This window comes from Parambassis ranga, chromosome 24 (genome assembly GCF_900634625.1).
Source record: "Parambassis ranga chromosome 24, fParRan2.1, whole genome shotgun sequence".
NCBI classification, from domain to species: domain Eukaryota; kingdom Metazoa; phylum Chordata; class Actinopteri; family Ambassidae; genus Parambassis; species Parambassis ranga.
In genome coordinates this window covers 1,524,893-1,813,250 of record NC_041043.1, presented here as the reverse complement: position 1 = coordinate 1,813,250, position 288,358 = coordinate 1,524,893, and the positions used below count along the sequence as shown (strand labels likewise).

General features: G+C 41.3%; 11 protein-coding genes and 1 non-coding gene across 19 annotated transcripts; 5 read left to right on the top strand and 7 right to left on the bottom strand.

Moving 5' to 3' along the window:
* Nucleotides 1-2,256: 2,256 nt before the first annotated feature.
* On the bottom strand, nucleotides 2,257-12,960 carry thbs1b (thrombospondin 1b). The gene is made up of 23 exons (XM_028397089.1): nucleotides 12,753-12,960; nucleotides 12,521-12,605; nucleotides 11,831-12,390; nucleotides 11,541-11,616; nucleotides 11,105-11,188; nucleotides 10,860-10,969; nucleotides 10,454-10,579; nucleotides 9,513-9,609; nucleotides 8,486-8,659; nucleotides 8,191-8,367; nucleotides 7,937-8,110; nucleotides 7,611-7,738; nucleotides 7,367-7,519; nucleotides 7,059-7,277; nucleotides 6,856-6,963; nucleotides 6,370-6,529; nucleotides 6,166-6,284; nucleotides 5,181-5,415; nucleotides 4,871-5,098; nucleotides 4,522-4,793; nucleotides 4,342-4,439; nucleotides 4,118-4,257; nucleotides 2,257-4,015 (listed from the first exon to the last, which is right to left on the bottom strand). The coding sequence occupies exons 2-23, from the start codon at nucleotides 12,582-12,584 to the stop codon at nucleotides 4,008-4,010; spliced, it is 3,510 nt and encodes a 1,169-aa protein (XP_028252890.1). The 5' UTR covers nucleotides 12,585-12,605; nucleotides 12,753-12,960; the 3' UTR covers nucleotides 2,257-4,007.
* A 96,925-nt stretch (nucleotides 12,961-109,885) lies between these two features.
* Nucleotides 109,886-109,959, bottom strand: trnat-agu (transfer RNA threonine (anticodon AGU)). Its single transcript has one exon. It is a non-coding gene; the product is annotated as a tRNA-Thr (tRNA).
* Nucleotides 109,960-123,330: 13,371 nt separating this feature from the next.
* katnbl1 (katanin p80 subunit B-like 1) lies at nucleotides 123,331-127,239 on the top strand. Its single transcript, XM_028397249.1, has 10 exons — nucleotides 123,331-123,485; nucleotides 124,021-124,145; nucleotides 124,269-124,306; nucleotides 124,499-124,769; nucleotides 124,860-124,975; nucleotides 125,057-125,107; nucleotides 125,216-125,305; nucleotides 125,527-125,631; nucleotides 126,068-126,161; nucleotides 126,637-127,239. The coding sequence occupies exons 2-10, from the start codon at nucleotides 124,032-124,034 to the stop codon at nucleotides 126,667-126,669; spliced, it is 912 nt and encodes a 303-aa protein (XP_028253050.1). The 5' UTR covers nucleotides 123,331-123,485; nucleotides 124,021-124,031; the 3' UTR covers nucleotides 126,670-127,239.
* Nucleotides 127,240-127,812: 573 nt separating this feature from the next.
* On the top strand, nucleotides 127,813-129,964 carry emc7b (ER membrane protein complex subunit 7b). The gene is made up of 5 exons (XM_028397377.1): nucleotides 127,813-128,045; nucleotides 128,546-128,665; nucleotides 128,767-128,905; nucleotides 129,114-129,194; nucleotides 129,357-129,964. The coding sequence occupies exons 1-5, from the start codon at nucleotides 127,813-127,815 to the stop codon at nucleotides 129,504-129,506; spliced, it is 723 nt and encodes a 240-aa protein (XP_028253178.1). The 3' UTR covers nucleotides 129,507-129,964.
* Nucleotides 129,965-132,870: 2,906 nt separating this feature from the next.
* On the bottom strand, nucleotides 132,871-150,750 carry chrm5b (cholinergic receptor, muscarinic 5b). Its single transcript, XM_028397076.1, has 2 exons — nucleotides 149,968-150,750; nucleotides 132,871-134,961 (listed from the first exon to the last, which is right to left on the bottom strand). The coding sequence occupies exon 2, from the start codon at nucleotides 134,900-134,902 to the stop codon at nucleotides 133,376-133,378; it is 1,527 nt and encodes a 508-aa protein (XP_028252877.1). The 5' UTR covers nucleotides 134,903-134,961; nucleotides 149,968-150,750; the 3' UTR covers nucleotides 132,871-133,375.
* aven (apoptosis, caspase activation inhibitor) lies at nucleotides 135,452-165,224 on the top strand. The gene is made up of 6 exons (XM_028397078.1): nucleotides 135,452-135,693; nucleotides 136,817-136,988; nucleotides 161,750-161,820; nucleotides 162,033-162,128; nucleotides 162,403-162,673; nucleotides 163,483-165,224. Exons 1-6 carry the CDS (start codon nucleotides 135,487-135,489, stop codon nucleotides 163,632-163,634), a joined length of 969 nt encoding a protein of 322 aa, XP_028252879.1. The 5' UTR covers nucleotides 135,452-135,486; the 3' UTR covers nucleotides 163,635-165,224.
* Nucleotides 163,907-238,591, bottom strand: ryr3 (ryanodine receptor 3). Of its 4 annotated transcripts, XM_028397072.1 has the most exons (107): nucleotides 238,456-238,503; nucleotides 228,421-228,540; nucleotides 224,865-224,969; nucleotides 222,401-222,421; nucleotides 219,333-219,407; nucleotides 218,973-219,051; nucleotides 218,584-218,696; nucleotides 217,562-217,661; nucleotides 217,281-217,374; nucleotides 217,039-217,113; nucleotides 215,915-216,071; nucleotides 214,552-214,716; nucleotides 213,557-213,678; nucleotides 213,237-213,417; nucleotides 213,010-213,145; nucleotides 211,394-211,489; nucleotides 211,173-211,291; nucleotides 209,532-209,665; nucleotides 209,009-209,250; nucleotides 208,160-208,352; nucleotides 207,612-207,828; nucleotides 207,183-207,287; nucleotides 205,220-205,323; nucleotides 204,750-204,833; nucleotides 204,487-204,646; nucleotides 204,256-204,400; nucleotides 203,922-204,127; nucleotides 203,651-203,825; nucleotides 203,286-203,494; nucleotides 203,035-203,198; nucleotides 202,891-202,939; nucleotides 202,652-202,812; nucleotides 201,415-201,577; nucleotides 200,786-200,872; nucleotides 200,458-200,684; nucleotides 200,140-200,352; nucleotides 199,107-199,716; nucleotides 198,550-198,750; nucleotides 196,853-196,955; nucleotides 196,554-196,688; nucleotides 193,381-193,654; nucleotides 193,168-193,282; nucleotides 191,483-191,615; nucleotides 190,186-190,289; nucleotides 189,512-189,647; nucleotides 188,725-188,908; nucleotides 187,644-187,743; nucleotides 187,195-187,315; nucleotides 186,754-186,923; nucleotides 186,441-186,661; nucleotides 186,230-186,320; nucleotides 185,838-185,978; nucleotides 185,191-185,354; nucleotides 184,914-184,992; nucleotides 184,704-184,793; nucleotides 184,331-184,474; nucleotides 183,988-184,050; nucleotides 183,819-183,894; nucleotides 183,608-183,731; nucleotides 183,410-183,525; nucleotides 183,255-183,322; nucleotides 183,058-183,179; nucleotides 182,880-182,929; nucleotides 182,736-182,796; nucleotides 182,400-182,638; nucleotides 182,208-182,289; nucleotides 181,681-181,811; nucleotides 181,476-181,594; nucleotides 181,084-181,282; nucleotides 180,792-180,886; nucleotides 180,504-180,649; nucleotides 180,270-180,357; nucleotides 180,089-180,181; nucleotides 178,760-178,927; nucleotides 178,532-178,591; nucleotides 178,306-178,440; nucleotides 178,096-178,208; nucleotides 177,015-177,111; nucleotides 175,938-176,050; nucleotides 175,813-175,864; nucleotides 175,669-175,725; nucleotides 175,471-175,570; nucleotides 174,905-174,984; nucleotides 174,737-174,813; nucleotides 174,161-174,234; nucleotides 173,334-173,348; nucleotides 172,405-172,485; nucleotides 172,222-172,310; nucleotides 171,967-172,095; nucleotides 171,772-171,876; nucleotides 170,814-170,895; nucleotides 169,419-170,704; nucleotides 169,293-169,342; nucleotides 169,051-169,213; nucleotides 168,872-168,958; nucleotides 168,583-168,780; nucleotides 168,368-168,498; nucleotides 168,218-168,260; nucleotides 167,982-168,109; nucleotides 167,833-167,893; nucleotides 167,511-167,657; nucleotides 166,557-166,691; nucleotides 166,029-166,185; nucleotides 165,690-165,754; nucleotides 165,447-165,547; nucleotides 165,313-165,364; nucleotides 163,907-164,954 (listed from the first exon to the last, which is right to left on the bottom strand). In XM_028397072.1, the coding sequence occupies exons 1-107, from the start codon at nucleotides 238,501-238,503 to the stop codon at nucleotides 164,859-164,861; spliced, it is 14,559 nt and encodes a 4,852-aa protein (XP_028252873.1). In that variant the 3' UTR covers nucleotides 163,907-164,858. The 4 variants fall into 4 exon arrangements, with proteins under 4 accessions (XP_028252873.1, XP_028252875.1, XP_028252874.1 ...); XM_028397074.1 differs by lacking the exon at nucleotides 222,401-222,421 and having other exon boundaries at nucleotides 238,456-238,591; XM_028397073.1 differs by lacking the exon at nucleotides 173,334-173,348.
* An 8,222-nt stretch (nucleotides 238,592-246,813) lies between these two features.
* On the top strand, nucleotides 246,814-257,146 carry fmn1 (formin 1). Its single transcript, XM_028397877.1, has 17 exons — nucleotides 246,814-247,977; nucleotides 248,114-248,222; nucleotides 249,191-249,252; nucleotides 249,432-250,108; nucleotides 250,327-250,468; nucleotides 250,848-250,935; nucleotides 251,026-251,087; nucleotides 251,162-251,250; nucleotides 251,343-251,472; nucleotides 251,564-251,710; nucleotides 251,861-251,920; nucleotides 252,176-252,296; nucleotides 255,199-255,291; nucleotides 256,053-256,104; nucleotides 256,324-256,473; nucleotides 256,800-256,881; nucleotides 256,960-257,146. Exons 1-17 carry the CDS (start codon nucleotides 246,814-246,816, stop codon nucleotides 257,002-257,004), a joined length of 3,273 nt encoding a protein of 1,090 aa, XP_028253678.1. The 3' UTR covers nucleotides 257,005-257,146.
* Nucleotides 257,147-257,261: 115 nt separating this feature from the next.
* Nucleotides 257,262-258,543, bottom strand: grem1a (gremlin 1a, DAN family BMP antagonist). The gene is made up of 2 exons (XM_028397246.1): nucleotides 258,470-258,543; nucleotides 257,262-258,308 (listed from the first exon to the last, which is right to left on the bottom strand). Exon 2 carries the CDS (start codon nucleotides 258,298-258,300, stop codon nucleotides 257,770-257,772), a length of 531 nt encoding a protein of 176 aa, XP_028253047.1. The 5' UTR covers nucleotides 258,301-258,308; nucleotides 258,470-258,543; the 3' UTR covers nucleotides 257,262-257,769.
* Nucleotides 258,544-258,675: 132 nt separating this feature from the next.
* scg5 (secretogranin V) lies at nucleotides 258,676-261,518 on the bottom strand. 4 transcript variants are annotated; one of them, XM_028397243.1, is made up of 6 exons: nucleotides 261,474-261,518; nucleotides 260,907-261,194; nucleotides 260,474-260,623; nucleotides 260,244-260,356; nucleotides 259,677-259,730; nucleotides 258,676-259,534 (listed from the first exon to the last, which is right to left on the bottom strand). In XM_028397243.1, the coding sequence occupies exons 2-6, from the start codon at nucleotides 261,130-261,132 to the stop codon at nucleotides 259,403-259,405; spliced, it is 675 nt and encodes a 224-aa protein (XP_028253044.1). In that variant the 5' UTR covers nucleotides 261,133-261,194; nucleotides 261,474-261,518; the 3' UTR covers nucleotides 258,676-259,402. The 4 variants fall into 4 exon arrangements, with proteins under 4 accessions (XP_028253044.1, XP_028253043.1, XP_028253046.1 ...); XM_028397242.1 differs by having other exon boundaries at nucleotides 260,907-261,132; nucleotides 261,474-261,512; XM_028397245.1 differs by having other exon boundaries at nucleotides 260,907-261,156; nucleotides 261,474-261,498.
* A 1,354-nt stretch (nucleotides 261,519-262,872) lies between these two features.
* actc1a (actin alpha cardiac muscle 1a) lies at nucleotides 262,873-266,265 on the bottom strand. Of its 2 annotated transcripts, none has more exons than XM_028397469.1 (8): nucleotides 266,203-266,265; nucleotides 264,862-265,015; nucleotides 264,645-264,773; nucleotides 264,353-264,548; nucleotides 264,099-264,260; nucleotides 263,503-263,694; nucleotides 263,236-263,417; nucleotides 262,873-263,152 (listed from the first exon to the last, which is right to left on the bottom strand). In XM_028397469.1, the coding sequence occupies exons 2-8, from the start codon at nucleotides 264,988-264,990 to the stop codon at nucleotides 263,009-263,011; spliced, it is 1,134 nt and encodes a 377-aa protein (XP_028253270.1). In that variant the 5' UTR covers nucleotides 264,991-265,015; nucleotides 266,203-266,265; the 3' UTR covers nucleotides 262,873-263,008. The 2 variants fall into 2 exon arrangements, with proteins under 2 accessions (XP_028253270.1, XP_028253271.1); XM_028397470.1 differs by having other exon boundaries at nucleotides 264,862-265,012; nucleotides 266,203-266,240.
* A 5,290-nt stretch (nucleotides 266,266-271,555) lies between these two features.
* On the top strand, nucleotides 271,556-276,137 carry LOC114428751 (adenylate kinase 7-like). Its single transcript, XM_028397425.1, has 18 exons — nucleotides 271,556-271,691; nucleotides 271,773-271,901; nucleotides 272,418-272,532; nucleotides 272,600-272,694; nucleotides 272,768-272,869; nucleotides 272,966-273,049; nucleotides 273,134-273,222; nucleotides 273,312-273,402; nucleotides 273,524-273,601; nucleotides 273,729-273,878; nucleotides 274,107-274,235; nucleotides 274,312-274,411; nucleotides 274,524-274,652; nucleotides 274,735-274,806; nucleotides 274,881-275,078; nucleotides 275,249-275,466; nucleotides 275,538-275,696; nucleotides 275,785-276,137. Exons 1-18 carry the CDS (start codon nucleotides 271,608-271,610, stop codon nucleotides 275,818-275,820), a joined length of 2,058 nt encoding a protein of 685 aa, XP_028253226.1. The 5' UTR covers nucleotides 271,556-271,607; the 3' UTR covers nucleotides 275,821-276,137.
* Nucleotides 276,138-288,358: the final 12,221 nt, after the last annotated feature.

Sequence of the window (288,358 nt, the reverse complement as noted above, 5' to 3'; positions counted from 1 at the left end):
ACACTTCAACACCTCTATACACAGCAGCATGTAGCAGAGAGGTGTGGAATGACAGAGGAGCAGGGAGGCCAGATCAAATGTAACGGTTTAGGTTTGAGGCCAGTGGTGGCGGTGGGCTCTGAAAATGGTGTCCAGACTCTGCACTTTGCTGGATGAATTACAGGAGCTAAATAAAGTCGTTGTAACTTCAGGGTGGATGGTCTTTGTTCCCTTCATCCGCATTAGTTACTGCACTTCAAGGTTAATGCACATATCCTTTTACTGCTAAAGGTGCTTTTTGGAGGCCCACTAAGGGGCAGGAAGTAATTGGGCAGGTCTTTTGCCACTTTGGTCTGTCATTATTAGAGGAGCATGCGTTGTAAATAATCATGGAAGTAGCTGGCAACCGGAAGGTTTCTCACTCAGAAAATCTAGGAGTGTGCAACTCCTGTAACTCTTAACAACCATTTGTGTGTTTTTAACCCAGCTGCAAAGAATTTTAGCTCCTTAAATTCAGTTTTAAACATATTCTGGTTTTGGTATGAGAAGTTGCCCTTTCTATAGGTGTTATACTTTATTTGTAACATGATTTGATAGAAATATTCACATTAAATAAGACGTAATGGACACAATTCCTTGCCTGTGACTGTTTTTCCAAAAAGTGTTGGTGATTTTCAGTGTGGCTCCTGACACGCAGCCTAAAAAGAGCCTAAGAGTAAACATGTGGGTGTTTGTAGACAGCTGGCAGAGATGTGTGAGAACTGCAGCTGGTAATAAGATGTCTTCTCTTTAGTGTTGCCATGTTGTAATAATTCATAATAACCCATGTTGGGCTGTCATAATGAATAAGGATGAGTTTATAATTGACTTCCTGGATAAAAAAAGCCTAAAATATTATAATATACCTCATAAATGTCTTATTTGCAGAATAAGAGTCATTCACTTCATAAAATGAATGGTATGTTTTGTAGGCCTTTTTTCTAAGTTGTTTTGAATTTTAGAGTCAACTGTAGAAGAGTTTGGTTTATTGGGTGAACAGAAATGTAGCCACCATGGCCAAACAGACAGTCACTGCAACATCAACGGAAAGTCTTGTCAGAGCCCCACTGTGCACGACACTCTTTCTAACCACTGATTAGAGGTCTTCATGTTTCTAGTGTATGAGTTCTGTTCTCCTCTTGTATTTGTGTGGGTCTAAGATGTGTGTGGATCTGACCTGTATAATGCAGGGAAGGATTACATGTATTATTCTTTTATTTTGGACACTGCTGTGTCTTAATTAGTTGCACAACAGGTTGTCAAAAGTTTCGGTGTTTTTTTTTTTTGTTTTGGTTCTGTTCCATTTGACTGCATTTTGAAAGTGGGGTTTGTTTGGATCAGCAGTCCACCAGGTGCCCATTCCTGATTGGGTCGCTGTTTTTGGAAAGTCTATTTACAGTAAGCACATTTTGTTTCCGGTAGGGTTTTTCTCAGGTCCATTTCTGATTGTTTTGTCAAAATGTTAAGCCTGTGAAGTCAGGGTTGGAAACTCTAGATATGGCAAGAACAGGGAACATTAAGCACCATGCAGAAAATTAGCTGCAGCAGGAGTTTCCTTAAACTGAATAAATAGAAATAGCAAAACAGAGAAATAGTCAAACCCAGAAGAAAGAGGTGGCTCTCAATGGCTGGTACTTGAATCCAAAACGAATGGAAGCATGGCACTGAAGCTAATAATTTGCACAAGCATTAAAAAAACAAACAACCAAAATGTCACTCATGTTGCCCAAAAAGCAGAAATATTAGTCAGCATAGCTGAAAACCTGTGATCCTATGCTTTTGGTGGTTTTCATACAGGCCTTGGTGACAAATAAGGTCTGCTTTGTGCAGCACTGGATTATTTTGGTCTCCATCCATCCAATGTCAAGGTTTCTGTCAACCTAATATTTGCAGATCACAGAAAGGTCATGCAGCACAAGCTTGAGGAACAGACGTCTGTGTCACATTCCTCATGTGGCCTTCATCACAGACCTGATGTTTCCCTCCATGCAGAGAGAAAGTACAAGTCTGTTTAAGCTGCAGGGAAAGAGGAATATCATTGGGACTCTGAGTAATTTCAGGTGTATGTCTGCTCTAAGTCATCCATTAGTTTGTGTTTAAGATTAAGATTAAGAAACCTTTATTAGTGTTTGATGTAAATCAGGACTCTGAATCCACATCATTTAAACAAGATTTAATCACAGATGGATGAAAACAAAACATCTCCCCTCTGACAAATGAGAAACAGACGGGCCTCCAGAATTTTAACAACTATTTATTTGTAGTATGTAACAAAATAATCGCTATGGATAAAAACAACATTTTGTTTTGTACAACTAAGAAAATGTTTACAGACAAGCAAAACTAATTGTACAAAAATAATGGTAACATTGATACACAACAAAAAATAAAAGGTAAAAACTATAAAGAACAGAACATCCTCACGTCAGTGTGCAAACCATTTATACAGATGGACATGTGGCCCTTTTGCAAGGCAACAGATCCTGATAAATTATTTTAAATAGCATTTATCTACACACACGCTCATCTCTCTCTCACACATAAACAAACAAACCAGCCTCTCACACAGCTATGACAACAAAAGAACAATAATTTATCTGCTAAAAACCGCATTGGACATACATGATAAAGCAAAAAAAAGTTTTAAAAAGAAATTACTTTCCCATTTTACTGATATTTTCACTGGTATAGATCATGAGTGGGAGCTCGGCTGCGTTTGTCTAAATGAAATGTTGTACTATTTACAGCTCATGCTACAGTAGCACTAAAGACGTCCATCTTTTCAAAGGAATATGTTAAAAAAGTACTTATGTTGTGTTTTTTGTTTGATCAAATTATACAACAGCAATGAGGTAATAATTGTATATCAAAGATTTCCTTTGTTTGTCATCTCTCTCTGAAGAAAAAGGCACACTAGTCACATACACTTCATACTGAACAGCCCTGTGTGAAGAATCTCTAATTCACTTTTTTTCAGGAGCAAGCATCCTGCATCTGGTGACTGACTGTACCTGATTTAAGGTCGATTTTCACTGCGACTGTAAGGATTTTTCTACTTTTTCAAAGTATTAAAATTTAGTTTACTGCCTACACTGTAGGCAAGAGTCAATAAATTACATGTATTTACATCATGTTATATTGAAATACTAAAGCGCGAGGGAGATAAATCTCTTTGAAGACCAAAGTTTTGTTGTTGTGTAATGAGAAGTATTTTCCAGGCTTTGGAATTACAGTTTCTAACATTGATATGGGAAAGTTGTCACGTCCGTCTAATCCTGAGAGCTGTTGACATAACTAGATAACATAGGCACACTCTTGATATTAGTAAAATAAAACTTCTTTTCTCTCTGGAGACTCTTAGGTAGATAGGTAAACTTTCTTGTTTCATTCTTGTCTGGTCTTCCACACACAGCACTTCCCTCTTGGTTATAACTCAATCCACTGTCACAAGTCCTTTAAATCCTCATTCTGAATCTACGTCCTGGCCGGTCTAATAAAGCAAAGGGAGTATTCAGTTTTTTTTTCTTTGGGATGTCCATCAAAAAAAAAACAAGTAGAAAAGCTGAAGACATGAGTAAATTTTGCAAGTGCATAATTGTCTATGAGGAGCCGTTCCCGCACAGAGATGAATAAGGTCTTTCAGAAAGCGGGACAGCAGGCAGAGCCGGAGGATATGAAGGTGTCCTGCTGGAAAAGCTAAAGGGCTTCTTTTTATTATTTATTTTTCTCCAGCCCTCCCTGCTCTCTCCCTGTGATGGAGAAAGGGGGGCGGGGGCTCTGTGAGCCCCAACTGGTAGTCAGCTGGTTGGTGCTCTGCCCGAACCAGCTTCAAGTTACCCTGAGGCTGACCACATGCCATTTACCCCGCCCAAGTGTGCGTGCCACAAAAAAGAGGAGATAAATCGGTCCCTGGACTTTGCATGAGAATATATAAGTTCATACTTTGTACAAAAAAAGGTGCATCCCTCAGAGCTTCCTGCGCCATGCGTTTATGCATCTGTAAAAAGAAAGAGGGATAATGTAAGGCATGTGGCATCCTCATGGGGATCAAGAGAAGAACATCAAGTGCCTCCACTGCTTTTTTAAATATAGTGCTTACCTCTGCATTCATACTTGAGGTCTGAGAAATATACCATCTCCTGTGAGAAGACAAACAGACCTAGCCTGCCGCCTGCGTATGTCTTGTCATAGATGATACCAGAATCTGCCATGATCTTCTTACCCTCGTACATCACAACTCTGTAGGAACAAAGAAGAGCTGGTAAGGTCTAAAGCTGGATGTTTCCACATCAAACTCATGAGAAAAATAAACTTTCACTTTACCTGATATGTCCTGTTCTCGGCCTGTGGATCAGATGCCATCTGTAGGCCGTAAAATCTTTCCAACCAACATTCTTAGGGTCGTGCCAGAGAGTGCGTACCTAAAGCATGAAGGAGCAAAATGCCATTTCTGACCCCTTCATCTATAAAGATTGACTTTTGTGAGATTAAACTCCAGCCTACCTGTCCCGGGGTGTTGCCTGTGTGCCAGAGGGCATTCCTGAGGTGTTCTCCTGGGCCAGTGGTGGAGTTCACCACTTTAATGGACAGGCCAGAGTAGCCCTGGGCCTTGGTGGGTTTATTTGACCAGTAAGTCTGTGTGATCTGCTTCCACATTACCACATAGAACCTGGAGCTGGACTGGTAGCCGAACACAAAGCCGGCATAGTCATCATCCCTCTCTGTGTTAATGAAGAAGGTCCCACTGAAGTCCACCGCATTGAACTCATGGTAACCTAATGGGGTTAAAAAACTCAGACTCAGAAACAGCTTTCTTTCTGTAGGTATTTTAACACACATTCTTTCTACTTACCAACAGCAATGCCAGGATCACAGTTGACTGTCTGAACCAGCTCTTTGCCCTGATGACGGACGACCCAGTTGGGATCAATCTGTGAGGTTCCTTTTGGATCCAGAGGAACCATCTGAAACTTGCGGAAGTCTGTCTCACTGATGTCAAAGTTCTCAGGACACACATCATGGATGTCAGGCACATTGTCTTGATCAAAATCATCTTTGCAAGCATCTCCACGGCCATCACCTAAAAAACATACATTCACATTAAAAATGATACCTAAGGTGCACTGACCAGCTGTGAGCTCTGTGCGGCTAATCTTGCTCACCGTCAGAGTCCAGCTGATCAGGGTTGAAGGCCAGCCTGCAGTTATCTTTTTCATCAGGGATGCCGTCGTTGTCGTCGTCATGGTCACAGGCGTCTCCCTTGCCATCTTTGTCGTGGTCTGCCTGGTTGGCATTGGGGATGTAGGGGCAGTTGTCCAGGTTGTTCTGGTGTCCGTCCTCATCGATATCCTGGTTGCTGTCACACTTGTCTCCCACACGGTCGTCATCTGAGTCCACCTACAATGATACAATACAATGAGAGTTTGATTTGTTTTCACAGCTTTCTTTTGTCATGCTGTTAGCATCTGCACCAATAAGGCAAATTTATGCAGGAATGATGCAAGGCAGTCTGTAGAATAATTATTCTGTTAGTGATCTTGGTAAGTTAAACCAAAAAGAACACTTCTTTGTCCTGTAGTTAACAGTGACGTGTGAAGCAGAACACACCAACAAAAAACATCACTGCTTCCATGTCTGGACACGTCTCTTTTGGTCTTTTAATTGCACTCCACTCATTTTAGAATCCCCTCCTTCCCCCACATTCCCCTGATTCCCCCGTTGTTCAACACATTCCTATTTCTCAGTGTAGCATGGCACAGGTGGACTGACTGAGCAGGCCTGCCTGCTCTGTGCCGACTGGGCCTGTACATACCCGAGGGCCAGCCCATTCCTCAGTAATATCCTGCCCAGGGCCTCTCCTCTCACATTAGCCAGCTAACATCAATGGGCCATTGAAAAGACCCCTAACCCCCCACCACGCCTTATTGAACTGATGTGCCCTTGAGGTGCATACTGGATTTGCTCCACCTTTACATAGCGTAATAAAGCTTAGACAGCAACACAGGACTAATCACTGAGGCTCCCTCTCAGTTGAAAGAGAGATATACGCTGAGCTATAGAGAAATGCTGGTAGATGAATGTGAATTATTGTTGTTGGGTGAGGTGGAAGAAAATGGGAAAGGGTGGTGTGTGTTTGTGTCCACACACCTGATCAGGATTATGTTCCAGAGGGCAGTTGTCACACATGTCTCCCACTCCATCCAAATCTGTGTCTTTCTGGTCAACATTGTACACGTAGGGACAGTTGTCCTTCTCATTCAGTATGCCTTGGGAACAAATAGAAACATTTTTATATGAAAAAACACAGTGAGGGAAGTATAAAGTATTTTTATTTACGTGTCCTGTTCTCACCATCTCCGTCAATGTCAACAGCACAAGCGTCTCCCTCTCCATTGTTGTCCGTGTCTGTCTGGTCTGGGTTACTGTTGTAGGGGCAGTTGTCGCAGCGGTCACCCACATCATCACGGTCATAGTCATACTGCCTGGGGTTGTACACGAATGGACAGTTGTCCTGTTTCAAAGAGAGCCAGAGGATGAAAGGCTTTCAGGTGTGGTACTTGTCATCTGGTGTCTGTCTATTTACAGGAGATGAAAAGGTGCTTTCTTATTAGACTCACTCCCAAGTCTAATGTTGGGATTAGCGGTGCACACAGTGCAGCTCCTTCAGAGCGTTACCTCTGCTTTGGAATTTGAGGTTTTGGCTCATGATGGGGAGAAATCTTTACTTCCCCTCCCCCTCCCTATGTGTCTCCTTATTTGACTGCACGAATGATGAATGCTAACTTCACTGTCAGCGACACACAAGCTCCTTGTGCACTCTTGTTGCTTTTTACTCACCCTGTCATCAGGAATGCCGTCATTGTCATCATCATTGTCACAAGCATCTCCAATTCCGTCCTTATCATAATCTTCCTGCCCTGAGTTAGGCAAATTGGGGCAGTTGTCCTGAGAAACACAATCAGACAGTGAAAACAGAGATTTCTTGAGTACCTTATTTTTAGGAAAATCCTTTCCCCCATCTTAGCTTAGCCTTCACCTACCTTTTTGCAGTGGTACGTGGCATTCTCCACACAAACCAAGTCAGCATTAGGCCATCCATCCAGGTCTGTGTCCTCTCCGCAGATATGGCCGTTGCCGGCATAACCTGGCTTACACTCACAGCGGTACATGGGGTCAGCAAAATGTCCGAGGTAGTTGCAACGGGCGTTTTTGTTGCAGTCATGGCTTCCGTCGAGACAGGGATTACGGGGCGCGCACACCTACAGATGGAAGGATGGAAGGTTTACATTATGCACAGTCTAAATACATGACATTCATCACAAGTGTCCTTCCCACAAACTGTTCTTGCCTGTTTATTAGCAGCAGCCTGCTCCACACCTCGGCCAAATGGCTGTGGTCCTGAGTAGCGAGGAGGGCAGGGCAAACAGTTGTAGCCAGGATCTGTGTTCTCACAGCGGTGCACGCCGTTAAATTCAAAGCAAGCGTCTGGGACCTCTTTGCACTGTTTTAGGAGGGAAAAAATGCTGTCATCTGTGATCATTACAGCTTGGCTGATGTTGCAGTAAGCATGTGGACACAATTCGTGTTTTTACCTCGTCAATATCTTTACACTTGATGCCATTGCCGGTGTAGCCAGCTGGGCACTTTCCACACTTCCAAGAACCATCAGGGAAACTGGTGCACTTGGCTCCAGCAAAGCAAGGGTTGGACAAGCACCCATCTGAAAACAACAATACTGTCTTATTAGAGATCATTCAGGTGAAACCCATTCAAGTTATGATGTCATCGTGATGCTAGTGTATGGAATAAATAATAAAACCTGCAACAGCAAAGGATGCCAAAAACAAAAGTAGTAAACACTGCACATTAAAGAGAGTTAGTAAAACAAATGTATCTGTCAGTGATTAAAATGCCTCACCGATGGGGCAGGCTTTCTTATTGCACATCTGCGTGTCTTTGGCTTCACCAATACACTCTTTGCCACCATATTTAGGCGCAGGATCATTGCACAGGCGTTTACGAGTCTGGACACCACCTCCGCAGGTGAGAGTGCATGTATCCCAGGGTGACCAGGGGCCCCAGTTGCCATTGACTGATGGAGATAAATATAAATTAGTTTTACTGTTGCTAGATGCAACAAAGAGGGAGTGAATGTAGGATTGTGTAACTTACTGGGACATGGAGACTTTTGACACTTGTTAGTTTGCCGACCTTCTCCCTCACATTCCTTGCCACCAAGCTGAGGTGTGGGGGAGTTGCAGAGGCGGATACGGGTAATGACACCAGCACCACAGGTGACGGAGCAGGAAGACCAGGGTGACCAATGGCTCCAGCTGCCGTCCTGCTTGACTGAAGGCCACCGAAAATAGGTCAAAGGTCACTTATTGTTAAGCAAGTGCTGGACAACATCAGCATTACACCTGTAATGATAAAACTATGTGTGTGTGTGCTTGTTGTGCAAACTCACAGCGCTTGTCGCACTCCTGGAGGTAGCAGTCGCGAGTCTGGACAGAGGTGCCCTCACAGTTGTTATTGATACGGTCGCAGGAGCGCCCGCGCTGCTGGATGCCCCGCCCACATGACACAGAACAATGGGTCCATTCAGACCAAGGCGACCAGCCATCCTCTGCATAGTCGCTCACTGAGCAGGAGGGAGAGGGAGAGAATATGAGAAAGAGGGAGACAATAAAAGAGCTATTCCAGTGAGGCAGCACCCCCTTGCAAACTTGCTCCCCCCATAGCCTAAATGAGGAGGGAAAGCTCTTAAAGCAGAGGGCTAATAGAGTGGATTTAGCTGGGACTTGGACACAGAGAAGGGCCTCTGTTATAGAGGCAGAGGCAGAGGACTAACACTGCGAAAGCAGCAGGAGAAATAGAAAGGCCCAGTGTCTTCAGGATGCATAGGGATGCCCCGTTGGCTTATGTTTTTCTAAAGAGGAAACAGATTGTGAAAACACAGCCCTGGGTGTGTAATGACTTCAACAAGTGGCTCTCCTTGTTTATTTAGGTATTAGGGGAAACACTGCAGCCAAGCCTGTATAAGTATGAAGAACATGTCACTTCTCTGCACCTTTAAGATGGCTTTATTAAACAGCCAACCATTTTCCATTTACCCTTTAACCAATTTGGCAAATTACAGACATTTCAACTTGAAGATTCAAAGATGTATTAGAGCACAAAGCGCCAATGTTCCTACACACATAAGCAGCCTTTCATTCACTCGGATGTTATTGCAGTTAAATCATCTTTAAAATTAGCAAGTTTTCTGTTGAATAGAAACCTTTACATCTGGAGAAATATTTGTGGTTGTGTGTGGTTGTTTTATGTGGCTAATAACATAAAAACATCTCTTTCACTGCATGAGGCAGTGTTTGAATGCTTCGTCTGTTCATTGAAATGTATACATTATAACTTTTTATGCAGCTGTATTTATGCTGCACTTTCCTATAGTTATATAGGCTGTAAGAATATGTGTAGAGAAGAGAAATGCTTACGTGTTCCACAGCGAGGGCAGCACTCTCCATCAGGAACAGTAGCATTGGCACAGGGGATCAGGGGGCAGGAGATCTTGCGGCACACAGTAGCAGAGTTCTGCACAAGCACGCAGTTCAAATGTTATGTTTAAACATAAGCTCAAATATATGGATATCACAGCAATGTTGCAGCAATTTTCTTTAAATTTTACTCCAATTTTCTCCAAATTCACTGCAGATGCTGGGTTGGTTGGACTTGAGACACCACAAAGCAGTATCACTAATGTGGAATTAATGGCTGTGCATGTTGCGAGTCCGTGCAACCAACTCATTAAAATCCCTGTTGAGCATTTGCAGAAAAACCTTAACGCAGAGTCCTGGCTGAGAACAGAGACCCCTGCAGATAACCACGTGCCCACTGGGTCAGGACAAGGTGGGAATTATGCTACGGTCCAAATGATGGATGTCAGGCCCTGAGCCCCAAACAAGTACAGCTAGCCTGCCAGCACAACCTGTGTGGGTGCACTGGTGTGAGTGACTCAGGCTGATAAACTGCCTCTGACTGTGCATGCTCTCCCTGATCAATAACAAGGAATCAGGAAGTGAAGCCCACTGGTGACATGTAGGAAATCTTCTTCTCTGCCAAGAATTTGCACTAAACTCATTCTTGTTTTCAGAGCCAAGGTTCCAAACTAATACATGATGCATCACTTAAAGTCTAGTCAAGTCCCTTAAGGTCAAACTGATGTTGAACTTCTGAAAGACATCTCATTACAACTGCAAAGGCTGTTGACCCTCTGTCAAGCTATCACACTGCAAATTACTGACTAAATTATGGGTGCGTGTGTACTTGTAACAACAAGTCAGAGCACTGAGTGCAACCCCCCCCCCCCTCCACACACACACACACACACACATGTATTTAAGTACTTAAGACACAATAGACATTGATGAAAACACACCTGACATGTGCACTCAGTGCAGTCGTCCACGGTCCACTCATCTCTGTTCTTGCGCACAATGCCATTGTGGATGCAGACGCCGCTGTGGATGCCGATACGGTTTTTAATCAGCTTGTTCTCATCCGTCTGTAGGTGAAACAAAAATTTAATTAATGTTCTATTTTTTATTTCTATAAATTATCTCCTTGGCAAGAAATACTTTTTCAAATCTTGACAAATTTGAGTTACCACATCTCCTTAGCTGAGTTTATCTAATGTTATGTTGCTGGGCAGCTGCACACACTTGGTGATACCCAGAGACCACACACACATCTAAAATACACACTGAGGCAGACAGATAGGCAGCAGACATGCAGGCCGTCTCTTCTCTGACTCTGCCAAACAGTCTGTTTGGTTTCCTCCTTACCAACTGGCGGAGTTCATTGGACAGCTCCTTGACCACTACACCAAGGCCCTTTAGCTCTTTAAACATGCTGATCAGGTCCTCACAGGAGAAGCCGCAGACCATCTGCAGGTCTTCACCAAGAAGAGAAGACACAGGCAGAAACATCAGATCGTTTAGACGTATATTTGTATTGTCATTCTAGGTTACACGTCACTAATCAAATGATAATAGCCAGGATAACAGGGCCATGGTGCAGCAGTGTTTACCTTTGGTCTTATGTCCAGTATACTCTGTCCTGATGGCTGAGGAGCCATTCAGGTTCTTCAGGAGCATGTTTTCATTTGCCACACCTGAAAAGAAAAAGTACCATAAATTATTTCTTATATTAACATTACTTCATTTCATTTAATAATAACTGATTAAGTAATGAAGGTGGGTGGTTACACCTAATGTCACAATCCAACATAACTTTAGATTATCATAAAAGTAATGGGTTAATCCTGCACAGAGCACCACAGTATCCTGAGGTATTTGTAAACTGGCATTTCTCTGGGACATGTAAAGAGATTCTCAGGGAGTGTTTTATGTAGCAGTCAGCAGGGATATTAAGTATACACACATTTCTTTGATAAGGACTTGGCTGTACACGAAGCAGATGAGTGATTAGTAAACACACAACACGTTTTTGGCATGATTACTCACCGCTTTGGCATCCTTTGTTGCGGAGGATGGCGTCCAGTGTTGTTCCAAACACAAACCGTACATTTTGTAGGACCCCCTGTAAGGTTTAACGTTCAGTTTAGGCTATAACATCCGAAAGAAAAATGCACATCAGTGCACCATAGTTGGGTTTTTTTTAGAAATCGTTTCTGACACATGTGCATTTTTACGCATTTGGACACATTTACGCACGTTTAAACAAGACAACTTGAAAATCAGACGCCCCATGAAATAAACGTCACTTTTCAAACCTAACTCTCTAGTGCGCTCACCATGAACCTGTCCTTCACAGCTCCCTTTCCAATTCTGAGCCGCGCGCCGGCTGGAGTCTCCAGCGTCAGGATGCTTTGAATTGGCGCATCCAACTCGGCGGTGTTCACCTCCTCGCATCCCGTGAACAGCTGCGCCCGATCCTCCTCCACGAACAGCGTGATATTCTTCCAGTGACCCGTGGCCAGATCCACATCTTCGATGGACACCAGCTGCTGCTTGTTCTCGGTGGAGAAAACTATGTCCAAAGTGTTTGCCTTGCCGTTGGAGACTATCTCAAATACGGTTCCGGAGCCGTCCTTCTTCTCCACGGTCAGGAGACTTCCTCTGGTGCGTTTAAACTGCTTGAAGTTTAGCAGGAGGAGGAAGCCCCTCTCGGCATGGATGGAGTCGATCAGGTCCCTAAAGGCGCTCTCGGGGACCGGGGGAATCAGGTCCGGGTTGAGGATCTTGTAGGCGGGGCTGTACGGGTCGTCTCCTTTCACTTGCATGACCCCGTGGTTGGTACTGGGAACTTGGACGAGCTCAAACAAGTCATACACGCTATTGTCGTCTCGACTCTCTGCGGGTGAATAATAATAAGCAGTCAGTCTTTGTCTGGCATGTCTGCTGTTTCAAAGCAAACTGTTTAAAAACGGAGTTAAACCTCTCAGAAGTTATGTAAATCAATTTGTCCGCTCAGCCAAACTCACCTGCGACTCTCGCGCTCTCGCAGGTCCAAAGCATCAATAGCAAAAATATCCCCGTCAGCTTCATGGTGAAACACCAACCTGCTGCCTGTGACAAATAAAAAAAGCCAACAGTCTAACTATTTACAGTGCATGTCAGGCAAAATTTGTGTGCAACAGGTTGAATAATTAAAATCATGAAAAAAAATCATGCAACCTGCAGCTGACATAAAACCCACTAATATGATATACTCACCTTTACGTTTAACCCAAACAGCAAATCCAAAGTAATAAAATCCCACAAGATATGTGTAGAAATCCAACAATAATCCTCAGGAATTAATTTACAGATTTTTTTTCAAATAAATGTAAGTTCCAGAGAAGAAAAGAGAGAAATAATCAAAAGCCTGTGTGTGTTTCTTTCTTAATTGGAAACCTGTCTCCTCTGGTATCGACCCGCTAAAAACTGCTTTTTAAGCCGAGGGGGACAAAGTGCTATTTAAATAGTTTGATGCCATTCCTAAGAAGTGCCCTCGTCCAATCACAGAGAGGGGAGAAAAAGGGACGAGCTTATCCTCAGAGAGAGAGAGAGAGAGAGAGAGAGAGAGAGAGAGTGTTGCCCTCAGACTCTTAATGGACCAGTGTTTCCTCTCACAGCATCCATCCATCAGTCTTTGAATACTTGTACGCATACTTGTTATTTTCATGCAGCAGTGCTGTTTACCTTTTATGTATCATCAGCTTTCATTCATAACAAAGATTAACAGTTTGTGACACTTTTCTCGACATTCCATCTAAATCCTATTTCTCATGGTATTCCTTCATGTATGAACCTGTTGTTTATGATTCTGTTTTAATATTTGAATGTTTGTTATGATGGCCAGTTATGTCATCTCCTCATATAAGCTGTGAACATGTGTCCCAGTCACAGATGTAGATTTTTATCCCCAGCTTGGAGTTGCAGTTTCGCCTCCAACCGCTAGGAGTCGACGTGAGTTCACTGGAGATGCCTGAGGCAGCTGAAGGTGTTGCTGCTGCAGCACACCTGAACCCACCCTCACATTTCCACTGTTTTTACTGATACTTTAAAGGTTGAGAGAATTATTTTAACAGTAAGGAATGTATATAAGTTTATTTTAATATGGTTTTAGTGGACAAATCATATCAGGGATTAAGTAGCATTAATCAGGCCACTTTAGCAGAAGGGGAAGGAAAAGGAAAATAAAAGCCAGACAATTTAATATAAAGTGAGCTGAAAATATTATTTAAAATAGTGCCTGTTGGGCCCTATCTGTTTTGCACCCTTTGACCCCAGTCTATTAGGCAGCGACAGGCAGCACTCTTTGCCTCATGGGAAGCTATTTTAGCTCTACATAGCTTTATCATGTACTCAGTCCATAATGTACATACCTTTGTATGTGTCAGGCTTCAGAGCTGGGGCCTAAACAGACAGGTGTGTGATGCTGCTCTTGTAGACGTCTGGGGGATGGAGCTGTACCCTGAGGGGGTCTCAAAGCGGAGCTGACTCTTTAGGTGCCTGCGAGTCTGTCTCAGATCTGGACCCCTGATAGAGACTGTAGGTGGCTTGTTTCAGCCTGTGGAGGAAACACTGTTGATCCAGTTGACTCATCTGCAGGGGAATTTAAAGATGGAGATTTGTCCGTTTGTATAGATGAGCATGTTTGAGTGACACGACAGTTTGGAAGCTTGTTTAAGCTCATTTATTTCTAGCTCATGTAAGTATTTGCTTCTTATTTTGTAAACTCCGCTTGAGAAGAATAAAAACCATGCTCCTGTTTTTGGCATCAGAAAGTATAAATAAAGGGATTAAATTTGTCTGAAGACATGTTCACTACAGACTGTTGTGCAGATGTGTGAGGATGTGGTCCACATCCTCCTTGCTCTCTATTGATTCCCTTTCTGTCCTGTTATAGCTCTGAAAAAGAGAGGTGAGGAAAGGAGAGGAAAAGGAGAAATGAGAGGGTAGTAAAAAGGTGTAGAAGAAGATAAGAGGAAAAACATGTGAGGAAAAGGAGCAATAAGAAGAGAAGCTGAAGAAATGAGCAGAGAAAACGTGAAAAGTTCCCAGAGGACAGGAAGTGCAAGCCGAGAAAAGATGAACAAGTGAAAGTTAAGGAAAGGAGGACATGAGATAAGGAGAGCAAGAGAAACATAAAAGAGAGGAAGAAATTATGTCATACTACAACAAGGGAAAGAATAAGGAGAAGATGTACAAGCAAAGGCGTGCACGGACAAGGACAGAAGAGGAGTCACAAGAAAGAAAAAACTGGGGGAGCAATACAGCAGCACTCACTACACATCACAGGTGCTATTGCCCATGATTCCTGCGATACAGGACGCTACTGAGTAACAGCTGAACAAAACATTTCATAAAGTCCTGTCTGCCCTCTGGTGATTTCTGAGGTTTAGCATTCTGCCCCCGGTTCAGGCCTGCTCACTGCTTCTGGATGTTGCATACACCCTTCTGCTGAAATTCTCGTAATGTATCAGTCAGAGAGGAAATGATTCAACGACAGAGGGGTAAACGTGTTGAAATGTGTGTTATTCTGCTTTTGAATGATGCGCTGTCATAGATGGACTTAATGTTGTCAGACATGGTTGAGAGATCATGACCTTCTTTTTGTCAAGATTAAGAGACATGATGACAAATTACTTTCCCTCCACATGTGTTTCAAATGTATGCCTGTTTTACTGTTATTGTCATATCAGAATTTTAAAGCAAGAAGTGAATAACATTAAATCACACTAAGTCTTAATATTCTCATCAAACACTCACAGTTGCAGCTGCAGACTTCATCCACACATGGGATGAATCGCAGCCTCTTAAAGACATTCCCACGCCCTACTTTGCAATTATTACTGAGAAGATGACATGGGGAATTTCATCCCAGTCAGCAGCTCATATTTACTGTAAGATGGCAAGATCTCAACATATGCTTTTCCTTGCTTCATCATCAGAATACCATCGGTGGAGAGAGAGACTGAAACTGCTAACTTTATGTGAAAATGTATCAATCACTCAATCTTTAAATATTTCCTGCTTTATTTTAACACATTTCCAAACATACTAGTTATATTATTTTACATAGAAGCAACTTTTTTCAAAAAATCAAAAATATAAAGGTCAAAACCATGAGCCCTGCTGATGCTAACAATCAGTTGTGTTTCCTTTTTTGTGATGACAGTCTGCAGTCACTTGGTGTTGTTTTTGACAATTTTGAGGCTGGTCTCCTGAGAAAGTTTACCCCATTTTTCTGTGGTCAATCTCTCAAGCCCGTCTAGATTTGATTGTCTCCTGACAAGGACGTATGCTTTTTTTCATTATTCTTTCTACCCTGAGAAGATCCCCAGTTCCAGACACACTGAAGCATCCGCACAGCATCATACTACCACCACCGTGTTTGACTGTAGGAACCTTCCAAACACTTTTCTTCCTATCTTCCTACTTTAATAATTTTGTCTTCAGGTGCACCTACAGCAAACAGTATAAATTCAACTCAGACATGTTTCTGGTCCAACTTAGTAATACTGCCATCATAACATTTATGGAAATGTGTCCCTGGTGTGGACAAGTTCAGATGCCCTCAGGAATGCATGCACCAGTGAATCAGAAATAACTGGTGCTGAACTGTTCTGTGCTTGTTGTTCAACTTGCTGAGACTCTGCCTGAGGTCACATTCTTCCATTAAAAATGACTAGTATTATTATTGCTGTATGCACAATACAGCACCCAGACACTCTCAAACACCACCAACTCCCTTGTCCCCTGCTTCTCTACGGTAATTAACCAGCACAAAGCACACAGATGCACGGCTTCAGTGGCCAAATTATGCCCATATACATTCACTAAAATCTTCCTCTTATTAAAATTAATCACTTATCTGTTTATTAATCTTGAACAATGAGGTGACTGCTTGGACTTTGGGTTCATATGTGAACAAATGCAATTAGATCGAACGCATTCTTGAGCTTGGAATCCATTTTGTGGCAGTGCAGACCAACAGATGACCACCTGTGCGTTTCTTTCATTGGAGCCCCCTCTTGGCTCCCGCTAATTCCCAATAAACTACTCATTGGAGTGTTCACCCATGACATTACTGCGCCCAGGCCAGGATCATTAGCTGGGTTTGCGCACGCCAAAAGACACCGGTTGCCACAGGCTCAGCTGCTCAGTGATTTCTAAATATCTAAGAGCGTCTAGGAATGTAGTCTTGATCCAGTTCCATCTTCAGCCTATTAGGAGGTCACGGTGTGCCAGCTCCTTTTCATGGGCTTCTATGGACAATGTAATTTGCATTCCAGAGCTCAGTGGGTTGGGGGAAAAAAAGACGTTTGGGTGTTCTGAATCATCTGATATAATTGCTGCTGAGAGCGTAACTGCAGATTCTGTTTAATTCCTCCAGTCAAATATTTTCCCCAATTTGGCGTATTAATACAAAGGTCCTGCTTGACCTCTAACGATGTCGCAGCTGCTATCCAGCTGGTACTCATAACAGTGGAGCACAGGAATCTTTGTAATCAGTCTGCCTGTCAGTGTAAACTACATAAATTATGTATCAGGGATGTGTTTTCATGCTGTTGATCCACATTTCAGGACTGAATAGTTTCCTGTGATAAACATGCCTTTGGAGGGGACAGTAAGAGAAACTTTCACTCAAGCTTTTTGCTGTCACCTAGATAAACACCCCAGAGTGCAGATAAAGTAGACACCATATCTTTTCTTTACTCCAGTGCAGCCAGATTCCTCCTATGCAAGATGTAGTACACCTATAGTACATAAAAGGCAGGTGATATAGACACCCATTTGTTGTGAATGTACAGACAAGTCAGTGCGGCAACTAGATACAACGCATGCACATGAAGAGATCCATCGCTACCCTGTGCAAGTCGTCTTTACTGCTAGGAGTGTCAAAGCTCCGGAATAGTCAGGAATAGTCCATTTTAAGTCCATATTAAGGATAGTCCATCTTAAGGATAGTCCATCTTAAGGATAGTCCATCTTAAGGGGCACATGTTCCTTCAAAACTTCATCCATCCAGTAATTATTGATATTTTAGACCCTAAAATTCCAAACTTGTTGGTGGCTGTATAAAATGGATTATAATGAATTAAAAACAGGCAAACCACAGCCCTATAGGCTTCATACTACAGCTCACGTTCAGCCCTTTAAAAACACATTGTTTTGTTGCCATAGACATTATATTAGGGGGAATTTCAAACTGTGGCCTTTCTTTATGGCTCCACACACACACACATTCCTCTGAGAAACAAACACAAATTGCGTTGACCTGAGCAAAAGCAGCAATAAACAACTGTCAGCCAGCTTTATTTGGAGATATAGAGGGGTCACCTGTCACATCCACATTCCTCACATACCTTTACAGCATACATAAATATCCTGGGAGCCTTGTTGCATATGCTCTGCTTGTTTATCTGTCTGGATAGAAGTCATTCATTACCTCTCACGCAGCACAACAAGACGACACAATGCTCCTCCTTGTCCCGTGCCACTTAGCAAAGGGCAGCCTGAGCTCATCAAGGTGTTTTCTGCATCTGATGGACTTGGTGTAAAGGGGCCTGTCACTTTCAGAAGCTCAACTGTTTAGTTCAGGAATTACTTTTTAATTGTGTTTTCTCTGTGGAGTACATGTTTCCATGAAGCTCATTCCCAGGGCAAGAGGGAAAAACTCAAGTGTTGAAAGAGAGTCAAGGGGGCATAGTCAAAGAGGTGGATAGGTCTAGACCTGCAGGGCCAAAATCAAGCAACACACAATTAGATGAGTCTGTTAAATGCCAGCAGTTATGGAGAACTGGTGTGGACATGGCAGTGACACGCAAAGACAGAAAGTAGCCTGCACACTACCTGCAGGTACGGGCACTTCACACCTTGGCAGGGAACTGCTCATCTGCTCATCCAGACATCCAGTGTTTGTTTACATCAGGTGTAATGGTTTTATTGAAAGATACGCACCACACCTCGTTTGTATTTCAAATCTGTCATTAACCCTAGAACATACAGTGTGTACTGTCTGAAGACATTAGTTCTACTTGGATGATTGTTTTAGAGGCTCCCCGGCCTTAGACTAATGTGAACATCTTGTTCAGAGACTAGTTTAAACTGCAGCTTCTGTTGATTTGGCCATAATTAAAAAAAATCTTTTTTTTTCTTTGTTTTCATTTCTGCTTTTGATTTCTTCTTTGTTTGCCTTTCCTTTGACCTCGATGTGCCTGTTTTTTGAGGGTGACAACCACTAGAGTCTCAGAGTGAGACGACATCTTTCAACAACTCTTTAGTGCATGAATGAACAACTGACGGTTCAATGATTCCTTCAAACACCTGCTCACTCGGCTTGTTGTAAAACCATTAGTGTCCTAATGGCAACTAAGCACTCATTCCAAAGAATTCTTCCAGCTTAACAGCAAGATATGTAGGATGGGTCAACGAAGTATTTAGTCAGCCACCGATTGTGCAAGTTCTCTTGCTTCCACTTTGAGAGACAGAATGTGGACAAAAATTCAGGAAATCACATTTTTTTTCAAAGAATTTATTTATAAATTCCTGCATAAAATAAATATTTAGTCAGTAACATAAGTTCAAGTCAATACTTTGTAATATAACCTTTGTTAACAATGAGAGGTCAAATGTTTCTGTAGGTCTTCACCAGGTTTGCGGACACTGTAGCTGGTATTTTGGCCCTTTCCTCCATGCAGGTCTCATTTAGAGCAGTGATGTTTTGGGGCTGTCACTGGGCAACATAAGCTTTCAACTCCCTCCACAGATTGGGTTGCGGTCTAGACACTGGTCTACAATTTTGTTCCTGGTGTCCTTCGACAGCTCTTTGGTCTTGGCCATGGTGAAGTTTGGAGTCTGACTGTGTCTGGTCAGTTGTCTTTTATACAGATAACGAGTTGAAACAGGTGTCATTAATACAGGTGAGGAGTGGAGGACAGAAGGATGTTTTTTCACATTCTGTCTCTCATAGTTGAAGTGTACCTATGATGTAAATTACAGACCTCTGTCATCATTTTAAGCAGGAGAACTTGCACAATCGGTGGCTGACTAAATTTTTTGCTTCATTGTGCATGTTTGGATAAGAACAAAAAACACTTGGCTGTTGTAATGGAAAGATTGGAAATTCCACACTGTCTATGTGTGTTTATTGCTAGTAGAGTGATTCACAGGGTTTCTAGGGGTCTGCCTGTAAACAGGCCACTGCAGTAATGTAAATGGTTGTGAGAACTGTGTGATTATAACAAATCTTTAGAGAATGTTGACACACAAAGAAAATATGGAGAGAAACCATGGCTACTCCATAAAGTGAATGCTGCGTTATTTAACTGTAGATCACAGTAAATGACTTTAGCTGGCCGGGGCCTTCAAAGACTGCATAGCCCTGGACTGTGATGTGACATTGACTCTATTCTGACCCCTGTTGGCAGCTTTTAAGCCAATGGAGCCTGTGGAAGTGGCTGTTTAAGCCAATGGCAAGAGAGTCTACTTTAATTTGTCTGCAGGTTGACGGACAGCTACACATTTTAATAAAGGGCCATCTGGTATGAAGATTAAGACAAATAAATTCATCAATGATTGTCGATTATGTGAAATGTTCATGCTTAGCCATCAGCTGCTGGTTTTTGGCCTCCTACAGGGGTGATGTGAGGCGTTACAAGTTGTTACTCCTGAACCGTAGATGGTTCGTTATTATAACTGCATGCTACACGCTGGCTGTAAGATGCTACATTCAAGTTAGAAACTCCATTACTCTGAAGTTACCTGAATGCATCATAATTCTTGGCTGATTCATTTAGTTCTGTAGAATTGTTGAAGGCACATTTGTTAAGGCCCATCTCTGAACCTGTGCTAGCTGCTACCTTGTAACTAATGTCATGTCATTTGGCTGACTATGCAGTGTGTTGTGTTCTGCTGCTGTTCCCCTTCTTGTTTTCAGTATAAGTGCCAGCTGTCACCGTCCATTGAAGATGTTTGCTTGCTGCATGCAACATCCTGCCACTCATGTTCCTTCATGTTGAGAGACATGAGAATTTATGTGTACATGTTCTGCAGTTTAATGTCTTTACAAAAGGCTTATGTGAGGCTGTCTCTGTCGCTGAGAACCTCTCGGCATGTTTGGTCTCAGAGGGACAAATCTTTTGTTTACTAAATCCTTCTGACAAAACAGATGTTAACATTTCTGTCACGCAGAGATTCATGCAAATGTTTATTTAAAGCTTCCCTATTTGTAGTTCCATGATTAGGATTGTATTCTCCGGCTTTAGCGTAAAAACTGAGCTCGATACACGGGCTACCTGTTTCCAAAAGTTGTTGTTTCTGCCCTGACCAGACTTATTCAGGTACAAAAAAGGAAAAGAGGGCTCTGTAAAGTCACTTTTAGAGATTCTGACAGACATTGAAAGCAGCTATTCTTTTTCACATCTGTGATTCCAAGGCAACATTGAAAATCAAACAAAAAGTGTTGTGCTGGCTAACATCCAAGGCTTAAGGTAAAAGGATTAATCTGAGGCCTCCCATGCCATTTATAGAAACCTGCACCGGCTTATGTAAAGTCTTATTCAATTCACTGAACAGGCCATGGATGTTGGTGGGGTAGATTCAGTTACTGGGGTTTTTTTTTCTTCTTTTTTTCATTTGTTTTTTGTGTATGTCTCTAACAATAGTTTAGTTGTTTGGAGCTATTTTTATTTGATTAGTGTTTATTTGTATAGTAACCACAGATGGTGCGGTTAGTGTCTGTCAATGGGTTAAATGCTGCATTCTCTTCTTTCACTTCCTCTGTTTCTCTCTAGTTCTTTTTTCTCCTCCTTTATCGGTCTCTTCTTCTCCCTTTCTTACCCTTTTTCTTCTTATTTTGTCTTTCTTTTTTTCCCCTTTATCTCATCTTCTTCTGCTGCTTCTTCACCACAACACATACACATAATAGACTGCAGCACTGTGTATCATGTTATATCTACTCATATAAATACTTCTAAATACATGCAAGCCTGTGTTACATGAGATGTCAGTATAATAATAGCAATAGTAGTGAAACTGTCAGTAGAGTAATAAAACAGCACCGTACTTTTATTGGCTTTCAAATCTCAGTTTGTTTTTAATCTCTTTCGTCTTCACGTTGACATCTAAATCACAAACCTAACGGAAATACTTTAATGCTTCTGTGCTTCATCAGTTACACAGCTGATAAACAGTAAAGGAATGCAATTACTGTAATGTCTCTTCAGAAAAGGAAAAAAAAACAGTTTCCTGCTTTGGCAACTCTTAAAATAAGCCAAAATATTTTCAGGAAATGATTCCCAAAATATTTCTTCTTGTCTTTTTTTCTCCTCTGGACTCACAGTTTACACTAACCAGACTCGTATCAGCAGCTCTGTTGATGAGGTTGCTGGGGAACAGCAGGATACAGGGAGTGAGTGGGATGGACTGCAGGGTATGACAGGGACCTCGTTCAGGGTTATGACTTTAAAGAAAGGGGCAAGAGATGGTTAAGATGTTGACATGTACACATTAATACATAATGGTCCTGTCTCAATGATGTAAAATAACTTTCATTGTCAAGATATTAAAGTTAAAAAGGTTGAAGGTCACCCTTCAACAACATTCCCTCTTGACGTTATTCTTCTTTCTGAGCTCCAGTGCTGTTGCCAATCACCAGTTTTAAGCTCCTTAACATATCTGGGTCATTGAAAACATGTCAGGCAACCGCTGACATGTTTTCAGTGTGACCCCTCCTCAGGATATGCTGTGACACCAAAATTGATGCTTCTGTTGGATGTTTTTGGAAGCACTCGCCTGACAGTAAAACACCAATATGTTCATGTTTTGACCAGTACTTTTAGTACTAGTTTTCCAGGCAGTAAATCATTTAAAATATTTTTTTGTTAAACTTTTTTTTAAATAAATGCATCAAAAGTATCATTTAAATATTTAAATGATTTTAGATTTTTCCTGTTGTTTCTATTAGGTCAGCTAGGCTTGACATGGCCACTACAAACCTCTCTGACCTCTCGTGTGAAGCACACTCAGCACCACCTGTCCCAGTTGCGCTTTCTGTCTTTCTGTCCATTTCACAATGTTTCTTCAGGCCAGTCCTGCCTTTTCTTGAGGCCATGAGTTGTCAGTGTGTCAGGCTCAGTGCTGTGGCAAGTGGAAGGTTGTTTCATGTCAAGGGATCTGGGAATGTATGTTGTTTAGCCAGCAGCTAAGAGTGACCCAGGACGTAGAATGGAGTAAAAAACTGAGGATAGCAGGTGTCTTCGGTGATGTGGTTGCATTTGTTCACAAAGGGTAACCCTAGGTGGGAACCTCTTTTCACCTAATGGCATGAGAGTTAACAATCCAGCTTTTCTCACCTCAGATTCAAAGTTGAATCTTGAATAGGCTGTATCTGAAATACCACAGCAATGTAGAGCTCATTTTCATACTTCATACTGCTTTGAGTTAAAAAAATGAATTCCAGTTACTGTAAAATATATATAGTATATAAAGCAGAACTGTTTTTAATGTGTGATAACGCACTTATATTACTTCTTTCTTTGTGTTCCATTAAATACAAAATGACATTTTGAAAGTTTACAGTTTATTTGTGTTTCTTTGTGTACTGCATTCCTACACAAAGATAGGTCAAGGGTCAGATGCTATAGTCCTATATTGTGTATAAATATAAAAAGCACATTTTTATATCCATTAATTCAGTGGCAAGACTTCAGTGAAATGTCATAACAGTGTGTCTAATCTTAACCTTAAGCATTGACAAAACAACTGCATGCTGTCCTCAGTAGTACATTTTATGCTGCGAAATAGTCTTCATGGTCCTGTGGCTGCAGCAGAATCCTGAAAGGAAATGTCTACAGAGAGGTTTATGGCCCCATCCTCTGTGCTGTGGGAGTCAGAGGGGTCATGTTTGTGTGGATATCAACAGGATTTACGGCACAATAGAAGTCGAGTCCCTCTGCTTTGATCCAGAATGTGTGACACAGGGCGCAGGTTGAATTTGTTTCTGCCGGGCTCCTCTGTGGTTGTCATCAAGCCTCCTTAACGGGGCAGGAAGTTATTTTTAGTACAGCTTCAAGTCAAAAGGTAATTTAGTGTTTGTTAGTTTTCATTACTGGAGGCACCATCAGTCAAACAAGAGCAAATGTATCACACCGATGAGCACTGTATAATTCCTAATGCAGTCTTAAGGGACAGAAAATGTGACTGTATTTAAAGTTTGATCCAAAATTTTTAAGTTTTTAACTGGCACATACACACATAAATAAATGTTACAGGTTATTATCTGTGTGAGCTGAAGGCTTTTGACATGACCGGACTTGCATTGAGAATATCTGTGAATTTAAAACATTGATATGAAACTTATGAACAATTACATGCTAACAAGCTCCAATCAGCAAATGATTTTTGTTTTCCCTCTAAAATGTAACCCAGACTTAAGGTGTTACAGTCAATATTTTTTATTTAAAATAAGATTATTATCTGAATCTGTGACATTAGGGCAACTTTGATGAGTTGTAACTATGTTTTCACCATTTTAATGTCAAACATAACAACCGGCAGTGTGGTATGATAAGTGTCAGAATGACACAGAGATGATATGTATAAACAGATATCTGCATATCTGTATATGACTATCTGCTTATGAATTTGCTGATATGGTACAAAATGTTAATACTGTAGCGAGACTGTAGACTGTAAATTCTGGTAACTATACATTGTTAGTGTAAAGATGTAATTTTGAAAGCTTGGCATTATTTTCATTATTATTGCAGTGCTCTGATTGCTCACAGTGTGAGATCATCTCTGCTTGCTCACACACCATGACCTTTGTTTACACCTTCAGTTAATACCTTCATCACCCATCATGGACCAATGCCATTTGAATCCTTTTGTGTTTTCAATCCAGCTCAGATAAGACCCTTATCACAGCCTCTGCTGCCTATCTGCCTTTCTGCATCAGTAACAGCCACGATGTGTTTGGGGATGGGGCTGCGTTGTATGGTCCTGGGAGCCATCCTGATCTGTGTGAACAGGGCTGTCACGGTCATGGTTGAGGAATGCTTGTTGACTTAGAGGACAGGAAACACTGCAGAGATATGACTGAAGTATTATCATCAGGTTACACCCTGGCCCTGATGAAAAACAAAGCAAGTCTAAATAATTCATGGTTGAAAGTGGCTTGCTTTCCACGAAGGATTTAGATTATGGAACACGAGGTTTAAATTTCCACCTTTCTAATGCTACAAAAGAGAGATTATTTTTAGTATTGATGGCCCCTAATCATCAAACAAGTACTGTATACATATTAGGGGTCGAACGGTTCACTAACGCGGTTTGGTTCGTATCATGGTTCTGAGGTCACGGTTTTCAGTACGGTTCGGTTCACATTGTTGAGGTTTTTTCTACTTTTAACACTCTGGGAATACCATAGATGAGCACAAAATATATCCTAATTATCCAACATATGCATACACCATAGTTAAGAATCAGTTCAGTGTTTCCCCATCATTATATCAGGTCAAGTCAATTTCATTTCTTTTTAATTTCTATATAACATCATCAACAGAAGCCATTTAAGATAACCTTTCCTATAGAACAGGTCTACACCTTGTTCCTTTATTAAACAAACTAAACAGTACACACACAGACACATGCACAGACACACACAGAGACACATGTGCGCACATACTCCCACCGTCGGACAGAGAACGACATGCTAGTTGGATGGCCTGAACTCTATGACTACGCTAGGCTAAGCTAACGGTTTTTATTTTTGCCATTGAAATATGCTATTTACATCCCACTCTGTAAGCATTGATGGGACCAGCGGCAGCTTTGTGCTTGATTGGACGCAGAGTGCTGTGGGTCTCCTCTCTGCTCTGCCTGCAGCTGAACCTGCTGCGTTAAGCTACAGTGACTGACCGGCTGTGAGTGTTTTGAGGCGGAGGAGGAGCTCGCGGTCGCTGCTTGTCGAGGACAGTAGCCTGACTGCAGAATGATTTCACATCAGTCTCCAAAAGTCACCAGAGAGAGTCACTAGTTGCTTTTGATTAAAAAAAGTTTGGAAAACCGCCAAATGTAGCGAGAGAGATGCCAAGTTGCCAACACTCTCATGCTGTGGTAATTATATTACTTGATGCGCATGTCCAGAACCGAACAGAACACGCGCTCCGAACTGAAATACGTGTACCGAACGGTTCTGATTTTTTTCCTGAACCGTCCCACCCCTAATACATATGGTGGCTTTAAGAGGGATCATTAATAATGTTTGAATGGTAGCCCCTGTAGTAAAGCATGGATTGGAGGGATGTGGGTCTGGAGATGAATATTAGTATTAAAAGATGTAAAAAGAAGAAGAAAAAGGATCTTTAACTGAGTTGGAGAAAGTTGTGAAATTCAGCATTAAATGTCATAGAAACACAGCTTTACTGTAAATTCAATTGTATATTCAGGTACAGATAGTAGGAGTGAAGTATGAGAAGTAAATTGCACTCAAAACTCTGTTATAAAAGCATGAAGCCTCAACAGGAAATTCAGCCATTTTTCACTAAGCCTTTTTTTAAATATGCATTTTAGGCCCTGCTGGAGATTTTTCATTTAAGTCTGAAAAGGAGAAAAGGAGGTTTATTGGAGAACTCTTAGCATCCACACAGCAGGAGATCAGATTCCGGATGTTCACAGCATGATGAAAAGGGCAAATTGTAGGCCTGCCTTTATCAAAACAATGTGGTGAAGAGTCCAGCCCACAGTTTGTTTTGCTGCTTTGTAAACAAATACAGGAGTTTTCTTCAGTTGTAGTGCAGATGTGTAATGAACACATATGAAAGGAGGTATTTTAAGATACCACAGTTTGCCAGTAGGAGCTGGGTGAAGTTCAATGATGTGCTTTCAGTACTGTTTGAAACAGAAGACTTCTGATGGTTTCATTTACCTCGAGTTCACGGTTTGAGCTGCATTCCAGTGCAAGTTTGAATACCAAAACTTTTTCAGTAGCCATTGGTACTTACGGTATTTATGAGTGATTTATTAAGACACTGTGCAACAGTGCAAATAATGAGAGTAGCAATCTTTAATTTTGAGGTCAGGATTGGCAAAGTTCTTCCTTCATTTATCAGACTACACAGTTTACAGTATGTTTTCCAGGATGCAGCCATTGTCGAGTGATGTCAAACATCACTTTTACTGGTTAGGCTGGGTTTTTGCTCAGAGTTCACAGGGAATTGTGTCCAATGCAGTTACTGTTGTAGGAGCTGATAATAGTTTAATTAAGGAGTTGTCTTGAATGTAGTTGAATGAATATTTGTCTGCAAATATGGAAAAGTGGGTGATCTCCAGGGCTGAGAAATGAACCAAAGTGCCAAAAGCGTAGTTCCTCAAATGGCCACTGGAGGCTAGCTCCAAATAAGTCAAAGCCCATATACCCCCGTGTTAAAATGTCCAACTCCACAGCACTGAAATGATGAAAATCACTTTTTAAATTTCCATACACATGGCTTAACTCATTCCCACCATGTGCTTCACTGTGATGACAGCATTCATCCTGAATAAAGTTGTCCACAACACAATATGGGTCCAATTCCTCCCAGTGTCTTGTTTTATTGGATCTTCTCAGGAAAAACTGTTTACGGTCAGGTCATGTCCTCAGTCAAAGGTCCATTGGCAGAGACTGTCTACCCAAGTCCAACATCTTGAATCAGCATCTCTGTTGCACTACTTGGCTTTGAAGAGCGCACAGCAGCAATACCTTTACTGATAGATACATTATTTCATAACCAGCACAGATGTGTCCCAGCTGCTCAGCTTGTTTTTAATGGTGATATGGAGTTTTCCTCTGGCATCTCTATGTTGTTCCTTTCCATCACTCCATGCAGGCTTTTTATTGAGCCACCTCAGGATGGCAACAGTGGTGTAATAGGTCTCCTTCATTGATATTTTCATCCAGGACATATAGATTAGAGACAGGTTACTCATAAAATCTGATCTTAGCATTGGCTGAATATGTTGGGTGCATTGTGCAGTACGCTTGGTTTAGTCTAATTGACAGAGGATACCATCAGCACAGTTCAAAGAATCATAATGCTTTAGTATCTGTTCAGCATCAAGAAGGATCAAAGAAAGAATCCACTCAGAAGACATGAGTAATTCCTGTAGAAATGCAGTTTTGTCAGGCTGTGAGCAGACAGAGGCACAGTAATTTGATTATGACACAGTTAGATCAGACTATGAGGGAGAACAGTAGAAATTCTAACAAAAATATTTAATGACAGGAATCGGCATATAATAATGACAGCTCTGATTCATTAAGGTTTACCAGTGACAGCACACACCTGAGAGTAGCAGTTAAAGGTAGGGTAGGAGATTTCATTCTGATGCACTTTTTGTTAAATTATTGTAACTTCTCTTTACAATCAGATAGCAACTGATTAGTCTGGCAATTTCGCTTTAAAAAAAAGAATATTAAGGAGGCGTGGCTTCGGGGTGAGCCCCGAGAGAAAGGGGCGTGTGTTTACTTTCAAAATCTGGCTGACTCTCACTGAGTTTTCAAAATCTCCTACCCTACCTTTAAGTCAATCAGACATCTTACCACATACACTCAACAAAAATATAAACGCAACACTTTTGTTTTTGCTCCCATGTTTCATGAGATGGACTTGAAGATCTAAACTTCATTCCAGATACACAATATTACCATTCCTCTCAAACATTGTTCACAAATCTGTCTAAATGTGTGATAGTGAGCACTTCTGCTTTGCTGAGATAATCCATCCCACCTCACAGGTGTGCCACATCAAGATGCTGATCTGACATCATGATTAGTGCACAGGTGTACCTCAAACTGCCCACAATAAAAGGCCACCCTGAAATGTGCAGTTTTGTCTCACAGCAAAATGCCACAGATGCCACAAGCATTGAGGGAGCGTGCAATTGGCATGCTGACAGCAGGAATGTCAACCAGATCTGTTGCTCGTGCATTGAATGTTCATTTCTCCACCATAAGCCGTCTCCAAAGGAGTTTCAGAGAATATGGCAGTACATCCAACCGGCCTCACAACCGCAGACCACGAGTAACCACACCAGCCCAGGACCTCCACATCCAGCAGGTTCACCTCCGAGATCGTCTGAGACCAGCCACTCAGACAGCTGCTGAAACAATTGGTTTGCATAACCAAACAATTTCTGCACAAACTGTCAGAAACCGTCTCAGGGAAGCTCAACTGCATGCTCGTCGTCCTCATCAGGGTCTTAACCTGACTCCAGATTGTCGCCGTAACAGACTTGAGTGGGCAAATGCTCACATTCGATGGCGTCTAGCACGTTGGAGAGGTGTTCTCTTCACGGATGAATCTCGGTTTACATTGTTCAGGGCAGATGGCAGACAGCGTGTGTGGCGTCGTGTGGGTGAGCGCTTTGCTGATGTCAGTGTTGTGGATCGAGTGGCCCATGGTGGTGGTGGGGTCATGGTATGGGCAGGCATCTGTTATGGACGAAGAACACAGGTGCATTTTATTGATGGCATTTTGAATGCACAGAGATACCGTGATGAGATCCTGAGGCCCATTGTTGTGCCATACATCCATGAACATCACCTCATGTTTCAGCAAGATAATGCACGGCCCCATGTTGCAAGGATCTGTACACAATTCTTGGAAGCTGAAAATGTATGTAATTTATTGTGGGCAGTTTAAGGTACACCTGTGCACTAATCATGATGTCAGATCAGCATCTTGATGTGGCACACCTGTGAGGTGGGATGGATTATCTCAGCAAAGCAGAAGTGCTCACTATCACACATTTAGACAGATTTGTGAACAATGTTTGAGAGGAATGGTAATATTGTGTATCTGGAATGAAGTTTAGATCTTCAAGTCCATCTCATGAAACATGGGAGCAAAAACAAAAGTGTGCAGTGAAAGGTTTAACTTATTTTTTTTTTAAATCACATCCTGTACAATCACCACAAATGGAGAACTTATCAGCACGGACCAAAACCGTCTATTGTACCTAACTTTATTTCCACTTTAAGGTTGGACATTAAAATTGGAGTATGGGACTCTCTGTTAGAGCTACCCCCAGAGGCTGTAGGGTGAACTGCAATGTTTATTTACACTTTTTTGGAGGCTTCATTTCTTGCCCTAGAGGCTGCTATTTAATTTAAACAGATTCACCACTATTGCCTTGGCTATGATGATGACCCCTGCTTTTACTTGAAGCTATACAACCACAGGGTGGAACAGTTACATAAAACATCCGACATCTCCTGGCAAGTTTTCTCTCTTGGAGATTTCACTGACTTTTCTTTTTATTTATGTCTTCAGGCATCTAAAAACCATTGCAAAGCCTGCATGTGCTTACACTCTCAAAGTTTTGCAATGCAATAATTGCTGTAACTAACATATGATCTTCTCTATTAATCATTTAGTCTATAAAATCTTAGAGGATCATGCGAATTTCCCACTTTCACATGCCATTAATGAACCCACTCTGCAGGACACCCTGCTACTGCAGTGTAGACGCACTGTGTGTACTGTGACAAGTCATTGGCTTCTTTTATTGGCCCATTGGCACAAACATTAGCCTCAATGAGCAACCCACTACTTACATTCATACTGGATTCTGAACCACATGAGTGAACGTGCTGTAGTGTGTATGCCCAGACCCAAATATATCTCCTCTTGCCCAGATATTATAGAAAGCATGTATTTTAAAAAATGTTGGCATTCTGAATTTTGGTCGAGGTTTTGCATACTTGTCCAACAGCAGTGATTTGCACAAGGAAAACAGTTCACATATCAAACTGTGGTTCATAAACTCCAGGTGAGGGTTCATATAATATTTGATATTTCACTGAATTTTTAAAGCCAGAAAATTCTTTGCATACTCATCAGCAACCCAGTATTAAGATTTCCTTGTACATCCTCTTAAATGTGTCGAAACGCAATCTGAACCTTGCTTCTGCACTGTGGCTAATTCTTTAGCTTTCATAGAAGAAACATGAGGAATGTGTAAATAAATGTATTGATAAATTTCAAACATTTATTGAATCACAAGGTGTTTGCATGATGCTCTAACCAGAAAATATGTAGCCCCAATAATTTACTACTATACCATCAACCATGATATTGTATGTGCAGGTAAACCTTTCTCTCTCCAACCTGCCAGAAAAAAACAAATAAGTAAACTCTTGTTTAGTTTCAGTAAAGAAGTTATTACATAATATGAAAAGCCACTTGTGTAACAGTGGTCAGAAAACAGGAGAAAGATGGGGCGAGAGAACGAAACTTGAGAGAGCATCTGGCTCACATGTGTCTCGCAGCCTCTGCCTCTTGTTGTGTGTGGATTTGCATACAGGATGGCACATGAAAGATGCAGCAGCCGCAGACAAACAATGGACAGATGACTCATTAGATGCGTGAGGCTGCTGTCAAAGCAACGCTGCTTTGAACACCCAACTGGTGTTTACTGGAAGGAAGCAGGAATGCAAAGAATGTCTGCCGTCTGAGTTTGTCCCTGAAAGAAAGGTGCTCATAAAACGTGTCCCTGGCAACTGTTTGGAACAGTCTCCATTTCAGAGGGCGGATACTGGGAATCCCCATCTTTCTATATCACTCCACACATAATTTGAACTGTCAAATATCTTGTGTGAAATCTAGAAAGTTTCTAGGAGAGGCAAATGCTGACTCAGTGTTTAAAAAATGCACAACGCATTAGTTAGATGGAAGGGTCTGATGGCTGTGGAGGAAGATCCTGTCATATTGGTCACAGGGAAGGCAGGATGTCTCTTGATCCATTAAATTAAGCTTATATGAATCTGAACTCAGTGAACCCAGACGTGCCTTAGTCCCTGAAATACCTGTTGCTATGAGCACATAATGGTGCCTCCTGGTCCTCTGCACAACTCCTGCTCTCCATAATAATGTTGGCCTTATCCACCTCCTCTGTGGCATGCATGTTCTGGATTAAAAGATGTCCCGAAAAATATCCACAGCTATGGCTGAATCAGCACAGAAATGCTGATGTGAGCAAATGTGTCTAAATGTTTTAAGTCTGGCTTGGATTTTGTTGCTCTCTGTGGCCACTTGGAACAATATTCTGTGACTTTCTCACATACATAATTGCCAATCTTATTTTTTTTCCCACTTAAGGGATCTCTGTCACACAGGAAGTAATGCATTTTTTATGTTTCCATGAGCGGTTGGAAATAAACATGATGGGGACTACTATTAGCTTAAGCAGTGGTAGCAACAGTGGCTGAACAAAGACACTAACCCTTCACCAACAAAAACAAGAAGACGACATCATCCTGTCTGACCAAAACCTTGGCAGAAAGAGGATTTTATGGGTTAAAAGAACTAAAATTTTTAAGTAGTAATTATATTGTTTATTGCTGTGAGTCACAGCCTTCAAACATAGATAACTTTAAATAAGAGCAGCTCTCCTTTAGGTCCACTTTTTTCTAATTGAAAATGCAGATGTTATTTAAATATGTACCTTGTTTTAATTGGGTGCGATCCCTATAACATTCCTTTTTTGTTTTTTAGGTATGTTCCATGCACCCTGCCCATACAGGCACGTTGGTCACGTTGCTGCCTTCGTGACAGAATGTTTTGCACAGTTAATTTAGCAGCAGTTGGAACGCAAATAACTTTATTTAAATGACTCATGTTGGTTCTCAGGCTCAGCATATATACATAAAACATTCAATCCCTGAGAAAGTCAGCTGCTAACTACAGGTCGGTAATTAGAATAGCGAGAGGGGAGAAGGAATGGAAAGACAGGGTGAGTGAAGGGGAGACAGTTTGCTGTTAACGACTCCTATTTGTGGTATGCGTGAGAGAATGAGCCTGAGAGACAGGATGAAAGATCAGTGCCCTGCCTAGTCTAGGGCTTCAGCCTCTGATATTACCTGCTGGGAAGAACTTTGGCTTATTTGCGGTGGAATTCTGAAGATTCCTAGCTGATAAAGAAAGAGAGATTCAGCTGATAAACTGCTTTTCATCAGTGAAGTTACATGTCCTGTTCATTTATGTCATCAGAAAAGTATTATTCAGTCTTAGCCTCTTGCTCTGTTGTAGCTACAGCGGCTTTGTCTTCTCAGGGCTTCCTATCATCTCATCACTCATTCAAATAACAGAATTCAGGTCTTCCAATCACTTCCATGGTCACAGGTGTATAAAATCTAGCAGCTAGGCATGCAGACTGCTTCTACAAACATTTGTAAAAGAATAGGCCGTTTTGAGGAGCTCAGTGAATTCCAGTGTTGTACTGTGCAACAAGTCCAGTCGTGAAATTTCCTAAACATAAACAAACATAAACAAAAAATGACAGACTGTTGTTAGCGGATGCCGAGAAGAATAGTGCACTGAGGTCGCCAACTTTCTGCAGAGTCAATCGCTACAAACTTCACGTGGCCTTCAGATTAGCTCAAGAACAATGTGTAGAGAGCTTCATGTAATGGGTTTCCATGGCAGCTGCATCCAAGCCATACATCACCAAGAGCAAATCTGGCAATCTGGTGGACCAGTTTGCGTTTGGCGGTTGCCAGGAGAACGGTACTAGTCTGCATTGTGCTAAGTGTGAAGTTTGGTGGAGGGGAGGATTATGGTGTGGGGTTGTTTTTCAGGAGCCAGGCCTGGCCCCTTAGTTCCAGTGAAAGGAAATCTGAATGCTTCAGCATACCAAGAGATTTTGAAGAATACCTTGCTCCTAACTTGGGAACAGTTTGGGGATGGCCCCTTCCTGTTCCAACATGACTGCACAGCAGCACACAGAGCAAGGTCCATAAAGACATGGTCAGACAGGTGTGGAACAAGTCTTGACCTCAACCCGATAGAACACCTTTGGGATTAATTAAGGAATTAAGACTGCGAGCCAGGCCTCCTCATCTAACATCAGTGTGTGATCTCACAAATGCGCTTCTAGAAGAATGGTCAAAATTCCCATAAACACACTCCTAAACCTTGTGGAGAGCCTTCCCAGAAGAGTTAAAGCTGTTATAGCTGCAAAGGGTGGGCCGATGTCATATTAAACCCTATAGATTAAGAATGGGATGTCACTTAAGTTCATATGCATGTAAGTGAATACTTTTGGCAATATAGCGCAGCTAGAACTGACCAATAGGCAACTGACCCTTGCCCTCTTAAGACAAAATCCAGATACAATACTGGTGTGTCAGAGAATGTTTATGTCCAGTATGACAGGAGAAAATCACATAAGATAACAAGGGGCCCAGAGCAGAACTGGACAGATCAGCAGAAAATATGCAGCATCACTCAGTTTGATGACAAACTGTGATGATAAGGGAGAGTAATGTTTTAGAGTAGTGACTGAGCTGAGGCTACAGGTGTGTGCTACATGTTGCAGTCTGTCTGCTTGGTTAGTTCTTGACAGGGAAAATGCTGGACCTCCTCCACATCAAATTTGCATTTACTCGACTGCTTGTTGACTTGTTACGTGTGACTGGGTGTTGTCTGTACCTGCCTTGAACCTGCAGCCTCTGCTGACTGATGATCTCAATGGATTACCTGTTGTCAGAGCATAAAAATGACAACAATGTCTGTCCTGTTGCAGTTTAGCAGAAATCAAGACTTGCTACTATAACAACTAACAGCAAGAGGCTGAGCAGCACCCATGTTTTCTTACACTCAGTTTAGTACAGAGGCTCTATTTAACTTGGCTGCGTAGGGGTTTCAAATTTGTCTTGCATTTTTCTTTAATTTTTCTTGCTCACTCTTTGTGGGCCTTCCAGGATGTTGGGGATGATTGGACTTATTGAAACCATAGCAATGCTCCAAACTTTCCCCAAGTCTCAGATCAGTCAACTCCGCAACTAACACTCATTCTGCAGAAATGTAATGTCAACTACATACAGCGCTGTGGCTGCTGTCTTTACAGACTCTCACCACTAATGATAGTGGAGGATCCCGCTTTTATAATTGTGTTTGCATTAAAATTACAGCTTGCGTGCCGCTACAGCATTGGATCATCGGTTGTAACTTGCTCCAGGGAGCAGTGGGAAACCACAGTTTCTGAGGAAATGTTATATGCAAACATATCAATTTGGGATTAAATATAAATATTTGGATAAGCCTGTTCTTTTTATTTTTTGCTTGATTCTTGTATGGAATCTATCATTTTCCATTTAAGCCATCAGTCACCAGATTACCAGCTACAGTACATTTGAACTCATTTTGGTGGCATTGTTTAGACATCCGTCTCACACCATTGAACAGTTGTTGTTTTTTTCTGTGACATACCTATCTAACAAAACTCATCTAATAGCTTCAGAAGTTGTGTATTATTATCACACACTCCAAATCAAGCTGCTTCCATGCTTGATGCCATGCTAGGCCAACTGCCTAATGAGGATGGGTCTGAACTACAGCTTCATATGGGACTGTGCTTACCTCTGGTGACCCATATTTGGAATAAGAGAGTAAATGATCTTTTCTATTTTACAGACATACATTGTAATTAAATAATGATGCTTTTACATAAAATTCTTCAGTGTGTCTATCACAGGCCACACACAGTCAGCAGCGACGTGTCGGACACTCTGCCTCCTTTTTTTACGCTCCTCTCATGTTTTCCTCCCTGCCCTCCACACATCTCACTTTCTTTAGTTCTGGCAAATATGTGTGTGACTTTTTCTCAGCAGATCAAAGAGTCAGTCACCCAGTCAGAGGAAACATTGTTAATGTTGCTGATACCGTGCCGTCAGCCTATTTGCAGCATGTTCTCAATAACAGGAAGCCAGGAGAAATGAGTTCTCCCATAATTACATTGGGCTTGTTTTTCCCCTTCCTCCACATATAGTATTCTGGGGTAAACTATGCAGCACCAAGATCAAAGGCTGGAATGTTGAATCTTGATCTTGTATCAGAGGGGCTTCCTGCATACAGCAGCACTGGTTTAATAAACCCTAATGTCCCTTCATAAAGGGACCCATGCACTCAATATATATATATTGAGTAGATCAGAATTCCTTTGAAATAGGCATTTTATTTATATCATATTAGAAATTGGTCGGTGCTCCATCCCCTTCTACCTAAGAAGGTAACCATTGACCCCGACTAATACCTGGGACCTATACTACGTCACCACCTACCTCTGCCTGAATGGCATGTCTGGTGTGTGCTATTGCTATCATTTGATCCGCATTAAATTACGCAATCAGCTGTTACACAACTTTCCTGGCACGTGTTGCAGCTTTCAGTGCTGCTTCAGGACAGCAGTCCTCTTCTAAAATCTGTCATGCATGACGACTGAGAACAAGAACTTCTTTCCTACATTCTGAACTCATTGCTGTAGTTGGTGTGTAGTGGTTCAGTAAAGACAGTTTTGGAGACCAGTTCGGCTGTGCAAATGTATTTGCTGGCTGGAAATGTGGCGTGTACAATAAAGACTAGTCAAAAATGTGATGTCCTGGACAATAAAATGAAACAAGCTGCAGGGTGATCATCGTGTGATGGTCAGATGCATAGTAATTTGAGCCTTCCAGACTCCCAGGTGTTATAATCCCTCCTATTTCCACCTCTGATTTCAGCTCTGAATAAAATTCACTTTATAGTGAGGTTGGGGACATGATGTCAGAATGGACACTTTTCAAATCTTCCATCACGGAAACAGCTGCAAAGATTTGAGGCCAGGTTTTTCAGAATCAGAAATACTTTATTAATCCCAGGGGGGAAATTGCTTTGTTGCCCATTAGTCAGCTCACGTTGCAGAGAAGAGTTAAAAATGATGAGTTTGAAAGAAGAAGGCACTTAGTTGTTCCACACATACTGTTGGATAGGGATTTGATAGACACATCCTACATAGAGAGCCTACAGCTACAGAGTGATAAGGGCTGAGTAGCCAGGATAGGTAACATTGCTTTTGTTGGAATTTAATCCAGTCTCGGTCCAATCCAACCACCAGGTTTATGTCACAAGTTTAAGCTAAAGTTTAAAGCAAACCATAGTTTAGACAGGCCTGGGCTCGTAACTATGGCAACCATGACTCAAACCATGATATTTTCTGAAACCTGACAAGTAGCTTTGTTACCTAAACCTGCCCAAACAGCAAGGTTCTACACACACAGGATCAGCTAAAGGCGGAATCCCCCCCTTTGATTGTTTGTTGTCTTTGCTGCGTCTGCTCTCCACTATCCGTGTGTTCAAGCCTTTTATACACTGATTACATAATGCAGGATAAGCGGCTCATTAGGACAGCGATTACTACAGTCATCCTGAGCTGCCATGCAGGGCCAAACAGACGGTTCTGCAGACAGACCGCAAAGTGAGACATGCGTTGAAAGTGAACATTAAGAAGTATTTTTATTTTTTACAAGATTCAGGAATAAATTATATTTAAAACCTGGATCCTGATCTAAAATATTAAAACAGGTAAGTATGTATGTGAATCTGTGTTTTCACATGTGTTTGGCTGCATGTGAACCAGATTAGATATTAGAAGCTCCTGCAGGAAGGTTTAATAGGTGCCATAAACTTGACAAGTGCTACAGGCTATGCACTTGACATTAGTGCAGCGCCTGTGTTGTCTAAACCAATCAGCCTTCTCAGTCATTTGGCTGTGAGGGGTTTGTCTCAAGGGTACACTTGGTGTGTCGGTCCTTGTAGTGAAGAGGAAAGCTGACAAGGTAATCACTGCCTCTTCACCTCGTGACCTCCTAAAGGTATGAGAGGCTCCGCTGATAGCTCTGTGTGTGTGTGCATGTGTACAGATGCCTGTACTCAGTGTAAAGATAAGATGATAAGAAATTCCATCATGTCAAATGTAAGACAGAGGAGCAACAGAGACGGTTACTGGATGCACACTATGTGAAAATGCTAAATTTAAACTGAACCTGTGTGAGGTATGTTGCTGCCTATATAATTTAAAATATATGAAGAAAACAAAGTCCATGAAACAGACCATGAAAAAAGTGTTTTCATTTGACAATGAGTAGGTGGATGTTTTTAATATATGTCCAATATAACGACAAATTATTTTTGTACCATTAATTTCTTTGAACAAATTGTATATATAGTCATAGTTTTGTTCAGGGTAAGGGAGAAAGAACATGAAACCAACACAGCTGCAGTGCCACGCAACCATTCTGGTGAGCTTTGGGTGACCCACAGTTCCCATCATGTAACTCACTCGCTATATGCCGGTCACACTTTATAACATTCTTTGAAATGTTTATTTTTTGTCTCATTGACTTGTACAGAAACAGAAGCCTTGGAATGAGATCAGAGCTTCCATAATACATGTATTTTTCCTCCCACGGCCACACACTTTTGATCCCCATGTGAGAACACAGTTTACCTTTGATTCAACTTTAATATTGTCATCAGAGGGATTTTAATAGCTTAAATCTGTGATTAAACACATTCACGAGTCTCTGAGGTGACATTGCCTCTCTTTGAAATCATTCACGCCTCTGTGCATCATTAAAGCACCTAATGGCCTATCCAAGCATTTAACCGGGGAGAGAGGACAGGGAGGAGAATGGAGCCGTTGTGCAGCTGACCGGCATGGGAGAGAGAACAGACAGAAATAAAAGAAAGTGAGAAGAAGTGAGAGGAGTGATGGCTGCTGAGTAGATCCACTGGGCCCTTTTTCTCCCAAATATGAGAATAAGGATTAGAAAGTGAATAGCGATTACCTCCACACTGACCTGCCAGCCCCTGTAATGAAGGACAGTGTGAGTGACGGCGTGATTGGCCAAAAGGAGGAAGCCAGTGACAGTAATCCTTGGGAAAATGTGGACCACAATGACAGGTTGTGCTCAGAGACGACAGCAGTGGCTCCATCACTTTTCAGTACAAACAGGAGATGTTTGAGAGGAACGGAGACAGAAATTTCTTTCCACACTTCTAAACCTCTTTGAAAAGAGGCCACGAGGTCCTGTCAGCCACTGTAACAAAAAAAGTAACAAAACTCACAAAGGTCAATAAGAACCTCCACATTCTTATTATCGAGATGGAATCACGACTTGCAGCTGATAATTCCTCTGACCACCCACATGATTAACTAGTTGTGGCAATGCCAAGCTAACCACCTGCTCCCATACACTGCCCTGCTTTGACTGGCCTTTGAGAGGTTTCACTCACAGCCTCTCTGCATGAACTATAGATAGATAGATATGTTCCAAATATAATTCATTATAAAACAGTGAATTAGGTAATCATAATTCAGCCTAGTGGAGGGGAAACAGAACATACACCATTGCAGCCATGTAGCCAAAGCAAACAAAATGGCGCACATTTGTGCATAAAACTCCATTCATGTGTAGAGTTTTACACTTGGAATAGCGCATGAGCTAGGTCTTAAAGTAATTGGGAGTATGGTGAATGTTCTAAACACGATAGTTGTTGGATGGTGCAGAGATGGCCGTGTGATGACTAACGTTAAGTCCTTCTTCAGTATAGTGGTATATTTGTGAATTTTCTGCATATAAATATGCATCTGTGCAGTTTTAGTTATGGTAATAATTAAAGTAAAAGTAATTACAACTTAGACGTGAGAATAGGGCCAATTCACAAGGCTAAAAGAAGCCAGTGATTGGAATGTCAGCTCTTATGGCTCGACTCACAATTGGCTCCTCAGATTTTTTTCGTGGCTTAAATTAATTTAGAATCAAAAATAATGCCAAATTATTTGTGAAATTAAATACTAGTGTACAAAACATACATGATATCAAATGTTTATTATTTGAATGGCTTATTATATTCAACTCAACCCAGGTAGGAGCCACACTGCATGCAACAATTTGATCCATTGTTAATAAAGAATTATTTTAGTTGAAATATTGATTAGAGCTATTCTGGTGTTTTAGCTTCCTGGTCTGTTAGCATAAGAAGCAATCAATGAGAAAACAGTCCAAAGGACAAGCTATCACATTATTATCCCCTCTGTGTGACCGACATCTGTTTCCTAAAAAAAAGAAAACAACACAAAACATTGTGCTGTAAAGCAGCTTGTACTTCAGACAGGGATCACTGCATGGAGTTACAAGTAACCTTGACAGGCTGGTGAACTTTGTCACATAACATTGCAGCAGCAGGGGCACTGCTGCATAGCTGAAAGTGTTTAAAGTATTAGAGTCTTTGTGGGGGGTCAAGTTATCAATTAACAAACCCACACTGATACCTAGCAGCCACCCACACATTTAAAATCCCTTTACCAGCAGCACATGTCTGCTGCCTTCTCTGGCTTTGCTGTAGATTAAAAGAGACCAGCTTTTATGTTTGGTATCCTCTGGGCTTCACAAAAAGCAGGATTTTATCCATTTTAATGGATTAAAGCAGGGCATTTTTTTTCTTGTAATTCAAATTCAAGATCAAATCACAAGCAAATGTTTCCTAAAAATCCCCTGACACGTCATTATTTGGCCTGCAAGTGCATTGTCTCAGATCCTTTTATGCAGTTATACAGCTGGTGAGACAGCTGAAGCCAAACTATATCTTCACTGCCCTGGAAGTCTGTGGTACTAAAGCTGTAATCTTACATCTTGAAGGGATGAGACTGGACCAGACGTCCAGATTGCTGCAATGAATAACAAAGACAGAGGGAGGACAGACGGGGGAGAATGGAGTGATGTGTTTTATGTGTGTGCGTCCATGTTTTTCTAGGGTTCCTCTGCCATTTCCTTCTCTGTTATTACAGGCATTAGCCCACCGCAGAAGCCACATATTGAAAGGAAGGGCCCTTCAGTTTACAGTAGAGACTGACAGAAGACAAGCATTTGTTTTTTAATTGTTGTTTAGTTACCATTATGGCCATTTATTTAGTCTGGAGAGGCCATTTAATTTACAGCAGAATCAAAGGAAAAATGTAACCATTTGTCAACAATGGGATTCTCCAACATGTTTACAAAGAATTTATATTCCCAACATTTCCTCTGATTTATCGTGGCTAAGCTATCAGAGAATTTCATCGCTGCCTCAAAGGAACCAAACAAGAAACAGCTTCTTTCTTAAGCATCATATGTGGCTCTGGATAAGAATGGGATGCAGTAATCACAGCAAAATGAAGAATGTAGAAACACACAACTAAATCATCAAGGATGCGTTGTCTCAATAACATTGATTTTATTTTTGAATCCCACTATGTGTGGAAACCAGTTGCCGTCTACCAACCATGGAAACAGAATGTGTATATATACAGTGATTCTCAGTGGCTGGAAACTGAATAGTAGGGTCAGTTCAGGGTCACTGGACTAGGGTCAGCAACTGTTCTCCTATTTCAGACCAAAGCTAGATGTTCGTGTTTTTTTTTGTTTTGTTGTTGTCCAGCCTGAAAAGAGCTAGTGATGTGTCATTTATTAAATTTGATTCCACCTAAACATGCAGCACCTACAGTCACACATTTTAATATTTGCATTCCATCTTTTTCTCATATTGTCCTTCCACGATTATACAGTTTTGTTAAAGGTGTAACATTTTGTATCTGTCCTGATGGAGCACTCATGGTTAAAGTGGAAAATCTCAGTCTGACAGAACCAGTTCCTACCAGCTCCAAATATCATGTTAGTGAATCCAGATCTGAGATGAGAGCCCAAAGAGAACCTGCAGTTAAAGCTTGCTTTGTCATCCAGCTCTCTCACTGTAACAGCCCTGAGGTGGTGCCCTCTCAGCACCTGACCACATGCCGCATTACTTGCATGCTTGAAGGATCCCAGGTGCTAGCTTACATAAGACGATGCACAGACACTCACCTACCCCAGTTATGCCTGGAATGGATTTTTAATTAACTCTCAGCTTTTTTTTTAATCTCTATTCCCCTGCATACCTCTGTCAGAGTGTGTCACAGGTGTGCAGCGTGGCACGTGTAGGGTCATCTGTTGATGACGGACTTCAGGAAGTGGGAGGCAAACAGTGACAGAAATCTTTCTTTCCACACTGTACAGTCTGCTGTACGGCAAACTGAATAGAAAGTTATAGCATGAATTTATTTCATTAAGAGAATAATGTTGAAGTCAGGTGGTGCTTAGAGTCTTTGCAGACTTAATGTGTTAACTACCTGTAATCCTGTCCTCTTGTCCATGCATGGCAGCTGAAAAAGTCTTTACCTGCAAGGCAAACAAAGAAGCTGATCCACTTAGGTAACCTTAAACTTTAACAGCCACTCATTCCAAGCTGACATGAATAGCCTTCATACTGTAGGAATAGTACATTTGTCTTTACTCACTTCTACATGTCTTGTATGGTACATTTAAATTTGCTTACACTAGGGCTGAATGATTTTAAGAATAAATTGAATTGCGATTTTTCTGGCAAATATTGCGATTTCGATTTCATCCAGGATTTTTTTCAAATCAAGTTATAGTGCACATGAGCATTTGCAAAGATCACAGAAACTTACATCATACCTAGGGGTGGGCGATATGGCAAACATTTTATATCACGATTCTTTAATCATAAAATCACGATCAAGATTTTATCACGATTTGTTTTTACATTGATACTAATTTGCATTTTTCTGTGTAAATGACTTCAGGTAGCCTACTTTGCCACTTCTCAAAAAGTCAGTAGATCTAAAAGTAAACTGATAACGTGCATTCAGTATTAGTTTTCAATAAACATGAAAATTTAAATAATTACAGAACAAAATAAAGTTTTATTTCAAATAGGTTAAAAAGAAGACTAATGTAATTCTGTAAAGTATTATTCAACAGTCATTTAAACAGACTGAAGTGTGCCTCCTAAGGTTAAACAATAAATACATTATCGAGACTTAAGTAACTCTTAAAGTTCAATGTCATTTAGAACAAATGATCAAACTTTAATGGGAATCATATGTAAGGAAAAACGGAGCTGCTGCTGTCACCTCTGTTACTAGAGTCTTCATATGGAGCCTCTTCATTCATTATTGTTTTGGCAACGTCATTAGCTGTTGCCTCTGTCTGCATCTGATGCACACACGCGGCCCTAGCTTACACTAAGCGGATCAGTGCTTCTCTTACACTAAAGGAAATGTTGCTGGTGCCTTTTAGTGTCAAATGTAAAAAGCCCCTCATGATTATATATTTAAGTCTGAATGTGAGAAGTAGCTTAGAAAAGCAGAACCATACATGTTATCTCACTTTTGTTACATATAAAAGTTTGACTCCCATAGTTTTTTCCCTTGTTGACAGGCCCAATTACATAATACACAAAACAGCGTGTGACCCCGCACGCATGAGGACTTGCTTGGTTTCCTTTAAGTTCGCTGATTCCAGTGGAAACATCCACACATCAAAGAATGTCTTTACAGAAAAAAAATGTAGAATGACTGTTCCAGAAATGAGCCAGGGTGGACAAAGGTGGGTTTTGTGTGATGAAAATGGTCTATAAAGGCCCATTGAGGAGCACAGGACAAAAAATCAATGTGAGCTGATTGAAGACGGCGTGTTGTGATGGGACAGAGGATGTGTTTGGAACAGGAGCTGAGCTGTGAGATGGCTGCACGAAAGTGTTTTCCTTCCCATGATAAAATGTGACAGGAGGCAAAGTTATACCGAAAATCTGTGTGTAAATATCTGTGTGTCTGTATGTGCAGTGCGGCACCATTTCTCCCCAAACAACTAGTCAAATTGATGGAGTAATGCAAAAGAGTAGTGTGTTGGAGTGAGTTACAGGCTTGGGTCTGTGAATTACAATCTTAAACTGTGTGTATTCTTACAAACACGCACACAATGTACATTTTCCTGCATTAGAACAAGCGTTTTGTGTCTTTATTTGTGCATTAATAAGGTCTGTGTTCTGCTGTTGTATGTTGTTTTATCAATAAGTACAGGCACAAGCTCCTTGTTGTGGTAGGACTAGCTACCACTATAGCCAAGAAAGTGGCAGAGAAGCTTGTTGCAGCTTAGTTTGGCTCACATCATGTGTTGGGATATATATAATCTTTTGATAAATACCCTGTCTTCTGGATGAAAGTCTGGTTTATAATTAAGTTGCCTCAAATAAGGACCATATACAGATTGTCATTCACGTGTTCTCGTCAGTATTGTTTTTTGTGTTGGCTGTGTTAATGGCGGACACAAATGCAGAGGAGCCAGAGGTAAAAGAAAAAACTCAGGCCAAGGTTCGGTACACGGGTCATGTGTTGGGATATATAGTAGTCAGCGTAGCAAAAGTTTCCAAAAGGGCAAAGGCAAAGACAGTATTAAAAAATCCAGTCGAGGTTTGAAACTGTCGGGGTGAAAATCCCCTTGTTTCCTTCTGATCACCCCCTGAATTAGTTTGTAAGGAAGGAGTGGATAAATTCTGGTCTCAAAATTATAATTTATTAAACAATGAGGCAAATTCTGAGTCGCAGAGCTCTGGGTTGTTGCACACACAGAACCAAACAAGAACAACACAAGAACAGGACAACCAACAAGAACAAACAACCACACAGCAACAACGAACAATGCAACAACCACTGGACATGGGATTCACACATTGATATACCCCATGGGCGTTCCTGCCTGCCGGCCCACAGGGGCATCTACCATCCCCCTGCAGACCCTGGTTCATACAGCAACTAGACCATTAGTGTTTACTGCCAAATAAGGTAAAAACTTCAATTCCTTAAATCTCATAGGTTGTGAGTCCGATCTGGGGGTGACCATAAACTGGGCACTCAGGAGAAAAACACATTCCTTTAGAATCTGGCTTTTATCAGGTCAAAGGTGCTGCTGTCCTTAGTCTGAATTTATGACCATCTCGTACCAACCGGAGCTCTCTCCAGAGAGCAGAAGAACAACTGATCTCATCTGCCACAGCCTGAACTGCAGAAAACAACGTTATATGACATACTATGAAATTACTTATTAACCTTTTGTATACATTCAGTATCCGCAAATTACTTTGATTTTCTATAAAATTTCCTAACACATAAACACTTATGAAAATCACATTATTAAGCGATAAACACATATAAACATGAATACTTATATATCTGAACACACTGCATGTTAACACCATGCAGAATAAATTCTTTCACCCAACAATTCCCTCTTTTGAGCTCTTATAAGAGCTCACAACAAATCTTCCTCGTCGTCACCTGGCACGGGCACCTCTGCTGCCAGCAGAGGCATCTGATATGAAGGAGAATGAAAACCTGAATTCTGCTTTTCAATTGCTGACACAATTAACCTGTAACCTAAACAGTGCACACAGGGAATATAACAACAACAACCACATGTAGTCAAAATACCCAAGAATGCTGCAAAAGAAGTGATTAGTGACATACCATACTACCGCCTTCCAGGGTCCCAGCACCCTAATCAGCCAGTCGTCCAGGGGGTTATCTATCCCTGAGTGCTCATGCAACATACTGGAAAGAGTTCTCAAACCTTCTAAAGCTTTAGTGACCTTACCGTCGGGAGCAGTGTTTTTGGGAATGAACGTACAACACATTTCATCAAACATAGCACATACACCTCCTTTCTCTGCCAATAACATATCCAAAGTCATCCGGTCCTGTACTGAAATCAAATCCCCATGCATCGTCTGGATATAATGGGGCAGGTTCAGTGCACAGGTGGGGCCTCGCTGATGCACAGGCAACACAACCTGACATATTTTGCTCCCTCACCTGTTTTACCATCCGAGCCAAATATTATCATCCTCATATCCAGTAGATAACGCTAATACATCGAACGGGGTGAGCTTATGGACTACAATGTCGGGTTAGGAGTCCCAACATTGGCCAGGCACTCCGGAAGATTTAACATAAGGGTTGTGGTCCAGGCCAGTAATTGATAACATAATGGGATTCTGCGTGCAGCTCCAATCTCTTTGTATATGGAAATACCCACTGAACAAGATCCGCCCGCCTGAGGTGGTTTTAGCTTTTTTAGGTGCCCAATTTGTGTGCTGCCACCCCAATCCACAAACTTCTCCATACTGTCTCCACGACACATTATGTCCCCCGCAGTTGATTACTGCGCACAAATCAAAGATAAAAGAGAACTCTGAACCCTTATAGTAGTCTAACTCTATACCTCCCCTGTTTCTCACACATACATCTCCTCCTGTCCCTGGTGCTCTCCTCACCCTGCGTGTGCTGGGCCCTGGATTTGACTTACCATTGGATCCTGGAAAACTGACAAAATAATTATGTTCACACAAAAATAAAGTCAAAGATACAATAACTACTGACATGAAAACACAAGCTCCCAACACCCTCCAGTTACCCCACAGTCCCATCTTGTCAGCCGGAGTTTTTTTTGTAACAGGACCTCGAACCTCTGCTCCTGAAACTTTAGACCTTCCTTTCGACAGCTGACCTTACTGATGACTGTGGTTCGTCTCCTGGTGGGGTGATGCGCTTAACTTCGCCTATCACCCTTAGTTGGAGTGATGCGCTTAACTTCGCCTATCACTCTTAGTCCCACGCTGATCCTGATGATTGCTCATGTATGTGTATTCACCGTCTCATCCTCTTCAACCAAGTAGGGTAGACTACCTACTGGTCACACTCCTGGTTTCAGGGGATTATTCTGCCCCTTTTATTTTATCCTCCTCCTGCTCCTTCTAATGTCGCTCAGCGTCCATCCTGGCTCCAGTGATACCAGGTGTCTCCTTTCCCTTTCAGCCGCACAGCATGGGATGTCCTCTCTACCACCTGATATGGTCCCGTCCACCGTGGCTCCGACCACTTTCTCTTTATCACCTTCAGGAGGACCCACTCAGCTGTGTGTGGCTCCTTCTGGACTCTCCATCTCTCCTTTCTCCTGTAATACAAATACTAACACCAAAGCTTTAAATTCATTATATTATGGTTTATATTAATACCATACTGCATACTTCTTCAGTCTCAGCCGGCCAGCTGGTCCAGGAAACTGTCGACCTGTAAGAAGCTCATAGGGTGTACATTATATGGCGTTATTAACAGAACATCAATACAATAGATAATACTTGAACCCATATAAATTTGGTCTGTGCACAGATTTTAGCCAATTTTTGTTTTAGGTTGTAGTTTCATCCTTTCCACTTTTCCCTGTGACTGTGGGTGATACACTGCACCATACCTATGTTTTAGGCCTAAAGTCTGCTCCACCTTTTCCAGGTCTACTCTTAAAATGAGATCCATTCTGGGAATCCATGCTGTGGAATGTAATAGTTATTCAAACAGTTTATTGTCCGGTTTAAAACTCAAATACATTAATACTTGTCTCACCCTCTTTTTTCTGAAACAGAACACCATTCACAACTCCACCTGTTTCAGAAACATCAAGATATAAAGGAACTAAGTGATCTAGGAGAACCAGATCATTATGGAAGTTGAGACAATGAAAGAGACAAGAGTACAGGAGGCACAAAACCTACATCAGTAAATGATGAAGACCAGATGTTATGTGGTAGTGTGGCTAACATCTCCTGAGCCTTATTATGCCTCTACTGTATGAATGGCAACCTAATAAGCTTTAAAGGATGAAGAATTCTAAACACCTATCCTCTGTGCCTATTTATTAGAAATAGCTTTACATTTCCTAACCATGGAGCTTAATTCTTTAATATTATGTGTGGTACAATGACTAAGCAAACAAGTGGCACACTATCATCTGCCACCTGAGCCATTTAAAACTGTTCTGGTGTTAACTATACGTCAGCAGCTACTCCCTCCTCAGTCACAAACAATTTATCTGCTGTGATGGACCAATGTAGTCCCTCTCATTAGGAGGTAGAACCTCTCCTGATAGAAGAGATCCTCACACCTGTCATAGAAGAGAATAACCTACAGGGATCAGTGGACAGCCTATAGGGTCAGAAAGACATTATCCAGGGTTTCCACAGCTGGAATAGACTGAGGAGACCGCCCCCTTAAGGAGACTCAGGTAAAAACGAGTCCAGCAGATATCTTCACAAGACATCTGTATCATAGTGGTTCTCATCAGCCACTGTCCAGTTACTCCAACACTCTGGGAGCATAAAAAGTCTGTCCAGTAAGAAAAGTCACTATTAATCCATCTGGGGAGCACATAATGGAGGTTCCAGTCTCTGGGCATCAGATTCACTGGTGATGAGCTGGAGCGAATGAAACAATGTCTGTGGTGCTGCTAACACAGTTTCACAAGTTCTGTGAATGGCAAAGGTTTCCCAAAAGAAGCCAACCGACGAAATGATTTGAGATGCCGGTGTGATCTTTGACAGCCATTTCCCTGGGGAGGATACCAGGGAGCCCCTTGAGGTCACTGACGGGGCTGCTTGTAGTGACAGTCTCTTTCCCAGTGGCCAGGTTTTCCACAATAGAAGCAGTCACCTCCACTCAAACCGCTGTATCCACCCTTTCCATGCCCCCCTCCCCTACGGCCACCCTCTTTTCCCCTCCAGTTACCTCCTCTATGATATTGACCCCACCCACCTTGATAGTGGGGACGGGTGACCCAAGATGGGGTTAAATACATATCAAGATTTCCCACAACTGGGGACTGTGGCTGAGGCGGGGGAGCAGGCTGAGGCTGAACCACCCTCTGTGATGCAGGGGTGTATTTCTTCATTTTCCTCTGATATGCTGCTTTCTTTCTAGCTTGAGCTAACTGCAGCTTTAATAATTGTGTCTGCAGCCCTTTCATCTCCATGGTCTCTGTGTCTGTGTGTAGATTCATATGGTGTACAACATGTCTCTCCCAAGCAATAGAGTCACTTCCTGGTAAATCAGGGTCATTTTTCTGGGCCTGCTGAAGCAACAGGGGAAGGCCCTCCACTGTTGCCTGTCTATACCAGTGCTGCTGGGCACCAGGTTGACTAGAGTTCACTCCTATCTGTCTGTCTGTTACTCGCCCCCTCCCATCAGGGACAGTCATGATGGGGTACATCCCAGGAAGTGGGGTCTGAGGCGAAGCAGAAGCTACAGCAGAGGCTGGTGAATAGGGAAAACGGTATCTCCGCCCCCTGAGTTCCCTCGCTCTCTACTTCCTGTTTAATGTCAGTGGTACTACCAGACTCCTCACAATCATCGTCTATGCAGCACAGATATGCCTGATATAGAATCTTACGTCTCTCCTCATCAGCCTGCACTGCCTCCTTCAACTCAACTGTCTCTAACACTAATAATCTAATAATCTCCTCCCTCTCTCTCTCTAGTTTAACTCTATTCTCCACTGTTGCAATCACCCTTTTTAGTGGCTTTTTATCATCTCCTTTCACTCCCTGCTCTGTCATTGCTGTACACACTGCTGCTTCCATCTCAGCTGCAGCCTTCTGTTGTCCCTCTGGTCCTGCCTGTCCGCAGCAATGGCTCAACATCTTACTCATCTGTTCTTCCACGTAGACATGATTACCACTCACCAAATCCTTCTTGCGTACCTGCTGTATGTTAAAAATGTACCTTCTATATGTGCCTTATTCTATCCCTCACTGTGACTCTGGCAACAGAGTCACACACCTTCACTTAAACACACTTTCACACATACATGTCACTCATTCAACTTACAACAAACACTCTGTACAAACTCACTTCTCTGCCAGCGCAGAATCAGTTTCAAACACAACAATTCTCCGACAGCGCGGAGTACATAAAACAACCACGACAAGACAAGACAACAAATCACCGGTTTATCTTTTCCTTAACAATACAGCACTTTCTCAATTTACCTAGGCCTATATTTGAAACTTATTGCCAATGTTTTAAAACATTTTAAACTTATTGCCAATCAATCGTTATTTTTGCCAATCCGCTTTTGTTCTGGTTACGCCCAATCTTTACATCAAGTTTTTCACTTTTTCATTCATTTAACACACTTTGATTCTATTACTGCCAATCCATTCTTTCTTTTCAGGGGTCATCAAATCCCACGGGCTCTCAACCGAGCTTATCTATGCTCGCGTCCAAACATAGTGGGGGATGCCACTCCCAATGACATAACGCTCATTCACGTTATTGTATTAACCCTTTTTTTATTCTTTTTATTTTTAATTGGTTAATATCTCTCTCAGTGTCACTTTTCCTTTTTCTCCTTTACTTCATCTCATTTTCTCTTTTACTTCATCTCATTTTCTTTTACTTCATCTCATTTTCTTTTACTTCATCTCATTTTCTTTTACTTCATCTCATTTTACTTCACTTATTAAGACTTACAATCTGCCTCTTACAATTTGAACTCTAAAACACCGTACCCATCCCAGTGACTACTTAATTTAGATTGTCCAATGTGCAGAATTTTGATTAAACAGGTATCTGCTTACCTTGTTTTATTGTGGCCACCAGTAGTCACTCAGTCAGGCAAGATGTCATTTGACCCACACTCCTTCCAGGTCCCTGTTCGGGCGCCAAATTGTCGGGGTGAAAATCCCCTTGTTTCCTTCTGATCACCCCCTGAATTAGTTTGTAAGGAAGGAGTGGATAAATTCTGGTCTCAAAATTATAATTTATTAAACAATGAGGCAAATTCTGAGTCGCAGAGCTCTGGGTTGTTGCACACACAGAACCAAACAAGAACAACACAAGAACAGGACAACCAACAAGAACAAACAACCACACAGCAACAACGAACAATGCAACAACCACTGGACATGGGATTCACACATTGATATACCCCATGGGCGTTCCTGCCTGCCGGCCCACAGGGGCATCTACCATCCCCCTGCAGACCCTGGTTCATACAGCAACTAGACCATTAGTGTTTACTGCCAAATAAGGTAAAAACTTCAATTCCTTAAATCTCATAGGTTGTGAGTCCGATCTGGGGGTGACCATAAACTGGGCACTCAGGAGAAAAACACATTCCTTTAGAATCTGGCTTTTATCAGGTCAAAGGTGCTGCTGTCCTTAGTCTGAATTTATGACCATCTCGTACCAACCGGAGCTCTCTCCAGAGAGCAGAAGAACAACTGATCTCATCTGCCACAGCCTGAACTGCAGAAAACAACGTTATATGACATACTATGAAATTACTTATTAACCTTTTGTATACATTCAGTATCCGCAAATTACTTTGATTTTCTATAAAATTTCCTAACACATAAACACTTATGAAAATCACATTATTAAGCGATAAACACATATAAACATGAATACTTATATATCTGAACACACTGCATGTTAACACCATGCAGAATAAATTCTTTCACCCAACAAAACACAAGAGAATCCAGAAAACACTTCAAAACACACAAGGAAATCACAAGGGCCTACAGGCTGTTTGGAAGGCTGCTATGCTCGGATTACTCACAAGACGAACTGGCAACAAGATGGAGGAGACACACAGACTGTATACAAAGGAGGGCGGGAAGACAATAGGACACAGGTGAGGCACATTAGGGCGGAGCAGGTAATCAGAGGGAGGGGGAGGGAGCACACACAAGGAAGGGAAAGTCTAGACACCTGATACAAGAGGGGAAATGGTGATAAAACAGGAAGTAACTCGGTAAAACTAGAACTAATGCAAAAGTAAATGAACTACAAACTAAAAGCCCTGGCTCAAACCATGACATTACCCCCTCCTCTACGTCCGGATGGAGACGGTGGAAGTCTCGGATGAGAGTTGGGTCCAACATCCTCGAAGCGGGTTCCCCATGGAACACTCGAAAGGAGAGAGACCAGACACAGAGGAGGTAAGTGAATTGTGCGCATACTCAACCTAGGGGAGGTCCGTGCTCCAGGTGGACTGGATAATTAGAGGCGTCCACCTCTACAACAAACTGGTTGGAGGGGTTTGACTGAATCAGGACAGGAAAACAACGCCTTAAGGTAGCTAAAAGCTGCTTCAGCTTCTGCAGACCAAACAAAAGGAAACAGAGGGAGAGGTGAGACCCGTCAGGGGAGCGGCTACGGAGTGGCTCACTTTCCCCCCGGCCACAACAAAACCAAGGAAAGAAACAGTGGAGGAGTGAAACTCACATTTACCAGCCTTCACAAACAGCCTGTTCTCCAACAGGTGCTGGAGTACCTGCCGAACATGCCGCCTATGTTCGGTGATGTTCCTGGAGAAAATCAAAATATCATCAAGATAGACAAAGGCAAATCGGTGCAGAAAATCTCCGAGGACATTGTTAATCAGATGCTGAAACACTGCAGGAGCATTAGTCAGGCCAAATGGCATTATAAAAAATATTTGAAGTGCCCTAGAGGTGTATTGAAAGCTGTTTTCCATTCATCTCCTGAACGGATTCGCACCAGGTGGTAAGCACTTCGGAGGTCCAGCTTGGTGAAGACTCGAGCTTCCTGCAGTGTCTCAAAAGCAGAGTTCATTAATGGTAGAGAGTAGTGATTCTTGACAGTGATAGCATTTAAATGTTTATAGTCTATGCAGGGTCTGAGTGTTCCATCTTTTTTGCCCACAAAGAAAAATGGCGCCCCTACAGGTGAAGTGGATGGTCGAATTATACCAGAAGCTAACGACTGTGAAATGTAGTTTTCCATTGCCTCCTTGTCTAGAGAACATGAATTAGTGGGAGATGAGCCCCCGCTCGCCAGGTTACCCACTGTTACTGACAAGCAAGGGGATTTTGGGCAAAGCGAACATTCTTCAATCAGATGACCCCTCTGACCACAGTAAAGACACTCACCAGACCTCATCCGTCGGTCCCGTTCAGCCTGTGTGAGTCAGCTCCGACCTAGCTGCATGGGCTCTTCAGCCCGGGTAGTAGACGGAGCTTCACCTGTGGAAGATGAAAGAGAGAGAGGGGGGGGGGGATATTCCACGGAGATTAGTCGGTCCTGAAGCTCATCAGAAAGCCCATTTAACAAAGGCATCATACAAGGCAGTGGGATTCCACCCACTGTCGGTGGCTAGAGATCTGAACTTGATTGCGTATGGCACCACGTTACGTTTTCCTTGAGAGATGTTGAACAAAAACCAGGCAGGCTCCCTACCAGGCAGAGATTGTTGGGAGACTTGGGAGAAAGCCGCAACAAAGGTCTCACAGGTAGCGCAGCTGGGAGTAGTGTTATCCACCTCCGCGGGAGCCCACGCCTCAGCTCGTTTGGACAGACAGGAGGGGGAGAGGGAGATCTTAGATTCGTTGGTGGGAAAGGCGGAAGGTTGACTACCGACCTGGTCACTTAGGGAGGCATAACTGCTACCAGATCATAATGTGCAAGAACAGTTCAGTACTGAAGTCACTTTATTCTGTTATTATTATGTTATTCTGTTCATTAATCAAACATTCATTCACCTTATCTTATCTTATGCACCACTGATGACACAATCCATCCTCCATCATGTTTATTGAATAAAGGGAGAAAGAGGAGACAACCACCATCATGTCTGAGGTCAAGGGACCAAGGCATGCAGAGGACCAGACAGACAGAGCCTGACCTTCCTGGCTGGGAGCAAAAAAATTTGACAGTAGACACAACTTGGGAGATGGAGATGGATCACACCAGGAATAGCACAGACATTGTTACAAAAGGCCAACACATGATGGATGCTCAAAAGCAGTTTAGTGTGACATTTTTCCAACTGTGACACCAAGCTGCTTGATGCATGTCTTTTCAATGGAAGTTATACAATCTGTTTATGAAATGCCTTTTGCAGCATATGTCTGTGGATGCAGTGTCAGACCAAATATCTGCAGATCCACTGTTAAAGTCCTGGTGGCAGAGCACTCCACTTGTCCAGTTTTCCAGGCTTAATCATGCTGCTTTTCTCCTGTAGTTAAGATAAGATAAGATAAGATAAAACTTTATTAATCCCGAAGGAAATTATTGAAAGTTGTGTCACAGTTCAGTGTAGTAGGCCTATATTTAGTGTGAATCCTTTTTCTGTCCCTTTGTAGACCTCACTGATTCAGCTCTTTTGGTAATGTTTCAACTGTTGTTTTGTTTTCTGGTTGGATCTGAGGGTCTCTTAACATATCAGTTGAGTCTGATTCTCATCAAGACCCTCGCTGACACTGTGGTTGTGGATAGCTTCATGTCTCACCTTCCATGCTGTGAAAAGAAGCACTCTCCACTAGTGAGGACTGCGTGTCCTCATGGACCTCCCTGAGGCTGAGGTAAAGGATGAAGGCCATTATCTGAGAAAGTGCTGACATTCACATGCCACAGACATTATGAAAGTGTTGAATTGTTTCTTTTATTGCTCCAAGTTAAAGACAAAGACGATGCTGCTGCTTGTTAGAACCAGACCTGCTGTTTTGAAACACAGAACAATTCAATTTTTTAGGCGTTGTTCAAAATGTGCTGGAAGGCAGCAGTGGAACAGATGCAGAAAATGAGTCCATCACATTGTCAGATGGTTGACTAATTTGACATGGTGGTCTCCTGGTTCAGATGCCTAGTGTTCCTAAAGAGAAGTGTGGTGGAAAATATGTCCGACAGATTGACAGTACAAAGGAGCCTCAGCCAAACCAGGAGAACTTATTTAGAGTGGCTCATTTGTATTAATAGAGAGGAGGAACAGTCATGTAGGTATGGTGTCACAGTGCACACTCGCCTGCTCGCTATCTGCACATTTACTGTAATTAATTGCCTCTTATGACCTCCTGCGATCCTTTGGCTGGTTGCATCAACACAGAACACAAATATTTAAAGCCACATCACAGTTAGTCCTCCCCCCGCCACACTTGTAGCTCTTTCATCCTCCTCCTCACAGCCTATCAATAGAGAAGATAAGACCATGGAGGGGACACGCTGTAGAGCTGAGGTTTGAGGTTTGCATGCAGCACAGAATGTGACTCATGGTGCTAAAAACAAGAACACAAAATGATTCAAACATTTTTCCCCCAAACAAACATCTGTTGACCAGATAAATAGTGCAAGGTTCACTTAATCCGCAGTGAAGTAGCTTGAAAAGATGATGTGGATTGTGAGGTTAAAGTGCTGCTGGAGGTTTATTGTGCAATGGTCTTTTGGTATGAACCACATTTCTCTGTTTGTGTGTTTTGGGATGGATTAGCTGGAGAGAGGAAAGCAAGAAGAAATGCTGCTGTAGAAGAAATCCACAGCAGCTTTTATTAAAGCAGTGTCTGCTTATGTAATTGTCCAGCAGTGTAAATGCCCATGCATTAGCCCGGCTGTTGCTACAGTCTTCGGCCTATTGACCAGGGTTAAGTTAGTCTAGATCATATCTGCAAATGAGGTCTCGGAGCAGCATTTTTCAGTGGCAGGCTTGGTGCAGATAAAGCTAATAACACCAGCCACAGAACAAATCACAGCAGCCTCTGATTAGGCTGCAGACCAGGAAATGTAATGGAATGTGTGCTTCTCAACACTCCCAGTGTGATTCCATCAAAACCAAAACAGCTACCAGTGTTGGAGTAGCGCTTGTTCACTCTGATTCTCTGCCTTCAAGTTTAACATATTTGATGATTAATTTAGATCAGATGATAATGGGCTCTGATGACAAGGGGTGGTAGGACCTCACCATAGCTGGGGTGCTAGGATAGAAACTGGTGACTGCTTATACATCTTGAATGAATAAGAGGTGGAGGTTGTCTATCTGCTGAGTCCCAGCAGTTCCTGCTCACACTCCTGAGGGATTTACACTCAGGAGCAGAAGAATATTTACTGTCATGCCAAGTTCAAGGAAGTAATTTTGTAATATTGTATAGGGGTGATTGATTTCTTGATCTAAGAAAAAGACCCAGTATTGTACATGAGAGTGAAAACAATCTCCACCTTGGTGGGTTACCTTACTTGACCTGCTTGTGTCAGGTGCTTCCATAACATTTCAGTTGAAATAAGGTCAGTACTTAGACTTGACCATTTCAGAATCATAGCTTTGTTCTTCTTTAACCAGTCTTTTGTAAAACGACTTGTGCTGTTGTTGTCTTGCTACATGACCCACTTCGTGTTGTGGTCACAGACAGATGTCTTATATTTCTGGTCCAATTCACTACTATAATTAACAACTCATTGTTTTCTCAATGCTGGCACATCATCCTGGTTCAGATGCAGCAAAACAGGCCCAAACCATACTACCACCACCATGTTTAACAGAGGGGATAGGTTCATTTTTGGACTGCATTTATGCTAAATATTTCTATTCTGATCTTATCTGTCCACAAATTATTTTCCCAGCAGCTCTCTGGTTTGTCCATGTGATCTTCGGCAAACTGCAGACTGGCAGCAGCGTCTTTCTCCTTACAGATTCATGAACATGAACATGGATTCAACAACCGTACTTTATAAGGTCCTCAGAAATGTCTAGGGGAAATGTCTTGTCTCATCTTGGGGAATCTTCTGAGGGTGTGTGTGTGTGTTGACCTGACCCAGAGCCTTTCACAGCCTTGCCTTTATGAGCATTATTGTTGAGACTTATAAGTATATACCCATGAAAAATTAGTTACATAAACCCAGTTTCAAGAACTGGCAGTTTACAATTTCTATTGTAAACTTTTCTCTGTAAGTTTATTTGGCATTATTTTTCTCTAAAAGTTTCCGTAGACATTGCATCCATGAGATAATCAGCTTTATTCTTGCACTATTAGGGTCACAGAAAAGCTGCAGTGGGAGGATACTTTTGACTCACAGCGATTTTCATGCTCCTCACTGTGGATCACTGGCTGAAATCAAACCCAACACTAACTTTTCACGCTCCTGCTATTCCACTGATTAAGAAAATAGATGAAACGCTATTTCACTTTTTAATGAATGGCTTGCGTAACTGTGCCCATATTATATCATCCTTCTTGAGTAACTGCAGCTTCAGTGTTTTATGTTGTTTAACTGACAGATGTGCAACCATCAGCATAAAGTACTGAGTCAACATAGATTCCAGTCACAATATCAACTAGGCCCAAAATGTCATAGCCTCTCTGAAAGAATAATTAATTTGTTCAACCTAAGGAATGATTTAGTGCCAGGTCAAACAATGTAGCTAACTCATTCATTAAAAGCTTAATCCTCTGCCAAATACTCAGAGAGCTGGGCAAGTTTAAACAAAGGAATCAAGTGTCCATGTGCTACTGTACACCAAATGTATATAACTTAACCCTGACAATAAACAAACCATTTAACCAAAATGGTATGTACATGCATTTGTGGTAAGAAGGTGATTGTTATGTAATCTATTTGAGAGTGTAAATATTACATAAGGAGGTTTGGTGGATACACTTCTGAGATGAACCAGATGCTGGCTCATTTGGTTTTGGGAACACACTGGATTCATTGAGTAGTGTGGAGGTTCCACGTATCCTGTCCAGAGGCGCAGTGTGTGTGTTTATGTGGTTTAAGTCTTCACAGAATGCCAAAGACATTCCTCCAATTTACCAATTGAGTGCACTCTCTTGTGTGTGTGGCCTTCTGCGATTATCTCGTCACGATGTGTTTTGAAATCATAAAGTTGTCGGTGCGTCAGTGAAAACTTCCGGCTGCATTTCCAGCATAAACACGATCCTGTGTGGACTCTTAATGTAAAGACTACATGCAGATGAAAGCTTCATTCACTCCAGGCGGTTCTGAGTGATTTTGACACCAGAGTATCACTCGGCAGACATCTTATTGACACCCCTGGCAGTTATTTTGGACTGGCCAGACCAGGACCAGATTGTCTCTCTACTATAATGATTCTTGCATTACATTTTACTTAGTAGTGAGGCTAGTTTAACAGTAAGCTGGTGGAGTGTTTGCTAACCACATAGATAAAGATGGACAAAGCCTCACTGGTGTCATCCATAGTTTCCTAACAAGCCATTTTGAAGGTCTGAATCTTGCCTTTTGCCATCACTGTGCCTCTGTCCTGATTAATCCAAATATGGGCAAGGAGGGAGGGAGGGAGGGAGGGAGGCTTGTGTTGTAAACATGTTTGTTTTGTGCTTTAATATAGAGTTCAGTGGTGATTTGCTGGAGAGTTGGTCTGTGTTCTACCAAAAGATGCAGACGATACACTGCTTCTTTTGTATCTGTAATTGAGTTTACAATGTCATCCCAGCAACTGTTGGTGCACATGCACATCAGGCACATACCCAAGATGATGCAGATTTTTAAACAAAAGTTTCATCCTTTCATCAACGAATGCCATGGCCAAAGCCAAACAATGTCTGCTTCCTGGTAAATCCAGCTTTTCCCTTCATGATTGACCCCTCATCTGGCCCAAATCCAGGTTCAAACTAGAAGCTTTTGCTTCGGGCAGAATGTCATCTGTTTCAATATGCTGCAGGACCTACATCAATGATCACCATAAATCTACCGAGATTCCTTCAGTTCTGTTTTCTGCTCTTTTCAAAGTTAGATCTCTGTAAAGCTATTGCTCCAAGACATTCCCTCCCACTGAGAGGCCCTGCGCTGCAGGCTCCTGGGAATAGGAAGCAGATGCTGGAGGGAACATCCACTACTAAGTAACCTGGAGGTGGAGGGAAATGATGGCTCCTCACAGCCCTCAGACAACAACACTTCCCCGAATCCACAACCTGTCTGCTTTGTTCTGAGAATGTTCGAGTGGCAACAAACACTTCATTCCTATTGTTATACATTTAGAAATAAATCTAACTTACAGTGCTATGGAGCATTTTTAGCAGCTTTAACTTTGGTGCTCCCTTACACATATTTAAATGAGTAATGTTCTTTAACTTGTAGATCATTCCTGGGGGTGTGCTTAAGTTCAGTTCATATATATGATAATATTTGGTTGGTGGGTCAGTTTACACACAAAAAAATCAACACATACCTGCATATTGTCTTTTTAATGTTTCCTGCACATTTGCATTTGTCTCAATTAGTGTTGTTAGGCCAATAGGACAATTAAAAGCCTCACTACTGATGCATCCTACTGACCAGTCAGAGTACAAAGAGGCATTTCCTCCACAGACTTATCATAACTATTATTAGTCCATCTACTTGTCAAAATGTCCTATTTCCAAAAAACAAAACAAAAAAAGAATAGCCATTGACCCCATTCAGACTTTCAGTGTAATCCAGCCAGAGCAGGATTCAGGCAATATTCCGCTCTAGCTGGATTAATTTTTTTCTAGCCGGAAGGTCTGAATGCAAATGCGGCTAGCAAATCCTGCTAGCAACGTCATGCTTCCAGGTTCATGGGCACAGGTCACATACGAAAGCCGTGTGTAAACATCCATTGAACTACATAAGATTTGCCCAGGATTTATTTTTGACATGGCTATAAAGGAATATACTGCGATTTAGACAGACAACAAAGCAAAAAAACCAAACAACAAATCGCATAACACATTGCACACACCCTGTCCACATTGGACCCCCTGCAGTACGCCTACCGGCCCAAAATGTCCACCTCAGACACCATTGCCGCAGCCCTGCACATCTCCCTCTCACATCTGGAGAATAAAGACTCCTACATCAGGATGCTCTTTATTGACTACAGCTCCGCGTTCAATACAGTAATCCCCCACAAGCTCACCCACAAACTGTTCTCCCTCGGACTACACCCCATCCTCTGTGACTAAGGAGATGATAGTGGACATGAAGAAAAAGAGAGGATACCTCATCAGCCACTATTTATCCCGGGACTGGAAGCACAGAGGGTGAGCAGCTTCAAATATCTGGGGGTCCACATCATGGAGGACCTCACCTGGACCCTCAACACCACACAGCCAGGACTCCTCTGCCTTCTTTGCAGAGCATCTACCAGTGCACAGAGTCCACAGGAGAGCTGTCTCCATCATCAAGGACGCCACCCACCCCCAACAAGGTCTGTTCACTCTCCTCCCCTGAGGCCGAAGGTACAGGAGTGTGAAGTGCAGGACCACCAGACTCAGGAACTCTTTCTTCCCCTCCGCCATCAGACTCATCAACAGCTGACGGGAGTCTGTAAAAAATGGACTGTACCCCGCACACACTTACTGACACACTTACACACACATACTGACATGTAACACACCGACTGTTTACATGCTGACATGTTCACATGCAGTAACAGTAACTGCAATATTGTTTATCTATTTATTCTTTATGCACCTTAATATCCAATCCAGTAACTGCACATGTACAATTGTTTACCTCCTGACAGTTTTGCACTATGATTCATTCTCGGCTCAATTTGCACAACGGCTGATGTATCACACATGCACATTTATGCACATTTATGTATATAGCTTCATTTACTTCCATAGTTTATATTTTGTGTACTTATTTGCATATTTTTGCTCTTCAAATTGCTCTTTTGCAAATTATTCTATTTTCTTTTTCTTAAACCTTTATGGCATTCAGTGTGAGCAGCACAGTAAGAATTTCATTGTACAGGGAAACCAGTTTCCTTACTGTGCATATGACAATAAACGCTTTGAATCTTGTATCTAACCGCAGTCTGAACAGGGTCTGGATTTTACGATACGACACCTAGCAGTACGGAGGACAGCATAAACACTGGATTGAGCTGAAATGAGCTGGCTTGAGTGTGGACGAGTGTGTGCAATAGCTGGATTTAAAAAATAGGTCTGAACGTTTCCGGATTAACTTTCCCCAGTCTGAACAGGGTCTTTGTGAGAAACCTTGGGTAACCTAATCCATGTTTGTATTTGCATTGTTGGCATACCTCTTACTGTTTCACACCACTGGGTTTCACAAAAGTACACAAGAACAGCCTGACTAAAACTATTAGCTCTTATATTGTAAACAGCGGTGGGTGCCAAGTTTGTTTTAGCTACTGGAGATTTGATAACTAACTGAGCTGGTCAGTCTATTTGTGTTGTCTTCTGAAGTGACTCCTGGACTTTCTTAAGCTGAAACACAGCTATCTAAATATTTATACCAGCGTTTTTTTTTTTTTTTTAAATTTGTGATTAGATAACCTTAGATCTGCTACTCATCTGTGCGGTTCTCCCTGTCTCATATTCCAAGATGTTACACAATAGTGTTGCTGCAGAGACTGACACAGTTTAAGGGCTGGTTAAATTATTCCATTAACACAGCAAGCCATTGGAGTAACTGCATGTCCTGCAATGAGTACATTTAATCAGGGATTTAAAGAAAGACACTATAAATCCATCTCATTTTTCAGTGTGTTCCATGGCCTGCTGTGACAGGCCACTGGGGTTTCTATGAAGCCGTGATGTGGACCAAGAGAGCAGTGAAGTCATTATTAAAAGGCTAATTCATTCACCATCCAGCAGCTTTGGTGGCTCGGTCAAACCAAAGGACGACTGAAAGCTGATCCTCTATGTGTTCAAGAAAATCTCATTTCTTCGTATGTCTTATACAACACTGACCTGAAACTATGCTTCTCTGCTCAGATTCAAAGTGCAGCTGTTTGACTCACAGGAAGCAAGATCTTAACGGGGCGAAAGGACAATTACATCATTGTGTTTGTTACACAACTCAAGAATTTGGCAACTAGCTAGATTATTAGCATGCGAGCTAGATAATGAGGAGTAACAAATAACATATTTGTTATAGATATAGATATTTTAATGAAATAAAATCTGGACACAGAAATGTATGTCAAATCTGAAGCAGATAAACTCACAAAATACTCAGGTGCAAAAAAAAAACCATGTACTTTCTCTTTACAATCCGATAGCAATCAATTAGTTTGCTTTAAAACCAAGAATATTAATCATCTGTGGACGCTATAAAACGCTAAAAACATCAGCCAATCCTACGAGGCGCACCTGTGCGGACTATTGGCTGGTTGTCACTCTCTTCCTGCTCTGCGCGCACCAGAGAGGTACATGCTTGATGGCCGAAGTCACAGACTGGTTGAGAGGCGCGGCTTCGGGGTGAGCTCCGAGAGAAAGGGGCGTGTGTTTACTTTCAAAATCTGGCTGACTCTCACTGAGTTTTCAAAATCTCCTACCCTACCTTTAAGGTAAGATTAAGATAAGGAATAAAGTAAGGAAATGTATGGTAGGGTGAGTTAATGTAAGGTAAATAATTAAGATGAGGTAGTAATGATGTAAGGGGAAGTTAAAGTTTAGATCAGGAAAATATGGTAAGATGAGATTTTTCCAACATGTAACAAGCAAACAGTACATTTTTATAAGGCCTCAAATGATTCTCAGTGCAGCTGTGGTACATTATTTGAAGTGCAGGTTTTGACAGTAAATAGCTGCAAGAGCAGGTGCAGGTGTGTTAAAAAAACACGCCTGTTTATAGTCTAGTTTGGATAGTCAGTGCATAAACATTTATAAATGTGAGGATGCACAGATTTAGAAATGTTCTACAAATGTTTATGCAACAAATTCAACACTACTCTGGTCAGGCAACTGAAGGGATGAGGCTGTTTGAAATTACATAATTGGCTGCTCAGACCTCTACTGTCATACATTTGAAGGTCAAAGGGCAGTAATTATTTAGTGACCAAACATCATCTCATTATTGTGGGCTCACCGGCGTGAGTCTACTGACTTGTAGCAGGCAGGCAAGGGAGCTCAAACCTCCAGCATGCTGATCTCTCTGTATATTTCATGAGTGATGAGTGAAGAGCAGTTTCTGACAGCATGATGATGGCTACAGTGTGCCAGGGTAAAGAGATGCTGGGTGGTCCACACCCTCTGCTGTCCCAGGGCAGCTCATTAGTGACCGTTTTCCAGTGACCATCGCAGTTTGATAAAATAACTGCACTGGATGTTTTAATGAAACAAAGCTTTGAGCCAAACAGTGACATGATACAAAGAACTGCCAGTGTGACTTTGCTCTCTTAGTGACTGTAAAATGGATGAATAAGGACCTATTGGTACAATTTGCCCACTCAGTCTGAACACATATTTTATATTATGGGAAACTGTTTTTGATTTGCTGCAATGAATTTTTGAATCCAACCAAAAACGTCAGCGGTGGCATGTTTAAGGCCACAGAAAGGACGGGTGTTTATGGATCTATGTGCCCTCCTGTGAATGGGTGAATAAGTGCATGTACAGTAAAATAGTGGCAAAGCTTCTTGTTGGTGCATTGAGAAAGGGTTAAACTACAGGTTTAGTTGCCTACACCTGAACAAACACTGACACATTTGCCTTCTGAAAGTCTTGTTTTGGAAAACACTTTTTTGCCTTATATTTAATACACGTGCCACTTTTTTATGGGTTGCATTCTTTCACAATGTGTGCACAGTGATGAGGTGATGTGAGCAATGAAGACGAGCAGGAGAGTTTAGTCCAAAATATTGACAAAGTCACTTTGTTAAGGTCAGACCTCACAAAACCTCGGGGCTCCTTTAAAAACCTAAAATAGACCAAGGCTGCATTCCTGTCTCACTCCTGAGGCACACTAGCCAGACATAACAGTGTTTGGAGTGTGCAGTGAAAGGAACTGCTTTCGGCCCATCTATACTTTGTGTCACCTTGGTGATGTGTGTGCATTATGTACTTGTGGAAAAATACCTTTAAACCCTTATTAAATAAAAAACTCAACAATGTTATGTAAGTGGGAAACCCCGCTAAATTATGTGGGCATTTTTTTTTTTTTTGGCCCTGACAACAAAACATGTTAACACGGCATCAGATCAGGCAGTGCCAACATTAACTGACTTGAAGCTTATTGTTCTCAAGAATCATGATGACGATGAAGTAAATTAGACTTTTAACTTGAGTTTTAAGTCGTAAAAGCAGCATCAACTGAAAGTTGGCAGAAGATAATTCAGTAACTGGTTAAGGTATTTCCCTTTTGGGAACAGTAACATGGAAGTTTCAGTGAAATCCCGTAAACATGCAAGAACATTAGTCCTGACTGTAAACAAACAAAGTGTATATGTAAACATGGAAATTTAAGCCCATTTTTCCAATATCTTTTCAACATTTTATGTCTTATATCTTTTTCACAACAGTTATACAGAGCATCCAGCTGACCTCAAAGCTAGCAAATAGCTGAAAATGTTATACTATGCATCTTTTTTTAAACTCCTTCCTGCTCTGATGTGCTTGACTTGATCATATTTGTCATATCTGTAGTCATTGGTTCCATTTCCGTAAAGAGCTCATCTCCCAGCCTTTGATGTTTCATGTGTATGTGTAGGCATGGAAAGCATAAGGCTGAGAGATTAGCTTTTTCCAAGGATGTATGCACAAACATCAAAGAATAGAACCATTTACATATTTTATTTTAAATAATATAAACAAGCACTGGTGAAACCTTTACAGTGGAAATAGTTTGAACCTGTCCTAATAAGAGTCACACCGCAGCAAAACAGCTGTAGGTGTGATCCATAAATTCCTCTAAGACTGTGTCACTGTGGTGGGTTGGTATCCAAAATACAAGATTCAAACAATTTTTTTTTATTCTGATAGTCATCAAGGCTGTCAGCACATCATTATCTCTCATTGCTCTGTAGCAATCAAAACACTGCAAACAAAGCACTGACAAGAAGCAGCAGAAAATCATTAGGAACAAAACCAGAAGTACAAATCTACATCTGTGCTCTGTCAGTGACAGGACGGAGGCTTGTCGGTTCATGTTCGCTCACGGCTCTCTCGGATGAAGCATGCCATAATAAACATTTCTTTAGAATAGTTTTCACCCAAAAAATCATTAGCAGACGTTCTCTGTCTTTGCTTGTCTTGAGTTTCCTCTGGATTTGGGCGTTTGTGACACACTATGATGTTTCTCACAGGAGAGAAGTCTCTGTGCCCCCAGGCTCAACATACTTCTCAGATGTAATATCTTCTCCAGCATCTGGGAGATAAAAGGCTATAATGAATGGGCAAAGCAGCTGAAGGATAATCTCTAACACCATCTTTTTGCATGCTGTTGGTTGCTTGAGGCTTCAAATTTTGGCTTTTGTTGAACATACTGTAGAAAGCTTGCTCAGAAACATTCACTATACCTTGTTGTGTAATAGTGACTGGTAAGAGTGGTGTTAGCACAACACAGCCTGGCATCCAGTTAGACTTTCTTCAGCTTACCAATGAGGTAGCTGTAGTTGTTCCTCTCAGATAAGTCTGAAGGTGTTGTTAAGCTCTTATTCCAGAATGTGTCACTGTTTTTGTCCAGAAACACTGACATGACATTGTTGAACACGAGTGACATTGTCAGTTACTTTGCACCTGATGGATCAACGCTCATACTCTACTTGTAGCCCCGGTTTTATTTTTTAGTTTCCTTCCATCTTTGGCTACCTTTTCATGTTTTTGATTCTATTGAAGCCACATAGCTAGGTCAGGAGGGGTTCTGGTATGTATATCTTCAGTGGTTACTATGCAACCTGCACCCAAGATTTACTTCGGGTCCTTTTGCAGTCACTCTGAGGTCTTTCATCACCTGTCTTCTTAGAAAAAATAACTGATAGATTCATCTTTCTGCCACATCCAGGAAGTGTAGTACGTTTAGGAACATTGATTGCCTTTACTGTACTTTTGTGTGTCTTCTCCTTGTTTGTGAAGGACAGAGTTTTCTTCTTTGACTTTGACATTCTCAAATATTTTGGAAGAAACACTTAGTTCACACTTGAGATAAGCTATTTACATCTTTTAAAAACTGTGTTTGCCAACATACCTGATCATAAGATACAGGTTGAATGATCAATCTTCATTGAGTGCAACTTGATACTATATATCATTCATATCAAAGGCCATCCATTCATGTGTGTTTTATTCCACTACTGTACATTTTCTCCCCTATAGATGAAGCTGTAGTTGTAAAATTAATAATTCTATACATTTTGTGTACAATAGTACACAGATGCTAAAAACAATGTTTCCCCATAAGTCACTTTTAATGATCGTTATATGGTCCTGTCATCTGAAGATTGATCGATTATGAGTCAGCACTGTAATTCTTAGAAGTTAAAGGAGCCGTTCTGGCCTGGTTTTATCACTAGAATGTCCTTGGCAATCCTCAAACATTTCCAACATCTCACAGTGGAGGTCCATGAATGAGCAGCTTTGAACGCTTGCCAGCAAAGGATGGAAAATACTGTTGTGTAACTTCTCTTTTTTCCTTCATCACACCTTCGATGCAAATTTTTATCACATTTTTTTTCATCTGTTTCTGATGAGGTAGGTAATCTTTGTTTGTAGCTTTAACACATATCAGTTAGATGCAGAAGCAGACACATAGATCTCTAACCAAGTCGTAACCTGACCAGTCTTCTTCTGCGGTTAAATAGGGCTCCTAAATATTGCATGGTCCATCTATGGAGTATATTTTTTTTGGAGATTTTCTGACCTTTCTGAATTTTCTGGGGTCTTATCTGTCCTTGTGAATGCCTGGATTTCTGCTGTGAGCCTGATACTCATGAGAATAGAAATCTGAAATCTTGAGCAGATGAAAAGCGTCATACCCCCATGGCCATACTCAGACTGTCTGGCTCTGTCTTTGTCCCTGTGACTCACTGTCATCGAGGCCTCCCTGATTCAGCGTCCCTCTTCGTCCAAGCTTCTGTCTGGAGCAGTTCACAGCTAAGCTTACTTCCTCTGGGTTGTCACCACCCGCCAAAGAGAAATGCACTGTCCAAGCATTGACTTCTAGTTAGCAGTATCTAGGCTTTCTCACTACTTCAGCAAAAAAACAAACAAAAACTTGACCAACAGATTTACAGATTTAGACAAAATCTTTCTCTTAAACTGCTGCAGGGTATTCGGGAACTTGTATTTTTTAAAACATGTCTGTGTTTTCTCACAGTTTCAGAGGAAAACATGAAGTGTAGACAGTCTGGGATGTCACAGTTTATAACATTCTAAGTGTAATCTTGATGTCCCCCTATAATTTTCCATAGAGCCTCTTCATTCTGACGCAGTTCTCCTCTATTGTCCCGCCTGACAGTTTTGAAGTGGAGCTAACTGCCGGCGGCTGAAGCAGCAGTGGAAAAGCAGCGATGCTGTCACAGAAGGATTGTCTCCTTTCTGGTTACAATTAAGTGATTTATAATCTGGCCTCTGCAGGGTGTCTGCATTTCTTCTGCCTTTTATTTCATTCTTTCCTTTACAGACCACTGTAATGCAGGCAAATGTGGATCTGGTGGTGATACCTGTCAGTGTGTTCAGAGTGAAAGTCTGCATTATATTGTCACTTTAGTTTTGTTTTCAGACACAGTTTGGTTAGCTTCAGACACCTAAACTACTTGGTTAGGTTTAGTGGGAAAATACTTGCTCTTTCAAAATGTTAAATAAGTGTCATGGGGGATGGTGTCTCGTGCAAAGCCATGCTGTTGTGGTTTAGCATTGTGTAAGGCCTTCCCTGAAAGAGACATCTGGACGGAAGCATGTGTTGCTTCAAAGCCTCTATGTACTGTGTGTGTCAGCTGCCCACGCCAAAGGCACTAATGCCACCCCATATCATCAGAGGTGCAGGCTTTTGAACTGTCTGTTGATAACAAGCTGGATTGTCCCTCTCCTTAGTAGTCCAGAGGACACAGCATCCATGGTTTCCAAGAAGAATTTCACATTTTGATTCATGTTACCACAGAACAGTTCTCCACTGTTCCTTTTAGACCATTTTAGATGAGCTTTGGCCCAGAGAGGACGGTGTTGTTTCTGGATCACCTTCACATATTATGGCTTCTTCTTTTCATGGTGCAGCTTTAACTTGTATGGATTTGGATTCCACAGACAGTGATGGAAGTCTTCCTGAGCCCATGTAGTAAGGTCCAGTAGAGAATCATGGCTGTTTTTAATGCAGTGCTGCCTGGGGGCCTCAGGATAACTAGGAGAAATTAGTTGTCAGATGCTCCTCCAGTTGTTTTTGATTTGTGCATATTACTTTTCAGACTCTTGTTGCCCTTGTCCCTACATTTTTGTTACGTGTTGTTGAGCTCATAGTTTCCATGAAATGGTAAGTTATGTTTTAGACAGTGTCCCAATGTTTTTGGAACTGGAGTTGTACAAAGAAATGCCTGAAAAGTAAAACAGTAACACAGTGAAATCTAGATGCAGTTTGTCTCCCAAAGCTGTATTTGAATTTCATGGTAGCTCAAGTAAAATGTGAAAAGGTTCAACCTTGTTTAAGATTCACTTGCACAAAATTGCTTCATACATTCATCTCATGTTTGGATTGAACCTTCTGAAGGATGCAGGAATGTTGGATTGAGACAGACAAGCCTGGAGGTATCAGAAAGTTAAGAAGTCAGTATTGTTTCTGTTTTTTTCTTCTTCTTCTATTCCATGTCCTGACTAACCCGTTGCTTGTGCCAACCTGTAGGAGGATGTAATTGTTTATAGTCCTCCAGTGTACCCATAAAATAAAAGGAAAAGAATGCTGTTGATGATAAAGTTTGAGTCAGTGTCTGACATGGGTCACAAACCACATGATGTGTTGTGTACTGTTAGCTAGTTAACAGATTTAATGTTTGCAGTTTAAGTAGATTAAAACTGGAAAGACTTTGAGTGGACTGAATGGCATTTGTAGAAAACACAACTCATCCTCTGCCCACCAGCAAACACATGGACTCTCGTGCTATTTTTTTGCATTGAATTACAAGCTGTCAATCACAGCACTTATACTGACGCTGTTAGGGTCAGCAGCAGGAAAAGGGGGTGACCTGATATCTTAGATGCACACTAGAGGAGTCTGGCTTCCATGCATTTCTTTCCATAGGCTTGTTTAGTCCTGCAGTAGATGGAAGCACTCTTCCTTGATCATTGCCAGAGTACAGAGTACTTAGCAACTGATAAGACGCACTTGCTCGCTATCAGATGCAGCCTAATTGCTCAAAAGTTATTATTGTGTCTGCGGGGATAACTGCTTCGTCAGGACATACCAGTGCTATGCAGCTCTGCCCTACATTTTTTTTGGTCTGTAGATTTGTCCCTAAACTCTGCAGGATGATGTGCCTCCTCAGACTGTGCATTCTTAAAGAGGTATCATTTTCACATCTGGCTACATGTCACATTTTTCTTAATGTCTCATGATTGTAGTGTCTGTTCTTGAAGATGTCTAAATCCACCTTAGCCTGGTTCTGCCACTTAGGATTAAAATTAAAAACGATTCTTAGGGAAGTACGGGTGCTGTTGCAGAAAACTGGGAGAAATTCTCTTAAGTAGTCTAAAGTGTTGTTACATAATGCACCTAATGCATCACAGGAGTCGAAGAAAATCACTGTACTGCAGCCCAGATTGGACAAAGTATGCCGATCCAGGAAAGTTGCCTCTGAGAAAAGTACAGGTTCAGGCACAGTCAGCAATTTAACTGAACCATCTACTGTTTTGAAGGATGTGAGACCACTGAACTTCCCTTTACTTTATTCATATTCATGATGCAGCATATGAACACTGTATTTTAATTATGTAAGAAGATCAGAGCTATTTAGTCACCCAGCAATAAGAGCAGTGCAGGATTAATACTACACAAGTCTTTTGTTATGAAGGAATTTAACCTTTGTGGTCTACGGAACAGTACATGATGGCTTTTTCCAAGAGTTTAATAACGACCAGAAACTGTGTCTGGGTCATGTGCAGGACTAGTTGGCGGCCCATCGTTAGAGTTTGAATGGGAGTGAAGTCTGCTGGGAAGGGATAAAGGGACAGAGTTGTGAATAGGTGAGAGCTGATGCCTCACTAGTTGACAGCCCATCGTTAGAGTTTGAGTGGGAGTGATCTTATGTTAGAATGAGGACAGAACAGGTGCCACACTGAATCACGGTCCCACCTTCTGGTATGTAATGGTATAGTCCAGGGCTAGCTGGATAGCATGCTAACTTTTGAAGATACATAGATGTCATTGGCATGAAGGCATGATATTTTTCACACTGGTGATAATTTAACCTAATTTTTAAAATTTTATTTAAATATATTATAGTGACAGTTTCAGCAGTATTCATGTTATAGAAAAGTGAACCTACCTTCTTAATTAAATCTGTATACTGGCAGGATAGTAAAAACCTTCTGTACTTTTTTATAGCTTTTCTTGTTTGTTGTAACTTTAAGGCTAAGGGATAAAAAGCAAATCCTCACATTTGAGGATAGTTTTCTTCAGTGCAGTGCAGTTATTACCAATCATATTATACTGCTGAGTGAACTGACTAAATATTCAGCTCCCATCCTGCATTATAATTGGTGACTCTTCACCTTGGAAATGAATGAATGGTTAGCTGCATGTTAGGCAACGTGCACTTATCCTCTTATTATTGATCCATTGTGTCTGATTTGAAAGTGATGTTGGCTCAAACAGACCACTGTGGATCACATCTCAGCTGGTGCTGCAGACATAACAATCAGCTCCCAGTGGCTCTCAGCAAGTTCGTAATCTCTGCCTCATCATTGGGTTGAATCGTGGATCGGACATGTGAGCTGGCTGTTAAGACTTCAGCATCAGTAACAGACTGAGCTGTTGTGGTACTCGCTGTCCTCACTGCACTGAGCAGAGGGAAGGAAGAGGCAAACTTGATGCAGCTGTCCTGCTGGCTTGTAAATTTGGAATCTCAATGAAATTGTACCTGGTTATGTAAAGGCACATGCACACAAAGCACATGCAGACAAAGAAGAAAGTCATTTTTTTGTTTTTATGGCTAACATCTGCACTAATTATCGTTGCAGTGTTACATTAGTTTTTGCATTAACTTAGGTGTGTATTAGTACTTGTATTGCATGTATATTTGGTAGCTTGTTACGTATTGCATTTTTTATGATGATAGAATATGAAATATTACTGACTTTACAAACAATTAATACAGAGACATTTATATGGAAATAGCCTCTAAAGCTTTAGCAGTACACATTTTCTTCTTGCTTCATGACACAAAATGTTTGTCATGCACAGTTCAGAGTTCAAAGGGCACATTAACTTAGTTAATAGCTTGATGTCAAGTATTGACATGTACAAAATGTCATCATAAAGTAGAAAACAATTGCTTCTTCACAGATGAATTTAATAATTCCAACATTGGTTTATATGTTCGCTGATTTAAGCAAACATACCAAATACGTACTGACATTTACCATGTCTCATTATCCAATAACAAAATACTTTGGCCGAGTGTGTGCATGCGTAAATTGACGTAATTCTCTCCACACGTGTGGATCCAGAATGTCAGGGCCACCGCACTCTGAGCCAGAGGCCGTCGCTCATCAAAGTGTCCGTCTCTCCCTGTCACCGCGCTGACCTCGCAGAAGCTAACGTGAGCCGTGCTTGTGGAAACGTGATCATCATTTTGTGTTCAAATTATTCCCAGGCCACCCAGAGCCAACAGCTAACATCTGTGGAAGCTGTGAAGCAGAGAGTTCCAGGACTGCCAGTCTGCAGAGTGGTGCAGGCTTTCACAGATTATTGATAACTGCTGACAAGAAGGTCAGAGGTCATGATCTGCAGATTTTACTTACAAAGTCAAACACTATATGATGAAGATATTGATTACAACAGCAAGTAGTTATGGCCTTAATTAGTGTCATTCCCACATTATATATTTTGTTTATCCCTGTCAATATCATAAGTTCTCCTCCTTTAAATTCATATGACTGTTGCTCCCCTGGATGCCATTCAGCAGGTTTCCTTGAGGCTTCACTCACTCCATCAGTAGATACAACCTGAACTACTCATAATTCATTCCATCTGTCTTATCCAACAGCTACAGGTGTCCCCATGCATTGTTTCACGTTGCATGATCTGAGCCTGAGATAAATGTTGACGTGTCTTTGTGGAAAAAGGAATTAAAGATTAAGATCTGATAGATTTTTACAGCTTTGTTAGCGCATCCCTGCTTTTCTATTCTTTATTTTTTGAAGTGTGTGAAAGGACCCCCGAGAGCAGCACTTGGCTCCTCTTGTTTTCACTTTGCTTCACAGAGGTGGATGTGTTACATAAATTTTTCCATATGGAAGCTTGTTTCTGGCAAATTTGCAGGGTTTTTTTTTAAATTCACTTCCTACTGTGTTCAAAAGTTAGACAGCTTTAATGTGATTTTCCTTCGTAAAGTTCTGCACCATTTGCTCCTAATTTGATGGTTTCTAGCACCTCCTGTTCCCTCTCTGTGCACAGTTCACACTGTTTAAAGTCACTTTGTCTGGAGTCTGGAGAAAAACCCTTAGAGACAGGCATGACATTATTGTTTAAAGAATAAAATTGCTTGTTTAACTCTCAGCATGCAAAAACAAATTGTACAACCAAATTGTACCTAGATTTAGGATTGTCAAATGGAATTAAGTTGTACTAAAATAGATTTATGTGTTTATTGTTACCGTGCCATTGCAGTAAATACCCAGGAGAGGACTCGCTGTTCAAAAGCACCTCTATTATTAAACATCAAGATTGTATTTATGTTTCTTGCCGTCACGTAGAAATGCCATAAGCAGTCAAAAAGGAACAGTCTTATTTTTGTTTGAGATTCACATTGTTTCATCACAGTGTTTGTTCTCCACAAGTGTTTGTTGTTTGAGCAGATCCCACGCGATGCACCTAAACATCTGGCTCTTGTGTATGCTGCCACTCTGCGGAAGGTCATATGACTGCTGCATCTGCTTTATGACCATAACCAACAAGCTTTGTAGTTTTATAAATGGACACCTTTATAACGTATGAATGGTTGAAATGGTTAAATATTGTCAGGTTAATTACCACAATTGACAATGTGATGCTTGTGTTCATATAGAAGTAATATAAGATGTGTTAGGAGTTTATTTCTATATGTAATGGAGGGCATTTTGACACCCTGATTTTTGGTATCAGCCTCAAGTTTCCATTTGAGGATCTGCAGTTTTTGGCACCACATCTCACAGTAATGTGCCACACAGGGACATCACTAGGGTTGACAGATGGGGGGCTAAGCCCTTAGAGGGCTTCTTATCCCCCCTGAAGCCCCCCTAAATTATGGCTAGCGACGTCCACGGTGCCCCAGCAGACTAAAATACATTTTTTAAGAACACACAAATGACTAAATAAATTGATGGTGCTTTGGTGATAAAAGAGGTAAATTATATAATCATCCTCTTCCCTGTATGTCTCCTCTATTCCTCTTTGGTAGAACTGTTCCATCCCCTCACTCTCCATCTGGTGGATTCCTGCTTCTGAAAAACAGCCTCAGGTAAAATGGCTCACAGCTTAATGTGCCAGACAAGGATGCCTTGGATTACAGGCAGCTGCTGTGTGGAAGTGGACTCAGTGTCTGGTCTGGCCAGAGTGCAGGAGGAGAGAGAGGAGAGAGGAGTGAAGCAAAGGGCATATGAAGGGGAATGCATAAATCCTCTTTTGCAATAGACATCTCTGGCTTGAGATCAAATGTGAATGAAGTTTAAAAGCTTTTTAAGATTTAGAGTTTAAAAATGTTGCAGTGGTCAAATGCTGATTATTCTCATGTGGACATACAGGCACACAGAGGAAGGTTGTTTTAGTAATGCTAGTAATTCAAATTACATACTTTTGGTTGCATCTCCCAAAATCTCAAAAATATTAGCCTCCACTTTTTCTAACTGTTGGATTGTTGGTGTACGTGGGCACCAGTGTGGTTAGTTGTTTCATTCAAAGAGTCAGTATCAGCAGCCATTGGGTTGAATGACTTGAGGATTATGGTGCCAGTTCCTTTGTCAGAGTAAACTAGCATGTTTTTCTTTAAAGGCTCCTTACCTTTCAAAAGAAGGCAAACACGTCTATTTCCCCATGCTGAGATAATTTGGCTGTGGTTTTTCTGTGTGCAGCCCAGAGCAGGCAACTGCCACGCTGCTACCAACATCTGACAGAAATGGGTTTGTTTGGTGGTGCAGTGGGTGGCCCCTGCATTAAACAGTGGACGATTGGGCAGAGTGGGGTTGAGCTTGTGTAGGGGATGAGAGCTCTGCTGAGCATTAGGGACTGGAATCAGAGTGTGTCCAGAATAAGCTCAATGTGATAAACCAGAGAGCCACATTATAGCAGTATATAACTGTTAAATTTATCAAAACATCCATGTCCTGTTTCTACGTGTCCTTAAATAGCATTTTCACTGATTCCCCTCTTCCACTGCTGAGACTGCGTGAGAAGGTGGAGGACTGCTTTCTTTCTGCGAATGTCCAGCGAAGCTGTGCATTAGCTGGCAGGACTTGTATAGCTTTCTGCCTGTTGGTTGGGTTTCCACTCGGTGTGCTCGGTGCTGCCCCTGACTGAAAAGGCGTGGAAAGGTCCACACAGACTCTTGAGATCATCAGCGACTGTCGAAAAGAAAGGAAAGAAGTGCTGCTTCATACATCTCTGAACCAAATGTGGCTCCACTTACTGTCAGGAGAATTTCCTCACTGTGTGTGATGAATTCAAGGAAACCTGGTTGTCTCACTCACAGGGATGGAGGAGGACGTCTGACTGTTGTTACCAAAACAGTTTTCCCCACCCGAAGAAGAGAAAGATCAAAGACACAAAGAGAGAAGAAGGAGCAGACTTCCCTCCTGCCTGCTGAGTGAATGCAGGGAGCACTATCGGAAGACGATTAGATTGTGCAGCACTCGTCATCTGAGCAAACACCAGTCACTATAGTGACCTGCATGGAATCTTTTCCATAGACCGAGTGCTCCTGAGATCAGAGTTGTTTTTCAGATGGTCGGGGACTTGGGACTTTGTAGGCGTAAAGGAGTTTGTTCAACTCCACAGTTATAGTTGAAAATATGTTTTGCTTGTTACTTTGAAGGTTTGACCTTCAGTGTACAGGATGATGAATGTTCTGGGGCACAAGGATGTTTTTACATTCATCTGAAGAGGAGGGAAAGTTTCATTGTGCTTGACGTACAGTTATAATCCTTCATGTATCAATACATTTGAAATGTGGTAATCTGACTATATGTAAGCTTTTCTGTCTATACCTGGGATAAATTACTAGTTTATTCTTTTGTGTGGAAAGGTGCACCTCTCTCTTTGGAGATGCTCATCTAGATCCTGCTGCTAAATGGAAAATAATCTGTTAAATCCTTCCAGATTAATGGACCCAAAGTTAAGGCACATTATTATTCCTAGTGACATCTTGATTTTGTAGAGTCATGCTGCTTATGTGGCTAATAAATTCTTCATTGTTGGTATAGAGGAGGCTAATTTTAAGACTTCTCTACCAACTGTTCAATCCCAGTTTATGTCTTTACGGCAAAAGTAAGATTTCATTTGTGAATGATCTGTTTTTTTTCGTGTTATTCACCTAGTGTCTGCAGGATACCATAATACACCTAATAACTCAGTTTACTGCACACACTAATTTCTTTATTATGCAATAAATGTCTTTAAATATTTGGTCCTGTTTTCAAAGTTCCATTTTATGGCTGTGAATAGTTTCTTTGCCTGTTTATGTTTGTGTGGGTGTGTGCATCTGTTGTGATCCAATAAGCATGAACATGATTCAGACCAGACCGGTTTATTTTAATGAGAAAAGCTGTTGACCACATGAAATTTTATCGCTTTTGGCCTGGTCACTTGAGTTTTTCTTGCTAACTTTTTGTCACAACAACCAATATTTTGCTGCTGCCAGAAAGTGATAAAACTAAAGAAGTCAAAACAGGACAACTTTGGCACCAGCCATCCAGGACAGACAACACATTTAGATATGTTTCAGTCATCGTCCCAGCTTTATCTTCTGACAGTGTGGTAAAAAAGTTTTGACATGTGTGCGTTTGCGTGTGGCACATTTCAATATAAAGTCTGCAAAAACAGGAAATGTTTGTTTCCTGGAGAAGACATGGCAGAGGAAGTCATTCTTCACAGCCTGACAGAGGCTGCTAACTGTTTGTGGATATTCAGCCTCCAAATGCTGAGTCAGAACAGAACACTGTAAATAAGAACATCAGTGGTGCCGCCAGGAGGCTCAGTCAGTATAAGGAAGAAGGCTTCTTGTGTTGTGGTGAAAAATTGGCCCATCTCTCTGTTATGAGAGATGGGCCACTGTCTCCATTGGGAAAATGTCACAAGTAGAGCCTGTGCAGTGGTTTGACAGTTGTTCTGAATGTTTGATTAATTAGCCATGCATTATATTGTGTATCACTTTGATCAGAAAATGAGGAGGCAATTTACAGCTCTGGTTTGTTTCATATACAGTGAGGAACAGAGTCATTATCATTAAGCACTGGTGTCTTCCATGGATAAACAAAGAAAATAGTCCAGTCAAACATCATCAGCAGGGCCTCTCTGTGACATGCTTTCCTTTAATTTGTCCATAGCTTGTCCCAGAAAATCACAGCACAAATGTGGCAGCATCTGCAAATGATGCTGCAAGTTCTATCAGGAAGACTCTGATCTCTTCATCATTGATTAGAGCACGCCATACACCAGTCTTCTCTCTATCTGCATCCCCGATCTTTTTCTCTTGCCCCTTGCTTTCCTACTGTTTGACCTCCCAATCCAGCCAGGTGATTAATAGAGAGAACTTCCCTCACCAATCAGCTACTGGTCCGTCCCTCTCCTACCCAATCACGACTTAGCAAAAAATTCTTTAGTCTTTTGTCTCTCCTCCAGCTGCCCTTCAGATTGACTCCGGCAATGCTCCTCCACCCCAGGCACTGCCAGATTCATGCCAGTTCAAGGCCTCCTCTCTCCTGCTCTCTAGCCTTCTCCACCACCATCAGGTCTAACCCCGGGGGGACATTTGATTCAAAGGGCCTCTCCTATTGCTCTTTCCCCCCTTATGATGTGGTCATCGCATCGGGGTCGCATCGGGGTCTAGAACACCAAAGCACAATTACAATTACAATTCTTTGTATCACAATAAATGTACTCTCATTCAGGCACCCGAGTTTCTCCTGATTTAACTGTTATTATCCAGTCACCACAGTACCACTGGTAGCATAGAGGTTATGTTTTTAATCTGTGGACACAAACATAACTGTGACTGCACCTGATTATCAGCATATCAACATTAAAAACTCATAACAAGGATAATGTTTACACTGTTTGACCTTAAGGATGGTTTGTTTGACCCTACATCATTAGCAGCATTGAGCGTGGAGCTTAAAAGCAACTCTTTAAGTAGAGATGGTCTTTTAATACAATTTAAGTGGACATATTGTACAACTTCTACATAATTATATGTCCACATTGTCTCTATAGACTCACAAATTATTAGAAATAACTTGTTCCGTTCCTTTCTAAACTCATTTTAAAGAGTGTGTCTTTGGGCTTGCAGCCTCATATGATGTTGTCATGTGTAATGGTTTTCACAGGACCCAAACGCAGACAAAAATCAAAGTTTAACAAAAAGAGAGCTTTATTGAAAGCCAAAGTCCAAACTCAGTCCAAACAGGTAAGTAAAAAAAAACAAACAAATCCAAGACAAATGTGAAAACTAAAGCAAGGAGAAAGAGAAATCAAAGCCAAACAAACCAGAGGTAATCAACGGGGAAGACAGGAGGACAAAGGAGTACTGCAGCCAGAAGGAACATGGAAGAGAGACTAACAACACGGGGTATTACAACAGATGAACTGACAAGAACAAAGGAGAGCAGATGACTTAAATAGAGGAGGGAGACAAGACACAGGTAAACAAAATCAGGGTGGAGCAGGTAATCACAAAAGGCGGGAAACAAGAGGAAGTAAACTCACAGAGGAGACACGAGGTGGACAGGACTTCAAAATACAACGGGAAACACAAGCATGGAAAACACAAGACAATACTATTTACACAAGGGAAGACAGGAGACAGGACTGGGGGAAACTATGAAAAGTACTAAATGCAGAACCAATACAAATACAAAAACAGGAAAAATGGCAAAGAACTCGGGATCCTAACAGATGTCATAAGGGGATAAACACTGCCCTTGGGGTTATGCAGTTTTTAACTACTAATTTAGTTAAAATAACTACAGTTAACAACAGCAGGAACTGTATAGCCTTCTCACAGAAAGGGGTGTGGCCAGCAGCAGCTCATTTGCATTTAAAGGTGCAGACACTATTTGGACAACAGATGAAAATGATGAAAAAAAATAAATTTTAAAGATTATTTGAACCACACTAATATTTTTTCATCATTCAGATGTCTGAAGCTATGTGTGAGCAGTAGGAACAGATTCAGAGAGACAAGCTGTTTGCTGAAGATTTTCCTTCTCTGGATTATAAAAACACACCAGCTGGCTTCACTTCTTACTCTGTTAGATCACGGGCTTTGGTTACTCTAATTATTAGCTTGATAACCAATCACACCTCAGCCAAATGTAAAAGGAGCTTTGCCTGCGTTTATCATGACAAGCTCATCTGTGGTTTTCCTCATAGGACGGCCTTGGCATTTATTTTACACGAGGGCAGCCACACGAGGAGGCTTCGGTGTGGAAACAAGACGTGATTACACATAATTTACTCTAATGTGGTACTGAATGCTAATGCAATCGTGCAACTTATTTGGTTAAGTTATAAATTTCAGTGTGTGAAAAAATAAGCTAAATGGAACATTGCATTATGTTTAAATGACAGTTAAATTGACTTGGGCAGGAATGGAAATCTTTTAATGTGTTTTCCTCTCCTCCACATTTTAAAGATCCAGGCGTTTGCATTTGTACCCTAATATGATAAAACGCTTAAAATTACAGATTGATCCATGTCCATCTTTAGCTCCCTTTTTACTCCCTCTGTGTTTCTGTGTTCACTGTGAGACCATCAGCTTGAAACATAGCATTGATGTGTGTTACCAGAGTCCCCTGTGTGTTTCCTGGTATGCATGGCTGGCACAGCACAACATGCCCCAGACACAGTGATGTCACTGATTAGTCTAATAATCAGTGTTTGGACCATTTGATCCTCCTGTGAGGTTTTCCAAGGCCAAGACACTTATATCAATCGTTGGAGCTTGTTTTTTATCAGACTTAATCCTAACTCCCTGATGTGGACACACATTGTTTCTTGTTGTTTCTAGTTTTCAGAAGTAGAATGAGTTATTATCTGCTATTAAATGTTAAAATCCTCATTTAAGTGATTTCATTGATTTCAAATGGCTCCACATATCAGATATTTAGTGTATACAGTGAATGAAAATCCAGTGAGACCCCCATTGTAACCTGACAGTGGGAGAAAACATTAATGGACACACCATGACGGCTCAGCTGTCTGTAACATGTGTTTACGGTGCACAAAACCATGTATGTGGTACACTTGCAGAATCAGCATCTGATGCCATAACATAAATGGAAAGTGACACTGTTCTCCTTATATGACTCTAAAATTTACCATACTGAGCAGAAATGCCTGTGCAGACTACAGACTTAAAACTGTTCAGTTGATTCCATTCTGTACAAATATGGTTCTTTTTGTATCCCATAAATGTATTTTTAACAGATGGGGTGACCTGACCCACATACAGGGAGCTGCTGAACTATGACATTCGTCATCATTCCTGTTGGTTGGAAAATATATATATATATATATATATATATATATATATATATATATATTGATCTCTCTGAGGCATTAACTAAACACTGGATCTTACACTGCCTGGCACAGAAACTGACAGGATGTCCGTAAAAGTGTCTCTTTTACTGTTTGTGTCATCATTCCTGTTTGTATATATATATATATATATATATATATATATATATATATATATATATATATATATATATATATATATATATATATATATATATACAGTGTTTGGGTAATGCCTCAGCTCACTGAGAGCAGGGCAGTCAGTGCCAGATATTTTCAATAAACTGATGTCTAACCACTCTAATAGACAGCAGTGAGGATCCAGGAGACTGGTGCTTTGTCACATTTTAGTTGAGTCCTTTTAATTATTACTTTATTCAGCTGCTAGTTTGGTAAGATTAATAATCCCACCTCTTTAGAAGAGATTATATTGTGGATTAAAACAGACCCTTTTACATTGTTAAACATGTTACAAGGGAAAATTCCCATCTGATCCATCATTTATTTGATGAGCATGATGACCTGCACCAAGATGCACTTTTTCACTTGACCAGATGGGGGCCCATCGCTGCATACACACCAGTCTTTTAAATTGCTGTAGAAATTGGTGAAGGTGAATATTTTCTTATGAGGTCAGCTCTTGGAGCATCCTGGTAACCTATCTAAGACTGATGGAAGGTCACAGCAGGTCATGTTGCCACAGTGGCAACATCTTGGGCCTTAAAGTTCCTTTGGTCCCCCAGGACTTTGTTTCACTGAAAGAGTCCTAATCTTTGGTATGCATTCTGCTTTGACTGCATCATGAGGACCTTCTTGCATTTGCATATCCCCATACCGCTCTGTATTGTCAGCAACCCACTGTACCCACCGAAACAAGCTGAGCAAAGTCTAACCGTTCTAAACAAAGTGTGCGATCATGTTTTACTCTGGCACTGTTAAAGGTCAGATTCCAGGCCCACTGACCTGTGTCTACCTGCCAGCTGCTAATCAGCCAAACCAGCTCATGGCAGGCACCAGCGCCAACACATCAGTGGCGATGAGAAGTGAGGTTTGCACACTTTTGTTCTAGAAGCTTTCAGCTGAAAAAGATCCTGATGTACGTAAGCCTGAGCAAACGCCAATTAGGCTGTCTTCATGGCTCGTGAGTGTTTCCCATCTGCTTCACTCAGAGAAACTAACTCCACTGTGTTTTGTTTCAGGCTTTCTCCCCACCCACTGATGTTTTCTGTTGACCCCAGTAGATATAAAGCTTTTGATTTGGACTGACGGATGATAAAAGGCTGAATATTCTATGGCCCTATTCAAGCAACACATAAATGTTGTGGAATCTTGTCTCTTTGACCTGTTTTCTATGTAAAAGTGATAGATTACAGGGTAAGGAAGTGTGGTAGGATTTTTATTTTTTTATTTTGTTTGTTGTGACGTCAGCATGGCTCAGCTCAGTGCTCAACAATGTAGGCAAATGGTCAATGTTTTTATGGTAATTTTTGATGTATTGTGCCATGTCGGTGATTAGTGCTGACACAATAATTAATAATAATTGGGATCATCACTTGGGATGCTCTCACTTCAAAACAAAAACATTCTGTTCCAAAACAACATCGGGAGTGTGGAAGGCAGCAGCTAGGATGGCTGCCAGGAGGAACAATAGTCACTTTGTGTTTGTGCTTTAGTCTGCCTGGCCTCACTGTGTTCCTGTGGTGACCTCCTGCAGCTCCTGTCTGTGGGCATTCTTGGCATACTGCAGTTGACACAGTAGAAAAGACTTTGGGTGAAATGTCATCAATAAAATGACTACAAATGTTTTAAAGTGCCCAAGATGTGTGCTGCCTGTGATGCTGCTGAGAATCAGCAGGGCACTGTATCCTCAACTGTGGTCAGGGAGGAAGCCCATCTTAGGAAGGCAACAACACGATGAGAGGATGAGAGTGATAGGACATGATACTGCATATCTGTCTGACAACAGATCACACACTCACCCATCTGTGCCATAACTGATGTCTTCCTCTTAGCTCTGCCTGCCTATGCTCATTCCCCAGCTAAGTGAATATTTGGAAAACGCACTTGTCCATAAAAGGGTAGAGGCAGGCACCAAAAAAGAAGAGCAGTCTACTTTCCCATGGAAGTCGCTCAGCTGAGACAGTGTTTACCCAGATACTGTCTACCTCTTTGTTAGAAAGGGAACGGTGAGTGCACTGTTGCACTGTTTTGTTGACAGTCTGGCCCTAGATGTGTTTGGAATTTGGTAAAAATAATATTGTATAATGCTGTTGGCCTTTGGAGGCCCACCACTTTGATCCCAACTGACATGACTGCTGAATGGACGGCCATGAAATTTGCCAAAATTTGCCATGAAAATAGCTCTTTTCTGCCTCTCTGTCTTGCTGTCTCTTAGGGCTCAGGGTTGTCAATTAAAAGAATCAATCATGAGGACACTCATCTGATCCTGGATCAAGGGTGAGCATCAGGACACAGTGTAATTAGTGAAGCAAAGGTTAAGTAACAGACTGCTGTGGAAATAATTAATCCGCCTAACATCAGAAAATCTGTGGCTGGAGACTCTGGAGTGTATTTCTCTGGAGAGAAATACACTCACATGCTCCATTTTAAGGGGCTGAAATTTTGACCTCATGTTACGCGCTCCTAGTGAGGACGGGCTGAAAGATTGTTAAGAGACAAGATGCTGTAGTTCAACGAGTCATCGATTGCTGTATTTTTGTAAACTGCAGTTCCCCCTGTGACCTCTGAGGCCTGACTCTAACAGTGAGCCAATCCATAAAGACCTCAATTTTGACCTCAAAAATGTCCAGCAGAAATATTTCTAGCAGTACTAGTCCTCCACCTCTTTGCCTGTATTTGGATTACCTGAGAGTTTAGTTGGACTCAGATGGTTTGAGCCTTCCTTACAGCTCTTCACACACCTATGAGAGACATTATGGATATAAACAGAATAAAAACAGAAGTTAGCATGCTAACAAGTAAGCAGTGGCCCATAACATTGTGTAATACCACTTAGTACGTAGTAATTGTCAGTCAGTGGTGGTGTCTGTTCCACCCTCAGTCTAACAGAGGAAGAGAAGATTTTTTTGTGTTTTGTGTTACAGTTTGTCAATAATATTGATTGACAGGTAGTCAATAAATGAAACACAGCGATAAGTGATTAGTGGAGATCTAAAAGAAGATCTGACCAACATGACTCTTCTCTAAAACCATTTCAACATTTCAGTCTCACACTTTCAGCCTGACAGCAGCATAACAGTTCAACAGCAGTGATTCAGTGCATGTCCAGAAATCAGGTCATATAATTACTGTTTGTGCTCCTTTACAGAATGGTCGTTACCCTCAGTCTTATAGTAGGAATCAAAATGAAGCTGCCTGGCAGTTAATAAGTGTGTGGGCTTCTTCTCTGGAAACCCATAAAAAGGAGCTTTATTTGGCAGCACACTCCCAGGTCACTGGGTTTCTGTTGACAGAATGAGCAAGATAAAGTTTAACAAGTGGCAGAAACCACGCATTAGCAGGTAAACCCCACGCAAGGCCTACACCACGTCACTGCTGCAGCTCCGGCAGGGGATCACATTCCCATCAGCTGATTCAGACACAAATATTCATGGAGCAGCAGCGATTCTGACAATGGCATGCAACATCTCATGTTTAGCATGAGCAGTACATGCTACATTTTATGCTAATAAATCCAAACTAAATAAACAAATTTCAAAGAAAAATAATTATCTTTTGGACTGAGCTGTAAATAAATTTGCTGTTCTCCAAAAAAAATCTGTTATAAAAATAAAATGCTCACCTAGGATTCACTTGACCTTACAGACCATCAGTATTGCACCTTCTCAGGTGTTTTTCTTTTTACTTTTAAAAGCACTAATATTTTCCTTCAGTCCACACACCTGTTTCACAGCTGTGCCACACTAAAACTGTAACAGCTTACAACAGTGTCATATTTTACCTGAAAGACCTATAGTTTTGATGCCTCGCTTTCTGCGATGTGAGAAATTATCCCGAGATAAAATCTTAGTGCAGTGTGGTGTTACTTATGTCCGTCTGCTGACAGTGTTGTCAGCTGAAACAGTCAATCACAACACACAGCAGCAGAGGAGAATGTAGCTGCCTCTGCTTTAAATTACATACTCTAACATAAATGATGGACTGCAGTGGGAGAGAAAGTGATGTTGATGCAGCTCCTTCACCCAGGAGACTAGGACCAATGTCCAGAATTGTGCACCTTCTGTACTTAGTTTGGTTTAGGAGAAGGTAAACTTCTCCCATCTATAACAAGCTCAAGTCCCACCCTGACACATTTGCAAGCTAACTTTCCATTGGACATTGACAACAAGCATTAAGGACCAACATTAAAATAAAGACATCTTCTAGGATTTTGTCTTGATTGAAGCACTTCTCATACATTACAGTTTTAAAGGTAGGGTAGGAGATTTCATTCTGATGCACTTTTTGTTATATTAGTGTAACTTCTCTTTACAATCTGATAGCAACTCATTAGTTAGGCAGTTTTGCATTAAAACAAAGAATATTAATAATCTGTGGAAGCTATAAAACGCTAAAAACATCAGCCAATTCTCTGGGTGGACCCTGTGCGAAGTATTGGCTGGTTGTCACTCACTTCCTGCTCTGCATGCACCAGAGAGGTACGTGCATGATGGCCGAAGTCACAGACTCGTGGCTCGGCGTGCGCTCCGAGAGAAATCAGCGTGTGTTTACTTTTGGAATCTGGCTGACTCTCACTGAGTTTTCAAAATCTCCTACCCTACCTTTAACAATCTTGTAGACAAGCTGGAAAACCCCTCAAAGAGGTCTGTCTCTGCCAGATTATGATGAACACTTAAAAAACTACCCAGATATGCAGCCATCCTGCATCCTACCATGTGGATAAGAAGGTTATGTAAAAAGAACATATAACTTCAGATGTCAGACAATTACATTATATAGGACATTCACTCAACATACTGGTGCTGAAAGATGTATTTTGTTTTTTCTTGGAAATACATCTGAAGAATGGATTTGTCTACATCTTAATAATAGACCTGTGTGCCCCTACATGACTTAAGCCCTTGTAGTCAGAGGTTGAAAACAGGTAGAGAAAATACTTAGGAAAGCCATGTGATGTGCTCAGCTCTGTAAGTTTCTCCCAAGCTGTAGGTAAAACATGCATGATTTACAGTCTCCCTGTGGCCGGAGGTCCATCTAAGGCAGGTAAAATTCCAGGAACCTGGAGTCTGTATGAGCTCCATATTGGGATTTATTAGCAGTAAAGCCTTCAGCAGTCCTCCCAGACAGGCCTCTGCTTTAGCAAATCCTCCAGTCTATTTAAATCAGGAAATAAAATGGTGTACTCACTGTGGATATGCAGCATGATTTTGATGGATTTTTCTGAGGTGAACCCTTTGTCTGGGTGTCTGGTTGGGTGCGACCATGCTGCAGCACATGTCACGTTATACTGACATAACACGTGCCTGTGAGTTGAAGTAACGTTCATGAGGCAAAGTCATCTTCAGAATGTGGCCTACTTTTCTTTAGGTTTATGACAAAAGTTCAAATAAAAACTGGTTTTAGGGCATCACATGAAAAACAGCCTGGGTACTTTATTTGACAAATGCCATGAAGAACCTCTAAATTTTCAGATTTTTATTCCAAACTAATGACTTCATGAGAACATTTTATATGGAAGATTTCTGTTGCCAGGACGGCCTAATGTCTTCATATCGCACATCATTTCATTCTGGCCATCACAGCTCCATAGGGAAGTGCACCATCATGTCTGCTAAGTATCCTTCATCTCATTTATAAATCAAAGTCAATAGATTTGGTCATAAAGGGACACTCTGTGCTGTGCATGCCCACTTGGACCCACCCAGCTGCTCTCTGACAGCCTTTTTCCTCTGCCAGGCCAGGGTCACCTACATTGCCTCCTGTGTTCCCTCTCCTTTGAAGAACTATTTCAACAGAGGAATGGTGTTTTTCGTGTCCTAAACATTTCAGAGCTGGGGTGGTGAGGGCGATCAAAGCGAGTCTGTGGACACATGGCACGTGACTTCCTTCAATCTCCTTCCTCAGCCTCATAAACCTGAGAGGAAGATGTTTTGATCGGACGCTTAAGGCCTTACTTCCTCCTTGTTTTTCAGTGGCTGCAGTCTGATCCACTGTTGATGAGACGATGCTGATGACACCTACTCGCACTGCTGCTGTCGTTTGATAGTAAAGTCTGAGCTTTCCTGAGGAATCTGCCCCGGCAGGGTTCTCTATCTTTGTCTTTGAACACGCAGCGGGTTCCCATTAGGGAGACTTGGGGGGAAAACGTCTGCAGGGGATGAGCCCTTAACTTTATGAGGCCCGCTCCTCATCCTTTTGTTTTAAGATGAGGACAAAGAGTAGTGGGGTATAATTTAGGTGATGCAGAGACAGAACAGATGCATGGAAATCCTCAACTAAAGATGTTTGAACGGTGACATGTGGGGGAAAGGATGGCAAGAATTTATTACTCGAAGAGACTTAAAGACAGGATCTCTGCAGATTGACTTTTACAGGAGGAGGACCTCATATGTAGCCAACCCACCAACCCACCAACCCACTTCCAGCATCCTTCCATTTAATACATGTAATGTTATTAAGACATTTGTATGAAATACTAATATTGTTAGAGACCATAGCTGTATCTCTCGTTTATAATTTTAATTATTTTTAAAGCTCCCTTAGTTCTGGCCTTCTCTTCTATGGTCTCAACCTTTGGACTCTGCAAGCAGGCCCATTAATCACATGAATTCTCTGTAAGCCAGGCATGTCTCATTTTGTCTCATTTGGTTCCACTTTCACAGTTTACCAGGTGCTGTGTTTGTAGACTGTTCTTTAAAAGATGCTGCCCCTGACTTTGGACTCATACTGTTTCTCAGAATTGCAGACGCTTCCTTGAACATCAGGGGCTGTATATCACACAGATTCTAATGATCCCCTCAGAGAGAAATATTAGTACTGATCCTTACCTTAGAAGTGATTTACGTACATCTTAAATCAACCAATACAGCAAACAACAAACCACTTTTTTTCACTGTGATGTTATTTATGAGTACTAACTATCTTATTTGCACCGTCTTTGTGTTTGCACAAAGGATTGTGAGTCTGCCACAATGCTAAGGATATTCACAGATGGAGGACCCAGGCATTGGTTGGATTCTAAGAAACTCCAGGCGTCAACATTTCTTTTGGTGAAATTTGATGCGACGGCTTCCTAGAAATGCAGCCTAGGATCGTTCTTTTGACTTTCAATTAATCAACAACCACAGATTAGATCTTTGGATACAGGCTGTGTTTACATTAGAGTAGTGAGGTTTACCTACTGGCATTGTGACATGAAACACTGCTGCCTCAACAGTGATCAACAGTCTGCCAAACAAGAGCAGCAGGAGGATTCAGATACTCAATCTGTACCGTACTTTTCCAGTCATGACCCAGGCTACAGTTTTTAGTTAAACATCCCCATGTTGTGCCTGTATCAAATTACATTCAGTCCTAAAAGCTCCACAAACTGCCTCACTAATATGTTTAGCGTGTACGTGTGACCTTTGACCTCACAGATCAGATAAACAATGACAAAAACTCAGTTCCTCCTTTGTTGGGCAGCATATTCCGCATCTACCATCAAGAGAACCCCACAGGGACGCACGGTGGATGATCTCCAAAAGAAAAAAAGGCCTTCAGGACAACCAGACTGTTCTCACACTAAAACACTTGTGAGTGTTTTAGTGAGTGTAACTGGTGAAAGAGAGCTTAGTTGTGTCACTCTAGCTGCATGCTATTGAAGTTATCCACCATTCCTCCCACAGCAATAATTACCATCAATAAGAAATTGATGAATAGACTCCAGATGTTGAAATAAACATTCCCAGCCTTCCTTTCTATGCTCAGTTCACATGAAGGATTTGCCATCTCCTTGCTGTCTTCTTTCCCCGTCTCCTTCCAGCAGGGCCCTGTGTTGCTTCTGCTTAGTCATAAGAGCAGATCAGATAATGCAGCATGAGTTACACCAATAGTACACTGAGTCTGAGCATATTTATTGCCACAGTGATCTGACTGCAGAAGATGAGGGAGGGGTAAGGGATCCTACACCTGACCAGGACTTTAACGGGCTAATGGGGTCGTGGTGTGTCATCCTCTGTATGACTGTGTGACAGCAGAGCCCTTGTGAGAACAGCAGGCGTCACAAACTCATAAACACCATCACTCTGTCAGTTTCAGTGTCTTACAGTGGACTGTCTTACACTGACTGCAGCTCTGACACTAAGACAGTTGTATTGTTTGGATTTTCAGCTGGATCTCATGAAGTCTAAATTATGTAAAGAACTAGTTTCCAGCCTCAGTGTTGGACTTTCCATGGTTTCGCAAGATATGTCTGAGATGATCAACAGGATAGGATATGAGAGAGTTTGCTCTGTTCACACAGACTTAGAGAAAACATAACTCTGAAAACTCTGTTCAGAGGCAGAAACATTAGCAACAAGCCCTTTGGCTCACTCTGAATTCACAGATTGCACTAACCTGGCCATACAGTGAGCTGGTAGGATAGGGACCAGTTCATGTCCAGTGGAATGGACAGTTGGATACAACTGTCCAGTTCAGTTGAGTAATGGAAGCACATGTGTGAAAGAAGCTGCAGACAGCAGATAGCCTTTGGTTTAACTACTTAGATCGCAATTTGTAAGAATTGCACAATTGTTTGCTTCATTAATTATTTTGTCACTAGAATATCAGACTATGTATGAATACATAAATAGAATCTAGTGTCATGAAAATGAAGCTCTGCAGGCTAATTCTGTTTTATGATAAATACGTCCTTACGTGCCTGACTGGGTCAATATCAAGTGGACCAGTCAGGTGTTTTCAGTAAATATCCGACCAACAGACAGAGTTGTTTTTTGTAATTTCCTTCAAGCATGTCATTTTATTATATGAATAGTTATTACTAATATTTATTTCAGCTGAAGAGTAGTCAATGGCTTCCTTTAATCGCAGGCCGACAGATTTTCTAAAAATGTTCCAGGACCACTGACATAAATCACTCATATTTACAGTAAGCCATGAATGAATGGAGCTTTACAGTGAGTGCCTGATGTATGTATCTACACCGCTGACTCACTCACCTACAGTTTACCATCCAACCACCTGAGTGAGATTCAGTCAGTCTGAAATGTGGCTTTTTTGTGTTTAGTACATCCTGTTGATAAAGACAGAACCATCATTGTAAAATGTGAAAGCCTGTTTGGGATTCTTGACTGGAAATAGATGTTGACTTAAATAAGTTGCTGAAGGGTAGCAAAACATCTCCACCCCCTCCACCCCCCAGGCAGTGAAGAGAGAGGCCTGCGAATCTGAGAGCAGATTTACCTGCAGGACAGAGATGATAGTGTGTTAATAAGGTTACTCCTGAAAAACATCTCACAGACACGGAGACCTAAATCTTATATACATATATGTGTGCACTAATTAAATTCAAATTACTTCAGTGAAATAAAAAGTTAACAAAAAATGGATATAAAAAGCCTGTTTTTATGTGGCCCTCGGGGGGGGGGGGTTATTAAACACACAGAAAGCCGTGCAGTTATTGAAAAGTAATGCCTGAGAATATATTTTATACAAACTGAGTGGATTATCCTCCACATGAGAGGGCCAGCTGCCAGCAATCAGTGCACATTACTTTCAGTTGAAACACTGTCAGTCTTACAGTAAACATTTCTTTTATACTCCAAGTCTAATAAGAGCAGACACGAGAAGCCCCCCCAGCTATGGGCTACATTTACAACACTAATCTGAAAATAATGAATGAAGCACACTCCATGTGGTCTGGACACTGCAGTGTATCATGTATACAATGGTTTACTAATCACTAATCTACAAGTAACTAATTCAATATTTGAAGGTTAATCCTAGTTCATGCCAGTGCCAGGAAGCTACCTGTGATGCTACATTAGCATCATTAGATACAAATGTACAGTTTCAACCTGTTGAAACTGAAGATTCCTGTTTATATATGATGCTGCTCCTCTCGCTGAACAACCTGCAGTTAACACTAACATGACGCTGTCTCTTTAGCCTTTTTGTATCATACAAAGACCAGAGAGTGTAATGATTCTTGTGAAATGTTTGGCCATGCAATTGAAAGAGTCTTCTTATTAGGATGGTGATGTTGTAAATGGAGCCTAAAAATTCTGGTACACCCTTGTTTTTCTTCAAGTGGTAGGCACACACAATATTACAAACATAAAAGTCTTCAGCAGGCTTTTGAGGACCTGCACAGGCTTATGGACAACATAGAGACACAAAGACTTTAATGAACGAGAGGTTGTCGAGAGTGGATGGAACATGAAGACAGGGTGCACAGAGAGGTGGGACCAGGCCACTCGTCTTCAAATCTCGTGTCTGGCACATATCATCCATGTATTGTAGTTGTCTTCAACAGTGTTATTGTAGGCATATGTATACAGCATAGGTAAAACTGCATACAGCATAGGTACACATCTCTGTAGCTTCTGCACAAATGGATGGTTTCACCTTTGTCCTTCATCGTGTTTACAGGACCATGTGCTGTCACTTGAGTGAAAAAATCGATGTCAGCGGGACATGAAATTAAAACTGAGGGGAAAATGGTAGACAGAGAGATTTGGAATCAGCCTCAGCCACGCCAAGCATGTTTGACTTTAGAGGGTTTCTCTACACCTAATAAATCTTTCACACTCTTGTTATGATACATCAGCACTGCTTCCCTCTCCAGGTACAGTGAGTGTGCTGCTCCTCTGTTACATCTAACCAACCTGAACACAACCTCCCTGTGTTCAGGTTTCTTTGGCTTCACAGCATCAACCTTACGCCCACATCCAGCAGCAGTTCCTGAACAACCCGCCAGCAGCCAGAGACATGCAGTGTAGGTCCAGACCTTCGGCTCGGGTCTGAAAACCCCTCTGTGTTAACTTAGCCATATTTCCAAACTTTGGCTTCCATAGAACTGGGTCAGAAGATGGACCCTGAAGGTAGAGTCTATAGAAGGTGGTGGGAGGTCTTCCTTGGTGTCTGGGAAAGCTGCAGATAAATTGAATATCCATATGGATATGTGAGGTTTGACCTGCTGCCTGATGCGATGGCCTCACAGAGTTCACTGTTTGTGCGGTTGAGATGCGGTTTACAAGACCCCTGGAACAAACAGATTCTTTCAACAAGATGTATTACTTCTCCTGTCTCCTCCTGTTATCATCCCTGGATACTCTAAAAGCCTGCCGCAGTCCTCTGCCTCCTATAGGTGCCTTTCCTTTCAAGGACAGCAGTTATTTTTTTACCTACTATTTTGCATTAATTCCTGTGAAAGCAGTGGTCTGCTTGCAGATAAGTGATGTGGTGTGTGTTCACAGCTGCGGCATGCTGAAGCTATTGACTTAAGTATTTTTCCTGTCAGGAAAATCGATAAAAGATGACGATATTATGATGGTGAGCGATAAAACCATTTGACCCTGTGGGCTGAAAAATAGCAAGTCACATGTTGTGACACGTTCACCATTATGTAGTGTGTGCTTCTTATGTTTTTGTGAGCAGTTTGTTTAAACCCCTTTTACCTGTAGGCTACACTTGATTATTCATCGGATCAGCCAATATAGTGGCAGCCATTTAATCCATTTAATGGATTAAGCTCTGCATGGAGAGGTTTCCCTAATGAAGATCTTACTGACAGAAAGCAGGGATTTATAATGAAGTCTGCTATATATTAATATTCAGCAGTGCTGTGGTCCAAGCATTACTGTACAACATTAAACACTGTCACCACAGCTATGAAAGAGTCACTGAGAGTGACTGTGAGACCTGGCTATGACCGTCACTGGTCAATTTTAATGGTCTAATCTTGGGCATCATATTTGCATGACATTTATCTTCTAATAGCCTAAAAGGTCAGCCTCTGTCAGGAAAAAGGCCATTTGTGTTGAAATGACTTTTATTATTATTATATTAGACAGGATATGCTCTGTGTCACCACTACTGGATGAAGTTTGAATGATCAACATGAAATCAATGCGCATTAACCTAACCTAACCTAATGTTACCATAATAACCAATATTGTTGTCACATCTGGGGCAGTTCTTCTATTGTGAGCTTGGGTACATGTTGACAAAGGCTACGTTCAGACTGCAGGCTAAAGTGACCCAAAGACAATTTTTTTGCCCATATGTGACCTGTATCTGATATTTTCATGACTGTCTGTCAGCTCAGTTCCGATGTTTTTGTATCCGACTCAGGCCACTTTCATATGTGGTCATGAATCAGATATGTATCCGATTTTTTGCAATGCGACCTCAGTCTGAATGGCTATGCGGCATATATCCAACAACATTTGCATTGGTGACAAGTGGTGTTGTTAGCAACAAGCACCTGTTGCCAGGAAGTACAGCCCAACTCCAGCGCGCTTGCTCACAAATGAGGGAGATGCCGACTCTCTTGCTGTGAAAGGTGCTTACAGATGTATTCGAAGGTTCTCGTCATTCTGAAATCATAAATAAAGTCAGTGTTGCTAAAAGCAGTCACATCACTACCCCACCACTCCGCACCCACACATCTATGTACAGATGTTGCAGCTACTGCTCTCTTCCTTCTCAGCGTTCTTAATATTATGAACTATATTATAGTCTATATTGGCTGCGATCAGACATTAACTTAAACAAAGCAACACAAGCACACATTGTGTGAAGTGTCCTCTTCTGCGTATGTGGGTCACTTCAGGGCTGCAGTCCGTTCACACAGGAGAGTGGTAACAGTCGCATATTATTTTGTAAACACCAAAAAATCGGATTTCACCAAAAAAATCTGAATTGAGCATTAAGACTTGCAGTCTGAACGTAGCCAAAATATCTTGAAAATAGACAGGAATGCCCCGAGTCTGGTTTTCTTATTTTGCAAGTGCATCTGTTTCTGTTCTGTTTCATCTGTTGCATCATGTTTTATTTTGAAGTACTAATTCCCCTCTTGTTTCAGGTGTCTTCCCAGTGGCGTAGGAAAATGTGGGGGGGGCACCTTCTGTGGGTGGGTGGTGAAAAAAGTACATTAGTATATTATGAAATATAATATGAAGCAGTTGCGATTTCCTGCGAATTTTAACAGGTTACACTTAATGACTATTTTAGAGACAGATTCAACAAAAACACATTGATTTTAAAACACAGCGACATACAGAAACTAATTCCAAGTGAAACAACAGTTATGTCAACCATACTGGTGCTACTACACTAACAGATTATACAAAGCCTCTATATCTGCTTCTCTCATTTACAGAGACAAAAAACTTGCAAATCTCCCTCATGTCCACCTGATAGAGTTTTCCCATCATCACTCACCTCAGCAATAGAACTTCCTCCACTGGCCCTACATGATGGCCTCTGCCTCTGACTTACTCTCAGTATCAACCTCAAAGTTGATTTGAGTTGAAGTGAGTTTCAAAAAGTTGTTGGACCATGAACCAAATTGTTTAATGCAGATGATACTGAAACACTAAAAATACTAACTTACAAAAAAATGCATGTCTTTATTTCTATTTGCTTATAAAACTGCTGAATTCACAACAAACCTTGTGAATGTGTTTATGCACCACTGTGTCCTGACGGTCCATTTATTTTATTCTTGCTGTTAAGAATACAAGCAGGTGGCTGTGCACTGGCTAGGCAAGGCTAACGCTATCAGGCTAACAGGAGCTGGCCTCCTTATAATATGGGTTAATGCCGAAAACAACTCTAACTCTCCGTGTCTTTGTTAGGAATCTCCCCATGTCCATTGTGTGTGGGGCCTCCCATGACATGTTTGCAGAAAAGGCAAACATGTCACCACACAAATAATACCGTCTAGTGTAACTGAAGTAAACAGTACCTCCCAACTTTTCTAAGTTGATTTAACATCAACCTAAAGTCACCTGGGGCCATGTAACAAAACAGCAAGGCTTTAGCATGAGCTGGACTTTGTGGGATGACACTGACGTTACCTCCTCCAGCTTCGACCAGCACTGATGGTTCTCTTTGTGGTGTTTTATAATTGCCAGAAGAAAGCCACTGGCTTTGTTAGCTCCGTTACTATAGTAACGATATTGCAGCACTGTGGTAACCAGGAAAACATGGAGTGGATTTCAGCGGTGAGGTTATTCTCTAATTCTCTCTAATCGAAACAGCGTTTGGTGTTTTCTACTCAGTAAATGTGGGGAGGTCCAAACGAGCCATTTTAAAATGGCCTCTGATATAATGGTAGCTATGCCTATGTGTCTTCCTCTCCTCCTGCTCCTTGTCAGATTGTCTTGTGTGTTTTTTCCAGCCTTCGCGAGTTACGAGTTTCTAGTTGATGACCTTGCCCGTTTTTCTGGATTTTAGTCTCGCCCCTTTTGTACTCTTGCCTGAGGTGTTGCTTATTTGGTTTTTGGACAAATAATACTTTCCTGATTTTTGCCTTGCCCCTTTGTACCTTCACCTGGTTGGACTACCTTTCAGTGTATCTAACCCCTTGTAATAAACTTTGGATTTTTGTTGCTAACTGAATCTTGTTCTGCTTCTGAGTCTACTGTTCCTAGACAATCCTGACATAAACAGGGTAAAATGATCAATGATATTTTTTATCCCAAAGGTCAACTTGTCAGACATGGATGTAAACATGCAGCTTCATTATGGGTGAATATTTTGTTTGTGACAAATTCATTTCAATTTAAGATAATCCACTCAGGTGGATGATTGATAATAAGCACATCTGTCAGAGACCCATTTGGCTGTGGAATAATAGACAGTCTGTGCAACAATAGAGCTCTATGGTCCATTGTGACAGCTGTAATGCTACCACATCATACAACACCAACCTTGAGAACCAGTGCAAAGCCTATGATGTAAATTTAGCTGTGTTTAAATTATTTAACATGAAGACTAAAATGTATTTCCTGACAGATTTAGCATGTTTCTCAATCTCTGTTAAAAGTGGAGCCTGGACAGAGCACAGTCTTTACCTCTACATGGGTTGAAGGTTTTTTTTGTTTCAATGCAGACTGGAAAATCCATCTTAAAAGCCAGAACTATTACAACCTGCTGAAGTACTTACTCCTGATATTGATCAAACCAGCATTAATTTACAGTCATTTTGAGCTATGGGACTATGAAATGTATTCTTCTGCAAATAATCCATTACTGTGAGTCAAATCAGTGTCATCACACGTCTGTGTAGAAAGAGCAGTAAGAGTTTAAAATGAGACCAACTATTTGTGAAATATGTTTGTATTTGGGTTATATTCTCTTAATCTTCAAAGTGAGAAGGATTTACAGCTCTGAATAAGATGACTTAACGGGAGAGGATCGCTGCCACATGAAACAAATCAAAATCACTTCAGAATCACTTTTTGAAGCTGCTCCGATGAAGATGCATCGACCTCTGGAGGCTCGTTTGGGGAGAGGAGGGAGATTAGTCACCTCCAGTGATGAACGACTCTCTGGCAGACAGGAAGAGTGTTCTACTTTCTCTCAGTCTGAAAGACATACTTTAGGTCCCATCACCATGAACACAAGCCTTGAGATATGCTTGGTAACCAGTTGATCCAGCAAATAAGAGAAAGAATGAAAATGTGTCAGCAACTAATGTTTTATTGGGAAGAAAACATGATGTAGTGACTCATAAAAAGCAGTCACTTGTTTTCTAATCAAGCGTCAGTGTGTTGATTTATAAAGAAGTTACAAGTAGTGTTCTTTATTGTAGTTTGGGGCCAGGTTTTTGAAGGGATGCAGCCTAGCCTTACAGAGAAAATAAGCTAGCTAGAGAGCTACAGAGAAGCTAGCTAAATAAGGGTGGTGGAGTACTAATGGAATTACAATGCCCAATTTACATGTTGTAAAGCGTATATTTTAGCATGGTCCTGCTTTGACCCAAACTATGATCTTTTCCTCATCATTGTCAGAAAGTGAAAGTAAACTGAATTTCTTGGGTGAATGAATTGGACATGTATGGGCCTCTATGGACTACGATACACACACACTATTGTTTTCTTGAGACTTTCTGCTTTCAAACCATTTATAAATAAAAATAATATTATTCAGTCCTCTGTCTATGGTGCTATACTTTCCGGTGCTCCAATAAGTGGGAAAATCTGTGCTCGCCAAGCCTGCTGGACCTAGTCAGAGCAGCTGAGCTTCTATTGGATGGAGGGTTTGGTGACCGGTGACTTCACCTTATGAACTGCAGCACCTGGCCCTGAATGTACAGTAGGTGCCCCTGTTACCTGCAGTGAGGAGGAATACAGGTCCAGTGTGGAGGGATGTTGATCCCAGTCTCCTCCACCTACTTCCCCTGATGGACAGTAAGCCTCCTCTGCAGGTGTGCATCAGCCTCATAAAGAGATGTCTGTGTGCGTCATGTTTGCCCTCGGCCTGTTTCATCTTTAAGGTATCGGGATGAGAAAATAACCGCCGTGGGGGAAAGCGGCCGGCCTTCTAGTTTTACCAATTTATGAAGCAGCTTTCATGAGCAAGGGGGCCCCCGCTGCAGTTCCTGTTGAACACACGGCTGTCTGTTTGTGAAGGGAGCACTCGCGGTCGGCCCATCCTGGCTCTCTGCCCCGTGTCCATGCTCTCTCCCCCCTCTGCAACCCCTTATATACCACTATATATTATATACCACTATACCACTAACTGCACATTCACTCTTTTTTGTCTCTCACACACCCTCACAATCCCTTTAATTCTCCCTCATTCCCAATCTATCGCCTGCCTTCACCCTGGCCTGGAATGTTTTTACACAGAGGGAAAATAAACCACCATATACCAACACCCGGCACTCAAATCTCCTCCATTTAGAGCATGCTTTAAGGCATTAGGGATGAAGAGGAGAGGCAAGGAAGAGTGCACAGTGGTCTACATGCAATTGTAAACTTAGCTGCCTTGGAAATGTTTACCTGGACATCCAGTGTCATACTTTCCTTGGGTGTTGCTGTTCCTCCCTCAGCTCCTGTAGAATGGTGCCTTTGTGAGTGAGAGTTCAGCACTCGGTGCACCTTCCCGGCCCCTCGGCTAGTCTTTCAAGCAAACGCTTCATCATATCCTGGCATGAGAGGAATGGCTCTTACCTGGGCCCCCAAAAATCCACACCAAGATAATCATCCCTGTACTTGTTTTGTCTAAAACCTTAGATATTTTGTTTTTTAAATCATGCTAATCCACCCCTTCCTCGCTCATATGTTTTCTTGTGTTAAATTAAAAGGAAGTGCATTTCGATGGCATTTACCTGCCTGGGCCACTCAGTGTAGATTTGTTTTGGCACCCACTGCACCGGGTGTTTCTTTTTACAGGACCAGCTTTCATAAGTTACATAATTAAATGACAGGAGTGAAAGTAAAGTCAGAAATGGAAAAAGGATTTATCTTTGCCAAAATAATTTCCACATCATATCCAACGGGTTCAAGTCACAAATGCTTCCAGCAGGGTTTTTTTGGTATTTTTGTCACAAGCCTTTGGCTGCACTGCTTTCTGCGGTTCAGTTGGATCCACTCTCATCTCTGTTCTGCTTCCAGTTGTGGGAATGGCATATATAAATGTAAAACGTCAATGTAAATTTAGCCATGTTTTTGTTTTACATCTATTTTCACCAGATCGAAAGAAAACTAGGTTCAGCCCTTTCTCTTTCTCTTTTAAAGCTCCTAGCAGAGGTCAGAGGGGTATCTTATTATTGCTTATGCAGCTACCAAAAGGATCAGAGTGACCACATATGTGTGTGTCCAGCATTCACACTTCTTCCTCTACTTTGGTCTCTACCACCCTCTGATACAAATGTCAGCTTTCCCCTTTCCCCATAACAACAGAATTAAAAGAAAAACAGCAACAAAAACCAACTCAAACCTCTCATAACACTGTCTGTGTACAATTAGCAATAATAATAATAAGTAGATCCTTTGGAAGGAAGCCCAAAGCAGCACAGCCCTACAGTACATCACATTAATTGATTTAAATTGACACAAAATTGAGACATAAAATCTGTGTCAATTATAACAAAACTAAAAGATGCTAAATGCTTTGATATTATTGGACATTTCGGGATATTAATTTAAAATAATCATAGCTGCAGCCCAGAAAATACAAAGTGGTTCTTAGTTACATGACAACACACAGGTGGGGATCCACTGTGTCAGTCGTAATGTTGTTGAGACCCTTAGATAGCAATCAGACTTTGCTGGGGGCCCCAGGTCTTGTAGTTACTGAGTTTTCAGGGGCCTTCAGCAGCACAAAATGTCCCTTAGGCCAGGGCCAACTTAGGTCAGTTTACCATGCATGAGGACTACCGACCCAGGGCCCATCAGATAAGACGTCCCAGGACATTCCTGAGAGGTGGGCCGCCTCCTTCAGGGCCCGGGCAGGGATTCCTGCAAAGTGTAGGGGGAAACAGCTCCCACTGGAATGCTGGAATTTGATTGATCCAGCGGAAGATCAGAATAAACCTATGAGGTGCATGTGGCCTTTAGTCCGTATAGTCCTGCACCCACACCCACGATAATATTATGAGGATGCTCTGAGAGGGTTGTGAAAAATCTGCTGATCATGAAAAAAGTGGTCCTTTAAGTTCTTTATTAGTAGGATTGCACTTTGCAACCATTGGCCACAGTACAATGATGTCCATTGTTTTCTGTTGATGAGCTTCCTGACTGCTCATTATTATAAATCATCATTCTGCTTGTTTGTTGCTGCTGGAACACTAAAAGACATTCTGGGGTATATACTGGACATGGTTTGAATGTAAAATGTAGAATCGATTTCAAGTTTGTGCAAAAGTGTAAAACCAAAAGTTCAGTATCTTTGCACGATTGCACCAAAGTGCATTGCTGTCGACACAAAAAGAAGTGAAGAGTCACCCAGTGTCTGGATGATGCAGCATCACTTATCGCTTATGTCTGCTCAATTCACTCTTTTCTGTAGCTGTGTTGAACATCTTTCTTGGGGCAGATAATTCAACCAGCAGACGCTGAAAGTTGAAAAAAAAAAGTGCTGGATCTACTATTATGTAATGAGCAATAAAGGCTACAATTTCTATGAAAATGTCAGATAGGGTCATTATCAGTTTCCTGCTACTGCTACTACTCAATATGTCCATTTCCATTCAAAAACATTGTGTTAGTGATCAGATTCAACACATTCCAGGATGAAAGAACCACCTGAAGTTCCGCACTGATCTCCGTGTTACTGGTAAACTCTGCACGGTGGTTGGATCCTTCCTCTGTCTGGATCAGTGGGTTCAAGCCATGTCTGCTGTCTGGCTGCGTAATTCCCAGGACTCCAAGACCTTACAGTCTGCATAGTGGTATCTTTGTGATACATGAACAGACTGATACTGTACCCTACTGGAGGCCCTGCAGTCTAAGTGCAGGCTTTCTGTTTTTACTCCTTGGTTCTATCCTCATGTTCTCCTCTCATGCTGCAAAGAGACAGACCACCTCCATCTGACTTCCCCACCACAGACTTTGTGTGAAGCTGAGGTTGCTGGAGGTTATTTTGCCTCAGTATAGATGTGTCATTTAACAGTTCAAGTCCCAGAGGAAACGATGGGCACGCAGATTGGTGTTTTCTCCATAACATTTACTGGAAAAGCTATAATTACTGTAGCAAAACAAATGTAAATATTAGTGCCAGAAGCAGCGACAGCCACTCCGGTCTTCCACAAATTGTCCTCTGCATGTGAGCACAACCACAAATGCTCTTTCTATTTGTTTGTCCAACACACGCAACGATTAAAACAAAGAGTTGTAGACGTCAAAGCAGATCATTGTCATTTATGCACAAGCATGTGGTTCAACCTGAGGCAACTGATTTTGGGATCCAGATGCAGAGTCTGTGGCTGAGGCCGGTTACTGTGACTAGCACTGGGAAGTGTCTTCAGCTCAGCTGTATTCAAATCTGTATGCTGTCTCATACATGTGTGAACTTTCATGGATTTCTCTGCACTGGAAGAAGATAGGACATCATTAATTCAGACATCATCAAGCTCCTTGACTTGAGCTGCATATAATTATGTTATATCCAGAATCAAACAGCTTTAGCAGTAATTGGATGCTCTGTATTTTTGAAATTCTAAGAGAATTTATGTCTTGGGAATGATTCCTAAGAACACCAGATGCACCATAAAACATTTCAAGACAAAACTGAGGGGGGAAAATATCAAATACCAACATGTTGAATCATGCGCCCAGGCTTTGGTGAATTTTTAACCAAACTCTGAAGGGAACTGTGCATACTATGATCAGGGAATAATGCATAACATAAACAAAGGTATGTGGGGAAGACTGGGAAGATCATTTCTTTTTGAGATTTGTGCTGTGTTGAAACAAAGGACTGACAAACATACACATTTTGTCATATAAATCCTTATTATATGCTCCAAAGCTGCAGCAACTGGTGAAATCAGGAACATTTCCGGGACATATTCTACTGGTTTTTTAGAATGAACAATCATGGGTAATCAATCAGTATGTAAACAATCATAAGCTGCAGATCTAGTACATTGTAAGGTTAGCCTTTTCATCTTTACATCTAACAACTTTTTACTTTTGGTCACACTGTATGTTGACAGTGGTCTCCTGTGTGGTGATGGTGTTCAGCATTTCAGGTCATCCACCACACTCTAATGGTGCATGGACCTTCTTGGTTGATGACCTGGGGTAGTAGTTGACTGCATGAAGGCTGATGTTGTCCTTTTTCTAATGCAGCGCTGACTTACATTCTTTATTCAGCCTAAATAATCATTGTGCACACATGCCTTACTTTTACACAAATAGACGTTGTTGATGTGAGCTGTTATTTCGGAGATTAACAAGTTGAAGAAGTGTTTCTGTGAACCTTAACAACATTGCCTCCTTTGTTAGCCAATGAAACACATTCAGGAACTCAATGTTGAGGGTTTAGAAGGTATATTTTAGGCTCCAGCTGGTAAAAATCCTTTAATACACATGTGATTTGATGAAAACCTGTCTGAGGTGGTTTATTTTCTTTGCCTACCAATAAACCTCAAATACCTGTACCACATGAAGTCATTCTTTATGTTCTTTGTGTGTAAAGATTAGCTTTCCTGCATGAAACAGCATATTTTGGTCAATAGGAGGTTATTTCAAGTCAAAGAAAGTGGTGTTGTTTTTACAGTGGATACAGATGCTTGTGATATTTCTAGAAAGCCTCACACTAACCTGAAACAGCCCAGCCCCGTTTGGTGAAACAGTGTTTGGTATGAGATGAAAAAGTTGTCTCACTACAAATTAATTTCACCTCAGACTTTATGCCATGGCTGCAAGCTCTTTGTCTGTTTTTTTCTAAATATCCAGATTTGCAGCAAAAATAATAACAAATGGAGTTTATTTGAAATGTAATCAGCCCCCACATGAGAACCAACAGGTCTGTTTGAGAGCTGAAAAAAGCCAGAATGTCTAGATGTCTGTTAAAGCTGATGAAGAAGCTATTGTTGAAGCTTCTACCTCTGGGTTTAACTGACCTCTAGTTAGGCCATGGGTTACCTAACCCTAACCCATGTCAAGCTCTGATGTAGACTTCCTGTAATTTTTCAGGTATCTTCAGATTTGGTTTCCTTCAAAATAAGAGTCATCTTAAATCCTCTTAAATACTTTGAAGACCAATTGTGTCACAAGCTAGTGACAAAGGCGAGCACCTAAGCCTGACTCATGTGGGCAAACACAGCAAATGGCTGCAAGTGAGGCAATGTGCATTTTACTTAGTAAGCACTGTGGTTCTTTGTGTAACCTTGGATAGCAAGCATTAACCTAATGATGGCCAGAACCTCTACTTAATGTCACATGTTCCGTGTCTGCAGATGCAGCAAGGAATAAATGCAGCAGGTTCCCATAAGATACTTTTTAATTTCTGCAATATTTTCACTGCCATGGCTGACTAACCCAACCCACGTGTGTCGCCATAACTGGTTAGCCTGGTCCTCGTTCTGAGCTGCAGTTCTAAGAGCTCACATTTACTTCACAGATTAAACAAGGCATAGGAAGGATGGAGCGTGATCTACCACAGCTCCAAGTTCAGTAACAGATCAGAGAAAGCGCCAAAAACACTCCAGTTGCCAAAATACTTTAACTATGTCATCATAATCACTTATATCCATTCTTGTTGGACGGTAGAGCAAATCCCTTCACAGTCTCCAGTAGGGAAATGAGAACATAGTCATGCAGTGCAGGCAGATTTTCCACATTAATGTAAATGAAAGAGGACACAGCCAGATAGTGAAATATAATGATAAAAGTGTCTTTGTGGATGGCTGCTTAAGAAGAATACATATATTCACTCTAACACCTGAAATTACTAGAATAAGGTTTAATGTTAGAAAGCCATTGTGTGCTAGAGAAGACAGCACTCTTTTTACTTTCTACTTTCTGCTCAGGCCAAACAGCCGTCTGCGCCAGTGACGTCTGGCACCCTGTGCATCAATGGCAGCTTTGTACAGCAGCCATGCAGCACAATTGCCCTTTTGATTTCGTTTGCAGCTTCCTGTAAGCTGCAGGTAGCCATTCCAGCGTATATCATGACGTATGCTAGCGCAAGGCCTCGCCGCTGTCTGTGAAAGGTCAAAGTGCCTGAGAACAAGCTGAGTAAGTGTCAAACAGCAGCAGCTGCTCGCAGTGTGACATGCCAGCATCAGCTGAGGCCGAGTTCCAGACAAACCAGGGTGGAGGAGGAGTTTTCTGTTTGATGTGCGCTCAAGGCAAGTGTGCTTATTGAGAAGTTCAGGTCTGACATGTCGCAGGCCACAGAGCTGCAGCTGTTCAAGTTAAAGAATTTGACCTGCAGCTTCCACTCAGTGAAATCACTAGAGTTTCACCAGATGTTAATGAGTGCTTAATAACACCAGGTAACGGGATGTAATCTCTCACATACATTAACTAATTAACACATGGGAAACTGCTGCCTGCATGATCACAGTATTTAGCATTTTATACCAGCGCCATCACATGGACCGTAATTACCATATTAACTAAGGGCATCATTATTTATATGTTCTTGTTAGTAAGCCTCCTGCCTGTGGTCTGACATCTGGCCCATTAAGACCTGTGTGTCCTAAGAATTCAGAGATAGATATTTTTGGTCCCCCCCCCCTCCTATTTGTTCACTAAGTGCACTAAATTAGTAATTAGGGCCCTATTTGTGGACGTGTTTACAGGCTGCTGACCAGCAACTTCTGGTAACTTCATGCTCTTTGTGAAGTGTTGACATTTTTACATCTCAAATCCAGAAAGAAACAACTTAGCAACTGTGCTACAGTAAAAGGACATGAATGTCACTCCACATTAGTGAGGCAACCTGTGCTTGGTATGTGATGTAGCCTATGGTCCATGGTTCACAGCTTTATTGGCCTTCTTAACTTCTTGAATTGAATGAAACAACTTTTCATAACTTTTTATTGCTGTTAGAGATGTTCATCAATCCACGGCCCCATGATGTGATAACAAAATGTCCATATGTTCTGTTGTGTCATATCTGGATGATGTATTATCAACCAAGCCATTTATTTTGTGAGGACATGAAGCTATCTTGGTGGGGACTTGACAGTACTTTCTACCTTCATGGTTCATGTCAGACACACAAGGCCATCCAATGCATTCTGGATGGAAAGAGAATGGCTCCAAATGAGCCCAATGTTGGTCCAAGAGCAGACCACCCACACCTGAGAGTCTTCAACTAATCAGTTGAGTTTTATCTCATTGTGAATTTTATCCAATGGAAATATGTGACAGAATGAAACAGTCTTTAGATCAGATAATGTTCTTTAAGTGGGTCATTCTGGGACAGTCGTTAGGCTTGATTAATAAACTGTGCTGTGTATCATGTTTCTGAGTCTGTGCTGAGAGGAATGTCCATAATACATGAGGTGGGACATGCTGATTAATGGCTGGAGCACAGAGACCACAATTCACCACACTGTATCAGCCTGACCCGGTATGTTCCCTGGTCAAAGGGGATTTATTTATTTTTTTGTAATGATTGAAACTTAATAAGCGTGTTGCCTGCTCTGCCAGAATGAGAAGAGTCAGTTGATGCGAGTTGGGTCGGAGCGGATCATAACGTCGTTGTGGCGTGGCTCCCACCCAGCACTCCACATCCTGTTCCGCAGACGGTGTGAACAGAATATGAATCACTTTCTGTACTTGTGAGGACTTCTGTTTCAGATTTGGGTCAGGAGCACCGTTACTGTGGCTCGTATCACTCTGTGGTATTTACTGACCGGTACAGTGCCAGGGCACAAACCAAAACATTTACCCCCATAATGCTCCCCTTCACACTGTGACAGGCTGCCGTGAATTCTGGATCACCATGCATGTGAGTCTGCCTCTAAATGGTGATGAATAGTGACTGAACAATTTAGTGAGATAAGGAAGTTATCATTATGTTACCTGCTTATAGCTTGTAGCTGATATGCTACATTTGAAATAAAACATATGCTTATAAGGTTCCCCTGCTTTACGCTTACCAGATACTTGCCAAAAATCAGCTGCAAATATTTGTGCGTCTTATTATCGCAGCAGATGATGCGGTGTAGCAAATGATTGCAGCGTCTGTGTCTCCTGACTGCCGCCTGCACAGACACGCTCGTTCAGTCGCTCACTCACAACCTGAAACTGTTTGGCAAACGCCCCTCTGCCTGCCGACAACCACAGGCCTGTGTCACAGCCCCCACCCCCCGAAAATGTGTTGACTTTACCCACTTCGTTTGGAAAGGAGGAAAAGAGAGCAGTGGGCCAGGGGGGGCTCCTAAGGAGAGCACCAAGGCCCAGCCAAAGGCTTCAGTGAGACAGGCTGAAGGCCGGCCTCTGTTTCCTGAACCCTCACCCTGAGGTACTGAGGGGCAGTTGATACAAAGAGAGGAGAAGGAATTTAATATAAAAAATGGCTTTCCAGTTACAGATACACAGTTATAATTCACCTCATTGATTTTCTTTGTCCACCACTGTATAGACATAACATAGCACCTTATAAGCAACATAATGATTCATTTGGAGTTTCTGCCAGTCTTAAATATAGAAATATAGAACTCCTCTATTACCTCTCTTTTTGGTCATCTCAGTCAGTGGACACATATAGCTGTGAAGGTAATAAGGAGGTCGGACAGGTGGGTGGAGATGCTAACCCTTCAGACTTTCACCTTGACATTGTTGCTACACCACTAGCATCACTATTTCCTTTTTTCACGGTTAGCCTTTACAAACAGTTTGAGGTTTAAAACTCATTTTTTTCATCGAAACATTACTTCTGGGTACCATGGTAACGAGTCCCATCCCAAACAACAATATATGATATGTGGGTGGCCGATACATACAAAGTCCAAAGCCCTGGAAATATTGACCTCATACTACATTTTTCTGGGGATGATGGGCCGGTATGGAGCCCAGCACATCCTCCACTCCTCCTTTTGAACTGTGTTTATGCTCCGCACGTCCTTCTCAGTCTGACTGTAGATTTCCAAAAAACGTGATGAATCTTCTATGATGTTGATGTCTGTCAAACAGAGTAACACAGTAAGTCTCATTCATTCAGTCTATGTCAGCTTTCCCTGCTCTGCTACTTCTTTGTATCCACTCCAGTGTTTGGGTCTGTCATGTTTGTTTTTCTTCTCACCAACACCAACAGAGTCTGTTTTCAGAGCTTCACGCAGGGGTTCAGTGCACATGCCACATGGACATACTAAAACACAGCAGAGCGCTCTGTTTTTTGAAGGGTGTAGATGGGTGAAATCAGTGTGTCCGCTCAGGAGCAGCTGACTCTTCTGTCTGTCAGCTCATTCAACATCATTCTTCAGCTTACAGCAGCCTGGTGTAAGGCCGCCTCATCTGTCTTCTGTCAGGAACATAAACAGTCACACACACACACACACTACACTGCTGTGACACTCCTCTCCCCAAAGCCAATTTGTATCATTCCTGCACAGTTGTATGTTACATTTTACACAGCAGCAAGATATGTTTTATTGTCACACAATGAGCTGAACACATTTCAGGAAAAATAACAGAATGCACATGCAGTTTTCAGCCACACACACTGTTATCAGTCAGTCTGTGATGCGTGAATGAGACTGTCCTCGATTAGCAGATAACCCTGTAGCAGTGAAATGTTTGGCCTCATTAAAGGGTTTTCCCTTTAACTGGACTCCTGTAGTCTTCTGTTATAAAGCTACATGAAAACACTACTCTGGGAGAGACTTGTTGGTGACAAGACATATGGTGGGCCCAGTGTTTAGATTTTTGGACTTTTTAGCCATAGAGAAACCACATCCTGGTTGCAACACACCATCCCGTCTGGATTCAGACTCATGGGACCATCATGTTTTCCTTAAATCTGCAGGTTCTATAAGAGCTGTTTGACTGTAAGGCATAGTGATGGAGTGCTGCATGACCTGACCTGGCATCCACAATTACCTAAACTTAACCCAACTGAGCTGGTTTGGAAAAACCATTTACATGCTGGAAATAGTTAAAAAAAGGAAAACGCATTGAATGAGTACATGAGTCCAAACCTGACTGGTACTGAGTCTTTTGAAGTGTCACAGAGGGCTACGGGGGCAGGTATGACAGGCAGGTCCTCCTCCTCCTCCTCCTCCTCCTCCTCCTCCTCCATCCTCTGCACAGCACTGCTCTGTCAGAAGCCAAACTCTAAAAAAACGCATCATTAAAAGTTACATAACAGCTCAACAGATGCTCACTATGACGGCCCTCTGCTGCTTCTCTAATAGACACTGATGGATGTCTCTGGTGCGGCCGGACCACATGATCCAGCACATGTGGGGAATTCACCTAAACCTGGTGCATCACCTCTACATTTCTCATGGCAATAATGCTGCAGTCTGCAACATGAAACACCTGTGCCTAAAAAAACATGTCATGCCAAGAGATATCCAATACCAAGAAGCTGGGGTGTGCCCGTCAGTAGAAGCAACAGGTAAAATCCCCATCTGCAGATAAAAAAAATAGGTGGCAAGTTAGCTAAGATTTGGTGGAAGTTAACTTAGCGTCAGGTATGCACACCTGCAAATAACATAAAAACAGATTTAGGTTGACACAGCACCATAAATTAACCCTGTCTGAATAAAAAGCCAAAAATAAGTAGCTTTGTTTAATCAGAACAAAAGAATTATACTGGTATGGCTGATTTAATATAGCTGCAACCTGAATGTTCCTCAGCTACTGCATGCTGATTCCAAGAATATCAAAAGATAATTGTCCACTTTGGAAAAAGTTCTTTCTCCAACATTTCATTCACTACACAGAGTCGGGAATATTAGATGAAATGAATGTATTGAGAAAGATTGGCATAGCAGAGATGGGGATGGGATGATATTTCAAACATATCTGCAGGATGATAGAGAGAAGGTTGGTGGAGGGCAGAAAGGTTGGACCAGAGCTGCCTCTGTTTGATTGTTGATTATAAGAAATTTGAGCTCCCTGCATGTTAAGCCTGTAAGAAAGTTTTAATCTCATCGCTCTGTGGCTTTATTGTATATTCTGAACAGTTATATGTTATTGAGATTTCTTATCTAATGGTCCGACTCAACCTTGTGACAAGGGGCCACATGTGCTCACACAGGTGGATAATGATCATTCTTGGATGGATCTAGCTGTGTTTGTCAGAGCAGGAAAGGTATATTTCACCACAAGGTCACCAGGCGGCCCTCTGAGGAGATCAGCTGGAAAGATGAAATATGCAGAGCATATCTGGTGGTAAAAGGGGGGGGGGGGTGACGGGGTATTGGAGTGAGTATTGGACCATAGCTAGCTGAGTGGTCGACACAAGAGAGAGGCATTGTATGAGGTCCTCACACACACCATGCGCCATCCTCTGTACCTCCACGCCTGGCTTCTCTTTATTAGCCAAGATAACATTAATTCAGCATTAAATAAATGTGGAAATGAGGCATTCTTTGAAGTGTTTCACCATCTTCCTACTCCATTTTCCATTTCCTTCTAGCAGCACCTTTTACCTTCTCATATTCACCTCACTGTGAGTCTGCATCACTTAACCTACTCCATTTAAATAAACAGCTACTTCCCCAGACCACTGACCTGACTGGGTGACACTGTTATTTAACTGTAACTGATCACTTTAATTGGTTTTGGAAAGATTTCCTTTCCTGTTTTGGAACACCTGAGCTGCGATCCACAGTTCACACTGACTGCACAGCGAGTGGAAGAAAACCAAGCTCTCAGCCGATTTATTCATTTCCATCAGGGAGCCATCCTTGAATTTGGACAGTTAAACTTTGATCCTTGGAAATTTAATATTGAGAATTTACGCAGCCCTTTACAGCGCCTTTGGTTTTAAGACACAGAGCTCTGCCTGCAGATTTTATATACAGAAGCTCAGCTGCAAGATGATGCAAGATGGGGACAGCAAGCCAGTGACAAAACTGTCTGGCTGGTCCTGAAAGGATTACCTCACGTTGCCTGGCAATCTGTGGACAAGCTCGTGATACTGAGGGAATCAAAGAGCAGCTACTTAAAAATCTCATTGCAAAGCCATGGCTTTGACTTCCATGGTATTAGAATTGAAATGATCACGTTTTCCACAAAACACTTGTTTCTTTTCATATGAAAAAACAAAAGACAAGAAGTTAATAACAAATAGCTTCAATAAAACCATACACAGCTGCAGAGAGTTACTAAATATTTCTTTTTCCCTTCATTCCAATGCAAATGACAAGGATTTTCCGAGCTGCCAGTTGTGGTGAGCTTCTTGTTGTTTATGATTATGCAAACAGGTACTGAGAAGAATGAATGACCTTTTTCGAGCCCTTTTCATCCAATGTTGTTTTTCTCTTTCTCGCACATGTTAATACACACATTGATCTTGTTTGGCTTTATTTTATTACCAAGTTTGCCAAAAAATGCAAAAAAAAATATTATCAAACCCACATTTGATCTTCAAGGCAGGAATCTTGGAGGCAGATGAGGTCTCTGCTGGATGCGGATGTCTGACTTCAGTAACTCACTCTAAGCTATAAGTTTTTCTGAAATTATAGCAAAATATGAAACATCTGATCAATAATAGTCATTTTTTGGAGCTCCTATCAAACTGGACATTACAGTCAGACTCAGCTCACAGTTACCTCTCATTTTAAATCATAAAACTGTGATCATTGGTGTGTGTCCTGACTGATTCAGGGAAACGTTCAGACCTTCCCAGCAGCCTCTCTGATCCCCTCATCATTTGCATAAAACAATATTTGAATGATGAATATCAAATGAATGATGCATAAACAGCCCTTCAAAGACCAGTCCAGTTTAACAGTTAATTTATATCCACGCCTGGCTTTAGAGAACGCCTTTAATTAAAGCCTTTTAGCAGAGGGGTTATGTAACATGCGGTCACATGAAGTGGCAAAGACAAATAACTGCAGGTGTGCAGACATTTTGACTGATGTGTTTAACTGAAACCTGCTGCTGTTAGAAAAGCATTATAATGTTGAATGCTGCCAGTTGGACAGAAATAATATCATTAAGTTAGCAGATCTTAAAGGAGAAAGCCTTAAAACAAAGTGGAAACTGCATTATCGCTCATGCTTTACGTCTCTGGATGACTGATGATCTGAAATCTAATGAGCAGGATCTTTGAATGAGTGTTAACACATCACTGAGTTTTCCCAACTAGTCTGTCTGTTTGGTTTTTAACAGCCCGTGCTAGTACTGATTAATCCAGATGGATTTCCATTTCCAGATGGATTTCCTTTTCAAGATTTAGATCAGGACTAGAATAATGTTTTTATTGCCTAAGCAGTCTTTTACATAGTTCAGTTAGCAGTCAATAATTAAACTTACCACTGGCAAAATTAAACTGAAAAATAAAACAACTTGCAGTGTAAGGGGGGTTTGAACCACAGAGTCCTATGTGAAAGTCCACTGTGTTGCAGAACCACCTCCACCATCCTCAACCTACTGCTTAAATCAGACTTCTGCGGCTGTATGTACAGTATGTATTGATCACATGTCCCATTATCATAAACATAATGTAGTGCTGTATGTCAGGAAATGCAACCATATGTTCCATTAGCATGTATGTTATCCTGTATTGTATCTAAACTCTCATCTGTGTTTTTTAATATACAGTTTTGTCCAGAAAGCACATATTAGAGATGATGCAGTGACATATCTGCTGCAGAAGGCTTACTCCTCCCTGGACAGACTGAACACCACAGTGCAGGTCATGTTCTTTGACTTCTCTTCTGCCTTCAACACCATCCACCCGAGACTGTTGAGGACTAAGTTAAAGAAGATGCAGGTGGATGCTCCCTTAGTCTCATGGATTGAGGACTACCTGACAGGCCGACCACAGTTTGTGAGACTGCAGAGCTGTGTGTCTGACACCCTGACCAGCCAAACTGGGGCTCCTCAAGGAACTGTGCTGTCTCCCGTTCTATTCACCACCTACACAGCTGACTTCCAGTACTGCTCTGAGACATGTAACCTTCAGAAGTACTCGGATGACACAGCCATAGTTAGTTGTGTGGAGAACGGATGGGAGGATGAGTACAGAGGTCTTGTGGAGTGTTTTGTCAGGTGGTGTGGAGAGAATCACCTGCAGCTGAACGTAGCCAAGACAAAGGAGATGGTGGTGGACTAAAGCAGGGGTAAGCCCCCGCCCTCCCCAGTCTATCAGTGGGAAAGATGTGGACATAGTCCCATTTTACAAGTTCCTGGGGGTCCAACTGGACAATAAACTGGAGTGGTCCACAAACACTGAGGCTATGTACAAGAAGGGCATGAGCAGACTGTACTTCCTTCCTTCAATGTCTGCAGCAGGATGCTCCACATGTTCTACCAGTCTGTCAGGGCAAGCACCATCTTCTTTGCTGTGGTGTGCTGGAGATCAGGCATTAAAGCAAACAACGCCAAAAGACTGGACAAGCCCATCAAAAAGGCAGGGTCTGTTGTTGGCTTTAAGCTCGCCAACCTGGAGGAGGTGGAGAGGGAAATAGTTCTGGCTAAACTGCTGTCAATCATGGACAATGCCTCCCACCCTCTCCACAACACTGTGGACAGACTGAGAAGCAGCTTCAGCAACAGACTCCTGCTGCCCCGCTGCTCTAAGGAACGGTACAGGAACTCATTCCTGCCATCCGCCATCAGACTGTATAACTCATCTGCTCTGTGTCAGAGCTGTGCTCATAAACTCGGACTAAAGCATCATCACAGGTGCATTTCAAACTGCTTAGTTACATTAACTGTGTTTTTATGCTTCTTATCTTCTTTGATCTACTTTATGTATGTAGGGATTAATAAAGTAAATATCTATCTATCTATCTAAGAAGATGAGATGAAACTTTATTAATCCCAATGGATTCTTGAAAAAGGCACTGCTGGGATTTAAACCCAGGATCTCCTGTTTACTAGAGAGGCGCTTTGACCAACTAAGCCACAGCACCTGATAAAAAATGAATAACTGAATGATTAAAAAAATAAATAAAATTCATAATAGGAATGGTTTAAGACACTCATTTATGATGAAAAGCTTTAAAAAAAAATGTAACGTTAACACCAGCTTACAGTGCATGTACACCTAAACCAACATGGTCCACAATGAAAAAATAGCTTAATGTCATATATGCTTCTTTAACCTTATGAATAGATGCAGTCACTGTAGAGTTACACAAACTGCCAAACAAGAATGTTTACACAAGAAAAACTCTTTAAAAGCATGGTGTCTGTGTGATCATCCAGGACTTTTAAGTGACTCTTTGATGGGCTGGTTGTGTAACCTTTGCCAACACAGGTTGGATCACTGATGGAAGGTAAACAGCCCAAAATAAGCAGAGCTTTTAAAGCTGATTGGGGGAGCAGACTAGACCTGCAGACAGGAGAAGACGAGAGACGATGTCTTCTCAAAGGCCTCTTCAGCTGCTCCTTCATGTGTTCCATATCAGGATCAGCCCATGTTTGGCTGAGAGGGTAACATGCTGCTATTACTAATGTAAACCACAATGTGATATTGGATGGTCTAAAAACAAGACAGTCAGTATGTTATTGATGGACATGGACACTACCCAGGGGCTCTATGGGTGTGTGGCTAGCTCTCAGCCAATCCTAATATGGAAAAAGAGAGGGATCGCAAATGAAGACATCTCACAATCAAATAAATATGTGTGACTTAATATAATTTAAATAGGTGAGTCCATGAAAATTACCCTCATTGTCAAGGATGGGAAAAAAATCTATAGAGACTGAAACTACTCCAACCTGTTTATTTCTGCTGTACATTCTTACATTGTGGAGCTTCTGGTGGCCATTCAGGGAACTGCAATTCTATTTAATTTTATGATTTGTTTGTTTGTTCGTTTGTTCCAAATCCCTTATGGAAATCTTCCCTTCCAATTCAGGGGTAACCGGGGTGACACGTCCTATCATCAGACATCATCTGACCAATGAGTAGGTAGAAAGCAGTGTCACTGTCCATAATACAGCTATTGATAACAGACATAATATTTATATGACTTCCAGTTGGATCCCTTTCTGAGTGTGTGTTCATTCAGTCAGATGTTGTGTTCCTGTTATTTAGTTTGTCTTTACTCATCTTTGTCCTGTAAAAAAGAAACTGCTGTGGAGGATTACTGGAGAACTTCATGTTTTTTTATAATGATCAAAGAAACATGTTGACCAAAAGGGTTGGTTTTTTCTGTATAAGTCAACTTGCAGCTACGTCTACATCTGTATTCATCTCAGCCAGTAAACCATCTGAACGAGGCCTGTTCAGACCCCTTTGAATCACAAGATGTGGGCAGCCATACAGAGGCCTGACAGGAAAGAAGTTTCCTGCCTGAGTAATCCCAGATTCGGCTGCCAGACGGCTCCGTCAGCCACCTTCGTTTTCCAGCATCACGTGGCTTCTGTTGTCACTTACAACATGTTTAATCATCAAAAAGGTCAACCTTTCATCAGCTTCTGCTCTTTGAGTTGATAACATGTACAGTCCATGCTGCATTCCTCCCAGGCCTTACCTGGGAAATGTGATCCTGGGTCTCCAAAGACTTGGACTTCATGAATGTCACTGATTAAGTTGTGTGTTTTCAACCCAAAGAGCCATGGGGTGCGACAGTAACATGAGATCTACTTGGCTGATTAGTGTCATGATAACTCTCTCTCAGCCCATTCCCCACTATTTTAGCAGCTTATTGGTGGTAAATTCTAATTTTTATGAGTAGTAAGTAATTGGTTGTGCTGTTTGTCTGACAACTGTGGCCCTGTGTCTGTAGGGACATGTGTTTTCCTTTGCACGTGTGCAGGACTGTAACATCTGGCTGAGGCAACAATAAGGAGCTGTCACAGGCCACAATCACACTGTCAGTCACTGTTAAAGGCCAGATAAGAAAAAAATCTGATTGTTGTAATTAAAGGGTGGACATGATTGCAGGTGGAAAAAAGTTTCTTTGTTCACTTGTAACCAAAAAGATGAAAATGTCATATTGATCAATGATTGACAGTCAGTTGAAACCTTCTGCTCTACACATTCAGTATAACCATAAAGTATGGATTTCATAGTAAAATTAATTCCCTTATTCTTCATACTGACCACGAAACGTTCCACCGGGCCACATAAAGTTGTAACTCACACATCATTTCATGACAGCCTGTAAACCACAGAGCACGAACTGGATCCAAGCCCACGTCTGCAAGATCATTCTTTTCATGCTTGGGATAGCTCGGTAATTCACAGTATTAATGGACAGAACCTAACAAGGGGGCCAGGGGGGTCCAGAGGGCAGGAATTTGCTGGTGTTTAAGTCTCATGACCTGTGATACTCTTCTAATAATAACAGAGTGAAAGGCTTAGTGGCTAATCAGGGCTGGCAAGAATGTAGGACAGCTAAAGTGTGAAGAGAAGGGGAGATGGAGGGCAGGCAGGCGATCGCAGGCATGTGAGGAGAATTTCATTTTAATCTATTCTTTTATGTAGAACAGATGAAATATGAAGCACCAGACCACAATGAGAGCTGGTTTGGTGTGAACACACCACGACATGCACTGCAGAGTCAGGTAATAATTATGGATACATCACATCAACCAGAATACCACAGCATGTAAACACAGAGATGATCATGTTATAATGGTTTATACAGGAATATGAATACCCAGGTTTCTCATGTAAACACCATATTCTGATCCAAACCATGATAAGAGTCAAAATCTGGATAACAATGTAAACACTTGAGGTGATTGGATGTGTTGTATTACTGCAAGCTGTGGACATGATATCATCTCTGCATCTTCTGTGCAGTGTATATAGATAAAAACCTGAATTGTTTAATAACAGTCAGTGTAAAAGACATGGAGGCTCCACACATGCTGACAAACATGCATACACTGGTGGTCTTTTTGCTCAGGTTTCTGGGGCTGAGAGATTAACTTCTGCTACAGTTTTGGGGGGGGGGGTGGATGTTTGTTATTCTATACCCGGCTACTAGCAGTGTGAAAACATGTCCCAGGAGATGTCTGGAGACATGACAGAGACTTTAGCCACCAGGACAGAGTGTTAGTTCTATGTGGCAAATCATTTTATTCAGAATATTATTTCAAAATACTGCACATACACCAAGACTACCAAAAATCCACCAATGGTCGGGTTCTTGTTGTTGAGCTATCAGACTTACTAGAGACCTCTCTTTTTACCTCAGTCAGACTTCATTTCACCTACCTTTGAAACACATGGATCAATTTAAAGCTCTGAAACTTGCCACACAAGTCTGCCACAAACCATAATTTAGGTTTAAAAGAAGGGCCTGCTGTCATTTTAGCCATGTACATATAAAAGCCTTCATGTGTGCAGTATGAGCTGTAAAGGTAGCATGACTGTGGTGTCCACATCACTTCGTCCAGTCGGACAGTCCAGCACAAACTTGGCAGCAGCAGAGCTTAAAGAAGCAGCCAGGTGTGTTCAGCACCTTTCAGATGATCTTTCCTCCCTGCGGGCTGACGGCCCGGCATGCTGCAGAGAATGTGATCAACAAATGTTCTTTTCTTCTTCACATGGTGTTGTGTTGATGTGCCGAGTGTTATTCCAGCAGCGCAGAGAGCCGCAGGCGGGGTTCCTCACATCTGCTCAGCATGTTGCTCTGTGTTCAGTTCCAATAGGAGCTGCTGTCGTCTGACCGGTAGCTGGTGGTGACAGCACGCAGAGATACTCCAGTGCAATATGTGCCTGCGACACGGTCAGTGAAAGAAAAGGTAGCTTTGGCCCACACATGTTAAAGCATGGCTTAACACGCCATCCAGCAGAAGTGAAGCTGCAGTCTGTTCCTGATATTTCCTCGTGGCTCATTGACAGAGCTGTTTGGTTCTGCATGAGATGCTGTAGCGTGCTCGGGTAGTCGTATGCGCTACATGCCCTCTCTGCCCTCAGCTGTTTACCGCCTTTATCTCCACACTTTGGTTCAAATTGTTGTCAGATATTTTTTGTTGAAGTGAATCATGCTCTGTCCAGGTGTGTCCAATTACTCCTTATTGAGAATGGAAGGGTGAGTGAGCGAGCAGTGGAAACCTCGTTGCAGTCAAGCTGTGGCCGGGTGGTACAGTTGTGAAAGCACTACTGAAAAGGAGAATTCACACAATGCAGGAATGCTCATGGATCATCATCCATCATATTCATATGGAGCCGCTAATAACAGAGAATGTGCAGTCGCAGAGTTTAAATCAGGTGACACCTATACAGTGGACCTGTAATGAGCATCAGACAGTGGCTCAGCTACTGCTGAAGTAAGACATTTCTAATGCTCTTTATTTTTAATAGAGACGTTACAACACAGAAAAATGTGCAACACATCTTGAATGTATCAGACATGTTTGAGGATATTTCCCAACCAGCATCTATAGGTCCTCAGCAGTAAAATAAGCTAAATTAGGAATGCTAGAGTAAAATATGATATGTGTGCATGTGTGTTTTTCTTGTGTTGTGAAGTGGTTTTCCATCAGGTTGAATAATTGACAGAGCAATTGCTGACTCGCAGAGCTGTATATCAGCCTTCCCTGGCTCCAGTTTGGATGTCAGTTATTTTAAATACACTGAACCCAGCCAAAGAGATTAGCACCTGATCGTGCAGATGGTAGTTCCCTCCAGAGACCCAGTGGAGCTGTCAGGCGAGGCACGTACCACCATTGGGGGAGTCATCCAGAAAATAGCCAAATGGAAACATTCTTCGACAGGCTTGCTGTGTTTTGTAAAGCAATCACACACACGTACTTAGACCACATGGGGAGAGTGTAGCATATCATAGAGGTGAGACCTCTGACTGGGACAGTCTCTGCTTCAAACATCTTTAGCCACTCGAACATGAATCTTCTTTATTGCTTCTACAGACCTCCGCACACAGAAAATGTGCATGGGGAGACATGTTTAGCATTTAATGCAGAGACTGATGAGTTTACTGTGGACTGTATCTTCCCATATTTAGGTATTATAAGAATATTTTGTTGTAATTTTCCTGCTAACATACATTGCTGCAGGATGCCATGATTACAAAACAGAATCACAACTGGCAAAGTGAACAAGAAGTGTCAGTGTCACACAGTCCAACACCCTCTTCCTGTTTTTTAATGTTCAATCTGTCATTGAAAACCACTGACAATATGATTATTTCTAGGTCAGGCTATGCCATTACAGTCAGATCTCTATAAGGAATCTCACCTACATTTTCATCTTCAGTTTCTGTCACCTGCATTTTTCTTTTATAATAATATATACAAGAATAATATACAGATTTACATTTACAACAGATGGACAGAAGACTTCCAAGTGCACATTAGCACCAAATTTGAAATGCTTGTATCACACACTCTGACTTTTAACCACTGGGATGTAACCAGCCCAAATCTGAAGAAATCTGAGAAGTGTATCAGAATTCTGTTTCAGCTTGTCTTATTGTTTTTATGTTGTCCTCTTAGGTTTGGTCTCTGGGTTAACCTGTGTTCTGTTATTGTGTCATTGTTAGCTGTAGGCAATGTTCATCTTAGTTGTGTTTTCAGTGTCTCGTACTTTCTGTTTTACTTTGAAAGTCCTTGGTTGGTGTTTCCCCTTGTGTCCCTGTGAGTTTGATTCCCTTGTGTTTCTGGTGATTACCTGCTCCTCCCTAATGTGTGCCACCTGCGTCTCATGTCTTCCCTGGTCCCTTTGTATATAGTGTGTGTCTTCCCTTCACTCGGTGTCAGTGTGTTCTGTGTCTTCGTGGGTTCATGTCACCTCACAACGTCTTGCCAGCCTTTACGGCTTTTGTCCTTGTCTGGTAAATCCTTCTTTGTTTTTGTTGAACTATCTTGAAATCCATGCTGTTTTATCTAGAACTGTAAGCTAAGTCAAGCCATGAAGAACTTTTGTATTTAAACCAAGCCAAGAAGAACTTGTATTTTTCGAATTAACTCTGTGATTGGGAGTTATCTTTGTTTCCTGACTCTGCCTGGAGAAAATAAAGACTTTGTTGACTGTGAACCGCTCCTGTCCTGCACTTGTGTCCTAACCTTGTCGCTGAACCCTGACGAAGCTGTATCTCTATTCATCTGTCCCTTTTTGTGACAACCGTGCGAGGGCCGAATTTTTGCATTGGCTATCTCACTAGACTTTCACTACACAGAAACATAGTTAGCATTATGATTGACAGGTGTGGTTCTACAGTCACTTACAGGCTGGTTAGATGGGCCTCAGAGACCAATCATTATATAAAAAGGTTAGGTTACTTCCTTGTTGTTTGTGCGTGTGTGGATGCCTTTCTCTACACAAAGAACCAAAGGTTCTAAAGGCCAAAAAGAAAAGCAACAGAAAAACATTGCCAACAGCAACAGGAGGGAATGTGAAGAGGTACAAAGAGCTCTAATGCTTCCATATATCAGGGTTCTTGCAGGTTTTAGTAAGTTAAATTGAACACCTTTTTAAGATATTTCAACACCATTGTGAATGAAATTTTAGATCAACACGACTCATTACCCAAAACAAGATGCTGCAAATATCAGTACAACTGTTGTATGACAGATGCTTTTTAACTGAGTGAAGAATCCAAAGCACCTCCAATTTTGATGTCTCATTGGAACCAAATCTAGCTCGAAGGTCGTTCGAAGTGGTATAGTGACAGTGTGCTGGAGTGTGCAGGGATCAGGTGCTGACAAAGGTGAGGGCGGCAGAGGTGATATACAAAACTGGGAGATAGCTTGAACTTTTTACTGCAAGCTGGTGTTTGTCCACTTTGAAGTGAGACTCAAGTGAAAATCGCTGTTATCAAGCCAAGCCTCGTTGAAAACACACTTCCTCATGTTCTCTACGACAAGAAGGCGAAGTGACTGAACACGCAGGCATCTCAAACATGACAGCCAACACCCCAGCAGGATTTGTAGTGCCACATTCAAACAATGGTATCTATCCAAGCCTCCAAGAGAGATGATGCAAAAGCAGCTTCTGACTGCAGGGTTTTATTCTCGTTTTATGTGGCCAATCTGGTCATTTTAAGACTGTTTAAGGCCTTTAATATAAAGTTTTAAATTTTAGGCATTTTTAGACTTTTTAGGACCCTGCAAGAACCCTGATATCTTCTTTGATTTGGAGGCCAGACCTCTACAAGGGCCATCACATAGGCACAGGGACTACAGCTGTATTTTGCCTAGGTCTGGGTTAGTGCGTTGGTATCTCAGGGTCAGCAAAAGAGGCTGTTGAGAGGGAGCCATGATAGATGGGTTAAGATGGTTTAGGTTTAGATGGTCTACAAAACATTCCCCTTTAACAAGGGACAAAAGTACTGTGTGCAAGGTTTTTTAAGGTGTGACCATATTAATCCTACATCTTAACCACGTGTTTATTGTTGTAACTGAGTGCAAATGCCCTTGAACTATATTAACCTTAACCATAATCACAAGCCCTGAAACCCAATTACCCGGTAAACCTTTATATCTAGATTCTCACAGAACTGATCTGTCTTATAGAAACAGCAGGACTGTTTGCTCACCAGATGGTCACAGAATAGTGTGGATGGGCTTTAGTTGACATTGCAGAACAAGGGCGATATATGCTGTTAACCCCTACAGGTTCCTGCTCTGTGCTATGAATGACCAAAATACAGAACAAAACTTCAAGCCAAGACACACATTCAGCAAATTCAATCTATAAATCTCTGCCAGAACACATATAAACATAAGGAGAACCTCAATGCAACCATATGTTCCATGCATGCTAAGAAGCCTACAAGTGTGGGAGCATTTTATCATCATTTGGCCCGTGCACACGCCATGAAAGTACACAAGGGTGTTTTTCCTGGCCCGGCCTAAGGCTCACATCCTGAATTTAAGTGATTATTGTGAGTAATGTAGGCGTTTGACAGTGTTATGTTCCCAGTAGCACTCAGCTGGTGAGATGTATTATCACAGAATAATAAGCAGACCGAGGAGAGGTCAGAGTAAAAATATACAGAATATGTATATGAGTAAAAGAGGAGTGAATGATAGCAAAGGGTCAAAGGTCAGAAGTGAAGGGAGCAGCTGAGATGTAGCTCGCCTGCGATGGTCTGACGGAGGTTAGGCTCTGAGTGATGGCCGTTCAGGAGCTGCCCTTGTGTCATGATTCGACGTTGTGAGTGTGGTGTAATTAAATCAGTGAAAATATCCAGGTTTTAAATGATAATGGAACACATCCCCAACCTGCTGATTAATGGCTTCTATACTACTCTGTTGCTGTAGTGTGGAAAAAAAAAACATTTACATGCCTGTAAAGCTTGTAATGAATAGGTGCTTATATATTCTTACAAAGAAACCCTCCTGCTTAGGGTTCGAAAGCTTCCATATTTACTATTTATTGTTAATATAAAACGATCAGAACTGCTCTGATGCAGCAGTTGTTGCTGACCTTTGCTTCTGCCGTTTGATAATCACTTGAGAAAGATCCAGCATCATACCTGCTACCACATGTGCCACCTGCACTACATTTAGGTGGATTTCCCTGCTGTTATCACTGAGTAACATGTGGCACAGGCCAGATGGAGCACGGCTTTTTTTATTAGTACACAGTGTTTGGTAACATCGTTAAATTCCTCACATAGTTCCTGCAAATGTCAAACTGAAACTGAGCTCAGCCTAAAACAACACAGGGCCTTAACAACGCTTGATGTTTAGCATTTAGTCAACATAACAACAGTGTAACAACAGTAAACAGGCATAATTTATTATATGTTGTGTCTGGTGCTTATATGGGATCAAACGCTTCTCCCACCTACCATGTCCCTCCCTTCTGTGACTTTCTTTGTCTTAGGTTTGTGGCATCTGTGAAACTTTGTGTCTGTGCAAAATAAAATTTAAAAAAAAACTCTATGAGACCATTCAAAACTGAACTGGATCTCCTGCTAAGACATCCAGCAGATGACCAGCATTTACAGACACGCACTGCCATCTAGTGCCAGAAGGAGCTCTTAAAGGATGACAACAGTTCATACTCTCAGCATCTGTTTGCTGTAAAGGGCCACCTACTCGGAGATCTGTCTGTCCTGACTCAGTGTAACAGAAAAGAGATTGTCACTCATCCACACGGGCCTCCCCAGCAGACCGAAGCCTCATATAAATCAACACTTTTGGCCTAAAGCTGCAAACAAACTTGGCAGAGTAAAGATTCAGGCATGCTGGACTTTAATGAGGCAGAAAGATACATTAAAAACAGATTTAAAAAAAACCCACTCAAAATCCCAAAAATAAATCTGAATGTGAGAAAATTTGTTATTCCGACAACTTTTCAAAGAGGTTCCCACACTCAAGCCATTCAGCTGATGCATGTTAGTCATTATTACTTCAATAAAATTACATCAGCCGGTTCTCTGAGGACACTCTTGTGCAGCCACCTGAGAGGAGGTTCAACAAACACAGGATCTCTGTAGAGGTAAATACAGACTTCTCTACAGAAAGTCAGCTGGTGTCATTTTATTGGTTGGTAGAGTAATCAGACGGTTTTCCAGGGAGCTTCAGCGCTGATGAGTCAAAGTGCTCGCTTTGAGAACTTCACCGTCCCATCCCAGGAATGCTGAAATCACTACGCCCACCCTCAGATCTCTGCCATGCTTTTGATTCCGTTAGGTTTGCGGTTTGTGGACGTGGACCCTGAACACTTCACTGAAGAGAAGAACAGAGATCCTGTGTGTAAAGCACCTTTCAAAACAGTCTTACATAATGTCAACACAATTACCCACATTAAGCTCTGGTGGCTACAACTAAACTCAAGGGCAGCCGGCCAAAGCTTTTTCATCCCCTGATCTGAGGGCTTTTGTGAGGTGGAGGGGGCAGGAGTTGATTGGTCTGAGTAAATTCAGTAGCGTGTCCTCTTCCTCGCTTGATAAGAGAAAGTAACAGATTAATTTGCTTGTTTGTTGTTAGCCCCAAAGGGACTCTGTGCTTCAACTTGTTAATGACACACACTTTGTAGCATGTGTGATTGTTAAGCTCCTTGCGTAAGATACTGTAGTTTATGTTCTCCTCTTGTCAGCGTCCCACACCCGATCATCATGATTGTCTCCTATAGCTGTCTCAGAGATCATCATTGCAGTGTGACCCTTATTCCACCAGCAGCACTTCCTTTGCATCCTAGAAGTAGAGAAGATAGGCGCTGGACCCGGGTCTCATCCATGCTTGAAAACTGGTGGAGAAAATATACTCAGGATCCTCCTCAAAAATGGCAGATTGTGTAAATTAATTTCCCAGTACACAAATTTTTAACACACAAAATTTTATGGAAATTCATCTTGTACTTGTTGCGATCATTCAGTTTGTTTCAGCAGTCAGGCAGAGCAACACTGCTGTCTGTGAAGACAGTTTGTAATGTCACATCAGGTCTCATCATTGCAACATCTTTCTGTCTTAGCCCGAAGAGTAAGCAAGAACTCTCACTTTTCATGCCAGAACAGCCTCTGAGCGTGGGGCTATAACACAGTCCCACAGTCACCACAAACATGTTTTCCTCCCTGCTTCTTAGCAATAAGCACGTCCTGCTAAGGCAGATTAAGCCATTCACCAATATGAAGGCTATTTTTCTGCACCTCAGACAAAGTCCAGCTTAAATTTCTAACACCCACAGACTATAACAAGCACTGTTTTCTATCTGGAGGTAACCTTGTCATATAAATCCTTCCTTGTTAATGTAAATCTCCTAATACTCTTACACTGCCTTTGTGGGTGGCTGCTTTTGTCTGAGAAAATCAGATTTAGCGATTTATGTTTGTCTCATTTTATAGAAATGTTTACAGAAAGCCCCGGGGGACTGAAGTGAATACAGTCAGCTCACATTCACTCTGTGTGCTGATTTATGCAGCAGATAATCCATTTCCACTCATCACACATGCTACACAATGTGTTGAGGTTCTGCAGAGAAATAAATCACACAATCAACAGAGTGATGAAGCTGTAAATATTATAGCACTGAATTATTTTCCACAACCTCTGTCAATGCATCCATTTTAAATGTCCATTTTTCATATGCTGCAGAGGTTTTGATTGCATTACTCACATTACTCAGTTATAATAATGAAATCTGCTTCAGGTTTAAGCTGAAACATCTGAATGCTAATATATTTGAATCAAAACAATGCACTCTCTAACAGCTAATATGTGCTTAAACCCTGCTGCTATATGTTACAGAAAGAGCACAGGGAAGCTTGCACGGGGGTGGACAGAATATCAGAAACACCTGGGCTTCTAATGCAAAACAGAAAAATACTAATTCTCTAAACAGCTTCAAAATATTATTGGAAATTATTGGTTGAATCTGTAAAAGGGACAATTCACCCCAAAATACCTCGTGGATGTTTCCTTTCATTGTGTGCAAGAATCAGAATGCAACAAAAATTGATATTTTATATATATAATATATATTTTTTGAACTGTTCCTTTAACACAAAATAAATCAAACCAAATATTTTGTGTCATTCCTGTAAAAGCAGTTTTGTGTTTTGACTTTAATGGCAGCATGAATTACATTTCAATTCTTTTGAATGCCACCAAATACCAAAATGAAATTAATCTTCAAACAACTGGAAGAGTTGCATGCCAACAGAACATTGATTTCTTTTACAAATGAGAGCAAACCTCCTGCTTTGATGAGGTATGTTTGGGTTGGTGTATGTGCAGCTGCTCACTGAGGTTTAGACAGTGAACAGAAACAGCCACAAGGCAGTTTCATTTTTGTGGCTGTCTGGGAAACAGACAGATATGAGTTTTTTAATGAATATAATTGCAGGAAACTAAAAAAAAATCCATCATTAATTCTTTGTGAGTTATTTTAATAAGCCATGGCATACAGCAATATAGAAAATCTGATGACAAGATTTGAGTGAAACTGTGGATCTTGTTGTTCCTGTTTCCACTGTAAGGTGAGCCCAGTGGTGGTTGAATGATTGACAGGTCTGCCATTATGAGTGCTTATTTTGATTTTCATCTTTTTTTTTATGACCATGCACACCCTGTATCATTCAGAGAGTCTTCCACCTCTTCTGTTCTTTTGGTGTTTGTGTGTGTTTGTGTAGCCCACAAAAGGTTTGGGTGCACCTCATACATACCAGGAAATAGTCTTACATAATGGAGAAGGAAGTTTAAAGAAAAGGCACACGATCAGGTCCACAGGATTTCGAGAACACACCAAAGGAATTTCTTCAAACATTACTTGGACTTAAAATGAGCACAGAAGTTGATGGTCGAAGGTCACCAATATATTTCAGGAATGTATTAGGTATTTGCAACAAAAACATCACAAATGTCAGAACTGATCAAGTGATGATATTTATTGTCAAAAGGTCAAAGGTCATCTTCACATTGCAACATGATTTTTTGCAAAAACACATTAGTCTGTGAACATTGTAGAACACCACATGACTGCAGCACAGAGGTGAGAGGCTGATATGTCATCTTGACTTATAATAACATGCCTGTGTAGAAAAACCATATATGATAAAAAGTTGGAAGCTCATGCTAACTAAACTGTAATCTAACCCTGACATTTTGATACATCCAAGATCCAAGATCCTGCTCCTCAGGATCAATATGCTGCTATTTCAAATGAGATGTAAGAGATGTATGTTTTTGACCTAACAACCCTCAGGAGGCACAGGAAGTGGAGACAAACAGCAAAACAGCCTGGAGGCGTTTTATATTCTGTCCCCTCTTGAAGACACCTTGAGAGTGAGTTATTGTGTAACACAGCAACTGCCCTTTCTCAGACCTTTTGCAGAAAGAAAAACAAAAATCACACACACAAAAAAAAGTGAGACATGAGGAGGCTTGTACAGAATCATAGTAGGCACTTGTACTAAGGCCTAGTCTGGCAGCTTCATAAGCCTTCAGGAAAGTACATAACTTGATTATTTTCTTTCTTTTATACTTATGCATTTTATTTCTTTATTAACGTTGGATTTATAGTACAATAAAATCAGGTGCAATCCTTGGATAAGAATGCTTTTCTTTAAATTCAAAACATGTGCTAAGTGTAGTGAAAACATTAAATCCACTCACAGGATTTTTTTTACAAATGTTAAATTATAAAACACATTAAAGATTTAGTTTAGATTATTATTATTCTTCACACCTAGTATTTCAGTATAAATTTAAAAAGCCATAATAACCTTAAATTGCAGTAACGTGCACAGGTGTTCATAATACAGCACTAATAAAGTGCCTGTATTACAGTCGTGACGTCACTAGATGGCGCCACAGCACGCAGCTTTAAACGTGTGCCGTACCGGCCAGCAGTCGTCGCTAAAGCTCCAGCTTTTTTCTGCCGAAATCAATCCCACAATCCTCACAGTCACACCGGCGGTGTATTCATTTGAATGGTAAGTCAGACTCTGAAGACTAGCCGTCTGCACTGCCACAGAGGGGAGTAGCGCTTGAGTTTAACCACTTTTTCACGTTTTTTGGAGTTACACACCTGAGGAGCCCTCATGACAACTTACAAAATGAATCGGTTGGTATTTACCTTTAATGTGTAAATGGTGGAAACAACATCTGAACTAGCTTTCATGAAGCCATATGCTCCCTGAGGTTGAAGGCTAACTAACAAGCTAGCTAGCTCGCCCTTAGCGGCCCTGCTAGTAACTTTCTACGTCTCTTGTGTTTCCATGACAGTTGGGCTAAATGCTAATAGTTAAAGCTAACAGTTGAACATGAGCTAACTTACAGCCAAGAGACGTAAGGGAATGTAGTGCTGCACTCCCAACAAACTTGTGGTGTTTCATTAGCTCATGTCAACATTCAGCGACTTTTGGTGTAGCGCAGTTTGGCTAACAGCAGCCAACGCCTTTTGTAAGTGAAGTTTTTTGTTTTGATTATCTCATCTGAATGTGTGCCTTTCGTCTTGTTTTGTCACACTTCATCATCAAGACCACACGCTGTTCAAAGTTAACCAACCTGTTAGTTAGGCTACGAAAAGAAGTGACTGTGACTTTTAACTCCTGACATTTTGAGTGATGATACTATTCCGTCTATTGTTTATCCAACAGTATCCCTTATTATGGCAGCTGGTGAGTATGTGTGGCAACGGGAAGTCTTTAAGATCAAGCAGGGTAAATCCAATGGCTTTCTGCGGTCCTGCCTGCATATTCCTGCTGAAAAGAACATGAAGCAGGTAAGGAGGTGACTTGCTGAGTGTAAGAACTGTCCATTTGTCTTTTAAATCCTGGTGACTGTGAAGTGCAGTGCAGTAGTAGAGACTTTAGTGGTGGCCTCATCCCCTATCCTTTTGTTTTAGGTGGATATTATTAATAAGGAAGAATTAGATAAAGACAGGTGAGTCTCTGATCCACATCTGTGGGATTCATCCAATTAAGATTACTCACTCACTGTCTGTGTCCCACAGATCATTCCTCAGTCACTGGATCATTCAGGCACATTTCTATAACCATCATTACGATGTCTGTGGTTTTGACTCTGATGGTTTTCAAAACTATGACAGCTTTTTATATGTTTCCCTCTCGGCAGATTTCAGGTGCATTACAAAGTACACAGTCCGGGCAAAGCAAAGCGACTGTCATCCTGCAAGAGGAAGGGTTGCGCATTGGAGGAGGTGGGCACAAAGCTGCACCGCCCAACGTCCGATGTAGGCAATTCTTGTAACCCCGGCATGGCCAACAAAGAAAATGAGTTGACATGCTCCGATGATGTGCGGGGCAATTACTGTGGGTTCCCGGTGAACTCTGCAGAGGCCTCCAAGATGGCAGGGGCCAGCTCCAAATACAGCGACTTAACTGAGGTAAGAAACAATGCCGTAGTTATTCCTATAAAGCAGTATGAATTTTGGACACTTCATTGTCACTTATGTGAATTGTTTCTCCATGTGCAGTTATCAAAGGACCACGAAGCTATGACGCATGTCCTTTTTGGAAGGAATCTCAGACTTAAAGTAGCTCTAACGCTGTGGCGAAGAAATGCCAGTGAATTAGTAGCCTACCTATTGAGGTAACAGTGATGGGATTGCTAATACTGCTGTATGGTCATTTGTCTTAATTCTTCATGTTTCACCTCCTTATTGTTTCCCAGAATTCAAGACACAGGGGTGTTACTTGACTGCTTACCTGTCTTAACAAACAAGTAAGTCACATCTTTATATTAAAATTTTGAAATATTCTGTCTTTACATGCATTATTTGATTATACAAAGTGATACTTACACAGTATATACAATGTTTTCTCTGATCAGCCTTCAAGCTGAAGCACCATGTTTGTCACTTGGCTGCTGCGTTGACCTCATGCCCCAAGTTAAAGTGGTTCTTTCCAGTAAATATGAAGAGTAAGTATCAAAGTGGAAATGCATAATTAATCTGAATGCTCTGCTTCTCTGGATGATCCTTCTTCCATCCACAAGAAGTTTAAGCTAGTGTGATGAATAATGATCTGACGTGAGAACACTTGCGGAGCAGAGAAATGCCTTTGACTTAACACTTGTAAATATCTCATGAATTAAATTACTTTGTAAAGATGTCTGTGACTTTTCTTTATATGTGTTTACAGACACATAATGGTGGGTTTACACTGGGTTCAAGCCGTCGTCAAGAAGTGGTGGCCAGAACTTTCTAAAAATGAGAAAAGACTGCGGGACAGTTGTTCAGAAGACAGGTATGCATTGAATATTGATATTATTTGTCAGATCACTTAGTCAGTTGAAGATGAACCCATCTTGTAAAAGCCTACATAAGTCTCACCTCACACGTCAACCTCCACAACATGTCGTGGCAGCATAAAAGAAGACTTTATTACAGTTATTTTGGACTTCATCCAATTGTAGAGATGAATACATTAGCCACAAAGTGTACTTTAATATCAAAGCTTGTGATGTAGCACCAGTGAGTTTAAATGAATTCTACATACTTGGAAGTACTTTCTCTGCATGAAGCCATAATTGTAATTGTACATGTTGAGTTTCTGTTGGAGAGTTCAGTGAAGGTAAAGTATAAGTGCTCTTAACAGGCACAGGAAACGTATTTACAGCTACAGATTGTGCGTTTCCCGTGCTCTCTCCATATACTGTATTTATTGTGTATGTTTATTACAGGAATATTCAAGTCATGAAACAGCAGCTGAAGGACTTGTGGAAGGAAGGAGCCAGATTATGTTGGATTCCAGGATCTATAGGAGACCTAGCAAAGGTTAGAAGGATGTCTGTGTTGTGTTGTTTAAATTGTATTTTGCAGCCTGCTGTAAATCAGAGAAAATGAAAATTAATGCAAAAGCTCTACTTCAACATATCCATGACAGAGTTTGTGTAAAGAGCTCTGTGTCACCTGGATATCTGTCGTAGAACTTCTGTCTGCCCTGTGTTGATTTTGGGTGGACCCTGCCTGCCACTCCCATCCTAAAAAAGCACTCTCCATGGCCGCCATAGGCTTTTGTGGTTGCAGTTGTTTCCATCTTCTCCTCCTGTTTCATGATGAAAAACATCAAACCACAAAAGATTCATGTCATTAGATGTTAAATCCTGTTTGTGTTGAGTTTTATGTCAACATCAAAAGTAATCACAGTACTGTGTCATTGTGTTCATCAGTCAGATGGTATTTTAAGACTTGCAGACTGTTTGACTGGTTATGACGACAACTTATGTTCTATCTCTACTTTGTGTTGCAGGCCATCGAGGCTTATCTGTCACAGCTGCTCTGACAGCTGCCAATGTAGCGCCCTGAGGATGTGACCACTACTACTGCCGATCACGGCTGTGTTTGTGAACTGATAATCATGCCAGAGAAATGGACTGGTCCAAACTGCTACTTAAACTCAAACCTCTTAACTGGGACTGAACTTGACAATTCAGACAACTCCCTCAGTTAGAGCTGGAGACTCTTGGGGAGAGCTGAGAGAGCCTTTTCCTGCACAGCAAATGACTGCTTCACATTGAAGTGGACCGTCTTGTGAAGGGGCATGTTTATCGGACCTCCATGAGACTGGATGTAATGTCGCTCTATGAAGTGCCAAGCTTTTTGTCTCTGAATACACCACTCTTAGCTGTGAAATGCAAGTGCACGTGTGGATGTGATGAATGCTCCGCTGTTTGATGTTTTGTGCCTGGTTTCTCTGGAATCAGGAACTTAAATCTGCAACAGTCCTAAGTTATTAGAGCTTGTTTTCTTACTCTTATTTTGCCTCTTTCTATGACACTTGACTGTATGATGTAAAATGTAAAAACAAGTGATTCTTTTAATCTTCTTTTAATAAATTTGATAAGAATCAAAACTGTTTTTATATATATTTGTTTTTATACGTACGTTAAGTACAGAATGAAATGACCAGTTGCGGCAAAGCTGGCAACATTTATTTTCAATATTGGGTTATTGGGTTTTGGGATATGGGTTAATTATTAGTTTAAACAGTTATAAAATTAGGAATCCAAAAATACACAAATGCTAAGTGGTCTTGCTTGTTTAAAAGTGGCCGAACTTGTTTTTCAGGTTTACTTCTTCAGAAATGACTTCAAATTGATTTTTTCTTGTAGCTTTATTTAACAGGGGAGTCGTACAAACAGTTGTGCAATAAAGGTAACGCACATTACAAAACTTGGACTAGTTAAGATGACATAAATAAAGGGTTTTTTGTTTTGTTTTTGTTGTTTGTGAAATCTCAAATAAAAAAATCCGCTAACATTTACTAACTGTTCATGTGTTTTTGTTCAATAAAGTTTTGAGTTACGTCATCGTTCGAGGACACAGCTGATGCGCCGAGTCTGTCGCTCCGTCTCCAAACTGCTCTTGAATACATGCTGAGGCGCAAACCTTCAGAAGTAATTGTAGTGTAACAGAGACAGCCAGAATGCTACACAGGGACAGACTGCCGCTGTTATGGATGTTTGTGCAGGCTACGCTTATCGTTGCGTGGTGTTTCACTGACATCGAAACGGGGCCTGGTGCAGGTGTATCGACACAGGCTAACGGAGATCGGTTCAAAATTGAGGGACGGGCCATAGTTCCGGGAGTTAAACCACAAGACTGGGTCTCCACGGCCAGAGTCCTGGTGGAAGGAGAAGAATATGTTGGATTTGTGAGGTAAGACATAGCGACATATGGGATTTCTAGCTTGTTAGCTACTGTTAGCCAGGTAGCATTAGCATTGCTAGCGTAGCTTGAGGTTCTGTCGTCAGTGGCCGTGCGGCAGCTGCTACAAACAGATGGCAGGTTTGGACTGTCTTAGTTAATTTACAGCTTAACGGTTGTGGAAGTTACTTCTGCCAACTGGTTTCCGAACTTCTGTGTTGAGTTCATTTTGAATTCAATAAGGTGTTGTAGTCTTGCAGTTGCCAACAACAGAAGTGCCTGTTACTGACGGAAGGGCCATACCAATGAAGAGCTCTTCATTCTGAATTGTTTCACACTGATAGTTGTGGCATTGTGTGTAATTCTGAGAGAAAAAAACAATAATAATAATCGTATGATCCAATTGATTCTTTCTTAACATCGGTACACCACAGACTCAAAATGGTACAATGCCTCGTAAATAAGTTCTAGCATTTGCAACCTTGTTAAAATGTTGTATTCCTTTATTACAGAACTGATGGGAGTTTTTCAGTGCATGATGTCCCTTCAGGATCTTACGTTGTGGAAGTTGTCACCCCCACCTTTAGATTTGAACCAGTGCGTGTTGATATCACATCAAAGGGGAAAATGAGGTAAGAGCGGTGAGAAAATCACACACACGTATAACTTTTGTTGCAGGAGTAGGCTTTGCATATTGCTTGTGTACTCTCTCAAACAATCTGTCATTTCACAGGGCACGTCTTGTGAACTACATCAAAACATCAGAGGTCATTCGCCAGCCATACCCTCTTCAGATCAGGTCCAACGGTCCTCACAGCTACTTCATGAAGAGGGAGACCTGGGGCTGGACGGACTTCCTGATGAACCCAATGGTAAAAAAAGACGACATGTTTGACTTTCATATACTTGAGCAGTGGATTAGTGGGATTTGTATGCCGAAAAGTGCATCTTGTTACACGTGCAGATGCTCGTATTTACATTTAATGTATTGTTTTCAGTCCATGTTCACAAGAAAACTTAATATAGTAAATTGATAGTCCTGTTTATTAATTTCAACGTCATGTCTTTGTTGTCCTGCAGGTTATGATGATGGTTCTTCCCCTGTTGATTATTGTTTTGCTGCCCAAGGTGGTCAACACCAATGACCCAGAAATGAGAAAGGTAAGTAACTGTTACACTTTCGTAGCTGCCGTTCTGTGTGAACTTATCACACCTGAGAGAAAAGTCACTGAAATCCATTTTTATATATTTTATTAACCCTATTTATTAGTCTGTCCCAAGCTTTTGCTTCTCTAGTCTCAGTCGTTTACGTTCACTTCACAGGAAATGGAGCAGTCTATGAACATGTTGAATCCCAACCCTGAGCTTCCTGATGTCTCTGAGCTCATGACCAAGCTTTTCTCTGGATCCAAGGGTTCCAGCAAGGCAGGCAGCAGCAGCAAGGGCACCAGGCCAGCTGCCAAACGGAGGTAGTACTGTACATGTCCCCTTCAAAGCTGCCTAAAGATAGCTTGATGTACGCCATGGAAGCAAGATTTTTTTAAGTGTCATTTTTTCCTCTCGGTTTATTGTACAGATTTCTTTATCAACAGATGTTTTAAAGCACATCTTGATTTCTAATATGCTATTGGAGACAAATGAAAAGCAAAAAATAACCCTTTTCTCATACTGCACTGAAATTTCATTCAAAAGCTGTTATTCTTCATTTACTTTATGTATACGTGACTCATCCTTTTTCTCTGCTAACCCTACATTGTGCATTTTCCACTGCTGCTAACTCCACTACCTGAAAGAGAACATATATACATACTCAGAGATTTTCTTGTACTTTTTGATTTCAGTGATACGACTGTGAATGAAGAGTAATTGAATTTTAAGTCTGATAAATTGTTATTTAAAAGCCTAGATAAATAAATTTGAATGGTATATGGCAACTGTGTTTTTTCTTATGTTTGAGAGAGAACGCATGACCTCAACACTTTTTTTTAAATTATTGTGTTGTACTGTATGGCTTTAGAATTTACATACTGTACATGTTGTGCCTGAGGTGTATAAATTAAACTTGAGCGTTCAAAGAGTTGTAATTGCTTCAACAGAGTGTAACTGGTTATTAAAGTCATTATAAAGTGTTTGATGTGTGATAAAAACATTCATTTTATTATTTTTGGTCCTGATGGTCTTCACATGGGAGATGAAGCATTATAACAGAATCCTATCTAGAGATCATGTGACGATGGGCTTGTTTCTATGTGACCTCAATAGCTGTTATGACCTCAGTATGTGTATGTAAAGTGCATGATTGTGGGAATGATTTGAGACTTTTTGTACTGGTTAAGATAAATATGTCTCCTCATTCTTATTATCTTATTCTGAAACTTCAGGCCGGATGTCGGGAAATTGCTTTAGATTAAATAAGCCAATGAGCTTGCAGGTAAACAGATCCATCATCATGACAATGACCATCCTCTGATAAAGATGGTGGGATTAGCTGGGGGTGGGGGGGGGGGGGGGGGGGCGGGGGTCTATAGATTCCTTACTGCCAAAACATGCCATATAATTATATTAGAGTACTGTAGTGTTTTCATTCCAAAAAGCTGGACACTGCTGTTTTATGACCCACCCATGCACACAGTGTATTTAAGGAGGACATTCATATTTGAGGACATCTTTCCAGGTAGATCAAACTGTGACAGCGTGGACACCTCTGTCAGACACTTGTCAGCAGGATCAGTTAATTGCCGCTTTTGTTCTTTTCGTGTGTTGCATCAGCAAAGAGACCGTTAATGGAGAACCACTGTGCTGTCTGGGGACTAGTAAAACCTCCAGTGACCTGTTGTGAAGTCAATTATGCACTTATAACAGTCATGTTTTGGGTACATGTTGTCCATGGCTAATCCGTCCTTTACAGGAGATTGGCAGCGATTTGTTTAACCCTGTTAAGTCTCAGCCTATTAAAAATTAAAATAAATAAATTGAACAAATTGTTGGTGATTAAAATTCTGTCTTTGAGTTTGTATTTCACTGTTCACATCAGCACACACAGACCCACTTTCACAGACAGTGACCACACAGCACTTGCCACTACAAGCAGAACAAAAGGCACAGAGTTATAGGAGATACATTTGACATTCATTAGAGAGACACGGGGGGTAATCAGGCTTCAAATACATGTTTACAAATCTTTTTTTATATATATAGTAGAATCACTGATAACATGGGTGAACCATGAATTATCTCATGTGTCATATTATCACTGTTTAATTAATGCAGGTGTAAATGCACAGTAATGTACAGGCTGGTTCTTAAACACAAGATCAAATATCAAGAAAGAAAACAGAAGACATCGACTAAACACTGACGCACTCCAAGCAATTTACATTTCTGAGGTGCAAAATGTAACATAATCAGTGACATATGTTCTTCATACTATAGAATAAGTTTGTAATTTGCGAGCCTTTATTATGTCTTTTATATACAGTGCAAGGTGAGGAGTAGGCTTCTTTCAGGTTAAAGAATATGAGTATTTATGTCAATGTCCACACAAATATTCAAAGTAATCAGTTCTAGACCACTTAGATATATAAAAAGTTGTTCTTTAAAATGCCCAAACCTGCCTTTGAATCATTGTGGGGTTTTTTTTTTTTAGCTTTTAGTGTCAGCGTGATAGATACATGCATGAATACTTAGCAAACAGAAATAGCTAAGAGCTTATCCAGCATACATTTAATGTGGTAAAATGTAAACAAATACAGCACTTTAAACGGAGGTGTAGCTGAAACTAATTTTCTGTTTCTGTGGCAACACACAATCACACGTGTCTGCAAACTGGCTGAACAAGCACAGATACAAACACCTGCTTTTATTTAATTTTGCAGTGAAACAATAAGCCCTCATTCATAGATAGGTACAGAATACGGATGAGGGTTGATTTCTCTCTGACATGACCGTCAACATATGATACAAAAGAGGACAATAGAGAAACAAACACAAATACCAAAACAGTGCAGTGTAATGAATGTAAAATACTGTAAACATTTCCAAGAAATTCTCAAGATGAACAAAAGATGAACATTTCAGCAATGAAGGAAGCAGCAGAACACTGAGACATGCACAATAAATGAGGAAGAAGAGTAGGGAAAATGTAGGATGAGGAATCTGAGTATTTTACAACCTGTCCTCTAAAGTTCATGTTTCACTGTACTGCACTGTGATAAGCAGTTAGATATGTGTGTAAATGTGTGTATTTCATACTACTTGTCAAATGTTAAATCTACTGTTGAAGTGTACTGTGACCAAACTACAGACTGTGTAAAAAAATAGATGACACGGTTCCACCCCTGCCAGATGTATAAAAGTGAGGCAAAAATATCTCATACTAATATTTGAATGGACATATTGGCTCCTGTATCTCAGCTGTACTAGTCTAGGTGAAGCTGTATCCTTGCTGTTTTACCCAAACTGTTTTTGTAGCTTGGCTGCTCCATCGCAATATATACAGTCTATAGACAAAACTATTTTAGTGCATTTATAGGCATGTAAGTATTATATTAAAGGTAGGGTAGGAGATTTTGAAAACTTAGTGAGAGTCCGCCAGATTTCGAAAGTAAACACACGCCCCTTTCTCTCAGATCTCACCCTGAAGCCACGCCTCCCAATCACATGGACGCGCATTACCTGAAGACGAGCTGCATCTGTGACTTCGGCCATCATGCACGTACCACGTACCCTGCGCGCAGGGTCCACCCGGAGGATTGGCTGATGTTTTTAGCATTTTATAGCTTCCACAGATGATTAATATTCTTTGTTTTAATGCTAAACTGCCGAACTAATTGGTTGCCATCGGTGTGTAAAGAGAAGTTACACTAATTTAACAAAAAGTGTATCTCTTACCCTACCTGTAATTAACTATATTAAAGTTCTGCTGTATCATTTAACATGGAGGTCTATGAGGATTGATTCACTTTTCCAACCAGCCTCAAGTAGACATTTGAGAGACTGACATTTCATTTTTTTTCTTTCTTTTTACAATGATTTTGAGGTTTCAGCTCCAGTTTGTATTAGTACTGAATCTGCCTTTTAGGTAAAGACTGAAATCTGAACATATTCTTTAACCTTTAATTGTGTGAGAATATGCAGCCAACCTCGTGAGGTCTACTTTCTGTATTTATATTATAAACAGCTGTTTCAGTGCTGCGTCAGGCTCAGTTCTCTTTCCACCAACATGTATTTTAACACAAAAATCACATGCAGCACTTCATGCTGAATGACCACTGTGATGACCACTGAGTACAGTATATACCAAGAAGATGTGTCAAAAGGCTGCTTTAATTCTGCAGCACACATCAAGTCATTTTATTGTTGACATTTGGGTTTTGTCCACCCCAGTACAGCTTGTCCTCTCCTCTCCTCCTCCTCCTCCACTGGCAGAGAAGAAGCATGCGGAAGGTCTTCTGGAAGGTTTTGTTGCAGAGAGCGTAGCACATGGGGTTGATGGTGCTGTTGACGTAGCACAGCCAGTAGCCCAGGTGCCAAAGAGATGTAGGGATGCAGTCAGCACAGAAGGTGGAGATGAGCACCATGATGTTGTATGGTGTCCACGTGAGGATGAAGGCCAACAGGATAGCGCTGAGTGTCTGGGCTGCCTTCTTCTCCTTTACCAGCACCATCCTCTTCCTCTTGGTGATTTGATTCTTCAGGACGGGGTCCATGGGTTTGGAGGGGGCAGAGGAGGGGGAGGTGTTCTTAGTGGGCTGCTCGACTTCAACCGGGCATGGTGTTGCAGTGGCTGAACTGCCATTTTTACCTTTAGAGCCAGGTTTGAACTTATAAGAGATGCACTTTTTACTGTTCTTGTTTTGAGGAGTGGAAAAATACTGATCTTCTGTGTAATCTGTCACCTGGCCGTTCTTATTACTTTGTCCAGTACCTGCCTCCCTGAAAGATCCTTGTGGGGTGTCTATTGAAACATGCTGCTCCTCTTCCTCTGATGATGTGTAGCTGTTAAAAGATGTGACCTGATCTGCCTTCACCCACGCCTCATCTGACCTGGTGGTAGTTTTAGTGGCGTTACTTTGATTAGATGAGGACCAGGAGGCCTGACTCTGGTCTCTCCTCTCCCTGGTGAAATGAAAACAAGAGTGAATGATGGTTTTCTGTGGTTTAGTGCCCTCTGGAACATTTTCTGTTGTGAGTCCCTGAAGCTCTGCCAGATCCTTTGTCCGTCTTTGCGTCTCCTTGTAGATCCTGCAGTAGAGTATAGTCATAACAGAGACTGGGATGTAGAAAGCTGCGATAGCGGTCCCGAATGTGATCACAGGCTGTGTTAAAAACTGGATTTGGCATTGGTCCATAGGCACTGTCCTTTTTCCAATAAAATACTGCCAGCACAGAATGGGTGGTGCCCAGAGGACAAAAGACACCAACCAGGCCAGGCCTATCATGATGGCAGCTCTCTTTGGAGTCCTCTTTGCCCTATAGGTCAGCGGCCTGGTGATGGAGAAATATCTGTCAAAGCTGATAACAAGTAAGTTCATAACTGATGCATTGCTGGCTACATAATCCACTGCTAGCCATAGATCACATGCAAGGTTCCCTAAAGACCAGTAACCCATTAATATATATGTGGTGTACAAGTTCATGGACAGCACTCCTATGATAAGGTCAGCGAAGGCCAAACTCAGCAGGTAGTAGTTGTTTACAGTCTTCAGTTGGCTGTTTACTTTGAAGGACAGCATCACCAGCACGTTTCCGACAATAGTGATCAAGCTGACAATGGCTGACACTGTAGCGATAGATATGACCTCCCAAAGGCTGTGAGGAGGAGCAGAGACATGGGAAGTGTTTCCAAAAGTGCTGTTTGTGGGATCCATGGTGCTGTGTGTTTCTGTCAGTGTTATGGCTTTGGCCCCATGTAGACTGAGTAGTTTTCCTAAAATAAAAGCAAAACAGCCATGAGATAAAGTTATACATGCATTTTTTAAAATTATCAACTATTTTACTTTGTTTCTGAAAGATAAACAGACCCTTCATTTCATTTACCTTTTTAATAGCTTTCAGGATCTGTCAAACTAAACAAAAACAGTGGTCATTATTATTTTTATATTTATTTTTAAATAAAAAAAGTCCCCATGTTTATTTATATTTTTTCTTGTTATGATTCATTGTATTCCTAGTAATTAAATAGTTATTTTAATAAAATATAGTTGGTCGATTCATAATGAAATTTACATTGTCTGAATTAAAATAAAAAATTTAAATAAAATATGTATAATTATAAAGTCGACAATAAAACTTAAATTGTTGGCCATTTTTTCCGGATGAATATCCTCAATATGTTGGCACAAATGAAATGTGGAACTATTAAATATAATACACTTTTCTTGTAGGACGCGATTCAGTGTAACACTCGCTCAGACCGCTTAAGCTGCGGCGTCACAAGCTAAACTGTCCGTCCATGGCTGAGAGCATGGATGGGAGACTGAGCAGAGGCAGAGAGGGTGGTGGTAAAAGGGGTGGTCGCGGTGGAAACGACAGCGGCAGCTCTGTCGGTGAATACCGGGGCCGAGGTAGAGGTGGCCACCACCGAGGTCGGGGAAAACGAGACCACTACCGCGGTCGTGGACGCGGAGGAGGCGCTCATGGAGCGGACTTCATCCAGCGGGTGAGAGAACGTGGGACGTGCTGCACGTTATCTCGCCTGCCAAACTTCACTGAACATTTTGTAAATGTTTCCTTCCCTAAAAGTTTCCTTTACTAAGTACACACACACACACTGTGAGACTGCGTTTTATGACCAAACATGGCTTTGTCTTCTTTTCGGCACAACTAGCACACATTTGGTGTCAAGCTAGTTCGTGTCAAAGTTAAGGCTCGTGCACCGAACTGTAAAACTTTGCAAAATATATTTGTATTTCAATAAAGTTATACTTTAGAGTCCCTTTATCCAACAAAACACGCTGCTTGCTTTGGAGTAGTTTTACACACTTATCGCATGTATGCACTTAAGAGACCTTGCATAGGGCTATATTAAAAAGAACGGACACTTTTTTGCCGTGTCATCATAGTAAACAGGCATTTAAACATGTGACAACACAAACTGGGCCTGCAACGCCTTTATTTCCACTGGGATGTTCAGTCAGTTAATGCCCTGCCATGCAGAATTAGAGGAGAAACAATAGGGGCTCTCTCTGTGATTGCAATCATAGAAATCTTCTTTGGTACATCAGGGATCCTTGATTGCAATCATAAAAATATCCTTTGGTTCATCCATAGCTACCATGTGGTCTTTGATCATATTGTGAAGGAAAAAAAAAGAGCATAGTTACGTTTGACTTTTTTTCTGGGGTGCACACGCAGCACATTTCCACAGCAACATTATTAAAAGGTTTGTGTAGCTGTGTTACAAAACAGGAAGAAATCTATGACTCAGACAAATGTAATTAGTTCAGTTTTGGCACAGACGTCTGTTCTTTGTCATGCTGTGGGCATGCCATTTACCTTGACCCTTTAGTCAGGCTTAGCTACCAATCATGAATACAAACTATGTGTTAACGATTACTTTGCAGTAAAAAAAGTGTTAAATCCAATTTAACACTACATGCTAATAGACCTCCAACACTCTCTTCCTGCCCTAAAAACCAGTACAATCATGACTAAAACTCAGACATGGATGTATGTATGAGAGAAACTACTGTGTAGCAGTGGTCTATTATTGTAATTATTATTTATGTATTATTGTTATAATTTCTGCTTGTTAATTCATTCTGTACCATGTTGCTCTTCAGGACCAAGATGAGGTGGACAGGTTTGAGGAGGAAGATGACAGGATGGGGGACTTTTCAAGGAGGAAGCTAGAGTCAAACTGGCACCGATACGAGGAGTCTGAGAGGGAGGAGCCAGAAGATGACACACCCACTCAGAGAGGAACTGACTACCATGTGCTGCTGGAGTCAGCAGGTAGGATCTGATCACAAAATGCTGGGAGGGGATCTTAATTTTGTTAACCAGACCTATAACAGGAGGGACATCAGTCACTTTCTGGGATTTAAAAACAGTATATATTAGCTTAAGTGAAAAAAAACTGTCAAATTCCCTGGTGGGTCCAGAGGCAGCTTTCTGAATTTGTCTCTTAATTAGTTAAAAGGAAATGTCTGCAGTCTTGAGTGACTTTAATTACTCTGAATAGACACTGCTGTCACATGGATGCATTGGAGATCTTTTGGAGATTTTTTGTCTTTGATTGCTGATTTTATCCTCAGTGGTCATTGTCTGGGCCCTGTAGGGCTGTCCACAGGGAGGATCACATATTAAAACAAAGTCTGATTAGAGCAGAATGCATTAAATATACGACAACTTCAGCACCTATGTAGGACTCACATTTTTGTATTTTATTGAATCTATAATTTCCGAATTTTAGAGGCTACTAGGTTAAAGTACAGTGTAGCTTGCGTGCATACTTTGATTAACTGTGGCTGCTGGATTTAAACAATATATTATAGCTGGGTTTTGCAGCAACAGGAGTTGATGCTGCTCAGTAAGTTGTTGTTGTGTTTCTCCCCCCATATTTATATGATAGTGAAGGGAAAAGGTATAATGTTGGTTGATATGTGATGTGGGAAAGCTAAGACTGGTCACTGTGGTCAGTTATTGACGTGTGCAGCTCAGTTCACCTTCAACTTGTTTTGTCCTTATAGCTCTATTTGTGCCATCATGTGAAAGAATTGTGCACAGCTTCCTACACCGGGGATGTTTATAGCAGAAATGTTGATAGAAATCTAACGTCACTCTGCTTCTCTTCTACTTCCAGCTAGAACTGGGCGATGATAACGACAATTATCGCGATATAAGTTTTTTCAATAACAATATGACAAAAGTTCGATAATGCTTCGATAAATGTACGTTGTGTGACGCTGCGCGTGCACATTGCATGCCGGGCTCTCGAGTGTTACATGTGGCGCTGTACCGTCACTGTGACGAGCTGTGACTGCTCGGAACCTGCAGCCACGTTACTTGTGATTTATATTGCCCCTTTGGAGTCGAACACATGTTTTACAAAGTTGCTTATGGTTTGACTTTTCAATAGATATGCATGAAGGTTATTTTTCACTTTATGTTTTTTCCTTCTCTTTCTGGCGCTAGAATTTTTATTACAGTGATATGACACCACTATAGCCTGGATATTATGAAAGCCCAGGCCGTCCTAAAAAAAGATGCATATTACCTGATTGTGCATTACAAGATGAATGTTTTATGAGCAAAAATTCACAAAGAACGCCAGGCGAGGAAAATCCCCCAAAACACCCTTAGACCAGATATTATATTGTAATATTGATTTTATGGAGATTTTATTAAGAGATATAAACCTTAGTTTTTTGAAGAATTGGTCATGTCATGTTTTGACAAATAAAGATAAGCTTAAGACAACAATTAGCATCTGGTGTCTACAAACTGTTCTCCTCTAAATGTGAAATAAATATAGTTTTTACGTATCGTGTTAACCCTCATGTGTTGTTCGGGACATTTTTGTCCTCTGAGAGAAATTTTTCTGTTTATTTTGGCCATAACTTTGTCAATATGTGGACAAATTGAATCATTTTTCCTCAATATAATTTTACATAAATTTTGTTAATATGATTTTAAAATTTTTCATAGGTCAACGGTACACTGTGGGCAAATTTTACCCCCTAATGTGTTGTTCGGGGACAAAAACGTCCCCTAACTTTAACGGTTTTAAAAATACATTAGATAAATATTTTTTTTGAAATTTTTTTGCATAGACCTTTTAATTAACTTCAGTTCTAATCAACAGTAGTGAAAATCATTTTCCCCCAAGATTTTAACCCTTTAATCACCAATTTTATAAGGGGTGGTGCTGAAGATTGAAAAAAAAAAACACAAAATGGCTCATTTTTAATAGAAAAGGTGAATGTGGACTGGATTCTTTTTAACCTTTATTACAGTCTTGGTCATGTCAAACATCAGTAAAAAAATTGACTTTATTGCATTATTAGTTTTTGCACAGCACTGGATTTTCTTTTTTTCTCCCATTTTGTCCCATAGACTTCCATTATAAACACACTTTTTTTGACTGCACAGCCATGGCACTAAATAATCATGCATTCTTGATTGTTGGTGGTTTACCCCGTTGGTAGGAGGTAACATTTGTGATTTTTACAGTTAACAACTTAATTACCATATTAACCCTTTACCTGCAGTCCTGTGCTCATGTAGTGTAGTTTCTGGCTTGTATATATTATGAAATATTATGAAATATTATGAAAGAATGAGATATTATGAAAGCCCAGGCCGTCCTAAAAAAAGATGCATATTACCTGATTGTGCATTACAAGATGAATGTTTTATGAGCAAAAATTCACAAAGAACGCCAGGCGAGGAAAATCCCCCAAAACACCCTTAGACCAGATATTATATTGTAATATTGATTTTATGGAGATTTTATTAAGAGATATAAACCTTAGTTTTTTGAAGAATTGGTCATGTCATGTTTTGACAAATAAAGATAAGCTTAAGACAACAATTAGCATCTGGTGTCTACAAACTGTTCTCCTCTAAATGTGAAATAAATATAGTTTTTACGTATCGTGTTAACCCTCATGTGTTGTTCGGGACATTTTTGTCCTCTGAGAGAAATTTTTCTGTTTATTTTGGCCATAACTTTGTCAATATGTGGACAAATTGAATCATTTTTCCTCAATATAATTTTACATAAATTTTGTTAATATGATTTTAAAATTTTTCATAGGTCAACGGTACACTGTGGGCAAATTTTACCCCCTAATGTGTTGTTCGGGGACAAAAACGTCCCCTAACTTTAACGGTTTTAAAAATACATTAGATAAATATTTTTTTGAAATTTTTTTGCATAGACCTTTTAATTAACTTCAGTTCTAATCAACAGTAGTGAAAATCATTTTCCCCCAAGATTTTAACCCTTTAATCACCAATTTTATAAGGGGTGGTGCTGAAGATTGAAAAAAAAAAAACACAAAATGGCTCATTTTTAATAGAAAAGGTGAATGTGGACTGGATTCTTTTTAACCTTTATTACAGTCTTGGTCATGTCAAACATCAGTAAAAAAATTGACTTTATTGCATTATTAGTTTTTGCACAGCACTGGATTTTCTTTTTTTCTCCCATTTTGTCCCATAGACTTCCATTATAAACACACTTTTTTTGACTGCACAGCCATGGCACTAAATAATCATGCATTCTTGATTGTTGGTGGTTTACCCCGTTGGTAGGAGTGTAGTTAGTGTAGTGTAGTTTCTGGCTTGTATATGGAGTTATAGGGAGTATTTTAGCACATAAATGTGTGTCTACACACTGTGTGTGTATGTTAGAGAGGAAGAGAGCCATTTGCACACTGTCAGGGAAGGAAAGTCAGGAAAATAAAGTTACTAAGTAAGTGAAGTGTACCTAATTCAGACGTACAACGGCGATGCATAAGCATGTAAAATGAAAACATCCAGGAGTTCTGGCGTCTGAAGTTGTGGATGGGTAAAATAGCTGTTTTTTTTTTTTTTTAGCTTTCGGAAAACACGTCCTCCAGTAGAGTGACTTTACTTTTAGGTTAGTGTCTCAGTTGAGATCACTGAATTAGTCTAAGTGAAGTCTAAGTGCCCCTTTTCCATGGTGTGTTGCGCTCCACACGACCATACGTACATGTGCATGTTACTAACTAGACACCATAGATAGATAACTTGATAACATAATAAATAATCATTGACTAACCAAATCTAATCTACAGTTTAGTCCCCTACTAAAATTAGTATTAAAAGTAGTTTAGTAAAGTAAAGTAAAGTAAATTTGTTGCAGCCCTAAAAGTAAGTGCCGGGCCCTTTGATGCTGAGAGGTTCAGACTAAACAAAACAAAAACACTAGTGGACTTGCATGCATCCTCCTGGTCATTTAATGGTGACAAGAGCAGCAAGCAGCATGAAGAGAGGATTCAACTGTGCATGAGTGAAGGATTCACTTGTGAACGAATGAAGGATTCGCTTGTGAACAAGTGACGGATCTACTTGTGCAGCCTTCACAGCTTCACAGCCTGGCCCTTCATAGAGCCAGGCTGCACAATCATTTCCATTGTGCACAAGTGAATCCTCTCTTCATGTTGCTTTCTGCTCTTCTCACCATCAAATGACCACAAGGTCACATGTAAGACCACTTGCCTTTTTGTTTTGTTTAGTCTGCACTTGTAGACATCAAAGGGCCACACATGCATAGCAACACTTTCTTTGTTTTTGTTTACTATGAAGACTCTGTGGTTGTGTGTACTCACAGACAACAAGATCAGTGTGCAAATGGCTCTCTTCCTCTCTAACATACACACACAGTGTGTAGACACACAATTATGTGCTAAAATACTCCCTATAACTCCATATACAAGCCAGAAACTACAGTACATGAGCACAGGCCTGCAGGTAAAGGGTTAATATGGTAATTAAGTTGTTAACTGTAAAAATCACACATTTTACCTCCTACCAACAGGGTAAACCACCAACAATCAAGAATGCATGATTATGTAGTGCCATGGCTGTGCAGTCAAAAAAAGTGTGTAAGTCTATGGGACAAAATGGGAGAAAAAAAGAAAATCCAGTGCTGTGCAAAAACTAATAATGCAATAAAGTCAATTTTTTTACTGATGTTTGACATGACCAAGACTGTAATAAAGGTTCAAAAGAATCCAGTCCACATTCACCTTTTCTATTAAAAATGAGCCATTTTGTGTGTTTTTTTTTTCAATTTTCAGCACCACCCCTTATAAAATTGGTGATTAAAGGGTTAAAATCCTTGGGGAAAATGATTTTTCACTACTGTTGATTAGAACTGAAATTAATTAAAAGGTCTATGCAAAAAAATTTCAAAAAAATATTTATCTAATATATTTTTAAAACCATTAAAGTTAGGGGACGTTTTTGTCCCCGAACAACAAATTAGGAAGAAAAAAAGAAAATCCAGTGCTGTGAAAAAAATAATAATGCAATAAAGTCAAATTTTTTACTGATGTTTGACATGACCAAGACTGTAATAAAGGTTAAAAAGAATCCAGTCCACATTCACCTTTTCTATTAAAAATGAGCCATTTTGTGTGGTTTTTTTTTCAATCTTCAGCACCACCCCTTATAAAATTGGTGATTAAAGGGTTAAAACCTTGGGGGAAAATGATTTTTTCACTACTGTTGATTAGAACTGAAGTTAATTAAAAGGTCTATGCAAAAAAATTTCAAAAAAATATTTATCTAATATATTTTTTAAACCGTTAAAGTTAGGGGACGTTTTTGTCCCCGAACAACACATTAGGGTAGTGTTTGCGAACAATGCATGAGGGTTAATTATCGCCCAGCCCTACTTCCAGCCTCTTATCAGCATAATAACTCTCATAACAGTATAACATCATGTTGTACTCTCACTGAATAAACATTAGGATTTGGTGTGGAAGTCTATAAATGTTATCAAGCATGAGAACATTGGAATTTCATACAGCAGTGGGATATGATGGGAGTATTAGGATACCATTATTCAGTATCATGTAACACCAACACACTGCCCTTGGTTCAATTAGCAGAAGTGCTGCTCAGTTGCCCTGTTTCTTTTGTTTTACAACAGTGTAAATGAACTGGGAAGCATTTAAATGATGTATCACCTCCTCTCACAGGTGCTGAGTTTCTGACAATAAGAGTGTCAGGTTTATTGTAATCAGTTGTCAGATTGCAACAAGTTATATAATTATATAGTCAGACATCTACTTGAAGTGAGAACTTTTTTTTAATTAACCAAAGGTTCCTTAAGGGACCTTTGCAAGGTGGCCACTTAGAAACAAGACATATTCAGCTGTCAGTTATCAGTTGGTTACATTATCAACTGAACAAAACATTAGCTACCGAACAATGTTTTTCTGGAGGTGATCGTGGAAGTAGCTACTTACTTCTATACTATCCCTACTACTACTTACACATGTGTAGCAGCATTGCATTTATTTTTGTATTAATAATTGCGTAATGAGCATTAACCTTTGCATTTAGTTGAATAAATAGCATGTTTTTCAGTATAGTATTCATCTTTATTAGTAAGCGCATGCCTAAATTAACATCAAGCAAAACTTGAGCTGATATGAGTCAGGATGGATCAATAAAGTCAGTATTTAAATGTGGTTTATTTGGTGGATGAAATAAAATGCTTTAAACACTACACTAAACACTAAAACAAGTTTTTGTTGGTGAATACACAATAATACTAATATTCTGACTTAAACACACACTGAAAACTGTGTGCTGTAGTTCAGTCTTGCAGACTTTGTGGTACCTCTTAGTTGTGTGTATGCCGTGTAACTCACTGCTGCAGCTTCACTGCTTAATGCGTGCATGATAACAGTACTGCTCACATAGTCATGCACACACACAACAAACAACAGAAAGGTTGATAATATTGGACCTACATCATGTAGTACTGGTCTGAAGTTGCAAAGTTGTGGTAACTATTATGCTGTGGTAGCAAATAAAAGGTGGTTGTAACATAATAACACTGACACATTTATTACTAAGCAGAAAGACTGGGTACAGCACGTTATTCATATTCATCAGATGTGTTTGTCCAGGTGAGCTTGCCTGTGATTCAGGAGGAAGTCGTGATGCTGTTTTTAACTCAGGTTGAGTGTTTTGAACTGTTTTTGTGGAACTGTGTGTTTTTTTTCCTCACGCTATCAGAAATTTTGGAGAGCGCTGCATCGGTGTGTCGCTGTCTCTCCTTCTCTTGTAGTGCAAATGCCAAAGGTGCTCTTGTGAGTTGTTTGACTCCCCATCTCTCGTCTCTGTGTTTTGCCCACATTGGCAGATTAGTCACACCGTACAGTGAGAGGCTGCCGCTCTCTAGAGGACACTTAATTGTATGTGGGAGGCGATGCTTTAAAGAGCCGTTTTTCTGGCCAATTAAGGTAGCCATGAAATCAGGAATTTACCACAGAATCCTCCCTCTTCCTGACGTTATTACTTCTTCTTGTTGAGCTTCGATTGGCACTACCTATGTAACCAAGGTGCTGAAGTATAGAAGAATTTTGTTTGTTTATATTGGCAGGATTAGAATGAATGTACAGGTCAGAAGTATTTGATGTATTTCAGAAGAGAAATGGCCCACAGCAGTGTTCTTCAACCTTTTGGAATGTATCTGCAATTCTTCTGAGATTCAAAATGCCACGGCAGAGAGGTCGGAAGCAGAGCTTTACCTACAGCGTGGTGGAGGCGTTAGACAGGAATGCAATTATGAGTGGATTTTTCTTTTTTTAATCAATGAGGTACACTGTTTTCATCTGTAAGCTGCAATGATTGTCTGTCATAACAGGACATTTTATCAGATAATATTTGAGCTATCAGAGCTAAGCACATTGGAACAGGCCAAAACAAAACTGTATAAATAAATATGTGAGTGGGAGGCAGTTGTTGTTCTGCCTGGCATTTAGGAGAAAAAAAGAGAGGTTCTGATCAAGACACGAAACAATCAGCACCTTCTTAAATATATGAATTTGTTGTTTTTTTGCAGGATATGTATTTCAACAGTTTCAGGAAGTGTCGATGAAGATTCTCAATCATCCAGATCATTTTCTTTCAGAAGGCTGAAGCGAGGCAACTTGTAGAGTTTTCTTCATCAGAACTGATGAAGCTGCTTTGATTAGCAGCAAAAGAAAACTCTACAAGTCCAGCTGCCTTACTTCAACCTTCTGAAGTTACAGGAAATCTGAAAATGTCAGCCTGCACTGTGGAAAACTGTGTTTGTCTTTTCTGATTTCATTCCCAACCAGTGATTATGATTTTGTCTGAAAAAGGTAACCAGGTGTGTCTCAGATGAAGAAAGGCCTAGGCGATGAGCTCTGACATGTGATTGTGATGTCAACTATTGTGTGTCAGCTGAGCAGCAATTGGTCCAAAATGTGTTGGGCTGCAATCCACCATAAAAGAAATCATATCTCTGCTGCACAGCAGGATAGCGGCTGTTGTTTTTTTTAAACTAAACTGCAGTTTTTGGAAATGAAAGTAGGCGGAAGGAAGTTATGAAAGGAAGACAGAAATGGTCTGAAGCTCTTCTTCCTGTCCTGAGTGGTGTACAAGCACCTGTCAGAAACGTCACCATCACTGCTGTGAGAGAGGAAGTTGCCCTTTTAAGCTGAGGCTCACAAGGGCTCAGCTTAAACAGTCACAACATGATATGTACGGGTATTAAACTATGTAAGGGGTAAGAAAGGTGAGAAAACTGTTTGGAAAGAGACATGCTGGCCTAGCTGTGAAGGCTACAGTGGGAGAAAGTGGAAGCATATTTGTTGTGTAAGGTGGCAGGGACAGCACAAGTCATAGGCGACGTTCAGACTGCAGGTCTTAATGCTCAATCCGGTTTTTTTGGTAAAATCCAATTTTTTGGTGTTAACAAAATAATATGTGACTGCTACCACTCTCCTGTGTGAACAGACTGCGGCCCTGAAGTGACCCGCATGCGCAGAAGAGGACACAACGTCACACAATGTGTGCTTGTGTGGCTTTGTGAGTGGGTGCGGAGTGGTGGTATAGTGATGTGACTGCTTTTAGCGACACCTCATCTGTGAGCAAGCACGTTGGAGTTGGGCTGTACTTCCTGGGAACAGGCACTTGTTGCTAACAACACCGCTTGTCTGCCCGCTCCTGTGTCGCAGAATTGTGATGTCTGTTGGCTTTCACTGATGCAAAAGTCGGATATATGCTGCATAGCCGTTCAGACTGAGGTCGCATTGCAAAAAATCGGATACATATCTGATTTAGGACCACATATGAAAGTGGCCTGGGTCAGATAGAAAAAAATCAGAATTGAGCTGTTCAGACAGGTCACATATGGGCAAAAAAAATCGGATTTGGGTCACTTTAGCCTGCAGTCTGAACGTAGCCTTAGAGCTGTGAGGTAAAGTCTTTGTGTAGTCATTCTTGTTACTCAAGGCTGAGGTCATTCTCATTTATACATGTCTGTTTTCAATCTCCTTCTTGCTAGGCCATTATGAATATGTGTCCCAGACACATATTGTGACTATAGGACTTGTTAGTGTGTGCTGACTCACACTTTATTCTCTTCTGGTCAACTTCATGCAGAGCTTCATGCAAATCAGACGTGTGCTGGCTACTGAAGAGTCAGTTTTTTGTTGGTGGGTGTACCTAAATGTCCGTGCTGTTGTTTACAATGCAAATACCCAAACCCTTCGATGTATATACAATGAAAGCATTGGATTATTCATATAATTCACATTTTATAGCAATTAATTCCAAAATGAGAACATTGAATGCGATGTTCAAAATTACATGTAATTACATGTAATAATATTTGTAATATTTCTCTGTCTTGCACAGTTTTGCTTTGGTTTATAGCAAAGGTGGCAAAAGTCTCTCCTGTCAAGGCCAAATCTGTGTCTGGATGGATGACCGTGGACCAAAAATACATTCTTAAAAAATAAGAAATTCTTTCTCTAGCTTCACCTGATGTAAAAATCCAGGTTTTGTTTCTCTGTGTAAAAAATATTTCCTTTCAACATGAGAAATAATAGACTTCCCAAAGATGAGGAGAATAAGCCTGAGCCTCTCCAAAGCAAACATCTGAGCCATCCTGCACTATGTTAATGCTGTGCTCCATACGTCCCTCTGGTTTCAGATGTTCCAGTGCATAGTCTGTCACTGGTGTTTATATACTCTTCATTTATATCACTTCAGGCTGTTTAGATTTCATAGTGCCTTTTTTCCATTTAATGTATCCAAATGCATTTTTGCTGCAGTGACTCACTTTTCCCACAAACATCCTTAAAGTTTCACCTGATCTCTGCTGGGAAACTGAACGCAGCATTAATAGAGACTTGTTGATTAGGTGAATTCCCTTTGCCAGCTTGTCTAAAAATAATAATAAATAATAATTAGGTTGACTGTGTGTTTGCAGAAGCTGTATTGAAAGCTGTACTGTACTCTGTGTGATGGGGAGATATTATGCAAACAGTGTTTGATTTAAAATGAAGGTCTTGTTGATTTATGTTGTTTGTGGCCTCATGGATGACGATAATGTAGCCTCAGCACTTGTCCAAACATTGTGCAAGGGCTGAACGTTTTTAAGAATAAATTGAATTTTTCTGACAAATATTGCGATTTCAATTTCCTCCACGATTTTTTTCAAATCAAGTTATAGTGCACATGAGCATTTGCAAAGATCACAGAAACTTACATCATACCTAGGGGTGGGCGATATGGCAAAAATGTTATATCACGAATCTTTAATGATAAAATCACAATCACGATTTTATCAAGATTTGTTTTTACATTGACACTAATTTGCATGTTTCTGTGTAAATGACTTCAGGTAGCCTACCCTATCAGTAGATCTAAAAGTAAACTCTGATAACGTGCACTCAGTATTAGTTTTCAATAAACATGAAAATTTAAATAACAATTACAGAACGAAATTAAGTTTTATTTCAAATAGGTTAAAAAGAAGACTAATGTAATTCTGTTAAGTTTTATTCAACAGTCATTTAAACAGACTGAAGTGAGGTTACACAATAAATACAGTATTGAGACTTAAGTAACTCTTAAAGTTCAATGTGATTTAGAACAAATGATCAAACTTTAATGGGAATCATAACTAAGGAAAAACGGAGCTGCTGCTGTCACCTCTGTTACTAGAGTCTTCATATGGAGCATCTTCATCAAATGCCTGCGTTATTGTTTTGGTGACGTCATTAGCTGTTGCCTCTGTCTGCATCTGATGTACACATGGGGCCCTCCCACTGCACACACACACACACACACAGGTGTAGAAGAGCTGCTGACGGCACAACAGCAGCGAACCTGAATATAACAAGCTGGTACTGTTCAGAGAAGTGGGTGCGTATGTGCTCGTAGCATTATAATACATTCGTATACACGCGGCCCTTCCAATGCGACACACATTGAGCGCACACACACAGACACAGGCTTAGAAGACGCGCCACTGCTGCCAGCAAAAACAGTACCGAACATAAAGGTGGAGTTTGTTTTAGGGACCAGTTCCTCTGTTTTCTTTTCGTTTTCAGCCGTAGCATTTCACAAAACAAAACCTGATTCAGTTAGGAGCAGTGCAAAAACCGTGGCTTTGACAATCTTAAAATCGCGTTGTCTGAGATCGCAATTTTCGGTCTAAAACGATAGATCGTTCATGTGCTTTAATTGACCGATTACACCTGTGTGTCAGGTGGCAGCAGACGCTCTCCACGTCAATGGCTTCCAGACTGAGGTAAGTTTTGAAGGATGGAGATTTATTGGTGCTTTTGTGACGCTAGAAAAATTTAGAGACCACGGATTCTGAGACTGCCTTTGTGCAGAGATTACCTTGAGAACCTTGCCTCAATAAATTAATTACTGTTGCTTCCTTTTTTTCTGGGTTCATCTTAGTCCTTACATTGTTGAGGGCTGATTGTGCTGTTGCTAAGGGCAATGCACACATGCGTGCAATTCCCTTATTCTTTTGTGCCCATGTGCCTGTATAACAACAGGGGAAATTGCCAGCCAGTTATTCACATCCTAACACGGTCATCTATCTGTACACATTAACACAAGGATCAATCCTACTCCCCCGCAGCCGTAGTTTACCAAGACCACTAATGGGCACCTATCAAGGCTCAATCATAATGAGACAAAAGGAAATCACATTAGGGCTTCAGTGATTCGGGTAACTAGATTGACAAACACAAGGACGTTTTTCTAACTGAGATGAATAGTCCCAATCATGCCATTAATTTATATGTTCCGGTGTCATTACGGATACTTGATCAGCAGCGTATACTGGAGGAGGAGACTGGCGTCAAAGCAGAGGAATGAGGCCAATCATATAACGTCTGATGGGCTAAATAGGAAACAAAGCATTACAGGTGCTTAGGTTGGTTACCCTGCATCTGTTGATTAAGATGGAGTCAGCAGAGGACGGCGTGAGGCTAAATAAAGCCGCAGGTGGATCATGGACACTTCACTGTTATCATCCCACTGAACAATCTGCCCACTTCCATCCTTACGTACCTGAGCCATAATAATCAGTGTGAGAATACAAAGGCTGTTATGGATGTATTGGTGCAAAAATCCAAATTTCAGTTTGTGGCAAATACTCCTATTTCAGGTTGGTGTTTTTTTTTTTCAGGAAAACCATGCTAGCTTAATTGTTATTTTCACCATTAAATAATTCATTGTCTGAGGATGATGTCTCCAAATGCCTGATTCATCAGATACACTGTCAAAATCCCAATTACATTTGTATTGTGTGGGAGTCGCACCAATTATTCAAATAGTCAGTGGGAAGATAATTACTTTGGCATGTCTTTTATCATGCAAAATATCTGACGGTCTTAGTTCCTGGTGTGAGAATTTGCTGCTTATTTTGATCTTACATTGTCCTGAAAATGAAGACTTTAATGTTTTATTTGGAAATCAAGACAAACGTTTGGTCATCTTGTGCTTCAGTGTTGTTTGGTGTTATTTAGACTTATAATAACTTTTATATTAATTAAAGAAAATTATATTTTTTGTCACAGCAGCTGCATGAATTTTTAAATCTGAATATTTAACCAGCTAATACTGTTTTTAGTAGTTCGGTAATTTAGTTCTTGCAGCCATCAGACTGTTGTTCAGTTTAGGATCTGTTTTTAGTGCAAAGTGTGCAGCAGAGCCCTGAGTCTTAACTGCAAAAGCTGTGCTAAAAACTAATGAACCCCATCCATGATTCATTTGTTTCTTTTTTGCTCAGGCTACATTTACTATTCAGTAATAAAAATTTGATCATGTTCTTTGAAAAACCATCTTTGAACGATTGTTTTACTAAAAAGTACGTTGACAGGTGCCCCTGTGATCTCTTTAATTTTCTGCCATAACAGCCACATCAAACAGAATACATACTCACCCTGTGTGGCTCTGACAAATCACGGCACTCCAACTTTAAACGGGCGTTTTGCCAAGGCTTTGATACACAGTTTTTCCTTTTACTCCTTCTGGCAGACTTTCTTCTCTCGTCTCCGTCAGTCCGTTTCCCTCCTCACAGCGTTTGACTCTCACCTTCCCTGGCTGGCTCTCTTACCCCCCCCCTTGTTCCCTCTTGACGACTTGTTTCCTCTGTGCTGTTCCTCGTCTCTCCAACGAGGTGAAAAACACACTTGTCAAATACAGGTAGGTCATCACACCGTCTCTCATCCTCACCAGTTGCTAAGTACAGGGCACTCTGATGCAAACAAGTTTGTCAGCATCGTCACGTCGCATACTGTAGCTCCCAAATGGTCCAGCTTCTTTTCTGAGACAGGATGGTAAATGCAACAGCTGTTCAGCGTCAGCGTTCATGTGACAGAGCAGCCGAGGTGCCTTGATGGTTCAGACCTTTTTCACAGAAGTGTGGGTTACACGAAAGAGCTCTCATTCATAGCAGCAACAATCAACGAGGATCTCACCAGAGCTTTTTCTTTGTCAGTGGATCTTCTAAAACATCAAGGACAAGAGAGCAGGAAAAAAAACTCAGTTATTCAATTTCTGCAAAGTTTAAGCAACTCCGCTGGCATGAAAAGCTTCATTGATCCTGAAAGCTGTACAGATGAGGCTGCGCAGACTTTTTGTCTTCTATTGCTGAAAAAGCTGCTAGGATGCGCTCTGCCTTACAAACACCCAGCTTGAGCTGTAAGCCACATAGGTGGAAGCCTCGTGCTGTATCGGTGGACGAGGTGAGGAGGTGGAAGAGGTGGAGGAATAGGATGAAACAGAGGGGGAGGAGGAGGAGTCGGAGTCGGAGGAGTAGGAGGAGCCGATGTGGGTGTCAGCTGCCGTTCAGGAGGAGCTGAATGATTGCCAGTGCAGCAGAGCTTTATGTCTTCATCAGAGAGCAAATGCATTCACACAGCTGCCAGTTCCTCAAACAGGCATACACTCTCTGCTTCACAGTGCCTTCGGCTGTAATCCCAAATGTGTTTTTTTCCATGAAATCTCTTCAACAGCAGAGCAAGTCCCTGTTAATGCAGTCAGCGGAGATCTGAGAAGTTCTTACCAGGAAATCTCAACTGCTTCTATCAGGCTGTGCTGCCGTGTGCTTTTTGTGTGTTTTGGGTATGACCTTCCCTGTGCAGATAAGCCTAGTGCTGGAGTTACAAATAGAAGGAGGTGGATTTTTGAGGTGATAAATGGGCCTACTGAGTGCCTGAAATGTAAATTCATTCAGCGAAGAGCAGACAGGAAGAGCAGTGAATGAGAGGATTTCGGTAGTGTACACACATAGAAGATACTGGATTTTTGAGCTATTAGGTGTCATTTGAAATTATGTAACATAAACCTATCTGGTCTCAGACTTAAAAGCTGTAAGCTGTAAGGTGCCAAAAAGTCTTTAAATGACCATCTCAGGCTGACCCCTCAAACCCGTACCCTCGTTTACAACAAAAATAAACCTTTTTACAGCTTGCTACAAAACAGTATTTATCTTTATAATGTCCACTTCCAAGACAACATTTTGGAGAGAGAATTTTCATATTTGATATTTGTTCTTAATGGTTGCATTTATGATTAATTTAGGATATCTGCTGTGACTACCTGCCCCCCTCAAACTCAACATTTCTAGAATCTTTATTTCCCTTTCAAGATTTGCACACAACTCAAACTAAAAACTTAAATTTATTTAAAATATTGAAATTGATAAATTGATCTGAAACATTAAGCATTCATCTTAACGATCTCTAAAAAGAAAAGTCAATTTAAGTTTGTCTGACCTCGGAATATTACTGAAAAAGATGTCCGCTGGAGATAATTAGTCTTTTCTGTCCATCTCTTTGAGAGGCAGGATTACATATGTGACTTCAGTGTCTTTGATGCTCTGTGACATTTATAATGAGCTTTATGTGTGAGGATGAGGAGGAACATATCAATAGCAAGAAATTGATCTGCTATTGACTAGATGCTAGTTGGAGATAACCCTGTGATATTCCCAACAAATTGTTAACATGTGAAATCAGCACATCTAGTTTTTTTTATTCAGTGTATAATTTGACAGATTTCAAAGCCCAACTATTTAAAAATGTCCATGTTTCACTGCTTGTTGTTGGATTCATAAGCCTGGAGACTGCTGTTGACGCAATGAGACTAACACATTGTCATGAGCTGTTGAACTTGCCATCAGCACCCACTATGACTTGAAGAACCTCCCCGAGCCATGACGAAGATGTGTGTATGATGACTGTCATTTTGCCTCTTATAGTTTTATAAGTCTTAATAACTCTGACATGCTGTCCTCAGGTTTTCTCCAAGGTTTTGTCTGTTACCATCCTAGGTTGGATTTGAACAGACTCTAATCAGATGAAGGGTACCTCCACGTCCAGCCTCTGAATGTTAAAAAGGTGGGATTATATAAAAAAAATTTTTAGTGTAGTTATTCAAGGCTCCTCAGCACCAATCAAATAGACAGTGACCATTGGAAAATAGCCTCATTCTCATAGTCAGCCTATAGTCAGTGCACACACAAATTGTCATGAGGTGGCAGCTGGCAGACACATTCCTTTACCACCTACCATCACCAATAAATGCAACTGAGTGTGCAAAAAGAAAAAAGCCCAGCAGTGGTAATCTATGTTAGCGAGCTAGGTTTGACAGAAACCTTCTCTCCATTGCTACCATAGGTCTTAGCATGGTTAGCTTAGCCCTCACCCAACAGGTTGTTTCACAGTCCTGGTGTTGCACCAGTTTTTTCAGGTGTGTATCATATGTATCTCATTGCCAGACCTTTGAGAATTCATGTGTCGCTTTTTCAATAGAAAGGACATCACCTGATCCTCACCCTCTTTCAAAGATCTTTTCCTTCTTGTGAATATATCACATATGTTAGCACCAAGCAATTGATTATCATGAAAACTGTAAGGCATGTGTACTGAAACCCTCAGGGAGTACGTTTAATGAGGCCCTCAGATACACAGAGATCACTTGATTTCTGTAGATTGGAGGGATCAAAGGTTTCCTCCTGCGCAGCTGGTCACTGTGACATCAGCACTTTGTTACAGTGCTCTTAACCACCAAAATAATACAGTAGATTTCTGAATTAGACTTTGGGTAGGGGTTGCTGGAAATGAAGAGTCTGTCTAATTGGAGCCCAGGTTCCTGCAGTGCTGTTTCTTTCTGTCAGTTACTGGCCTTTAATGTGCACTTAACGGTGTATCTGGTGCCTTGTCAAGGTGATCAAGTGTGCAAGATGTCAGTCTCATGACGACCATTGTAGGAGAATCATGGAGATATCTTTGGTTGTGGCTGTAAAACTGAGATAAAATTCTAGCAGTGTCAGAAATTTTGGATGACTATCTTACAGTGTGACAGCTGCTACGACCTGTCACCCCGCATCCACATCCTCCTCCCTGCATATTGATGTACATCAAGTCAGTAAATGGTCATCGTACAATCTGCACGCATCAAACTTCACATCGTACCAAAGTTTATTAGAGGCCATAAAGAGTTAAGTTTATGGATTTTGCTGTATATTATTGTGTAGCTATATTCGTGCAATGAATCCAGGGATATGTAGAGATGCAAGTTTCCACCAGATGCATCCCTAGAAGCATACAGACCATGGATTGAGCACAGCTCCACGTGTCTACCAGTATTAGGCCAAAGCATTCAGATCAAAGCTGCAGCATCAACAAGGCACTAACATGACAGTTTGCATCTATTACCTGCATGCTTACACAACACATTTTTATCAAACAAACAAAGTGTTTTCTGCTGTTTTTTTCGGAATATGACACATATACTGCAGTGTACACTTCAGGTGAGGGAAATCCTACCACACTCCACAACTTCCTGGGAATACCAGCAAGTTGGACACATACCTTGGGGTAGTTATTGAACCACAGATTGAGGTAGAGCTATCTGCTCTCCCCAAAGGAAAAAGTTCCTCTTTGATTCCTCTCAGGTAATCGATTATATCTAAGCCACCCTTGTTATCTGTGCACTCTTTAAAAGTGTCAAAATATTGATAGTGAGGTTGACTATAGATTTTTTTTCCACCCATGATATACAGTTGTGTCACAGCAACAATAACCTTTAATTTTCAAAGCGTACCAATTTATTTGAAACACAGCAGGGTGTAGAGAGAAAAAAACACATTAGTCATTTAATGGTGTGATTCTCTGCCTCAATTAATGATAATTGCTTTGTGTTCTTCACACCTCCCACACTGTGTGGCTTGTCATGTGGTAAATAACAATGGCAGAGCTGATAATAATGGCACATAAAGCTTTCCACCAGATGCAGGGCTTCCAAAAGTGTCTGGTCATCGTGATTTTTGCCTCAACGTTTTTGCATGTAGCGTGGACTCAGGCAGCTCATTAGCTGTGACCAGCCGAACGTAACACGTGTCATCAGTCAAATGGTGTTCTACTCAAGCGAAGACTAACCGGAGTGCTGATTCTGTGTAAACAGGCTGCCGACACTGGCTTGCTTCAAGTAGCATTTGAATGAAAACAGCTACTTATGTATTATTCCCTCCAATGTCAGTCTAAAACGGGGAGAAACAACATGAATGACTATCATTAAAAGCCAGAAGCTAGGCAGCCTTCATGAAAAAGTCCTCTAATAAAACCAGAAGCTTTTCTTCATCATTTATCTTTTGACCTTCCAGAGAAAAATGAGACATTTGCAGAGAAAGGACCGGGCAGGTTGGATAATTGCGGCTCACTCATTGACCCAGACTCTGTGACCCTTCAGTGAATGCCCAGTGTCTGCTTGTGCCACGTAGGACTGTAGATAGAGCTGTCAGTTGCACATTGATGCATCACATGCTCAAATGAATCAATTTGAAATGCTTTTTTTCTCATCAGCGCTGAAAAGATTTGAAACATCTGATGTCTGCTTATTCTACACTGACGTTGAATGTCTGATGTCTGTGCAGTGGTGCAGCATGTTAATATGATATATCTGGACCTGCTCCCTCAAGTATTCCATTTCCATAATGCATCCCCACTATATGCTTAATTTGAGAGGTGCTGGGTTGCTTTCAAGTTGTTGATTTTTACTTTGACACGCAATCATTTCGTGTGAATGCAGCATTCCCACAGAAGTTACCATCAGACGAACATATGTTACTCCAACACAGTCTCATCCTCTTACATTAATGAATTAGACAGTTTCTGATTCTGATTCTGATTCTGATTCTGTAATATTATTATTGTTTAAGCAGGGAGGGGCTGCAACCTACAATGGATTGGGGCATTAAAGAATAGGATAAGGTTGTCGTGCTTTTGCAGAATCACTCATCAGAAAATGTATGAATGATTAATGGTGGCTCGAAAGACATCTTAGCTGTCATGGAGCTATTTCCTTTGTGGTGCATGACTTTGTATTTTAATGAAAAATGAGCCCATGGTGACTATAAATGTAAGTGAAAAAGTCAAATAGCAGCGTGTACTGTAGATCTGGGATTTGCTAATTTTTATTTTTTAAACTAAATATTTGTTTATTGATTGTTTTTGGTCTATTTGAATCTGTCACCTTAAGCTGTTTTCAAATGGTAACAAAGTAACAACCCTCCTGAACTTTTAGCTCCCTTTAGCTTTGCCACTAAATAAACTCTGGTGTGTCTTTGTGTAGCGGCGAGCACAATGAGTGTATTTGTCTTCTGAGTGTGTCCTTACAGAGTGCAGGCGCCGTCTGTGAGACTGCAGCATCGTGATTGAGTCTGACAGTTATGAGTGTCTTCTGATGAATTCACTACAAGAACAGAGGAACTCAGGATTTCTGGAGTGAATAGATCAGCTGCTGTGGATAACTTGTTTGGTTTAAGAACTGCAGCAACTGTCACATTACATCCGCTCACACCATCAAAGGATTGAAACGTTCACACTTTCTGCCAGTTTGGTGCTTATTTTAAGGCGGTCCGCCGTCTTTATTTAGCTAACAGTGGGTGCTCGTTCTTATCTCCCTCTGACCTTTTGAATGGCTCTTTGTAAAGACAGAAGAAGCACCAGTATTACTTCGCCTTCACATTTTTAGAACATCAGTTCGATTTGGATGGCATTTTCTCAGATTGCTGTCAGCTCTACCAGATTTTAGCAGCTACAGCAGCTAAGATATTATGTATTATCGTAATGCACAGGGTGAGTGTATAAAGATGGAGGGCAGACCCGTAATGAGAATCACCTTTTGGCTCCGGTGTCAGTGACACACTCATCATCATTTATGGAGCCAACCTCCTGTGGCCATTTGTGGTACTGTTTTGTCCCCTAATGGATTCTGATAGTCCAGAATTGGGGTCCTACGGAAGCTGTAGGCTAAAAATGTAACTATAATACAGGCAGGTTTCATCTTGCCTCAATATGACCAGTTGGCATGAAAGGAAGTGGGCTGGCTGTCCTGGACCAGCATTAGTTTTTCTTGGGATAGGGTGTCCTCGTCAGTTTTGGAGTGGAATTGTACATTGTAATTTTACATATTTAGTAGATTATGTTTGGTGTTTTTAGACACTATTGATCACAGCAACTTTTTGAATTTCATAACGGAACAGCATTACTGTGCACTTGTATGTCAGAGGCTGTACTTGATAGATGAGCTTTAGCTTCAGCTTCCTTCCCCCTGAAAAAAACCTCACACATGCCTAATGAGGACGAGGCCTCGAGTGGATTGACTCCTCTGATAGGACTGTGACTTAAACACAACTAAACACAATCACCATTAAAAGTTAATAGTAAATAGCTTTGGCCTTCTTTATTGTTTCGCCTGGTTTGTTCAGGATTTTAATTGCAATTAGTGCAGACAGTGATTTATCGACGCATGGTGGATTTCAGCACCATGTCATGTTGGGCTAATTGGTTTGGTTAAAAAGGCGTGACAGGGAGCCTGCTGGAGGTGCTGCAGCTCCTGGAGAGAAACAGGAAGTTTCTCTGAACAGGCTTTCCTGCACATTTCAAGTCTGAATCCTTCATCTTTCTTTTAGGGCTTTACTTACTCTTTCCATCCTGCCTTTTCTCTGCCACCAAACACAGCTCCGATGGGAATTGTCATGGTAGTAACACTCGACTGCTCTTATGTTTTCTATGGGCTTCTTTGTTTTATCTCCTTATCTTATCAAGTGAGAGTCTGCTACGACAGCCAGTTTAAAAGAGACGTAATCATGCACTGATCACACATCATTACTCTAATAGCAAATGGAGGATGAAGGGGCAGAGGAGAAGTGTGTGTATTCCTCTTCCAGTCACAGAAAATGTCAACATTTCACTGCAGGTGTGAGTGGAGACTGAACAGCAGTACTGTTGCTCCCTACATGTCCATCCTGTTTCTGTTCAGCATGCTAATCAAGGTTGAAGTCAGACTTTAAGCAGCATAGTGGAGTAAGTCAGAGCAGAGAGCTGTGTACATAAGGTGTGTCCCAATCAGCACGAGTGTGTGAGTCTGATGTTTGTGTTGTGAATGTGTGTATGCCATCTGACAGCGGCATGCTCTGCCAAACAGGATGGGAAAAGGAGCTTGCAAGACCACACACAGGGCAACACAGCTCAATACACACTGTGATACTTTATATGGACCATAAGTCAGTGTCAGCAATGATCGCTTTTATTAGTGCATAGAGTTTATGAAACCTTCAAGAAACATCCTTTAAAAGTGTGACAAAAGATAATGTAAACTTTAAGCTTTTTAGCTTAAAGTTTAACTTTTTAGCAGCAAGTATGTAGAAACGGGTGGTATTTTAATGAATCTCTTGAGTTTGTTCCAGTATTTAGTTAGATTTCGCTAGCTTGCAGATGTGGAAGATTATTTGCTTTGATCTCCATACATATGATACAAACGCTTTAAGAACCACGAACCAGTCAATGTTTTTTTTTCTCACAATGATCGACTGTTGACTTTCTTTTGATTGACTGAAGATGCAGCTCTAATTTAGTTGAAATAATGTAAGTAATGTTTCAAAGTTCCACTGATGTAGTATGAAAATGTAAAAAGAAGAGGTTTAAGGCCTGAATGTCTGTTTGCTTGTTTACACTCAAAATGTCACAGGTATCCAATGTAAAGAGGCATAAAAGCTGTAAATCCTCACTGTTTAGCTGATTGTATTTTTGGCTGTTCAGAAGACAACACACATCTCTCTGCTCCTTCATCCTCCTCACAACGAGGTGAAGCAGATCCCGCAGCCTCATCTTCACCCTGTCTCCGAGCAGGAGCTCCACAGCCGCTCAGAGCAGAACGGAGAAGAGCGGGGTGAAGATGAACAGCGGCGAGGTGAAAGCTGAGTGGAGCTGAGTGAAGCAGGAAAAGAGCAGAGCGGAACAGAGAAGCAGGAGTGGAGCCAACGAGGGCCAACATCATCCCAAACAGAAAAAGATGAGAGCGGCCCATAGATAGCTCAGAGAAGCAAGCAAAAAAGACTCATTTGTTAATGTGGGGCTCAGCCAGCAAGATGTCAAGAGACAGGATACCACATTAGACAGAAGTTACACAATGCCAGCCCAGCCACTTAGCGCACAGCATGAGTGATGCAGTGTTTATTCACTGTGGAACAACTCACGGGGTGCACCGGCCTGACGGCCACTGACACACTCACACTGTCATTTGAGCTATGAATCGATCTTTAATCAGAGGAGCAGCGATTTACTAATATTAAAAGAATTCATGAGAAGTTTCCAAAGGTTAATTAATTCTGTTCAGATCAAATTGTTTTAGAATGACGGAAAATGTAAACGGTGGAAAAAATGTATCCACGAGCACACACTGATGGAGGTTTTTTAGATAACCTATGATGTGCTGGTTAATTGGCAGGTATTTTGGTAGTGTGGTGATTGTGTAGGAAATAATCATGTGTAAATAACTCGTATGACATTTTACAGACACACGATCTGTAGTTTTAAAAATACGCTGTAATGCTGTTTTCACCAGGAAAATAACAGCAGAGCTGGATTTATTAAGGTGTTTGAAATGGCCACTGTTTATGTGACTATGAGCCTTTCTTCTGTTTCTTCTTATGAATTTAGTGCCTGTAAAATCCGATTTGTTACCATGGCAGCCAAGAAAAAGATGGAGAAGCATGTTGCAGATGGGAGAAGTTTGACTTGAATATAAGTTTAAAGAAATCTATAATCCCTTGTCTTGGTTTGGAAAAGACTAGATATCCCAAGACATATTCATACAGACTACACATAGTTAAATCTGCATTTCTTTGCCAGAAGAAGCTGAAACAGAAGTATTTTTGCTTGAAAATTATTATTTACAGTTCAGAAAAGATGATGTGCTAAAACTGAGTGATCGGCACATCAGACATGTTTCTCCCACAGCTGTGTGACACATCAGAGGCTGCACATTCTCTGAAGATGTTAAACTCTGCTCCTACTTTGCTCTCCTCCTCCTCTTCTTCTGGTCCTCTCTCTTTGTGTCTTGGTTTGATAGTAGTTTCTCTCATCCTTGCTGACAGCTGTTGCCATGGTTGTGTCAGCGCCTCCGAACTACCTGCAGTGGTATTTCCATGGACACGGATCAGGAGGACACTGGGCTCTGAGGTGTAGGAGGGAGGCAGTAAGATTAAGATTTACTTTATTAACCCCCATAGGGAAGTAAATTGTAGTAGCAGAACATTAAATACAATATATGAAAAAAAGAAAAAACTCTTACATACACACAGTTAATGCAACCGAGAACCTGTGATGATGCTTTAGTTTAAGTTTGTGAGCTCTGCTCTGACAGTCACAGATGACCTCTAGAGTCTGATGGCGGACTGCAGCAATGACTTGACCAGCGGGGCTTTAGCAGTCTATTGCTGAACCGCCGTCTGGACTGAAGGTGACAGAGCGGGAGGTGGAGGAGGAAGAGGAGGATTAGGGTCTGGGAAGATATTAAACAGAGAGGAGCAGAAGCCGGAACATGAGGCTTCTGTCGGAGGACGGTTTCACCACGATTCTAACTCACCTTTTAACACAAAGTTGCATTTATTCACATCTGGTGGAGGCAGCTTCATTCTGACTCCTGCAGCTCTTCCATTAACACTGGAGTGGACACAATAACATTTGAATGGCATGATAATGCAGATTTCCCCGCACTTCATGCTGATTCAAAAATTACAGCCTCAGCTTTGAGAGTACTCACTCTGTTCCTATTAGAGGTGAAGAAGCGCTGCATGTTTTCAGGCTGATATCCGAGGATAATCTGATAATAATAGTCTGAATTTGAAATAATAATAAAAAAACACCATATTTGTTATAGTACAACATCTATGCACACCACTATTACCATCACATGGTGCATCCAGAGAAAGTGCATTGCTGAATGTTACAGAATTTAGCAAAACATCCTGGAACCTATACTCCGTCTGACGTAGTATTGTTATTTTGTTTTGTTTGTGTATGTACCATAAAATAGAGGTAATTATTGGATGGGAGCCTCAGTCTGCTGTGATTGGTCAGCTCCAGTGGCTCCATCCTATCCTTGAGGAGACATCCTAAGATCTGGAGCTGACTGTGACACTGTCAAAAAAAATATTATTAAGTTTATATGGCTTTATTTTAAGGAGTCACAATCAAAAAATGTAGCTTAGAACTTGGATGGCTCATGTGTGCGTGTCTCTGGCTGCTGTCTCTGACTGATGGTTCCCTGGTTTATCAGAATAATGTTAGCGATGCTAAGCTGCTTAAGACACCAGATGAGATGTGAATCGATTTCATGTCAGCCAGGTTTTCTATGCAGAGATCATTCCCAGTGAGGGTAAAAATCAGTCCATCTCACCGATAGCACACATCCATGTGTCTCAACATAAAGGCACCCCCCGCCCCCCAGCCGTCACATAAAGCTGACATGCCCATTTGCTTCTATTATCCGTCTGCCTCCCAGTCATTGTAACCTGGATAATGCTCCTATTCATAAATTATCTTTCCTGGGCCGGAATGACAGCGGGGGCCTGGCCCTTCAGACAAACACGACTCCTGCTGCTTCTCCTTTTTGACCTCCTTCACTTGTTGCACAGACAAGCAATCAAGGACGACTGCAGATGGTGCTGATGGTCGCGCCTGAAGGCCCGGTGTCTAATACAAAGCACTGAGGCTGTGACTGACTGCAGCTCCTCTGTCAGGTCTCCCACTGACTGTCCATCTGACCGCCTGAAACATGGTCTACCTTTATCTCAGACAAAATAAGAATATTTTCTACATGCTGGTTTGAAGTCTGGTGTGAACCTGAACGGGGAGTCTTCATCATGATTTTAGGATTTTATTTGAAGAATACATTTTTATTTTCTGGTATTTAAACAATTAGTAATGAGGCAGCCTGCTTGATGCCTCTAATGGGCCTTGTTGTTCCCGCCTAACAGGTATATTAACATTTTTTATCTTCTGTTATAAGTAAAGTTTCTGTAGCTTCATGTTGTTATCTATGTATATTCAGCAGCTCCCTGTTATTCCAGCCAAGGTGACACATCCTAAAGCTCTGTAGAGGACTTGTATGGGTGGTGCTTCACATCCTCCTCGTCTACCTCTCTCCTTCACCTGAAAAATTTTCTCATTTGTTCATCAGAAAAAAAGATGTTAGTGTCTGCTGAATGTGTGCCTCTGCTGCTGCTGCTGCTGCTGCTGCTTGTTATTAATCACACACCCTCTGAGTCTTTGAAACCACAAGAGCCCTCAGCAAAATGTGAAATCACAGGTTGGTGCTGATTTAGCTCTCACACACTCTGTTAACACACTCTGTTTCTGTGTGTTTCTCAGGGGATTCCTTCACACAGTTCCGCTTTTCAGAAGAAAAGGAGTGGGAGATGGACTCACTGGCAGCCAGTCAGGTAAATCTATGAGTCTCCTCCTCCCTGCTGTGACTTCTATTGATTTAACTCTGGCAGTTACGGACATGTTGCAGTAAATGTGAGAAATATTATCTGGTTGATATATTAACAGCAATATGTGTCAAACACACATTGCTGTAAAGCTCATAGTGTCATTTCATAAACATATTCAGTCACAAGCGTCACATTAAGTCTGCTTGTTTCCTCTGCAGATGCCAGCTGTGTTTGTGGACCTCCCAGCTCTCGCCCAAACTCTCCAACAAGTGCCTCTCCATCAGAGACTGAACCTGGAGGCTGAGCTGCTTCAGGTACCGCTCCATCTTCTGCGGTATCCAAAAATATTTATTGTGCTCCCGATGTTAAATATGTGCTGTACATTACTCATAGAAGAAAATTCTACTTATTGAGAATCTGATTAAAGACCTGACAGTGATCAAGTCCAGTCTGACTATTGACTCAAACCTGTTCTGTTCCTTTTGACTGGCTCACAAAATGATAAAGACTGTGAACGTTATCAGAAAAACTGAAAACATTTAATGTTCATAACACTAACTCATCCGTCCTGTTGTCATGCTGTTTCAGGTGTCGACACCTGCAGAGCTTCCTGCTGTGACCCTCGCACCTAAACAGGAAGTGCCCAAAGATACCAAATTCCCTCCTCTATCCTCAGTGTTTAAAAATCTCAGCACCAACCAGAAAGTCCCTGTGACTGCTCACACAGTCTCACGGGTGTCTGCTGCTGCTGAACCCCTGGAGGATGAAGGTGATGAAGAGCTGGACAAGCTGCTCAATTTACAGAAACCAGTGTCAGCTGGTGCAGATGAAGATGAAGACCGAGCTGTTCCAGAGAATGGTGAGAATGTTCAGGATGACCCTCTTTATAATTCTGCTTAAACTTTGAGATGGTTTAGAGGAGAAAATCCATAGAAGCTACAACCAGTTAGCTTAGGATAAGTGGGAAGCAATGTTAACGTCTCCAAAGGTAATTTACCTACCAGCACTTTGACATTTACTGGTTAACACTGTCATGCAAAAACTGGATGTTTCCAGGCATGTTGTGTACTAGACTGTTTGTTGGCAGAGTTTTTGCTGGTTGCCTGGCAACAGCCCAGATCCAGAGAACAGTCTGGCACATTAACCCTCTCTGTAAATGTTGTTTTTGTACAAAAAAGGAAAAGGTTTGCAGTTTATAATGGTTCACCGGTAACATTCACAAGCAAACAAGCTTAGCCTGTTAGCTGTAATTTACAGTCGCTACATGGCATCAATGCAGCATTGCTTGCTTTACAGCAACATTAGCTAATAAACAGTAGTTTCGGTGGTCAGATCATGAGTTTGGATGAATCGTCTACTCATCAGACATCTAATGTATCAGACTTAATGTATCAGACAGTACATTAACATTCTTATCGTGTTATCACTGAAACATGGCATCTGTAAGCTAAAAGGATGCTTTTCAAATTTTACAAATGGGACTCTTAAATAAGCAGTTTTGACCAAATGTCAGGTGCTGGGAGGTAGGTTTGTTTTCCACCTTTGGACACTCAGCTAGTTATTCTTAATTTAAGCTAAGCTTCATATTTACTGTACAGATGTCAGCAGCATCTTCTTAAACCATGACTCAGAAACTCTTCTCCCATCCTGTGCTCTGTTCATCTTCAGTGTGCGAGGAAGTGAAGGAGGTAGCACCAGAGGTGATACAAAATGTGAGGATGGAGGAGGTAAAAGACATCACACCTCCGAAGTCTCCACCCGTCAAACAGAAAATGACAGAGGAGGACCTGGAAGACTGGCTGGACAGCATGATCTCATGACCACCAGAGAAATGTTTTATTAGACATGGACGTGGTACAAAAAGAAGGGAACTGGAACACTGTGGTGACTTTGGTGCTGGTCATGTCTATTTGTTTAGCCTCTCCTTTTTTCCTATTAGAAAAAGGCAGACAGTTATTTGAAATAGAATTTACTGTGCTAAAAAAAAGATGGTGTGTTTCAGAGGTGTGGAGTGTAAAACGTGTCAAGAATTCTCTGTTCTTTGTAAGAGTCGCAGGCAGAAACCGAAACACGTCACAGACGACACGCTCCGTTTACTGCGTCAATTACTTTATTCATTTCCTTCCCCTCATCAAAAGAAATGCGTTGTTACCAAAGCTACTACATACATACAAATGGCCATACAGGAGCAGTTTGCCATTCTGTCATCAATAAATGTTTGAACCAAGTTTTATGTTTTTAAATTCCCCCTCCTCTGTTGTGGGCTTCTTCTACTGTGGAAAGAAGTACAGGCGGGCAGGACACCACAGTTTTAAGAACAAAACCAAACTAAGCAACATTTACACAAGGATCATCTATGAGTTTATACAACAAATGTTTCTCTTTTTTTAAATTTAAAAGCCACAAAACTAGCTTGATCTACGACTGCTAATCCAGAACTAGAGCGCTGTTTGTGTCATGAGGGACAAAAATGATGACTTTTTTTGTTGCATAGATTCTCATAAGGCACGTCGGCACTTGATAAACACCCTAAAGTGAGTCGCGTGGTCCTGAAAGAACCATCTTAGTTTCATCAGACAGGTTTGAAAGGCAGATCAGGTCTCACTCACGTCATTCCGTGTTGGCTGGATCCATACTAGCAGCACACATCCATTGGGTTGGTTTGGTAGCAAGTGACACGAATTCATATAGAAATTGTGCATATTCAGACATTCAGTTGTCATGCTGTAACCCTTCACGTGTTTCACATGTCTACACACAACAAACTGTGCAGCAGGTTGGGGTTAAGCAAGTGAAAAGGCAATGTGAATCAAAACAAGAGTTTGCATAAAAGAGGCGTCGTGGCAGGTGACGAGGACTTGAATGCCCAAACCCCCAAACGTCCAATCATCAGTCGTAGGTTTTGTATTTATCAGAAATAACGGTTTGGCGGTGTGTGTGTTCAGGTTCTTTTAACAGGGTGAAGTCATGTTCAGTCAGTGTCTGTCAGATAGAAGGAAAGTAGAGAGAAGGGTGTTGGGGGTTTCCGGAGGAGGTGACCCACTCTAACCCAGCTGGTCCTCGTATTGTTTGCGGAAGCAGTCTCCAGTGGGGAAGAAGTCCCAGCATCTCTCCTGGTACATCTTCCACACATATGACTCCTGGTGGGGAAGGAAAGAATTTAAAGGACCATCTGTTTTTTATACTGTGCACACAGTTTGTGTGGTTGTAGCCTTTGTGATGCATCTTTTTTGTGACTTAACATATTTTCTTTCGCTGACACAATAACGGTACAAAAAAGGTGCATGAGAATAAAACGGTTAATATGCAAAAAGTCAAAGTAAACCCACACGTTGCTTCTTCCTCCTGTAAGCTGAACATTTCAGCCCACTTGATATGTTGCATAAGTAAAACCTACTGAAGTCTGGAAACTGCCTGTTTTCTCTGTTTTCATCAGACTGTGCACAGACAGCAGACTATGGTGTCCTTTTTAACACAGATGTGTGTTCAGTCACATACCTGACCCGTGTGTTCAGTCTCATCCTTGTTAATCAGGTACATCAGGAAGAACCTGCACACACAAGTGTCACACTGTAAACCAGGAATCCTTCTGGTTTCCATTGTTATTTTTCTGTGTTTCTTGCTGCACTCACAGGTAGTTAGCCAGGTTGTGCTCTTGTAAGGTGTGGGTTTCAAACCCATGAGGCGTCCGGTCAAAGTAATCATTGCCAATGCCACAGATGAAGCATTTGGTCTGAGAAAGAAGAAGCAATTTAGTTTATTGTGCCAGTTTTTATTTAATTGTCGATTTTAAATGTGCATGGTAGTCTCTTGGATTTGAGTGGACAAACTGTTTCTCCTTACACAGACAGATCCTGGTCCAGTACAAGTCTTACCTCCATGTCCTCCTTCACCTGCTCCTGCTGGTCTCTCAGTTCACCAAAGGCATCAATGATCAAACCTGAAGGAAGATGTCAGTAATGACTCACCTACTACAGATGTTACTGAAAGGTTCCACTAGAGGGCGCAACAGAGAACCCTGACGGTACAGAGCTGCACAGAACGCGTGGGTCGCCCTAAGAGTTAGTTCCTGCAGTGGAAAACTTCCTATTTACTCTAGTGGCTGTAACATATTAAACTGTGGGTAATACAGCTCCTACTATTGATGTGCACTGTGCACCTTGGAATTGTAGCATCGTTGTACATTGAGCCATCAGTTGATTGAGCTGACGTACCCTGAATGATGGCCAGCAGGATGACGATGACAAAGAAGAAGAAGGTGATGTCGAACAGGATGCGATAGAGTTCGTAAGGATCTCCAGCTGGGTCCTCCAACTCGTCTCCAATACCTCCTCCAGCTCTCACACCCACGTACATGTGGAACAAGTAACACTGCAGAGAGAGACAGGAAGAACTGTGTAAATTCAGTGAAGCTAAACGAAGATAATACAATGGAAATTTCATTTTTATTCTTTATTTCAGAAATGACTTAATTCAGCTCACTATGCTGGTTAAAGCCTTTAAGAAACAAAACAGGTGATCTATAAAAGCATAAAGATAACTGCAGGGAAAAATAATTTCCTATTTATCTGAAATTCATGAAAGTGATTTTTCAGAGAGCCAGAAATATTAGCATGATAAAAACATAGTCATCTCCTGTCTTCACAAGAGCCTCAGGAATCCTTTTCAGCTCTCAGCGTTTGCCCTTGCAGACTGCAGCAGGAGTCTGTTATGTTTTATAAACGAGTAGATGTCAGACACACCGTCATCATGTCGTCACACTTCATGTCGGGCTCGTCTTCATCCTCACTCTTGTTGTAGAACTTCCTGAAGAAATTGAAGGCCACCACGGTGTACAGATAGACGACCACGGCCAGCAGACCCACAGTCAGCACGAGCTGGAAGGAAAGGTGCAGTGAAACATTCGTCTTTTAGTTCCAATGACAACAGAAATCTGAGCAGCAGCTGCAGCATGTACGAGGCAGCTGCAGGTGAAGTCAGGACACATTTCATTTACATTCATAGATGTTATCCTTGTTATTCTGCTCATACAGATATACAGCCTGCCTGCTGGCTTCATTGTATACTGCAATAAAAAAATCCTCTATGGAAACTTTTGTGCAGTTTAACACAACAATTAAAAAGTAATTTTGGGTTAGTGATTCAAGGTTTAAACTGCTCATTTATACAGGACCCCTGCTTCTCACTCAATATACAGACAATTCTTATATTATTTCTGGTACCCACAGCAACGTGTGTTATTTTCCCCTCAGTCTGTTTAGATGCGTGACGGTGATGAATAATATAATAATCCTTCTAAACCAATAATGCAACAAAATCAAACAGCAAATTTTGTAATTCAGTTCTTGTGACTGTTTGTTTATCTGTCAATATCCTATGCCCTAGATGATGACAATCTTTTTAGCCAAATGAGCCATCTTTTTTTCCAGAAGTTAATTTCTTGATGTGATTATGTTGGTGATCAGCAATCAATCATGTGGCTCATTGTTTGGTCCCTATTATCTCCTGCAGACCTCATGGAGATGCAGAGGATATACAGAAACAAGCTCCTAAATGTGAGACAATATGTTTAGTATATAGAGTATATCATTCAAAACCCTTTAAAAATTGGATTTTTTTTCTGAATTTAAACTATAACAGATAGTGTTGTGATTCTTATTAGTGCTCTGGCTCCCTCTGCTGGTAGAGCTGCTTGCCTGCTTTCCATTGTGAGTGACAGATGACAGGATGGTGCGCAGCGTCTTGAAGCACATGGCGATGTCCAGCAGGTGAGCAGCAAAGAAGAAGTTGTTGAAGTGTCCAAAAATGGACATGGTGGTGTACCAGATCAAGTACAGGAAGGACTGAAAGAGAGAGGGGGGATCTTTTAATGAGAGCCATGTCTTTATTAGGACATATTTAGTCACGGTCTAATTGCTGGACCAGAATGGGCCATGATTTCTGATTTTATTCATTTATAATTAATTAAAATAATACATATAAAGACTTTTACTTATAGTAATCTTAAACTAAACTTACATTATCAGTCAAAACCACACCCATTTTCCAGATGTGGTACTTGGTATCAATGGAGCTCAACCTGTCAAAAAACAAAATGTTTAATCACAGTAAGACCAGAATCTGGTCTGTCGGGAGCAGTAAAACAAACACAAGGGCCGCTGTCTCACCAGGACAGCAGGGAGGCCTCCTTCTCCACAGTCTCCACTGTGGGGTCAAAGTCCAGAGCGCTCTTATCCAGGCCTAGGAGCTCAGCGATGCGCTCAGCCCCGTACAGGTCACCGTATTTGTTGATCACCTACATATAGAGAGGGCACACCAGTAATAAAGATAAATCTGTTTCTTCATATTTAGGTTCTAATGAGCCATGCTTAGAAAATACTGTGTCCGCCTTCCTCGCACTCACCTTGCGCTTGATGAACTTGTCCCAGTAGTTGCTCGGGAAGGACCTGCAAAGCAAAGTGGAGAACTTTAATATTTTCCCTATAATGTTTAATAAAGAAAAATATGGACAGCATGTGGCCTTAAAGCTTAGACACAAACGTCTCAGACATACGGGGTGTTGATGACAAGGCGATCCCACTGGCCTTTGATATCATCATCAGACGGCTGCTCAGTGATATACAGACCATCGAACTCAAGCAGCCTCGCAATTTCCTTCTCCCGCTTGAAAACCACCAAAGGAACCTTAAAGCAAGACACCAGGAGAGGTAACTACAACAGCACTTCATCGTTCTACGGAGCAGGCACAGAAACCGTCAGTGTCCTGACCTTCAGATAGTAGTACCCGACCAGAGAGAGCAGGGAGATGACGGTGTGGAACACAGCCAGGAAGCGCAGAGCGGGGAGCATGTAGCCTGTGCTCTCCTGCAGCACAAACTCATCCATGTCAAAGAGCGTGTTCTCATCGTCTTCCTCTTCACCCCATTGGTTTTCTTCATCGTCCTCTTCATCTGCCTCACCAGTGACCTAAAGAACACAAAACACTGTTAATACTGAAATTATTTCCGATTACAGTCTGCATGCTTCAGTTTTTCTTTGGAAACATCCTGTAAACTACCTTGTAGAAGAGCAGAATGAAGTTGATGGCAAAACACACAAACAGAGCCAGGAAGCGGAGGTTGTAGAAGTTACGAGCCAGATAATTCTGTAAGGAAACAGACGTGTGAAAAATCCACTGCTGTACAGCCGGCTGTCCACGTACTGCCTGAGCAGAGGATGCTCGCTGTGACCGCTCACCAGCATTTTGGTCAGATAGACGTCCAGAACAGCAAAGATGCTGGACATGAAGGCTGGTGCTGCTTCTTTAGGCTGACTCGATCTGGTCTTGGGCTTCTCCTCAGACACTGGCTCCTTGGCCTCTTCCTCTTTTGGTTTATCTTCCTTCTCCTGGTTCTCTGTGCTGTATCAATCACATTTGTATTAGTTTGTAGTTAACTGTATTCTGTACATTGAGTTTTTGTCTGACTGATGTTACTCACTCTGCTTTCTCCGGTTCACTCTCAGGGGTTTCAGGCTTGGAAGCAGCTTTCTGAAATACATTTTAATGACATGAGGGACTTATTGGAGGTGACAGTGTTTTGTGGTTTGGGACTGACTGCAGTTACCTTTTTGTGATCAGTATGTGAGGACTCAGCACTCAGCTCAGAAACATCACCCAGGCCTGGCTCCACATGTTTCCCTCCTTCTTTTTTGGGATTCGTCAGCATCTCTAGCATCATGTCGACCTCAGCTATATCCCCTACTGGTGCCGTGGCTGCATCCATGCTCCCTGATGACTCTATAGCCTCCACTTTCTCTCCTTCTATCACATCTCCATGGATACCAAACTGAGTCGGGTCAGGCATGTTCCCTAGGATGTCTGTGACCTTTATGTTCTTGGCTCCCTCCACCAGCCCCCCACCAAACATGGAGGACCAAATGAGGTGGAAGAAACCAAAGATGAGGCTGTAGATTCCCTTGAAGAAGCCAGTGAAAAGCATCCAGAAGAAGGAGAAGAAGCCGGTGATAATCTCCCTGATGCTCAGCTTCTTGATTTTCTTAAACTGTTTACCTAAGTTTTTGATGGAAAAGATCTTGCGGACGTTTGCGATCTTCTTCTTGACTGAGCGACATGCATTAGTGAAGGCAGAGGCTGACTCCAGTGTGCCCTCTTCCTCTCCACTCAGCTCGTCCAGGATGCTGTGTCCTTCCTCCTCCTCTTCCTCTTCAGGCTGTTCAACCACGTCCGGCTCAGAGATCTGTGAAGCCAGCTGCATCTCAAAGATGGTGTCCTCGCAGAAATTCACAAACATCTCCATCTTTTCACTCTCCCCACCCTCGTTCACCACGTCGAAGATGAACTGGCGTTTGGATTCTTTGACCTGCGGCTTCTCCCACTGCTCGCGGCTCGACTCACTGATCTCAAAGTAAACCCTCTCAATTCTCTTTGCGCTGCCCATGATCTCAATGCGACCCAGGTAAGGTTCAAAGTAGCTGAGCACGCTTTCAGCCAGGTCCAAGAAGGTGGCGAGTCGAGAGTCATGGGGCATGTGTTCAGACAGGTTGGTCAGCAGCACGGCCACATTGAAGCCGATGTCTTTGGCTGGCTCGTGGAAACGCTCCACAAACTCCTTATAATTGAACATGTCGTTCTCGTCGGCCTCCGCACATGAGAGCAGGAATTCAATCTCAGACTGGTTGTACTGCTTCTGGCTCTCCATGGACTTCTGGAACTCCTTCTTAGAAATGATGCCCTTAAACTCAGGGTCATACTCTTTGAAGTTGTCGGAGGTTGTGAGATCCTTCAGCTTGAGGAACATATCGAAGAACTTGAGGATCATCTCAACGTTGTTAGAAGACTCCACCAGAGTGTCAACCATCTGCTTTCCAATTGTCCCATTCACCACATTACCTAAAGGGTAATTACGCACAACATTCAACAGCATATTTACTGTTACTTCTAAAGCTCCTAACAATGATTTTTAGCTTTGTGACAGTAAATGACAGCTTCAGGCTCTTACCCTCAAGCAGAGACAGCAACATGACAACCATGTCCTTCTGTAAATCCATCAGCTCCTTCAACAGCTCAATCTGACTGGCATCCTGTGAGGAGGTCACAGACTGGATTTGTTTTTTTTTTTTTTCTCAATGTTTTTTTATAGAACTTTTAACCACAGAACCGAGATGATAAAATCAGAGATAACAGCATACGAACAAAATGTGAACAAAACGCACAACAGGACAACAACAATACAGAAAAGAAAAACAATAACAAAAAAGGGGGGTGGTCACTTTGTCAGTGTAAAAGAATGAGGTGCCATGCTAGGAGGGAAGAGTCAGCTATACTATTTAACTGCAGCTTTTTGTAGAGGATGATCCTCTATCAGTACACCAAAGGTTCCAATAAAAGGACAAGGATGAATAGATAACCCTGAAATTGCTGAATATACCTCAAATATTGAGGACCAGAATACTTTTAAGATAGGGCAAGACCAGAATGAAGATTTGGGGAGTTCAACCTTCGACATATGAAGGCTATGAAGGCCTCATTCAGTTCAAGATTGTACATAGTGATTTCTTTGAATTATGCTAGCCCACTGATCCTCAGATATATTTGTCTCCATATCCTTTTCCCAGTGTTCTTTTATAATGGACAAAGAAGATCCTTCCATCTCAAATATCTTTGTACACCAAAATAATTTTGGTGGTGGTGAAGTAAAATTGAGTACAGTTATTTTTGTACAAAATGCCTGACAGGTATTTGAAAACATTTTGAGCTGGTCAAGCAAATTCCAGTCTAACTTGATCAAATGACATCTTGTATAACATCTTTATACAACTCACTCCATTTTTTAAGCCTCTGAGTAAATACAATACAGACAGGATTTTAAGGTTTTATTCTGAAGGAGTCTTCCCACTTCTTCTTTTATGTATGCACCATATTGCATATACATATTCAAACAAAGGGCATGTTTTTACCTGGGATAGCTTCATCTGCATGTTTGCGAACACGTGCAAGAAGCCCACAACCGCATCCCACAGTCTGCTGTGAGCTAAGCTCTGCTGGTTCCCAATACACGGGCCCTGATGGGAAACAGAAAAAAATGGCATCATAATATGTTTGATGATGATGATGATGCAAATTCAGCACCGAGGGATTGTTCTGCTTCTTACCTGAATGTACTCAGTGAGTGAGTTAAATATCTGCTTGGCTACAGATAAGGCTTTGGAGAAGTTGATCTTTCCAGTTTCGTCAATGACATCTTTGCCAGAGTAATACCAGTAGAAGTCACTGATCGATTCCTGAGGATGAGGATAGTAAACAGATGATATTAACAGCAGCATAAAAGGACGGCTGTCGGCTAAAAGTAGGTGCACGTGTAGCATCACTGTGGTGAAAGGCAGGAAGTCAGACTGTGCTGTACACACCTGAAGACGAAGCAGATAGTCCACAGTGCTGATGATGATGTTCACTGTGGTTGTGTTTCCTGTTTGAGTTCTCAGGAAGTTCTGGAAATCTGACAAAAAACAAATATTTTGTTATCCACAGTCTTTCATGGATTGTTTTTGTAATAAACAGGCACCAAACAGTAATATGCAAACACTTCTCACCCCCGTTGTGGCCCTCACACAGGAGTTGCAAAAAGCGGAACAGATCTTTGGTAAACTCGTCGTTCTGTAGCACCTTGGAGCCTTGAGAGAACAGATGTTTTGGTGAATTTATCTGAAACCCCAAATCTGAGTCATTATTTGCTGATATGTGAGGATGTATAACAATATGTGAAACTCCCCTCAAAGCAACTAATGAGGCAAGCAGGACAGGTTTCATGGTAAAAAAAACATTTTTCGAAGTCCAGGGCCTTTAGATTGCAGAATCACAACTGAATCCAAAGTGTTTTTTATAAATAAATAAAAATGCACTGATAATAAAAGAATAAAACAACAGTGAACACTAGGACATTTCCTTAAGCTGGAGGAAGCCTGATAACTTTCACATGCAGGCCGGTATCGGGCCTGACTTTCAGAAAGAAGCAGCGGACAGACGAGGGTTATGTAATTCACTTGAAAAATTAAAACAGAAAATCCAGTGAACAGAGCACATTTGTACATACATTTGTGGAAGCAGATAAATCCATGTGAAAGTCAGACATGTGTCTCATAACCAGCTTGTTGAAATAGGTCCCATTTTCAAAGCAAGACAAAGCTTTGCTTAGACTGTGGAAGAGTCCACAGACCATCAGTCAAACCCTTGGGTGGTGGCATTGATAGCCTTAGAACGACATATTTGAGCATCAGTAACAGGATTTGCATTAGTAAATGTTAACATGAAGGGAACAAATATCACACAAAATGACAGGCAATGGATTCTAAAGATCCACTTTCTTTGTGTACTTTAACAGTCAGCATGCACAAAGTGTCCCTACAGTTGGCAAGGAAGGGATGGGGTACCAAATAAAGCAGGGAGTATAGACCACAGATATGGAGGGGACATTCAGGGTGGAAGCATAGCCATATCAGGATGATCTAAGTTTGCTATTTACCCCGCTGAGTGTGGACTGCCATCGATGGGTTTTTAAAATGACAGGAAGGAGACAAACAATACACGAAGACATAAGCAAAAAGAGAGGACATCGAGTTACAATACAAAGAGATATGAATATATCCGCTACGAGTGAAAAACAAAGACATGCAGTTAAAAAGAAAATCGTTTTAGACGGGGAATAAAATCATAGGTTTTTATATTTAACCTTAACAAGATGAGTACCAAATAAGAATTCAGTCATGGTGAAACGTTTGTAAGAGTTAACAGGAGACAGGAGTATTAACAGTGAATTGTTGTGAACACAGAACTTGGTGGAAATGTTTAGCAGAGGACTGAATGATGAAGAGACAGTTTGATGTGAGAAGCACCAAGTGAGCTGTTGGAAGTTAGAGAGGGATGACTGCTTTTGTTTTAATGCTGGACCATGTCCTCTAAGAGTCAAGATTTATAATAAATCCAATTTTAAAACGTAGGATTTTCCCTATTTACAACTTATTCCTGCTTTGCTTACGTCAGAAAAGACATTACACACACCACACCGATGACTAGAGTGACTTCAGGACTTCAGCGCAAGCAGCAGATTATTTATAGAGGTCAAAATTCTCATTGATAACAATGGAATTTTGATAGTTTCTACGGCCATTCAGAAACTAACCAGCAATTATTAAACAGCTTTCAATGGACACTTAACAGTTGTCATGGTTCAGCATTAGTTCAGTGACGGGGCAGAGGGCAGAATATTTCCTTGTTTTCTAACATCAAGTACTTCCAAAGGGGAAAAAAAGTGTAGAACATCATTACCTAACATCACATCACTTTACTTACTTGAACCTTCCTCTGTCACCATGCCAAGTCCTTCTGCTTTGTTCTGCCTCTCAAATGCATTCAGGTCTAGGACACTGGTGGAGGAAACTCAGAGGTCAGATTTAAGGCCACGGTGTCTTTCACTGTCTAATACAGGGGTTCTCAAGCTTTAGCACCCTGTATGTGCGTGTGTGTGCACATTCCTCTGTGTGTGTGTGTTAGTCATGTCGTGGTTGTGTTGCAACATGGTAAAAAAGGTAGAGCAGTTAAAACTGTCTAACTCTGAGATGGGGATAGTCTTTAAAGGGACTGTTTGGGTTTTTAAAGTAAATAACTTGAAGCGGAGGCTAATATAGTAGCATTACTCTCAGGTAACAGGTTTAAAAACTACCCTCTTTTTTTACCGGTAGATTTGAAATGAAGCTGTAGTTGATTTGTTTGTGTGGTATTAATAATTGTCCACCCGCTTGCATATGGGGGAATCTGCTCCATCTCCTTTGTACTAATAGCCAATTGTGATTTTTCCTCCTGTTCTATGGTGGGGCGCGCCTCCCCGGTTGAGAAACCTGTCTAATTTAAAGACATCATAGTGCCTACCTGCAAGACTGCATCAGTCCTGAGAGACTCTTGAAAAACCCTGCATCTCTTTTTTCTTTTAAGTAATCAAGCATTTTCTGCAATGAGAAAGTAAAGATTTTAAATAATGTTACATCACATCGTTAACCATGTGGACACCTGTATAAATCAAATGCTGAATGACCGCACCTGCTGAACTTGCACATTGCCTCCATTTAGAATGGAGATGCCCAGTTTAAGGGTGCAGGTCACCATGGGACCCAGACGACCTGCAGGAAGACATGTTCTATAGATTAAAAACCTTTATATAAAAATCAACAACTTCATTATTAGCCTTATTCCAAATATGACAATGATATTTGATACAGATCATATAAACACGGTGAAGTTGACCTTTGACCTGTAGGACAGAAAATGTCATCAATCAATCAATTAGCAGATCAATTCTTCCGAGACCTTTGACCACCAAATTCTAACCTGGTCATCTTTAAACCTCAGTGCCATATTTGAAAAAAAATCATAATAACATAATACTATAATAATATAAGATGGCTTTACATAAATAATTTACATAAAGTAGCTGCTTAAAACTTTAAATTTAAACAGTTATAACAACAAACATCTCTCGTTTGCTGTTGTTTTTTTTGTTGTGTGCACCATTGTCTCTCTATAGACAATCAAGCTTTATGACAAGTCCAGCATCATAATATCCCTTAAAGGTGTAGTGCCCTTAACAGAAACAATCCAATCATCACCTTTAGTGGCGCTGATCATCTGTAACACCATCTCAGCGGCCCCACGAGCATGCAGCCTCGCCTGCTGATACAGGATCTTCTGCTTCTCCATCTCCTTTTCCTGAATGACAAAACACAGACACACACAATAATTAACATAAGAAACATTTAATAGAATCACACAGACATTGCAATAAGGCTGTGTTTAAATAAGAGCACCTCAAATGTCTTTTCTTTCCCTTCTTCCTCTTCTTCCTCCTCATCCTCTGCACAGCTCTGAGACCACAAAAAGGTCACCAGTCAGTTTTTTTTTTGGTCTTTTAGCAATACTAGAGTTTAATTATGGATAATAAAAATCATCACCTTTGCCATCATGTCTGCATATGCAATATACAAGGGATCTTCTTCCAAGTGACTGGAAGAAAACACATTGCCTTACTTCCTATCAAACTGCAAAATGAATCTGTTTTCTTTCAAACGAAGCGTACCTCCTCTCCGTCAGAGCGTTGTGGCTGAAGTGGAGGATGAGCTGGTGGAGAGGGTCTGGCTGGATCTCAGCCACCTCCTCTTCCTCCTCCTCTACAATCTTCATTGGGGTTTTCTGCACATGAGTCCACATCAGTGATGAGTTAGCTTTGTCTAAATCTCACAACCACTTCAACTCATAAACATTTCCTTCACTGGCAGTTACACACTTGTCACAAACACTCAGATGAGTCGTTAACATTCACCTAGCACTAGCATGCAGATGGATTTTTGTCCTGGTGATCAGTGGAGAGGACAGGACGAGGAATTTAAAAGTGGATTATGAACAGTGTTGGAACATGTTTTCAAAAAACATGCGTGTTACAGCAAACAGATGCAAGCGGTAAGCCATTTGGTGACATGATTTTGAATGTGAAGAATGAGCCTGACAGTAAACGAGCCTGACAAACAGCAACTATCACAACAACACAGTCCAAACTAATACGACAGATTAACTGACAATAAAATCGTCTTCTTCCCATCAAGAACAGAATAACCTAATGACTGAGCTTTATCTTCTATCAATGAGAAGTTTAGATGAATTTGCTGCACATCTGTGTACAAAGGTCTGACATGAAATGTGATCTTCACACGACTGCGCGAGCATGCCACAGAATGTACTGTAACGTCACCTTCACACTCACACTACAGACTTACAGAGTACAGCGAAAAGACAACTGATGGGTTGGATCCAGATCTGACAGCCAAACAGCTAGTGACAGTCTCCTACTGTAGTGAAAGACCCTCCTTACCACTGCTGTCAGAAAGGCATAGCCTGTTTTTCTAGAGCTGTGAGCGCTGGAGCTGGCCCTGTGTCTCCTGAGTTGGTCATGCAGCCTCTGACCCCTGACGGATCTTTGTTTGAAGGGTTTCGCGCGCCTAGAGCGGGGGCCCCTGGGTGCTTTGGGAGAGGTCCCCACCCGGGTGTGTTCCCAAGGCTCAACGGGCGCGGAGCTAAAGAAGCATTCGGCAGACAGGACCGGCAGAGGTGTGCCAACACAGGGCACGTGGGGCGAGGGCAAGGCGAGCCCAGTACTTACTGCCAGATCCTGAACTAGCTTCTCCTCAAAGGAGTACTCCTCTGTCTCTATCCAAAGTCTCTGATAGGCCGGGGTGAAGAAGTTGATAGCACGATGCCTGGGAAGGGGGAGGTGAGGGGAGGTGGGGAGGAATGAAGGGGGAGTGGGGAGGGAGGTAGAGTGGCATTAGGGCGGGTTCTGGTGAGTTTTTGGAGGAGACAGGAAGGAGAGATGTAGGGGGGAGGAAGGGGTTACAGGAAGTGCATTTTCAGGCAGGATGGTGATTGGTCAATGTGGGATCCACTGGCTCTTCTGACTGGTCATGTTTGGTCTAAAAACACTGCAGTTACTTCCATCAGGTTGGGACAGTTATTAAAGGCGCATGCACACTGTATGTATACTGTAAAACTGCACAACCTTTTGCAAAAATATCAGATGAAAAACATCACAGTAGCAGGAAAAAAATGACATGAAACGATCGTAACCAAACATAATATTATAAACCAGAAAGTCAAGACTGTATTGAATAGAACTCTTCTTTCCTTTCTCCATTCCTTCCTTTAGGGTTCACCTGTAATGAGACAAGTGTGTGCACTTTCCAAACAAGATTGTTTCAGTCAATTCTCAGGCTTATCCTAGCTGACCAATCAGAATCAACAGTGCAGAAACAGTTTGGATTGCTCGGTCCATAGCCTGGTGGATGAAGGGAGGTGGAGGGGGTTGAACAGATGAAGCATTCGCCCCGTAGTTTCACTTTACCGTCAGCAGGGAGAACAGGCGGTCAAAGCTGGAGGCTTTGAACGCCCTTTCCAGCCAAACCTCCCGATAGCCATTCACGAAGTAATTATTATTTTTGTATCTGAGGGAGCATGAGGTAGTGTTATGCAAGAAAACAACACAGAGGAGAGAATGTCATTAAGGAGGTGATGAAGGCTTTAACATGGGCACACAATCAAGAAACAAATACAGCCCACCCTCCCCACGGCTACTTGGTGACTACTTGGAGAAATTCTAACAGAGAACACCAATATCTAATCACTGACATTTTTATTCTTTTTTTTTGTTTTCCAGAAGTAGTGACAGGTGTAGAAAACAGACTCACCTGGGTAGATTGTAGAGCGGAGCCATGCGGAAACAAGCCACAACCGCACGCTTACGCTGTTTGGACAGCAGCTTCTGCCACACACACTTCTTGTTCCTCAGAGGCTGCTCCACCTGAGGGACCACATGAAGGGTGAGATATCAAGGTGGATGTTTTTAATTACCTATTTTTTCAGAACCAGTGTAAAACAAATGAAAAGTGTGTGTTCACCTGCTCGAGGTGGAAGACTGCAGCAGAGATGCTCTGGACTCTGTCCACCGTGTGTTCTGGGTCTGCCGGCTCCTCGCTCTTCACCACCACATCTTTGTACAGGTTCATCTGCCACTGGACTGCTGGGTCATCAGACTTTAACACAAAATCAATCAAATTAGCAAATTACGGTCAACAACACTAATACATGTTTTACAGGTTTTATGAGCTGCAGTCATAATCTGACCTTGTCCTGCAGATGCAGATTCTGGCGCAGGTGCTCCTTCACCTCATCATCTGTGTCTTTCTATTGAAAGAAAAGGTGGGATGCACAATATTATCAGCAAGACCCTGGTATCAGCACAAGTTAGTTTTACTGTCAGAAAGGCTTTTTGTTTTCTGCAATTATGTGAAAATTATTTATTAAGGTTTTTACCAAATGTAAAAAAAAGCATATGACAAAGTGAATGCTAACCAGACTGTAGCGTATCTTGGCCAAAGAGATGAGCTCCTGGTCTCCTGGAGTGCACATGTTGAGTCCGATGGGAAGCATCTTCTTCAGAGCAGCTACGATCAGAGACGTTTGGATGGAGTAGTATTCACCACGGCGACGTTTGTGTTTCCTCTCCTGGTCCCCCCCTGACTGCAGAGAGACACAAGTGTTACACATTTATTCTAATTAGGGAACGCTAGGAGGGCTTATAAGAGGTACTCTGGGAACATGACATTTTATGCATCATTAATTATAAACTCTCCAATCTGACATAATAAGCTACTGTTTTCCTTTAGGATTTGGTATTTGTACAGTTAAATTAACTAGTAAAAATTTATCTATTTAATCATGGCACATTGATTTTTTTTATGTTCTGCCTAGCAGACACCTCTGAGAATGTGCTCTTTATAAGTAACTTAAATATTTACAAAAAAAAGAGAAGAAACAAAATCCTATTTCTGATGACTATGCTCCCTGGAGTCCAGTGTTTCACCCAAAGTGCATCATCACAAATCAGTTAGCACACACAGAGTCCTTCAAGAGCTGTGGGGTTATTTGTTTTTTTTTTCCTCCACTGTGAGTAATTGAGAACACCCCAAGAGTACAAATAAATCAAATGTCCTGCTCAGCCAAAACAAATAAGAATCTAACTCTCACTCTGACAGCTGTTTGAGTGGCTGCTGGATCGAACACTTGTCATCATCCAGATATATGAGCGGCTCTACCACGAGAGAAATGTCATATGTCGTAAACCCTGGATGTAGAGGAGAATTTAAGAGGTGCGAACTCATGCAGTTGATTTGTAGAACATCTCACATATCCATATACGGCTTGTTCAGCACATGTCAGGGAGCCGAATGAAGAAACACACAGACAAAAAGTGCTTACGTAGGCAGGTTTCTTATATAAGTGGGAACACTTAGGGATCATCAGAGATGTCAGGTTGTGCTTTACTAAATTGCTGACAGAGTGAAGGTGGAGAGGAGAGGAGAGATAAGACCAAATTAAACTCAGAGAGGACCAAGATGTACTCTTCTCCATCTCATGGGTTCATTATACAATATATGATCAAAAGTGAACGGACACCATGGGCAACTTCACATGCTGCCGGTTTGTTTGTAGCTCTATAGGTGGAACCTCATAACTGCGGCCTACTAGATTTGTTTAATTAATAAATCAGCGTATTCTGACAGGCCGATATTTACCTATAATCTAAATACTTTGACTTCTTCAAAGTTGCAATAACAAGAACACATTTAGGGCATGTTGGGAGAGTTTCTTTCCCATAATGTCCTGTGTCCATATCTTTACCTTTGACATCTTCGTCTTGCCTTCCCCAGTTAAGAAGCCCAAGTTGTTGATTTCATTCTGAACCACAAAGTTTTGCTCCTCACGCTTAAAGTTCTGCATTCAGAGGAGAAAAGATAAATCAGACTTTTTATCCTGAGATCTCTCTTATTGTCATGGATTCTATGGATTCAGTGGGACATACGTGTGACTTGCACCAAAGGATAAAGATTTCAGCCACCATCCTGAAGAGCTCAGTGGAGTCTGCATCTGGCTCCTTAAGCCACCTAGACCTGTAAGTAAACAGGCAAGATGGCATTGGAGATTTTGTTATGTATATAAAAGATATAAATGAAAAGGGATTATCAGGTCAGGCTCAAATCTCCCCAGACCCATAATAAAAACTCATTGTAGCTATGTGTATGTGTGTATATTGTACCTGTTGTTATCCACGTAGCGAATAAGCATGGGGTAGAAAGCATAAAGGTCCCTGCAGAGCACAGCAAATTCATCCAAAATGAGCAGTTCTGCTTCCTGGTTGTCACCTTTACCGTCTGCTTTCAGCAGTTCCTCCTCAGACACAACCTGTGTTGGCAACAACAAGTAATCATCTGCAATCAGTTCACTTGTATCTGTCCACAGATTAGCTTAATGTATACACTCCACCTAAAGCAGTTATCGCTAGCTCACCATGTGACACCATCAAAAGTATGCTTTAATCTCTCACCTTCACTGTCTTTTTCTTTAGTTTGTCCAACGTGGGCAGGAAGTGGGTTCTCAGCAGATCTGCTCCAGCTTTGCAGATGATTGGCTGAGAGTAAACTACACAAACAGAGATGAGGAAATCATATTCTGGATGGATAGACTAATGCTTTTAAGAATAAATCAGATGTTTGGAAGGACACTGAAGTTATCCTTCTGTCCCTGGAGAATACTGGTTCTGGTGCCACCTGGTGCCAAGATCTGTCAAGAAGTTTTATTTATCCTTTCATCTAAAGGAACACACTGAAGGCACTTACCAGCAATCCTCTTCATCCAGGGTGCGTCATCGATGCCAAGGTTGTTGTTGAGGATTTTCAGGATGTTTCCCAGAATGATACTGAGGTGTTCTGAGGTGACCATGGTGCAACAATCGGTGTCTGGGGGTGAATTCTCTGGACCTTTCTCCCACCAGTAGGACAGATAGTTACAAAGCATGGGCAGGATAACCTCAATGACCTGCAGTGGGAAGGTGTAGCATAAGGACATAATAAATGTACCTCTCCCACATTTTAAGGTAACCATTTGACTTTTAAATCACAAAACTTATCCTACATGTCCACCAGCAGATAAAATTGTGACCTTTTTACTATAGGAACAAACATGTGGAAATGCAGCTCTTTGTCTACACTGAAACACTGTCCCCTCTGACCTGTGGCATGTCACTGTAGCGAGCACCAGACTCTGAAACATCATTGACATCTTTTAGGAGCCTGTCGAGCCGAGGCATCTCTGGACACATCTCCTCCACTGTGTCGGGCATGCTCAGGACTGGAAGAAAAAAAACACAGTGATCCAGTATCAGGACACATCAAGAACTGATGGGAAAAGTAAGACTAAATGTGGCAAACACTCACTGGCTCTCTCTCGTGGGGTCTTGGTGTTAAAGACAGAGCGCGGGTTGTGAGCGTTTAAATGAGGCTCCAGGAAGGCCACAGGCATGGCTCCTACCAGGGTCGCCAGGCTCTCTCCGAATGCTGGCAGATGCCTATTTATCAGTAAGTACATATAAGGACAGGCTTTAATGCTCAATCTCTTGCCACTGGACTTTGGGCACACAGAGCATGTGCAGAGGACCACATGGTACCAAGATTAATTCCCACCTCCTGGTTATTTTACAGCTGGAGTCATATGGAGGTGAGAACATTTTCTCCCACAGTGGTTGAGGGAGGGTGTATGGCCATGTCAGGGAATAATGCCACATAATTGAGGCTACAAAATATTTAGCATAAAAGTCATAGCAGACCTTTTACTCAAGCTCAGCAGTGATTCTAAATTATTTCAAAAGTCCTCAGTGCATAAACCGTAGTTAATGAAAAAGCTCAGCAGCCATGTCATAATGAAGTGTGACAAGCTTTAATGAGGTTTGCAACTGGATTCCTACCTCTCCACAAAGATGTTCTTTGCTGTACCCAGAGAGTAGAAACAGGTCAGGATGCGATAGCAGGACAGCTGCACATCATCCACTGAAACAATAACATTCATCTAATATACATCTGCATAATGTAAACACCAGGTGTATCAACGAAAGCATTTTTTTTCTGTAGAATTCAGGGCTGTGTAAGTACAAACTCACAAAGCAGTTCCACTGCAAACTCATAAGTTTTAATGTGTTCAAAGAGTGCAGTGAGGATGGGTAGCAGTGCCACAGTCACATAGTTGATGCTCTGACTGACGCTCTTCATCTGGGCACGGGACTGCATGAACTTCCCCAGTTTTAGTGACTCCAGCAGCTTCTCCAGGTCCTCTGATGCATTCTCAAAGAAAGTCTTAAAGCCAGCTTTGACGAGCTCTGCACCGGACTTCATCACCGTCCTGAGAGTAGGAGGCAACACAAGGGCTAGTGTGTTAAAAGACAAATGTTTAAGATAATAAATGTGTCTCAAGATCTCTTCAAATATCCTGTATTTACCTGGGGTCAAGTGAATGAGTCAGAATGTGCAGGCAGCTCACCATCACTGCCGAATCACTTCCTGTCACAAATCACATCTACTGTAATTACTGGACAACAGAACAAAATACAAAAGCACACAAACAGAGACAGAGCCAGCCTTACCAAAGAGAGAAATCCTGTGTCTGACAAGAGCTGCCAGCTTACAGAACAGGCTGGAAAATAAAGGAGGAGAGGACAGAACTGAAGAAGAGCAAAGGAAAAAAGAAACTGGAGGGAAAAAGAAACTGGCAGGACACAAAAAACAACTCTTACAACCACGAGTGCTGATAACACAGAGTACCTGGTCACCATCTCTTTCTCCTTGTTAGATGCACAGCCACAGCTGCTCAGGTTGTTGCTAGGCGTGGACAGGAAGTAGAGACAGTGGTTCTTAATGGTTTGATCAATCAAAGGAAGCAACACCTGGGAAGAAGAAATAAAAATCTCAACTCTTTTAAAAATAACATCAATGGTGCCTTTGCAGAAAGGTTAACATACCTTGGCAAAAAACTTAATTTCCTGGTCATGGGGTGATTTGTCAGTTTTTCCACTGGTGGCCATAGCCTCTGCATTAACAACAATGTTGAAAGAGATGGTCAGCTAGTACATTTTAAGGAGATGCTTTACATGTTGTATTCCTGATATACACCCACCGAGATGAGCAATGAACTCTTGGGCAGAGTCGACATACTTCAGCAACCTCTTGACGAACTTGTATGCAAACCGTTTTTCCATGGATGATGACTCCTGCTCCATGTCCTTCAGACCTCTGTAAGAAAGAAAGATCAGACATGATACAGATGACTAGAATTTAAATGGATTCAAGGATTTAGAATGATGAGAAGGCTAACCTTGTGATAGCATAGCCACTAATCTGCAGGAACTTGAAGAGCTCCTGGGCCTTTTCTCTGTCTCTGTACTTCTCTTTAGCAGTCAGGGTATCATAGGGAACCAGCAGTGGGTGGGTCCCTCCTCCTGGTACAATAGAAGTAATTTCAAGTGTGTGTTATAAGAATAAGTGGTCAGTATTACCACAAACATTTTTCATTTTCATTTGCAGACCTTTGCTGGCGAGTTCAGTTTTCTTCTTCTTGGCCCAGATGTTGTGATAATTTTCTGCAACAACCTCCACCATGCCCTGCAGAAAGAGCAAAAAGGCATCACGTCTGAACATGGCATTATAGTGTATTTGATTATTGACAGCAGTTATAGAAGTTGAACAAATACTGACCTGTATCTCTCTGGACAAAGTGACATTGTGCAGATCCATTGGAGTAGGACTGAATCCATTAAGCTACAAAGCGCAGGAGAGGCAAACAAAGGGACATTTGTAAAGATCGATGCATATATGTTCTTTCAAAGTGTTTACCTTAAAATCAGTGTGTAGTGCATTTTCATAAGTAACAACATAAAAACATAACAAAAATCCTCCAGAACAGAGAAGGGACTGTGTTTCATGACTCTTGTTAAGCTGCAATAGATGCAATTCATTAGTTCTATGAGAACTGACTAATGATGGGAATTTTTTTGATAATAACTAGACTGAACTGTGAAGATGTAAATATGTAGATTACCTGAGACTCTGAGATCTTTCGTTGTTTTTCACTCTCTCGTTGTTGGACCATGGCTTCTCCCTCCTTGGTCCTCTCAATGTTCCAGCCCATAGCCAACATGCTCTTCAAAGACTCCCTCACTGGCCAGCGGTATGTTTCTCTCTCCTAAATTGTGAACACAACAAACACGCAAGCTTGATTCTCTGTCCTACACAAGTCAAAAACTAGGCTTTCGTGAACTTAAACAAAGACGTCTGTTCTAGAAACAACACAAAAATATTATTTCTAAAGGACGCTCGTTTCAAAGTGAATTTTAACATTTCAATTTATATTTGACATACAGAGGGTTGCTAACCTTTGGACTAGGTGTGTATGTATACCAGTGTGTATGTACCTTCTCACTCAGAGCTTTGTATGACTTTAGCAGTGGATGGGTTTTGGCCTGTTCATCCACATTGTCTCCCTGTTTCCAGCCAGCTGACATCTGAAACAACAACAGGATGTTACAGTTACAAGACACTCGAGCATAACCTGTAGTCTCTACTGTATATGACATGTAGCATAAATTAACTGTAAGCAATAGTGAGGTTACGATGAGACTAACCTTCTCTGAGGACCACTTGTCATGGGAATGCTCTGCATATTTGTTGGCAATATACTCAAGTTTTTCAGGAAGTGAGATACTGCAAAGAAGAAGCTATGTTTAGGTATTTATGATCATTTCAGACAGGTAAAAGCTTTGGTTAGATATTTATTAGATATGTTTAGATAGAGCAAATTGTAGCAGAGCTTCTAATGTAAAGTGAAAAATTGTAGAATCAGATGACACATTTATTTCATTACTGTACAATAAACAAATTCCTTATTTTCAGAGGACTCACTTGGCAGTGTTGATGGGTTTGGGGTCAAAGTTGCCCTGTGCATCCACTGATGCCTGTTTCTCCAGTGTTGCTCCTAAACTGGAATCCACAAAGTCTGGAGGCAGGGCTCCAGCAATGGCACACAGGCATGACGTGGCCATTTTGAAAAGTTCAGCGTCATACTTCTACACAGGTGAAAGATGCTGGTTATTATCTCAACCATTTTCTTTATGTTTTTTGACACTGTGTATGCTTTGACTATGTATTTGGCAGACTGAGCAGGGATAAGCAAGAAATAGTGAAGAAAAAAGGAGGGTAGAAAGCTGTGAAAGTCTGCACCAGTTGAAGGCCTGTCATAAGACTGATAAATGATTCATCTGATTTGGCTTTGCTACAGCTGCACTGCTCCTAAGCACTTTACTGATCTTTCACTTCATTGCCTCTGACTACCCAGAAGTTTCATCTCTGGAGGGCTACACTGAAAGTGTTCATCAGGGCAACACGACCAAATGTGTTGTTATGCAAAGCAGGACATCAGCAAAAAATGTAAAGCTACTTTCATTCTGAGAGATAGAAAATGGGCAAGAGGAAGAACAGATACAGAAAAAACACAACAGCCTACATCAGTAAATGTATCCTAGGTTACAGAATGTGAGTTTAGGGTGTACCCTTTGAGAAAGTGAGTCAAAGATTCCCCAGAAGAGTTTCTTGGTGAGAAGGAGCTCCTCCTCAGAGGCCATTCCAAAGCTGCCCATACCAGACGGCAGACAGTAGTACTTCCAGTTCTGCTCATAGTGGTTGGTCAGCAGCTGGGAATCAGAAGAAAACAAAGGCATTCAGACTTAATCTGTTGCAAAACAATGCAGGTAAAGATAGCACCACATACTAAATTTAATTCCATTACACCTAACAAGTGGGAAAGTGAGATCCTCATTTGACATGTAGGAAGTGAAGAAGACTAACAGGCAGTCGAATATTAGTTGGCTGTGACTGCTATTTTGAGCTTTCCCAGCTCATAAATCAACCACAATTGTTGACAATAAACTACTCAGTGCCTCACCCGCAGAGGTATCTTGCAGTATTCAGTGAGCATGGGCACGTCGAACACCAGTCGTCTGAGCAGCTGCTGCATCATAGACGGACGCAGGTGTCTGTGAAACGAGCACAGAATTACACATCCTTTAGACGGAGAAAAACAACAACTATATATTGAATGGAGTCAAAAAATAACCAAAGGGCCTAAGATTTTACAGCAGGATAGTTTGTCTTACTTGCAGATGGCGAGCAGGCACTCCTCAATGGCGTCCCTCTGGGCTTTGGTGAGTGAACGTCCTTTGGACAGCCGGTAAATAGTCTGCAGCGTGGAGTCAATCAGCTGTGCATAGTGCTCTGTGTTGGCAAAGAGTGCTGCACAGCGGGTCAGCAGAGGCAGCACAGCCGAGCCGATGTACCTGTTCATGGCCAATGCTGTCTCTGTGGTGCTCAACACTTCCTGCAGGAGAGATCAGAGCTGTAGCACGACAGGGGCAGTATTTGTGGAGAATAAGTTTGAGTGTGTTTTGGTGAGAGCTATTTAGGACTCACTGTGTCCAGAGATGCTGACGCTCGGAGATCAGGCAGGAAACCAATCTCCAACATCTGGAGCAGGAAGCTCTGGTCCTCAATGCCGTACACTCTGTCCAGGAAAAGCACCATGGGTGCCTTATGGTCTGGACAGAAACTAGCTGACATGTCAGGTTCTGTCACTGTGCCATCTAAAAATGAAACAGATTTTTTTTTAGATTCTCTTTAATCTCATACATTTCCCTGTATTTTAGCCTACATAACCCCTGAATGATACCAGCATACATTCAAGTGTTTTATTCAGGCTACTGTACAGCCTTGAATCTAATCAATTTTTGCATCTGATATTGAGGATCTTCTGAAAGGTTTAAATGGCTTCATACTAATGTATTTGTGGTGTCATGTGTTGTTCTTCAACCACAAACAACAGCATAATTCCATACAGCAGCACCATTTTCATACCTTTATTAACCACAGGCATTTTCAGGGGGATGCTGATGATGCCCACCAGGTCTGATGTGGGAACCAGGGAACGCAGGATAGCTCTGATGCGAAGCGCCTCACCTTTACCAGCATTGATAAGCTGCAACAGATGCAAAAACATGCCATACAGGGAAAAAAATGAAATCAGGTCCCTGCGGCACTAATAAAATAAGGTGTACTTGGGGTAAGTAGCAGAGTACGAGCTAAACGCTAATGTAGTATTTTTCAGTGCTAGATGTTGCTGCTTGGTAAATATGCACAATATAATACAGAGAATAATAATGCTGCCTGTATCAATATTGACTCCAAAATGCTAGTATTGGTCAGGCTCCACTGTTTTTTTGCCATACAAAAGCCAGATAATCTGTTAACATTTTAACGCAGGGCATTCCTTCCTATACAGAGTGTCATTTAGTGTTGAGTCTCACATGCATCTCAGGAGCGCAGCGTCCCAGCAGGTCAATGAGGGCTGAGTAGAAGGACATGATGGCATTGCCCACATGAATGACTTCTTCTTCCTCACCAGACCTAAAACACAAAAACATTTGTCTGTGACTGTATTGAATATTGTCAGTAATTACAGCAAACAGTACTGGAGTTGTGTATCGAATTATACAAGGTAGTTTAAGAATGTAATTTGCACCTGAAGAACAATGTATGAGCAATTGTTAAAGCATTTATTACAATTTTCTTGGCACAATACATGATCTACGTACAGCCCTCGGTGTTATATATATTGATTTTGACCAGCTTCCCAATTCCTCTCCTCACTTCAGGCACAAACAACCTTCAACATCAAAATGCAGCCAGTGTGATGCAGCTTTTGCATACTGAAGTGATCTCACAGGGACAAACACTTTTTACAAAGCAGCCACATCTTCCATCAATGCCAGCCCTGCTATACCGCTGTCTCCAAGCAGACAAGTACCTCCTAACATAAGAACCTAAAATTCCACTTTAAGTCAGCTCCAAGCAGTTTCTGTATTGTTTTTTATGTCATTCCTACTGTTACTTCATTTGCATGCTTGGTATTTTTAACTATAATTGGCATGGATCACCATGGTTAATTAAACAGTAGATCAAGTTTAATGATTTCCCTGTTTTGGTAGCAAGCTGAAGCTATTTAGTAAAGCAATTCAATCAGCTGATAAAACTGTAAAGCTGAGAGCAATAACCTCCTTTTCTTCCACTTCCTTTGTCCTGGCATTGACAATGAAATAAACTTTGATCTGTTCCTAATATTGTTAGTGAACAGTATCTCTAATCCATACTGATATGGCTCTATTAAAGAGTGTAGCAACTAAGAATCATGCTGCTTTAGCAAAGCTCAGAAACACTCAGAGAAATCTAATTAATTTCACACAAAAGCACAGATAATGAGAGACTTAATCATTAGCGACTGCTTTTGAGCCTCTGAATGGTTTTTAATGGGTCATGCTGATCAAACTGATAAATCTTAAGTTTTGCAGCACTGTCGAGACAACATTACATAATGTGCAGAATCCATACCCAGTGGTGACTCCCTCAGGGGTCTGAGGCAGGTCGAGGGAAGGATCCTCAGAAATCTTGATGGCTTCTTTCATGGCAGCCAGCAGACCCTGACCTCCCTCTCCCCTCAGTGCGGGGCCGAAACACTCAGGACGTCTGATCAGCAGTTTCACCACCACGTTGGCATTTTCCTCCACGCTCTCACCTAATTTACAAAGATAGCAGCATTTTCATTAACCGTCCTCACACATCTCTCACACTGAGAGCAAAGATATACAGTATTCAGCACCTTTGCTGCAGAGACTGCTAGCTGACCAACGTTTCCACCTGGGGAGTGCACAGACCTGGCAACTCAGCAGCCGAATGGCACTGTTCCCTGGCAGATGCTGTTTTTAATTTTATCACTGGTAACAGATTCCCTATTAAATGCTACTGATATTCATACAGCGTCCAATTTTATACATTAATAACATTAAGCTTTAGCAAACTTATTTTATGCCCAAATTTCCTCCTCTGGGCACTTTTAAGTTTTACAATATCAAACTAAATAAATGAATCAAAGTTCCAACTAATTCATCCCGGCTTAAGTGCTTAAACAAAGACTTAATGTGACTTGAAGGACAAAACATTCAGACAAAAGCAATGTAGTGAAGGCCCAGTCTTCTACTGCCTTAATTACAGAACAGCTTGGCAGAAACACTGGAAAAAGCCACTTCCAATAAAAATAAAGCTACCTATGTCAACCCAGGGAATAAAATGACCAGCCACTTACACTACAGTCCAGTACGACATAACATAACATACATACCATTGCAAAAGACGGCAAACCTCAGGAACGACAGGTAGCGCTCTCCCTCTATAGGGTTCCAGCCAAGGTCTGGGTAACCCTTGGCAACCAGCATGGCACAACTCTGAAGACCACATCCTGCCAGGTATGTCACCACCTACACACACACATAAACAGTTCTGCTTCACCCTTGAGTAATATAATGGCACACTCTGTCTTTTTGACTCTCAGTGTCAGCAGCAGTGACAGCATGAAGGCATCAGCTGAGCTGGCTTATTCCACTGTCACAAAATCATTCTGCTCCTCTGCAGAGAAAACTTGGGTGGCATGAGTTTTCTATTTCCATCTGACATACTTTCACTGTAAATCAGCAAGAAGGCGATTTAATAATATATCAAATCAGTTGTTAAATCAAATGAATCTGCTGATCTCCTATACTATATATAAACCCTACTGTCTTCTCTGATGTGCTTTTAACCAAACTGCTATCAATATAACTTGTCTCCTCACAGCAGGCTGTGTAATTTAATTCACTTTACAGGGTCTAAACTACATCTGACGTTTGACAGTTTTATCTTCTGCAAGAAGAAATACTTTGAGATCAGACTGAATAGAAATGTCTGGTAATCTACCTTTCTTGCATTCACAACCACTGTTTTTTAAACTATTTTATTTTTCATGATGAAAGAACAAACCTTCTCCAGATCAGGCTCCTCCAGGGCCAGAGCCAGACCGTTGTTGTCCATCACTGAAGAAGCTGCAACATCCAGTGGAGTGGAGCCGCGCATAGCTTCAGAAGCTGAACACACACAGAGAAAGAGTGTCACAGCATATATCCTGTATTAAACAACAGGGGGCAGTCTATCAACACATCATATCTATTCTGAAGTTTCTTGCTGTCTGTAATCTCTCAGTCGCTATGCATCCTATTTAACTGCAGCAGATCCAAACAAAAACTCTATTAGTTACTTTTTATCTACCTTATGTAATTTCAATCATATTTGATGATTTGATTTGAAAGACATAATTGCGACCTGGTAATATTATTTCACATTTAGGGTATTGATGATTTACTAGCTACCATAATGTTCCTAAAAATATTCATTTAAAATGATGTGGGACTTTTCTATCATTTTGAAAGTCCTATCCTATGATTGTTAATCAAGTCTGCTCCTCAGAACTAACAGACTGCTTTCAACATACAGTATTTCGGTGAAAAAATACTGCAAAAGTGATGTTTCAGAAATTGTGCCTCATGCAGATATTCTGACGTTCAGGGTGATGAATTCTCTGTGACTCAGTGTGCACAAACACTCCCTGACTACATAAGTACTTAAATTCCCACAAAAACACTGTGCAGTGCAATTAAGTTTTTTTTTAAGAAAAGTTTTTATTTTGGACATAAAAGAAAGTCATATTTCCTAACATGTTCACATTGATTTATAAATAAATATCAAATAATGTGTCATGTCAAAGCACCAGAAGTGTTTCCCTTTGTCCTCTCCAGACCACAGGACCCTCTCCACTTTCACAGTCAGGTGCCTGAGTTTACAGCAGCACCAGTGACTCATCAGTCCTGCCCTGCATGCCTAAATAACCCCGTCCCTCATTTCCTTCCCAGCCTCACTATTATTCTTTTCCTACCTCTATCAGCTGCCTCCTGCTCAGCCCCTTTCGCTCTCAGCCTGATATGCTGGCATTTTGAATTACAGCCTGTTACTCGTCTTTACCGGTCGCTTGTCATAATGTGGGAGTGGGTGATAAGCACTAGTCTGCACTTCGATTAGTTTAAAAACTCCTTTCACAAAACAACAACTATGGATTTTAGTGCATTATATTGGAAGCAGCAGAATCTTGTGACAAATTTCTCAAGCACTCTGGATTTCAAACCTTTCTCCCTCCCACAACGACTCACTGAAAAAGCTGCAAGTTAGCTGTCAGTAGATGTCAGGAGAGTATCCGGTTTCATTAAGTGAATGCACCACTACTTACCCAGTCCCACACTGCTGTTCTCCAGCAGGTAGCTCAGGTGGTCAAACATGGCTTTCTGGTTCTGGCGGCTAATACGACAGAAATAACACAGGAAACGACAACAGCTGGCCACCATCTTTGGAAAGGCAATCTCCTGTGAGACGAGAAAAAAGGCTGATGATCTGTTTGATGTGTTTAGAGGATGCAATTTACATGTTTGGTTCTGGTAATGATCACTTGCAGAAGTATCAAAAAGGTCTTCATGGAGAGAGTAAATCAAGTTTATTTTCTGTTCAGAAGACAACAACGGCAAACTCATTTTACCTTCAAACCCTTTTACCTCTGTGTCACTCATTTTTCTAAGTTCTAGTATGGGCACATTCCAAGGCTCGGGCTGAGCATAAATCAGTTGCAAAGAATAATGTTCTCCACACCAGAAATTGCAAGACGAAGAGAAACCCTTATCTTACTTTTAGCAAATTACAATCTGCAAAAACACACTTATCAGCAGACAAGTGACAACTGTTCAATCATGCCAATGCTTCCACCTCTGAACGCAGATTTGTCATGGTTTTTGACAGTGCAGCTTCGAGTGAAAAGATTTGAATGGTATGGTATGTGGTTGTCTAGTGCACAACGCTTTGAAATCTATTCTTCAGTCTTGATCAGGTCATCAAATCCAAAATTAGCAAGTAATTAAAGCTACAGTACAGAAACCTCCGTCTCCCCCTTCAGGCAGTTTGAGTCACTACACAAACACTACTCATACCTATGTAACTGTTATATTCTCTATGTAAATAAGAGATTATTGTGGGATTTTTTTTTTAACACAGGCCTGATGCTACTTTTTTAGACTAAAGTACCATAAGCACTACATTTTTCCAGCAGAGGCTGCACCATACCCCTACTTGCTGTAGCCTAGTCTGTTTCTATGGCTGCATTTACTGTGGCTTAAAAAATAATTCATTGTTTGTTATTGTATAGCACAGTGTCATAATAAGACAACATCAGATATAATCAAAGAGTAAATACTGTAAACCTGATATATGCACTTACAAGCTAAGCACTGCCACTTTATATGGCCACAGTCAGTGCACATATCAGGTGACAGTAAACTGTCTGAGACTGTGTGATCAGACTGCCAGCGTCAGACATGAAGGCCTGAATGTCTCCCTGAGGTCCGTCTGTCTGAGGTTCAAGTCATGCTTGGCACTGACCGTGGCATTAAATCACAACTGGCTCATCCAGCTTCTGTCAGCACTGCCCGAAAAGGACAGGTTAGTGAGGCCTCCTCTGACCCCTCTCATGCCCACTTCACTTCTCTGCCCCCTCCCTTACCTTACTTTGTGGTTTTTCTAGGTATTAGGTTGTTGCTCTTGGTGTATCTCAACCTCCTCAAAATGTGTTTTCATGGTATCAGTATACAGACTACTGGCACAAAACTTTGCATCTAAATAAGGAACTAAAATAACAATATAATGCACATCTGTATTTACCCCAAAATCAGCATGTGTGGAGTAAATAGCTTGAGTAATTTTTCAATCCAAAAATCCATTCAATCCATTAGCTCTTTGTGTACTAGCTTTCTGTACTGTATATTCTGTCAAATTGAAACCACATTTTAAACATATAGTATATAGTATTTGACAGATTCTCCATGATTAACACAATAGCTTGCAATAGCCATGTTTAATCTGTTCTTGTACCTGTGATTTGTCTCCTCCCAGTACATTGACCATGACCTCCATGACCGTCTCGTGCATGCCCAGCACTCTCATGAGATTGGGATGCTGATAGAAAACCTTGTTGTTCATGATGTCACTGGGAACACAACAAAGTTGTGAAGGTCACTGGCAAATCAGAAAGTGTGTATTGGGGAGAAAATGGGGACAAAAACATGGAGAGACAGGTTTACTTACCCAAGTCCATCGATCATGAGTTTCTCCTCCTCTGTGCCCATGCGCACTGACAGCAGAGACCGGATTTGACCCAAAGATGCCAACAGATTAATAGCATCCTGCACGGATGCAGCACTGATGGTGTAGGTTTTCTTCATGGCTCGGAGTAGTTCCCCAATGCCATCATACTGCCTCCTCAGCAGACTGAACATCACTCTGACCAGATGTGGATCTTGGATGTGAGACTCCTGAGCCCAGCTGGTTATGGTTTGGGAGATCAGTTCTTTCAGGTTTGCTGTAAAAGTGAGAATTCAACATCCACAAAGTGAATGATGGGACAAAAGCATTAATATATGTTTTTAATATATATATTTATATTTGCTGCCAGAGGCTAATGCACAAACATCTGCATGCCAGTCTACCACTAAATAGTTGGATCGTGTGTGTGTGTGTGTGTGTGTCAGTGTGTGTGTGTGTGTGTGTGTGTGCGTGTGTGTGTGTGTGTGTGTGTGTGTGTGTGTGTGTGTTGGATAACTTTTGATACTATTTCGGTGTCGTGTTTCACAGCTGATTGAAGAATACAGATACAAGACAGATATACAGTGACAGGCCAATTAAAATGTGGTCAAGGATGGGAGAGCTTATGTAAAATCTGTATCTGCATCCTGAAACGTTACCATTACAGATGACAAGCAACAATAAAACCAGGAACAACAGAGTAACTCACTGACCTGGGGGGAATACATAAAGTAGCCTGTAGCTAAATGCTGCACCTCTATAAGTGATAAGATTGCTATTCCAAAGCTATCGCTGAACTTTGAGTGTTTAACTGAAACAGAACAACATCTGTAGCAAACAAAGGGTCAGATTCAAGCAGAATCTTAATGAGATAAAGAGACAAAAACAAAGAGGGAGAGCCAGGGAGCCAGCTGCCCTGAAGGTGAACGTCTCACAGATTCACATCTGCTCTGCATCATCTCAAACAGTGGCTCACAAGGGAGTCATTGCAAAAACATACCCAATTGGCAAGCTAAACTGCAGATGACCACACTCAGTCAGCACAGCATCACTTACAAAAGCTTTTAGTTTCATTGCTGATGTAAAATCATAACCAACCTGAACTGACTGCAATGCAATGTTTGAATCCATCAGATATTGTAAGATGACTTACAGCGTAGCCAGCAGATATTTAGATAAAAGAAAAAAGATATCTTAGCCAAGATCTGTTTTGCGCTCAAGTCATTGTTTAGCAGTGGTGGGAAATAACTAAGTATTTGTATTTCGTTACTGTACTTAAGTAATTTTAATGTATTTATACTTTAGTATATATATATATATATATATAAGTATATATAAGTAATAGTACATACTTTATACATTTACTCCATTACATGTCTACAATGTTTGTAGTTACTTGTTTGTAGTTACATTTTATGAATACAGTGCTGGACTGATGTGAGGTCAGACTCTGCATGGAGGTGGTGTTTCGCTGCCAGCTGTGTTTATATAATGAGCCTCCATCATGATGCCGGTGCTCTGGCTCAGTTAGCTAACTAGTTAGCTACTGTCTGCTAACACAAATCCATCCATTATTGTCTGATTAACATGAATCATAACATTAATCTGAAGCAGGAATACTGACAGTAAAAATGGTGAATGCCTGTTTTTTATTACCAGCCTCTCTGTTTACTTGATGCTCACAGCCTGTCCATAGCTGGTTCTGGGTACATTTCAGAGATTTCTGTATTGATAATTTAAATTAACTACACATTGTCAATTTTAATTTTAAGATGATTTCTTTGATTATTTTAACCTGATCAGATATCCTTTCCAATGAAAATCAATAATATATATTTGGTGCGTGAGTACTTTTACTTTTACTACTACTAGTACATTTAAAAGTAAGTACTTAAGACTTTTACTTAAGTAGGATTGTTGATGTAGCACTTTTACTTAAGTATTTTATTTAGATACTGTATTAATCCCAGAGGGAAATTCTTTACGGCTACTGCCAAGCAGTGTCATACAATAACTAGCAAGGCACACCACAGGCTAGGGTGAAGTGAAGAAGAACACACAACAGCGACTAGGAGGAGGAGTTGGGATCGAACCACCAACCTTCCGGTTACTGGACAACCCTGCTATACCACTGCGCCACTGTTGACCCCAGCTTCAGTACTTCCTCCACCACTGTTGTTTAGAGTTGAACTGGCAACTTAAGATATAAGTTGACAGACGAAGTCTGCAACCACACTGGGTTGACAGGATAAAACCAGCACATGGCTTTTTGTTTGTGCAGGGAGTGACTGGGAGTTCTGCCTCTTCTTTGCACTCGCTTTTCTTTTCACAACAGATATATGCATGTTTTCCTGCAAACCAAAATATGAAGATATCCTGGCGTTTGCAGAGAATAGCTCAATTGTATTATGAACAACTTGCTTCTGTTATATTCTTAAAATATATTCAGCTGAATGAGTACCACAATGAAGCTGCACTGTCTTATCACCAACAAAACAACCCTGTTTTTAAATAATATCAAGGCGGTGTCGCCGTATTGTAAATAGGGCAGATCATTACTAAGAAAACAGCCTCCACTACAAACACAAGTAAGATCATTTTTGGCTGACTGACTTTTTTGTAATAGTAAAAGATTATGTATAAATGTATAATCTTCCATATATATGACAGAATGCTGAATAAAAATGATAGCATTAACTTTAATGGAATGTAAAGGAGCACCTAGTTTTCCCCCTGCACATTGTTTAATCAGACAATTTAAATATGTTTTAAATATGATGTTACACGGGTAACACGGTACACGGGTTCAGGTCTATCAGAATCATCTTGACTCACATCATCGTCCATTTATAAAGCTTTTCAATTATGCAGGATAGGTGTGGGAGGCTGGAGTTGGGCATTAAAATTTATCCCAGGGAGGCTTGCAGAGGCTGTCCATTAGTCTTCTATTATTTGACAAAGAACAAAACCACACTTTCAGCAAAGGAGGGCAGGAAAAAGATGTTAAAACCACTAATGCTAGGCTGAAGAAAAGAACTTGGAAGTGCATCATTTGAAATCTGTTTCAATGTGATGTTTAATGACAAATGTGGTAAGTGATATGGGCTATTTGCTTTTAAAATCTCCTATATTATTACCACCTCATCATTAAAGTTTCCAGGTACCAAGGTACTCACTCGGGGTGGCTTGTTCAGTTTCTGTGGGTTCCTCTTCTGTCTTCTGAGGAGGGCCCTTGATCTTGTAGAGTAAGGCAAGGAGACGGCCTTTTATCGAGGTGTCCTGCTCTTCTTCCTCCTCCTCCATTGGAATTCCTGCAAGGGAAATCATGTTTCTGTCAGACAAGTATTAATATAAAACTCTAAATATACAAATTTAAATTATTATTTCTGTGTCTGTTGATTACACCCTCTGGGAAATGAAATGCACAATATGGATGTAAAAATCAGGTTTATTGCTATATGTAGTTAGACTCTACCACAGTGCAGACGCAATTCCTCATGGAAGGAGTTGAGCTCGTCTTGTATTTCCTCGGGGCACGGACAGTCCTCCCCTGCACTGAAGTTTAACAGGATGTTGATCTGCATGAACCAAACAAACAGAGGAGGATGTTGAGGCAGGTAAGTGTTAAAGAATGAACAAAAGCATGGAGAGAAAAGTTGCATGATGGAGCACTTTAACATAACAACATGCTGTTTCCTACAGTAAGAGTAACTATTGTGGGCTCAGTCAGACAGACAGAAATAGTTAAAGTACTTTACATCAAATCACAATGACACTTAAAACATTAAAGTCATAAATTAGTAGTCACAGATCTGCTGTGTTTGCTGCTATATAAATATATATATAAGCTAACTATAAAACACTAAATATAAATGAGATGCTTCCTCAGGCTAAGCAGTCCAGCTTAGGCTATTCTGAGCAGGGCTTTTTAATAAACCATGGGGGGTGCAAAGATGGTGCAGAATGTTGCTCACAGCATACACCTGCTGCTGACCACCACTATTTATTTTTCAGGGATCAGAGTGTAGCTGTAGGCATGCGCTTATGTACGGGGTTTTACAGCTCAGAGGAATTGCAATTAAAGCTTTCCAACATGAATGCTTTGCAGTTGTGCTTTGAGCCACTGCTGTGCTGCATGCAAGAACACTACACTGCAATGTGATGTTCTAAGATGACCACTAGGCAGGGAAAAGAACAATGCTGTACCTCTGTCTTAACACAGCAATCCATCTTGCAAGCTTTCTACCTACGTGCTTGTGGTGAATACTCATTGGTATGAGTCAACTACTAGCAGCTGCCTGCATTATTTTGACATTACAGACAGAAATGGTCATTACCACAAACCATCTTTCAACCTCTTTTCTCTTTTCAGTCTGGCATATCAAGTTATATATCTTTGATTATTGACTTTTTGAAAAGCACAGTAGCTGTTACAAGAGAAACAACTATGGATCCAAATCAACAATAAACAGTGCACAATCCACTCTGTTGCCCGGATGGCATGGTACAATGGAACTCGAGTCTGACCTCTCAAAGCAAAAAAAAGGCAAATCCCTTCAGCATCTGTTGTGGGAGTGTGAAACCCCTCAGGGAGATATTTTGGTCTGAAAAGTTAAGATAAGCACTGACTGCTCAATCTGCTGGATGCATTTCCACTTTCTAACAGAAGCTCTGTGAATATATCTGGGTTTTGTGCACTGCCCTTGCAATTTTAAGGCCCGATATACATCTGCACTGATGTTTTGTCTACAAGGTCTCCCAGTCATCCTGAGCTGCAACCTTACTTAAATTAAATAATAAATAAAAAAAAGTTGCACACACTGTAACTTTTAACCCCCCCCCCCCCCCCCCCTTTGGGACCAATAACAACTTTCTGTTCTTAAATGCCAGACGTTAACACTCACTGCACTCAGAGTTCAATTTAGTTTCACATATGGTCCACTGCCAATTCCAGCTGGAAGTCAGGTTAAAAAACAACTGAAAATCAAAGGGGCACTCCCTCAGTGTTCCAGTCTCCAACTCTGAAACACTCAAGGTCATCGATTGTTTTGCACCCCAAGGTCCAAGTGATCCTTCTCGGGTTTTGTTATACTATAACAACATGAACATAAATTATATCTCCAACAGGATGTAAACTGTTTCATATACACTAGCTCTACTGCAGCACTGTACCTGCTCCTGGGGGGGTGAACGGAATTCTTTAGTCTTCTTGGCAGTGACGGCGGCAGACATGTTGAGAGCCAGCATAAGTTCATTGTAGCGGAACTTTTGATTGTATTGCAGTTTGGAGACAAAGTTGTCAGAGAAAGAGACAATGGATTCGATGCGGTGCTTCAGCTCACAGTCGCAGAAGTAGTGCAGCAGCTCACACATCTAAAAACACACAGAAATCCATTCAAAAGCTGTCTCTTTTCTTGTGTAGACATTTATTGCTGTCATTTTGTGGAAAGATTATCTGTCTCCATCTCCATTATCCATGGATTAAAGTTATGTATGTGAAGTTTCTGTTGTTGATACGAACATTAGTATTCAGCCCCCTTTTTATTGCGCTCATTTCAAAGCAGGAGATAAATCATACAAACTGCAGACAAATGTGAAATTAGTGTGCCAAACCCGATGAAGGCATATAAGAAAATTATAAACCACGCTAGATAAATTGATGGACTGTCATTCAAGTATTTTTATATTCAGTCTTGTGTGTGTGAATTTTTTATGATCATTTTCATCACCTGGTGCTTGACAGACTCGGGCAATGACTTCTCCAGCAGGCCTTTAATGGGCGGTTTGCTCTCCTTGGTTTCCTCCTCTCCAGCCTCCACAGCCTTTTCCTCATTTTTGCTGACTTCCTCCTTCTGCCCTGCCACAGCCACTTCGTCTCCCTTACCTTCCTCACCCTCCTTTGGCTCCCCAAACACATTGGGGTCAATCAGGAGAAGAATCAGCCTCACCTCCTCACTGGTTAGGACTCCCATGATCAGCAGTGTTCCAATAAGCTTCAGGATGGGAACAAACTGGTACTCCACACTCCCGCCTACCGGGTCTCGGATGTGGATACCTCCTCCTTGCACAGCCTCTGTGAGCATGCTGATGGCTTTCTCTTTCAGTATGCCTAGTGGGATCTGGGGGCTGTAGAGAAACTGCTGGCGTTTGGTGTTAATGATGCCGACAGGGGAGAAGTGGACCCGAGGTTTGAGGGAGGTGCTCAGACCCACACCAGGCAGGGAGTGACGCTTGGACTCATCAGGGAACAGCTTGATGGAACGCGTTTCGTCTGTCACAGGGATAATGAACTCGTTGTTCATCATTAAGCGAGCCTCCTTTGCCGTTTCAAGATGGATGCTGGCATTAAAAAGAGTTAGTTCAATCATTGCATTGTCAGTACCCACAAATACTGATTCAGGTCTAGGTCTAAAAATACCCTTCCCTAAATAGTATAAATGTGCTACTAGAAGAGCTTCTACCGATGCATTTCACAGAATTACCATAATCTGTGGGAAGTACCAGGGTTATTGATCAATACCAATGATTTAGCAATTACCTTATGAGATGTTAAGTTCACCACAAGTGTGATTCATAATCAAACTTCTAAACCAACACTCTCCAATTAAAATCACAGGCTGTCCTTAAAGTACTTTCAGATTTCATCCCTGACAGCTGCAATTATCGTTTTTAGTGTCAGTGACAGAGCAATACAAAACAACCGGGATGATGATCTCATTAAGTTGTATTCAAAATAAGAAAATACCAGTGCAGCTTACTCACCTCATAAGGACATTGTAGAAGCCTTCTCTTAGCATGCCAGAGAGATACTGGTTGTCAATGGTGTAGAGGAGCTGTGACTGGTCCAAATGGCTGCAGAGGGCGTGAGCTACTCGAGTGTTTCCCAGGGCACAGAGGGCGCAGTACAGCTTCAGTGTGTGGTAGTGGAACTTTCTCAGGTCTTCATGCTCAGATAACTCCAGGATGTCCAAACACCTGAAGGAAGAAGAAAGAACAAGACAGAGGAGGTCTGCGGAGGTCCAAAGACATTGCAGCAGAATTTTGCTAGGTCAGAGTCAGTGACTGTTCACACTATATTACCTGTTTTCTTCAGGTATATGTACTGCCATCATCTGCATAGGCTCCAAACTCTGCACCACCCAGCCGTGCCTTTCACTGACCCGTGCTGTCTCCACATTAAGGAAAGTATTGGGCATCCGGCTCCACAACACAGCTATAATGGTCTGCACGTCCAGTCGTGGCGGGCACTGCGGCACCGGATTCCTGTGCTCGCTCTTGAATATGGCAGATGACAGTGGCATTGCATCCTAAAATCAGGAAACAGAAAACCATACCGATTCATGCTTGTGTGTGCTAACATTACATACAAGATTTTTAAATTGCGCAAAAGATTGGTAAAGAAACGCACCTTGATCTTAACAAACTCAAACTGGAAGAGGTTTGCACTGGTAGGGCGTGCAAACACAGCAGGGAAAAGTTTAGTGTTTGGCTCCACCTGTAAATAAACATAACCACGTTATTCCCATCCAGCCGCCCATCCGTATATATATCTGCCCTAAACAGAGCCCTGGAAAATCTTTGTCCAACTATGATACTCAGCATTGAGCTCTTCTGGTGTCTGGTGGTAAAATCAACAAATGAACATCAGCTGTTGTATTAATGGCAACTCCAAGTCTTAAGAGAGGACAAACAACCAGATCTTTCATGTTAAAAGCCTCTTGATTCCCTCAGTTTGAATGAGTGTCACATCTGAATTTGAAGAGAGAAAAACAGGAGACCTTAAAAACCTGGTAATAGGAAGGTGAGGTCAGGGTTAATGAGCAGATGTCTGTCTTTCTCATGACTCTGGTGTTGAAAAATGATGAGCATTTTCTAACATTATTTTTTTGTTGATCTAATTTACTGCCGTGTTTTAATGCTATCCTGAAGGAAGACAGAAGAAGAGCTCTTTTGTTTGTGTAGGTAATACAAGTGATGTATGGCCAGTGGAGATTAACATATATTCACCAAGGCAGTCCACTGTTGAGCTTTATTTACCTGATATGACGTGGGCAGCTCCTTGCCGTTGGCAGTGAAGGAGACAAGGCCAGTGGCCAGGTCGATCAGACAGCCGATCTCCAGGTCAGAGTTGGAGTGGCTGGAGGAAGACGGTCCAACCACATCGGCTCCACACACCATGTAGCAATTACTCCTCTGAACACTGCAGCACAAGAAGCACAAGATAAGCGCAGCAACCATAAATACAAGTGAATGTCAATATCCACAGTACAACAGAAGACAGAAGAAAAACAACAAACTTTAGCATGATATATTTCCATTATGTCAACATTCATCGATCTGTGTTGACTTTTCATTTACTCCCTCAGAATACTGAACAAGGATGGAAAGCACTGATAAAAGATAAGTCAATATGTCTTATATATGGCTTCTCAGCTAGAAAAAAAAGTGCCAATCTAAGGTCACATTAAGGCTTGATAATTGATAAATCTTGAAGTTTAGGTGTACCATGCAGGTTTAACCTGACAACCCAGAACACTAAGGATTTCTAGAATATTCCTGACAACAACACGTTATGTCTAGGAAAAGAAAACAGAAAATTAAATGTCTGAAAAAATATTACAGCATTGAAAGTGTGTTAATGAGGTGAGCTTATCTCTAGTATCTTTAGTACTTGAGGTAATATTCTGCTTGTTTAATAGTTTGATATTTTTCTGTAAAGTCACAATGCAATCAAATCTAGTCTGAGCATGTTTTAACTATATAGAAGCTATGATTGCATTATATTTCATCATCAAAGCATAAAAATGTTATTGATAAAACCAAGTTGTGAAATTGAATCTGTTGATTTGCACATCAGACAAATGAGAATACAAACACAACAAATACATTATATATATAAGTTACTCTATTTTATCTGTCTTTTCCTTTTTCTTTTATTTGGGTTTCTGTACAGCTTAATTTTAGATTCCTGCACAAGACTATCACATTCGACTCTATTACAATCTCTTGCAACACCAAGCACTACCCTGCTTTAATGGACTGACTCAATTTTCACTTGAAATCTGGCCTCAAGCATTACTAAGACAGCAAGAAATCAAGAGCAGTGAAAGAAGAGGAAGAAGGCATTGTTAGGGAGAAAAAACAAAAGTAACACAACAGAATGCAATTCAGAAAAAAAAATGCTGATCCCACTGTGTCCCGAAGGGCTCTACACATAATTGGATTCACACATTTCATATGAACTCAGATATTAAAAAAAATGCAGAGAGCTTGCCTCTCATGGACCCGGCCTCTCTCATCTCCCAGGGTAACAGTGACTGTACGTGTTTTGCTGAGGCTGAAGTTCTTGCTATAGTAGTGATAGTCGGGTGTGACCCAGCCCACCCACACTGAGGCTGGGTCCTGTCCAGCAAACACTCTCACCGAGTGGTAATACTGCCAAATAAAAAAGGTACAAATATGTTATCCTGTGTATTAAATATAAAAGATAAATGTTTTTTTAGGTTGATTTACACTTGTGATGCTTCCATAGTCAACACTTCCATCTTCTTTTGGAGGATGGCTGCACAAACAAATAAGCAACACAACATTTAAGTGATTCAGAAACAACATTATAATGTGTAACTGTGGAATCAGCTGCTTTAGTGAATCTCTGACCTGAGTTTCAGTGACTCGTCCAGTATCTTGTCTGCAGAGTAGAACTCCACAGGCATGCTCAGTCTACAGTAGACCATTTCATTGTTGCTGTTCTGGGTGCCAAAAGTCTTGTGGGTGACCTTAAGACAGGGAGGACTGTCTACTGTTCCGTCAATCCTCGTCACCTAAGAGAGAATCAAATTCCATACCAATAATGCTGAGTTAGACAGAAAATTCTACAACCACTGATGATGCTGAGAGTGAACCTCTACCTCAATATGCATGTGATCTTGAGGTACATTAAAAAAGGTGGGCAGACGCTTGCTGAACCACATGGTGATATCTCTGTTCATGTTGACAGCGAAGGGCTCAAAACCTTCCTGGAGACCACACATGGTGTAGTATTTAAAAGTGCTGGCATCCTTGCCCAGGTTCATACGGCCAATCTGAGAAATGCCTATACTGCACACAGGGATGAATCCTGAAAGAAAAACAAGGTGTATTAGCAGCTTTGGTTACAAAAAATGTTGAAAATAAATGCAATTTATATATAATATTTTACTAAAATGCGCACATTTATTAGCCTTAGAAACCTCATACCAATGTACTACCATGTATTAAGATTAGGACCCCTTACCATCCTCTGTCTCAAAGTCAGCGAAGCAAAGCTCAGACCCCTTGTTGGTGATCAAAAGCTCTCCATTCAAGGTGAAAATCATGGATTTGTCCTCCATGTTGATCATGCAACCAACCACATCGCCGCTTTTCCAAGGTTGCCCAAAGTAACGGCTGCCTGCATGCAGGCGTCGACCCTTAAAAAAATGAAAAGATAATTATTTTCTATACTAAAAGATAATGCTGCTAAATTCATTGATTGATAATATCTGATATGATAAAGCATCATTTACCCTATATCCATCAAAGACAAATGCCTGGTCGTCCATGCCCAGTTCCACATCAGGTCTGCAGCCTGGTCTGGCCCAGCCGACCTTCATTGCTCCTCCACTTAGAGCCTCAAACTCAAAATACCATTTCCCTGTCTTCACTGCGTACGTCTGCTCCACACGGAAGAAACGGATGGTCTCGATGCTCTGATCGTCTAACACATGGACAACTTTGGCCAAAGAGAGAGAGAGGGAAAACTGAGGCTTTAACCATAATACAAACATGCTGATGTTTCTAAGGATATTTCTGTTGAGTTACATTTAGGTGAGAACAAGGTTTTTTTTTATGGAATCTCACCCTCCTGGTCTGGGGGGTCAATATCATATCCGTATCCAACCATAGTCCTGATAGCCTCTCTCAGACTGTCTCTGTTAGATTTCTTTGTACGTTCATCCAGTAAAGCATATGGCACCAGACGAGGATTACGCCTGCTCTTCAAATCCTGTAACAAAGAAAATACAAAAATACTGATGCATTTATGTTGGTGTAAATAAAAGAGGTAAGATTAGGTTTGTGTATGGGTTTTACCTGCTGGATGCCATAGGTCCATCCTTGTTTAATTCTGTCTTTGGCCCACACATTGTGTGCATTTTCGGCCAGTTTATCAACTAGAACCTCCTGACCTGCAGTCAGTTTCACATCAGTGAGTTCCAGTGGCGCAGGCTTGTATCCGTTAGACATCATATAGCTGCAGGAAAAGACCGAATAATTAAGATGTCACATGTAATAGATAATAATAGAAACAAGGGGACAGGTAGAAATTTTATATGTTGAAATAAAACATGTCTTACTCTTTGGGTAATTTGATTTTCTTGAGATCATCTTCAGCGTGAACATTGACCTGGGCAACATGGCATCCCAGTGCCAACAGGGTCCTGAGGGTGAAGAGAAACAGGAAGAGAAATAAAGCCTATACAGAAATCGATGCAGAAACACCGTGAATAGCACTGGATACTTTTGGAGCCACAACAGAATGTAATTGATAAACTCCATATCCAAATGAAGTTCACTATAACAAGAGGGTCACTTTATTGAGCCAAGCGAAATGTTTTTGCAGTGAGATGAGTCAGTAGTTGGCCAAATAAGCTTTTGACCCAATATTTCTTGAAAATCAATACTGGAATTCACTCATGAAATGCAAGTCATTACAAGCACTGCCTTAATCTTAGCCCTAATCTGCTCTTGCTCAGCATTCAGCAGGGAGAAGCAGCAGTTCTATGAATAGTTAATTGGATTATTTAGTGAACTGCCTGGGCCTTACTTAAGTGTTTCACTAGACATCTGCAGGTTGTAGTTCCTTTCAGTTTCAGGCAGCTTGGCGAAATCCACAAGGCAAGGGTGCTGCCTCTTGTTGTCATCACGAACCTGAAGAGAAAACAGCTGCTATTACTGCATGTTTCATCTCACACATGCTCACTTTCTTCTGGTTTCTTAGTCAATCTACTGTTCCAGGCATAAAGCAAAATCATCCCAATCAAGGTAAACATAGCTCAGTATTCAGCATTCAATACAAAAACTGGATTGCAGTGAGATTTATTTGCAATAGCAGATGCACCTTTGTTTTTCTCTTGGACTAATTTAAGCCTCAGGTGCTTAAATTGTTTTCATTTTTTAAATGACGCAGCGATGAGCCTGAATCAGTTGCACGAGGCTCAGCTGTCTGTGAGAAATTTACTGCTGCACCCAGACTCTCAATACCATGCTGCCAGTGGCTCTCCCTGATAATGCAGTATCTGCTGTGACGAGAGCTGAATACAACTGAGGTGCATGTGAGGTATGAGCCTTGCACAACAAAGCCAGCTACAAATCATGAAACTGCATCCAACTTCATTATCATCACGCCTGCCAAATATCTGCTGTTTGTCCAAACAGGCTTCTGCATAATGTCACTCTGAACTCATTGAGCTTGTTACAGCAAAATTAAGCACCAAGCAGCTGTTTGGACCTACAGTAAGTGTTTTCCTTAATAAACCATAAGACCTATGTTAACCCCCAGAGTGGAGCTTTCTCCCAGCCTTAATTAATGTGGATGTCGTACTCTTGGAAGGTGAGACACTCATTACGTTTGTTAGATGGCTGCAGCAGCGACAGCCTCATTGGGAAATGATTCTGTGATAACCACTACAGTACAAAGGAGGCGGTGTGTGTGGTCAGATCTCTAAGAGGCTGTTCTGCAGTGAACAGAGTGACTGACAGTAAAATGATGAAAGAAGAACACAGAGATACAGCAACACTTTAAATACAACATTAACTGCAGTTGCCCTAAACCACAGGAGTAGCTTAACCTTAAAACAGGTGACTTCTTATCCAGCATACAAGCTTAATAATAACAAATACTCAGTTACATTTTACTGCATTGATTTGACAAGATTCTTTTATTTCTTTTCAGGAATTTTGTATGAAATCCATGTAATTTGAGCAAGAATCATCAGTTATTTTTCCCTAATTTTGCCTCCACTCCAGTTGTTGGAGCACTGTATGTGATATATTTGCTGTTAGCATTGTGCACTCAATCCCTGGCATTGTGACATGACACAGCCGCTGTATAAACAGTTTGTCCAGTCAGCACAACAGAAGGGCAAGAGTAGCCAATCAGCACCATGGGGAGGGACTGATGTAGCTATCAAGCTCTGCTCATCGGACGACATAGAGTAAGCTGCTGGAGACACAGAGACTGGAATGTCTCTGATGCCCCTGATGAAGTGATTTAGGAAACTGAATAGGTAGAATATCAACAACTGCAACTGTCACACACAAGATAAATCTGAGTCTCTTGAATAACAAATTATTTTACGTAGACACATCTTAATAACAAACAATGACATTTCACTTAACACTAACACCCATGGCATGTTGCCATAGCAACCCCTTAGCAGCTACTCCAATGGAAATCAGCTAGAGGGGAGAAAAGGGCAGACTGGGATTTCACAGGAAGTGTGAGCAGGTTTGCTGGGTAAAATACAATGTTCTCTCCATGTGTCTCTTCCTGTCATATGCCTGTGTTTAAACTTCAGCCATGTGTACATGTGCCACTGTACTGATTGTCAGTATTCTTGCCATAAAGTTAAAAGGACTGCATCCTGCGAGTTAATGAGCCATTAACAAGCATTTTGTGGTGTTGGAGGATAGAGCGGACCTTTATCACTTACTGTTAACAAAAAACATTGGGTGTTTTTATGTGAACTTTGTCACAGCTAGAGTGTGAAGGTTGATAGCTGATTTACCTTGCCATAGGTCCAGCCTAGTTCAATCTTGTTCATCCCCCACAGTTCATGAATGTTTTCTGCCAGCTTGTCCCGGATGTTGTCCAGGTGAGGAGGAAGAACAATCTGCAGAGTGAGCGAAGGGGAACAGATGGTACACTTGGAATCAAAAACAGTGCAAAAAATGAGCTGACAAAGGAAAATTGCTCTTGTTTTTTCCTTCTACTATTGCATTTGTTAAATTTGGAGACATTGTGGTTTCAATCATGTTTGATACACTAAGGTAGCGAGCCTGCAACTAGTTTGCCTTACTTCGGGTCACTGCTGCAGCTTTATAACCAAATGTATAATGTGTAATGTGTGTGTTTTAATTTCTTTTTAAAACAATAAACAAGAAGGAGCCATTCATCAATACTGCAGAATTCTTCTATCCTAAATTGACCACCTCACCTGGCTGGTGTCCACAGGAGTGGGGATAAAAGAGGCCTGAGAGAGGAACTGGGTAGTTCCCAGCAGGTCACGGACGCCCTCATGGTCCCTTTTGTACTCCTTCACAGGCTCTACATGCATCTTCTCTTTGGGCAACAGGGCTTCATAGCATGGAGAGTAACCAGCAGGTGGCAGGAATTTGAAATCTCCATGGCGTCCACCCAACAGGAAACGGACCCTGAGATGGAAGTTACATAACACTGGATGACTGTACCTAACTTGTTTGTCGTATTTCTAATTATATATTAGTCTAGCAAACTGCAACAAATAAAGAAAAGTAGTGACAAATAGTGAAAAGACACACACACATAATACAATGGGAATAAAGATGGTAGGCATGTAACAAGCCACAACTGAACTATGGATGTTGCAGTTCAGTCTAATTTCTACTCCACATTTGCTTTTAAGTTGATCTACAGTGTGGGAAGCAATTTTATCAACAACAACAAGCACCTCTGTTGGGAATGCCTTTAGAGTTTGAGTTTTCTAATTACAAATGCAGATCTTACTTGACACCTGCAGAGAAGCTGACGACGGGGAAGAAGAACCCCTCCGTGTTGAAGTCCTCGAACATGCCCTGGACAGGTTGCCCGTTGATCCTGAAGGACATGCTGGGAGCGCCTAAATCCAGACAGCAACTGACTACATCGTCTGAGTTCAGCAGGTGCTGGTTAATGGAGGCCACGGCCCTAGGGATTCGCCCTAGACAACACCAGGCGGAGACAGAGAGAAAGGATGGATGGCTGTTACAGCTGCAAAGTCATTGCAAATGTAGGGCAGAATGACAGGCGAGGGGAAAAGAGGGAGCAGAGAGGTGGAGATGAGTACTTTAAAATGGATGAGGGGAGGTGATGGGTCCTTCAGAAAAAGAGATATGAAATCAGTGTAAAAGAAAGGAACTCAAAGCCTTACAGCACTGAGCCAAAAGCTGGCTATAAAATCCAAACTACTGACTTGTTCTTTACTTTTACGCAGTCACAAAAAAACATCATCATCAGCTGGCACTTTAGTTATAAGCTCTGCAGTGTCTTTACAGCAACTAAAAGAAGTACGGCATGTGAAGGGAAGCCATTAAGACAGATGGAAGGTTTTTCAAACATTGTGAAGGTGGCAAAGACCATTTGAAAAGGTAAAGGATAGTATGCTGATATTTTAGATCAGTGCTGTTTGTCATTGTGTAGAACATGTAAAACACAACATGAAGAGTGGACACAAGGCTCCTGCTTTATTCAAAGTAAGTTCTGTCAGAGCAAAATGACTTCTCCAATTACACAAGAACTGAAGAGCAAAACCTTGCAGGTTAAAAGAAAAACAGACACTCACAAAAAAACCATCCAGTAGTCAAGTATTAAGCTCACCTGACCAGAGATGAAGTCCATCAAAACTGTAGGAGTACAGATCATCCCCGACACCATTGCCTCCCCACCCCTCTCCTCCACCAGGGTATGGAGCGTAGCCTTTGGTGTTGGCCCAGCCTACCCTCAGGTGGGTTGGCTCACTGCTTACAAAGTGATCTACCTGGTCAATCACCAGCTCGTAATACCACTTCTTATACTGAGCGGACCCTTCAGCAACACCCAGGAAGATGTTTGGCCTCATACTAAAAGGAAAAGGAGTAATTTTTGTGGAAATGTGTTGCAGTACTGCATTGCTAAAAAAAAAATGATTTCTTAAATAGTTCCAAATATTTCTCTCTTTCACCCAAAAATCAATGGATTCTTCTAGGTTTTTGGGCTGCTGTTGCAAGCAACAAAAACCCAGTGTTAATATACATTTTTAAGCAACAGTCATGATAGATTCTAAATTCTTCAAACTCATGAATACTTCAAGGTGAAAGAATAAAACCATTAAGAGGCTGCAGAAACACTACTCTCTTCTTACCTCTGAACGTCATTGACCAGTCGAGTCTGAAGCAGCAGGTCCCTCTTGGGAAGCAGGTTGTCACAGATGAGATTCTGATTGGCTCTGACTGCCACCCCATTGCAAACACAGAGGGAGCACAGGACATCCAGAATCTGACAAAAAAAACCAGTTAACACTTTTATCAGACATCCACACACTCAAAGGTATTTATCTACACCTTGTTCAATGTTGCTCAGCCATAGTCTCTGTAATGCTATGTGTATATGCACATTCAAGTTAGCAGGACTACAGTGTTCCACCTGTCACTCATGATCAACAGCTGCTGTTTACGAGGATGCCTGCACCATATTTACAGCGTAAATATTGGGAGACTAAAACATTTTAACATTGTGTAAAACCCACAGCAGGAATGCAACCAAATGCAAGCAGCTGAAAAGATTTATATAAATTGTTTTTAGAGTTTTCCTTAACCCTTATGCACTGACATTTTTGTCCTCTGAGAGTAATTTTTCTGTTTATTTTGGCCATAACATTGTCAATATGTGAGCAAATAAACTCATTTTTGCTCAATAAGCTTAATTTTACATACATTTTGTTATAATTTTAACATTTTTCATAGGTCCTTTCGTGTTGTTCGGGACAAAAACGTCCTCTAAAAAAAACGGTTTTAAAACTATATAAGATAAATATTCTTTCACATTTTTTGCATAGACCTTTTAATTAACTTCAGTTCTGATCAAAAGTAGTTAAAAAATAATTTCCCCCCAGGATTTTAACCCTTTAATCACTAATTTCATAAGGGGTGGTGCTGAAAATTGGAAAAAACACACAAAATGGCTCATTTTTAATAGAAAAAGTAAATGTGGACTGGATTTTTTTTAACCTTTATTACAGTCTTGGTCATGTCAAACATTAGTTTGTAACAGTTAGTAGTAGTAGTTAGTAACAACATTGACTTTATTGCATTATTAGTTTTTGCACAGCACTGGATTTTCATTTTTTCTCCCTAATGTGTTGTTGGTGGACATTTTTGTCCCGTACACTTCCATTATAACCACATTTTTTGACTGCACAGCCATGGCACTACATAATCATGCATTCTTGATTGTTGGTGGTTTATCCTGTTGGCAGGAGGTAAAATTTGTGATTTTTACAGTTAACAACCTGATGACCCTATTAACCCTTTACCTGCAGGCCTGTGCTTATAAAGTGTAGTTTCTGGCTTGTATATGGAGTTATAGGGAGTATTGTCTACACACTGTATGTGTATGTTAGAGAGAAAATGAAATTAGTGATATGTGATTAATGAAAATGATTTTTTGACTACTTTTGATTAGAACTGAAGTTAATTAAAAGGTCTATGCAAAAAATATATTTGATATTTTTTTAATTGCACAAGGGTTAAATAGCTTAACTGAAATTCTGTCTCAGGCTCCAACAGGTTGTTTTATTTTGGTGTTGTCACACAAAAGAGAGGAGATTTGGAGGCTCAGATAAAAGGACAATAGCTACTACAACAGTCTTAAAATAAAATTACATTGCATTTCTGCATGTAATTTACAGTAAAAATTAGCATAAATTAAACTTGAACAAGGTTAGGAGGAAACCTATCTACTATTATCTAACAAACTAATAAATAACTAATAATCAATTCCCCACCTTGTGGTTACGTCCATGCTTGTAGAGCAGAGAAATAATGGACTTAATGTGCGCTCGCTGGATGATGTTAAGAGCCTCCGGGCTTTCTATCAAGATACAGTGGAGGACTTCCAGGATTCCTGAGGGGTTACACAAAATATATGCAAATATCCTAAATGGATACATTATATTATTCCCTGAAAGAATTATTTCTTTAACTCAAAATGTGTCTCCCTTGATACCTGATGAAGATTCCAGTCTCTCGAGTTTGCTGATCAACCAGTCCAAGTTCCGGGAAAACTGCGTGCAGTTGTTTCTGTTTCCATGAATCAGTGCAGCTGAACAAAGAATTACAGAGCATGGTTAAAATGTCAAATTACATAGAAGCAGCATAAGCATGGTGGCAGCACACAGCATGAATGAAAAAATAGTCCCTCTTTCCTTAGAATGTAAAGTTAGTAACAGGTAGATTAATTCAAAAGAATAGTAATCTCACTTTAAAGCTCTGCACCTTGTAGAAAGCTCAGATGTGTTCTCTTGTGCTCTTTCTATGCCACTGTGGTGATATTAAGGAGTCTCCTTATCTCATTTTTCACCATTTAAATTCAGGGACACTAGACAGATAATGCATGTGAATCAATTTAACAGCATTTTGTGCCAAAGGAATACAGATGACTTTCTAATCTACTTTAATTTAGCCTTTTCAGGAGAGCCATAGTTCAATAAGAACATGTGAATGGAGCTGCACCACAAGTCAAGACCACAGATGTTCACTGTGAATGATGTGACTGTAGAATTAAAGGTCGAGACTGAGAGGAGAGCAATGGCTGCTCTGTCTACAAACATCAAATCATAATCGTATTAGCATACACTGTGTAAGACTGATGGCTTAATGCAACTGGCAACATTTTAATAAAGACTACAAATGATTCGTGTTTTTCCATCCAGTATCAATTACCATTGGTCACATGTCATGCATTCTGCCACCTTTTTAAAAACAACAAAACCAGTGTCTTACGGCAATGAATTTTACATCTCATGTTTTTTGTGTGTGTATGTTTAAAGTATGAGTTTCACTTTAGAAATGTTACCTGGCTTGCTGGAGAGAAGTCAGGAGAAAATATGGCTACTGCACAATTCATCATGTAAAGTGTGTTTCATGAAGTCTGCCCTCCGCACCCTTGGTGGTGACCTTTCTGTGGGAAAGGCTGGAGTGTATTTGTGAATTTAGAGCATGTGTGTGTGTGTGTGTGTGTGTGCACATGTGGGAGAAGTGATAATGAATATAAGGGCAGTCAAGGTGAGCTGAGGGGGAAGTTGTGTGAAAGCTCTGATGACAACAAAACAAACTACACAAGAAAAAGTTGTCCAAAATAAAACTTTTCAGGGTCATGGTTTTAGCTTTCATGGCTTCCTATGGGCCCTAAGACAAAGGGATAATGTCAGCACCTGTGATGGCTGGAATTTTGGTTAATGATACCATCTTCTTCTTCAAATATTCAGCTGAATGCTTGATATGTCTGAAATAGATGTGGCCTAGAAAGGGGACGGTTCAGGCTGTAGAAGAGCAATGCAGGATGCATTCTGTCTTCTCACTCCACTGACTTGTCACAAATAATTACAAATAAATGTCACAATCACCTGTGAACTCCAGATGAGGAACACAGGAAACAAGAGTAGGGAGGAGAGAGATATTATGAAGGAGAGGAAAGGATAAGGATTTTGAGGTGTAAAGGAGATGTGAAGATTAATACTGCATGTCAACGCGGAGTCAACAGATGACAAAGCTGAAAGAAGATCTGGATAATTCATTTGATTTTGATTGAATTCATTTGATCCCTCGACTAGGCCCACTTACCCAAGAGTTCGTAGAGGAGGTTGAGAATGTCCTTCCATGCCGCGCCTGCCTCCTCCCCAGCCATTTCTCCAAAGTGGGCCGCACTGTTGTAAAGGTTCATCCGGTCAATACATTTGGACAGGAGGGACAGCATACCCTAACAAAGTCAAAAAAAGTCAATAGTGAAGTAGTTCTGTAGCTCAACATCTGAGAAGCAACATGACAATCGGCCACACTTTTAATCTCACCTCCTCTTTGAAGAGGTCCTGACGCTTGATGAGAGAACGGAGACGACATTGTTTCTCCTCATGCTCCAGCTCTGAGTCAGGCTGCTTGAAGTACTCAATCAAATCATTCAGCGTCTGCAGCACCTCTTCAACGTACCCACCCACCACTGTGGAATCACCCGCCGCTGTGCTGTCCAAAGCCCTGGTGGAAAAACAGGAAAGGCCAAGAAGAAGAAGCTGTAAGCTTCTAAACTAAGCTATTAGCCTTAAAACAAATCATGCCTTTATTAAACTGTGTTATTGTCACAGGTGCAGTGAGTATTTGCCAGTGTTGTTCTCACTTGATGAAGTTGGTGAAAAGGATCGTGGTGTTACGGATGATGCGTGCAGCCCGGGACTCCTCATGCTGGCAGCGCTGGAGGGTGAGCCCATCATCCATGTGGCCCTCAGAGTGTAGGCAGGCCTAAGTCAAGGCAGACACAGACTTGCTTATTATGTAATCAATGAAACAGCACCTACACTGAAGCACCGGCATTAATAACTAGCAAGGCACTTTCTGTTCAATTTGTTCAGTGAAATATCTAAAACAATGCTCTTTCAAATGTAACAACTGTGTTAGCAGTCTGCAGGCAATCTAAGAAACATGTAACTATGTAATCTGTGATTGTGAGAGTAGCCTCCTGCAGCTACTGGGTAAACACCAACTAAAGCTCAGTGAAAGGTGATTCCCTGTAATCAAACAGCATCATCAAGAAGAGATGTAGGAGGATTTAAGTATAACGTTAAGTGTAACCATCACCTCCAACACGTCAGGTGCACTGGCACGCTGCCAAGGCTGCAGGGACTGCCTGGCACCAGCACAAGGCGGGGTTTGATGTCTCTGGAGGCATGCCCAGTGATGAGCAGCGTTCATGTGCCGCCCTAATCCCCATGTCTCAACCAAAACTAACTGTCACCCTCCATGTGGCCCATTATCACATTTAAATAGGGATGCTAGCACATGTCTGCAGGATGAGTGTGTGATGGGGTGTATCCAGGGTAGACAAACAGAAAACAAACATTTACATGAGTAAATTCAGGTATTATATTCGGGTGTGATTTGCTACTGTGCACATTAAGTTCAAGGTGTAAGAATCAAGCAATGGCAGGCATTCAGGACCTTATGGTAAACACATAGGTACACAGATGCCAGATATACATAGCTATTACTGTCATGAATGACAATGTTGTGAATGTGTGCATGAACGACAATAATACAAACAGTAATAATAATAATAATAATAATAATACAAAAATCTGCCCTTATCATATTGACTAAGCGTTTTTGTCTACTCACTCTTCTTTTAAGGGGACCAAGACGAGATGATTTAGCATCAGGTGCCAGGTATGACAGCCACAGACCAGTTGCCATGTGCATGATGAAGCAGACAGAGTCTCCATATTTAATCTCTGGCACTCCCATGCCATCAATGTCCCTCTTTGGACCAGAGTCACCCTTTTCCTGTTGAGTTCAGATTGAAAGAAACAAGCCCACATTAAAAAAAAATCCACACAGGCAGCCTCTATCCACCCACACAACACAGGCATGGAAATATGACAAATGAAGATTTATTGTGATTAGACAGTAATCAGAGGGGCAGGTTGAGGAGAGTACATTCGTGGGTCTGCCAGGAGGTTGTTGCTGGCCTCATTAGCTCTGCTACATTTCTAGCACAGCAGAGATGGAGCGCTGCAGCTGATTGCAGCCGACAGCAAGCAGTGAGGAACATATTAATACCAATGTCCAACATGGTGAAGCGTTGACCTTTCGAGATACAGGAACTGACTGGTGCTGGGTGGTATGGAAACAGAGAGGAAATAAACTCGTGCTTCTAAGAGTCCTCAGTGATTCCACAAGGCCTGTGGGTCCTGTGTTAGTGTTTACACCACACTGTGTGATGTGAAGTAAATTATTGAGCAAATATGACGTAAATACCTGCAGGTAAAGCAACATTTAACACAAAGAAATTTAGGTCGTATTTTGATTACAACAAAACTGAAATCTTACTTGCTACATCAAGTAAACCTCATGTCATTGTATGCCTATTTCAAGTAGAATTTCAAGCAAACCATGTTTTCCATTCTCTTAGTTATTTTTAGCAGTGAGTCATTTTTGGAAAACACGCAATTAAAACTGAGATGCAGAAACCTGCAGAGTTCAGCACAGTGAGCGTGGGAGAAAATATCTAAAGGAAAGACAGGAGTGAAGCCACATGAAAGAATACAAACTAGGCATCAAACCCCTCTTAATACAGTGCATCACAATAATCCTTGATATGATGCAGTGTGCAGGGCTAAAATTCTATTTACCTCCCAAGTGAAAATGGCTTAAAGCAAGATCGCTGGAATTTACCAATACACGGACAACATGGATGTTTGCTTCTGTCAACTCAGCAGCTGTGAAAAGGTCAATTTACAGTGGAGAGGCATGAGCTCATTAAGAGCTTACAGACCCGCTTTGGGAGGCTCTGATGAGTAGTCAGGGGAAGATATTTTGAGTCTCTTTTTTAATGAGGTAGGTTAACTAAGAACATTTATTTACATCCACACCCAGGGGCAGCTTTTAGATGCTGTAAGTGCCTTGCTCAAAAGACACATCAGACCTAGTTGTATAAATAGAATGGGTGAATTATGTTCATACAGGGAAAGAAAGCACTGACCTTGGAAGCCCTAAAGCAGAAAGCAGTGGCCGTGGTGTCAGACATCTCTCTGTCCTGCAGGACCAGTCCACGGTCTTCAGTCAGGGCCAGGTAATGCCCGGTGGAGAGGTGGCGTAGTCGGAAGGCCTGGCCCCAACGAATGTGGCTACCACTCCAGCTGAACACAGAGAAGTGGTGTCACACACACTGGATACAATGGAAAGCCTAAGATTGTAGCTTTAATTTACAATTACATGGAAAAGAATATGATTTTACATAATAATGACATAATGACTAGTGATTATTCTACATTTGTAGCAACAAACTGAAAGCTGGAATCTAAATTGCATATCATGCCAGTCAAAATCTAATTTTTTCTATTTTTACATCTAATTTATTTATGTAAAATCTGCTGTCAGCATATGTTTTATAGCTTTTAATGTTTATATAGAGGTCTGTATAATAGTCCTAAAACTGTGTATATAGTATAATAATGTTTGTAGCCAACACACAAAAAAACAGGTGAAATTAATATGCCTGTCCACACGGCAATGGTCCACCCCAACCAGCAGGTTCCCCCAGCAGGACCGTGGTGTATATCTAGCCAACTGGACTGTGCGGATGGAATCACCCTATTGTCATTTAATGATACTAAAAATAGCTGAAGTTTAACTGTCTACATGTCTACATGGAGGATGCAGTACTAAGAAGATGTGCCTCGATAAATGCATCTGCACCATTTCATAGTGTACTCCCTCTGACAGGCAGTCCCAGTGAGAGATGGCAGACAGTGTGACTGGAGGGGAAATTGTGTGGGTGGCCAGTTAAAGAAAGGAAAAAGAAGAAAGACGAGGGAGATTGATAGACACAACAGAAGTAGATTGACAGGGATGGTAAACAGAACCCTCACATTCTGGAGGACTAATTGGTAGTGACAGCTCAGAGGGTGGTGGAATTTAAAAATAACATACAAAGCCCTGTAACACTGACTCAGAAAGCTCCAATTCTTTTTATTGTTCATTAAGATCGTACACAAATAGGACAACTCCTTTGTGTATTTCTCAGTGAAATCTATGTCAGGCTTTTATGTTATTTACTTTCCTCAAGCTTTCTTACTCACACAATGTGTCAGCATTTGAGATTACCTGATCCTGAGAGGCTCCAGTCTCCACAGTGAGCGAGCTTTTGAAGCTCCTTTGCCTGCCTCATAGTTGACTATCCTGAGAGGACATAGACAAAAGATGGGACCAAGTTCAAGCGGTTTTATATTTTATTGTGAAAGGAGATATTTCACGAGGAAATACAAACGCTGTCTCAACTGTTAGCTTCAGATATTTAAATAAATTATCTGGACTTTATTAAATTACTGAGCGAGTTGATTACTAACCTCTGCTCTTCCTCACTCTTGTCTGCTCCAGGGATGGTCAAGCTCTCATCATGCCCATGACACAGACGCATCACATGTCCACCAATCAAATACCCTAACACAGCCAAAACCAACATAAAACTTCAACATTTCCCTTAGATCCTGCAGAGGCTTACAGGATAACCATGTGGGAAAGATGATTACACACAGGAGAGGTATTGTTATGTATTTTAAAGCAGTGCTTGTCCTTGAAAAATGTATGAGGAACAGACGTGGTGCTGTTGCTGTGGATATAAACTTACCTACAGCCATGTTGCTTGAAGAGCAGGTAGGCTGGACATTCCATAGGGTCTGCATGAAGGAGGCATCCACCTGGACGTTGCCATTGGAGAGGGAAAGATGCTAAAAGAGAAGAAGCACATATTTATACAGAGCCCCTTATATAGAGTCCTTCAACAGACAGTATAACAAAAGGACCTGATATCATTGATTCTACATCTATTCTCTTGAAGTGACATAACACATTTCATGTAGTGGCTCTTTCACCATTCTTTTTATTACCCTGACATCTGGACATCAGTCATGAACCCCAGATACAAGCTGCTGTATCTGGGGTGATAATTCAGCCTAACTGGACACAAAGACACCAAGTAACACACACGTACGTTCTACAACTGCATCACAAGCTTTGTGATTGTTCACAGTAATAAAGCACTGATTGCTTTTGCCTGAAATTCTGATGAGTTCCATTCTTCAAAGCTGAATTTCTGTCAGGCCAAATCAGGTGAAGATTTCCCATAGGAGGAGATAAGAGTCTGGCTCTTTGCCAGTTTTTGCTTTAATTGCACATTTCCTTCCCTGAAGGTTCAGAGCAGCCACTAGAAGACAACGCTGCTCACTCTCTGATGCCTGGCACGTCGCCGTCACCCTCCCTCCTTGTTCTCTCTCTCTCTCTCTCTCTGCCTCTCCCTCTCACTATTCCTCTTGAAATCCCCTCCTCTACTTTCTCTTCACCAAGTTAATTGAGGTCGGAGGTATAGCTCTGCATAAGGGCAGGACAGAATTAACTCTAACTAAAGCTCATCTGTAAGATGGAAGCCAACAAAAAATATGTTTTTAAGAACTGCACAGGAGAGCTTTACAGGTAATCAGATTTCAATTACAGACAGCAGTGTGAGGTTTTTAAGTTTTAGGTTTTTCAATAAAGTTGGCTGGAGTCAGACTAGCAAATAACAAACCTTTGAGTTTGTTTACGCTAAATCTCTTCAGATTATTGGCCTGTGAAACAACGTGCTTTAGAGAGGAAATGCTAGATGTGACTTGCCAAGTATCTCTCCGTTGACACACTGACAAGAATCAAGTCATCTCCGATGCGGACTTTCTCTCCCTCAGATCTCTGCTTGGACGCGGGGTGAATGGTCCACCAGCAGGCCTCTCCTATGTCCATAAAAACATTGATTCATTGGTGATAATGGCAGAATAGGAAACATGAACAACACACTGTAAATGCATGAAAGTATCCATCATCTTGAAAACGACTGAAATAACACTTCCACTTGATAAATGGCCTTAACGAATCCTGTAGTTCAAATGTCAAATTTACCTCTTGTGTACACACACGGCTCACAGGTTTTGATTCAATCTCAAGGTTAGGCTAACCTGGAATGGCCAGGAAGAATTCATCTTAAAGCAGTGCCCATTTGTCATACCTACCTACTGAATCTTCTTGTAGTCCAACATCAAATGATAGTTTGTCTGTCAGAGACCTTGATGTCTTCAAACAGGTCAAATACTGGAGGGAGAGATGAAGGTGTTAGGCTGAAGAATATACTAAAACTAGCTGTGAGTTGATTTAGCTCCTGTTAAAGTATCTCAAAATATATGCTACAAACTAAACAATTAGTATATTAATCAATTAGTGAAATAACTATTTTAATCATGTGAAGACTTAATGAAATTTTCTGCTGGGTTTGGTTACTGTAGTTCACATAAAACATGCAATTTAAAGACTTGACACATCAGTGCCGTACAAATAATAATATACTATAAACATATAATATTGGAAAAACTCACCATGCCACTGAAGGAGTGGCGTAAGAGGATGGCATGACCGTAGAGCAGGGTTCGGTGTCCACCCCCCTGACCCGCCTGCAGGAAAATAAACATGATTATCATCATAACCGAGCATCCTTCACCTCTGGACCCTGTCAGGGTTGACACATCCCATCTAGAGTCTATCTTCTTTTCACCTCTGGGTCAAATATTAAGTCTGAATATCCATTCCAAGTGCAAGCAGGACAAAAAGACAGGGGAAGTGGTTGGGAAACACACAAAACTACATTCAGAGTCAAACACGCACACTCAGTAGACAGCCTGCACATTCTTGTGACAAACAAGAATAACTCTGATGTAGCAAAATGCCTGAGGAAATGTGAGGAGACAGTTGAGCAAAAACAAAATGAAGATGAGATTTGTTTTTTTATTCACATCATCATCACAGCGAACAAAGAAATGACTACTTACCTTTTTAATCAACTTCTAGCAGCAGAATAAAAAAGAAAATGCCATAAGTAGTGACATCTAAACCACAACTGCATCAGCCATTTTGGGTTTGATATTTTTAGAATATTTTAGATTGATGGTAAAAAATAGAAATATTATTCAGCAAGTAGTAGTAATTTATTCTGTTACAAAGTGCTGACTTATGACTTATATGTCTTATGCTAAGAATTAAACAGTATTTATGCTTGAAAAAGAAACAAACAAACATAAGACTCTGCTTACTACTCTGCCACACCACACTGTGTTTATCCAACAAGCAATACATGGAAGCTATGCTCTTCCTTGTCCAGTTGTCAGCGTTAATTTGTGTGTTTGCTGGCAGGGTCACATTTATTCTGAACTAAAGGCAACTCCCAACTGTCCCATGAATTTGACCCTAAGCTAATTCTCTCTTGGCTTGGAGGTCTCTCCCAGATGGCTTGTATAAGACAGACGAAAAAGGAAACGGAGGCTTCGATCAAAAGAAAAATGGGAAGGGTATCCAGCAACAGCTGGGATGACGCGAGGGGGCACAGAGAGAGAGAGAGAGAGAGAGCCAGCCAGTATTTCAGGCCCGCTGTCATGCTGACACATCACTGCCAGGAACTGTGACCTTTGGATTGGTGCCCCTCCCTCTGTATTCTGAACAGCTTGATATAGCAGGATGTGATCTGTGTTAGACCTGCACTTTGTTTAAGAGTTTGTATGAATACTTGTGTGCTACAGGATCCCTTTACTGTAGTTTAGTCAACAAATAAAAAGACAGAAAAAGACAAAAACAAAGTGATCCTGAACTACACTGTGCAGGGCGTGACATGTTTTTGTTTTGTAATTAGGAACTAATCCAGGCATCTTTTTGTTTTTAAGTAACAGTTCAATAGAACAATAGAGCGCTAACTTTTACATCTTTAATTTTCTGGAAATATCAATTTGTTGTTTGTTTTAGCCTCGTCGTGAGAGTATAAGAAAAAAAATACTCCAACTCTTTAACCCCGTCTTCTGGTAATAAAAACTCTTAATTGGCTCATTGGTAAACACACAAGCTGTGAAATAATAGCTAGACACCAAAATCATCACTGTGTCTGAACACTTGTTTATTCCAAGCTAATACATTAAAAGTAGAGGTACGTTAAGTTAATATTAATTAAGTGATTACAGCTGTCCATAAAGCATTTTGTGGTCCCTGAGGCAAGTCACTTAGTAAAGGAATGCAGTGAGGCTTTGTCTTTCAACGCACACAAACTACAAGCTACAACAACAGGTCTCTGAAACGACTTACACAGGCAACAACATCAGTTTAGTAATAATACTGTTGACTGACTTCAAAGGTGTCATCTTTGAATTCCTTTCCCCCAAAACTTTCTTCTTCTTTTCTACTGTCTCTGCTTCTTATTTCCTGGTTGTGATTCCTGATAGAACGTGTGATTTTAGCCTACGGTATTTTATTTTTATAAATTATAAACCACCCAGGCAATGCACTCCACTACATTTATTTCATTGCCACGCCTGCTTGCTTGTTACATGGAGTGTCTTAGTTCTCTTTACCTGAGCCTACTGGCACTATTACATCAAACCATGATTAAGTAGTTTACCCAAATGTTCACTTAATATCAATATTTTATCTCATATGGGAGGGCCTGAGGATAGGAAATAGCGCACTAATCAATTTTCTCAAGGCTGAAGAGAAACCATTCACGCCTGACTCATTTGCTAAGTACCATCTGATGTATTGATTCTCATGTATTCAAAGCCCTGACCTTCATATCATCTAGATAATTAGATGGGGATTGTGCCCAGTTTGCTCTACATTTACTTCATAACACTACATTAAAATAGGATATGCAATAGTATGTGTAATGTTAGACAGCCTGTAATGTTAGCCTGAAAAATGAACACAGTCCAGTGCCAAGAATGGAATTTCACACAAGAAATCAGAAGTGATTTCAAGACATTTCCTCTTGTCCATACCCTTACAATTAATTGATGTTAGAGACCAAACCCAGAGAAAACAGAGCAGCACAACCAAAACAAAATCAGTTTTTTCTGCCAACATGTGGGTTTTCAGATTCTTCTCTGTATTATCAGAAACTATAAGACTATATACAGCACAAACATCTGCTTTACACCAAAGACCTTTACACCTGTTTTTATAAAGCAAAGGGGGTTACGAATTGCATCGACCACACGAGTAGCTGACACTGTCATTTTAAAGTGCTAGCACCCTTGCACACAAAGTAGTCATCAAAGAGGGCAGGCAAAACATTTGACTCGTGTGCAAGGTGACAGCATGGATGAATGTCTATTTCAAGATTGCCATAAGTTAACATTCAGAGATGAATGTGACAAGCTAATGATTCTCACCAGACTTTAGGAAAGAAAATGTGCTGAGCTATGATGAGGTGAAGCTTAATTTACTGTCCTGGAGAATCCTGCACATTCTGCTCAATATGTGGTGAGCCAACAACGATATGCATGCTATTAATGCAATCAAGAAATAGGCATTTAAGTGAGAGTGCCAGAGATTAACCCTTTTGTTTGGCAGTCAGTACGTCTAACATGCACACTGACAACATGATGGATGAACACACTGATGGACCTACCCATTTTTCATGGTCAGCACTCTAGTAACACACAAATACAAATAAAAAGAATGTGTTATTGGGATGCATGGCAGTGAAAAACACAAATCTGAGAGCAAACGATGGCGAGAAATGGCGGCTTCACTGTAAAAGGTTTAGGAGGATGGTGATTTATTAGCCTTGCTACCAGAGAGTTTGTATTCTAGCCAACATCATGTTGTCTGGCCAGACAAGGCCAGCCAACAATGTTGCACTGTTGAACACAAAACAAATCTGCTACCCAGGCTAATACCAATGCAGGCCTGATTCCCTGCAGAGAGGGCCCGAGCAGTATACAAAATAAGATAATAAGAGAACCATTTGTGCCAGAGGGCTGTGCTGCGCAGGGTTTGCTTCAGCTACCCTGCGCAGCACACTACTCAAGCTCATCTTGCATTAGTGAGATGTTCAATTCATCTTGCATATAGCGGGGTGATTCTGTGTAGTGCTCGGGTTTCTGTAACTGTTACAGCTGTATACACAATGACTCATGCTTCTACAGTTTTGTCATCTCTATTCCTAGAAGACATGTGGTCTGTAATAATTACATCTGTTAATTGAGGATGTTTTTTATATCAGTACAGATCACATGTATCCAGTAGGAATAAAGATTCAAAAAACACTACTATTCAGCAACTTATTCAACATATTTATTACTAGGATCAAATCGAAATTCAGCACTGTTTTCTCTTTGTTTTTCCCAAATGATACTTGGAAGAATGAGATGAAAAATTCAACCAAACAAGGATCTCTCTACCCCTTTCTTTATGGCTAGCAGCGCAGGGTGACACATGAAATGACTCTGTTAAGAGCGCAGCAGCATGAGTGAATGAGAGCCTCTGACAGACCACACGTTGCCCATCGTAGTGCTTAATCGCCGTCGATGGTACCACAGACAATCCAAGATTACTTACCTATTCTAATAAACACACCAAGTCACCGGGAGCAGAGCCAGAGAGGGACAGAGCCTCAAAGTGTTTAGTGTAAATCACAGGAATGGAGGAACAAGGAGAGAGAAGAAGCTGTGCAACAAACCTCTCCCTTAGTTTTTCATTTTTAGAGCCTTCAGATGTCTTTTTAGCTATAGAGCAGATGCGACACGTCCTATTTAGGATTCACTCACACGTCTTGGTGTTAATGTTGCTAGGTTTGGTCTGGTTCAAGACTGCTGTGATTTGATACAATGAACTTGATTTTTATCACAGCTTTAGTGTACAGATAGTTTGAGGACCCTACACAATTACACTACCTGTGAAATGTTTGGACACACCTTCTCATACTGAAGACTTGAGAGCTATGAAGGAACACATATGGAATAATGTAGTAAAATAAAAAAAGTAAATGTGAATTTCAATGCACACTTAACCAGCCTGGCTACCACATCCATTCTTCAGCATCATACCATCTCATCTGGTTTGTGTCTTGTTGGACCATGTGATCATTTTGCAGTTTTAATGTCCTCAGCAATAATATCTACAATGTTGAAAATAATAAAAATGAAGGTAAATGATGACACTTTAGATTGACATTTAGACCTAGCAACCATATTTAGTACTGTGTATACAAGGTCCCTCTTGCTGGTTGTAAAGTTTTTCCATTCATACATACTATTGTAACCAGTCATAGCTCAACTAAGCAAACAAATAAACCTCTTTCTTTCTTCAAAAGACAAAAACGCTTTTTCCACAGACAGATCCAAACTTAAAAAAACGTGAGTGACTGTTATTACCAGTTTTCATCAGGTACCAGCCTCTCTTCACCAAGAAACCAACAGTATAATGGTGGATGTAGCTGACTGAATCAAACACTGTTTCTCATAAGTGGATGTAACATCTCCCAGACTCCCATTTTAGCTAGGAAAATGCAGTAAAAGTAACAGTAGTGAAAGCCAGGCACGGGTCACTGGCAATCGACCTTTTCTGTCATTTAATAAGTGATGACGTCTTCCAAGTACTATTGTCGGCATCAAATTAGATTAATAATATTTTACTTTGATTAAAAATGTAAATCATTTAAAGAGCGTGCTACTGTGAAAGTATCACTTTGTATCCATCATGGCTGGACTTGGCCTTAATTAGTTGGCCCCGAATAGCTCTAAAATATTTGTCCAGTTTCCAGCATTTGAACTGAGACGCCCCTTTTAAGCAGATGTGGTGCATTTGTACTTCCAGTACTGTCTGTGAGAGGTTTCTTTTCAAGTTCATTCAGATGATATGCCTTCAGTTAAATTCTGTTCACTGGAAAACCGATGCAAAAAAATATTATTCATGTACACTGAATCCATATTAACTCATAAGATCAGAGAAACAGTTTAAATGGCAGCTTGCAGTGGAAAAAAACTCAAGGGCATCTTGTGTCAACTACAGATGAATTCATTAATTCATAGATGTAAGTTTGTGTGCATAAGACAGAGGTGGGTATCAGGGGGGAGGAGGGAGGTACTCACCCCTTCACTGTTCTGCCCAGTGTTAGCCAGCATCTCCTGCAGGGCCCGCACCGACAGGGACTGCTCCAAAACGAAGGTACAAATACACAAGTCTGGAGGAACATGCTGTGGGAGGCAAGAACAGGAAGAGATGACAGTGAGAAGAACAGGAAAGGAGGAGAGGACAAAGGGTCAGAGGGAAAGAAATGTTAGTGGAAGAGGCGATGACAAGGTTTTTTGAGCAAAAACAGGCTCCTCTCCTGGGTACAAAAAAAACATTGTGTTTGGGTTTACTCTCCTTGAATTTCATTTTATGTTACCTGTGGAGCCTAGTAGGGAGGCGGCACCACATGGAGGATGATATAAAAACTACTCTAAAACTTCCGTTTATAGTGTCAAGAGGCATTCTAAAAGGTGATGTTTGGAGGTTGCAGGGCAATTTAATGGGTATTAACTGCACATGTAGATAACAACAACTAATCTCCTATTATCTTAGGCTACAAACTTATCAGTCACCCCTAAAACAACATTGCTGATTTATGTAACCATATGTGTATGCATATATACGTCAACATTTACTCTACATTGCCAACACTGACTACATTTTACTCAGCTGAAAGACTAATTTACTGCAGGTCTGAGACAAGAAACCAGTTGAAATCATTAAACTGCTCAGTGAGGAATGGCCCTCATAAATAATTCTGATCCAGCAACGTCTTTGCCTTCCTGAGGTGTTGCTAATGAATGGTTGGGGATTATGATGAGAGGTGTGCAGCCTAAGAGTGAGTTTGACCTGGGCTTTCCAATGCTGCTTTGTGCTGTCTTTAGAGAGTGATAGCCTCATCTGCTATGTTTCAATAAAACATAGATAATAACAAATTCAGTGATTATCCACAAAATACAGGTGTATGTTTTGATGATTTTTAAAATGTTAAAAAAATCAGTTGAGTGTGTTTAAATAATGCTTATAATTAATGTCAGAGGTAATTTATTAGCATCTTGCGCTTCTTTGTGATTTGCTAGATGGCACTGTTGATTTACATTACACCCCTAACATGACATGTAAACAACAACATGCAAACAAACAAATTAAACCATACATTTATAAATCCTACACCTTCATTTTTATTCTTTAGAATAGAATATTGAATAGTCTTAAATTAGTCAACACATAGTGTTTACCTCCACAGCTAGCCTAACATATGCCATAAGTGGACAACCAGTGATTTAAAGTACTGAGTACTGCCCTGACTCTGTAACACAACCGGCTGACCCTTGACCTCTGCAGAGAAGTGAGAAATGTGAGCAGAGCGGAGGGCTGCCAGGTGATAATGAGGATGGGTCTGCTCTGTAACTCAACACAAACATGCATGGGATGCTCCAACATCATTTACTGTGAGCTGCAACCAGCGGTCTGCACACAAATGCTGTCCGCTCTGCATCGTTTTCTTTACACCCCGATGAGATGATGCCAGTGATTTTGGCTAGCTGCCCCTAAATCCACTCCTCCTACCAAAAAAATAATTAATTAATTAATTAATTAAATCAAGGCAGCATCACTTTAATGTTTACATTTGCCTTCGGGGGGGGGGGGCACATTACATAATGCAGCTACACCTATGGTGTCATACGACCTTCTACAGTGATAACTAGCAACCTGCTGCAAACCTTACACCTCCAATGAATAATTCACCACCAATTTTCCAATTAGCATACCTCTTACAGCGTTGAGCAGACATACGGACATTCTGTCTGAGAAGAGAAGAGACATCTCTGTGGTCAGAGTGACCTTTATAAATTCTAATTCTTTCCCACCCTACAGGGAACTTGATAGAGTACAATATAAGCTACAAAAATGAGTAAAATGATCCTCCATATCCAAGCCACGCCAGAAAAGAAAGAGTCATTTTTGAATAGAATGAGTGATCAGTCATCCTTTTGCTGTGTGCTGCAACAGAGCAAGAACACGACTGATTAAAGTTGTGCTTTGTTATGAGCAATGGGCAATCAGTCCTGATTTTGGAAAACAGAAAATACACAAAATACACAATCCACAGCTGTCACTCTCGATAGTCACACACGTCACACCCAGGGAGGCCCTAAGTGTTGTCAACAGCACTGTAAGAGGTGTTCATCGAACTGGAGCTCCCAGGTGTTGTCTGTAGCTCAACTACAGTTTCAGGTAAGGGAGCCTAATTGCAAAGTGTCACAGTTAAATCTTGATATGCACGAGATTATGCATGAGATTAACACCAACACGTAAAGTAAGCGTGAATTGGATTACTGATTAACAGCAAACTCGCTCTCATTGAAACATCATTGCGAGTGCTGTGAATACTAATTCAGTACAACAGTACTGTACAGTACAACAATTATATTGCTATCAATAAAACCCATAGCTAAGGGGATGTGCCTCATTCATCACGTCTCATTCTGACAACCTGCTCCATTTTAGCAAATAAAAGATTAATGAGTCATGTAACAGAGTACTAACAGGTTGAAAGCATCCTCTATAAATCAGACTTGTTTATTGTTTTGACTGCTCATGCCCCATGACCAACCACTGACATGACACGTGCAGGAACAAGTGCAATGACTGACCCCATAAACACTGTCAGCATGTGAGCTGGACACACCACAGCCAGGACCTGAACCAGGACCGGGACGCTCACCAAAGATGCCATTTTGTTTTTATTTATTAGCCACTGTTTGCGTTACAGAACATATACAGAATCCACTTCTATATGCAATGCCCATTATTTGACAGGAGAGCAGTTGGATGGAAAAGAGGGTGATGGATAAATCTGTTTCTGTGAATCACAAAGGTTTATACTCCACCAGGAGGAGAGATACTAAGAAACAAAACTGCAGACGTTAGATTATTTTGTGCCTCTATTAGGCTCTGCAGGAGAAGTATTTTCGGCCAAATAAGGCCCAATCCCAATTGAGTTTCTTAAGGATTCGATTGCTGGAAGACGTTGAGTGAGGAAGCTGCAACTCTTTGTAGGAAACAGGAATCTATAATATAGATGAAGAAACAACCCTTAGTCACATAATTATATCTGCACAACTATACAAACTTAGGTAAGCTGCACTATTTCTGGAATATCTCCACTGAACATTTACAAATCCTTAGATTGTTCTTATGTTATCAAGAAACTGCTGTGTGCCAATTAGTGACAAAGATAAGGAAATCCTGGAGAGCCTGTGGAGTAGACCACCTAATTTAAAAATATAAATATAATGATTTGATCACTAGCTGTAATATACCTCAGGGGACAATTTAAATATTAAGACGAAACCAAAATAATACACCAAAAGTCAATGGTAAGACTCCATACCATGATGATTGTTTGCTTGGAACTTAATTAATATTTAGGTTACAATTGACTGAAATGAATGAATAAACCTTTGAGATATTCATAAAATTATGTAAAGTTGAGAATAGAATGAGAAAAGCAGAAAATAAAAACTGGCAAAACATGTAAATAAATAGATGTCAGGGAGCTGAAAAAGACCCTGCTACTGCTGAAGACCTGAAGGAGCATTGAAACTTAGATTTGTGCTTCATCCTCACCTTAGCCTCAGATGTGGATTCCAAGTAACAGACACGGTTTCCGAGTCCCTCAGCAGACAGACAGAACTTGCGATGCTCCTTCTGGATGGTGGCCACACTCTGGAGCACCACCTCATCTTCCTGCCAGAAGAGAGAAGAGTGTAAAGCCAAAAATGTTCTGACAGTGACCTTACTAAAGTAAACAAGAGGCCTGCATGACTTGGAATACAAATATATACATCGGTTCCCCTGCAGCTTTGACCTGCAGAGTCAAAGTGAAACTTCAGATGTAAGTGGTATTAGAGATATTTTCTTGTATCTTGTGTTTTGTGCCTCAGAGATTTATTATAGTAAAATGACTCTTTATTGTTTATTACAATATGCAATATACAATATACATAGTATGTTTAAAAAGAAAAGTACAAAAACAATATTAATCTATAGCAGCTTTGACTAATATTTCTAAAGCTACTTCTCAGACACTGGTGTCTCTGTGGGAGAGAGGAAGACCTCGATTCAATCAGCACAACCACAACTGAACATCTGTCGGGGTGGGGAGGGTTGGGCTCTATTTGGCAACACAAGCACAGATATCGATTTGTTTGTGTGTGTGTGTCAGAGTGTGTGTGGTGTGCATGTCTTCTGCCAGCTCACGTCCCACACTAATCTGAGCTGATGGTTGCCATGGTTTTGGCTCCCACCTCCCTCACAGCCGTATTAATTCAATAGATTTAGATACAGGCGGTACAGCACCCACAGACTCAGGAGGCGAGATAACAGACCCTGACAATATTTCAGACAATGGCTCATTGGACCCAAAACTGGGAAATTTTGTGTGATGACGAAGTAAAAGCTTCTACATGGCCATGCAGCCATGTGCAAAAAAGTAATTAAATTTTTTATCCCATTATACTATCTAATGTTTTTACTGCATTAGAAAACATTCAACTCCATCTGTGGAGAAAATCTTGCAGTGGAATTGAATCAGAAACAAGATGAGGTATTTAATCATCGGAACGATTTTTTGCTCTTTCAGCAGATATTAAAGTTCAGACACTGCACAGTAAGGTGGACTCTGCAGTATATGCCCAGTGGACTCTGTTGTGATGACTGAATTATAAAAAGTTGAGGTAATACCTTTGAAGATACCAAGGGAGAGCAGTATTACTTTTGGCTCTACACAACTGGTATACTTCAGGGTGGCTCCAAATTGAGTCTTTATAGATAATTTACCAATTCACAACAACAGGGTCATTACAAAGTGCATTATCTTTATATAGTTCACCAGTTACTTACTTAAAGTTGTGAATAATTAAAGGAGCAAAACAGTTCATTATCCATCTGCCTCTGCTCAGCTCTTTAGCCGTATTTGGATTAGTGAGGAGTTAGGCAGAGTCCAGATGGCAACAGATACAAAACCATCTTATGTGACAGCAGGGACATTTCATCATTTGACCTCTAGGTACAGTATCATTCAGCCTCAGAGATGTGATCCAGCTTATCCCTCAGTTTTAGAAGAAGAAAACAGAAAAGATTTAAAGAGCTGTTTGGCGACTACGCAGCAGCTGCTTTGCAATGGTCTCTGCTGCAGGGAATAAGCACGGCCAAATCAAATGTCATGGCGACGTAAAAGAGAGGGTAAGCTTGCACAGCAGTCCACACAAGCTACATTTATAACACCTGTGACCCAACTGCAGGCTTCAGGGAGGTGATTACTGATAGCACCGATGTTGGCTCGGAATTAGTGGTGCAGTTGTGCGATGGAGGAAACACAGTTTGTTGTTTCAGGCTACAGACAGGGAAACTCAATATGGCCACAGGATGACCGAAGACTTGTCACCTCTTTAAAATCAAGTAAATACATCTCTTTCTTTTCAGCTGTTTGAAATTCTGGTGGCCTTACAAAACCTGTTGGGCCTGGCACTGTTGGCAGCGTACTAGATTAGCACGTGGCTTCTTTTTTTTTGTTTTTGACAAACATTATTTGTGCCAACTTATTCCAAACATGTCAAAAAAAATTGCAACACAATCCTACAATGAAAAGCCTATTACATATTCATGCATACTTAAATTCAATGTTATTCTTTCTTTTACTTTGATAGTGTAGCTTAGTCAGTGTAAGACCAGAAAGCTACATAGACTGAATTCCATCCAGTTATCTGAGCTGGATGAAGCAACAGGAGGAAGAGCAGAATGGATGATAATGTTAATGTAGATCTAAATACATACAGAAGACACTGCATGGGAAGTTTTAATGTCACATCCAGATAAATTGTGGCATCCTCACATAAAAATCTGATCGCTGTGATTATATCTCAAAAACACAAAAAGCCAAGACACTTTTGTTTTTTACACTTTCTGCACTCCTGATTTGATTCCAAGCCAGGGAATCTGGTGAATCTGAGGCAAAGTGATCCTCACAGCAGCAGTGCGACCATCTGCTAGACAGCTAAAGAGCAGCATCATTACTATGTATAGGTGCCCAGGCCTGCAGAGCAGGAGAAGGGTTGGGTGGCTGCTTTACCCAGCTTCCAAGTGTAAAGTGGGAACTTGACCCTGCCCACTCCTAACAACCCCACCTTGTCCTCGCTACCCATTTCTAATCCTGCAGTTTCATCATTCCTCCATTAAAAAACAACACAAAAAGGTTTGTCACTATGGTTACAGATTTTCCTGAATGAACACTCTCGATTATCTTTTCAAACCTATTTTTTTCTCCACTAACCAAACAGGCAGCTTGCTTGTGTGTGTGTGAATCAACAGACAGCAACAGGTGCATGTGTGTGTGTGTGCAGCTCCATGCATCCACCAACGGAAACCCGAGAACTCCCGATGCTCCTCCCGTGCCAAATAAACTCCCACAACTCACACAGCGCTGCCACCAATGTGAACTTGAGAAAAGGTGAATCTGTTCAATCCCTCAGCACTGCTATTTTGACGCACATGCTTTGCACATGCTCAGTGGAGATCAACACAGGCAAGCTTTTGGAAGGAGAGAAAAAAAATATTGAGAGGGGCTTAGAGAATAAAGGGAATTAAGTAAATTTGCCTCCTTGTTCACACTGTCTGCATGTGTGTAGCCTGTTCAAATTGCTGTGACTGTTAAGGAGTCGTGTTTCTCATAAATGTCAGACAGGGTGCTAAGTACAGGTTGAGCTACGACTTTTTAGTGAAGCTTAGCTAACAACATGGAGAGTGAAGCAGATACAGTGTAGATGTGTGAGAACTACAACCTGATAAGCTGGATGAGGTGCCTGAGAGCGCTGCTTCTTTAAGGAAGATTGTTAGCTTCTAAGTTAAAAATTCTTTTTGGGATCCTGGTGGTAGCAAGCTCAGATCTGAGGAATCTGTCAACCACTGGCACCTGACTATAAATTATAAAAATATTCACAAGATTAAAACCTTTGGTCAAAGCTCTAAACTTGGAAAATAGACAGGAAAAGAGACAGGAAGGGGGGAAAAAACCTGACAAAGTGCAGTGACAGTTAAAAATAGGACTTGAATACCAAAAAGAAACAGATGAAAAAAAAAGAAACTGAAAGACTGGGAAACTGATGTTTTAGCAATTTGACATTTTACTGTGGCTTCACAGACATATTTCAACTGTTAAGAAGTCCTGAAGGTAGAAATAATCTCATGGGTGGCATGGAAGCTAACGACCCGAGCCAAAGACTCTCAGTATTTCTGGTGTTTGGGGAGGGGGGATAAGTTAAACCAGGACTGTTGCTGCTCTATTTTTTGTAACAAAGGTGAAAAATAAACAAATAAAGAGTTTAGACAAAGACAATCAAGTGAAGGAATCGACTTTGTGATTCAATATGGGATTCATTTATATCAGTGTCAGACATCTGACTTGTGATCTGGAAGATCATTAAGTATGGTCCACAGGCCAAATCATGTCCATAATAACGACAATGAAAAATTGATTAATTATAGAAATTATTTTTTGTTTATACAGTATATAGAAAAAAAGAAGAAAGAAGAGCTCAATGAGGCCCCTCTGCTGATACCAGTACTTAGGAAATTACATTCTACCACGGAGCTGTGGTGACTGACAGAGAGAGAACTGCAAACATGAATGGTTCACAATTACACAACATATCACAAAACATTTAAATAACATAACAAAATAATTTGCCTTCACTGTACACCTCACCACTGTCAAACAGCCTCTAAATATATTACTAAGTTAAATCTATCAGCCTATAGGACTTACAGATTTGTGATGTCATGAATCAAAATTAATAATGCACCACACATTTTTATTTAAAAGGAGGTTTATTTAAAAAAATAAAACATAAAAAAACATAAAATTCCAACTCAGGCAAGTTTTTCCCCTGCACTACACTGCCATGGATCACAGACTCCAAGATTTATATGGTGTTCCCATAACAAATTGGATTTACTTGGCTTAGTTTGTATGCATATTGCTCCGGAGCAGCTTCAAATAACAGCGGCCACCATGCGTGCAAGGTCAAGGCGCCCACCTCAGCAGGAGTGCTGAGAAATAGGGAGCCTGTGATCAGGGAGGGAGTCAGGGGGTCTCTAAAGTCTATCATCCTGTCTGATGAGACAGAGCAGACACAGGCAAGATGTAGTGGGGTGTAAAAGAAGTAGGATTGAAAAAGAAGTGCAGATATCAGGTGAAGATGTTTATCTAAGGCAACTCTCTCTCACAGGCAGGTATCAAATGTGATTCTACAGTAAGAAGACAACAATGTGGTTCATCAGGAGAGGTCAAACTGTCAATCCTCAGACAGAAAGACAGACATAGAGAACAGCTGTGGGTCAACAGAGGATGTGATACAAGAGAAATTCATTGAGCATTTAAGTGTTTTGCAATAAATCAGTAGTCGCCTGTGACAAGGTAAACCCCCTCTTTACAATGGCTGGAAATGCTTTTCAGATCTATCCAGCTACAGGATGTCATCTCTGCACTGCAGCTGCCATGGCTGGATGCACACAGCAAATACAGAGTGCTGTTTCTGAGATGTCAGTGTGCTTTACTGAAAAACTCAAGATGAGTGAAAGATGACATACAGAATCATGTTTCTCAAAGTGAAGCATCCCATTGTGTCAAAAACACATTAACAACTCAGACATTATATGTTTTTCTGAAAAGTCATCGTGGTTGTAAAGCTTTTAAATGATTGAACTTCTGTCATCTTTTATTGTGAGGGTCCCCAGACTGCTCCAACAACAAAACCACGATGAACAAAGAAGCCTACTACAACAGGTCTTACTAGCAGCAAACAAAGAAGTTTATCTTTGTGCCTTTTGTCTGATTTGTTGCATTTGATGTCACAAAAGTTAAAGTTAATAAACAGTATAATTCAGCTAGTAACTATATCACTGCAGTCAATTTTTCATTTATTTTACCTCAAACACTCCTCAAACCTGGCTTAATGTTGCTTAAGTGCTGCCTCAGTTAGGATGCAATAAACTGCAATACATTTCGGATGAACATCAACAGAAATGCATCATGTGTCATGTATTCATAACTGCAGTCAGGCTATAATTACTGATTACTACAGCAGAATGATTGGGGAAGACTACAGCTTGATGTTGTTAGTGGCTCTAGTGGGTTTAGTCCAGTGTGAAAGTGGTTATAGCTCCATTTTAAGAGCAGCTGTTATCACCAAGAATGAGGAAGAAAGTAAGGTGGCTCAGGTGGACATAAACACAACTCAATATAGTTAGATAATCTGCCCTGTAACTGTGTGAAAAAGTTTCCATAATTATTATTAATTTTCATTTTGACAAAGACCAAAAAGGCTGAATTCATATCATATTTTTCACAAAAAAGGACCATTAGACTCCACTCTAAACTAAAGAGAAACACAAACAAATCAAACTGTTCCAACTTTGGCACAAAATAGCTGATGATCATGTAGGATCCCATTAAAGGCTGTAACTGGTTTTAGAGGAAAGAACTATTAGAGCCAGAGAGCTGACACTGAACTGTGCGGGTGTTAAATAAAAATGAACAGAGTGACCTAAGAGATACTTTAATCACTAAGAGGCTGCACCTTTTTCTGTCCTCTGTTGATTAATGAAGGCAATTATTTGAGGCCTCTCATGCAGCTGCTCATGCTGGGACTGTACTACTGACTGTGCCTGGACCTGTACTGCAACATGCATTTAGAATGGATGTTGACCATATCTGCATATGCAAGATAACATACTGTATTTATATAAGAATAATGTCATTGTATATTATCAATAAATCAATTATCCCACTAAACAAAGAAGACACCCCTCCCCTCTTATATGACAAAATACCGCCAGTCAGTGGTGTTGGGGTGCTGCCACTGTTACATCAAAGTTGTGTAAATGATGGTGGCATCGTAGCCACCTCACTGTCCTTCAGTGCTGATGACCAGCGAGAGCTGGAGCTGCCAGAGAACACACTGCTCAATCAATACAGAGGAAATCCTTCCCATTTGATTAAAATCAATCCGAGGGAGGTTCACCTGAGGCCTAATGCTCCTACTCCTCATTGGAGAGGCAAAGTTTGCAAGGGCACCAACTACTGCAATAAATGCTGTAGTGCACTTTCACATATTTTCCTGACACCTGTAGGAACAGAGTCTTCACACTTCCAGTTACATCAAAAGCTCAAAGTCAACACCTCTGATTCAAAATCTTGCCCACCTTGTGACACTGCTCATTACTTTGACATACTAAGCTTCAGAAAATGCTGTATACTGCTGTGTGGTATTCAGCATTTGATTTCTAAATGCTACTTTATCCCTATAAAAATGGTGTTAAAGTGTCGCTGGTCTTGTGCTGCCCAGGCTGAAGCACTTTGCCCCTGTGGTGTGGTTTAGTGCCAGACGAGCAGAGCTGTATGTGCTGTGGAAGCATCATCTTTAAAAAGGCTAAATTTAAACCCCCTGAGTCCTCGCCTTGGTATGCAGCAGGCTTCCAGAACAACATAAACTCCAAATAAGCCCAGAGGAGCTACTGGTGGACGGAAACCGCGGACAGCAGCTCACCTGGACAACACAGGTTAAAATAAGATGTCAGGTGGATAAGCAACACAAAAGGAGCTTGATTGGTCTTTGTGATGCGTTGAAAGATATATCACTGTCTGTTTGAACCCACAAAATATGACACAAATATGATGTGGAGCATGGTAAATTTGTTTTCAACAGCAGGGTAAGCATCCAAGATTGCAGCAGCTGAGCTTTGTCATGTTCCGGGAGTGTGTGTGGGACCTCAATATGATGTCTCCACCCCTGAGTCTCCACCATGCAGAATCTGATTACCAGCATTGGCAGCTCTGTATTAGAAGTAGTAGTAAAATCCCAGTTTCTGGTTGAGAAACTGGATTAATGCCAAGCAGTAACCTGCTGGGCCGAGAAATGAAGCCTGTGTGTGTCAAGAACTGCAGTTCCTTCTTCTGCCACTGAGTCAATTCTCAGAGACTCCCATGTTAACATGTTCAGCTTTAGAGCATAAAATAACAGCAAGATACCAAAATGTTTGGCTGAATGTTTACATACTTAATTTGTTTTAATTATATCTCCACTTTTTACACAATTGTAGGCGTGACCACTTTGAGTCGTCTACTTGCAGTGCGAGCTTCCTTTTTCTGTGATTGCCTGTCCGCCTCAGCTCCACTTGCGCTCTACCTCTTTGCCAGTATTCGGATTTACCAAGAGTTTAGACGCTTATCGCAAATATATTATTGTCAGTATATTGTATTTTTCATCACATAATTCAAGCTGCTTTACCTCCTCAGTTTACAATACTGTCAGCACTGTCTGCAGCACATGTAGCATTTTATTTTATTCTAAAATACAGTTTGATAAGCTCACATACTTTAGTCAGTGTACTGTAAACAACAAACCAAAGCTGAGCACTGATCATTTTCTGCAGATAAACACAGCAGCACTGAAATCTTACTCTTATTTTCATTCTTGCACATGCTATTCATAACTCTGTAATAGTTCCTAAACATACACTTTATTGTATGCATAGCTGCATATAATGAGCATTATCTCTCCTGTTGGAACATTAAGTGAGTGTGTGTGGATATAGAGTTACAGTAGGGACTGCTGTCCTTGCCTTTGACAGAGAAGTTCTTATCACTGCCAGCTTTCCCAACATTACACATCAACAGCGAAGAGAGTCCGCACTGAAACTGAGTCACAATGTCCAGACCTCTGTCACCACCTGACAGTATTATTCCAACAGACTCCACACCAGTGCTTATAGCTTTACATCACCACAAAAGACATGTAGCTCCTGCACAGGCTTATTCTATAATACTCAACACTTTGTAATGCAGTGTGTTTCAATTAGCACTTGTATTTTAGGGCTTCCTGCAGGGGCACGTTTCTCTCACCGCCGAGGTTTGATAACAAGGCTCCATGAACCTCAGGGGAAGCCCCCCTCTCTCAAATCGCTGTTGTCATCAAATAACCAACATGCCATTGTGACAGTTGAATCTGAGAGGCATGGGTCAGCATATCACTGGCATCACAAATAGTAGGAGCTGTTAAGTACAAGGTCCACATGCCTGCCACAAACAACCAGCCTTCACAGGCTGCAGGAATGTATGCATCAACATCTCAAAAGTGATAAGCAAAGGTTTCGATTTGTAAAAGGTGGCTTCACCAACTTCACAGACCCTCTGAGGCTCTGGAGGACATCTGAGAAAATAAGCCCATTGACATCATCTGAGTTATCTCAGTGTCGGCTTGATTCTTGGCCAGGTTGAAAAGACGTGACCAGGCGAAGAGGGGCCTAATGAGAGATGGTATCAAGTTGCATCATTGGGACGGTGGGATTCTGGAGGGGGGAGGGACTCATAGCAACAAAAAGTCAGGGTACCTGCTACAACTGTAACCACTTCATCTCACCATTACAGCGTTCATACAACTTTCCAGGCAGCCACTCATTTCCTTTTATTTATGCATAAAATCAACACTTACTAACAATCCCTTCAAATTTACCATATTATTAGGCTTAAACATGGCTGCACAGCAACTTAGATGTAGGCTTTATGGTAAACCTGATTAAATGTCTGTTCAAATGAATGAAATTAAATGGTTCCACTAATTTATCACACCAGTGATCATAATTACTAAGTCCAAACTGTAAACTCTAAAAAAACTTTAGAGCACCCACAGTGGAAAAATAAAAAATGAAAATATAAATGCAAATGACTAGTTACACAAACAACAAACAGAGCAAAAGCTGGGACACACTGTGAATGCTTGACAACCTGGTTGCATTTTTATGCTTTCTCAGCCTTTTGATTATTATCATCCTGTAATTCAATTACACAGAGGGGCTCACTTTTTTATGGTCCCTGGAAGCATGTCATTTCAGTGATTTTACCTCTCTAGGCCACCATACCAGAGACTTCCCATGGAGATAAAACTTTTCATTACACTGCACATTTTGCCAATTAGGACAATTTATCCAAAAAAAAATAATAATATTCAACACATCCATAAGAGCATTTTCTCTATTTTCTCTTCATACAACAGGCTCATAGAGCTCCATATAAGACGGCAGAGCCACCGCGATAAATATCATACCAACATACAAGCTGTCATATCATTTACGGGGATAACTGCTGGGTATAACCACACAGAGCAGGCACACCGTAAGCAATCTGCGTCAAACAACTAAAATAGTCATCGCAGAGGGCGGCTTGCGTGTGAGAGCGCAACTTATTGTAAGTCTTCTCCCCCAAAGGAGAAGAAAATACAGCCATAAAAAGATGGATGACAGATGGATGACAGAGGGTGGAAAGCAGAGGACGGCATCGCTCGCTCATTTCTCGCCCTTGCACCTGCAAACAGGAGTCTCATTGATATTCCGCCACATCAAGTCTCCTGTGGACAGGTGCGCCGTGCGACCTGCGGCAACTTCCACAGCCACCAGGCGTGCACGCGCAAAAGCCAAACGAACCTGATGCGATGCGTTTTGAACCCAAACTCCCACACTGATCCAACTTATGTGGGCGGTTTAATTAATTAACGAGCTGCCTGCTGCAGTCTGAAAACTGGCTGGATCGATGAAATGATCTTTACTTACAGTTCTCAAGAACTGGATCTCATCTTCCCCTTCTCCGCCCTCAGCCATGGCTGTGAAGGAGCCTGCTCAGACTCTGGAAGCCACCACTGACTGCCGGCAGAAACGCGATGCTGTGCTTCTCAAGCCGATATTAGCATAGAGCTCATCCACAGCCATATACGGCAGCCCGGCGGAGCACCCCCCTCTCTTCTCCTTCTCTCTTGTACCTACCTACCCCCTCATCTCATCCACCCTTTCTCCTCCTACTCTTCCTCCCCCCTCCTCCTCCCTGCGCGCCCCGGCGCCAGCAGCAGCAGTGCGGACAGAGCCGGAGCATCAGGGGACGAGCTCCCGGCGGTAGTGTTCTGCTGCTGATGATGATGATGATGAAGCTAAGATACTTTATAAACACAGAAACACCTCTTTGCCAGCTGATTCAGCAGTTTTATTGAGTCCTTCTCTGACTGTGAAGCATGGCTGGGTCTGACTGGCAGCAGTGGGGCTGAATGTAAAGTTATTCAGCCCTCCTTTAACCATGCACATGCATGCACACACACACACACACACACACACACTATGACTGGTTAGCCTGCATTAATAAAGTTGCCATTTGGTGTCCGGAGAATAGAATTTAACCCTGAGAAATGATTCGACTTCACCCTTACTGGTTTAAGCAGATTTAAATATTCATAAGACTTACAGTTAAAGCAAATTCATAAATGACTGTGATCACTAATGCAGAAGAAAAAATATATATTCAAAAAAGCAAATAATGCGTCTTTATAATCATCTTAACCTTTAACATCAAGTTTCCATACATTTCTATGTACTGATCAGGACCCTCTTGTGGAAATCAGGCGATGACTGCCATCTAGTGGTCACATTGAAACCTTCCAGTTTACATCTATATTTAATGACCTGTCAAGAAGAGTTTCGCCTACCAGACAGCCATAAATAAATATAGGCTGTAAAGACATGGTGCTGCCTTATTGACTTTTAGTGATGACACAATTTTGTGAAAATACTTATACTGAATTCTATAGGTCAGTATCAGTTACACCGCTTTAGACTTTCATGTCAGTGGACTGTTTTGGTTTACTAAAGTCTTCTGCATAATTTAATATTTTCAGAGCATCTTCTTTGTTATTCATAAGCTTCCATCTATTTGTGCAGGTGTCATTGTTGACACTAACAACTGTTTATCTTCTGGTCGGTAATCCATCCAGAGACAGCTGGCCAGCAGTCAGATTAGCCCGGTGCACCCGCTGACCACTGCGTGGCTCAGCGTGGGCCACAGCTGACCTAAATACAGACTGCTGCAGGGCAGATGTGACTCACGGGATTCAGGTTAATACAGAGATTACACAGTGTGTAACCCTCAAGAGTTAACTCACATGGAGCAACGTTATGTCTCAATGAGGGTTCAGTCTAGCAGCTAGACGCTATAAACTGAAGCTGCTCATGTAGCAGGTAGCTTCAGTTTATGTTTAGATAGCACGTTCTGCTGCAGAATTAGTATATTTTGTGCATATTGAATGTAAATTCAAAGCTTTTACAATGCAGTACTTTGATTATGATCATTATGATCGGATCTGACTAATTTTGCACATATGTCTTATATCTATTTATTCGAGTATCGATTAAGTCAAGAAGATTACAATTAGTCCAAATCCTCAAGCCTGCTGTCTGTTTGCCTGCTCCTTTGTTTATACGCTCCTCTCAGTACTTACCTGTCAGCCTTCAGAGGGTTTAGACGAGCCAATGGGCATCTTTCAGATTTCCTTCAGTCAGCAGGGATTGGCTGAAACCCGTGTGTGTCACTTGCAGACTAGCGGTCATCGTCTGTTACCTGAGCTGTCCCTGCAAAAGTAAAGCAGAGGAGAGCCGTGCTGTAGCAGAGAGGGATGCTGGCAAGTAAGTGAATGTTTTTGTTTGTTTATAAGTCTTACGTGTGACTATGAGACAAAGGGAAAACTTCTTGCAAATAGATATAAGTAGATGAAGTCAAATGTTCTTTCCCCTGCCAGGTTTCATGGGGAGAAAGAGTGGAGACAATCAGATAACATCATGGAGTGCACACATACCAACTTATGCCTGTATAGACCCATTCTGGAGAGGTGCTGTGTGAGTCCATCCCTCTCCCACTCCAGGGGCCCCTCTTCTAGCTTCCAACAGAGACTGACTTCACAGCACGAGGAGGAGGAGGAGGAGGAGGAGGAGGAGGGTGTGGTGAAGCAGGGTCAAACAGGCAAATTCTGCCTTACAGACTTTAAAGAGACCCTCAAAGCTTTGGATGATTCCTCAGAGATCCGCTGGCTGACAGAGCTGTTACCGTTGTGTCCAGAGTGCCAGAATTTCATGGCCATGGGGAACCAACAGGGTACCAAACTTAAGCATAATCATACAGAGTGGCAGAGCGCTTTACCAAAATCTCCCAGAATCCAGATCCCGCGGAGGAGAGGGAGAAGAGCAGGGCAGCGTGGTTACACAGGCGACCTCAAGATGACTCCACAGGGGCCACCGACAAAGGTCCAGATGATGAGCTCTCCTGCGTTTGGGGACTTTGAAGAAGAGGGGCCAATCATCTGCACTCCCGCAGCCAGAAGAAGAAGAGTCAATAGAGAACAAAAGAAGGATGAATGTGCTCTAACATTGGGAGGGAAGCTGCCTGATGATTACAGATCACTCAGCAAAAAGGGCTCCAGAAAGGATTTTTCTGTGGAGGAAGAATTCGACTCAGACAGTGAGCTTTCTGAATATGACAATGACATGTGCTGTATGATGAGCTCTGTGAAATATGAAGAAGAGGAGACAGAAGGTGTGAAGAACCCTCAGCAGTGGTTTGATGAGATGGAAAAGAGGGAAGCAACACAGAGAGTAATGCACAAGATCGAGGAGGTGGAAGGGATAATACGCCAGGTGAGTCTCAGCAGGTCGGACTGGATCCAGGAATGCTGTGCGGGTGGAGGTGAACCTCTGTTTGACGGTGCAGGACAGGAGGCCTTGCAGCAGTTCCTGCTCCCCGAATTCAGTACTTCATGCTGGCAGTGCAGTGAAGACAATCCTCAGCTAGTTGAGGAGCTCCATGCTTTGGGTGAAGCTCTCAGCCAGAGTCTGCTGGAGGCCCTGAGAATTGAAGAAGCAAAAGCAGAGAGCGCAGCCTTCACGGAGGCCGAGAAGAGGACAAGAAGACCTCTGGATCCACCATGTCCTTACCAGTTCACCTCTGCTGTGCCAAATAATTCCTCATCACCTCATGCTGTTTCCCCCACATTGTCTGTAGTGTTGGATGACTCTACATCCAGCAGCTTGGACAGATTGTCCCCCATTCTGTCTCCTCTAATGTCCAGTCTGAGCATGAGTGACCAGGACGAAGCAGAGACTGACTCAGGAGAAGACACTGCAGGTGCTTCTACTGTAAGAACAGAAAATGATCAGAAAAAATCACAGAGGCGACCACAGAAAGAAGATTATCTGCTCTCCTCAGGTAAAACTAACCTGTCAGAGTGTAACGTTTGTGATGGTGTGAAAAAATATTTTAGCAACAACCCAGAGACTGCTCAAATAATGCTAACTAAACAAGTTATGACCTTTGGAGATTATATCTCTTGTTAGCAACACATCACATCACATCACGTACTAGCTTGTTGCTATGCTAGTTGAGACATCTGATTTCTTTGCAATACAATTTACTTACTTAGAATGTAGAAAGAAAACTACTTCTTCGCGGTAGACTGTGTAGACCTAACTATAAAAACTTACAATACAATGTGTTAGGAAGTTTTATAGAAAATCAAAGTAATTCGAGGATACTGAATGTATTAAGAAGTAATTTCATTGTGTGTCATATAACTTTGTTTTCTGCAGTTCAGGCTGTGGCAGATGAGATCAGTTGTTTATCTGCTCTCGGGGAGGTGATCAGAAGAAACAAGGGGATTTCACCCCGACACTACTCACTCTAAAATTTAAAAGTAATGGTCAGTTAAATGCTTGCTTTCTAGCAAGCTACTTATTTTGCTAAATTGCTAGCTAACAGCCAATCCTCTTCTTAATGCTGATAATGCAGGTTACAGGTCTAGCTAACAAATAAAGAAAACTGACAGATGCAACATGCATTAAGGACACCTTATTTATATTTTGTTCAAATAACTACAACGTAAGCTTTCCTACTCTGCATTGTTGTTTTTTATTGTTTTACTGTACTTATTATGTATGTTAGTTCTATGCTATTGTTTTATGTATTCTACCTGTAGTGAACAATTATTGCTAGTTTGCACAGTGTGACAGACTAAAGTCTATAATAGCATAAGCTAAAGCCAAAACGTGTACGGTCCTAACTAGTTTTTTTGGTATTTCTCCCCAATTATATACATAACTAGCTGTCTGGAAACTTACTTAATTGTTGGCAGACTGCAGTTAGCCTTTTAGCTTAGTGGCTAGCTAAAAGTGTAGCTAACCAACATGGGGCGACATGTGATGTACATTTTTTTTTTTAGCCATGTTACTTTTACAATAATTTACAGTATGAATCTCACATAGCAAATCATTTATGTTATGTAATAATATATAATTTTTTCTCATTTCATGCAGTGGCAATTTTTCATTTTTTTATAAATACAAGATTTAGTCTTTTGTCAAAGATTATAACATTTTATCCTCAGCAGGATTTTACACAGTGAGCAGATTTCTCTCATGTTTTTTTTTTTATTCTGCACATGTAAGACAAAATACTTTTAGTTCTCAGCAGTGTTGCATGCCAGGTGAAAAAAATGTGTGCGTGTGTGTGTATGTGTGTGTAATAGCATGGCATTGACTTTTAGCAGTTGCTCAGTGAAGTGAACATCAGAGGAAGAGCAGATGGTGTTAGAGGTGATGCACGCTGATTCCTGACTGTCAGATATACACATTGATCAAAGCGCTCTGATTTTTATTCTAAGTCTTGTCTGATGCTGCTGCTCTAGTCTCCTCTGGGTTGGCTGAACACACACATACCAACAAACATGCGCACAGATCTCGAGGATGTGTGGCAGTCTGTAAATAATGACCTCTTGCTGTCTGACATACCACCACCTCTTAGGAAGCGTGTGCTCTCTCAGGTGTGAGGTAGCAGCTAGCACCTGATTTGGACATTCTTGTAGTCTGCTCTGACTGGAGGGACCTCCCTTTAAGGCACAAAGAATGTGTATCATTGTGAGGACCTTGAAGATCTGACTCTCACTCAGATCAGTCCGCTCAGCACTGTTGGCTGTCCAAACAGGATTAATGCTCTGAGCTTTGTGAAATACAACAAATCCTATGAGGATGGCGATGAGAGTGAGAAGGAGAAAGACTTTCAAAGAGGAGTTTTCCACAAAAATCCAGTTTTCCATTCACAGTGTGGTCAGACTGGGACAGATAACACATTTCTATAAGCTGCTTAATCTGCTTGGACAGCATGTGTCCCCTGAAAGATGCACACTTGGCATCTTTGAAGTGAGGCTCATACCGGATAAAAAACCCTACAGTGGAAGTATGTGTAGGTACATAACTACTCTCTTCACTTATATCATGGATTCTAAAATGAAAACACACTTCTCTCTCCAAGTGCATACAAACCATACAAACGTAACCACAGTGGACAGTTTATGCCAAAATCTGATAAGCCTTCATCCCACTAAGACTAAGTGAACTCTGGAAGGTCATGGAAAACTGGATTTTTGATGAAAACTCCTCATTGCATTTATTCCTCTTTGGTATTCACTAGCATGGCAGCTTAATAGGTCAGTAGATCCACGATAATTGCAAAATGACCAAGTCATTATATTTGTTCAAGTCTTACACCAAGCGTTTTGTTTTGTTTTGATTTGTTTTGTTTTAGCTGAAATTCCTCCATGTATCCTCATGGTGCCACTAAAGCTTAATATACAGCTTTTGTAACTGGTGCAATTCAATGATAAGTAGTGTGTCTATGTGATTATGACAAGGAACATAAAAACATATTTTCTTTTTCATTTGAACATGTCAGAATTCATCTCATTCATCTTTTAAGTCTTTTAGACAGTATATATGTCACTGACAGATATGCAGACCATTTGCATTGATGTGTCCAAATAAATATGTTCTGCTTGCATGTTAGAATAACTGAAAAGACTGGGATTATTTATTTATCCATCTGTCTTGATGGTTCGTATTGTTTTTCCATCTAGACGAGGCTCTGCGGCGGCAGGAAGAGATCTGGCAGCAGGAGGTGGAGGAGTCGCTCTCTCTCAGTAGGTCACTTTTTCATCCATCGAGACCGAAACACGTCGACTTCCTGCGCATCACCGCTACTGATGATGACATTACCGACACACCCACAACAACACCTATCCCCCGAGAGCTGAGGGTGAGTAGAGTGAAAAAAAATCTCCATCATCATGACATTAAGCAGCAAAGTTGTTTCACAGTCCTGTAAGGTTCAAACTGTGACCTCATGCTCAGTACAGTGTCACAAAGACGTCTGTGTTCCCTGTGGTTGCATAACAGAAGGGATTTAATGCATCTGTGTAGGTGCATTGTATGAGCAACAATAAGCATGGACTACTGTTTAATCCTGGATGTGTTTATGGTGCTCCCTCTGTGTGCATACATGAGTGGAACTAAGTGGAAAATTCAAATTGAACTGATTTAATTATTATATTCACTGAATGCACAAAAAAGTAACTGTAACCCTTTGAGAACAATGGAGGTGAGTCTTAGCAGTGAACTTAAGCCATTGTCTTAGATCTAGTTTAATCCTTCATCTCTTTAAAGATGGCAGATAGTTGATAGTCAAATTCCGTCACAGCCTGCTGATCTATACATTCCCCACAGTCTGTAGATCTTCAACGTCACACTGGACACAGTCCGGCATGTTAGTTGAGACACACTGTGAGTGTAAAGCTATTTGTACAGGATTATGTGGATGCATTCCTGTTACATAAACACACACACATAAAGGCCACACTGTCCCAGAATGAACACAAAAACACTTATTTACTAATAGTACTTATAAGCATAAGTGTAGCCTGTTAAGACTTTACTGCTGAGCCTCAGACAGTATAGTTGTTATAGATATGTACATAATGACAATGTTAATGATGTGGTCTGATGTGGACACTCACCTGCTGGCTGTAATAACATGAAAGCAAACAAGGGTGGAACCTAAGAGCCAAGAATACAGCATGCACTGATGGAGGTTTATAGTCTCTTTTTGCATTTTGTTATTCAGGCATACATAAAAGAACCTCAATATAATGAGGTATTCAGCAGGCATGATCTTAATTATGAATTAAGAATTAATTTGTATTATTCTGCAACCTTCTTGTATTATTTTATATATATTTTATTTATTGTCATTTTTGTATTTTGTTTACTTTGTATTTATGTGGTTATCATTTTGTTGGTGATCACAGTTATGTGTCATGTGTTATTGTTTGCTTTGTTGCATTATACATAATTTATGTATGATTATTTTATCACACTTTCCCTTCTTTGGCATCGACCTTTGTAACAACTTGAATGTGAATCATTTTCTGCCAGTTTGGTTTTGATTTGAACTTTTATTTTCCCATCATTCTGACAGGTCAGTGCTGATTGATCCTGTGTATTAGATCCAGTGTGAGCTGATTAGCAGTGTGGTGTAGGTGGGGTCAGACCCACTAAGGCAGCCAGATTAGCCAGGCATCACTCAGTACCTGCAGGGCAGCAGGGAGACCTCCCTGTAACAGAGGATTTGCAACCAGCCGTCCTGTTTACCCTCCTTCAGCTCTGGGTGTGGTACTCCTCCATCTGTTCTGGGTGGATTCCTCTGACTTACACTACACGGATGTCAGAGTGTTGTCAGAAACAGCGGCTGGAGAGGCCATCTGCTTCTAAATACTCTGTGACAATCTGTAAGAAGGTGACGTCCAGGAAGCTGCTCGGATAGTGAACTCACTGCAGCAGGTACAGAAGAGCGACTGGGTCCGGAACAGAGGCAGGAATCTGAAGCCAGCGCTGGAACTTGGATGTGTGGTTGAGCTGAGTCATTCCAGCCTGGAAACCTTTACTTTTCCATGACTTTGTGGCGTTCTCTGCTGTTCATTGGCTGCTCTGAGTGACTAACAGCTGCTCCTAGTTTTAGACTTGGAAAAGTAGCTCTCTGGTAAGATATGAAGGAACGGCTGAAACACTAAGAGGACCAGTCTGTTTCTGTTTATCAAACTGGAGCGCAAACAGGTTGGATTTGCATGACATTGGAACCAATTTGTGCATGTCACACAGATGACTAGACAGTAATTATACATGCATGTTTGTAATGCAGGTCTGTATAATGTTATGTCTCACATACACTCTACACTAACAAGTAACTTCAACAATGTCTTTATGAGTACCGCTGACATGCAAATGGAGGAGCAACAAGCCATTCTGACATTTTTCAGGACCCTCTCAGAGACTGAATGTGAGGGCATGAGGAAGGACAATGTTAAGGAAAGCTGGGATGCTGCTGGGAGTTTCAGAGACTCCTTATCCTGTGTTTTATTGCCTCATGAAGGTGAAAATAGCACTCACTTGTTGGGATGTTTAGGTTTGTGGGCAGAAGGAAATCACACTGACACAGCAGAGGAGGAGAATGATTTTAATCTAACAGAGCAACAAAGCAGACAGGGCTCTGCAGCAGATCATGACCAGACTAATGAACACAAAGTTAAAACAATGGATGAATGTGTCTTAAATGGAGATCTGCAGGATGACACTAAAGATGTCTGCCAGGAACATTTTACCACAACTACTTCCAGTGCCGACCCTGATAAACAGGTGAAGAACAAACGTGCTGTGATCACTCTGACTCGGACTCTTGAAGTGCAGGAAGAACCTGAAGATGACGAGGAGGGTGTGGAGGATGAAGAAGATAAAAAAAAAGATGCATTTCCAGAGTCTCCCACTGAGCTGCAAACATCTCCCACTCAAAGTAATACTTTACCAAATGTCATCATAACATCTGCAGGTACTAATTCACCGCATGGATCCACCTTAACCAGAGGCACCTTCTGTCCAGGCTCCCCTACTGAGAAGCAGATCCAGCTCCCTGCCCTCTTCAGCGGCCTCAGGGTGCTGAGGAAGGGAGTCGTCGGGCCAGGACACAACACCGTGGCCCTAATTAAACCGCCTTCTTCTCAGGGAGAAAAGCAGTGGGATTCTAAGGCTCATGGCGGCTTTCTGGACCAGATCTCCCAGTTTTTGAGTCGGGAAAAGAGAGACGATGAGTCAGAGGAGAGGAAAGCTGATGGAGACCAGGATGTGAACAAAAAGGAAGAAAGTCAAGAGAAGAAAGAGGATGCAGAGGTTTCAGATGCTGCAAAGTCCTCTGTGTCTAGTGCAGAAGCAGCTTTTGATGCCTTTAAGGCTTTTTTCACACCAAAACCTCTAAAGAAGGACCCGGCAGAGAAGGTGGACCTGGAGGCAGTGAGGAAGAAGATACGGGCCGATAAAGATGTGCTAAATTCACTTTTTGACAGAACTTCCAGTAAGACACCGGGGAAGAAGGACCAAACCGATGAAAAAGTATGACCGCAGCAGTTCACTTCATTCAAATGTTTTGTGTACTTTTTCTGAGTTTTGATTTCCTGCACAAAACAGCCTCCAGCAAAGCCAATTTTATTGATCATCAAATTTCTATCTCTCTGTGTTCTCTTCACAGTCAGAGGCCTCCACTCCAGGAGAAGGAGAGGAACGAACACCAGGTCGTCTACAAGCCATCTGGCCCCCTCTGAAGGAGGAAAAAGTCGGGCTGAAGTACACAGAAGCAGGTAATGTCTGAACCGTGGTCTACTTTCAATGTATGCACGATAAGACTTTCTATAGAGAGGACAGAAAAAATATAACTTATTTTATTTTATTTGGCAAAATATGATGCCTACATTACCCACAATGCCTATCAATCACTGATAATTCCATCACATTTGTACCCACTATTCTCTCCACTGTCATTTTATCACAGCGACCATTTTTCTTTATTACAAAGTGAGTCAACATTAGACCATGAGTATTAAATATAAGACAAAGTATTTTATATATGAATAAGTACTAATTTCAACATGTTCTACAGCCCTAAATAATGAAACACTACTGTGAATAGTTGTGAAGAGCTTTGTTTGCTGTGTGAACTCATGTGCTGGATACATCTAGTGAAGTGAAGGTAAATACAGCTCCACCCTGCGAGTGTCTGTGTGACTGCTGCTGTCTGCCAGGACATTTTAGAGATTGCACCCTGTTAGAGGTGGTTTTTGTTTACAGTGAAATCAATTCAATTCTTAAAGCAAATACAAAAACAACCATTTTGTAAAATAAAAACATTCACAGTTGATCGTTCAATTGTTGATTAGGGGATGAAATGTTCATACTTTTCTTCCATCACCTGTTCATTATCTGTTCTTGTTTGAGCAGGAATACAACTATGTGCTTTTTGTGACAATCCCACATCCTGTAAACTCTGTGGCAGCAATTATACTCTCTCACTGACCATTCAGTAGCTTCAGTCATCCATTAGCAGATGAATGTTTACTTAAATAGTTGCCTGCCTGCTATAATCTACAATGTACAGTGCCACTGTACCGTTTGGTGTTATGCATTTGAAGGTCTGCTGCCATCTACTGGGGAAATGCTATATTGTTTTTGATCCTTACAAAAGTGAAACCATGGTGGATAAGCAAGGTCTTTGAGGACATGTAAAGCTGCTGTGAAAATGATGTTTTTGTTCTGCTTTGTTTCCTCTCAGAGCACCAGGCTGCACTCCTTCAGCTGAAGAGAGAATGCAAAGAGGAGCTAGAGAAGTTACAGGTCAGTACAGAGGGTAGGGTCAGGTGCAGAACCATGGATAATCCTACATTATTAATAAAATACTTCATGATTACTACACTCCCTGATTGCCTCGGTTGTATTCTGCAGAATCTTTGCCCTGCAGCGACACACAATATAATATTCTGATACTGCAACATTTTGATTGCCATTACTCACAGGGGGACTATGGTCAAGAAATTTCCAGACTGAGACTGGAAAATGAGGACACTGTTGCCCATCTGGAGATTGCTCTGGCTGAGCTGCAGGCTGAACTCTCCCAGGCTGGGACCCACTGTCGAGGGGAGCTCAGAGATGCCGCTGTTTCCACAGGAGATGACTTACTGCACAAATCATTCCGCACCGTCTGCATCCAGACAGACAGAGAGACATTTATCAAATCTCCCAAGGAGGCAGAAGGTATGGGCCCTGTACAGCAGAAGGTGACCCCCAACAAGCTGGATCTGGCCTCCATCAGCCTTAGCCTGGCCAGTGAGAGGGAGGAAACGCTGACCTCCTCCTCCTCCTCCTCTCCTCAAACTTCACTACAAACTGCAACTCCTGGAGACTCTCTACCTCTGTCAGAACAGCCAGCAGCTTCTTTTCAAATAACCAAATCAGACACTCTTGCCCCTCCTTCTCCACCTGTAAATTTGGCACATAGTCCTACACCACCACAACTGCCACCATTACCACCACCACCGCCACCATCCATTACAGGTTTAGTGGCCCCTCCACCTCCTCCTCCTCCTCCTTTTAGTGGGGGTCTTATTCCTGATAAACCTCCAAGGAAACCAGCGGTAGAGCCCTCAAAACCAATGAAGCCCCTTTACTGGACCAGAATCCAGATCCAGGACAAGTAGGTTCAAAATACAGTAGATTCATCTTCTTCTGTTTTCTCCTCTTCCTACTACCTCTTTTGAATACTTCTTATTCTGTTGTCTGGTGTCATATCCAATATAAGAATTGTAAGTTGTATTCGTCCTGAAAGTTGACTACTTGTGAATCCCTTTTAAGTGTGGCAGAGGGTGTGTCAGAGCATTTCAGTGTTAAGCATGATTTTTCTCTCTCCCTCAGTAACAACACACTCTGGAGTGCTTTAAAAGAACCAAACATCATAAATACCAGTGAGTTTGAGGATCTCTTTGCCAAAACAACCACACAAGCTAAGAGGAAGCCACTGTCAGAGGCCTATGAGAAGAAAGCCAAAGCCAGGAAGGTAAAATGTCAACTTCAAGAAAACATCCACCAGAGGGAGCCTGTGTCATTGTGCCTGTACACAGACTGCTGATCCTCAGACACAGCTTTTGTCCCTTTCAGATGTCCTTCAACTTCAACTGTGATTTGTGTTGACTGTATTTCGGTTTATGAGTTAAAGCTTTAGATTTAGAAAAGTCAATTAGAATAAAATGGAAGCATTTTCAGCAGCTCTGTATACAAATGGAAGAAGTGCATGGAGTGCATGTTACACAACAGAAGATGTGTAACATGACCTCTGTTTGTTTTCGCTCCATTTTCACAACAGACTCTCTCCCACTAATGACTCACTAATGGGTTCTAGTGGTAAGGTGGTCATGGTAACCGTGTGTGTGTTTCAGATCATTAAGCTGCTGGACGGTAAGCGCTCTCAGGCTGTGGGCATCCTCATATCAAGCCTCCACCTGGAGATGAAGGATATTCAGCAAGGTGAGGCTGCAGCAGGCATTTGTTTGAAAACAGCATGGGCCAGTCAAAATTAAAGCTTCCCTGACACTGTACATGTGTTTTCCTTTCCAGCTGTGCTGACAGTAGATCACTCTGTGGTGGACCTAGAGACCATTGAGGCACTGTATGAAAACGTATGTATCACAAGTTATAACAGTGGATGTAGAATAATAAACACTTGATTTACATTTTACTGTCAATGTGTCAGAGAGCACAGCCGGAGGAGCTGGAGAGGATTAAGAGACACTATGAGACCTCAGCAGAAGAGGACATTAAACTGCTGGACAAACCTGAGCAGTTAGTATCTCTACAACAGCTGACTGTATATGTATATAATATGACTTATTCTTAGTCACTGTTTGTGTATTGTGTTCTGTATTGTGTTCCAGGTTTCTATATGAACTGTCTCAGATCCCGGACTTTGCTGGCAGAGCTCGCTGCATCATCTTCCAGTCAGCCTTCATTGATGGCATTGCCTCCACCCAACGCAAACTCAACACTGTCTCCTCGGTCTGTAAGGTCTGTAAGCCTCAGACAGGGTGACCACTCTGAGATGTGAATATGGCTCAGCGCCATCCCTGAGAAAAATGTCAATGATTCTTTTTTTTAGGCTCTGCTGGGGAGGGACAGTGTCAGGGAGGTGATGGGGCTGGTTTTGGCTCTGGGGAACCACATGAACGGAGGCAACAGGAGCAGAGGCCAGGCGGACGGCTTTGGCCTGGAAATCCTCCCCAAACTCAAGGACGTCAAGAGCAGGGTAAGGACCCAGCATATATGAGCTTTATCTTCAATCAATGCAGCCTTTTTAGGAGAAATATAACTGTAAAACCATATATTTTCCTTGAAATTCAGATTCAGTGCAAACATCTAATTTTAACATTCATGCTGCTTCTGTTTTTCTCCTCAGGACAATCGTATCAGCCTAGTGGACTATGTAGTGTCATACTACCTGCGCAATGTGGACAAGGTATATAAAGGCACATACACTTTTAATGACACACCAAAAAATACTCATGTTTTCATAGAAGGATTTTTATTTTAGTTGGTGTTTATTTATCAGGAGTGTTGTGTAGATTGTTGACTACACAGTAAAGGATTATGGGAACTGGACAAGATCAGCATCAAATCAAGATGGCCATAGATTTGTTTTAGATTTGTAAGTTAAATGAATTGTCTCTTGATCACTCACTCCTCTCTGCTTTGATTGTGTGTGTTCCATCAGAACGCCGGCACAGACAAGAGTGTGTTCCCTCTTCCTGAACCCCAGGACGTCTTCCTTGCAGCGCAGGTTAAGTTCGACGACCTCAAAAGAGACCAAAGACAGCTCGGGCGAGACCTGACAAGTATGTGATGCCCCCCCCCCCCCCCCCCCCCCTTTGTTGGGTCTGACGGTTGCACACATTCATTTAAAACATGGCTCCCACTCTGAGCAGACAGACGGCAAGCTTTAAAATCAATGTGACTGGCTGACCGCGAATATTCTCGACTTGTGGTCATTTTGTTGTGTGTTTAAGCCAAAAGCCAGCCTGTGTAACTCTATCACTGTGATTTTGTGCTGTTCTCCAGAGGTTCCCACAGACCAGACCTCAGCATAGTCTGGCATCGTTTTGCCTCAGGCACCCCCCACCCCCACCCACCATACCCCCACACCCCCAAAAAAAATCACCACCCTGGTTTCCCATCGGTGGCCCCAGCCATTGAGAAACTGTTTATACTCAGGGCTAAAACTCACGTTAGCTAACGTTCCAGAAACAAAAGATTTCCTCTCGTCTTTCTTATCCCTCTTGTTTGTTCTTTTCTCTCCCTAAGTGTGCCCATATGACGCCATTCAGCATGCCAGTCAGTTAAAAGTCACTCTGACGACAATGCTCACAGTACATGTGTATGATTATGAGCAAGTGCATTGTTGTGCCCAATGTGTGGTTTTGCATGCATTTCATTGCTTGTGAGTGTGTGTGTGTGTCTGTGCATGCTTGTGTATCCAGAGACTAGCAGGAGTCTCGCTGCTGATACAGGCCTGGCGCCTTTCAGATCCAGCTTCTAATCCTCCTGCCCATCAGATCTCCCATCATTGTGCCTTTGTGCCCATGTCGCCAGCACAGGGAGACCACAGCTTCCCACTTATGTAATCTCCAGACCTTCAGTATCTGTAGTATCTCTGTAGGAGATGCACGGATCCTTAACCTGCTCGCCAGTAACACCTGGGCTCCAGTGTGGCCCCTAGATGTGTGCCACAGATAGCTTTCTTTACCTCTCAACACAGCTTTGTCTTATCAGGCTGTCGACCCAAACCACTGTGCAATCTGGAACGCCTGTCGCAGGTTCCTTTTGTTCTGCCTGTTTGAACTGCCCTCATGCCTGATTTGAAGCTCTGTTCTTCACTCTCCCTGTGTTTTCTGTTTTGGTTAGTATGAAATGTTTCTGTTTATTGTGGTTTGGTTTCTCTTAAGTCATCCACGTTGAGACTATTACATTAAAGTAGCTCATTCACTGAAAGAGTTCACCCAGACAGACTACAGAGATGATTTGCCTTTACAACAGCTCATAAAATCTTAAAATACAACATTTACAAAGGGGCCAGCAATGTAGTTTTTCAGAAGATAAACCCAGACCTCACTGCCTCCAGCTAATCAGCTAGTGGCAGGGCTAAATGCTGACCCAGATAGAAATTTCTCAACTAAACTATTGTGCTATTGTGCACTTTCATGATCCCCAGGGGATGAATCCTCCATGAATGACTTAAACATTGTTTCAGTAGTGTCACTTCCAAAACTAATGTCCTCTTTGCATAGCATTGTTAACATATCATGCATAACATAACATTGATGCTAAAGTCAACGTAAAGTGTGTCTGTGCATAAGGAAAGCCTTTAAGAACAGCAGCAACAACAAATTCAGTTCCACCAATTACCACTTGAGGGTGGCCCAGTCAATCCCCAAAGATTCCTTATGAAGAAATATCCAGCTTTTCATCAGAAACAATTACTTTTAGTGCTACTTATCTGCCTATATATATAACACCCTACTGTCCCAGCTCCTTACCCAGGTACTGCCAGGATAAAAAAGTGATGACACATTACCTGTGATAAGATAATCCTTTATTAGGCACTACATTTACAAGTAATCTGTGAAATTAACAAATACTTCTGTTAATTATGTATACCTGTTAGCGAGATAGCTAGCTAGTTTGTGAGATTGAATATTAACTGATACATTGCATTTATTTACTTCCTCAAAGTACTATCACCACTAAAGATCTAGTATCTATGAAGCAGTGTGCAATCCATGATCTTAAATAGTAATAACCCTGCATTAAGCAGCCTAAATGAACATCAGGTGAGCATTGTTACACAGCATCTGTTTTAATAGGAATAGTGGTTGTGAAGTTGTACTCTGGTTTAGTTTCTTTTAACGATTTAGGTCACTGCGGAATCTGACCGAGTTCATCATGTAATTTGTGAGGTGACCAATCCAAACAAATCATCATTAAAAACCTCTTTAAGTAAGCATTCATCCCTCCCTGTGAAACAAATTCACTTCTTCAGTGGGAGCACCACACTCTTCATCAGCCGGCTGTGTTTATGTGAAGGTCCATAACCCTCTTCAGTCTGAAATAAGCAAACTCCTGTCAGGCACAAAAGAAAGAAAGGCTCCTCACACAATGCAGAGAGAGAGATACCCGCCTCCACAGTTTACACAAATCCTGAATGAAAACAGTATTCTTTTGTAATCTTATCTGGGAGATGTTGATCGAGCATCAGGGTCAGAGGAGGGGGGGTACTATTATGACTGGCTTTGCAGACTGGCTCCTCTGATCCACTGATTGGACACAGAGCAGCACGGAGCCACAGGCTGGCAGAGGGAGAGAGAGAGCAGAGCTTACAGCCGCCATCTCTGGGTGAATCTCAATAAGTGATATCTGAAGAGGAAGCTGGGCTGATAATCTGCAGCTGGGGCACAGGTGGAGCTCCATCAACCCAGAACTCTCTCCTCAATGTCTGACTGGTACACTCACACAAGCAATCACAGAAGCCAGGAGGCTCATTCAGTGTAAAGTTACTGTAACAAACTGCTACGATGCTTTATGTGACATGAAAAGCATCTTCTGTTGTAAATGTGGTTGCAGAAGTCTTGTCTCATACTGTGCTTCTATTTGAATATTTTTGCACCTTTTTCTTTCCTGGTTGTGTACTGGTTATTGCTGCTATGTCACATCATAATATTGTGTCTTGTTTCTTTCTTTCAGGATGTGAGAAAGACGTGCAAAATGTTTGTTCTGACTCTCCTGAGGAACACCTGCAGCCATTTAAGGACAAGATGGAGGCATTCAGTCTCAAGGGTGGGTTTTCATCTTTTTTGCATTTCTGTGAAAGAAAATCTTTTGTGTTTTTTCTTTGATGAAATAATTAACAAAATGTTGCCATTAGGCCCACACAATAATCCTTCCATAGGTCTGGTGCTTAGATTAATATTTTCATCTCTTTACTGGACTGAAATGTCTTTGTTCATGATCTGTGTGCGCGTGTGGGCGTGCGTGTAACTGAGATAGAATGGATTCAGAGTCAAGGCTAGACACCCAGATAGGGATCAGACAGATTGGGCAACGACAGCGGAGTCCTGCCTGAGACATACAGGCACTCCTTCACTGCAAACCAGCTAGCAAAGCCAGTCCATGTGTAGCAGTGTAAATGCTACCATGCAACTCATGTTTAAGGCATCATTGTTGTCCCTACCAACAAAGCAAAGAAATGGTATGATGACTGTTTTTTTTTCTCACAATCTGAGCAGACTCCCAAACATTATAGAGAGACAGACAGGTAATGAGCGGCGTACCTGTTATTTTGCCATAATGGCATTGCAATTTGAAAGTGGCAGCAAGAATGGCTCCATTGTTGACTAACTGACCATGTAATTGCTGTTTGAAGAGACCAAATGGTCTTCTGGCTCCATTAAACAAGGTCACCATCATACAAGAGCTTCTCTTTGTGTCCCTATTACTCTTTATATCAACAGCCTCTCCACAGAGATTATGACTCTTCAAAATATAATCTGTGTTTTTAGAGACAAACTAAAACTGTCTCCCTGCCTGTTTCCATGCAGCAAGAAAAGAGCACACTGACGCTTCCTATGAGCTGAGGACTGCACAGCAAAGGTGGGAGAATTAAACCATGTTGTCCTGTTGTTCAGCATCATCTGAAAGAACGGTTGACATTAGGCTACCTATAAATCTGGGGAAATCTGTTTAAACTATTACTACAATGTAATATTAGATATATCAGCTTCTGTCGCTAAAGCAAAGCAATGGACATCTAACTTTCTGTAAGACAGACAGACAAATAATATCATGTTTTCATTTTACTTTTGCTTTCAGTTTTCAGGAGTTGGTTCTGTACTTTGGTCTGAAGCCTAAGGCAGGAGAGACGGAGGTGACAACGGCTCACTTCTTCATGCTCTGGTTTGAGTTTTGTGCAGACTTTAAGGCCAGGTGGAAGAGGGAGAATAAGAACATCTCCAAAGAGAGGCAAGTATTAGCTTTGTGTTTGTATGCGTGTCAAAAAATACCACTTTTTTATATGTGTGCTCAGATATCCTTAGGACTATAGCCTCCACCTATAGACTGTTGGACAATAGAAGAGTTTGTGGCATTTATTTATTTCTCAAGTCAGCTTGTAGTGACAGCAGGTTCTTTCCCAGTAACAATAACTCCTGGGGTTACTATGGTCTTCTCCTACAAGTTTAGATGTGCATAGAAACCCACCAGTCAATGCTAGATGATCAAGGTGCACAGCTATATTTTCTTTGGTCTGTGAGTACTTCAGAAAATCTCTAATGCAAACAATTCTACAGGCTAAAAGAGGCTCAGCTGTCTGTGAGGAGGATCACAGGAGAGAAGAAGGTGGAGACGAGAAAGGTAAACCCCAACAGCCTGGTAAGATACAAACTCATGCACAATATTACCAAAACTAAACAGTACACACATACATCTGTTATGCTGCTTTCTCAACAGAAGGAGCGACTGCGTCAGAAGGAAGCGAACATTCCCTCAACTTAAAGAGCAGCTCTAAAAAATGTCTCATTACAACAGCACCACCATCCTCACAAAGATGGAGCATAACAATTTCATGGTTCAGTTTGCTACAGTTGATGTTAATGCTCTGACTGTTTTATGTGACACGATGTGCTACCTATTTAAAACATGTAAGACAATAAAACCCAACCTCAGTCTGTGTAGATAATGAAGTTTTGATTCTGTAATCTTTTACTAGTATTTTTCCACAAATAAATTACTGATGGATCAGAAAGGTGTGACGTAATTGCGTCAATGCTGTTTTATTTACAAGCAACATTACAATCAAGGATACACACATTATACACAGCATTAAATCAATTAGCATTTAGCAGTGTATATGTTGCATTAAAGGTCCATCATGAAGCCTTCAGCTTCATATCCCACATAGTGGGAAACACTTTACTGCTTGCAATATCCATCAGCCTGCAACAAATATGACACAAGGGACTATTACAAACGCTCCTGCCCTTAGCTTTATGATCAGGTCTGACATCAAAAAACAAATCCTCCAGATTGTTTACCACAAATTGACTATAACTTGTCTCCAGAAAGAGATATAATTGACAGGAAAGTTTGGCCACTACAGTTTTACTTAGAGGTGACACCATCAGCTTATTGAACACAGCTCCTGTCTACTGTCTATTTTGAAGACTGAGGCAAGCTCCTCACTTTCCTATTTGTCCCACTTTCTTATGTATCCTTTAAGCAAAATAGATTTTCACACCATCTGCATGTCCTATTTTGGGTCTAATCCGTGTCTATAGTTGTGCAGCGGCACTGCTTTACGCGCTGGATCCGTTTCTTCCTCGTGCTGGGCGTCAGTCCGGGGCAGAGGAGCGTGTACGTGACGGTGCTGAAGGTTTTTGGTTTGCAGGCAGAGCAGGACTGGAAGGCGTCCCCGTCTTGGTACATGTGTCTCGGGATGTAGAAGGAGTTACACTGTCCGTAACAAAACCTGTTGATGATGGTGCGGCTCAGGCAGCCCACCTCTTGGATGGTCTGCTTGAGCGGCTGCGTCTTGCACCAGTCCATCCGCAGGTAGCGACGCTCGGTGACGTGGAGCGCCTCCTGGCTGGACTCCAGCACCTCGTCCGTTGAGGGTGGGGGCCCCGCCGCGCGGGCAATTAGTCCACTGATCGGACACCGCTCAGATTCGTTCGGGTTGTATTTGTTTGGATGTGGAAAAACGCCTTGAAATGTTCCAGCTTCCATACCTCTCATTAGAGGAAGCAGCAGAGCCAAAACACCTGTAGAGATTATCACCGAGTGCGTCTGCATTATTGGAGCTGAAAGGGAAAAACAACATAAAAGTCAGACATTGGCACAAAAGATTTTACGCACCGCTTTTACGCGCGCAATTACGCACCAAACACGCAAGCACGCAGATCCTGTTTTCCTCATATACATGATCATTTGACTTTAAACAAACAAAATTAATCTGCGTTACCGTTTGTTTTCTTAAGATCATCAAATGAAAGCGTTATCCGCTCTTTCTTTTGGATGTCCTGCGTCTTCAGCAGAGCCTTTATGAATGACACAGTGAGGGGTTTTCCGAAATATCTTCAGTTTCTGCAAAACACGCCCACTCCCTCCTCAAACCCTGATCCTCACTTCATCTGCACGAGAAGAAAAAAAAGATTCCTCCAAACTTTGTCAATGCAGATAAATCGTTTATTTGACCTTACAGAACAAAACAGAACACAAGACAGATGAGGTAACCAGAGATAAGAGTCAGTGCTGCCTGTAGAGACTCATGACTGCAGTATAGCCAAGAACACAGATCCAGAATAAGCTCTAAAATACTGACCACGCTGCAGTGACATAGTTCATGATCCTCTCTTAAATGACAAAGCTAAAATTTACATTTAAGTATATGATGAAACATTTCTGACACAGGACACAGAAGTGATTCATAATGGCACATATAAAAATTAAAGAGTGTGAACTCTGTACAGTTATGAATAGTATAATGTTCAAACTTATCTTTACAGCTTCTTCTCATTATAATACAGTCACAGATATACTGCCAGCTATATATTTAAGACCATATATTTAAGTATTTTGGGATATATCAAAATGGTTTTCACCATTTAAAAAAAAAAAAATACAGGTCCGCATCATCATAATCAGAAACATGTTGAAAATGTGTATACTCCCAGATATGAAGAGCAGTAACAGTTAGAGCTTTAAGTAACAGGGCAGGGTCAAAGATAACACACATGTTGTGTTACACATGTTGTGTTTAAGTAGTGACCAATATCTAAGTCAATAAATACATTTATAATACACAGTCTCACTGATTGTCAACCAGAATACTTAAATATTTAGTGTTGAAACTTATTATCTGACAGCATACTTCATGTTACACTGCAGTTTAGGTTTAGGTTGTAGGTTTGCTGGCAGCGGGAGCAGTCGCTGCTTCTTCCCCCTCCTCTTCTTCAGAGAAGTGAGGAACAGATTTCTTGGCGACCACATTATCCAGCCTCTGGCCCATTAAATATGGGTTGACACTCTGCAGACAGACACATAAAAATGTTTGTCTTTATATACAGTCAGTATGTATGTAAGACAGAATTCTTAGCTCGCTCAGAAAAAATAATTGGTGATGTGGTTTGTCTGACAGGAAAAAAAGACAACCAAGAAACACGATATACCCTTTTTCTTCTTTTGGGTCCTCCCTTTAGTTTTTGGTACAAAAGTTCCTTGTTCTGAAAAAAAAACAACAATTACATGTTTCAGACATAAAATCCTGAATCTGTTGTTTTACCATTCATCCCTTTGTTCCCAAATTATAGTCAATAAATTGCAAAAAATGTCATATCCAGGAAATAAAAACCAGATTTATTAAGATGACACATCCGCCCACAAAGGTCTTGTCTTTATGATTCTCAACCAATCAGAATGACAAAGAAACTCTGAATGTGCTGTTATTACACTACATCCTCTTATTCTAGTGGAGCTAAGAGGCCAAATGAACAGGATGCAGAAAGAAGCAATGTGGTACCAAAGCTGGTGACTCAGAAAAAGTGAATGGACCCTGCCTCTAATCTTTGTTGTTAAGAATTGAACTTTTCATGATGAAGTTATAGAAGCAAGAAGGAAAGATAGAGAAGAAAATGCGAAACCACAGAAGGAAGGGATGAGGAGATGAGAGTCTATCTATCATCTTCTTATAGAAGTAGAATAAATAGACTCAACACCTGCAGCCTTCCTGTACTCACCCACTTTGCCAGCGCTGGGTAGTCGTGCTCTGGGTCAAATAGGTGCTGGTGCTTTTGAAACTCTCTGCTGAACTCAGCTGTGTCAGGAGCATGTTCCAAACATCCGTCTGCTGCTGTGAAATCAGACAGAGAGACGGTGTCACTTTTAGATCTTTGTGTTTACTGGCTGACATTAACCCTGCTGACATCAGTATTTTAAAGATCAACATGCTCAGAGTGACACTTTGTACCTGTCTTTCCCTGAGGACAGGGGTTTGGAGGGTCTGGGTAACCGTGGTCATCACTAAAGTCTTTGGGAACATTGTCTCCAGTCAGCTCAGCCACAATGTTGGGGATGTTCCCATATGGGCCGAGGTGCTGCAGCCCTTCGTGCGCACCACCTGGTGGGAAAAGAGAGGCACTGCAGTCACCACAAAAACACACACCACAAAAAGTCAACCAGAAGAATGACAACATGGGGGAGGAGAAGAATGATTTCTCGTGTCATGATAGCGTTATGTTTACACTGCGGGTGTATCCAGATAAACTATATAGTGGGTATGTTAGGGCAAATAATTAAATATAAAAGAATTATCAATAGGCCTATCTAGCAGACACAGTTTTCCCAAAACATTAATAATACTATTAAAATCAGACTAAATAATAGACTTCCAGCCGACGTACCCTGAATGCTCTGAGGCCCGACAATATTGGTTGCCTGGTGCGCAGGATACTCCACCCTGGGCCGAGCGATGCCGAGCTGCTCCATGACGCCGTGCAGGAGGCGCTGGATGTCGGCCTCGGACACCTGGTCCGCCGTGCGGGGACTGCGGGCCGGAGCTCTGCCGAGCTGCAGGAACAGTAGGAGGCCGAGCAATGATAACCGCACAGCTGAGCCCATTTCTGTCATCTGGAGGGTGGCAAAGACGGCTTACTGATGGACAGGATGAACGAACCAGACTAAATTTTAAGCTAATTAAGACAGAGACAAATAACCAGAATGTTTACAAAAGAGGTCTACCACGTAAGACAGTATCTATTGTCTGTAAAATAAAATAAATCTTTGGTGCGCCATTCATTCTGTATACACAGCCACTTAGGCCCATGTAAATAACCTGTAATTGTCCTATATAAATGAAAAATACTGACGGTATTATAAAATTCATGTACTTACATTTTTTAAACTATGCGGTCGATTTTAATACTAGAAAAAACATTAGAATGACGAAAAACGGATTTCTGTTTTCTTACCTTCTCCGCGCTGAAGGAAGGACCTGCGCGAGACTTCAGTCAAGCTAGCTACGAAGAAAGATGTCATTTCCGGTTTCCACAATAAAGGCTTGATGCTCAAATCCGATTAATCAAGTCTACAGCAAGCTTTATCCCACGAATGAGTCCGTTTCGATCCTTGGGTGTGTTAGCTTTTATGAATACAATATTTAACGTTTTGTGACATTGTCTTCTTGTCGTGGAGATTTTATTTTGAAACAAAAGACTTGATTTCCGGTGTCATCATAGATGCTTGTTGTTATACAACCTCGCAATAATATGCGATCCGCCTCGCTTCACGGTTCAGAGGCAGTTTCTATAGGAACCAGAATCCTCTCCTCCGATTGGCTGTCTGCTCCGCAGCCGCACAGCACTGACACGACAAATCAGAGGCCAGTGTTATGCCAAAAAGATGATTTCTCTCCACTTTTCAGTATGTTAAATAGCCTACCAGTATCATATAATACCCAAAACAAAAAAAACTTCATTTTAGCACCAGAAATACATTTTTATTTAAATTAAATGATAGTTCCCACAAACATTTAAAATAATTGTACAATATTGGTTTAAAAAAAATAATGAACTTTAGCAACAGCTTATTCATAGTAGGTCAAGGAAAAGGGCATTACCACAATAAAACAGTAAGCAACAAAGCTAACAGATTCTGATTTTGAGAAAACAGGAACACGTGTTAGATCTGGCCACAGTAGTGGCATCTGACCACCAGATGGCGCTATTGCTCCAGTAGAAACTGTATGAATTTTACTCACAAGCATATGAGTCCAAGCTGAGGCATGTAAACATAACTTTGCACCACTGAGCTCATCCCATGGAGGACTTGACAATAAAAGCTGGTCACACTACTGCCTGTAATCCCTATTTTTTCATCACTAGAGTGGAAAAACTAAATAGTCAGCAGCCTTTCAAGTTTTTATAAGCATGCTTTCCTGACTAACATCACTCCAGAATGAAAGATGGCTTCATTATGCTCATCTACAACACCTGTGGCACAGGAAGTGCTGTGTTCAGGTGACATAGAAAATGTTGTAGAAGCTTTAGGTTTAAATTAGTTAAATTTAATTCGATTTGAAGTAAAAATAATGGTCTGAATAAAGATAAAGCTCTGTGTCAATATTAGCTGTTTCTAATTTAGCCTTTATCCACACTAAATCAGTATTTTTACTCCTGAGGCATATATTTTTTGGAGATTGAGTGGGTAGACAGACCCTGTCTTGGAACCGCCAGGCTTCCAATGACTCCTAAGTGAACTTTTTGGCTGTGGTTTATTCTATTTACACTACCATTCTAAAGTTTGGGGTCACCCAAAAAAAATAGATCTTAAGTAGGACCTCCACAATGAGAAAGACTCAAACTCTTCAGATTATTGTTAAAAGCAACTATTTTTATTACAACAGTACATGTATATACAGCAAAAGGCACAGTAGAAATAGAGATATGGAGTGGTTGGTGTCGGCCGGGGGGGTGGGGGGGGTGTTTTCTTGGTGCTCGTTGGAGATTTAGAAGCACTTCCTGTGCACGATGGAGGGGCCTGCCTCATCGTACTCCTGCTTGCTGATCCACATCTGCTGGAAGGTGGACAGAGAGGCCAAGATGGAGCCGCCAATCCAGACGGAGTATTTCCTCTCAGGGGGAGCGATGATCTGCAGGGAGGGGGATCAGGGATACAGGTTGGTCATGAAAGTGTTTTACACCATGTTTGAATATCTGATCAGATTTATCTCACCTTGATCTTCATGGTGCTGGGGGCCAGGGCAGTGATCTCCTTCTGCATACGGTCAGCAATACCAGGGTACATGGTGGTACCGCCAGACAGCACATTGTTGGCGTACAGGTCCTTACGAATGTCAATGTCGCACTTCATGATGCTGTTGTATGCGGTCTCATGGATACCAGCAGACTCCATACCTGAGAAGGTGACATGTAATAAGGTAAACCTAATGTAAAGTGTGTGCAATCAAACAAATTAGTGTTAGTTCAGCTCGTGACTCACCGATGAAGGATGGCTGGAAGAGGGTCTCTGGGCAGCGGAAACGCTCGTTACCAATGGTGATGACCTGACCGTCGGGAAGCTCGTAGCTCTTCTCCAGGGAGGAGGAGGAGGCAGCAGTGGCCATCTCATTCTCAAAGTCCAGAGCCACGTAGCACAGCTTCTCCTTGATGTCACGCACAATCTCACGCTCAGCTAGAGAGAAAAAACATAGTTCAGTCAACCAGGTCCACAAGAATATAATGAGAAAATCCACCATTTTTGGGTTGCTAATGTTAGCAACACATCATTTACTTTGGGAATAACCAGAAGCCTATACTCGCTAATGCTAGTAAAGCTAAATAAAGCTGCTTTAAATCTACATTGAAAAACAAAACACATGCTCACATATTCTAGCTAATAAAATAAACAAGCTAATTGTTGCTCATCACCACATCTTTAGCAAATGCTAATTGCAAAATCACTTAACTTCACATAACTTTATTTCTGCCAGTGTTTAAGCATTTACAGTTTCTGGCACTTGGAGTTACTGAAGTTATCTCTCAATTAAACTCACTTTTCTGTTTTTTAAATTCATTCTGGTAGCAGCGTCTTCTTACCAGTGGTGACGAAGGAGTAGCCACGCTCAGTCAGGATCTTCATCAGGTAGTCTGTCAGGTCACGACCGGCCAGATCCAGACGCATGATGGCGTGGGGCAGAGCATAACCCTCATAGATGGGTACGTTGTGGGTCACACCATCACCAGAGTCCAGCACAATACCTGTCCAGAGGGAGAGAGAGAGACAGATCAGTTTCTTGTCTATGGACTACCAGTACAGTCTAAAAGTGGAGGAGTTTTAGGTAGAGACTCACCGGTGGTACGACCAGAGGCGTACAGGGACAGCACAGCCTGGATGGCCACGTACATGGCAGGGACGTTGAAGGTCTCAAACATGATCTGAGTCATCTTCTCCCTGTTGGCTTTGGGGTTGAGGGGGGCCTCAGTCAGCAGGGTGGGGTGCTCCTCAGGGGCCACACGGAGCTCGTTGTAGAAGGTGTGGTGCCAGATCTGTAAACATCAGGACAGTTAGAGGAGCTGTAGTGGATCTAACGACTCACAACACTGGACTGAAGTGACTGCGCCGTTTTCTGATCCAACTCTCACCTTCTCCATGTCGTCCCAGTTGGTGATGATGCCGTGCTCGATGGGGTACTTCAGCGTCAGGATACCCCTTTTGCTCTGAGCCTCATCTCCCACATAGCTGTCCTTCTGACCCATACCCACCATCACACCCTACAAATAAAGATAACACATATAACATCTGTGTTATGATTGAAAATATAATCCTTCATAGAGCCAGGGGTCTTTTATTATTTCAAACCTGGTGACGGGGACGTCCAACGATGGATGGGAAGACAGCACGGGGAGCGTCATCACCAGCAAACCCAGCCTTGACCAGGCCAGAGCCATTGTCACACACCAAGGCGGTGGTCTCGTCGTCGTCACACATGTTTGGTCTTTTCTGTTCTGGCCTGCTAGAAGAGACATAAGATGGACACATGTCATGATGACATTATTGGATGTTTTCAGCAGATAATATGTTATATTGTGTCATATTTCTATTTAGAGTCTAAATAGAGTCTATTCTGAGAAACAATGTGGCACTATGCTCACTATGAAGACACCTATGAGTGTGAGAGTAATCTCTCTGAGTCCTACAGCTGCCTGAAAAGCCAAAATGGGACATGACCCCCCACACACTCACACTCATAGATCTATTTTCAGCCCCTTCAGTATCTCATCGTTAAGCCCGAGCCAGTTAACAGCTGAGCCAGCGTGTCTTTTGACGAGTGGCAGAGGAGGCCTGGGTCTCCTCTCAGCTGTCGCCACATAGTGGTCTCTTCTGTTTGGAGCCAGACCATGTGCTCTGATCCTTCACAATGATAACAGGCTGCATCCTGGGCGCCACTATCATCATCAACCCCCTCCGATGGAGGTTTCTCCCAACTCCAATTTGTAAGTGCTGCTAGGGCATTCTGTGTCATGTTTTAAAGGAAATCTTGACACAGCAGCTGAAGCTGATCAAGCAGAAGTTGAAGGCAATGACAGCTTTTCTGACAGTTCATTAAAACTCCAAATGTTACTGTTTAAAATAACTGGAAATTACACTTTAATATGCTCTAAAAAGGAGTTTTGTGTATGAACTCCCCTGAACTGCAGATTTGAGTTAGAATTTAAATGCATGTTCTTTCAAATAAATTAATAAACAGTATAAAACAGTATAATACAATTTAATTTCAAATGAATAGCTAGTTAATTTAGTTAATTCAGGCAGAAAGTGACTTTAATTTTCATTAAGAAAGGCAAGTCTCTTTAGTTTGACTTTAAGATTTTCACAATAAAAGCACAACTGTATATTCCCTGAGAGACACTGATTTTTTTTGTCTGTTTTGGTATTTAAAACCCCCTGAAACATCAGACCTGAGTGAACCCTATGTATCTCTAGGTTGAGTCTGACCTGAGTCAGAGTTGCATGCCTGCCACTCAACAGCAAGCATCCCCTTCCTGGACTCTAAACCTCTAAACCTGCATGGGTCTGCAGCTCATTCCCTTGCTCTCATCCTTCACTTAAATATCTTCATTAAAACTTATGAGAAAAAAAAACATCTCAAATACAACACCTAAGATGCACAGCAAGAAGAATGTGAAAAAGGGCACTCACCAAGTTGTAACTACAAGACTGGAGTTTCCACTGGGACAAAGGGGTGAGGGTGAGAGGGGGTCCTTAAATATGTCTCAGTGTCCTGAAGCAGGGGCTTGGTGGGCGGGCTCAGGACTTCACACAAGCCCAAATTAAGTGCTGCTCGGTAATATGGCTCAGTAAAGTGGATCCTGTGTCAGCTAACGCCACCAAACTGGAGGGATGTTGCCTTGGAGATAAAAAGCCATGCAAGGAAGTAAATAAAGAGTAGACTGAGAATCAATGATTATTCAATCACAAAGCTTTAAATGTGATGGATATGTGATTATGTCTTAATGTTTCTTAGTTAGAGCTCAGACAGATCATGATGAGGAAACGCTCATATGCAAGCCAGTTCAGAATCCAAATTCCAAATTTCAAAGCAGCATCTTTCTCCCACTTTTCAGTACTTCCCTTCCCTAAGGATGTGTTAATATGACTAAGTCAAAACTGGGCACTGGGGATGTGGGTGATTGCAGGGTGAGAAGGTAACATGAGATCTCCTCTGAGCATTCTGGTTAAGGAGCTGTCTAAGAGGAACCTTTCCTGTGACAGTTTGCCAGTGTAGTGGCATGTGTGAAGACTGAAGGAGGGCCAAAAAACATGCTAGACAGCTGAGAGGCAGTATAGTGCAAGAGAGGGGAGGGGGCGGTGGGGTCCCCCAGACCTCCAGCAGACAACAGATTCCTGGGACAGCCTGTGCAGGAAGCGACGAGTGACCGTTCTCGCCTCTGATTGGCTTTAGTGTCTCCTTTTAGGGATATGGTGTGCAGCAGGTGCCACTCATACATACACACACCGAGGAGGGGCTCCTTATTCGTCACTGTGACATCTCCATGCTGGAGCCCTATCAGACCACTGTGAGTGCAATAAAAATGTAAATAACCCCGATTGATGTTCTTTGATAACACACTTGCAGTGTATTTTCTATAATTAACATTTAAGGGATAGACTTACGGCTCACACACTTTATCTTCAAAACTGGTCTAAATAACCTATTCCCCATTTTGTTGAACAAATTGAGTTCTACAAAGTTTCACAGCTTTCAAATCTTTACATTTACTTTATTTTATTATTATATTATTATTATTTGTTTTATGTTTTAAGTATGCACCAAATTACAAAGGCAAATTCCTAGTAATGTGAAACTCTTCACTTATATGGCAATAAATACAGTTATGATTCTGATTCAGCTGCTTCTGATATATTATATGTTATATACGACGAATATTTACTCTTTCTTTGTCTATTGTTCTATTTTATTTATGTATAATTCTGAGAATTTTCATAGAAAAAGTATAGAGAGAAATGTGTGAATTTGGAGTTTAGACTTTGAGACTTATAGGTTGTTTGGAGGTGGATGTTAGAAGGGTAAAAATGAAAATATGAATAGAGAGAGTAGACATTTATTTTGTGCCTATGTGTTTTTCTAAGAACCTCTCAGAATTCTGTGATAAAAGTCAAATCTAAGATTATTAACACGTAATTTACGATAACAAAAGCAAAAAAGGCAAGAAAAACATATGTCAATGCTAAATACAAATAATTACTGCAATAAATGTTTCACTCAATGTAGCCTAATCTCTGATCTCTGAGGCAGAAACATCAGTTTAGTTTAGCCTGAATGAAACTGCTGCTGTGTTTTGTCAACAGCTCCCTCTCAGTGAAAGGAGCACTTTTTGGCAGAGCCCAATCTGTACGGGCAGGTCTTTATCAGGATGGAGCAGATTGGACTGAAATGGGTCATGGTTTTGAGGGACATTCGTCCTTATAAGGGAATGTAGGAAGCATGTGGTTTGTCTTTCTTGACAGCTGCCTTCTCTGCACTTCCATCCCCCTAACACACACACATACTCTTCAAGCACACACTTAAGCAACTGTTAGTAACAACTGTTACAACAGTCTGCCTAATGTAGACAGGGCTTTGTTTACCATTTGACCATGTACAGTAGGAACACTGATAGATTTGACTTTAATCGAGGCAATTCAAATACAAACAACAAACGCACAAATATTTAACATTTGTGATTAATGGCTCCTCTTTTTCAGTGTGTGGCCAGTCTCTAGTCCAAACTAATTTTCTAGTTGTCACCCAAGCCCTGTCAGTGTAAATGTTTAGGAACAGCAATGATCAGTTTCCTTCTGTTGGTCGCACACAGCCGTGTCTGTAATGCGCCACATGCCGGCTGCAGACAGCTGATGGTTCGCAGTGTTTGAAAAGCTGTGGGGTTGGTGTGAACCAGAGCAATCACATCAATAGCCATCTGCTGACTGTAAATCTTTATACACAAGTAAAGTGTTTCACAGCTCACCAGCACTGAAAAGAGGTAACACCGGCTGTTTAAGAGTGCAACACTAAAGAAATGTGAATAAATATGTAAATTATAGCGTAAAATCTTATTGAAAACTTTAGATCAGAAATATTTGGTTGATTTGCATCCTTGCATGCTTTTGCCACCTTTTTATATTATTTTATTTTTTTGTATTGCAATGATAGTCATCTGTGTGCATGCTGATAATGACAGGTTATTTATTACTATACATGGCACACTCTGAGCAGCACTCTTCAGTATCACTCTGCTTTGAATATATGTGTCGTGTGTTTCACTAAGAGCTCAGACACACAACTGCCCAGACCTGCCACCAGCTTAATCTCAACTCTATAAATATACGGGGTGCTTTAAAAGTTTCCATGTCAGCGCTTCATTGTCCTGTACCATGAGGGGATATAGAGACCCACAGGTGTAGCTGCTGTGTGTGAGAGGGGGCAAGATTAGGATGTTGTTACACTGTGTGCTGGATTTTCAATGGGCAATGCCTGCAGGAAAAATTGCACGGAAGTGACACGTTACACTTTCCTCACAGCATTGTTAAGATTCATTGGCCAAACCATAGCAACCACAGCGAGACCTTAGCAACGGCACAGGATAATGGTAATCAGAAAGTAAAAAGAAGAAGTGATTCTTTTGAGACCAGAACTAAGTAAGTTAGTTGGAGTGTTGGAGAGGAGAGATGTGAGGATCAGACAGAAAAATGGAAAATCATACTACAGTGTGCAGAGGAAAATGGTATCTCTGCCATGAACCCAGTCAAACCTTCAACAGTACTGAAAAATCAGGTAGGGGACATTTTTATGGCTAAGGTGCAGAGAGTGGAAATCTGTTCAATTGTGAGTCGAGTGAAGTGTGAGTCGAGTGGAGACAGGAAGAAAGTGGGTCAAAGAGGGGATTTGGGGAGTCCCTGTTTGGCTATGGATGAAATCAAAGCAAACGTAAAAGGAAGCTCCTAGCGCACGTTCAGTCAGGAAAACTTTCACGTCATTCATCTCTATTCGCCTCCCTGATCTCTCCCTCTTCTTTCTCACTCCCTTGCTCTCCCTCTCTCTAACCTCCCACTTTAGTCAGATGAATGTTATAGAGCACCTCTCTCACCAATCAGCTGTCAGTCCATCCCTCACTTGCCCAATCACAGCTTAGCAAAAATATTTAAAAGTCTTTCGTCTCTTCTTCAGCTGTCCTTCAGATCGACTCTGGCGACCCTCCTCCACCCCAAGCACCACCAGATTCGCACCAGTTAAAGGAACTCTCTCCTGCTCTCTAGCTTCTGCACCACCACCACCACCACGTCTAGACCCAGGGGGGGACTTCCGACTCTCCTCCTGCCCTTTCCTCCCTTTTGGATGTGGTCATCGCGACAGGGTCTAGAACGCCAAAGCACATTCTAAATTATTTGTATAACAATACATTTTCTCTTATTCAGTCACCTGAGTCTCTCCTGACTGAAATAGTATAAGGAGAGAGAGTGAAGTGTTATAAAATTGGGAGGTCAACACCAGTAGAGGGTGTCTGGGGGAGGATTAAGAGAATGAGAGGAATTAGGAGAGAATGGGTAGCATCCCAGAAGCTATTAGGTTTGTATAAAAAAGTGTGGGAAGCAGGAATTCTGCCCAGAAGCGGGGCCTCCATGGCTCTTCACTGCAGTCTTGTCTGATTTTTACTTTATAGAAAATAGACACAAGTACAAAGGTTTAACCACTGCCTCAATGTTAGAAAAAGACAGATTAGAAAGAGTGTATAAGGAGTATGTTTCTATTTTTACAGACGGTTTCAAAGATCCCAATACAGGAAAAAAACTGTTTTTTCAGGGACAGTTCCTGTGTTAGCAATAGATATCAGCAGGAGAACTCCAGATCATTTAACAGTTTTCACAGTAGAGATGATGGCAGTAATAACAGCATTGCAGTGGGTAGAATATACTACGGTAAGTCTAAGGCCATTATTTGCTCAGATTCTGACTCAGTTCTGGAATCACTTCAATCGTCTTCATCTCAAGCCACACAGGATATGTTAAATGAGACATATGAAGCTCTGTTTAGGACAAAAAAACTTGAATATATCTGTTGTTTTTATGTGGGTTCCAGCACATCAGGGTGTTATGGGTAATGGAAGGGCAGACAAACTATCAAAGGGAGCACTTAAACTGGATAATGTCATGGTGACAGCATTTAATAAACTAGAAGCAATCAAAGGGTGATCAATGGCATGTAAGGAGAAAGTAACAGGAAGACATTTATGCCCAATTCAAAGGTAAGTGGGCACAATGAGACCAGCAGGGGGCCATAGGAGAGAAGAAAGGAGCATTACAAGACTGACTCGGACACACTGGATTTAAAAAAACACTCAAACTAATAGGTAAACATACACTACCGTTCTAAAGTTTGGGGTCACCAGGCCAGTTCTATAGCTTCTCTGAACAGTTTCAGCTGTGCTAACATAGTTTCACAGGAGTTTTCTAATCATCAATTAGCCTTTTTAACAGGATTAGCTAACACAATGTACCATTAGAACACAGGAGTGATGGTTGCTGGAAAAGGGTCTCTGTATACCCATATATTCCATTAAAAATCAGCATTTTCTAACTAGAATAGTCATTTACCACATTAACAATGTCTGGACTGTATGTCTGATTACTTTAGTGTTATCTGCATTAAAAAAAAACATTTTTTAAATAGACATTTCCAAGTGACCCCAAACTTTTGAACGTACATCACGTTAGTGTACATCAGGACTATGTGAGAATTGTAATGAAGAAGAAACAGCATTACTGAATTTCAGATACCAGACATACTAAAAGGGAAACCTAAGAAAATCAGGTTTAGTATACTTTTTTTAGTCTCACTCAGGTTCACACTCCATAGTAGCCTATAGGTGGCGGTAATGCGCCTGAGAGAAGGATGCCACCCGCCATTAAACTACGAGAAGAAGAGCCCTTAGCAACGTTGAGACCTGACGTTTCGCCGTTGCTAAGGGCAACAGTATGTTTCCCCGTTGCTAAGGGCTCTTCTTCTCGTAGTCTAAAAATATTTACGTCATTCAAAGATTTTAAAAATGGAGGACAAAAGACACCAAACTCGTCCTAAACGAGTTTTTGTTAACGACGTAAACGGATATTCCTCCGCGCACATCGCCAAGGTATAGAGAAGTGTTTATTGGTTTTGGGAAACAGCCTGTCATTCGTGAGTTTTACTGAAGCCATTTTGCCTTGTTGAACAGTTTTTGTCGACATACGTGGCTGAGGACGGTGAAGCAGAAGAAGAAGCAGCCGCTGGTGAAGCTGCCTTCCAGGTGGTGGGAACCGTGCAGTCCGCCAAAGAGTCGGCCTTTCTCCTGGAACAGTATCAGGTGAGGCGGGCCTGTGATGTGTACACATGCTTTTATAACTCTGTATTTATCATACAGTAAGATTCAGAATAGTGTGCATAACTGGCACTGTTACACTGTAAAAAAATGCTATACTGTAAATGAAATTCATAGTTCTAAACATAAAACTGGTAAATAGTGATAGTGAACTGCTGCAACATATCCTGCTGCATTCTGCAGCTGTTTATGTCATCATTAGCTAAGCAATATGGATAGCAAGTCAGATATTTATAGTGATAACATTAGCTAGCAGTGTTAGCTACACTGGGAATTTATTAATGAATTAGCCACTCATTCCATACAAAAACAATCAGACAGTGTTTTGCTAATGGCAACATTATAAAGCAAGCAGGCTAGGCTTAGCTTGCTGTAATATGCGGTGCATGTCATGGATACATTACATACAGCAGCTATCCAAAGTAGCAGAAGGGTCAGTGTTAGAACATAGGGAGTTTAGAACATATAAAATGTCTAAAATAGGATTAACTTCTTTGGTAGTCCCCATCCAGAGATGAGCTTCTTCAGTACCTGCTGCAGTGTGATGTGGTGGTGTACAACATCTCAGAAAGTTCTTCACAGCAGCAGTTTGAAGAAGCAAAGTGGGCACTTACAGGTGAGGTCAGATAGTGCTGATAATTCAGCAGAGGACATCTCTTACAGTTCCTTCCTTTTACAAACAGCGCTTGAATCTGAGATGGAGAACTTCAAGTCTCGGAAAATGTTCATCTTAGTCTCCACTGTGATGACCTGGGCCCTAACCACACCCAAGAATCCGGTGAGTCTGGGAGAAACTAGAGGTTAGGTGGTAAAAGCTTTTAAACTGAACGGAGTGCAATTTGGCTCTTCAGGGTGATGCAATGACAGATGCAGAGTTCAGGAGAAGAAGGCCTCATCGCAACTTCAAAAACTGCTATAATCTGGAAAATCTTGTGCTCAAGTTGCCCAGAGGGGTAAATCTATTCCAACAACATAACAGTCTAATGCAGTCTCAGTTGCATAATGTTTGCTATTGATTCAATGATATCCTCTGATATTTCAATACGCAGAAAAACTCCAAACTCCAAGGTTACGTTGTAGCTGCTGGTCATCAGTATGGACAGGGGGAGAACCTCTTTCACTACTTCTTCAAGGTAAATATAGAAGCATAATAATACCCTCTGTAGGTCATCAGGCCTCTCTGTGTGTGTTGCTGCATGATTTGTAATTTCCATCAGGTCTCCTGGTTGATGAAATCTCCAGAAGTTCCCATATTTGGAGAGGGAAGAAATCACATCCCCACAATTCACGTTCACGACCTTGGCGGGTGATTTTAATTGACAGTATTCCTGCATATATTCCTGCATATATTTGGAGAGAATTGTTTGATTGCTGAACTGACTGTTTGCTTTTCAGAGTGATTCAAAACATTATAAAGCAGAGGCCAAAGTCGAAGTATATTCTTGCCATTGATGAGGCCTGTATCACTTTAGAAGATATTGTAAAGGTAATTCTGTAATAAATATAGTTATATATATATATATATATATATATATATATATATATGTGTGTGTGTGTGTGTGTGTGTAGAAGGCATAATAATAACATAACAACCTTTAATCCTTTAGAGGATAAGTTATGTGCTTGGACCAGGAAAAGTTCACATGTTACCAGCGCAGGAGGTCATCACAATGAAGGCTTTTACGGTACAGTAATTCATTTAAATGTGATACCTGTATTTAGATTTGTTTCTGTCATACATTGTTGCATATTTCAAACAGATAACATGTAATAATAAATGATTTCCTGAAAAGTGTGCATGTCTTTTTTCAGCCAGGGGAACTGGAGTATTTAGGGATCGACCTCAGCTTGGAGGCTTCTCAGTTAAAGGACTTATACGACCTGCGCTGGACGTCTGAGACCGGGATGGTGGAAAACATGGAGATGATTGTGCAGGAATACAAAGAGGCCAGACAGCTGCTTGTGAGTCTTGACAAATATATAGCACACACACACATCAGTGGGGAACTATGAAGGATTTAAAGACAAGCTAATGACTGAAGTCCCACCTAAAGTGGTGGGTCAGGGAGCCAGAAATGTGGTGTCCAGGAAAACTCGTCTTGGCTTGGGGTCCACATACCTTTGTTCATATGGTGTACATGTAGAAGAAAAATGGAATCAGAATTATCTTTGTGTCCATTGATTCTTTAGCCAGTTAGAATCCTCCTGGTTGGACCTCCGGCTGTGGGGAAAACCACAGTTGCAGAGAAGCTCTGCCAGTATTACCGAACACACCACATCAAGCTCCAGGAGACCATTGAGGAGAAGATCACACAGCTGGTCAGTGGATGCAGTGAGACATACTGCCCTCCTGTGGACGTTGTGTTACTGTCATCTTTCTGTGTGTGTGCTGCAGAAGGAGATACTGAATGGGCCTGAACATGACAGTGAGGAGGAAGCAGCTGCTGCACAGAAACAGCTGGAAAGTATTAAAAAGAGCATGGAAGCAAATGAAGGTTAGTAAAAGCAACAAGATAGCAGGCGAGATTACAAGTACTGTAAGAAAACCTTTTAATGAAATGTTCATTTGAATGGCCTTATATTGTTTAATAACCTGTGTCCCATCAGGTCGACTGGATGACCATCTCTTGTTTCACATTGTGAACGACAAACTGAATTCAAAGGCGTGTCAAAACCAAGGATTTGTTCTCGATGACTTCCCTGACACTTACCAGCAAGCAAAGATGATTTTCTCTGGTGAGTTTCATTCATCTATTTATTCATTAATGAAGTGAGAGACAAATCAGAGTTTGTCCTAAAGTGTGTTTTTGTTGCTCAGATAAGGAGCCAGATAATCAGGACATGGATCTGATGTCCAAAACACCGGCATACAACAAGAACATCGCTCCAGGTCATTGATACACCTCTGTGACATCTGTTGACATCTATCAACAAAGTGCTGAAACATCTCGGTGTGTTTTGCAGAACATATTTTCGCCTTGCATGCGTCAGATGATTTCCTGACGAACAGAGTGAAAGAACTTCCACAGAGCCTGGCGGAGAAAATGCGTTACACCCAGGAGGAATTTTTATGTCGCCTGATGAGATACAGACAACTGAGCAGTACTGGTGACACACTGCTAGACTACTTTGATGAGCTGGAGATTCACCCAGAACATATTGGTACTGCACTTAAAGCCATATAAACAAATTAAGTATCAATATCACAAATGTATGTTAGGGGCAGGATACAGCACCTTAGTCTTTCAATGCGGATGAGCAAGAGCAGATTTTCAGTGTAAAGGACCCATTTTTGCAAATAAATCTTTTTTCTGTGCTGTGTTCCTCCACAGAGGTCTGTGTGGATGATCCAGAGTACACTGACATCATGAAGAAAATCACAGAGATGGTCGGGGTTCCTACAAATTATGGGCTGAGCGCAGAGGAGCAGGAGAAGAAGGCCCGAAAGAGAGATAAGGAGCAGAGGCAGAAACTGGCTGCAGAGGCTTCTGAGAGAAAACGCAGGAACGAGGCTGCGCTGGCTGAGATGGCTGCTCAGTACAAGCAGTGGGTAAGGTCACGGAGGAATCTTTTATCACCTCACTGTTCATAGAAGGTTATAGGATCTTATTTATTTAACAGCAGAAGAATGTATGTGAGGTGAGGCGACAGGAGGCCGAGCTGCTGGAGGCTCAGTCTCTTCCTCTGAGGAACTATCTGATGAAGTACGTGATACCTTCGCTCACAGAGGCCATGCTTGAGTGCTGCAAGATCAAACCAGAGGACCCGGTCGACTTTTTGGTATTTACAAAGCCACACTTTCTCATGATATACTGAACATCAACACACATAGCAATTGATTTTATGTTTATGTCTGTTTTTGTTGCAGGCTGAATATCTTTTACGGAGCATTCAACAGGGATAATTAATACACATGGGGGAAGCATGTTTGTTGCCCTTCACAGACAGGAATGCACTAAATACCAAAACGTGGACACCCAGAGGTCTATAATGATCATAACACAACAATAAATTATTTAGTAAAAGTTAAAGGGGGCAGAGCACACATGTCACTAAAACAAAGTGGAAAAAAAGTGCGATTATGACCTTTCACCCCCTAAAATGGCTATAACATAAAAAAACATAGTCACTGTTTGTAAGACTTGAGCCAGACTTTCACTCATTACAGCTGTCTGCTGGGTGACTCAGCTCAGACCAGACTGGGTGTGTGAGTCAGCACTTACTGGAAGGAAAATTAGATGTTTGTTTTTTTGCAGAATCCACACTGCAGCTGATAAACAAAAGACAAACAGATCAAATAATTGAGACTGTTTGTGTTTATTCTCATGTTCAAACGGATGGAAGCTGCTGCATACACAGAAGAAACTTCAGCTGTTCAACTGTGTTAAATCCACTTCTTATATCTGCTAGTTCAACACTAGGTGGCGCAGAGAGTCCTTCTATAAACTATGCACAGGAACAAACATGTGGATGAAAATGTTAGAGTATTTTCTTATAGCAAGATCGGAATAATAGTCTGTCTGTAGGAAAGGCCTTTGCTCTGTTGTAAAATGCGTCGTAAAATAAGAATGTGTCACTCCAGTTGTTGTGGTTAATAAAGTGTCTGCAGTTTGCTTTGTAGTTTGTGTCTGCACGCTCATTTACTGGATGTGGTATATAGATTAGAACATAGGAGAAAGAATTTATTTGAATAAATGTCAGCCCTCACAAAAACATGCTTTGTATAATTTTACAATATCTAAACTGTGAAACCACACTTGCTAACTCGGCCTACATTCTGGCCCTTGATGAGAGAGAATTCTTACCATCCTCTGATGATATTACTGTGCAGATAAGCAGGGTTGTTGGCCTCATTTGAACTCATTTAAGTCATTTAATCTGTAAGGATCCATAGGTGTTTTCTATTAAAGATAATCTTAATCTGAACCCTTGTCAGATTACTTAATAAATTAATTTAACAGTGGATTTCAAATGGGATGTGTGCCTTTAAACAGAGCATAAACCCAGCCCATGAAAGGTAAAAGAGATGACTCCTTATCTGTGTAAGTATTATGCTTATTACAGCATACTTTCCTTGTATTTACCCCATAACGCCAGCAACAGCTGGCCACTAGGCTGGGTCTGGAAGAAACAAATTAAGACGGACTCCTCCAGCAGAGAGTGGGTCCAGCTTTGTCACTGACATTTAATTTCACATTTATAGAGAGAAATGACAAGTCCTGCCAAACACCCACGGTTCCCATAACACAGCGTGCTTCAGTATGTTTGGTGCAGATTTTACTGGCCAGACACTTCCTCATTTCCAGTATTTTACTGCTGAAAAAAAAGATTTTTTTTTCCACTGTAGAGTCGGAGCTAAAAGGATTTTTTTTTGTGAATCCTTCTCATAGATATGACCTCCAGCTTAATGGATAAAAAATAAGAGGTTCCATGTTGGCACCATGTTAGCTCCCATCACCACTAACAGCCACAGGTCACTGTCCACTCCACCATAATGGCCGCTCTCCACTGGAAAACCTTCAATCCAGGAGGCCAGAAATAGAGGAGCAGTGAGAAGTTTCACCTGAACAAGCAGGAAAGAAAGGTCTTATTCTGTGGTGCAGGGCGTCGGCTCCGTCGGCTGGAATACACAAGCTTTACGCAAGGTGGAAATAGGTCTTTACAGCCTGTTTAAACTCTATCAGCGCTATGAGTGCTTTTTTTTTAACTTGGTTTCAGAGGAAAGCTCACTGGAATATCAGTACAATTACGGGAAAGCAACACATATATATGGACACAGTAGAGTGAGCACATGCCAACCTAAGGTGCTATCTGCTCTTACAACATGAAATAAATGATCATAGTGTATGCTCAGTCATAACAGCTCTGTGCCTCCCACACACTGACATTGGTTCCCTTCTGGGAGCATCCTTTTGGGCTTATACACAAATGTGTAAAGTGGACCCAACTGTGAAGCTCCTAAAGTTTGCAGATGACACCACTCTAACCCAGGACTGGGATGAGCCTGCTTTGAGACAGGAGGAGGACCGGCTGGTGTCCTGTGCAGTCAGCGAAACCTGAAGTGGGACACAAACCTCACCTGCTGTGTAGTGAGATCCTGTTTAATATTTTACAGAAATATTGAGTATTTTATTTCAAGGATCATAGGATGTGTTACAATTCTTTTTCTCCCTTTAAAGTACTCTGGTCTTATTGTATTTCCTGTTTTATTTTGAAAGTCATGTTTCCTTGTGTGAACTTCCTCTTGTGTCTCTTTGTTGACCTGCCCCGCCCTGATTGTTCTCATCTGTGTCTTGTTACCTCTGTTTGCTAACAGTGTGGTTTGGTTTGTTTGTGTTTTGTTTCTTTTACCTTTTGTTAGTTTCCTTTTTTAAAAATGTGATATTTTTTCTTGTTATTACTAAAGCTCACTTTGTTTTGCTATTTTTGCTTTGGTTGTCTGCATTTGGGTCCTCTTTACACAAGTTACAACTGAATGAAGTGATCAAACATGGACCCAGCACACTACTTTTTTGTTTATGAAAGCCTTGTCAGTGCAGACAAGTCCTGCAATCAAACATAGAGGACAGGCTAGAATATGTTTTAGCTCTTACCTCAGTTTTGAGCCGCTCTTTGTCGAACTCACCAAGCTGTTAAGCCTCTCTCACTCAGGACATCTTGGCTCTTGTCGACGAGCCAAAGCTCCCAGTGTCTGCTCCCGTCACTGGTCTTTTACTGCTTGAATTGGCTACACTTAACAGCCAAGTCTCCATCCAAGCCTTGAATTCTCCAGTCCAACCTGCAGCTCTACCTTTCTGTATGGAGCCAGATGGGCTGCCCAGTCTGTTGCTGAGCCAGCCGGTGGTCCGACACCTTTCATGGAGCCGACTGGTAGTCCGTCCTTGGCCATTTTTTTTTTTGACAAAATGTTCATATGCACCACAATAATCAACACAAACCTCAATCACCTCTCCACTCATTCCAGGCACGTTATCACTTGCCTTTGTGTGCTTCCTGTCTTTGCGATGGTCTGTTGTGTTTCACCTCTGTCTCATTGTCAAAATGGTATGAATGATCATAAGAAAGGTGATGCATCAGCTAATGCTGTCTGCATTACGTGCACTTTTTGTGTGTGCGGTCCTGTGTGTAGAACTGATGCTGTCATCCTCTCCACAGTGCAGTCCTTCCTCCACCTACAACAAACAGTAGACTGAGAGGAATCATGTCAAAGCAAAGGGAAACACTTTTTCTCTGTTCCAGTAAAACTGTAAAATTACTTGTGGTGCCCAGCAGTCTGCACACAGCTTGTGTTTGTGTGTGCGTGTCTGTATGTTGTGGGGACATGGAAAAGAATTTAAGTCAGTGTAACATCTTCTGAAGTGTGTGTGTGTGTGTGTGTAGGAATGAGTCGGGTGAGGGCTGTGGTGGTCTCAGAAATGTTGTTTTATCTGCTGGGCTTCCAGTCACAACAACCTTTACCACCCCTGTAGTGGTGGTCTCTCTCTCTCTCTCTCGCTCTCTCTCTCTCTCTCACACACACACACACACACACACACACACACACACACACACACACACACACACACACACACTAGAAATAGCATGACTCACCCCCATGGTGGTCATCCTAACATCTGCTGGTGGTTGAACATGTTAGAAGAGGACCACACACACACACCTGCACACTATGACCCTAATTGGACAGCGAACTCTCAGTGCTTGTCACAGTGATAACACAAGCACACACACACAGAGTCACGTGAAAAGACAAAAGACAGCACAGCAAATACTGTGAACTATGTTATGAGAAAATCATTTACCTGCAGCATAATATTCCTTTGGTTGACCCATACAGATAGGAAGGAGGTGAAAAGTCTATTCTGTACCACACACACATACACACACAAAATAGCCAGAATTGCTTGGACTACACTGTTTAAGGGTTCAATCAGAGTCCAGTCTCTGGCTGAGGATGTCCAAAGAGTACAGGAATACAAAGTGATTATAAGACAACTACGTCACACTGTTGCTGAGCAGATTGGCCTTCTGTGGGATGGTATGACTTCTCTGCACCAACATAGACTGGGTCAAAAGGGGTTACACAGATAGGTTCAGTACATCAGGTGCAAAGCTTCATCTCTAAAGCTACATAGCTACATTCTAAGAATCAGCTCGTCGTGTTAGGAAGAGCCTTATCTCTGTCCTTGAAAACAGCTGCTCATTGAAATACAATATTCAGACCTGTGCTTTTCTAAATGTGCACAATTTTATGCATTTAAATGTAAGTCTAAAGGACAAATTCAGGGCTTTTGAAGGCAGAGATCAATACATTCAGAGGTGAATCTCTGATTTATTTACATTGAAAAGAGACAAAAATATCACATATTGTTCTGCTACAGTCCGTATTATGCAGTCTCTTAATATTATGTATAGTATGAAGTAAAGCTAGAAATCCTGATGTTTGCGTTTAAAGTTATAATGAACTTCTCTCTGTCTTTATTAAACACACAGACATATCCTGTCTTCACAGTTTAAGTAAAAAAAATGATTCTATCAACATGTGTCGGCCATATCGGCCTTACACCAGAGTCGCACACACACTTCACCAACCAATGTTTAACAGTGGTGTTTGCTTTTGTTGGAAACTGACATGACAGTGTGTGTGTGTGTGTGTGTGCATACAGACACGCTTTATTGTGCATGTAAACCAGTGACCCATGAGGGGGCAGACATCATGTGTTTCACCCAGCATGAAGCCTCCACCTACAAAGCCTTGTCTCATCATCACTCTGAGCTTGATCTACACTATAATTGAATTGTTTTTCCTAAAATGGCTCAGAAGTTCCTGCAGCCAAATCAGACATAATATAGTCTGAGCTCAGTCAAACAGAAGGAAGAAATATAGTGCTACACAGAGAGTGGTGTTAGATGGACAGGAAGTCAGTGAAGGAAACAACAAATGCAGCATTGACAGAAGCTCTTGAAAACCCTGTTGGAAAGCAGAACTACTAACTAAGCTTTGTTGTTAGCCTAGCATGATTGTGTAGCTTATCCAGCAGATCATGCTGGTTGTTGGATGATGTCTGTGCTGTAGCAGCAACGATCCTCTCTCTACCATTAAAAATAATTTGTTTATTTCAGTGGCACTAACTCCCTTCTCCTCACTTTACTAAGTTCTTTTTCTTCTTGAGTTTATAATAAGATGACAGTCTTAACACATAGTTCACCGAGATCATCCTTTTGATGAGCATGTGGATTCCTGCTGCTGAATCTGGCAGCTGATTGTGTTTGTTCCTCAGTGTTACATATTTGTGATCATGTGCATATTTAGCTTGCGTGTCACCCCTATTTTCTTCACTTATTCTCCAAATAAATACTTGAAAAGTAACACGTATAATAAACAAACATGGTCATAAATTTTTTTCCATACTGTAGTATTTAGTGAGAGTGCAGTGGGCCCAGCAATCTAAGACCAATATTTCCTTCAAACCTCCTGGACCATCTGTGTGTGTGCAGAGGAAGTGCCACCAGCCTCTCTCAATCAATCACAGAAACAAATATGTGAGCACTTTCTAAACGATAATGAGAGTGAGGAGGGGATCTAGGAAAATAATAAAGATACTTCATTTGGGTTTCCATTCGTCGCAGCAGATTTTCAGAAAATTAAAAGGTCTTCTTGAATAAAAACACTAAGCTCGTAGAAATCTAGAAGACTTACGCCTAAATACTCCTGAAGATTTTCTCTGACTTCATCCAGTGTGTTTACACCAGTGTGTGCATGAGAATGTATGATGTAGGAGGTTGGCAGTGTGTGTGTGTATTCATGTTTGGAGGCAATAACGTTATAAACATCCCATAATTATCTCTGATTGCCTCTGGGACCCCCAACAACCACAAACCCGCAGTCATACAGCAGCTATCACGACACTGGAGGCCCCGTCACATTTATAGATTCACTGTAATGTAGACGGATGATCTGCAGTGAGACAGGTTTGTTTATATGAAACTGATCCTGTTTGTCACACTTCACCGCAGCACCCACAATCTTAAACCTAAACTGCTCTTTTTAATACCAGCGTCCATCCTAAAGTGTTAATACAGTGTGGAGAACATAGTGTTCCTGCAGAGAAGTGTCACATCTGTTGTAGATTACATGTGCGACTACATGCAAAGGAGCACACACACACACACACACACAATATTTTAGTAGATTTTCTTATTTCTCTTTCAGTTTCTCAATGTGAACACTATAGGAACAAGTACAGGTTTAGGTGTCTTGTTCAAAAAAGACACATCAACATGACGCCAGGGGATCGAACCAGCAACCTCTACCACCACATCCACCCCACCACGTGTGACTCATTTGATCATCTGAGTCATGTGAAAGTGTGAACCTTGTCCTACTGTAGACCACAGCCACATGTTAGTGAAAGGGTCCAACTGCATATAAGTGAACAGCTCCAAATACAAATGTAGTATCGAATAACACATTATGATCACCAGCCATAATGAATAATTGGAATTATTATTTTGGGAACTTTATTCCTTTCATGTGCATTTGAGATTGTGTGCAGTGTGTAGAAGATGTATGCCGGTGCATGCAGAGCTCAGGGGACAGGAGGTTATTTAAATGGTGTAGCAGCCAACCTCCCTCCACCACTTGAAATAAAACAGAGAGGAAGAGATGGAGAGCAGACAGCAGGGTGAAGCAGTTTCCACTGGGAGCAGCTGCATTTCTGTTATTCTAAACACAAGGAGGGAAGTGAAGGGAGGATTTTATACAGCAGCTCCTCCCAGAAACACTGGATGAGGGTTAACCAGGGGTCTGACTCAGTGTCATGTGGCAGGCTCAGTTTTTAAGGAAATACACCATGTTTTAGGTGGGTAGCATTTTTCTTTTTTTATTCTTAGTGTCATCATATGCAGATTTAGATGATACCCAGACATATCTCCTTATAAAGCCCAGTTACACCTCTGATCTCACATTCAGTTGAACCATAAACAGAGAGAGGAGCTTAACTAAGAAATACATTTTTGGCATGACATACTTGTCTGTTCATTCTGAGTTTTGGCACCTTTCAGCAATATAACACACTGTAGACACAATAATCAATGTATTTATGCATTTGCATGTCTGAAAAAAACATAAAAAATACAATATAGCTCTTCTTTCATCTCTATTTTGGATTTTGCCATCTCCTCTTTGTCGTATGCATGCATTTATTAGTATTAAGAATATGTATGGTAGTAAACATCGACTCAAGCGGAGACAAAGGAAAACATATATAGATCAAAAAACACAAAACACTTGATGATGATATGATGATGACAATACAAAGAAACAACTACCCCTAACATGCTGTCAGAGTAGATGGTCTGGTCCAGATTTTGGGCTTCTACAAAAGGTGAGGCTCGAAACATGACCCAAACATCAAAAGACAATAATACAGGAATGAACAAAAACAGGAGCAAAACAAAGTGCAAACATAACATTCAAAAACACAAGAGGAGGAGAAACTAACACTCGAAAAGCACTGGGGCTAAACACAGCAGGTAACCAGACACCGGTGGAAATGATGAGGGAGAAACAGCCAATCACAGAGGAAACTAACATGGACACATATTAATCTAAAGTTTAGATTAATATGTGAAACTAACACAAGAGGACAAATATTTTCACAATAAAACAAGAAGCCAAACCATGGATGTGAAATATCAAAATAACAAGAAAATACAACAAATTATTTTTGATGTTTTCAAAATAGAAAAGAAAACTAAAGAACACAACAAATCAGAGAATACATCCAGGAGGACCATGACAACATGTTTTCACTGAAACAAAGTGAACAAAATCTTAATGCTGCTTTAAAGACATACTGGACAGATTATCTGCACAGACACTGAGACTGCTGTTTATATCATAGTGATCGCAAAAAACCAACAATAAACCCCTCATGTGTTGACTGAAGCTGTCAAAGGTATTTTGTGGTTAAAATGATGGCCGTCTACATATGAACTGAAATATGTTTTTCCCTCAACAATCAGAAACTGTCACGACTCATCCTCTCAGCTGTCAGCCATGTGCAGTGTTGGGAAGACTACTTTTAAAAAGTATTCAGTTACAGAATACAGATTACATGCCCTAAAACGTAATTTTGGAATGTATCCCGTTACATTACTCAGTCTGAGTAACGTATGCTGAATACTTGGATTACTTACTGAATTGCATTTTAAGTGATAGAGTGCAACAATCAGTCCCTGCTTACTACAAAGGACGCTATGAAACATTCAATAAAAAATGTCCATATTGTTCCAGCTGCATTCACATCAATGTTATTCTATTTAGAGAAACAGAAACAGAACGTAATGATGTCAGAATAATATATTTTAAAACGTAAACCAAAGTCATTTTACACAAAAAATAGTTGAATGCATACATAAAACAGACTCATTTTACTATGTATAAAACTACCTGACTGCAAGAGACACGTTCCTACTTAAATGTTAATCAGCCTCCATTTTGAAGGGAGTTAGCTAGCAGCTAACAGCTAACTAGTTCACTCCTTCAAGTGACGCTAACAGTGTACCGGCATCATGACTGAGGAGCATTAAACACGCAGCATCTCATCCTCAGACTCTGACCTCCACCAGTCCGGCTGCTCTGTCCTCTCTGTCGCCCACAGCTGCAGCTTTCTGTCCAGTTTGCTGACATGGCCCAAAAACTTTACCTTTGATCAAAGATGTTGTATTGACGGTAAGAGCTCTCACTCCAATGACCATTCACTGTCATACACACGTATATGACCACATAATGAGACAAGCGATCAGGCGAGTCAGACATCTGCCATAAATAAGATCTTTGTTGTAAGAAGACAGTGATTTTTACGTGACTTGTTTTGTCCAGCAGAGTAAAAAAACATGTGAAAGTACTGTTGTGTAATCCACTGACTTTAGAAATGTAACAGAATACAGTTACTATTTTTTTGTATTCTAATTACGTAACGTCAGTACATGTAATCCGTTACTCCCCAACCATGGCCATGTGGAACTCACACAGAGACTGGCCTGTTGTACCAGAGATGAACGGCAAAGGGAGAACAAAACCCACATCAAGACCAGCAGCAGTGATGATATCCAGGATGTGGAGCTTTGGCGATTACAGTCAACTTAGCTGTTTGGCAGAGAGTTTAAATGCTCACAGGGAATCAGATGAACAATTTCCACCTTAATGACCAAAGCTGAGAGCTTACAGACAGGCAGGAACCAAACATTGCTCTGGAATTTGGTAAAGCTGTTTGTGGTGTCACTGATCCTGATTTTGTGTAGAAATAGTGTATTTTTTGTCATTTTAGGACTAAAATTGGACCTATTTGTATTTATAAATTCAAATATGTGATTCATTGTTCTGAGGAATTCTTTCCTATGACTTCCCCACTAAAGTTCACTAACAAAGAAGCATTTTGTTGGAATTATAATAAAACAGCCAGTTTCTGTGGCAGCAAAGGACCAGTGAACCAAAACTAAACTGAAATATAACAAATCAGATTATCTCCTGACTGCAGACTAATCTTACTTACACATGGTTCTAATAATATAAAAACCTCATCTTTACTCTGCTGCCATGCAAAGCAAACAAATATATTATCCTTTCATTTAGCCACTGGATTATATGTGAAATAACATCAGGAGTAATTTTTCCGTCAAAAACAGACAGGTGTGTGGGGCAAACACACTGTCTGTATTTTAGTATTTTTTGTGCATTTTGTTTCTGTTCACCCCTTTGCAATCAAGGCGGTCGTTCCACCTTGTAAAATCAACAAGGGCAGAATAACACATCCAGCAATGTGGAGACCGCATGTCTCATAGCAACCAAACTGTCGATGACACGCACATCCACAAACTAATACATCTGCTATAATAATACATAATCTTCAGTTACATTAACTGTGTATTTATGCTCATACGTCTGTTGCTATGCCAGGTGCTAGCAAATTAGCTGGTCTAATTGTTGGTAGAAAAATGGCTAGTCATAATTAGCCCTTTGCCTGGCATTCAGTGAAGTCCAAAGACAGACATTAGAGTGTTAGTAAAATCTGGTGCTCAGCTTCGGCTGGTACACATAGTGTAATTTAAAGTCAGAAGCATAATATTTAAATGTTTTTTCAGCTGAAATGTGAAACAAATTTCTTAAACTCTGAAATTAAAATGAATAACCTGAGCTACTAGCATCTAAAATAACTCGCTCCTTTTAAATCTTCCATGCTTCACAGGGGTTCTTGTTCCCACAATGCAATGCAGCAATACAATTCTACATACAATAAAAAAAATTTTGTCCGAGGCTGTAAACATTCATTTCTGCTGTAAAGTTGGATATTTTAACATAGAGGTCTGTGAGAAATTACTCACTTTTAGAGCCAGTCCTCAAGTGGTCATTTAAGGAACTGCAGGTTTGTTTTTGCTACAATAACTATTTTATCTCAACAAGCATCTTTTCAAAGAGCACATATCCAGCTGAAAAGAGATACTTATACCTCGGCAGGACAACGGCAGGGTTCAGAATCCTCCTCAAATGTCTGACATGACTCTGCACTCGCCTCCATTCAGTTACTGCCAACACAAACACTGTTTCAAGCTGGATTACTCAAAGGGGTTCAAAAGGTCTTTGCCAGCCTTCGTTTTCAGCCTGTCTCACTGCATTCCAACGACAGCACATTAATTTCAGCTGAGCACGGACTTCACAGTGATGTAGCAGACATAGGTGGAGCTGTACTCTGACTGGTCTCAAAAGGTTTGGGACCATTTTCAGCACTGCAGCCACAATTTCTTCCTTTCGGCCATTTCTGTCATCGGCTGATATCTGTTTATTTTCAGGGTTACATGCTGACTCACTACTCACATTGCAGCAGGTGTGATACTCATCCCCCCTCTCTCTCTCTCTCTCTCTCTCATACACACACACACACACATGTACACACACAATATGAGTTGGCCAGTTACCTGGACCAGAGGGACAGGCCATGTATATTTTCACAGCTGTTCCTGTAATGAGCTCTTTGGGGGCCTGTCAAGTAAATGGTTAGCTAACGTCTCAAATTGTGTGGTATATGTGATTATGTGTATGTGTGCTGCTGCGGGTTAGGTAATGTCTCTATGTGTCACCTTCTACTTCTGGCAAATGTAACATCACAAACCCTGAACGGAGCAAGAGAAGGCTGAGAGAGAGCAGGGGATCTGATCACAAAACAAATATGATGTTCTCTGGAGAGCAGTTTATTTTTTAAGATCATCTTAAACAATAGAAGAAAGCTTAATTGTGTTACAAAGTTGATACATTAGTGAATGACACTGAGCTTTACAGAGCTGCTAGTTTCAAAATTTATAAAAATGTAAAAAAAAAAACAAAGAGGGAGACAGAGATTCTGTGTTTAGCTTTTAGTTAGACTGGTATCACCGTAACCATATAACACCTATATCAATTACTACATTGATAAGTGTCATGTGTTTTTATTGGCTACATGGCACCCCCAAGGCCTGAAAATTGAAGCCTACACAGGAACACCAAAAACTGTAGTTCCGTAAATGGCCACTTGAGGGGTCACTCCAAAAATGGGAAAATCCCATTAGGAACATGGAGGGAAATAATAAGAGAATCAAACCCAGGTCACCTGAGAAGTTTCAAGACAATGGTTCTACAGAAAGTTTTAATAATGTGTAGTTTACCTTGTACTGTCACAGTCTTTGGCCTCACTTTTGGGGAGATGTCATGTCTTCTGTCTTTATATACAGTCTATACCCTTATATGTATGTGTGTATATATATATATATATATATATATATATATATATATATATATATATATATATATATATACCCAGTGCTCACAGCAGTGAGGCAGCAGAGGGCTTTGGTTCTCTGGCCGCATGGCAGGGGGAACCATAACTTTGTCCCAGCTACACAACCCCCTTCACAGCCAATCAGCCGTTTAGTGTTCATGTGCAGAGACGTGTTACATCCCCTCATTAATGATTTCCAGGAGAGGGGAAAAAATTCATGTGACTTATGAAGTTAGAGCTTTCAGCCTGTTGGGTGGAGCAAATTAAACACACAGGAATAAAGTATTTGTTGAGGATCGTGAACTCTGATGCTGATTTTGAATTTGCCCAATTGACCACTGCAGGGCTTTGGTCAGAAAGCTCACGGGACATCAGATGAGTTTATAACTTTTACTGAAAGACTGTCTGGATACAGCGGTGCATTCTGTTACAGAGCAGAGAACACAACTTACATCGTCAGTGACTGCTGCACTGTTGTAAATATGTCAAATAAAGAAAGTGAGGAAAGGAGAAGAAACTGCAGAAACTGCCTTCAAAATAAAACGCTCCCCTTCAAAATAAAGGAATGAATACATTTGCTACTAAAACACATGTCTGAACTTGAAGAATTCTTAACAGTATTGTTTCACA

Coding starts and splice junctions, on each gene's coding strand:
- fmn1 (XM_028397877.1), top strand. CDS start 246,814: ATGCAAATGGAGGAGCAACAAGCCATTCTGACATTTTTCAGGACCCTC. Junction 250,109..250,326: donor AGAATCCAGATCCAGGACAA/GTAGGTTCAAAA, acceptor TCTCTCCCTCAG/TAACAACACACTCTGGAGTG. Junction 256,882..256,959: donor AGGTAAACCCCAACAGCCTG/GTAAGATACAAA, acceptor CTTTCTCAACAG/AAGGAGCGACTGCGTCAGAA.
- chrm5b (XM_028397076.1), bottom strand. CDS start 134,902: ATGGATCCCACAAACAGCACTTTTGGAAACACTTCCCATGTCTCTGCT.
- emc7b (XM_028397377.1), top strand. CDS start 127,813: ATGCTACACAGGGACAGACTGCCGCTGTTATGGATGTTTGTGCAGGCT. Junction 128,906..129,113: donor ACTTCCTGATGAACCCAATG/GTAAAAAAAGAC, acceptor GTTGTCCTGCAG/GTTATGATGATGGTTCTTCC. Junction 129,195..129,356: donor ATGACCCAGAAATGAGAAAG/GTAAGTAACTGT, acceptor TTCACTTCACAG/GAAATGGAGCAGTCTATGAA.
- thbs1b (XM_028397089.1), bottom strand. CDS start 12,584: ATGAAGCTGACGGGGATATTTTTGCTATTGATGCTTTGGACCTGCGAG. Junction 7,278..7,366: donor AGGCTGCTGCTAATAAACAG/GCAAGAACAGTT, acceptor TTCCATCTGTAG/GTGTGCGCGCCCCGTAATCC. Junction 6,285..6,369: donor TGTTGACATTGACGGAGATG/GTGAGAACAGGA, acceptor TTTGTTCCCAAG/GCATACTGAATGAGAAGGAC.
- aven (XM_028397078.1), top strand. CDS start 135,487: ATGGCTGAGAGCATGGATGGGAGACTGAGCAGAGGCAGAGAGGGTGGT. Junction 135,694..136,816: donor GAGCGGACTTCATCCAGCGG/GTGAGAGAACGT, acceptor GTTGCTCTTCAG/GACCAAGATGAGGTGGACAG. Junction 162,129..162,402: donor TGGAGGCTGAGCTGCTTCAG/GTACCGCTCCAT, acceptor ATGCTGTTTCAG/GTGTCGACACCTGCAGAGCT.
- actc1a (XM_028397469.1), bottom strand. CDS start 264,990: ATGTGTGACGACGACGAGACCACCGCCTTGGTGTGTGACAATGGCTCT. Junction 264,549..264,644: donor ACTGGGACGACATGGAGAAG/GTGAGAGTTGGA, acceptor TGATGTTTACAG/ATCTGGCACCACACCTTCTA. Junction 263,695..264,098: donor CTACTCCTTCGTCACCACTG/GTAAGAAGACGC, acceptor TTTTCTCTCTAG/CTGAGCGTGAGATTGTGCGT.
- scg5 (XM_028397243.1), bottom strand. CDS start 261,132: ATGACAGAAATGGGCTCAGCTGTGCGGTTATCATTGCTCGGCCTCCTA. Junction 259,731..260,243: donor ACCCAGCGCTGGCAAAGTGG/GTGAGTACAGGA, acceptor TTTTTTTTTCAG/AACAAGGAACTTTTGTACCA. Junction 259,535..259,676: donor GACCCAAAAGAAGAAAAAGG/GTATATCGTGTT, acceptor GTCTGTCTGCAG/AGTGTCAACCCATATTTAAT.
- grem1a (XM_028397246.1), bottom strand. CDS start 258,300: ATGCAGACGCACTCGGTGATAATCTCTACAGGTGTTTTGGCTCTGCTG.
- ryr3 (XM_028397072.1), bottom strand. CDS start 238,503: ATGGCTGAGGGCGGAGAAGGGGAAGATGAGATCCAGTTCTTGAGAACT. Junction 207,829..208,159: donor AGCTTCTCTGCAGGTGTCAA/GTAAGATCTGCA, acceptor CTTCCATCTCAG/GGTCCGTTTCCTGTTGGGTG. Junction 166,186..166,556: donor AGTGTGACGACATGATGACG/GTGTGTCTGACA, acceptor CTCTCTCTGCAG/TGTTACTTGTTCCACATGTA.
- katnbl1 (XM_028397249.1), top strand. CDS start 124,032: ATGGCAGCTGGTGAGTATGTGTGGCAACGGGAAGTCTTTAAGATCAAG. Junction 124,146..124,268: donor CTGAAAAGAACATGAAGCAG/GTAAGGAGGTGA, acceptor CTTTTGTTTTAG/GTGGATATTATTAATAAGGA. Junction 124,307..124,498: donor GAAGAATTAGATAAAGACAG/GTGAGTCTCTGA, acceptor CCCTCTCGGCAG/ATTTCAGGTGCATTACAAAG.
- LOC114428751 (XM_028397425.1), top strand. CDS start 271,608: ATGGAGGACAAAAGACACCAAACTCGTCCTAAACGAGTTTTTGTTAAC. Junction 271,902..272,417: donor TTCTCCTGGAACAGTATCAG/GTGAGGCGGGCC, acceptor CTTCTTTGGTAG/TCCCCATCCAGAGATGAGCT. Junction 274,412..274,523: donor GAGCATGGAAGCAAATGAAG/GTTAGTAAAAGC, acceptor GTGTCCCATCAG/GTCGACTGGATGACCATCTC.